Source organism: Juglans regia, chromosome 8, assembly GCF_001411555.2.
Source record: "Juglans regia cultivar Chandler chromosome 8, Walnut 2.0, whole genome shotgun sequence".
In the NCBI taxonomy this organism is placed as follows: Eukaryota; Viridiplantae; Streptophyta; class Magnoliopsida; order Fagales; family Juglandaceae; genus Juglans; species Juglans regia.
In genome coordinates, this window is record NC_049908.1 from 2,407,599 (window position 1) to 2,695,956 (window position 288,358).

The following is a 288,358-nucleotide window of genomic DNA, read 5'->3' on the forward strand; positions in this document are numbered from 1 at the left end:
ACAGTGTTAAGAAACTTCAGAGATAGGACATAAGTTTGAGGCGTGAGCATGCTTGCTCATGCCGAAAAACAATTGAAATCGTAGCAGCTCATGACTCTGTGTTTGCTCTTGCTCAATCTGGTGTTTGTGCAGCATTTAGTTGAGAGACTAATAGGAGAATATGCCTTCTGAATGTCAATCTTGATGAAGTTATACGAAGCTTGTTTTATAATAAAAACAATGACTCACTTATCACAGTTTCTGCGTATACTTTAGACAATTTCAGTTCTTTAAAATGCAGCAGCACAAGGATCGAATACATAAGGAGGGGCAAACTTGATTCTGGCCTTGCACTTTTGGAGTCCGAATCATCTGGAGCTTATACCAACAGAAATCTTTATGGAATAGCTGAGGATATTGAAACAAATTTTGTGACAATGATATCGAAGGTTCCTTTCTTTAATGAAGTTGCTAGGTGTCAAGTGGGTTCGAATGTGGAGCCTATAGAGGCTGTTGAAGAAGTGGGTGATCTTGGGATCGTTGGACATGGAGAAAAAGATGGAAATTTCGATTGGGTCATTGACGATGAGCTGGAAGTTAATAATTCCCTATTATACTGGAAGCGTGGCAGTCAAACCGCACCTTGTGGACAAGGTGCTTTTATAGGGAATGTTTTGTCACAATTCCCGAATGAAGGAACTGGGCTATGGGCCCTAGGCCCATTTAATGTCATTTACAATTTCGCACTCAGCATGTATTTGGGCCTTAAGATAGCTAGTGGGCCTTGGGCCTTAGTTTTACTCTATTGTATGCCTTTAGTTGTATTAGCCTGGACTCATGTAAGGGTCATATTCTTTAGTTGTGTTAAGACATTCAAAAAAGTTAATGCAAATGTTATTTCTTCTCTTATCATCTTCTTATTTTCTTCCATGGAAGTGCTCCTCTCGAAGTGAGTAATTTTCTCGTATTTTTTCGCATATTTTCTAGTCACATGATAGTAGGTGTTTGGCTCATGTCGAGAGATGAAAGCATGAGAGAAGTCGGGGGGAAATGGGATGCTGAATTATGTGTTATTCAAAAATAAGTGGGAATTCCTCTTTGCACTAGTAGAACTGCTCCTGGATAGTCTTTCATCGGGAGAATTTTTAACCGAAGTTCGCACTTCTGGAAACAATTCTTTACATGTTCAGAGTACGGAGCAATGTCTGGAATCTATTCTAAGTTTTTCAACGACAGGCTATAGACCAAGACATTAATGAAAGATTTTTTTTTTTTTTTCCCTTTTACTAAGTAAGTTGAATCGAGTAGAGTTGAGATGGGAGCACCTCTAACCGAATTTACTAAAATTCCCAGGACCCATAAAATCTAGAGAGACTTCACTGAAGCAGCACTTCTACGAAATTACTTCAATAAAGGATCAAAGCTCAAAATCTCACGTCTTGTGAGCTTTTTCCATCACTATGCACTTAGAAGAGTATTTCAACGAAAGATAAGAGAGCAAAATCTATCATCCCCGATTTAATACAACAGGCAAAATCTCATAACCCTTGAGCAAACAAAAATGATTGAACATGATAGGATAAGTAAATGTCAATTTCCTTGTATTCCAATTGGAAATCGGTTCAATGTGAGACCAATTGTTCATCACTTCCCACATCCCAACTTTAAAAAACAGAAGTTGGTATTTGGAGGTTCTCAATGAACTCTTTACTTTTCTGGAATGTAATATAGTAAGGCTCAGGATGAAAGATGAAATGGGTTGATGAGAAATCAGCCGCTTTGGCCTTTTTTTTCCTTCAAAGGTAGAAAAGATTTCAACCATTGCTTCCAAGGAGCATCCTGTTGTTGCTCAATCCATGACAAAAAACAACTATCTACCAGGCAGAAAAAGTTGACGTAAAGAAGCTGATACCTCACGGGTATGTATCGGAAATTTGCAACTTGAAGAATTGGCCATATGCCTCCTTCCAGAATCAAGGCTGGGAGAAAGTCCCTCTTCACATCTTCCTTTATTTGAGGGGCACTCTTTCCAGTTGAAAACCCCATGTAAGTGAAAAAAACGAGTAAATCCAATGGGCCAAAGATGATCCCATCAACAGCAACTTTAGTAGCAACAAATCGAAAGGAATTGGGTTGCAATAAGAGACGAAATCTTATAAATCGATCCAAACCTTCGTACCTACAAACGAGAAAGAGAAAAAGATTTATAGAGTAATGTACTCTTTTTGCTTTTTTGAGCATGTGAAAAACTCTCAGACACCTCGCCTATGCCAGTGGGCAACTACATGTTCAACTCACTAAAAAACTTCCAACTTCAATTGGTTTTGGGTTTGCTCAAGACTGAGCAGGAGAGGTAGGAATTAAGAGGTTCACCAAAAGAGGAACCAAAAAACAACCCATGGGTTTGACTGAATGAAAATGCATTTAAACAGTGGTTGTGGAAGAATAATTCAAATCTCACTCTAGAAACAATTAATGCACATGTATAGGAGTGCATGCTTTATAGCCTTAATCCCATGAGCAGCAAATGACAAAGTTAGCGAATTTATAGTATATGCATTCAGCTTTACTTTTGGCAAGTTTCTTTAAGATTTCTGTGTCCGATTTGGCATGCAACCTGTGTAATTATGCAATGCCTTTTATGATAAAATCCTTGGTTAATTTAAAAAGAAAATCTAAATAATCTCAACAAGCACTAAGATAAATTCCTGTTTTATTTTGATCAACAGCAAAAACCAATCTGTCATTAAAAGTATGTTTCTCAATGAGTAAGGTACACTTACCAGAAGTGGCCAACTGGCCCAATAAATCCAAACCCAAACAAGCTGGTCGTAGCCACTCGTTTCCAATTGATTTTCAGTTTCTTATCTTCATGCTGATGAATGAAAGATGGAGTGGTTATCTTTGAACAAAAACAGATAAGTAGTGCTACCAACTTTCTGTTATGTAATAAGGCCAAAGATACAAGTCACATAATGTGAGATGAGAATTTTCAAATAGTAAGAATTGCAAAATGACAGCTAAGACCTCGTTTGGTTACATAGATAAAATGAGATGAGATGATAAATATGTGAAAAGTAGTGAGATAGTTTGTGAATGGTAGTGAAATGGTTTGAGTTAAGATGTTTTATAGGATTTTAGAAAAGAAGAGAGAAAATGTTGAATAAAAATATTATAAAGTTAAAATATTGTTAGAATATTATTTTTTTAATATTATTTTTGTTTTAGGATTTGAAAAGGTTGAATTATTTTTTGTGTTTAATTTGGAAGTTTGAAAAATTTGTAATGATTAGATAATGATTAGTTGAAAATTTTGAAAATTTAAAAATTTGAAATTGAAAAGTGTTTGTGTTTGAACGGTGTTTGGATGTTGAGATGAAATGAGATGGGCTGAAACCATATCTGAAACCAAAAGGGGCCTAATATTACCTATACCCAGATAAAAAAAAAAAAAAAAATGAAGAAGCCGAAGCATGACTAACCTAAAATCAAGAATTTGTGCAGAAATGGTGTGCCCAATGGCTGCCCAATAATTTGTATAGTCATTAATCACTGGCATTCCAATAGTCACCACGACTGTTATTCCACAGAGAAACAAGGGATACCATTCTTGCCTGGTGTCATTGTAGTAAAATGAAATATGCCCCCTTTTCATGTGGTGACAGGTAGGTCCAAGATCCAAGTGATTAATTATATAAGCCATTCCAATCCCAAAGTGAGCATTGGGTTATTTGTACAACCAGTGGATTTTTTCTTCTAAAATAAATAGATTGGCTAAAAACATGAGGACTACCGTCTTAGTTCTCCTTTCTTTTCTTCCTTTTATATTCTGTGTAGAGTCAAACTCCACTCCATAGTCCATACCAATTTACAGATATAAACATCATAAACCCTTGAAAACATGAAAAATCACACATACACCAACCATTTTAATCATAGAGAAGTGTGAATTAAACCCACAAAGAAAATATATAAATTATATATAAAATGTCAGCCATGAAAAAAGATAGGGACATGACCCCTATCAGTCCATTTAATCATAAATATAATCCCACAAGGAAGGCAAATCTTCATTAAAGTCTTATGTGCACTAGCAATGTCATACACCTTTGAGAAAGCTTCCTTGAGAATCCTGTCACGATAATGTAAGTCACGACAAAATTGAGTTCTAGATTCACTGGTCATCTCAAGTCTAGTATGAGTAAAAATAACACCCCCCCCCCCAAAAAAAAAAAATCCTCTCTTGTAAATCCTAAGCAAGATGATGATGAAGGAATAGAAAACTTTAACGGAGATTTATGTTCTGAAAGACATCACAGTTGCTAAGTCAAAAGACAAAGAATTCTATTATAGTGCTGGATTTATACTCATTAGTTATGTTTGTCCACGGTAAGAATCCAACCCCTATGCTGCAGCTGACGAAATTGAGATTCTTGATTTGATTTTCATAATTATCAAATCATTTTGATTTGAAATTATCTCGATTTGATATTCATAATGATTAAGATTTACCTTATCTCATCTCAGTGTAATTTCCCTACAAATAAGAATCTATGCTTTGTATTCAATCACACTTGAGAGAATGGTAAAGATGCAGTTTCTCCCTCCTCCTCTCCTCTCTATCTCAATTTCTATTATATTTTCTATTTTCTATTTTCTATCACTTTTATCACAGAAGGGTATTCATTCTAGAATCCTAATGAGAAAAATTCCTCCACATACTTTAAGTCTTAGAGCCAGAATTTGTTGGTCTGTGGGGCACACGCCAGAAACGGCTCCATTCACTGGCTTTGGCAAACTAAATTTTAGTCACAACTTCCCATCAGTAACTCAGTAGTATCTTTTCTCGATCTGTATTTCCTTCATTTCCGTATTAGAACCTCACAGTCCACCATGTCGTAACTCAATACGATGAACGGCAGAAACAAAAACACATAATATGAAGTCAACCACATCGCAAGAAAATGGCAGATACCTAATTGCCGAACAGTTAAAACACGCAAATACATATAAATGGATAACAGATGGAAAAAGGCGGACATAGAGAAGGGAATAGAAGAGACTCATTTACCAAAACAGCGAGAAAAGAGCTCAGAAATGTTCGAATCCTTTCGCAGAACTAGTATTAGAGGGTTTTGCAGATGGGAACTAACCTGAACTTGATGGTGCCTCTTGGCAGTGTAGTTGGTGATTGTCTGGGCGGCTATATCTCCAAAACCCCATATAATACCCGAGCTGATGACCTGAGTCTTAACTGGGTGGACTGCCAAGCAATTTTGGTACCATTTCCACAACTTCAACATGGCCCAGTAGATAAAGAGAACAAATTCTAGAGAGAGATTCTAGAGACAGCAAGAGAAATAAGAGCAGATTATAGGCTTCGGAACGTCATTCCTTTTCGTGTCTGTGTTTCGGCGGAAGCCTGAATATTTTAGACGTATCTCTGACCTGGCCTTTTTATAACAGTATACTTTCCCGAACCAATGAAACGATACAAAAATTATTCAAAATCTTTCTCACTAATTTTATCTAATTACTATAATTTTTTAAATTTTTAAATAAAAATAATATTTTAATTGTATCTTAATCAATTTACCATCATATCTCATCGCAATTCACTAATTAAATATCTACATTTAAATTTCTGTAATTCCGTTTCCATTAGAAACTTATTCCCAGGAAATCGTTCCCATGCCTCCCAATAAACAAAAATAAATAAATTTTCATACACTTTATTTTTGTCTAATTTTATCATACTAGGTTTAAATAATATTATCCATCATTCTTCGAGCAAACTAGAACTAAAAAAATAAATAAAAATAAAAACTCATATATTAGAATTAAAAACTTATCATTTGTTTTTTGAAAACTGATATTTACAAAATTAAGTGTGTAAATCTCGTACATTTAAAAAAAATTGAAAAAAAAGAAGATAAATGTGAAATCAATATAAAAAACTTGTCTTTTTAATAATATACCTCAATTTTTTTATGCAGAGCTTGCACATTTTAATACTGTATTTAGTATTATTTTTTTTATAATAATCATGATACATTACAAATATATTATACGAATGATTATGCTACTCATTATCTTATACCACACTTCATACTATATTTTAATTTTAATTTTTTTTATTTTATTCATGTTAAATTAATTGAATTATTTTATTTATCATTCATATATCACATACTTATTATAAAAAAATAATAATAAATATGATATATAGTGTGTGGAATGCTAAGTATAATTGTTGGTTATGCTAATATCCTTTTTAGATTTTATATCATATTCTTCAATGTCACAAGCATTTTTCTTTCTATAACAGCAAGTCATAAATATCAAGATATTACTGTATTAGTATGCGTTGTAGATTCACCTGCAGGATCATCTCTGCACCAAAATACATCTCTTTTTGTTTTTTGTTTTCTTTTTTTTTTTTTTTTAAGGCAGTGCTAGGCCACAGAAAATTCGGTATGGAATAAGTACCGAATAATGTAAAATAATAATAATAATAATTTATTTTTTCTTCAATAATTTTTTTAACTTCTTAATATATATTTTTTTAAATATAAAATTTTTAAAAAACATTTCTTTAATTATTAAGTAAACAAAAAAAAAATGGTACAAAATATGTGTACAAATTTTTGGTGGCTCTATCATTTCTAAAAAAAAAACATCTCTTTCAAGTGAATTCAAGTGTTTCATCCTCTTTGTCACCGTTGCGACCCCGTTAGCCCATCAACACTCACAACAACAACTATAACAAGAGAAAAGAAAGATGATAGCATTTGGTTTTGAAATATATATTTTTCAATTTCAATCCAAAGAGTTCAGGCTCTAAAAGATTTCATATATCTTAAAGCAAGGGATTTCAAAACATCTTTAAAAAAAAAGTTATTATTGACTTTCTCAAAAGCTAAAAACAAAAGACCTATAGACAAACTGTATTTTAATAATATCTCATTTTACCTACCATCTTCTACAAAACAAATAAAAATATAAGAAACTATTTTCAAGGGATTCTTAAAAATTAAATAAATAAATGTTTACTTACCAAAATAATTTTTTCAAGAGTATGACTTGTAGGGATGTTAAAAAAAAAAAAAGAAGGGAAAATTGGTTAAACTGGACCAAATGGTCCGATTTGTAAGCGATTCGGTGTGGTATCGATTTTGATATTTTGAAAATCGGTTTAAACCGAACCGGACTGGTATATATATTTATAATTTTTTATATTATATTATAAATTAAATTGCTAATTAATATAACATGAAATTCTAATCTTATTATTCAAATTTATTAATCTTATAACATAAAATTAATACAACAAGTGATGTCACGTAAAATTAATCTTATAGCTTTTAATATAACATTTGATATAATATATAAATTTTAATCTTAAACATCAACTTTAATATTAAGTTATTAATACAAATTTACTTTTGATATATATATATATATATATATATATATAAGATAAGTACATTTTTTGCATCATAGATTATAATATGTATATTATTTTTGTAAATACATTTTTACATATTTGATCATATAAAAAGTCTAGAACATATATAGATCATAGTTAAATTTAACAATACGAGAATTCTTGGAATAAGCCTTAATCGTCTCCCATTTCCCTCTTCTCTCCCTCTCGTAAAAAATTAAGGGCTCCGGATTTTTTTTTTGTCTGAGGAGAAAGATGCTTCAACTTCTCCCTCCTTCTCCATTTCCTTATTCTCATTCATCCATCAGCCAAACTTTTATATCCAAGTAGTTCTTTTTTCTTGGTTTTATTTTGCTTCATTCAATGCCCAAAAAAATATATTTATAGCATTCCGACAACTCTCAAGAGACATATACGGCACAAGCAGACTCTAAAGCTACAAATCGTTTGGATGAAAGTGGCAGTTTTGAGGAAATCACAGCTCTTCTCATGACACCTGCCAGACCACTGGACTCGTCACAACCAGATATTTCATATCTGACCTTTGTGGTTGAAAAGAGACAAGTGCGTTGCCTTCACGCACCGCCACATATTCTAAAATCTATCGGAGTTGGTTCAAACCTTAATTTGTCATTTCTCGCATCTATCATACTACTTTCCTTATTGGTTTTCTTATTGTTAATTAAAAAAAATGAGGTAATCTCTCGAATTTTTGTCTGTAGATGTTGAGTTATCTCATTATAAGAAGGATGAGGTTGGGCTATCTCTTGAATGTTTGTCTGTAGAGAGTATCAGCAGTAATGAAGATCAGACAAATTACAAAAATAAATAGTACACTGATGAAGCTCCAAATGTGTTATTTTGATTTAAGTTGTCATGTTTGATATGAGGACATTTCATAATGTATTCGCTCATGGATGTAAGTTTATTAATGAATGAATGATGACAATTTTAATTACAAAAATTTAAATTTAATACTATACTAGTATGTATTAATTATTATAAAATAATGTATTCATACCATAATATAAACAGACTAATAGTTTAGTATATGCAAACATCATGTTATTACTAACATAGCTAATTCATAAAATCGGAAAAACGAACCAGATAGGATCGAAACCGAAAAAATCGTTCCTCTTTTTAGTAGTGAATCGATCTAATATAGGATTTTAGATGTTCAAAACCGATGTATATCAATTCAATTATAAAAAATGTACAAAGCCAGACCGGTTACACCTGCTAGATTAAATTTGATTGGGGGTGTAAACGTCAAATTACGTTGCTCGCTTGTAAGTCGAGATTTCCACTTCCACGAGACTAGGGTTGTAAGCCGGTAAGTCCAACCGGACCGACCTCTAGACCGGTCGGTTTCGGTCCCATAAATTATGAATCAAGAAAATTTGATCTGGTACTGGGGTCTATAAATTTTAGACCGAACCGGACCAGACTAGATCGAACTCCTATATATTTTTAAAAATATTTTAAAATTTTAAAATATTATTTTTATATAGTAATTATATAAGTTAATGATGTAATCTTTACCTAATTTATTATCATTGACCATATAAAAATATTTTTTTAATGAGTTAGTTAAATAATACACTTTAATAATTCACTTAATTTTAATTTAGTAATTTAAATAAATTTGTTTGTATTAATTTATTTGAAAAAATAAAAATAAAAAAATAATTGAGCTGGACTGAATGGACTGACATGACCGGCTCAGTTCAATCCGGTCTAAAAAAATGATAGATTTTAATCCATCACCCTCGAACCATACCGGACCGATATATAAGTGCGAGACAAAGTTCTAAGTTTTTATTGGCCGTTAAATCTTACGAATAATGCTACTCCTTATCTTAATTTTTATCATTTTTTTATTTTTTTATAATATATTATTAGATAATTAAAGATTATTTATTATATTTTATTTATAAATTTATCATCTAAATTCTAATATCACTTTACGAGATAATAAGGGAATGATAAAAAAAATAATAATGAATAGATTTTTCCTAAATTTTAACCTCTGCTCAGTAACTCTCCTCCATTGCCTTCTTTGGACAGTTAAAACCCTAATTTCCAAAAATCTGCAAATTATCAAAATCTGAATCCTCCCTCCACCCTGGTCTCTCTATCTTCGGCGGCCTCCCCGATCTCTGAGGGAAGCGAAAGGGTTGACTATTTCTGTGCCGCCGACGAATCGTATGGTGTTTCTTACTGCGAATAGAGGAATATCTGTTTTCGGCTGAATTTCGATGATTTTTGTATAGTCTTAGATCAAATATTGAAATTTTGCATCCCCGTTACGAAACTCACTTTCTTCCTGCATAATTCAGATAAATCTGGAAAAGAGTTAAGCGTTTCGTTTATTTTTCTTAGGTTTGTGATCGCTGAGGAAGCCATATTGGGAAACTTTTGAATCGATCAGTCGGTATTTTAAGTCAAGCGTGGGATTTTAGAATAAGATAACGATGAAAAACGTCGAGCGATTGGCGAATGTAGCTTTAGCAGGTTAGCTTCTACTTGTTCTGTTTTGTGACATTGCTGGGATTCGATTTTGTGCAATGGCGCATGGCTTTGTTTGAGATATTAACAGTGTTTGACATTTTTCAAACTTTCATGAATTCTTCTTTTGGTGAAGTGAAAAATACTGATGGTACTTGGAGTGAAAAATTCACGAGAAATGGACATGAGTTCCTGTTAAGTACTGCCTCAAGCGTGCATAAATTTGCTTAATTAAGCTGAAAATCTCATCGTATGGGGACTAATTTGGATTCACCCCCACCCTTTAATTTTTGATTGAGTGCCTAATTTCTTTTTCCTTTGGGGTCATCTCTCTCAAACGGCTTGACATCTCGGTATTTATTACCTCAATATACTCTGTGCTTTTTTGTTGTCTTCATTCGGCTTGATAAAGCTGGTTCTCACTTTTCGAATTTTCAGCAATAATTATTTTTTGTTGGAATGATCAGTTTATCATCCTCTTCGTAATATCCATCTGTAAGAACAAATATTCTCTGGACGTTAAAAGATTATACACATGCATTTTTACCTTGGATTGCACGGTTTATTTTGTGTAGACCTTTGACTACTTTCTCCACTACAAGCTCTATGCCGTATCATATTTCTAAAAACTTGGCATCTCCTTTCACCATTAACAAGAGATGTATGCTGGACAGTTGTAACCTGCATTGCATGTGTGGTATTTGCCTCTAAAAGAATTTCCTGGAGATGCTGGAGCTTGAGCCTATGCAATTTAATACATTACTTTTTAATGCAGGTTTAACTTTAGCGCCCCTCGTAGTTAAGGTGGATCCAAACTTAAATGTTGTTTTGACTGCTTGCCTTACTGTTTATGTGGGCTGCTACAGATCTGTCAAGCCAACTCCACCTTCTGTAAGTAAAGCAGCACCAATGTTCATCATCTTCTACATCTATGGTTTTGCTTTTTTAAATTGACTTCAGACCAATCTTTCCTGAAACATGTTATGTATATTTATGCAGGAGACAATGTCCAATGAGCATGCCATGCGTTTCCCCTTTGTTGGGAGTGCAATGCTGTTATCACTATTTTTGCTTTTTAAGTTTCTATCTAAGGACTTGGTCAATGCTGTATTAACATGCTATTTCTTTGTTCTTGGGATCGTTGCGCTTTCGTATGTCCTTTCTGCCTGGGATTTTTTTTCTGACTTTTTAATGTTTGCTTCATTATCTCATATATTCTTTCTTTCACTTTTTTCAGAGCAACACTGTTACCTAGTATTAAACGTTATTTACCAGAGCATTGGAATCAGGACGTTATTATGTGGCGATTTCCATATTTCCGTTGTATGTGGTGTCGATGGTTTTTATATCTCCTAATTCTTATTTTGATTTTTATTGTGAATTATCTTAGGCCCCGTTTAGATAGTGAGATGAGATGAGTTTAGATGGAAGTTGAAAGTTGAATAAAATACTGTTAGAATATTATTTTTTAATATTATTATTGTTTTGATATTTGAAAAAATTAAATTATTTATTATATTTTATGTGAGAATTTGAGAAAGTTATAATGATGAGATGAGATAAGATGAAACCGTTTCTGTATCCAAATTGGGCCTTAATGTGAAGTTTGTAGTGCAATCTATGTTTGTTATACTTGCATGAATCTGTTATTTTCACTTCTAAATTAGTACCAATAGTTTTTGATCAAGTATTTACTTTCCAATTTGATAGACTGCAATTTAGTGGGGCTGTCGTATTGTTGTTCTGAGTTGGTTTATATATATAACTGTTCATAACTGTTTTTTGGTTTAATGATGGATTGCAGCTGTTCTCTCAACTGCCTAGACAATATTCTTGTAGTTTTCTTTTACTTTATCACAGATTTTTTTAATTATAAGTAACAATAATTTCATTTAAAAGGCAATGCATAACCCAAGTACATGGGTTGTATAGAAACACCTAGCTAGAGTTAGAAACTCCTGCTTTGTCTAGTTTCTTTAATTTCAGTTTGGAGATGGAAAGTTTTGCTGGTCTAAACTTATGTGCATAACTATACTAATATCTCAAAAGGTTCACCTCGCATATACATCCCTATGAGCTTAGCTTATCTTTCTATAGCTTTATTTAACCCATTCTCAATCTTGAAATAAGAATTTAAATTATGAAAGAAAGAGCAGGAGGTTCTGTGTCCGGGGAATTAAATGCATTTATTTGGTTGAGTCTTGAACTGCTTCTTCTTTTAACACTCTTTTTAACTTCTATATGTCATTTTCCTATTTATGTGGGCTATTGTTGTTATAGACTTTAATGGTCTCAACTTTCATGATTTCTTTGTAACCGTTGCTGGTTCCTAACTAGGTGTAATCACATGTATACTTCCTGTGTACTTGGGCTATGCCTATTCTATATCAATAAAATATTGTATTACTTATAAAAAAAAATTTCTCTGTCATTTCCTGGTCAGTGCACTGTGATTTTATTGTTATAAGACACACAATCCATTGTGTTAAAACACTTGAGTGGTTTTCTGCTCCTCCATTCTCACATTTGATCCAGTTGACATTATCCTGGTTGTATTATGCACAATGATATTTTCCTTACACCCTTTTTACACAGCTTTGGAGATTGAGTTCACAAGGTCCCAGATTATTGCTGCAATCCCTGGAACCTTTTTCTGTGCATGGTATGCTTTGCAGAAGCATTGGTTAGCTAACAATACATTGGGACTTGCTTTCTCCATTCAGGTTTGCTAGCATCCTTTTAATAAAGACCTCTTTGTTGGTAGTTTCTCTACTTTATAAAAAATGTACTTTTTGATAAGTAAGTGAATATTTTATTAAACAACACAATGGTGTAGCCCAAGCATATGAGACGTATACAAGAGGAACACCTAATTCAAAAATGGGCATGCCATTCCTATGGAAAAGCAAGTATTCCGATTGGAAGAAATTTTCACCCATCCTGTTTCACTTATCCTTTCATTCCCCTGGGATTCTGTACAGCTAGACAATCACGGTTCATCACTCGGAGGGTGGGAATAGAAGCAAGCATTTCAATAAGAAAATCATGGAAACTCCGCATGTTAAAATCTATAGAGGCTGCCCAAGAACCAATGTATTGAAAAATATATATATATTTTTTTATAAATAATAAGAGTTATATTATCATAAATAGGCATAGCCCAAGTACACTGGAAGTATACAAGAGGAAATACCTACATACAACGACTAAAAAGATAGAAAAAACTAGAAAAACTCCAACACATCATCACCATTCATTACATTAGCCTTAGCCCATAGACATAGAGTTTTAAAGAAAAATTCCCTAATTTCATCCATCGATCGTTCTTTGTCTTCAAAACATCTCCCATTCCTTTCTAGCCATAGACACCACATCAAACACGAAGGAATCATTTTCCAAATGGCTGCAAAAGGTAGACTCCGCCCAGCATACCCCCAACAAGCTAGTAAATTCACCACATGCTTTGGCATCACCCAAGAAATACCCGTCCTTCCAAAAATGGCATGCCACAAGCTTTTAGACACCTCACAATGGAGAAACAAGTGATTAACTGATTCGCCATCTTTCTTGCACATAGAACACCAATCAACAATACAAAGACCACGCTTTCTTAGATTTTCAGTGGTCAGAATTTTATCATGAGACACCAGCCAACAGAAGAAAGCTACCTTATTCGGCACTTTAACTTTCCAAATACTTTTCCAGGGGTAATCACATACACCTTGGCAGGTTAAAGCATTATAAAAGGAGTGAACTGAGAAGCAACAATCTGTCTACACTTCCTTGGACAATTTTCAACTCATATAATCTGCTGAAAAAATTCTGAAATTACATTAACTTCCCAATCATCCATTGAATGAATCAGCCACAGTTGCATCTTGCTGGCTTGCAAACTGAAAAAGTGAAGGAAATTCATCCTTGAGAGTTAACTCTCCACACCAATTATCATGTCAAAAGTGAATTCTTGACCCATCCCCCACCTTTTTTTTTATAAGTTCAAATATTATAAATATCAATAGGAGTAACCAAGTACACTGAATGTAACAAGAAAACACCTTGCCCAAAAAGCCCCTAATGACCCAAAAAGCCCGTGAAAAGCAACCCAAAATACACCAAGCCCGACCCCAACCCCTTGTTTCCCACAGAACTAAAACCCTACCCGAAAACCCAACCCCAACCCCAATCCCAATCCCAACCCCAACCCCTTGTTTCCCGTCTTCACAATGCCCTCTCTTTAGACTTCCCTCTAGTTGAGCTACCACCCTTAGCGTCGTAGTTGATTGCCCAAGAAAGACGCTAAAACTCTCTGCTTTTCTTGAAACTTATTTTAATTTCAAGCGCGTGGCTTGCCTCAATCGCAGTGATTAGTTCTTTAAATTAGTCTTCACATCCTCCACGGGAAATTTCCACAAACTGCTGAATCTTGTTAACTTTAGGCATAACCCAATCCGCTATTGGAGGAAGAGAGACCAGGGGAGCAACATTATCCCCAGACATAGTATCTAGTTGCACTTCCAACTTAGACATTCTTCTACACAAGGCACCGACGCCAAATCCATCCCCCACCTTAAATTTGACATGTTACAAACTCCCGCCAACCCATTCGAATTGACTTCCATAATCCCGTCCCATAAGCTCCTTTTACTTCATTTGAACACCAACTACCCCACATATCCCCATATTTAACATCTATCACATTTTTCCATAATGCATCTTTTTCTAAATGATATCTCCATAACCATTTTCCACAAAGAGCTTTATTAAAAAGCCTCAAGTTACGCACACCCAAACCACCATTTGAAATCGGTTGACATACCTTATCCCAACTCATCAAATGAAATTTCTTTTCCTCCCTTTACCTCCCCACAAGAAATTCCTATAGATCTTTTCAATTTTCATAGAAACCCCAACCGGTAGAGGAAAGAGAGAAAGGAAATATGTTGGAAGATTGGACAGCGTACTCTTGATTAAAGTCAACCTCCTCTCAATTTTTTCCAGCTGGCTAACCTCCTCTCAATCTTCTCAATCAATCCTTCCCAAATTGAAACAGATTTATGGACGGCACCCAAGGGAAGAGCAAGATATGTCATAGGCAGCGACGATATTTTACACCCCAAAATATTAGCCATATCTGCTCGATTTCAACTGCTCGATGCGGAACTAAATTGTCTGTATTTCAACTGCTCGATTCTCAGTTTTAGTTAATGGCACTCCTGCTGGTTTTTTTGATAGCTCGAGGGGTTTGAGACAGGGAGATCCGTTATCCCCTCTATTATTTGTCATCGTTATGGAGGCGTTGAGTAGGATGATACAGGCGACTGTTGATGGGGGTTTCTTATCTGGTTTTAAGGTGGGAAATGGCTTGGGTGGCCCTTTTATTATCTCACATCTTCTTTTTGCAGATGACACTCTAGTATTTTGTGAAGCGGAGAGTAGTCAGGTCCAAACTGTAAGAGCATTGCTACTTTGCTTCGAAGCAGTGTCAGGGCTTAAGGTGAACCTCAGCAAATCTGAGATGGTACCGGTGGGGGAGGTTCATAATATAAGCAATCTTGCCAGTCTTTTGGATTGCAGGGTGTCCTCTTTTCCTATGAAATATTTGGGCCTCCCGCTAGGAGCATCGTTCAAGAATAGAGCTATTTGGGATGGGGTGGTGGAAAAGATAGAAAAAAGGCTGGCGGGTTGGAAAAGGGTGTATTTATCAAAAGGGGGGCGTCTTACTCTTATTAAAAGCACCCTTTCTAACATACCTACATATTTTTTTTATCTCTTTTTCCTATGCCTGCAGGGGTGGCAACTAAGATTGAGAAAATCTTTAGGGCATTCTTATGGGGAGGATTAGGGGAGGAGAAAATTTTCACCTAGTTAGTTGGAAAACGGTTTGTGTCCCAATTGTGCATGGTGGTTTGGGTGTTTGCAACTTGCGAACCTTTAATAAAGCACTATTGGGGAAATGGCTTTGGAGATATCATAGGGAGGGGGGAGCACTGTGGAAGGAAACTGTAGACGCAAGATATGGTGTTGCATGGGGTGGGTGGATTTCAAACGAAGTGAGGGGGGGGTATGGAGTGGGGTTATGGAAGTATATAAGGAAGGGGTGGAAATGTTTTAAACAACATATTCGCTTTGAAGTCGGTGAGGGTAACCGAATCCGCTTCTGGCAGGATGTGTGGTGTGGAGATCAGACTTTGGAAAGGGTTTTTCCGGCTTTATATCGTATTGCAGCTAATAGGGAGGTTGCAGTGGCTGATGTGCAGTTATTTTCTCATGGTTCGCATCAGTGGAACACTATATTTTATAGGGATTTTCATGATTGGGAATTAGACATGGTTACTGAATTTTTCAGCTTATTACATTCCTCGGGTACTTCTAGGGTTCAACATGATAGTTTGAAGTGGAGGTCTAAGGATCATAAGTTATGTACTGTTAAGGCGTATTACAACATTTTGATCACGTATGACCTTACTCCATTCCCTTGGAAGAACATCTGGAGATCTCGTGTGCCTTCCAAAGTTGCTTTCTTTGTTTGGAATGCCGCACTAGGGAAGATCTTGACTATCGACAACTTGAGAAAAAGAGGATGTGTGGTGATGGATTGGTGTTACATGTGCAAAAAGAATGGAGAATCGGTTTATCATCTCTTACTACACTGTGAGGTAACAAGGGTGTTGTGGGATGAGATCTTTCGGAGGGTTGACGTCGCATGGGTAATGCCTTCGAGGGTTGTGGAATTGATGGGCTGCTGGAGGAATTTGCAGGGTTGTCGTCAAGTGGCAACAGTATGGAAGATGATTCCGCTGTGTATCATGTGGTGCACTTGGATGGAAAGGAATGCGCGATATTTTGAAGATAAGGAACGTACCGTGGTGGAGCTGAAGAATTTCTTTTTTAATACTTTATTGCTTTGGTTTTCTGCTATTGTTTTAGTTGGGGACAATATTCAAGACTTCTTGTCTTTAGTTTATCGCTCTTAGAATGTATTTCTTTTTAGGAGTTTTGTGGTATACTACCTGTGTACATGGCTTTGGCCTTTTTCATTAATAAAATTTATCTCTTACATATCAAAAAAAAAAAAAAAGAGTTCCTCATTGTCCTTGTACCGTCTTGAAGCTCTAGTTATGCATTTGTCTTTAGTTTCTTGGAACATTTTTGTTTCTTTCCAATTTTATTTTGTGGTAGATAATATAACTTCTTGTAATGTTTTATGGTTAATTTTAGTAATTAAAGTTTATTAATGATCATCTAAGGTGTTACTTGAATACACAAGGTGTGTGCATGAGAAACACCGAGCAAAACAAAATGATGTTTTATAGTTAACTTTATCATATGCTTAATTCCCCATCATTTATTGACATAAAGTATTTAGTGATCTCTTAATGTTCAATATGGTTGTTTGATACTATGTTTGCATGATTTCCACTTCTATATTTGTTTGGAACTGCTATAGTTAATAATGTTTTAATGAGATGTATATTTAGTTCCCGTCCCGGATTTACTTTACCTTGAGAAGGATTTAAGGAACCACCTAAAAAGAGAGGGAACATCTGGTGCACGCTCTAGTTATCACTATTTCCTTTTTGGTAACTGGTGCTGTTTAAGACTTTTGTTTCTCTTTTTATTACTCTATGATTGATGTTAGGCATTTGATTAAACAGTATTTTGGGTTTGATTCATCGTCCTGACATGTCCCGCATCTGTCTCTTAATTGCATTTTTTTATCTCCTACTATCGTGCGAAAATAATGTCTTTTTTTAATGAATAAACTATTGTGAACACAATGTCAGGGAGATACTTTATTTGATTTGCAGGGAATTGAAATGCTTTCGCTTGGGTCTTTCAAGACTGGTGGCATCCTTTTGGTGAGGAGTCAGACATGGATTTAATTATAATTGTCTCCCCGGGAAGCACTTTTTATTCAAACTATCCTTTAACCCTATTATTTGATTTCTACGTTGATACATATCAAATGCACATTTCGCACACCTATATGTGTCAAATATCTCTGAGTGGTGTTAGATATTCTCTAAAATTTAATGGCCATTATTGCAAATATCTTGCTGCAAATACACTTGAGTGCTAGGATTATCAGGGGCTTGTGTTCACCTATATCAGTAATGAGCTAAACTTGAGCTACACCCTTTTAGGCTCAGTTGAAAAACAAGCTAAACTTGAAAACGCACAATGAGTTGTTTTGAACTCACAAGCCCGCCTGAGTATGAATGAAGCTTATTATAGACCATTGCAAATGCTGTTACTTATTTACATTAGATAGATTATTTTCAGGTTATTCTTGAATCGGTTGTTATATATGCTTGACTTGGGAATGACTAAGTTATCCATTATTTTATAGACGCGTCACCTTCTCCACAATTATGACTGCCAAGCACAAGTGTTTTTCTCTCAGACTTTTTTTATCATTAAATAATAAAAATAGAGAACGAGAAGAATGGGCGATGCTTTGAAAATAGAGAACGTTCTTTTGGGGGGGGGGGGTTATTTATTTTATCAATCTTTGTTACTTTGGGCTAAGGGCATTGTATTAGAGGGGGCTAATTTTAATGACTTGTATGCTTCTTTTTTTGTTATTATGATGTAATTAGGTACATTTCTCTTGTATACTACCTGTGTACTTGGGTTTTGCCTAATTATTAATAAATTTTTCTTAGTTATAAAAAAAAAAAAAATTTATTGATCTAAGAATAGGTAAAAGCCCAAGTCCACGGATCATATACAAGACACTGTAATCAAATCATTTCAATCTAAACCGTTTCGGACTGCTTTTACAACTCTGCTGCTGCTCTCTCCATCACTACAAACACTACATGCTGCTAGGAGGCACCCCCCCCCCGGGCGGTTTTTCTTTGTAGTATCCTGACTAGTGCAATCACAGTTTCACTAAAATTGTATTCCTATATGCCCTTTTAGAAGGAGGATGTGAAACCCTTTCCCTTTTTGTCGGGGAAACAATTCTTCTGTTAATGTACACGTCGGCACAAAATACTGAGATTTAAGCAAGAGAGCTTTCTTGCTATAAAACCCTAAAAGGCAAGAGAGCTTTGTTTCCCTAGTATCTTTTTGCTTGGCACCGTGTTTCCCCTGTAGTGGATATCTCTTTGACACCCATCAGACCTGGAATTCATTTAGTGCTAACATATTTGCCACCGTATTGCCTTTTATCGCCTATCTCTTGAGTAAGTTGTGTGTAGGTATAGCTTCTGGAAATGTTTGGAGTTTTTAGATTAAATATATTAAGAATATGTTCTGTTGCAGATCATCTGGCATTGCTGGGATGTTTGGTACCTGTACCTTAAACTTGCAATAAATGTGGTCTGATCAACTTTCTATATATCTATAACTTTTCCCTTCCTCACCCTTTACAGGCTGGACTTTTTGTATATGATATTTTCTGGGTTTTCTTCACTCCAGTGATGGTTAGTGTTGCAAAATCTTTTGATGCTCCCATAAAGGTTAGCAAACCAGTTTAATTGAAATCTACATGTGCCATGTTCGAATTGTCTATTGTATTTTGCATGTTGTGTTCCACAATTTTATAATTAATATTTGATGCTGTCAATGATTGTAATTGCACATACCATTCAATTCATCTGCAGCTTTTGTTCCCTACAGCAGATTCTGCTCGACCGTATTCCATGCTTGGCCTTGGTGACATTGTAATCCCGGGTAAGGTTGAGACTTTTAGATGATTTATCTTCTGCTTTATCCTTCTGTGAAGGATAACCTATGGTTAGTTAATTGTGGATAAGATGGATAGATGCCTGAAACTTTGCTGATGAATTGGTTTTAAATGAGATGACCTTTTGGAAGTAGACATGAAGTCTGGAAACCGCTGCATCCATATATCAGATTTTACATTTAAACTTTTGGACAGCTATTTAAATGCAAATCTTTTAAACTTAATTTATAGTGTAAAAATAGTAAATAAATACAAATTTGACGTATAGTGATGTGTCTATTTTTCCCCTATAGGTATATTTGTAGCTTTGGCTCTGCGATTTGATGTGTCTAGAGGGAAAGACAGCCATTATTTTAAGAGTGCTTTTCTGGGATACACTTTTGGTTTGGTGCTTACAATTATTGTTATGAACTGGTTCCAGGCTGCTCAGGTGACTATTGGATGCCTGTCTTTGTTTTATCCATCTTGATATGATACTTGTTGTGGGAAAGTTCCCTCACTCTATTTTATTGCCTGATCCTCGCTATTTTTTCTCAGCCTGCACTTTTGTATATTGTGCCTGCTGTTATTGGATTTTTGGCCGCTCATTGCATTTGGAATGGCGAAGTCAAACCGGTTTGTTCATCACCCTTATGTTTTGTGTTATTGGCACTAATTTTCTCCTTCCATTCTACTAATGCAATTAAATTTTGTACAATTGCATATACATAAAATAGAATGAGAATAATTCCTGGTAGCATCCATGCATAATCTAACCAGTGTCGAAGGGAACTAATTATCCACATGCCTAATTGAATGTTATCCCATAAAAGGTTAAAGACATTCCGCTTAAATGGATAAAGCCATGTTAGTCTCATAGAAATGAGAGAGAGAGAGAAGTAATTTATATAGTTTTATAAAATTGAATTTATCATGTAGAGGGAGGAACAAATAAATCAAAGGATTGTATCGAGCATGTTGGGATGTAATTCATTTGTATTAACTCTCTCTCAAAAATCATAAATTTTACTTTGTCGATATGTTTGTAAATATGGATTCAATAAAATTGTTTACTTATATATATATATATATATATATAAATGTTTGGAAATATGGAGCAGTTTTGGCCTGCAATTCCTTTTATGCATATTTGGTGGATTAAGATGTTGGTCTCTTTGTCATACAATGCAGTTGTTGGAGTTTGACGAGTCTAAGACTGCTAATTCATCCGAAGAAAGTAGTGATGCTAACTCTAGCAAAAAGGTGGAATAAGTTGAAAAGCCTCGGAACTCTGGCGTATCCCACCTTGTGGAAGAAAGAAATTACTGTTCTCAGGCGACCACTAATGCATTTAAAAGCTTAGTAGTGCCTAACTTGCAACTGCACGCATCTGTAACCCTCTATTTTTTTGGGATTAAGCAAGAAATAATATTTTAGCTTCTTATAACTTTTACAACCCTTTTTTTAAGTTCTTCCTTTACTTGCTCAATACAACGGAATTTTGTGCCCCTCCCTCCCTCCCTCCCTCCCTCCCTCCCTCTGTTTTTTTTCTTTTAAAAATCCATTTCCCTGGCCTTCTTGAAGTTGCAGAGCGTGCTGTGCGATGTCCTGGAGAGGGGAAAAGGTTTTCTTTGTATTTTCCATGCCTTGGGGAGGGGACATTTTGCTTTCTGATTCTGATTCATATTGCGTGGCTTTAGCGTGTTGCAAATGGGTGTTGTATGTGATAACTAACAAATGGCAAACGATTGCATGTCAAGACTTGGGGACTCAATATGTATAACGTCATGGCCTGTTTGCATTGGTTTTGATCTCGTCATGTTTCGTGGTCAAAGTTATAGATAGTTTTTAAGAAGGCAATTAGAAAGAGTTCCGACTAATTTTTCTATTTAATCCTTAATTTATTATATTATTATTATAATTTTCTTTCTCGCAAATCACAATCATCTCTATAAAGGTGGAAGAAGAGCAGCTGAATGGAAACAGTGAAACCTGGGTCAGGCTGCAAGCAGATTTTACCCGCTCGCACTGCTACCACATCCATATATTTGCAGCCATTTGCATGCATGGGGTTCTGCAATTGATAAAGAAGTTCAGTTACAGCTAAAAAATAAAGGAAACCGGAATGAGAATATCTTATTTTATTATTATAATTTTTTTAAATTTTTATATAAAATATAATAATTAATTCAACATTTTCAAATCTCAAAATAATAATAATATTAAAAAATAATATTTTAAATTTTCATCTAAAATAAAAAAATTTTCATCTCACTATCCAAACCTCTATTTAAGGAGTGAGATGAGATGAAAATTTTATAAATAGTAATAAGATAATTTGTGAATAGTAATGAGATAGTTTGAATTGAGTACTTTTTGGATTTTAAAAAAGGAGAAAAAAAATTGAATAAAAAATAATATAAAATTAAAATATTGTTAGAATATAATTTTATAATATTATTTTCATTTAGAGATTTGAGAAAGTTAAATTGTTTTTTATTTTTTATTTTAAAGTTTGAAAAAATTGTAATAATTAATTTAAAATTTATATTTAAATTATATTTTAAAAAATATAAAATAAGATAAAATGAAATAGAAATTTTGAAATGAGATGTATTTCTAAAACAAGCTTAGGTCCTGAATGTGTGTCCCGAATAGCTTTTATTTTATTTAATGATTAAAAAAATATTTTTTGATAATATTGTGGATTTCTTATTTTTTTAAAAATATTTATGATGATTGAAAAATATGAAAAAATAATAATAAAAAAATAAAATACTGAAAGATATCTTCGAGCCACTTTTTTGGCTGTAGCATAGCTCATTGAAAAATGATGTGTCGAGAGTCGAGAACCAATACCCAAGATTCGAGAAAGTTAAATGAGATTAGGCAAGATTCGCAGACAGCTCGTCCATTCTCCTGTCCCCCTCTCTCCTTGCACCACTGCTTTTTTTCTTTTCAGCAATTCTCACGAACCATTTCTCATTCTATTTTTTCTATCACGTTTTCATGAGTTGATGTGTCTCTTTTATGTAGGTCGGTGTTCAAAGTTTCCAGCTACTACGCTATTAGAGTCTGCCCAGTGAAATCCTATCCACATTGACGTTTGCTTATTGGACTTGAGAGCTGGCCTGCACGGATAGAGCTACTGGGACCGATGTTGAATCGATATAATGCATTTTTAGAAATTTTTTTAAAGTATTTTTTTACATTTTTAAATACTTTTTTTTTATAAAAAAATATATAAATTAAATAATATTCACTTTTTTAATTACTAAATAAATACATTAAAATCATCGGTAGACCATTGGTTCAATTAATATTTTCCTTTTTAATATCTGCAGGAAATCCGAGTTTAACTTCTATTTTTTAATAGAAAAAAAAAACCAAGTTCGAATCTAACCTATAGTCATGTAAGTTTATAATATCTCACTATGAACTAATTATTGTTTTTATTAAACTGCAAATGATTCACGAATGATAAGCAAAAAAACTCACTTTTTAATGTTGAACTAATTGTTTTTCTAAAATAAAATAAAAAAAAAAGGTAGAATTTCTTCATCCTAAAACTAGATAGATAGATCTGTATATGGCTGGGTGAAGAAAATGACACAAACGTCCAAACCCCCTATTTTGTCGCTCTGGTCATTACGAAATATGTTTTATATACACAAAGTCTATCATCTCGTCAACATGGGTCGTTATTAAGAAGAAGAACAAGAAGAAGATAGCAATCAATACATTGAAGAAAGAATGAGATATCAACAGAAAAGTAAATAGAAAGACAGGTCCTGATCATCCACGTGAGTTGAGATAACGCACGTGAAAAATGTACAAGGAAAAAATTAATTACGTAAATATTTTAAAAATAATGAAGTTTATTATTAAAAAATTATTATTTTTATATAAATGTAATATTTTATTCAATTATTTGAAGAGAAATGTTTTGGATAGGGGTGGGCAGCAGTTGCCCGCCCCGCCATGTGGGGCGGAGCCTCCCGCCCCCGCATCTAGGGCCCCTAGTAGGGGTGGGTGGCGGGAAGGGCTCGGCGCCCCTACTCTCATTTATGTATATAATATTATATACATATATATATATATAAACATAAATATATATATTTATATTTTATAAATAGTATATATATAAATATATGTTACAATTTGTTAGACTTGTACATAAAATATATATTGATAAATTTAAAAATTACATAATTTTTAAATTATAATCATATTTATAAAATTTAAATTTATAAAAATGATTACACGATTATACAATTCACAAGTAACTTTTCTCGAAAAATTATAGGCACTTCTCCGGATCAAAATAACTTACAACTCAGACAAAGCACATTTATAAATGTGTCAGTCTTCTTGTTCTATCGAGATAGAGCTAGAGGGAGATTTCTCCACCATTTCAGCTTCTCCTTTAGAGCCAGCTAGCGTTTGATTCAACCATTCTCTCTCGCCTTTTCTTTTTTTTGGTGCGCGCGCGTGCGCACATCCTTTCAAGTGCCATTTTTTGCACCTGATCTTTCTTGTTTTCTACGATTTGCGTGGAGTCTTCGTATCCACACCAGTACTTTTCCTTTCCTTTCCTTTTGTTTTTGTTTTTTTGTTTTTTTTGTTCTTTTGCAGTCGCAGTAAGTTAATGATCATCAAAAAGCTTTCGTGGAACTTGATCGTCGGCCATACACGAAAAAGTTCAACTTCTTCGGCATCTTAATTTTATTCTCTCTCGAGGTTTCTGGGCAAGCAAACCAAGCCAAAGTACTCTCGGGTGCTGAACTGAAGGAGAGTTTTCTTGGCATTCTGAAGTTTCGCAGGAAGTATTATATATGTGATTCTGTTTAGAAAGAGATTTCTCTCGGGGTTGTTGTAGAGTAAGCTTTTGGACGTGAAGGATTCTTGGCGATCGATACCCTTGTCAATTAAAGAATCAGAAAGCGTACGTTGTTAGAATCCGAATCTGATGGCTGAGTTTACAGCGAAATGGGTGTGGGGTTTGAGATCAGTGTGGATGTTGTCGTTGAACTTTCTCTTAGCTTTGGTCATGTTTGTTTCGGCGGAAAGGAGGCAGCTGAGGCTGGAAGATTCAAGAGTACTCGATGGAACAGGAGGAGGACCCAAGTCCAATTACCTTCTCAAAGCAATGAATTTCTTATGGCAACCCGACCAGACTGGTTATCACCATGTTTGGCCGGTATATTCCAACTTCCACAAATTTTTTCTTTTCTTTTTTAACTTTTTTCAACTAAATTTTGAAGCGCTTTTTACCTATAGAAAATCCAAAGCCCTTCTCAACCATTAACTTAATATTAATACATTCACTTGTAAAAAAACAATTAAGATTAAAATAAATTGAGATTAAAATTAAAAATTAAATAAAATATTATTGTAAAATATTTATAATATTATTTTTATTTTTAAATTAAAAAAATTAAATTATTTATTTTATTTTATGTAAAAATTTGATTTAATTATAATAATTAAATAAAATAAGATAAAATAAAATGAATTAAAAAGAATTATAAAAACAAACAAAACATAATTCTATTGATTATTTTATTAGTACTCTCGTATGAAAAATGATACGTGACGATTTGTTTATAAATAAATATATTTTAAATTAAAAATATTCTGTAAAATGATGTTATTTTACTAAAATATATCCACGTGTTTGCTTATTCTTTAATGAAAAAAAGGGTTTAAGATGGTCTTAAAATTTATTCGAACAGTGAGATGAGATGAGATAAGTTGAATAAAATATTATTTTATAACATTATTATTATTTTAAAATTAAAAAAAATTGATTTATTTATTATATTTTATATAAAAATTTAAAAAATTTATAATAATAAAATGAGATGAGATCATTTTTCTATCCAAACAAACCTTTAATTATCAACATCACATATTACTATCAGCAAAAAAATTTTTTTACGTAATAATTAAGAAAATAAGTATTAGTAAAAGTTAGATATGTTTTTAATTTTGTCTTAGTTATTAAGAATGTTAAAAAAAATACTTAAAAAAATGATAAAAAAATAAAAAAAATTTAAAATGAACTTACGTAGTAGATGAGTAATAATAGTAAATGAATAATAATAAGACATTAATAGGATAGTAACCCTATCACTACTCATTAGATTTTGTATTGCATGCCTCGAACCAAAGGTTTATGTGGTCTTATGCACATTGCGTGTTAGAGCATCCTTAATGACTTGGTCAAATGCATTTTTAAAATTTAGTTAACATCACAGGAATTTGTATTTGCCTATTTCATTTAAATTCAATCTCCACATTGGATTATCCATTTACTCTCTCTGTAATAATAAAATATTATTAATTTAATAATTTTTTATTTAATTTACTTTTGTCACATTTTGTAGTATTACCAATTAAATGTTAATAATAATTCTATTCTAATTTAACTAATTTAATATTTATCACATTTATTAAATATTAAATTAATATTCAATATATTCTAATTAAATTAATATTAATATTTATCACATTTATTAAATATTAAATTAATTATAAATATTAATAATAATTATATTATAATTAACTAAATAATTAATATTAACTAATTTATTTATTTTTATCACATTTTATATTTAATAATAAATCAAACCAAATTTCTTAATTATAAAAAATACCTACATATTTTGTGAGATGAGTGAGAATTAAATATTTTAATATTTGGCTAAGCAACTGTTCACTTACAAATTTGGAGAATCACTACAGTATTTTATAGTAATGCCTAATATAATGTAGTGGTTTTTTGGCACATATTAGCTAAAGTTTAGCTATTATTAAATTTTGGCCAAACCAATGAAGATCTCTTAGAAAACATTATATATATTACTAGTAATGATACATTATTCATCCCAAGATTTACACAAGATATATGTGTTGAAACATGTATATATATGCCGTGCAAGGCACGTGAGTTCATCTGTGTATCAAACAATAATTCTGTAATATTACATCACATATATATTATGGGCTTCTTCTGTATTGTTATTTTCGGGTGTGCATGCATTAATTTAAATATGGGTAACAGTGAATTTTGCTTTGCAGGAGATGGAATTTGGGTGGAAAATTGTTGCGGGTACCATAATTGGATTCTGTGGAGCTTCATTTGGGAGTGTTGGTGGCGTTGGCGGTGGTGGTATTTTTGTTCCCATGCTCAGCCTTATTATTGGGTTTGATCCCAAGTCCGCAACTGCTATATCAAAATGTAAGATAATATAATTTTTTTTTAGGCTTCGTTTGTATTCGTAAACCATCTCAATTCATCTTATTTCATCATTATAATTTTTTCAAATTTCTACACAAAATATAATAAACAATTCAACTTTTTCAAATTTCAAAATAATTTTTCTAAATTTTCACATAAAATATAATAAATAATTCAACTTTTGTTCTACTATTTATAAATCATCTCAACTCATCTCTGAATTCAAACCACTCCTTAATCAATCATTTTTCGAGACGATTTTTTTTTTTTTGAATTTTAATGCCTTATCGATTGATCAAATGATCTTTATTAAATCAAGGATATAATTTGAAAAGAATAGTACAAGGGAAAAGTTCCAAATGCACAAACTTGATCAAATGATCTTTTCATAATTGGTTTTTAGAGGAATGTTATACATGCATCAATTACTATTTAATCTCATACCTCATGACAGTTTTTTTTATAAGGTAAGGGATAGTGAATAGTAAAAAGAGGAAGTCTCGCAGGCTTTGTCGAATTATATTTAACGGGTCAGTCGGTGACTTTGTGTTGACTTCTTCTAAAAAAGTGAAAAAATAAAATAAAATGTCCTCTCCCCAACAAAACTGATTCACAAAAGGAATGCTCCATCAAAAGAAACTTGACATATTTAACATATAACATGGTCATAAATTCCATTTTTGCTTGTTTCAGGCATGATCATGGGTGCAGCAGGCTCAACTGTCTACTACAACCTTAAGCTAAGGCATCCGACACTCGACCTGCCCATCATTGACTATGATTTGGTACTGCTCATCCAACCAATGCTCATGCTGGGCATTAGTATTGGGGTCGCTTTCAACGTTGTATTTGCCGATTGGATGGTCACAGTTTTGCTTATCTTTCTCTTTATAGGTAATTAATTAATTTGCTCAAATTAATGTAGTTCCTTTAATTTGCTTCCTAGCTAGGCACTTTGGTTTGCTCTAATTGCGAGGTGGCTTGCAGTTACGTCGACAAAGGCATTCTTTAAGGGTGTTGAAACATGGAAAAAGGAAACCATTATGAAAAAGGTAATCCCGTACAAACTAATTACACGCGCGCGCGCGCGCGCACACACATATATATATATATATATATATATATATATATATATTCATGATTTCGGGGCTCCATTTAAAGTTAGATGTATTCAAACATCCGTCTGTTTTAGATCTGTTTGCCACTAATTCTATTTTTCCGGTATTAGTACTAAAATCAATTGCTTACGATTTAATTTTAATGTTTCAAACTTTAGGAGGCTGCTAAGAGACTGGAGACAAATGGTTAGTTTGTCTGCTGTTCCTCTAATTGTATACAAAAATAATAGTGCTAGCATTGCCTGGAATTTGTTTCCGAGGTTGCCTCTTTATATTTGTTCGTCGCCATTAGGTTCAGGTGGTGCGGAAGTGGAATACAAGCCTCTCCCTGGTGGCCCTAACAATGGTACTCATAAGCACTCCGAAGAACAAGAAGTAAGAATACTCCTATAAACTGTTACTAGTGCCACAGAATTCTGGAAGCTAAATCATTAATCCGATCAATGCAGGTCTCTATTCTCGAGAATGTTTACTGGAAGGAACTTGGACTTCTCGTTTTTGTTTGGGTTGCATTCCTTGCCATTCAGATTACCAAGGTTTTCTCTTCTGTTGTTCTTCCCTAATTTCCCCATCTTTTAATCTCTCCTTGTTTTGTGGTATCAATGGCGTCTCACGGTTAAATAATCATCTCCCATTGAGAACAGAATTATACAGCTACATGTTCAACAACATACTGGGCGTTGAACTTGTTGCAGGTATTTCTATTGTCACTGAAAACGACCTATGTTCTTTCCTTTCTCTTTGTATTGAGTTTGTGCTAGTGCGGGTTACTTTGAAGTAGCTAACATTGTGCACAGATCCCTGTTTCTTTTGGGGTATCTTTGTACGAGGCAGTTGGCCTTTACAAGGGGCACAGAGTTATTGCATCCAAGGGGGATGAAAGGACAAAGTGGCGAGTGCATCAGCTTGTTATCTATTGCTTTTTAGGCGTGGTGGCTGGAATAGTTGGCGGGCTGCTTGGACTTGGTGGAGGTTTTATCATGGGTCCACTGTTTTTGGAGTTGGGAATACCCCCTCAGGTGAGTTTGTGGTCCTCCTTGATATACATCAAATTATTCGCATTCACATATTTTTTAAGGAAAATGATTTGGGTAGATTTAGGGCGTGCAAGTCTGTCTTTTGAAAAATAAAAAAATTAGAACTTACCCGAGCATTACATTTTCTTATAGTGGGTCACACTTTTTGCATGGGTTTTCTTGCATCATGCCATTATAACCTTGTATCTAGCGTCACTCTTTTTTTATAGTTATTTTGAAAGTTGAGATGTTTTGCAAGCTAATAGTTATACAGGTGGAAGTTTACTCATCTCCTTCTTAGAGCAGAAAGAAAAAGGCTAACTGGGACTCATGAGGAACCTTTCTGGAGTATGCAAGGGAAAATTAGGAAGCTAAACCCTTATGGATGATTGGGTCTCATGATGAATTGTATAAACAATTAGGAACCTCAAGACCTATATTGATGTAAAACTGCTACTATTGGAAGATGCATGCATAATATCAAACATGGCCAAATTCTACATATCAATGGCAAAGAATTTTGTTGGATTTCTTCTGTGCAGGTCTCAAGTGCCTCTGCCACCTTTGGAATGACCTTCTCTTCATCAATGTCTGTTGTTGAATACTACCTTTTAAAACGTTTACCTGTTCCATATGGTAAGTCAGTACAGCACAACACCCAGATAATTCTGTACAAACTTTAGTTTCTCATTAGTCTTTTCATCTTTTAACATCTTGACGATCGAGAGGACAAGTAGCGTGCATTGCCTCTAGGCAAGGGATCCATGTGATTCATCCAAGTATTTCTTAATTTGACCATTTCCAACTTTTGTTGCAGCTCTCTACTTTGTTGCTGTGGCTACCATTGCAGCCTTCACAGGGCAGCATATTGTGAGAAAGTTGGTCAATTTATTAGGAAGGGCGTCATTAATCATCTTTATTCTAGCCTTCACTATATTTGTCAGTGCAATATCCCTTGGTGAGCTTTAATATTAATATTGCCTACTATTTGGTCCAGTGAAATATGACTTCAATTTAATCTGTGAACTCGAATTATTCTAAAAAGACTTCTCTCTGTTTGTTAGGTGGGGTTGGAATATCAAACATGATTGGGAAGATTCAGCAGCATGAATACATGGGATTTGAGAACCTCTGCATGTACTATGCATAGCATGCTTCAAGCTTAGTACTTATATTACTTTTTCCTCTCTCTCTCTCTCTCTCTCTCTCTGTGGAAAAGAACAAAAATCCCTTGATTTAGTGCATGCTTGGGATTGTGATGGGAAAAATTCCTTAATAAAAAGTTATTTACTGTTTGGTAATCATACGTTTAAAAAATATCATATATTTAAAACACTTTAAAATATATTATATTTGTTTAGAAATAAGTTAAAAAAAATATTTTTTGATGTAGAAATGACGATCATTTGATTTTTTAAAGATGATAAATTCTATACATCAACTACTATTCACTTTCACAATCCATACTTGTAGTTTTTTTTCATAGTGTGGGAGGTGTTTTACATAAAGTGTGGGGTGTGGGATAGTGAATAGTGACTGATGAAAATAATTTTTCTTTTGAAATTTGTAATTATCTTAAAATTGTATGAGTATTTTCGTCTATTGACATTTTTTAAAATTTAAATTACATTTCGGATTATCCGGAAATATGTTTTTCTTCAAATGTACTTTTTAACCTATTTGAGATTAAAAAATACATTAAAATGTAACATCTAAATAACTTAATTTTTTTTTTATTAAAGAGCTTTTAAAACTATTTAAATATTTTTTAAAACTCCTAAAGCAACCCAAACAGGACCTTATTTACGGGGTTGAACGGATTCCTATGGCTGCAAATTGCCTTGCACTTTTTACCAAGTATTGGGTGAGATGATGAAAGACGAACATTGCCTTTCAGTTTATTCAGATCCATTACTAGTGCCATATGTTATATTGTATTTTGGAATACACCACCAATTATATTATAACTTATTTCATAAAAAAAAAAACTATATTGTAACTTAACTATTATTATATATTAAAATATTGATATTTTCTACTTTAATTCAAAACTTCTATACTTGCAACAGTTCAAAATAAATAAAATAATAATTTTTTATAATTAATTATAAACAAATTATAATATAGTTGTTCTTATATCATTTTCCTGTCTTTTTACAAGAAATTTATGGGCTGCCAAAAACTCAGAAAAGGAGAACATGTACTATAGTCGCGACTTTCTTTTAATTCCCTTTCTTTTTTTTCTTTTTTTCTCCTCGTCAGCTACCAACTACGTATACCATTGCAAGACCTTGGTATCATTAACTTGTTGGATCATTGAACCTAGCTGCGCGCTCTGGGCTCGGCTCTAAATTTAGATTAAAGGCCTGGATATATATGTTTGGATGGGAAAAGCTGTGATTTAAAAAAAAAAAAATGGAGATGAAAACTTGAGTCCCACATTCAAAACATATTAAAAAATGAAATTGTAATTTTTAAAAACTAAAATATCCAAACCTCTCGGGTTGGCTACAGCGGGCCACCCCAATTCTTTAGATTTGGTTTAGATACAATAAGTATTTTATCTCATCTGATCTCGTTTCATCGTTATAATTTTATTAAATTTTCATACAAAATATAATAAATAATTTAATTTTTTTATATTTCCAAACAATAATACTATTAAAAAAATAATATTTTATTTAATTTTGAACTCAACTTTTTTTTCAACTCATCTCATCTTATTTCATTTCAACTTACTATTCAAATGACATGACTTTGATGACTTTCACCTCAATCTTAAACATCCCAACTGTCTGAGCATTATTCTCGTGAGTGGCAAGCTCTATTTTTAAAGAGAAATACTCTAGTCACAAAGTGATTATACAAAAATAATCTTACAAATTGATGTGTCTTGATGTGGTCTGTCAGATTATAAAGTTAATTTTATTATAATACAGATATGACAGCTCACATGAAGTTACGTCAATTAATGAAATTATTTTTATATAATTTTTTTATAGGTGTAGTACTCCTCATTCTCAAATGTCAATGGCAGCCATTGAGAGGGGAAGTGCAATCCTATTTCGATTGTATACGAAACCTGTGATTAGGGGAGATTTGAATAGTGAATTAAGTTGAGATAAGATGATAGTTAAAAATTAAATAAAATATTATTAAAATATAATTTTTAGCATCATTTTTATTTTTAAATTTGAAAGAATTGAATCATTTAGTATATTTTGTTTGAAAGTTTGAAAAAATTATAATAATTAAATAAAAAAAATGAAAAGAGTTGAGATGATTTTTAAATCTAAACAATGCCTATTAATCTGATAACCGAGAAGGTCCTGTGAATATGCACTTTGTTCCCCGGCTCAATGCTTGTAAATGGTGATAATAAATTTTTAGTGTTATTTTGCGTCTTCTGCAATTGAGGTGAGTTTTTTTTTTTTTTTTAACTAGACAGCCATGTTTAAGTAAATAATTGAATCCTTCACCTAATTACCCCTCCCACTCATTGCTCATACCTCGTTATAATGATGTTGAATATTATATATATATATATATATATATATATATATAGCAACTCAAATAGCAACTGCATGCATGACTGAGAGGAATTTGTTGGTTAAACGAGGATTCCGATTGGGGGCAAAAAAGATTCCTCGTTCCACATTTATGTACAAGAGACTGTTTTTTTTTTTTTTTCTTGAGTAATGTTGTTGTGCCCTTAATCTATTGACGTAGCACCATATTAGATTATTGAAAAAATTTTAAAAATATATATTTAAAATAAATAATGTCTGAAAACATAAAAAGAGAAATATTGAAATATTTTTTTATTCTTTATATTTATATTTTTTAATTGTTTTTAATAATTTACGTGGCAATATCGTCACAAAACAAAATTAGTAATATAGATTTGAAGCATATTAGCGTTATTTTTTTTCGCTAAGCGCATGCCGTGTTGTGCTTTTAAGTCAATAAAACTTGTCGTCTTGTATATAATTGATCGATGCCTTTATTCGTTGAAATTCGGGACACCTTTACTGTCTTGGGCGTTATTACGAGAGGCTATAGGCGTCACTCGTCAGTGAAATGATGAGATATCTTCGCATATCAGTGACAACATGACATCTCTGGTCTTCATTTCTTCTTCCTAGCTATCGTTCGATTCCTCTCTCTCTCTCTCTCTCTCACTTTTTATTTTCTTGCAGTCCATCACGATCTTTCTGTGATCAGTTCAAAAGAAAAGGCTAGCTGATCTCAGGGAGCTTGATCGATCATAACCAAAAAGATTCAGCATTTCGGCTTCTTTTATTTTTCCTCGAGGTTTTAGGCAAGCAGACCAAGCCTAAGTGCAGTCCTCGAACTAAAGGAGTGTCTTGCATTCCGAAAGTACTTTTGCAGGACGTGATAGCTCTGATGCGATTCTCTCTTTGCATAGAAAGCGATTTCCCTCGATCGGGTGGTTGTGGATTAAGCTTTTGGACGTGAAGGATTCTTGGCGATAGCCTTGTCAATCAAAGAACCAGAAAGCGTGCTTGCGTGCTTAATTACGTTGTTAGATACACAAGCTGATGGCTGAACTTGCAGCGAAATGGCGGCGGTGGGGTATGAGATCCGTGCGGATGGTGTTGTTGAACTTTCTCTTAGCTGTGGTGTTTGTTTCTGCAGAGCGGCACCTGAGGCTGGAAGAAGATTCAAGACACGATGGAACAGGAGGACCTGAATCCAAGTATCCTCTCAAAGCAGTGAATTTGTTATGGCAACCCCACAGATCGGGTCGTAATCACGTTTGGCCTGTACGAGTTATGTTATTTTTTGTCCACTCTATTAATACGATTGTTTAAATTTTAAAATAATTTTTTTATATTAAAAAAAATAATACAGTCAATATTCACATTAATAAAATATATAAAAAATATATGTAAAATTAACTGAATATAAAATTTTTAGTATATTAATTCCAACTTTCAACTTTTTTTTTTCTTTTTGGACTTTTGTAAACTAATTAATTGCAGCCCTTTTCAACCAGTAATTTAGTACTGTTAGATTCACTTGTCAATACAAAAATTAATACCACCAGATTCCCTGATAAATATATCCACATGTTTACTTAATTCTTTCATGAAAAAAGGCTTAGGTTTGTCTTTAATTATCAAGATTTAAACTTTAACAACGAAAAATATGCAGATCTGACAAAAACAATTTTCTGAGTTTAGCATGATGTAGCAAATTATAAAATTATTTTGTATCATGAACTAAATGACATAGCATGTCAGGTCTTGTTCATTTATCTTTAACTATCTATCTTTAACTAGATCAGTATTATTTTAGTTACAAGAGAAGTTGGGTGAGAAATAAAATAAGCTCACAAAGAGGCATGCTTTGATATGTGACTTCATGTTAGAAAATTGTTATATTCACAAAAAATTTTTATAAAAAAAAATTCATAAATTGAGATGATCACTTGATGTGATACATTAGATCAACGTATCACATTAAAATTAGCTTCACTTTTGATCTTGATACATTTCAACCAGTAAAAATAATTTTATAATCTAACTTACCAAGTCAAATCACGTCAATTTATGAGTTTATTTTTATAAAAATTTTTTGTAAAAAAATATTTCTCTTATTTTTATAGGAAGGTAGATGTAACATTACACATAAATCGATCAAGTAAATTAATTGAAAGTTTTTTTTTAATAATTATTTTGGTAGACAAATCATTTATTGTCAGCTTATGTACATTTTTGGTCCGAGGCAACATGCAAGTATATTAGATCACATATATTCGTTCTTGACTGACTCGTGCTATATTGGATGTGTGGTAACCGTTATTATATTAATGGATTGTAGAAATGACTCTTATATATGTAATTTAAATATGGGTAACAGTGAATTTTGCTTTGCAGGAGATGAAATTTGGGTGGAAAATTGTTGTGGGTACCATAATTGGATTCTGTGGAGCTGCGTTTGGGAGTGTCGGTGGCGTTGGCGGTGGTGGTATTTTTGTTCCTATGCTTAGCCTAATTATTGGGTTTGATCCGAAGTCGGCTACAGCTATTTCAAAATGTAAGCGATTATGTATTTATTGAATTAGTTAATATCCTTGTGGATTTTTTATTTCTTTCTCTCTCCGGTATCCAGATGCATTGAAATAGCTGGCCTTATTGATTATGGAATAATTTTTTAAGAGAAGTGATACACCTATATGGGATTACACAAAAATAATTAATCTCATAAAATGATGTAATTTTATGTGATACGTTAGATATATTTTATAAGAGAAATAATACTTGCAATCGTGAGTTTGCAAGCGCCGTGCAATTACTTTGAAAAAAGTGAATAAATATGGATTCCATATGAAAAGAAATTAATTTTTTAATAGTAGACCCTACTTTTTTTCAAAATGACTGCACGGCATTTGTGCATTCTACGACTGTATGTAACTCTACTCTTGTTGGGATCCCATACCCTTTATCTTCCCAATATTTATTTTTAATTAATGCAATATTCTTAAATAAAAAAAAGGGGTTCAGAATATTGGAGATGGATGATTTTTAAGCTTGGAAGACATATTTTAGCTGTTCCGATCGTTGCATCTCTGTAAGATGTCTTCTCCAGCTGAACTGAATGCACAAAAAGCATCCAACATTAAAAGAGAACAGGCATATTTAACGAGTTTTGAATTCCTTTTTGCTTTTATCAGGTATGATCATGGGTGCAGCATTCTCAACTGTTTATTTCGACTTTAAGCTAAGGCATCCTCAACTCGATATGCCCGTCATTGACTATGATTTGGTTCTGCTCATCCAACCAATGCTCATGTTGGGCATTAGTATAGGAGTGGCTTTCAACGTTGTGTTTGCGGATTGGATGGTCACAGTTTTGCTTATCTTTCTCTTTATAGGTAAGTTGTTAAACTATAGTTCCCATTGCTTGGCACCGTACGTGCTCTAATAACGCCCTGATTGTTTCTGGTGGTTTGCAGTTATTTCAACAAAGGCATTATTCAAGGGTACCGAAACATGGAAAAAGGAAACCATTATGAATAGGGTAATCTCCTAAGAACTTTCTCTTATATCCATGATTTCGCGCCATGTTCTCTCCATTGAAAGTCAAGTCAAACATCTTTGTATAAGTGTATAAGATAATTTAAGGACTGAAATCCATTATGTTGTCTCTCGAATCCATTATGCCTTCATTGCCTTATGGTGCTGAAAGAGAATGGGGACAGCATTCAGTTCAGAATTTGGTCCATATGTCCCTTTTTTTTTTTTTCCTGTTTTTAGTACTATGACCTATTTCTTACTTTGGAATCCCAATGTTTCAAATTTTAGGAGGCTGCTAAGAGACTGAAGTCAAATGGTGAGTTGATATCTCTAGTTGTAAACGAATAATAGGTTACCATTGCCTGGAGTTTATTTCTGAAATCAGCTTCTATATTTGTTCCATGCTATCAGATTCTGGTGGTGCAGAAGTGGAATACAAGTCTCTTCCTGGTGGCTCAAACAATGGTGCTCAAAAGGACCCCCAAGAATCAGAGGTAAGAATACTTTAGTAAGCTGTCATCAGTCTAAGATTTCTGGAAGCTAGATCAATACAACAATTATTGCAGGTCACTATTCTTGATAACGTTTACTGGAAGCAATTTGGACTTCTCGTTTTTGTTTGGGTTGCATTCCTTTTCCTTCAGATAGCCAAGGTTTGTTTCTTCTGTTGTTCTTTCATGTCATGAATTTTACACCATTCAATCTCTCTCTCATTGTTAAATGCTCATCTCCCAATGACAACAGAATTATACAGCTACATGTTCGACAACATATTGGGTGCTGAACTTGTTGCAGGTATTTCTGTTGAGACTAAAAAAATACACATGTACTTTCCTCTGTCTGTCTATGAGTTTGTGCTTGTCCGGGTTACTTAGAGTAGTGGACACTCTGCACAGATCCCAGTTTCTTTCGGGGTATCTTTGTATCAGGCAGTTGGCCTATACAAGGGACACAGAGTTATTGCATCCAGGAAAGATGAAAGGACAAACTGGCAAGTGCATCAGCTGGCTACCTATTGCTCTCTAGGTATACTGGCAGGAATAGTTGGCGGGCTGCTTGGACTTGGAGGAGGGTTTATCATGGCTCCGTTATTTCTGGAGTTGGGAATCCCCCCTCAGGTGAGTTTGTGGGTTTCATTGAAATACATCAAATTACTAACATTCAGAGATTTAAACAAATATATTTGAAAGTTGGTAATATTTAAGAAGTGGTGATGGTTTGCAAAATAATAGTTTAACAAGTGGAAATTTACCCATCTCCTTCGTACTTTGCAAGAAAGAGAAAAGGTTAACAATGTAGTTGTCCAACAAGCAACCTCAAAACCAAAAACCTATACAGAAGTAAAGTTACTATTATTGAAAGATGCATACATACTGTACATGGCCAAATTCTAAAAGTTTATGCTTTCTTCATCTATAACTTCTTGAGCTCTTCTGTGCAGGTCTCAAGTGCCACTGCAAACTTCGGAATGACCTTCTCTTCATCTATGTCTGTTGTGGAATACTACCTTTTGAAACGTTTTCCTGTTCCTTATGGTAAGTCAAAACCGCACAACACCCAGATGAATCTGTACAAAGTTATGCTTTCTCATACTGTTTTTTATCATCTAGCATCTTAAGTCTTGAAAAGAGGATAACTAAGGTTCTCTGCCTATAGGCAGAGGGACTGTGATTCCTCCATGAATCTTTGATCATCTGCAACTTTTGTGGCAGCTCTCTACTTTGTTGCAGTGTCTATTGTTGCTGCCTTCATTGGGCAGCATATTGTGAGAAAGTTGGTCAATTTATTTGGAAGGGCATCACTAATCATCTTTATTCTAGCCTTCACCATATTCATCAGTGCAATATCCCTAGGTAGGCATTATTGTTCTCTACCATTTAGTTCAGAGAAGCATGACTTTCGATCAACTTCAAAATCTTTGAATTAAGATTCCTATAAATATTTCTCTGTTTTTAAGGTGGGGTTGGCATTTCAAACATGATCGGGAAGATTCAGCGGCACGAATACATGGGATTTGAGAACCTCTGCAAGTATGATGCATAGATTGTTTCTCAGCTTGGTTCATTCTTCTTTTACTTTTGGCTTCTTTGATCCGTTGTTGTTTATGCAGCATATGCTGTAATACTGTATTATCTTTTTCTCATAAATTTCTGGTGCAGTTAGGCTGCCAAGAACACAGCCGAGAAGCAGATCTTTTATACTATCTTTGCAATAATCCTTTTTAATTCCCAATTTTCTCTCCTTTTTAATCCTTATTTTTCACCTCATCAACTACCAATTTGGTACTACACTTCACAAAACCATTTACACTGCACAACGTTGAGTTGCTAGAACATAGTTGTCTTATGATAAATGGTAGACATACAATTATTTATATAATTATATATTTTTTAAATGAGTCATTTTTATAAAATAACTTAAAGAAATAACATCAATTTACATAAATACACTCGTTTTAAAATATAATTATAACAAATATTATAAAACAATTATGCGTGCTTTATGCCATTAAAATATAATTTGCAACAGAATAAAACGATAATGATTAAGAATTCAAAAATATCAGAGAGTTCATTGGATAACGATTAACGAGTCACTGGATGATAGACATGGAATGCGATTGATCTTGAAAGGTAAACATATGCCATTTAACACAAGGATATTAGAGCCTGTTGGATAATATGTGAACTCAAGTAATTTCTTTTTTAGAAATGATACTTGTAATTGTGAGTGTGCAAGCGTCATATAATCGTTTTGAAAAAAGTAAATAAATATGAAATTCACATAAGAAGAAATTAATTTTTTATAAGTGGATCTTATTTTTTTCAAAACGATTGCATGACATTTATGTATTTCACAATTGTATATAGCATTACTCTCTCTTTTTTATTCACCAAACAACAGACAGAGGGATATTATTTATTAATTTTTTTTATTTAAGTTGTATAATATTCAAGTTGAGAAATATTTTAAATTGATATAAAATATGTGATAATTCAGATTATAAAATTACATAAAATTATTTTAATTTATAAATTTACTTTCTTAAAATTTTTTTTCCAACTGTGATATTAATATATATTTTAATTGGGTTTTTCTATGTATAAACAAATTTGTATATTAATTTGTATATTAATATTGTTATCTTTATATTTTAAATTTAAATTAGTATTGTTTTTAATAAAGTCTATTTTTTGATCAATTATATTGAATGAGTGCATATATTAATGTGCAGAATTGTTTATAATTAAATTTTTTTATTTTGATTTATAAAATGATAAAATTTATAAAATATACAATAATTGAGGGAAAAGTGAATGCGTCGAGAAAACGCAATATCCAAACCTGCGATTACATTTTCCACGTGGACAACCATCTATTAGTCTCATCCGACAGGACTATAAACTCGTGACTCGACGAGCACAAGGATAGAAGCCCTAACTCGGAGTCTCTCTCTCTCTCTGGCACACGCTCTTTTTGGGGCGAAAAAGAGGAGGCAGCCATGGTGTTCTACTTCAAAGCCCGACCGGAGGCTGGCGATTACTCCATATTCATGGGCCTCGACAAGTACGAGAACGAGGAGCTCATCAAATACGGATTCCCTGAAGACATTTGGTAGCCTCTAATTTTTATGTTAGCCAGTTTTTGCCAAGGATTCACACAATAATTCACCGTTTTCTGATTTTATTTCGATTTAGTTTTCCGAATATATCGGTTTTTTATTGAAAAAACTGAGGAAAGAGGAGGAAGGATGCAGATTTCAATGTGTGCGCTTGTGCATATTTGGCTTGTTTCATGTCCACCCAGTAAACAATTTGGATTGTGTTTTTTATGGGACTGGAAAATCATTTTAAACCTAATGGTGCCGCTTCAAATCATGCATCAAAGCCAGATCACCCTCTGGTGGGTGGGTAGCTGAGAAAGTATCGGGAAATTAAACGAAACGAAATCATTTTAATGAAAAAAACACTGCGACTTATATATCCAAAATAGAAACAATTTCAAATCTCCTAAATAATTATTCCATACCCAATTAAAACCCCTTAGCATCTACACAAAGCAAAAAGCTTAAAACTTTTAACTAGTTGGTTGTTCCTTCTCTCTCCGTTTCTCAGCAACCAAACGCACCCTCAAAACCTCGAATTTAGTTTCCACGGGAATGTTTTAGAAATTGGAGCCCCATTCAGAAAGCACAGCCAAAATCCAGTGTATTCAGAAATTACAACTAAATTATTGTTAAAAAAATCCACAATTCACAAATTCAATATATAGAGTTACCTAAGAGAGCTCCGTCTTTGTCGATTCAATTAAAAGAGAGAGAGAGGGACTGTGCCTTGATGCACAATTAGATTCTCTCTTAAGCTTGTCTGAACTTTTAACTGGTGTATTCTTATTAGGGTTTGTTTGTTGCAGGTTTCATGTGGATAAAATGTCTTCTGCCCATGTATATGTAAGATTGCACAAGGGTCAGACTATTGATGATATGAGTGAAGGCTTATTGGAGGATTGTGCTCAGCTTGTCAAAGCAAATTCCATCCAAGGCAAAAAAACTGCGCCAGATTCAGATTCTTCCTGTTTTTATGAAACAGATCGTTTGATTGTGCACATAGTTATATAATATGTAGTCGAATAATTAGTAATTACCTCACGTATTGCAACAAAAAGGTCACACAAATGTAATAAGATCCCCCTACCGGATATACCTGTATATATATATATATATATATATATATATATATATATATATAAAGATTCCTTACCACACTTTAGCTTTGTAGGATACAATCACACGGTTTTCTTTCATGCTTCTGAAATGAGTTTTGTCCTTTCTTTTTTGCTCTGAATGAGGTAGCGGCTTTCTGTTATAGATGGCTTACTGTATCATTATATGCCAGGCAACAAGGTGAACAATATTGATGTTGTTTACACTCCCTGGTCCAATTTAAAGAAAACTGCTTCCATGGATGTTGGTCAAGTTGGATTTTACAATTCAAAAATGGTGGGTCCCCTTCTTGCTTGTGCATATTGATATTTGGGATGCTGCGTAGTTTTTAACTCTTTCTATATTCTCATCTGAAGATGTGTGAGAGATAACTCTTTCTCTTATTTGATGTCGCCATAGGTTCGAACTGTGAGAGTGGAGAAACGGATTAACGAGATTGTTAACAGGTTGAATAGGACAAAAGTGGAAAGGAAACCTGATTTGAAAGGTACAATTGTGATCTCAGCTTCCATCCATGATTCTTTTAGATTGAATATGCTTAAGCAAGTACTCTTTTTGCTCTTTATGGAGGAACTCATGCACAAAATCGGTCCTGTTCCTCTCTAGGATAGTTTGCAATTTTATCTTGTAGCATGATTTTCTTTATATTCATGAGAATTCAGATTGAAGTTATTGGGATTTTAATTCTTCTTTTAATCTTCTATAATCCTGTTGTGATGGTGCTACAAGTCACTCATTTATATCATGTAACTGCAGCCGAGCGTGAAGCAGTTGGTGCTGCAGAAAGAGCAGAAAGAAAACAACAGCTGAGAGATAAAGTAAGTTCCGTATGCTGCTAAAACCAATTCAGGCACAGAATTCTGTATTGTACCTTGATCGAAGGAATTACTTTGGACGTACCTTGATAGAATCTTGACATATGCAACCTATCAAAAAAGGAAAAAAAGAAAAAGAAAAATCTTGACATATGCTCTTCTTGTTGGTGGGAAAGTTTTTGTGGAAATATTATTGAGAAGCTAACATGACATTGAGCTCTTATTCACTTTGCATGCCTGGAAGGCTACCTAATAACAGCAGATTTCAATTTTTTTCCCTCTGGAAAATCATTTTCAACCATCAACGTCATCTTCCTTCCAGTTAATATGTAGAATGCCCAAGGATTAGCATCATGATATCTCTTGGCTCTTGCTGCTCTTACTTGCTTGCAACAGTGCACTACTAGACAAACCCTCTTGTTTAGTATAGTTGAACTCTGAAAATTCCAACTACTTGTGCAATTGCAATTTTCCGTAGCCCTTCATTTGATTACTTAAGCTGGTTAAAGGAAGGAATAGGAGCCCTCTTCTGGAACTTGACCAGTAGTCATATGTCTTGATAGTTGACTCCTTGTGTGTGGTATGTCTTGATTGTTGACTACCATTCATGGAAGGCATGTTGATTCCATCTTTAACCAATAAACGGTCTTGTTTGAGGTAATATACTCCTAATATGCCGTTTTCCTTTAATGTGATTGGCACAACCATTCTAATAGAGGTGTGAGGTATTGAACTTATCCAGTTTTGAGTTCTCTTGCTTAAACCTTACCTATCCAAAAAAACAATCTTCTTCCTGTGTACTTGGGCTATACCTCTTTTCTATTAATAATATTTTTTTCTTAGTTATAAAAAAGAGGTTATTGTGCTTAAAGTGGTCCTTCCTTTTTCCAAAGATTGTACTTCAGTTCACTTGCTTAAACCTGTACAAGTTTCTTTTTGCCAATTTAGTTTTGTTTCGTAGTTATCATGTTATGAACTGGGTAGTTTTCATTTCACTTTGCATGTGACCAAAATCAATTTGATTGCTGTAGGACTTTTATATCGTCTGAAAAATGTTAATCCTAGTATGATGTTAGTTCCATGTTTGAGTTTGATTGTCCTATTAAGTCCATCCCCATTCATATTGTAACAAAACTGAAATGACCTTCTGTCTTGCATTCAACCTAGGGCATTTCTCTTGTAGCATGTCATCGGCAGTTGCCATCAGTTTCTAGAATCTCTTATCTTTCTTTTGTTTTTTCTGTATTTCCCTTAAAGCTTACTTGCTCCAGTCGGTTTTGTTTTTGTTTTGTAACGTATAGCAAGTTGATAATTAATTCTTACTCACATGTTTAGTAAGGACAAAACACAGAACAATGTACTGTTGGTAATTCAGTAATTGAGAGTTTACATTTCTGGATAATTGTCATTCACGTTGTCTCTGCAGAAACGACGTGAGGAGATGGAAAGACTTGAGAAGGAGAGACAAGCAGAGCTAAAAAGTTACAAGGGTTTGATGGTCTCTGAAAATATGACATCTAATAAACAGATTGCCGCAACAAGCAAGTCCTTGCAGGAACTGGAAGAAGATTTCATGTAGTAAGCTCATGATTCTTTAAATGGCCAAAAATTACTGGGCCGATAAGGAAAGCATGATTGTCATTCAGTTAACAGTACCTTGTCTTTCCCTGTGGATGTTTACAAGAAATAGCATCTGCAACTTGACTGAGCAGAGAAAAAAGTTGGGGGGGATGAGGATGAGATTTACCCTCCCTCCTTTTACTTTCATTTGTATAAGTGGATGACGACGACGACGAACATTATTTATATCTGCATTGGGATAATGGGCGATAAAGGTCACTGTCATATTCATAAACAAAACTAGCTATGTTTACAGTTTTGTTTTCTATATTTCTAGTTTGGTTGATTTTTCATTTGGTTTAGATCGTCCCCAGCAACTTGTGATTGGCCATATATGATGATGGGAGATCTTGCAAATTGTTAGGTTCTATTTACAAAAGCAATAATTGCATGTTCATAATCAACTCAACCCTGTGTGCTTCGAGGTTTATTATAGATCGGCAAAGTTCTGGAGGGGTGCAAATGCAATGGAGTCGAGAATGTTCAATCCATTATTTCTGGAGTCTAAGGTTCAATTTGGATATAAAAATAGTTTTATGATTATAATTTTTTCAAATTTTTATATAAAATATAATAAATAATTTAATTTTTTCATATTTTAAAATAATAATAATATTAAAAAATAATATTTTATTTAATTTTCATATCAAATTATCTCATTTGATCTTACTATTCAAACGGGACTTAAAAATAAAGTTATTGGAGATAATGGTCTATTTTTTTAGGTGAATTCTTTTTTTTTTTCTTTTACGCTAAATTATATCTGGTTTTTCTTTTTAACTTTTTATAACGTAAATATTCGTGTTTAATCAAAGAAAGCATGAAATATGTACATGCATAACGTGATACCCCCCAATCAAATTCAAAAATTTGGAAACGTAAATATAAAATCAACTCGCATTAAAATGTTTAATTTCAACTGTATTAAGTAACGTCTGCAACAAATTAAACAAAACAACTCGATAAGAAAGAAATTTATTTGGAAATTTTAAGAAATACAAATAAAAAACTCTCATGCTAGACATTAAATTGGCCTTTTTTTTTCTATACATGGTATATAAAAATAAATCGACTGTAGAACAAACTTGTTGAGTTTTTAACAATTTACTAACTAAATGAAGATGACTTTTAATTTTGACGGGTCCAAACTTATTTATTTATTTTAATTATATATACATTAAATACATATAAAAGTATTTTCTCAATTTAAACACTGGGGAGCCATGGCCCCTACGGGCCCCTCTGGTTCCGTCTCTAGTTAGTGGCAATGTCATGTAATTTAGGTTCCGTTTTGTACTTTCATTAAATTCATATCAATTCAATTCAATTCAATCTCAATCTAATTTTAAACGAAATCTAATATCTAAACATTCACTTTTTAAATTATTAAATTTATCTCAATTCAAATATTTTTTATATATAAGACCTACAATATTTTTTAACTCAATACTTTTTTTTTTTTTTTTGCAAAAACCTCACTTGGGATTGGACACAACCAGAGCCAGGTTTAGGCAACCATTTTTGGCCCCATATTTTGATATCTTCTCCATTTCCAACTCTCCATATCATTCCTCTCTTCAGCACATCCATAGCAGACCATATACTTCTCCATACAAATTATGGAGATTTACCCAAAGGGGCCTCAAGCAAATGAAGATTCTTAAAATATTTATCCTTAAAAATTCTTCCAACTAAAGACTCAGGCTCTTTTAACAGTCTCCAACCCTGCTTTGCAAGTAAGGCCTTATTAAAATCTTCCAACATTCTAAAACCCAGCCCCCCTCTTCCCTTGCATTGCCCCAATCTGTCCCACCTCCACCAATGCACCCCTTTTCCATTTTTATGATGTGCCCACCAAAACTTTGCAAACAAAGCTTCAATCTCATGACACAAACGTTGAGGTAATTTAAACACACTCATAGAATAAGTAGGAATTGCTTGAAGAACAGCTTTGATCAATACCTCCTTTCCTGCCTTAGAGAGAAAGCTATTCTTCCAGTTTTGGAGTTTATGCCAAACTTTCTCCTTGATGCTTCTTAAGGCATTATATTTTGACCTACCAACCACTGCCGGCAAGCCCAGATATTTCTCATACCTGTCACAAAGCACAGATCCAGCCACTCTAAATATTTCCTCCCTGACCTCCTTATTTGTATTAGAGCTGAACAGAATAGAAGTCTTCTGCTTATTTAACATCTGTCCCGAGGCTTTTTCATAGCATTCAAGAATTGCATAGATGCTATCCCATTCATCTTTTCTAGCCCTTCCAAAAATCAGACAGTCATCCGCAAATAAAAGATGATTTACCCTAATGCCTCCTCTCGCGGCTGCTGTTCCCCTTATCACACCCTCATTTTCAGCTTTATTAAACAATTGGCTCAGATCTTCAACACAAACCAAGAAGAGATAAGGGGAAAGAGGGTCCCCTTGTCTCAAACCCCTCGAGGGAACAATGATCTTTCCAGGCTTTCCATTAACCACAACTGAGTAACTAACAGAAGACACACAATTCATAAGTAGCTTGGACAGTTTTTCACCAAAACCCAATCTTTTGAGCATAGCTTGTAAAAAGGGTCATTCCACTCTATCATAGGCTTTTGACATATCAAGCTTTATAGCCATATGACCTGATTTGCCCTTTTGTTTGGTCTGCATTGTATGAAGTAGTTCAAAAGCCACCATAATATTGTCTGTTATAAGCCTACCGGGAATAAAAGCACTTTGGTTCTGTGATATAACCACATTCAGCACCTTTTTAATCCTATTAGCTAGCACCTTCGAGATTAACTTATACAAAACATTGCATAAGCTAATCGGTCTAAAATCCTTCACAGATTTTGGGTCCTTAACCTTTGGAATCAAAGCTATATGAGTATGGTTAAGACCTGTGGGCATCACCCCCCCATTTAGGAAATTCAAAACAGCCAAACATACCTCCTTTCCCACCAGACTCCAATGTTTTTGGAAAAAACCAGCCCCAAAACCATCGGGACCCGGGGACTTCCATGCTGACATTTGCTTCAAAGCCCTCTCCACTTCTTCAAAGGAGAAATCCCTTTCTAATTCCCCTCTCATATCTTCATTAATCCTCACATCAGTGGAAGCAATACACTCTTCAGTCTCTCGGGTGGATGGGTGTGTTGTTGTAAAGAGCTCAGCAAAATAACCCATAAAAGCCTCCTCAATATCTGTTTTGCCTTTCTGCATTTGCCCCTGGGCATTTTCAATTTCCACAATGGTGTTCTTTTTTCTCTTCTGAGTTGCACAAGCATGATAATACTTGGTATTACGGTCCCATTGTTTCAGCCAGTGACTCTTTGCCCTCTGTTTCCACCAAACATTCTCTTGATCAAGCAGTAAACTCAGCCTCCCACTAATCAGCTTTATTTCAATTATCTTCTCAGGACCCTCAGTTTCTTTTAGGATCTTTAGCTTATCAGTCAGTTCCTTTATAGATCTACTCCTTTTTTCATCTGCTTCCTTAGACCAGTGGCACAAAGCTTGTCTACAAGAAATTAGTTTGTTTTGAACCCCCCCTGATTGATACTTCCATGCCCTCTCAATTACTTCCCCACATTCCTCATCCTTATCCCAACACATTTCATATCTAAAAAACCTCTTGAATCTTCTATTGTCCATCCAACCCTTTGAACAGCTTAAGAGTATAGGCAGATGATCTGAACACCAAGCCAAAACAGTCTCCACCTGGATCTCATCAAATCCTGTCCTCCACTCTCTGTTTGCTACAGCTCGATCCAGTCGTTCTTTTATGAAAGTCTCATCTCCATGCCCATTACTCCAAGTGTACTTTATTCCTTTCCATCCAAGGTCCCTCAAACCTCCATCATCCAATGCATTCCTAAATTTTTCCATCTGCCCCTCCCTTCTTTCCTTTCCTCCCCATTTCTCATCTTGGGACACTATTTCGTTGAAATCCCCAATCACACACCAACCAGTCTTAACTCAATACTTCTTTACACGTATATCCATAATTTTTTTCAATTTCTTATAAATATATATAATCTTAACATCTAAATTAATTTTAGATAGATTTCATAAAACTCATTCTATCATCTCATCTCATTATTATTTATAAAAAAAATTTAATTCAACTCAATATACAAATGAAACAAGGTTGTGTTTAAATGTTAAATTGAGTTAAGTTGATATGATAAAATATTATTAAAATATTATTTTTAATAATATTATTATTATTTTAAAATTTAAAATTTTGAATTATTTATTATATTTTATATTAAAATTTAAAAAAATTTAAATGATGATGAAATTGAGATAAATTAAAAAGTGTTGAGCATCCAAACGTACCTCGCTGACATTAGACGCAATGGTCCTCTATTATTGCAATGGTAATTTACTAATTTCAGGGACACAGAGTCACAGACACGAGACACTTCAGAATCATATCATGCACGCTTTTTGCGTGCGTATCTTTGAAAGATTTTTCCATCAGAAACATTTTTTTGGTAATTGATTTTGGTGTCCTTCTAGTTTCGCTTACACATGGGTTAATTTGAGCAGTAGAATATTGTTATAATACTTTATTATTAATTTTTATCTAATTTTTATTTTTATTATTTATTTTTTTATTATTATTCACATTATATCAGCTCATTATCTAAACACAACTTAAGATTCTCTTTATGAATTTCAGATACGAATAAAAATTTTTTTACAATTTTTTATCTTAATCGTCTTCAAATAAATAAAGAAAATGCTAGTATATTTTAATTTTTTTAAATATTTAAAAAAAATATATTTTTTAAATGATCTGGCCAGCCGTAAGAACCGGAAGACCAACTAACATGATCCAATAAATGCACGTGGACTTCACTGTATTTAATACAACCTAGTGATTGAATAAAAAAAAATTGAAGGAAATTTTGATGCCGTTAACTGTTGTAATTTTGTAGTGCATCCACGTATTAGTCTACCCTATTTCAAGTTTTTTTGCTCTTCTTCCTTCTTCTAAACGTCATTTATGATCTTATGGTTATATATTAAGAGTTTTGCTACAAAATTATTTTTACATATTTATTGTACACTTTATTGATATGATCAGTTAAAATAATTATTTTATATTAAAAAAAACAATACAACCAATCATATTATGTGCGTAAAAGAATACACAAAAATTACTTCACATAGAATTTTTGATATATTAAATACATATTTTCATCTTATTTTAATACTTTATATCATTATTTAAATAAAGAAAATAGGCCATAATCTTTCGTCATTAGGTTATTTACATATTGAAAAATGTTATTTTGTCAACTCTATTTGTCTTCTCATTTTGGCACCTCGTGCATTTTAATTTTTTTTTACTTAATAGTTAAGGAAATGATTATTAGTGTATTGATATTTTTTTTTTATATTTTTTTAAAATATTTTAAAATAATAAAAAAAATAAAAATAAAAAATTTGAAAAAAAATAAGAATAAAATTTTAAACTATCGATAAAATGGAGCGGTGCACTATTCATATTTACTTAGCGATGAATACTTGTCTCATACAGTAAATATATGTATTTTTTCATGCTATTTGATACAACGACTTTCACATCAAAATCGATTCCATGTATTTTTCTGTTATTATCTAAATGGCAGGTAATTATTTTTTTCTTGGCAAGTTAATATTTATATATTAAAGCAAATATTATAAAAAGAGATCTAGAGTTTAATCAGTCCAAGATTATAAGAGGTGGATTTTTTTTATTACGTAAGTCTAATAAACATTGAGCTATTTGAATTCGGGGTATGCTGCCAAACAAGGTATTTGTAGCGGCCCATCGCATCAGGAAGCGCCCATCTGTTTTGATATCTATTGGATTTTCTGTATTAACTAGCTTTAGAATGACTGATATCAATGAGGATGTTTCGGATAGACCAGTCTGGTGAAGATGAAGGGCATGGTATTGCATTTGTAACTACCTGATTGTCTCCTTCAATGATTATCATAATTATGTTTGAGAGATTGATGGCTTGTTTGGATTGATAAATAGTCTCATCTCATCTTATTATTATAATTTTTTTAAATTTTTATATAAAATATAATAAAAAGTTTATTTTTTTAAATTTTTGAATAATAATAATATTAAAAATAATATTTTAATAATATTTTATTCAATTAATCTAAAACTATCTTATCTTTTCTTATCTTATGATTCAAAATTTCAAACTAACTCTCGAATAGCTTCCTAAAAAATAGCAGGTTATACAGATGATTATATATAAATAATCATATATATATATATTTTTTATATGTCATTTTAATTCGAAATTTGAAAAAAAAGGGGCACTTGTTACTTATAAAATCACAAGTACAGGCCCACGTTAACACTCCAAAACCCTAAAGACATAAATCGCACCCTCTCCCTCGCTCCCTTCCTCTCTGTCGTTTTCTTTTACTTACAGTCTTTCCCTCTAAATTGTGGGCGTACAACCATGGCGACGCCTTCGTTGGACGAAGATACGGCGAAGAAAGTTCTCCGACAGGTCAAACATAAATGATTTATTCTTATGTGTTTCACTTTCTTTGACTTCCAATTGGGTTTGCATGTCTGTTGAAATCTTTTGTACCATTCTTTGCAGGTTGAGTTCTACTTCAGCGATAGCAATCTCCCAAGGGACAATTTTCTCAAGAAATCCATCAGTGAAAGCGATGATGGAAGTATCCTTACTCTTCGATTTATCGATTCTGTCTTTAATAATAATCTCTCCATCAGTTTGCGTTCGTGTGTTCGCGTGTAAAATATGTACATATTTATGTCTATGTATTTATATGTTTTATCTCTCCCTCGGTTCCCAAGCATTCTGCTTGCTCTCGACTTTAAATCATGCACCGTTTGTTTTGGTGGAGAACTTGAAAGTGTTCTTCGAAAATATTATCTTGGTGTAAAAAGATGTTTCCATTCCCCGTCGGAGGAATCTGAAGATTCACCAATACGGATGTTGAAGTATTAAGTTATGAACAATAAAAGGTTTCGACCCGGGTTTTCGCTTTTTTTTTTTTTTTCTAATTCGGGACTTGAGCTTTTGGTTGAATATTGTTTTAGTATGCCCCTTTTTGTTGAACTTGACTGTGAGTATAGTGGTGGATTTGGCTTTGATATGTTCTTTTACTCGGATGAGAAATCATCTCAATTTGGGGAACGTGAAGCCCAATGAGGTCCCAGAAGATACCGTTAAAGCTGTTGCCGAGACCCTTACAAAATCTACTTCTCTAAAGGTTTCTGAAGATGGTAGGTTTTGTTCTCTCATTTTCCCTTTTATAGTCCAGTTTTTCCAAGAGAATGAAGCAAAAGAAAGGAGAAAAAAGTTAATCATATTTTCCAATATTTATGAGATTTACCTGGTATAGGAATATCATAATAAGAGTAAAAAAAAATAGAAGAAAGGATAGAGTTTTTCTTTTAATTAGTGGGGGGGATGGATTTGGTTCTAAGATTTTTGAGGCTGATTAATATTTTTTACATCGTTTCCTTTTCTTTTATTATTTTCCAGGGAGAAAGATTGGTAGAACTACTGAACTCCCAAAGCCAGAAGACGTAATCGAGCAACTAGACATAAGAACAATAGCTGCATCGCCGTTAGAGTATGGTGTGACCCAAGAAGATTTAGAGATTTTCTTTGGTCAATTTGCCAAGGTATTGCCATGTTGTCATTTTATAACAGTAGGAAACTAATAAAAAAAATTTGTATCAGTAAGAAACTAAAACAGCAGCATGTTTTTTTTTTTTAATATGAACAAAAATTTAATGTATCCAAGGCATGGGGACATTGGGGAGCCCTGAGAAGTATGCAGCTACTTGTACTTGTCCAAGGCCATCAATACTCCGGGGCATGCTTTGTCTGTTGTACCTATTAATATCTCAAAAGGGTTATGTAATCAATCATACATTTCTCTCTAAATTCACCCTGCCAATTGGGGTTCCAACTTCTCAACAATACCATCCCAGATTGTTTTCAGCTTAAAGATGCCCTTAAAGGAAGCCTTAAATACTTCATAAGTAGGCCTGCCACCTACATCCCAGGATCTAGCCAAATCACCGATATATGCGACGGCCCCCACATGACCTAACTCTGACTTGGCGCTAGTTCTTTGAAAAACTTGGCCATTGTGTTAGTCTTTTACTAGAAGTCATGGTGGCATTAGATCTTGCAATTCAACATACTTCAGGAAATATATATCTGATATTTTTAGTTATGCTTCTGTGTATATGAGTTTATTTACCCTTTTCAGGTTAATAGTGTGAGGCTGCCCCGTCACATTGGTGACAAAAGGTTCTTTTGCGGTACTGCTTTGATTGAGTTTTCTACAGAGGAGGATGCTGAAAAGGTTTCGAAGCAAGGCTTGGTTTATGCGGGTGTTGCTTTAGAACTAAAACCAAAGTAAGCTCTGTCCCTAGCTAGGGGGTAAATAAAATCCCACCATCTTGATTTGTTTTGAATGAATATTAGTTTTTTAATGAACCATTATTATGATGTTCAATGATGTTTTTTGGTCTGTTCTGATTAAGGTTAACCGTCTAATGGACAGTAGTCTTGTTGAAATAATCAAAATGTTTGTAAGGAACGTAATTGGTCTGATGTTCATCTGTCATAAACGGTGCTGAAGCCTGAGGATCATAATCTCCAATGGTATTGATGTTCTTTATTCTTTGCATGAAGAAGAGGACAAACTAAGACGCTAACTTATAAAAAAAAAAATAGAAGAAGAAGAGAATGGCAAAAACAGTTGAATTTTCATGCAATTTATTTTTGTTGCTTTCATTTAGGTACCAGGAAGACATTCCTACTAATATGCAATTACAATGGGGAAAATAGTGGTACATTATAATTGTTTGGTTGGGGGTATATTGCCGGAATTGAAAGTTTGGGCAAGACATTGCATATTGCATCGTAGTTTGAAAGGAGGGGGGTTTGTGTATTTTTCCCCACCTTTTCTAATTCATGCCTGTTCATGTTCATTATTTTTATCCTGTCACATGTTCCCAACAAGAAGTTTTCAATTTCAGGAGGGATTTTGACATAGAGAGAGCAAGAGAAACAGAGGAACATGAGAAGGCTCTTTCTCTCAGGGGTCCAAATTATAAGAATAACTCAAATGCAGAGTCAAAGTATGTAGCGGATACCACTGCATGTTTACTATTTAACTTTCGTAGCCTAGGTGGAACAACTTAGTGTTAACTTCCTTCACAATGATTGCAGCTACCCTAAAGGCTTAATTATTTCATTTACACTAAAGAGCAAGTCAGATGGAGATTCCACAGGACAAAATGGTACTAATGTCACAGCCAATGACTGCGAAACTGCTTGCAAAACAGACGGGGTATTAGATTCTTCAGAAAATGCGAATGGAGAAACTGAAAAGGTGGTGGTAGAAAATGTTAATAAAGATGGACAAATGCCAGGAGAGAATAGTGAGATGGGTGATGAAGAAAAGGATGACGAGAATAATGGTATGGGGAGTGAAGAAAATGAAAATGAAAATGAAAATGAAGACAAAGAGAAGTCTCCCAAAGGTCCCACTAAAATAGTTTGCGAGAAAGAACAGAGAGTTAATGCTGCTGCCTACAAGGACGACATGAATGTTGTTTTGCGTGAGGATCTGAAAGTTGTCTTTCAACAGTTTGGCACAGTCAAGGTATCTTCTGGATTCTTCTTCCTATTCTTTTGCTTGAGATGTTAGATACCAAAATAGATTGAAACTTAGGGTAGAACTTAGGGTAGACACCTTATCTTCTTGCCTCATTCTTTTCATGTAGTATCCTTTAAAGATCCCACCTTTTCCCAACTATATTTTGATCATAAAACATGAAGAAATATGCCAACCCAAGTGGTTTGTGTTCTTGTTGGCAAATTTGCATATCTTTTTCTTGTGTCATATGGTCATTACGTTGAAAAAGATCTTCAGTCGCATCCAAAATCTTTTGGTTAATTCTGACACATTTATTTGTATGTACTTTTTCCTGGTGAAGTACATTGATTTCAAGCTTGGAGCAGATTCTGGATACATTCGGTTTGAAGAACCTGAAGCAGCCCAGAAAGCTCGTGCTGCTGCTGTCCTTTCTGAACAAGAGGGCCTCCTTGTTAAGAATTACATTGCCATTCTAGAACCACTCACTGGTAGGTAGCAACTTTTATCTTCACAATTTTGATAGGTTATATGAAAGCTCAGTATTGCATGATGATTCATTTTCTTTTCCTAGTTGTAGTCTTGGAATGTGAATTACAATGAGCTATGGTGGGATTTTTATTTTCCAAGTGATGGAAAATAATAAAGTTCGTAAATTAGTATGCTTCAGAGTTACATGCTTTACATTCTGGTGTTTGCCATTGATGAGATGAGGCAAGGCACGCTGAATTCTTGATGAATTTGACCATTGCTAGTAGGTTTTTGCTTCTGGAGAAAATCTTTAGATTGGTTGCTAATAATGAAACATGTATCTTGCGATACGAATTTGTATTGGCCAGAACTTAAATTTATATAATGCAATTATGCTTGTCTGCCCCCTTGATGACTATATTTATAGCCTTAGTTATTTCCATCATGAAATGAGACTAATAGAGTGAGTGCAATTTGTTTTGCCTTATATGCTTTCAGGTGAGGTTGAAAGGGAGTACTGGAGCGTTCTCCGTGGTAGTCAGGAAAAGCACAGGGAAATCAAGGGACACCGAGGAAGGTTAGTATATGAGTATACAAGTGTCCTATTTTTACATGTTCATCTAGTTCAGAATGTTTTGGCTGCACTTTTTGTTGTTGTCGTCACCTGCAACACCTATGTAAATATTTCTCAGTATTTATTTATTTTTCTAATTTATTTGCGCATCGTAGGGGAGGAAAATACAATAGAGGTGGGAGACATGGTCGCTACAGGGAAAATGATACTGCAACTGGTCGCCCAAATAAAGCCCAGAAAGTTGGAGCCACATGAGCAATTTTTGAAGCTTCAATCAGTTATGGGATCATTTTTCCAGGACACCTATAGACTTCTGGGGAAGAAGAAGTCCCCTCTCCTTGCTTCTCGATCCCCCGGTGTCTCTCATCTTTTCTAGTTTATGCACTTCTTCATAATCTATAGTAATGTATTTTGCTCCCTTCCCGTTCAATGTAAACTCGACTAATTTAACTTGTCTCTGAAGATAAGTTCGCCTTTGTGATCCCGTGATGTCAAACTTGTTCTTCACAAATTTTGCTAGTTGTTTTAATTTATTACTATTCTTTGAGTCAATCCCACATATCTACCTCTCATGGCAAGTTCCCCTTGTGATTCTGTAATTTTGAACTAGTCACCAATGCGCTTCTCTTTATCTACCTTTCAGCTTGAGATTTTGAACCTGTTTCGTTCACCCCATCCAAATTGTGGTCGTGAGATCTTATAATATTTATTGTGGTACTGTTCATAAGATCGGACCCATTCAAACACACGTAAATCAGGGTTACAGGATACAGCAAAGAGCTTTGCCACACAACCTCCACTATACTCTATACTTTTTTAAATTTTTAATATTTTTAAAAATTTTTTTTTTGAGTTTATTCTTTTTAAATTATTTCAAATTTTTTTATTTATTATTCATATAATAAATATTTAATAAAAGAAAAAAATAATAAAAATTAAAAATAATGTGGAGTGTGGAGTGTTAAGAGATTGTGATGATTTTTTGTACAACAAATGGTAATTCAAAAGTCAAAGATCTGCTTTAATAATTAATTTAATTTTTTTAAATAAATATCAATTCAAATTTTTTAAATTTTAAAATAAAAATAATATTAAAAAAATATATTTTAATAATATTTTATTTAATTTTTAATTTTTATTTCAATTTATCTTATAAAAAAATAAAAAGAGGCCTAAAAATGGAGAGAGCTTTATTTAAAAAAAAAAATCATGTTATATATTATTCTCTTATTTAAATGATACTTCCCATCATTATTACTCTTTTTTTTTAACGAAAATAAAAGTAATATGTTACACAAAACGAGATTTTTGAAATATTACTTTGCTGAAGAACAATAATTTGTCGGTTCAACTTGTGGAAAAAGACCAAACAACGATTATCAAAAGTGTCGCGATTTCCACGTGTCTATATCTCACCCGTTCACTCACTGAAACCTGCTCGGCCTTTAACCATAGGTTTTGAAACTCCCGAGTCCGCCTTAAATGTTTGAATAAGCTACGGAACCTTTTCGCTCTCTCTCTCAAATTTTCTCCTCTCTACTCCGAAGTTCATTTGCAGATCGACTCTCTCTGCTACTTTTTGCATATCTTCCTTCGTCTGGATCTGCAAATGCGCATCGTTATGATCACACCATTACTTTTCTCTCCCGTTCGATTCTCTTCGTTTCGCATTCTATAGCTCAGTTTGTTGAGTGCCTACCTTAGGTAGGTTTTCGCTTGCTTCAACTTGAAATATGTTTCTTCGATGTTATTTTTCAGTTTCAACGAGCTTAGGATAGAATCGAATTTTAGTTATTCAAGTCAACTAAGCTTGAAATTTATCTCATTTTTCTTGCAATCTATCCAGATTTTTTAATTTAATTTTCCGTATTTGAGATCGATGGATTTTAGGTTTTCTTTTGGAACATCTTCAATGTTTTGTCGGATGCATAGTATATTGCTTATGAATTACTAGATTGTTTCAAAAACATTTGTGTACTTTTGAAAAAGAAAACATTCAGCAACACTTTTATAAGTCGCAGATCTTTTCTAGTTTCGAAAACTCCCCAGACTGGCAAGAATTTCCTACGATTTTCAAAATTATCTGAGCTAGACAGCACGATTCTTGTTCAATGTCATTTAAGTTCACTGACTTGAGGGATTGATAGGTGCCAGGTTGTGGTTAATGAATTGGAAATATCTTAGACCTCTTAAGCATTGTTTAACCAGCTCGGCAATAGTTGAATTGTGGATGAAGCTTGTTCTATTTATGTTGAAATGTCATTATATGAGATTATTGATTTTACCTCAAATGGATCGATTCTTCCAATTATGAATTATAGATTTTTGCCCCTATCTAGTTTTCTCTAATATTTTGTTTGTATCTACTCTTTATATATTTATCATATTTTGTTTTTCCTATCAATTTTGACGATTATGTAAGTAATTTTAGGATTTCTATTTTTGTATGTGTTTCGTTCCCTTAGTCTGTGGGTTCTCTCGTGTGAAAAGGTAGCCCCTGGCTCTTCTTAGTTAGAATATAATGATTTGGAGAGCATATTCCAGAGAGAGTTGCTGTCGCATGGGAATTGGGGTATGCAGGTTTACCTATTTGTCAAGAAACTATGGAAGGTGACCAGACAATCTATACTCCTCAAGATGGGCTTGGTGATGGTGGTCAGAAAATGCGACCTCTACACGGGTATTCTAATAGCATCTTGAATCTTTTTTAGTTGTCATTTCAATGTCTCCGATGTTCTTCTTCTGCTAATGTTCTACTGGGCATTCCCTCTTGCTTTGGAACCAGGAAAATCACGTTACCCCCTCAAACTATCATTCCTTTTGCAACATGTTCACTGAACTATCAAAATTATAGATCTGCCTCCAGTTTGATATATTAGTTGCAATTATTCCCTCATTAAGATCTACTCATTATATAGACGATAGTTTGGGGGCAAATTGCATAATGTGTAGTTTGGAGGTAATACGACAATTTTGATAGTTTAGTGGTCATACTGCAAGAGCAAGAGGAGTGATAGTTTGAGGGAATAAGGTGTAGTTTTCCCCCTTTTTAATTAATAAACAGGTTATCTAAAGCAAGTTTCTGTATTTTCTCCACAACTTTAGATGATACACTATTTTAATTGGTGGTGAAGATTTTTTTTTTTCTTATAGTTCATGCCCTTGTGTCATGCTCTACTGGGCTTTTCTTGCCTTTATGGCTGCTCTTTTGAAAAAGAAAAATAAAAATACCGGGAAACAGCTTCTCTCTCTCTTTTTTTTTTATTTGGTCATCTAAATCACACACTATGAAACTTAACTTCAGGCCGAGGAATTTTTTTCCTATATTGGTAATTTCTCTATTGAAAGCCCTACCTTCTTAGTAGTATAATTTTTTTCTTCTTGGAGATGGGTTACTTCTACCTATATCATGCATAGCTTATACTTGGTTGAGGCAATGACTATTCCATTAGCATCTGAACTGTTTTAAACATTGCACAATGGGTTTTAGGAGGACAACTGGTCCTACGAGGCGTTCTACCAAAGGCCAATGGGCACCAGAAGAGGTAACGCCTATTGTTGTTTATAATGACTAATTTTTCAATATGTTATCGTTGCTGATAATATATTAACTGTGTAATTCATTGTTTTGTTTCGTTGATATTCATGATTTTGGATTTAAAGCCGTTTGTTTTTTTCGTTAAGTGAACGGAACAAATTTCCATGTGTTTTAGGACGAGATTTTGCGGAAGGCTGTTCAACGTTTTAAAGGAAAGAACTGGAAAAAAATAGGTATTATTGCGGAACCAATGCGTTTATCTCCACCAGAATATTATCAAACAAATGATGGGCTTGCTTACACTTCAGCATTTCTTTTGTCATTGTGCTTTTATTTTATCCTTTGTTATCCTTCTTATGTCTTAATCAAATATTTTTCTTTTGTCTATTCTTATTCTTATGATCAATAAAATTTTAATTACTGATAAAAAAAATATCTTTCCTGTGTTTTATATTTATCATTTGTTTCCTATATTTTACATTTACGAGTTATTGGTTGCCTACGAATTTGGATGGTGTACAGTTTTTGAACACCAATGAAAGGATCCTACTTATTTAATTTTGAACGACAAATATTGGCTTCTATAGGAAAGTAATGGAGGTAACAATAACTTGTAATTTTTTACATTGGACAAACCTGATCAAAGAACAAGGGAGGAATTTTTTCAGAAAGGCCAATTTATTTGTTGTTTAGGTTTTGTGTTACATGAATTTGGTTGATTCCTTTCCAAATTTTGATGAAACGAGAGTCATCAAAATTCTGCTTGAGCTCGTCTGAAGGATTGTTTCAGACAAATTTATCCCTCTTTCTTCATTCCATTTTTGTGCCACGCATTCTTTTCATTCCAAATGGGCTCCTGTCGGTCCCTTCCTGGGTTTGTTTTGTCAAATGTTATGAACATAGCTTTTTTTTTTTCTCTTTTTGGCTTTACTCGTTTAAGATTGGATCAAGTTCTTATAAAAAAAAAAAAAAAGATTGGATCAAGCTTTTGAGGTATGTGGTGAAGTCAAATGAAAATTAAATAAAAAAATACATATTCCAACTGTGATTGTTTCTGCTACGCTGGGCCATGTGCTGGCAATAGGCTATTATCTCTTCCTTGCGGCCCTTGCCGCTTGTCTCCAATATCCATCTATTTCTAAAATTTGGACTGAACCACTTTTGGGTGCAGTTGCTGTACTTGTTTCATCTGACCATTTATTTCTGCTAATGTGCTTTATTAACTATTAGTTGGTGGTACTTTTGATTTTTCATAACTTACTCATTCATTAGTTGTAAAATTTGGCCATGCAGCGGAGTGTTTCAAGGAGAGAACCGATGTGCAATGCCTACATAGGTGGCAGAAGGTCTTAAATCCAGAGCTTGTCAAAGGTCCATGGTCTAAAGAGGTGACTTACAATATCTGGCTGCTATTCATATAAATTCCCCGTGTTTTTTCCAAAAGTGGCATTAAATGACCCTACCAGCTATTTTTGCATAATGTGTATAGGAGGATGAAATAATTGTTAAATTGGTGAACAAGTATGGTCCAAAAAAATGGTCCACCATTGCACAGCATTTACCTGGGCGTATTGGGAAGCAATGTCGTGAAAGGTATGACTAAAGGGCTTTTTCTAGCTGATTTAATAGTTTTCTCTTTACCTTGAATACCCCCTTCCCTTTTGTCTTGTATGTAGCTTGTGTCAGAAATTGTATGCTGCATTCTTTACTCACATGAAGTGATACCACATTTAGGTGGCATAATCATCTTAATCCTGCTATAAACAAAGAAGCATGGACCCAGGAAGAGGAACTGGCTTTGATTCGTGCTCATCAGATTTATGGGAACAAATGGGCAGAGCTAACAAAGTTCTTGCCAGGAAGGTTTGTGCATTAGTAGCTTGTATAAGAAGGCTGTAATCTGCCACTATTTTACTTCGTTTTAGATTCTCTAAATTCTTCCGTTTCTAATTCTGGGACTATAGGTTTTATTTTATACTATTCTATAACAACATTTAAAACTTACAAATTTTTTACTTTGTCATATATCTGCTCGTGTGGTCAACAGGTCAGACAATGCTATAAAAAATCATTGGAACAGTTCTGTGAAAAAGAAATTGGATTCTTATCTGGCATCAGGTTTACTCGCTCAGTTCCCAGCGCTTCCTCATATCGGACATCAAAATCAACACATGCATTCATCATCTTCAAGGATGCAGGGCAGTGGAGATGATAGTGGTCCCAAAGGGATAGAAACACAGGAAACATCAGAATGCAGTCAAGAGTCAACTGTTGCAGGTTGCTATAAGTCTTCAAGTGATATGACCAATGCAGTTTTGCATGCCAGTGAAGAATTCCCATTGACTCGAGAATCTGGTTCAGCGAAGGAACAAAGCTCGAGCCCACCATCTTGTTCTGAACAATATTACACATCTCTGGAAGATGTTGATTTTTCAATGCCAAATATTACTTGTGAAGCAGATTGCTCTGACAAATTTCTGGAACAAAATTTCTCGCATGATGCTGGAACTTCTGCAGGTGGGGATCACCAGTTTAATATACATGCAATACCAAATATCTCGTCATTGGAAGTGGAGCAGGAATCATCACAGTTGAAAACACATTGTATAGGTACTAATGAAAGCCATGAAACAATGGATGTTCCATGTCAAACTTCAGCAGAGTTGAGAGCTTCTACTTCAACGGGGTGTATAACCATGGGTTCATATAAACTAGAGAACATGAGGATACCTGATGATGAATGTTGTAGAATTCTATTTTCGGAGGCATTAAATGATGGTTTTTTCTCTGGAAGTCATACAAAAGTTTCCAATATTGTTCCCTTGGGGGAATGCACTGATTCATTTTGTTGCCAATCATCAAACTGCATCATACCTGAAGCTGATGGAACTTCAGCTGTACAATCTTATTGTCCTCCAAGGTCTGATCTAGTGGGAAGTCCGTGCTCTCAATCTTTTAGGTTCCTATCATCACTTATATCTGTTGACTGTGCTACACTTCTATATGGTGATGAACCTAACCAGTTGTTTGAAACTCAGGAAGAAGGGTTTGTCACTGGTGCCCATGAGGGCTTTATTTATACCAATGATTTCACCAATTCTCCTTCCAACAATGGTACAGATAATGCAGGAATGCAAGAGCAACCAGATGTAAAGGAAACTTCAAAATTAGTCCCTGTAAATACTTTTGGCTCGGGATCAGATATCACAGACACATGCCCCTCTGTGGGTGAGAGACTACATGTACATTTGGAACAGCAGGATGCCGGAGCACTATGTTATGAGCCGCCTCGTTTTCCAAGCTTGGATATTCCATTTTTAAGCTGTGATCTGATACAATCTGGTAGTGATACACAACAAGAATATAGCCCACTTGGAATCCGCCAACTTATGATGTCTTCTATGAACTGTATCACCCCATTTAGGCTGTGGGATTCACCATCTCGCGATGATAGTCCTGATGCATTTCTGAAGAGTGCGGCTAAAACTTTCACAGGTACACCATCCATATTGAAGAAACGACACCGCGACTTGTTTTCACCACTATCTGATAGAAGAAGTGACAAAAAGCTAGAGATTGACATGACATCCAGCTTGAGCAGACATTTTGCTCACTTAGATGTTGTATTTGATGAAATCAGTACCCAAAATGCACCTTTCTCTCCATCATCCAATCGTAAAAGAAACTTTGGAGCCTCCCCTATGGATAAAGAAAATACTGATTGTGCCTTTAAAGGGGCCGAGGGAAAGGGAAGAGATGGCACTTCATCTTTCGATGATAGAAATTTAGAGAAAAATTCTGATGATAGTAATTTGCAAGGCAATACGAAGCAGCCGACTGCTGATGTTGATGCTAAGACCAAGGTTAATATTGACACTGCTGCCCTTGCCTTGAGTTATTTTACTAGATTTCGTATAATTCTTTTTAAAAATAAAATTTAAAGCAGGATTAGTTTTCTAAAATGAAGTAATCAGTAAAGAGTATCTAACTTATCCAAAAAAAGTAAAGAGTGTGACTTTTACTTTGTTAGAACAAATTAAGATGTGGTTACTATTGCAGTGTTGCCAATAAGCTAGTATTTAACTTTTTGAGTGTTGTCAATTGTGGGTTAGAATTAAGTTTATGCAATAGGTTTAGTATATCTGTGTTTGTGTGTCTGTGTGTCTGTGTCATGGTTTCTCTAATTTTTACCTTTGTCAGGTCCAGCAGTCTTCTGGAGTCCTTGTTGAACATAACATGAATGATCTGCTTCTACATTCTCCCGAACAAGTTTGTTCCAAAGCAGACAGGTTGTTAAGATCAAGCTCTAGAACTCCAAGAAATAAACAATCTAGAAGCTTGGCAGCTGCATCAGACCGAGGCATTTCTAACCATTTATCTTCAGGAAATCCATGTGCACATTTTCGCTCCCCTACTCTTTGTGGGAAAAAGAATGAAAGTCATTCAGTTGCAGTTACATGCACTCAATCTGCTTCTTCATCAGCTCCTCTGGAGACCGCTGGCCATAATGTACGAAATGATGCTGGAGTTGAAACCTTTGGCATGTAAGATTCAGCCAATTTTTGTTTTTGTTATCACTTTTCTTGTTATTGCTATGACATAGTTTTTGGGTGATTACTGTTGATAATGTCGTGGATGATGCTGGTATCATTTTCTCTTCTGCATGCAACTGCAGAAGTTACTTGTGGGATTTTAATACCAGCAGCATGATGTTGCTGCGCTTAATTTTAATATTCCCTACTGATTTCTTGTTGATCATTGAAGGCTTGACCATGATCATCGCTAATACCTTTGATGATGGTATTTGTTTCAGATTTGGTGGAACTCCATTTAAAAGAAGTATCGAATCCCCTTCAGCATGGAAATCCCCTTGGTTCATCAATTCTTTTCTGCCAGGCCCAAGGGTTGATACTGAAATAACAATTGAGGTATATCACAAATTCTGGTTAAAAGTATTTTCTACAAGGTGTTAGATTAGATATGATTTCTGGTTCTTCCACTAATACCCTAGATTTCTTCCAGGATATAGGGTATTTTATGAGCCCAGGGGATAGAAGTTATGATGCCATTGGGTTGATGAAACACATAAGCGAGCACAGTGCTGCTGCTTATGCCAATGCTCAGGAGGTTTTGGGAAATGAAACTCCAAAAACATTAAAAAAGGGAAAATGCAACAACCATGGGAGTAGGGACCAAGAGAACAGTCGTGTACCCTACAGTCATCATGGGAACCGTTCCCACATGGCTCCAACTGTTTTGGTATGACCAGTTTTTCACGAATTTCTTCTCTAGGAAAAACAAAAAATCATAAACTTGCTGGCTCGAGTGTACAAGATTGATTAAAAGCTCTATAGAGTTTGGCGTGTACAGCAGCAGTTCCTCGAGCGATTCATAAAATCAAGAATCCACAATTTTATTCACCATAAATTCTTGGATTATATTATTATTTATTAGATTCATAATAAATATAATGAAGTCTTCTGAATTAGATTGTTATGGAACTTTGCAGACAGAGTGTCGCACCCTTGACTTCAGTGAATGTGGAACACCCGGGAAGGGAACAGAGAATGGGAAACCCTCGAATGCAGTAAGCTTGTCAAGTAGTCCTTCTTCTTATCTCTTGAAGAATTGCAGATAGCGGTTTCCTATGACTAAAGGCCTTTTGATGTCATATTCATATTTTGAAGCAAATATATTATAGATATGTTCTTTTTTTTTTTTTTAATATTCTTCCTCGTTTTCCTTTCCAGTGCTGGATTCAATTTGATTAAGTCATAGAAGATTGTTCTAAGTGCATTATACTTATTTAACCCTCATTTGACGGGCAGACCCTTTCCTCTTCGAAAAGAGGATGCATCTACACGTCGCATTACCCAGCAGAATAATGTTTAGAGTTCCCACACGAACATATTTTGTTTGTCCCCCAGAGCATAACAAAATGCTTTCTCGCAGAAAAAAGGCAGACAATTCCGACTTTCTTCTGGGATTCAGTTAGCTGAGCAATGAGCATTTTGCCTGGGCCATGTGTAGTAAAAGGAAAGATTTTTTGTAATTAGTTTATGGTTCAAGCATTACATATGTTTTATGTTTTTAGGAGGATTTGGATTTGGATCTCTTGGAGTTCTTAACCAAACTCTAAAGCATAAGGTGAGAGATAAATACATGAAGCGGATTCCATAATAATTTACTTAAATGTTATGGCATTCACTCTATGTAGGTTAATGAAGTGTAGGTAATCCAAATCGCCAATCCGTTGGAGATCTGTTCCATTTGCATAATGAAACCACTAAAGCCATGACCCAAGAAAAGCCCTCCATCTTTTTGTCCTCTTTTCCTATATTAGCGAAGCACTCGGCCGGTATAACTTATAAGCTTTGTGTAGCCATTGAAATGGATGGATTTTTTATACTTTAGTGCATTTTTGGGATTGAGGTGGATGATATAGTTTTTTAAAAAATCTTTACAATCTCTTAACACTCCATATTATTTTTAATTTTTATTATTTTATTATTTTATCAAATATTTATTATATGAATAATGAATAAAAATTTTGAAATAATTTAAAAAGAAAAAACTCAAAAAAAAATATTAAAAATTTAAAAAAATATGGAGTGTGGTGGAAGTTTTGTAGTAAAGTTCTAATTTTGTGAAGATATTAATTTTGTAAAATTTAATCTTCTTGTTCATGGTTTCTTCCATATTTTGTTAGAAACCATATTTTGTTAAGGAAATAGAGGAAAAGGAGGGACTATTATAGAACGCAACATGGCTACAAATACAAGCTGTAAAAATACGTGCCCAGAGGCAGAGTTTAAAGCTCAAAACCAAATATCTCTTGAGATATTACCTCAATTATGAAGCACTGACAGCTTCAAGCACTCGGTACTTGAGGTAGCCATTATTACAACAAAATAGCAAAATGGAAAAAGAGTCCCCCGATGTGGGGAGAGGCCTTCCAGAGTCTCACTAGGCCAGCAAAAGAATCAGACCACGCGAGTAACTGCTGCATGAATTGCATCTGCAAGATGGGGGACCGTCTTGGAGCTCAGGCCCGCCATGCTAATTCTCCTGCATAAATGGACAGAAGCAAGAATTTGATTCGATTTGAAATCATCTCATATCCGTATAGCCTTTTAAGAGTTCTATTTTTATACTGACGACAAATCATCTCATATCCGTATAGCCTTTTAAGAGTTCTATTTTTATACTGACGAATGTGCTCAGGGAGAGGAAGACCGTAACGGAACAAAATACTAATGCCTGGGAAGCAAGAGTTCTGGGAAAGGTTGAGTACCATAACCATTTATAATAAGGAACGTAAGCATGGTTTGGGGAAGTGAAAGTTAATATTTATACTTGAGAAAATGAGTGAAAGAAAAGAATAAATAGAGAATTTTTCTTTACACTGGACCCCTCGGGGAACAGAAGCTTCTTACCCATCAGAAGTCATGTATATGTGGTATTCTCTTGTCATGAAAGCAACTTGTTCCGAGTTCAATCCCGTGAAAGTAAACATTCCAATCTGCTTAATAATATGACTCCAGTCCCCTGGTGTACCTGCCAAATAGAATCCGTGAAATAGATGCATGCGCTATGCACACATTTTTAAGGCATACAATCATTCAGACAACAGGAACTAAATCTAAAAAGACCTACCTCTTGCGCGTAAGGCATCAAAAAGTTTCTGGCGCATGCTGATAATACGGTCAGCCATTTCCTTCAATTCAATAGTCCATTCATTGTACATGTCCCTGAGAGTGACAAACATTTTATGCAGGCAACAGAAAAAAAATACAAAATAAACAAACAATGGAAGCTATCACATTATCCCAATACTTTTAAGTCAATCCTCCGCCTCATTGTGTTAGCCAGGCATCTTGTCAAGCTTAGAATGATTACCTGTCCTTGAGGATTGTAGCCACAATAGATGCACCATGAATGGGTGGGTTTGAATACATTGGTCTGATGACAAGTTTAAGCTGGCTCTCAACTCTGCTTGCAACATCAGCTGTCTTGCAGACCTACGTTCACATATAAAATTGAGAAAAGAACAATTGGAGAAAAGATGGACATCTACTGTTGGTGAACAAACAACAGATATAAGAAGCATAAATTTGATCCAATATAAATTTTCATCTCAATTACTACTAGACAGAAACAATCAAATAGACGGACAAAAGCACTAAAAATTAAGCAACAGAAGTAATAAGAAACAATGCACTGAAGAATCAAAACTACAAAGTTATAAACATTGTTGTTTCTAGGTAAATAGAACTCATACACCCATACAATCCAAAAACCATCAACTAAAAGGTATGAAAAATTAACAGTGGGATGTGTAATAAGTCTTACTATGCTCAAGGCGCCAACACGTTCACCATAGAGTCCCATGTTCTTGGCATAACTCTGAGCTACAAGGCATTCACCACCATCGGCAACAAACATACGAACTGGCTGTGCATCTGCATCCAGACTTCCACTTGCAAAACCCTTTGATATCAAAATAATGATTTGTGTTCATGAGATGGAATGATGTTAAACAATGAAAAGGAATTTGAATCCTAGTGAGAGGGAAGTTATCTTTCTTGCAAACACAGATTCGTACTTGATAAGCACTGTCGAAGAAAGGCAATAAACTTTTTGATCTCATCAGCTGCCTGATCTGCTCCCACTGCTGAATGGTTGGATCAACACCAGTAGGGTTGTGTGCACATGCATGGAGTAACACAATAGCTCCAGATGGGGCAGAACCAAGGTCTTCTAGGAGGCCTGTTAGCAACAGTAAAGTAATGTCTAACCATGAGAAAGAAATATGCCACTTACATATTCAAGACAATCATAAACACAACGTGACACAAACAACCTTTTTTTTTTTTTTTATAAATATATATATAAGTTACATATCAACCAACTTATGATAAAAAAAAAAAAATTAAATAAGAGGCAGGTAAGATAAATACAAGCAAATTGAGTTGCTGATTAAGGAAAACATCTGATTATATTTATACTAAATCAATTCATGACTTGTAAATAGGATAGCGCCGAACCTTGGAAGTTCAGCCCACGTGTTGCTGGATCATAATAGCGGTAAGTTTTCACAGATAGACCTGCTAGAGTAAATACTTTTGGATGGTTTCCCCATGTTGGCAGGGGAATGTAAATTGTGAGCTGCATGGTAAAGTAGATGATAAGGTTCATATGATGCCATGTGACGATCAGATTATAATAGCTAAGGAAAGAATCGTTAAGCAAACACTTTACTTGATGATAATGTCTCGCCAAAAATTCACCACCGACTCTCAATGAGCCAGTACCAGACAAGCATTGGACAGTTGTAACCCTGTTCTCTTGGACGGCAGGGCTATATCCATCACCAAAAAAAAAAAAGATAGTCAGGCAAAGGGAAACAAAGAAACCTCTTAAATTAAACAACATGATATAGAATACTGGATCTAATTTGCCCCCTAAATATTAGGCATCCATACCTGTCAGCACCAAGAATAAGTTTAGCACTCAATTTATTGAAGTCTGCCAGTCCAACAATCGGAAGATATTCCTTCACGCGTGACCTGAACATCATGAAAATTCCTCTTCAATCATTGCTTTGCGCAATCTTAAAATCACACTGATAACCATAAAATACCTTACCTGTCATTAACAAGCTGCTGCTCTGCTTGTCTCACTACATTCAGAACAAGAGGTTTGCCTTCCTGTTACGCCATTGATTCTGCTAGGTTAGCAACATTTCATAAAGATATCAAAGCATATGAAGCCTAACATTTCAGACCAATCGAATTCCTTCAAATTGTTTATCTAAAATAAATTACGCCACATGCAATCATTACGCTTGGCCAATATATTCACGCGTCCAAACATCAAGTTTGGAAAAACAAGTCTGCATATGCAATCAACGTATAAAATGTCCATGAAAAAATAAAATCACCTCGGTCCGGTAAGCGCCAACTCCCAAATTCAGCTTAATGGGGCTTGGATCTTTGTTATATGCAACAGTTACCTAATGATCAAACAAGATACATGATTATTATCGAAAAAACAGACAGAAAAGTCAAGTCTACGAGTTTTTGCTCAACATCCGCGGTGATTTACAATTCATAACACCAATCAACATATTCTATATATTTATACACACGTGTGTAAAATGAGATTAAGATTGAAACTAATTGTAAGAAACCAATGGTTAAAATTGAAGTTAAATCAGTTCAGATAGTATTCTCAACTCTCTTTTGCTACTGCTGCGAAATTAAGGATTAGAGTGAGAGTCAGCAAAAATTTTAGAGATCACAAGGTCTCCAGATGTTGCGATCAACATCCACAAGCCGGAAAAAAACCGAAAAGGTAATTTCAATCGCAACAAAACATGAAACTCGTTTTCTATCTCGGTCGATCACAGTTTTTTTTTTTTTTAAATGTAGTACAGACGCGGGGGGGGAACAAGAATCTGTGGAATCGAACTATCACAAGTTCCGCAAAATTAATCTTCTCAAGATTTCCCGCTGTTTTCTCTGCGAACAGACGGGGAGAGAGAGAGAGAGAGAGAGTACCCCGAGGATGGGATCTTCGGGAGCGCGATCGATGTGAGCGAAGACGGAATCGGCATGAAAGCCGGAGGTGGGAGAGGCAGACATGATATCGTTCCGAATCTGAGAGTCGAGCAGGAGCGATGGGGCAACAAGGTGTCTCACCAGAGTGTTCAACCTTCGATCGATTGATGAAGAAAAAGCACGAGGTGTACCAATACAATGGGCTTCGGTTGAGGTTACCTGTGGGCGCATTTTAGACCCCACCCTACTTTCTATTCTTCTCGGGTGCGCGTGTTTGTTTGTGTTGGGGACTGGTGCATGCTTTGCATTTTATATTGAGGGAGGAAAAAACCAAAAGGGTTTGCTGATGCTTACGCGGCGAGTGATGGAAGTTGTTACGTGGCGACGTGTTTCCATCAGTTGGACCCTTCTTATTCTGTCTTTTCTCTGTGTATTTTTAATTTATTTTCTCTTTCCATCTCTATATTTTTAGCATCCGACAAATAAATGTTATATTTTTGTTATTTATTTTTTTTAAAGGATAATGACAAAGCAGCCCTCGTTCCTCCGGCGAAGGCAACAGTTCAAACTTCAAAGTTCAAAGGATAAGGTTGGACACCGACAGGTGACAAAGGAGAGCTATTCTGGCACTGGCACTTTAATCGAGGCTGAATTATTCGACTAAAAAACCAAGCATATTTTCATAGTTTGGAATTTTAAGGATAAATTTTTTTTTTTTTTTTGGGACAGTGGAATTTTAAGGATAAACTTGCGCACACTCCAAGAAAACCAACAAAAAAATAAATAAAAATTCATATATCATCTTCAGCCACAATCTTATACAAAGCTAATTCAGTCAAATCTTGTAATGATCAAAAGTGGATTTGCTTTTAAACAAAAGAAAATTATGGAACCGTGGGGACGAAGCTCAATTATTTTTCTCCAAATTAGCTATTCTGTGTCAACCAAAACAACCAATGAAGTTTGTAATGCTATTAATTGTCCCATCAAAACATCTCACCAATCTAGTTATTGTCGGAACTAAAGATATTTCTCTTCTTGTAATCCTTCCGTACACGGATGAGTAGATGCATCGGCTTCAATCTACGGTTCTTTTGTTATTCTTTTCTGCACGATTTTGGTTATAATTATCGATAGGAAAATAATGCTACGAAAGGAATTCAAAATTTCCAAGTTTAATAGATGGGCTGGAGTTGGGCACATACAACATTGAGTTCAAAATCATCTAGATTCTAGACAGACAAGTGGCATTTGAGTAGAGCAGACCGAGGTTAGCCTCCTGTTTATGTCTCAAAAGTCAAAAGCAGTTCCATGCATCACATTCAAGGATTAATTATGCTTTTTTCTTCTATTGGTCTTGATATTAGATTTTCCCTGCACAAGACTTCACACTTATCTGCACATTTGTACTGTACAAAAACATTGTCTGGAGCACCATCTAATATCCTCAGGCGGCATGCTGGCAAACACAGGACAACACTTCTTCCGTCCCTATGCACATCATACAAACATACATACATGTGCATAGTCAATCCTTTTTCTAACCAGAAAGTATGGTTTCAGAAAAGCACTACTGATTTCAACCACATATTTAACAGCTAACCGCATCCACTAATCAAAAAATGAAGGAAAATTATAAACAAGGAAAAAGGAAACAAACTTTAACAAATGGAAAGACCACAGGGTCCATTACTAGAAGGGGATGGGCAACTCAGTCCAGCTTTATCCTGTCCATATCATTGATCACCCCTTCGAGCTGTTACCATAAAAACATCTTGTAAAAAAAATAAAAAAAAACAAATCGATTTGGAATGTCAGAAAAAAACAGTTAGCGGCAATACAATTGATATAACTTCACAATCTGACGCAAGAAGTGATCTCCATATCCCTTAGCCGGTTTGGATTCAACAACACAAATATTGTCCTGCAGCAGTATGAAAAGGTGACTTGCAGCACCCTTAAGGAGAGAGGCCAATCTAAAAATCTTCTACTTTTCAATACCCTGACCTTGTTTGGCTTTGGGGATTCTATGTTTAGCTTTAGTGCATTAACTTAAGTAAATAGGCTGAAGTTATGCCCCGAAACATCAACACACATATAACAAATACCAAAAGAACTTTACACTGGCAGGGTTGCCAAGCACGAGCGAAGGCCAATCCAAAGTCACCAAAACTTTTCACAGCCTTGTCTCAATTTTTTACAGACGTGTAATTATTAGTAATACACCTGTGTTAAATGTATGTGGGTTGATACAATCATACAGGAAAGTGAAGGATAAGGGCATCACTTTAGCTAACAACTACTACACCTAGTTTTACTATCACATTTTATGTTTATTTCCAAAAAAGTCCACAAACAAGAGCTCAAACTTATCTTTAAGTCCAGCCTTCTCATAAATTCAAGAAGCACAAATATGCGGTTGGACAATTTCAACCTAAAAGAGTTTCACAAAAAATGCTCCCCCTCCCCCACCAAAAAAAAAATATAAGAAATAAAATGACTGTAGTAATCAAACAAACATACGTCATCAATGTAGAAATCCACATCAGCATTGGATAAGATTTTTCCATCACCGTCAACAGCATGTGTCTTATGCTTGTACTTCATCAAGATAGTTCTGTGAGACATAACAGAAAAAAGCTGAACAAGCTGTTTTCACATATTTACGTTGTTTTTACGTATTATCACACAAAGGAACCGACATATTTCAGCCTACGACGAACTCCTCACGAAATACCTCAACGTAGGCTCATCAACTTCCATATAATTTGCAAGCTTCCCAAGGGAGATGGTTGAATACACTTTCAAGAAGGTCCTGACACCTGATAATAACTGTTGTTGCTTCACTTCATAAAGAAATAGTTTCAACTGAAGCCTATAGGCATTCTGCAATAAATTCATTTGGTAAAATACAGAGAGAGAGAGAGAGACCAAATACACAACCAAACGTATTGAATAGTTCAAATAACAATTATCAAAACATACAATACTAGTTTTCATGAGAAATTTCCCAAACTGACTATCTTTCTTTCACATGCAAAACCTTTCCTGGTCAGAGATCAGTCATTAACAATTTCAGACAAGCATATATCTTTTCTCTAATCTCAAAATTTTGCGCGACAACCGGAAATTGAAAACAGAAAATACTAAAAGAGATTCACAGTTAAGTCTAAATCTTTTCAAAGTACACGGGCTCAAACAAAAAGTAAATACCTGGTTGTAATTTACAAGAGGCTCCTCAAAACTTGGAGCCGAAGGGGTAATGAACTTAGGGCATGCATATGAGAAGAGCTCATCATAGATTGCAAATGCCTCATCATCGTATCTTTGCATTCTGAGCATCTTTTCACCATACTTCTCCCGCAACTGAGAGTTCACAACTTCATCAACAAGCTTCACTTGGGGACAAAGTGAAAGGCAAATTGCCAGTAAGGCATACATCTGCTCATTTTTCTTCAGTATCTGCTCATACTGTGGAGACTTCTGATGATATTGCTTAGTCTTGTAAATGTACAAAAGAATCTTATTGAATTCCCGAATTGCCTCCACATACCTGTAAAGAAAAGTCACAGTTCATGGTAAGTTATGTATGCACCCAATGAGTCTTGAATCCACATCCTCACCCTCCAACTTCATTCTTATGAAGAGGGAAAATGTCAAGCGGACTATAGTTCATTAGCAAAAATGAAAAAATGTATGGAGACAACTGACAAGCAAGATTATAAATTCAAGAAAGGCATACAAAGAACATTTTAAATGAAAGTAATTTGGTTTTATTTTTGCTTATTTATGAGCTCCACCCACACATACAAACTCCTTTACCATCAGAATTTCCTACGATTCTGAAGATTTTTGGCCCATATTTTACTTGTCAATGAGCCCTTCTAATCTAAAATGTTGCGGGTGTTTTGAGATGAAATAATGGGAGAGCAACATACTTTGAAAAATTAGGCGAGGCTGTAAATAATGGCTACAAGTTCTAAAAAACTAGGGGTAACAGAAGTTTGGAAGAGCCTCTAGTAGGGTATAAGAAACAAGGGAACCAATGCATTCGACAAGTGATTAAATTTTCTTCCACATCTGACCAAGTGACGCTCAGATTCCTATGAAAGCTTTCCTTAAAACCATACTTTCAATAAACAATTTAAAGCATTCTCATACTTTTTTGAGATTTGAGAAATAGGGCAACCATCCATGCCTTATAACATCAAGCTTAAAAGAACCTGAAAGGATACCAGGGGGAATCCAACATTTTATTCAAGAATTTAAAAGACAGAAGAAAAAGAAATGTAACAACGCTAAATGGATGGATATTAAAGATGAGAACAAACGGCAGAGAGCTACGCGTCATTAGACAAGAAACAACGCATACACCTCAAATACATCGAAACAGTTTTTTTTTTTATAAGTAAAAATAAGACTTTATTAAATCACCAAAGTAACATGATACAAAGAAAATGCCCGGTTTATGTAGGCATGTTGGAAACTAGGAATTCGTGAAGGTCCATGCCATTTAAGTCTACTGCTATGGCCCAATTACAAAGAGTTCTAAAAAATAACAATATTAGCTCCTCCACCGATCTCTCTTTGTCTTCAAAAGTCTTCTCATTTCGTTCCTGCCATAGACACCACATAATACAGATAGAGATCATCTTCCATACTGCTTTAATCTGTCTCACCCCACGGATAGAATTCCAGCAAGCCAATACATCCAAAACTATTTCCGGCATCACCCACGCCATATCCATCCTTTTAAACACCGCGTCCCAAATAGCCTTAGCTATCTCACAGTGTAAAAGTAAATGATTTACCGACTCACCCCCACTTTTACACATACAACACCAACATCGAAACAGTTACAGATAAAAAAAAACAAAGCACCTTAAAACCTAATATGTACAAGGTATTGAAAAAAAAAAACTAACGTACAAAGCAATTGATTAATGTACCTGCGCAACATAAGATTGGCAAATCCATAATGATATATGGTGGTAATGTGACTTCCTATTACAATTGTGTAGACGCCTTGTTGACTAATGTCAATTGGAAGTAAGCACTTTAAACAGTATGATAATCACCTATAAGGCAATGAACTCGCAGCAATCCCACCATGCTGAAATAACCCAAAACCTTCAAGACATTACTCCCACCATCGTAATCGTACCCATCATTTACAGTAAACTGTTCTAGACCTTCCTTCTCCTGCTCAAGAATCTGAATGATCATGGACTTCTCCACAAGAGCTTGCAAGTAGTTGAGCACACCATACACGTTCCAGGCCTGTTAAAAAAACAATCGTTCTAATTTCAGCAGCCAATGTTGGAAAACAGAAATGGAAAAAAAAAAATAATTCAAAATAAAGAAGCACGCATATATAAGCATGAGATTAGGTGTAGATGGAGTCCGACTACCAACAAATCATGGAATAAAAATCCTAGTATTTTCAGAGAGCACAGATTGAAAAACGCGCGCGCGCGCACCTGGTCACGCTGCCTGAGAAGCGCAATCTTCTGGTCGGTCTTGTTCTTCATCTTAGCTCTATACTGGCAAAAGCTCTGAAACTGGTAGCCAAACTCATCGACCATGTCCCAGAGCTACTGATTGGGCAACTGCATGTTGACGACCCCGTGGAGTACCACCTGGAAGAGGCTGCAGTAATTGTCCCAGGAATCGATCCTCTGCTTGAGCGTCGGGGAGAGCCTCGCATACAAGTGCCGGAACCACATCTCGCGGTAGAGGAGGCAGAAAACGTGGTCGTTGTCCACGTAGTGTGCCACGGCATCGACGGAAGGCCAGGGGGTGTCCTTGAAGAGCCGCTCAGACAGCGTCTGGAACGACGTCTCATACATCTGGTGGATCTCGTACACGTTCTTCTCCCGGATGTGCCTATACAGGTGCACCACGAACGACTTCACCGAGTCCGGTACGAAGTTGGGGTCGTACCCGGCGACGTTCTGTGATTGTATAGATGACGGTGGGGCGGCCGCCGCAGCCGAGTTGGCTGATGCGTCTTCGTTCTCGAAGCTCGCCATTGCTGAGAGAGGACGACGGAGACGGAGACGGAGAGGAAGAAGGAGGAGACGGAAGAGCTCAGCTGGGGAGAGATTTTATTAGGGTGTAGAACTATAGATTGGGAAAAACAGATCGATCATTTGCTATTGGGCTCCGATGCGCATGTTGGAGATATCTAACACCAAAAATACCCAAAACGTTAGCCCTAGCAGTCTTTGGGCCTCAGACCACAAGCAGCTCGATCCAGTAAATCCGGATGTGCCATAATGCCATATCTAATGGCGAGCTTAGAATTATACTTTTACGACTCAAATTATCATTTCTTTTTCTGTTTATCCTAAGTAATTATCAAGCTTGTCAAATTATTTTCCAAATCATTAATCATTTTGCAATTTTTCCGTTGGTGTTCAAATCTTTTTGCATCACTTATTTTTCATTCTCTTAATAATTAAACTTAGCGAGAGCAAGAGAACGAATCGTAAAAGAAATAATAGGTAAAAGACTAAATTATCAACTTTGTTAGATCTATGATAGTGAAATTAGAGCCATCCATAATATTCCGGACAGCCTAATGAACTGATTATACGACAATCTTTTTTCTTTTACAACTAATCAATAAAGAAAATATGGGGGTTTTGACCATTTATTTTACACAATTTCTATTTATTCTAGTTTATTTATTAAAATGTTGCGATATCCATTAAAATAAATATAAATAATTTGATTTATCTATTTCTATCGATTAACGTACCTAAGCTCGAATCAATTAGATATTCCACTTGTTACTCACTTATTAATGAGAATGTTGGCCCACACATGATTGAGTATTTTAAAATAAATATAAACGATTAAATTTATCTATTTTCATCGATTTAAAAAAGAGTCCCTTCATGTAAAGAAGAATTTTGTCGAATCAATCAAAAAAAAAAAAAAGGAGAATTTTGTCGAGCCCCATCCCTTTACGTTACCGATACACCATTTAGTTAAGAGATGCTCTACACCCGGAGAGGCAATTTACCTTCAGTGAGTTAAGGAATGATATAGTAATGTCTCCCGGATATTATGCAAATCGATCATAAGCAAACGGTGTATAGTTAATCACAGAAGCTCAGTACACATGACCACCACAATTAGCCACCGCCATCCCCCAGACTAAAATATGTACAACACCATGATCATGCAAGAGAGCGCTGCACCAATAGGCGCACCATCATAAGACCAAATTAACTGATAATCAAACCAACAAAAAATATCACCAAGCCACGTTGCTGAGATAATATTTACCTAGGATAACAGATGAACCGACAGCTCATACAGTGGAATTTATCCCCAGCCAATTAGCATTATCTTGTTTTGTATGGCATTCGTTCAACCATCATGACAAAGCTGGTGCATTCAATAATCCAAAACTGGATTTCCATCTACTCTCTATGCCTAAATCATAAGATAATTGAAAAAGAAGAAAGAAAGAAAAAAAAAAAACGTGTAGTTCACACTCTTTGCCTGTTAGAATTGGTATGAACAATATGAGGAGGAGGCACTTCCTGATAACTTTCGGGTTCATCTTCTTCGTCAGAGGATAAGAGGGACGACCCCATCCATGTCTTAAACCCTTCATTAACACGCCTTTCCACCTCTGGTGTGACTTCCAAGGGATTAGCTTCCAGCATTTCCAGCCCAAGGTTTCTAGCACTAAAATCTACCTCACCAAGAATCACAGCTGCTTTCCTTCTTAGGAAGAATGCAGTTCCTCCATACAAAATAACCAGCCCCCATGATGTGAACTCATAGCACCAAAACAGGGGCACAGAGCAGCTGTTACCTAATGTGAGGAGCGTTGATCCAAGAAATAATGCAAGAAGACCAAAAATGATTGCAAAGATAGTATTCAGCAGAGAGAGACAACGAATGCCACCTGAAAATTACAATAAAGAAGCTTCAAACCACCTATTTGAGGTGTTCATACTTCATCATACAACACCCAGTCTTTCAGCTTATCATAGACTAAACATACGATATGATAAAAAAAAATTTTGATAGGTACAAACGATATGTTAAAAATTGAGATATAACAGTTGAAACTTGGAACTAGTTCAGATAAATCCATGTGTGTGGTAAACATCTCCATGGGTATGACTGCACAAATTTCCTTCCACTATCTTGCAGAAAGAGAAAATTGAACAAAAAGGCAAGCAAAGAGGAAGGACATGTAGCTATGCTCTAGGTTTAACTTTTGATAATCCAAATGCCAAGCTGATTTTCTGTTATTGATATGTAATCCAAGAAGAGACTTTGTGGTTCATATCACCACAAGAAAACTTTATAAAAAGTTTCCTGAAGATAAGCAAGGCTACAAAAATATTGCAAACAAATATCCTAGATTCGTATTCCAAATGAAAGAAGAAAAGTATGAACAAAGTGGAACTCATTGTACTTGTCTTCAACAAGTTTGAGCATCCTAGAAGCTGTAAGGTTCCCAATTTTCTTTCTTTCCGCTGTCTTGTTGGCCAAATGAAGCATACCAGAGCTAGTTCAGGAGAAACTCGCCACATCAGCACTCGGTGGGCTAAATTGTTTATACATTGGACTTTTAAGCCATAACTTGGATTAGATATGAGAAGAGCAAAGAAAGGATTCAAAGAACGGCAACACCCAAGTGACAACTCCCGCTAAATATTAAATACACTAAGATCCCACTCCATTTTATAAAGAGTAAGTTGTTTGGCGTATTCAATAATTGGAAAAAGAAAGGAGAGGGGGTATTTGGCATGAAAGAATAATACAACTCATGCCAGATACATTTCATTTATGCATCACAGAGAGAGAGAGAGAGAGAGCAGACCTCTTTTTGAGGCACAGTAATTATTTTCGACTACCTTCAAGCACCCATGTCTTGCTGGAGCAGCAGAAGCAACAGTGATTCCTGCAGCAAAACCAGAACTATGAGAAATTTGGAAGTCATTATGCATAGAGAAAGCAGATTTCAGAAATGCCTAAGCAACACTCCAGATTCCAGAAATGCAAGAGTCCTTTCAAACATGCAGAGAAACTGCTCTGAAAAGTTTCTTGAAATTTCTTTTCAATCCACTAGTATTTTTTTACGAGCACTTTAAATTCCACTATTATTTTGAAGAACCATAGTGCTTTCTTGAATTTAAAAACAAGAAGAGGGAGTCGTCACCTTCCCTTTTCGTTATGAAACTTCAGCTTTAAATAAAATCGAAATAGTTATTGCCTTGCACGAGCCCTTTTATAAAGTTTCAAACTCAGTATTCCAAGTAAACTACTTAACAGTTTCCTCTTTCTCAAAAAATCATAAGTTAGCCCAAGAATTGGAAACCCAATAGTCTGCCAATCTCACATATGGCTTATAGACATCCTGGACCCTATTCACCTTCTAGGTAGTCTAGGCCTAGGATGGTGCACAATGAAACTCAGTTTTCCAAGCAAACTACTTTACAGTTTCCTCTTTCTCAGAAAAAGATTTTCATAAGGTAGCCCAATAGCTGAATCCCAATAATTTGTCAATCTCACATGTAGCTTATACATATTCTGGACCCGATTCTCATTCAAGCCTTCTAGGTAGTATACGCTAAGCTTAGGATGTTACACACACGGCGTGTCCTAATGCTATAGCGTGCATATCAACTACATAGTCTAAACTGCAGATCGTGTGGTTAATTGTTGTCTATAGAATCTATATTTTCATCTAGATTTTTCTGCACAGATCACGCCCTTTAAACGGAACCATTCCTGAAATAACTAATTTTTAGCATCAAAATCTTCCAAAGGAGGACAGTAAAAAAGGAAATAAAAGAGAGGCACGAGACTTAAACTTACCTGCAACAAGATAGACAACCGAGACGAAGAAAATTAACATGGAGGGAAGGAACACAACCATCCAGTAGTAATCCACAGTCTCCTGGTCCGTGAGATAAAACGCGCCAGGAAACAGATCGGAATCGCCTCCTCCTTTCGTGTTAATAGTCAGTGGCTGAAGCCTTTCATCACGGCAAAATGGCCTCTTCCCAATGTCGGGCGGGAACACTATGCTCAAACTAATAATGGTACATACAATTAGTACTAGGCAGATGGAAGCCATGGAAGCCATTACGAAAGGTCTCTGAAGTTTGCCCCACGCCTTATCTTCCTCCCGGAGGCTCTCGTACTCATGCTTCGGCATGAACGCTTGGCGAAGCGCGTCGCCGATCATCGCCATCGGACCCAAGTCGTCGTAAAACAGTCCAGTGCCCTCACTCAACAATCAAGTAGCCTTCGATCTCAATTATAATTGGTGAAATCAAGCTCGTCTCAGGTTTCTGGGTTTCATATTACAGCCAACTGACACGAAACAAATAATTGTGGATCTATGAAATTTGAACTTATAACTGATTTTAGAACACCCTATCTCGTTATAGAAGAGTGATATAGGGCTAGTTTGAAGGCTAGGGTTCGGGGATTTAGAAATTGGGAGAAACTATACGAAACCTAATTGTAAAGATTTGGCGGTGAGGTTTAGAACAAATAAATAAATTAGAAAGGGCTAACAAAAGAAAAGAAAAAGAACTGGAGCACTGAGGGAATTCTACAAGTACGTACGCGCGTCCTAGACTTCAGGTTTTCTAGAGGGCGCAGTTCCGCGAAAGTTTTGGCGGCATCGGGTATTCTCGTGTGGTGACGCGTATAATCCCCCACCCTAGGATTCGTTGGGCTATCACACTTTGTACCTCGAGCCGCGTGGTATCTTTTTTTTTTTTTTTCCCTTTTGACTAACATGATCGGTAGGCTATTTTTTAGGATAATAATGCATCTTTAATTTTTTTTTTATTAAAATAGTTCTAAATATTTTTCTATTTTAACTGATCTATAGTTTTTGAAAATGATTTGTAAAGTTTATGGTCTACGATTCTCGCGCATTACTTTAAATATGTATTAATTTAAAATTCGGTGTAATAATTTATTTTTAATAATAAACTCTATTATTTTTTAAATACAAGAAGACTTGCATATTTTTAAAATGTCTCTAATATTACTCGCGCCATTAGCACGCATAACATCTATCTATCGAGTTCTGTGATCAAATCTACCATTTTTCATCTCACTTTTGGCTAAGAACGTTGTGAGAATGGAGACCAACAATATTCATCACATGCCAATTTGTTGGAAAGCGTCCCTCAAAACAGTCCTATTATGGATTGACTAAAATTTGCCAATTGTGTTGACCATTTCTTGACATAGAATCAATAAACATTTGATCTGTTCATATTTTTAGTAATATTATCTCTATTTTGGTGTACTCTGATTCTAGTCATTTTCTTTGACTATTAAATTTTATTTATTGCCCCGCTTCTTACAGAAAGAAGAAACCATTATGGGAACTCCTATCTGGTATTATTTCCTCTTTTTTGGATCCCAACCTAGCAATATGTGACTTGAATTCCATCATCTCTCAATCTGAAAAGTCAGTGGGCAAATCTCTCTAAAACTTTTCCAAACCAAAAGATCTAAATCTTTTCATGGAAAAAATAGGCTTCGTGGATCTCAGATTCTCTGGACCAAAATTCACTTGGTCTAATAATATATCTGACCACTATCAGATCCGAGAGCGTTTAGATAGAGACATTGCTAACATCCTTTTGGAGACAAAAATCAAGATTAACTTGGCTCACCACAACTGATCTCTACATAAAATTCTTTCATGCCACTATTTTCATTAGACGGAGAAGGAATAATATTGATTGCCTTAAGCTGGGTAAGAACCATTAGACAGTTGATCCCTCTATGATCTTCCCAAAAATTTAGGAGCACTACCAAAAAAAAATTTCCACTTCACATCCCATCCAATCGGATGAGCTTGAAAACCTTTTCCTTAGTAAAATTTCAATTTTGAAAAATGATTTTCTTTGCAAAACTCCTAATGAGGAGGAAATTTTCAACATTGTAAAAAATCTTCATTCCATCAAAGCTCCTGGCCCTAACGGTTTTACGGGCCTGTTTTATAAAACTTTCTAAGAGCTCATCAAAGTTGATTTCATAGCGACTGTCAAAAGTTTTTTCACTCAAGGAAAATTGCTAAAAGAACTCAATCACACAAATTTGGTCTTGATCCCTAAAGTCGATAATCCCAACGAGATTAATCAGTTCAGGCAATTAGTTTGTCCAATGTTTGCTATAAAATAATAGCAAAAATCCTTGCCAACAGACTCAAATCTATTATCCTCAACATTATCTCCCCTTTTCAAGCTGTCTTCATTCCTGGCCGTCTAATTCATGACAATACCATCTCACCAAACATGCCTGATCCCTAATCAATGGGTAATCCAGTCTTTGGAAATAGGCTATCTCAAAAAAATATTTAGGTTCCAAGTCTCTCCCGGAAATATCTTTCAAACCGACTGATCCATGGTTTTGGAAGAGTTTGATAAAGCATAGAGATTTTCTGAAGTTTGGAATATGTTTTCAAATAAACAATGGCTCTTCCACCAAAGTCTGGTTAGACCCTTGGGTCCCTTCCATCTCTAGCCATATTCTCCACTATAATCCAAACATTCCCTTTGTTCATGATCATAGTTTGATTGTCTCTGAACTCATCTTAGAAGAATCAAGACGTTGAAATACTTTATTTCTGAACACATTTTTTTCAGAACACTCAAGAGAAATTCAAAAAATCTCATTGGCGAATTACAATTTCCATCATGTTTAGGACAAAATCAAATGGCTTCATCACTCCTCAGGGAAATTTTCGTTTAAGTCTGCATATGCTGCTCTGGTTAATGATGTTAATACTTCATCTCCAATCAATCAGCCTTTAAACTGGAAAAGTCTTTGGAAATAAAAATTGCAATACATGCTGAAACTATTTCTTTGGAAAGTTAGCCATAATATCCTGCCCACCAAAGTCAAGATTAATAATGTAATTCCTCTTGATAAAGAGCAAATTGTCTGTCCCTTTTGTAGCATTGAAGCTGGAGATACTTCACATCTCTTCCTCAATTGCATATACTATAGAGTTCTTTGGAGGTACTCAAAATGGCCAATTGACATATCCTCCTTTGCAAGGCGGCCCTTTAATATATGGATAAAAACCATCCTCATTCTATAAGAGTTCCTAAAAATCCCAACGGTAGACACTCATTCTTTCCAAATCTTTGCTACAATTGCAATTGATCATCTTTGGTTCCTAAGAAACAAAAAAGTCCACAATCTGGTCTTCATTCCCCCTTCCCCCGTTGATTTTGTAGACTCTGTTAAAAATTCACTTCATCAACATTTAGCAGCTTGGACATATGTCGACAACCAAAAGTCAATGAAGGCTGAAAATCATCCATCTAGTTTTTTTCTCATTAGTTTTGATGTGGCAGTTAGAGATCAGGGCAACAGTATTGCATCTTTGTGTTAGAATGATTCTGGTGAAACCATATTTGCACTCATATACCACATTTCCAATGTGAGTCTAAATCTCGGCAAAGTAATGACAGCCTTGATGGCAGTATCATAGTAAAGAGATTGAGGATGAAAAAAAGTTATTCTGGAAGGCGACTCAAGCACCACAATAGTAGCAATTACAAATTTCGCAGATGAAGATGACTGGATCACAAGCCCATTAAGGATATAAAAGCACCATCTCCTCTCTTTCGAAGCTTTGAAAGTTAAGAAAATTTATCGGTCACAAAATTGATGTGGGCATGATTTGGCACAATGGGTAGTGGCAACGCAAGCTTATGAAAATATTCCCATTATCCAAATTTATCTCTCCTTATTGTCTTTTCATAGTGGGAAAAACCCTCCCCTTTTATATGTATAATTAGGATACTGAGATCTAAACTCTTGTTGATGTATTCTAGTTTCTTGTTTTAATATAACTGATAGTAACTTGCTAAAAAAAAAAAAATGACTACAATTGAAATTGCGAGCACCATTTTCATCAACCAACTCTGACATCTTGGAACTTACTTGTCTAACAAATTATATCGAAGTTTAATTAATTGAGGGCTATACAGATTTGTTATTTATAAGAAAACACGTTATTTCTTTTGAGATTTATTATAATTATTAAAAACACTAAAACAATAAAAATATTTTAATGTGATTGATGCATAAAATCAAAATATGTTAAATAATATTTTTAATGTGGATACGTCATAGCCCCCGTCATATATATAAACTAATATTAAAAAATATATGTATTTTTTTAAATTTTTTTTATAACTATTATAAATTTCACAATAAATGATATATTTACTACGTATAAAATTGTCTAAATAAATTACCAAAAACCATTACACATGCAATAAAATAACTTAAGAATTTCCATTCATATTTTTGAAAAAACTAGACAGGATAGCGTCTAGAAATTATACGTATAGTATTGTATAAATATTATACAATTATTTAAAAAAAAAATCAGATTTATTATTAAAAAATTAATTTTTTTTATAATAATTAATTAATTATTTATTTTTATAAAATAATTACATAATATTCAACTGTTCTATAACTATAATATCGTTTATCAGATATCGCTACTCCCTAGGCATGCTCCTGTGAATTATATGAGAATGGAGGTCACGTCGCTCGTCGCTGATCCTCTCAAACAATGTTTGTTTGACTCATGATATTGTTTGTAATCGTACGTACGTTGGTGTTTTTTCACACACAGAACGTATCGTAGCTGTCTGCAATGAGCATAACGTCAAAATCTAAACCAATCAATGCAACAAACGTCGTGTTTTCTTGGAATGCCTTCGTTTTTTTTCAATTAACGAGAAACTACTTTTCTCTAATTAATTCTCAAACTTATTGGGACGGTTTAGATAATGAAAATTTTTTATCTTATTTTATTATTATAATTTTTATATAAAACATAATAAATAATTTAATAATTTTAAATATAAAAAAATAATAAAAATATTAAAAAATAATATTTTAATAATAATTTATTTAACTTTCAACTTTCATTTTAATTTATCTAATCTCAATTTATTATCTAAACAACACCTAAATCATAGATAATTGATGTAAAAACAAGGTAGCTAATGATAACAAATAAATAAATATATATCCCAATAACTTCTACATATTCTTATTGCTATATTTATTTTTTTAAAAATATGACTATTTTCTTAAATAGGTAAAAGAGTTGTGTATAGGACGAGGGATCCTGATAAAATTAAATGTCTTTTTTTTTTTTATTTTTATTCTTTTATACATATTTTTATATCCTTAAATATTTAAAAAAGAAAAAAAATCTATCATTTCATAATGTGATATTATATGATAGGTTAACAAGTGAAATATAATAAATAATTTCTAATAATCTAATAATACATAATAAGATAATAAGAAAATAATAAAAATTAAGATAATTAACATTATTCTTTAAAAAATTAGAACCCAAGCTTTTTCCTGTATGTAAACTTTCTTTAGGAGTAAAAAAAAGAAAAAACAAAGCCAGGCTAATGGGTGACCCACATAAGTCCGGGTTTACGTGATCAGTACCATCTGATGAAAAGCGGAAAGCCAACGGTATAAGAAGAAGTACACGTCAGTACGGCACGCGTGAATCCCCAACTGTAAACATGGCCATTCATGATTGGCTATATCTTTAAATTTAACCTTCTGACCGGAATACCGAAAGAAAAGCGTAAAGACCAAAAAAAAAAAAAAAAGTAAAAACGAAAATCGTTTCTCAACAGAAAAAGTAGAAACGAGAGGAAGAGAGAGAGAGAGAGCCTGGGAACAGAACAGTTCGATAGAGAGAGAGAGTCGCCGTAATTTTTCGATACATCTTCGGAAATCTCTGTGATCTCTGGTTGAAAGTGTGTGTTCGGTAGCCGGATTCTGATTTGATATTGAAATCGATTTTTTCTTTATTCTTTTGGCGGTGAGCGGAGATGGTGAATTCAATGGTGGAACGAGCCACGAGCGACATGCTGATCGGTCCAGATTGGGCCATGAACATAGAGATCTGCGATACGCTTAATCACGACCCTGGGTACGAGTTGCACTGGATTCTAATACACCTCTCGTTTTTGCTAGATACTGCCTCTAGTGCTGTTATGTTTTGAAATTTCAGTCATGCGATTTTGTTTTTGCACGTTTGTGAATTTTCGCAGCTTTATCTTTGAAGAAAAGAAAGAAAAACTGAATTCATTACTTTTTCCAAATTTTAAACGAGAACGGCACGTTGCTTTCGCGCCTCACAAATAGTCAGTTGAGATTTTATTTAAACTTTGGGCGTCTTTTAATTTTATTATGGAACAACATAGCCTTTCATAATCACTCAAATATCTTGGGCCATAATTAGGATCTAAAGTGTAAGCTGGACGATTTAGGGAGAATCTATGTGGCGGTTTAATGGACTTTTTTGCATAATTTGGGGATGAGCGCATTTGGTATACCTAGGCTGTAGTTTAATGCGCGCTCGAGTTTGACTTATATAAAGTTGAGTTTGTGTTACTAAGCTAAATTTTGCAAACTTGGCCAATAAGGTCTAGCTTCAAAATAGTTGGGAATTCTCGACTGTATCTAGCTGGAAATGAGTTGGGGGGGAGGTTGTGGGTTCAAGCTCCAATTGATGCGTGTGTAACTTTACAAGAGAAAAAAAAATCCGCACAGGAATAGTAATACCTATTCATTTGAATGTTTTGTTCGGTTTTTTTTTTTTTCATGTGATAAAAGGAAGCCTATACTTGGTTATTTGTGATCATATAACAGGCAGGTTCATTTCAAAGACTTGGATTCCATTTATTTGAATGATTTTTTAAGACTATTTTTCTATTTGGAAGGGGGTACTAGTTCGAGATAGGCTTGCTTGTGATAACTAAAGAACACCTCTGCCTAACTTTATTGCATTGTTGGAAATATTGAGCCATAAGAACGTGGCATATAGGAATATATACAAGTCACAATTGCTGTTCTTCCACTGTTTGTTCGCCTGATGCATGTTGCATGATGGTATCTTATGAGGTCACCTCCTACTAATCATAGGACTACTAGGGGAGCCACATGAAGGGGTTTCTCATATATTGTAAATTTTCACACTACCGAACTTTTTAGAGGTAAATGGATTTATATAGGTTTCGATTCTTTTTCATTCAGTTTTGCTAAATTTGGATTTTTGTTTTGTTTGTAATACATGATCAGGCAATCGAAGGATGTTGTTAAAGGAATAAAGAAACGTATTGGCAGTAAGAATTCAAAAGTTCAACTTCTTGCCTTAACAGTAAGTCAACATAACTCATACAGACATGAACATGCATACGCATATATTAACTTGAAAAAATAAATGTTTGATTCACAAAAAGACCTCACAAAAATAAAGCCACAAACTGATGTGACTTGTTGTGGTACATCAAATTGTAAAGCTCTTTAGAGTAAAGTAGAACTAACATATCATATCTAACCATATCAAGTTTTGAGCTTTACTTTTGTGAGATTTATTTGTGAACCTAATACTTCTCATTTAAAAAATGTTATCTAAATGTGGTTAATTTTTGGGTCATCTTTCTACTGCCCCACAAACTGTCGAGTATAATATCAGTCATATGCCTAAATTTTATTACTGTTTTGTCTCATTGCAGATTGATAACTCACTTGCACTAAATTTTATTCATTTGGATATTAAGGAATGCATGTATCCACATTACAATGCTTCTCTTAACATCTTGTGCTTATATTTGCTGTGGGGCAAATATTTGGTAGACGTTGTAGTCATACCATGTTCCCCATTGTTTTGGATTAGTTGTTAATGGAAATTGAGAAGGGGTATATATTCTTTTTTAGACTACATAGTTTGATGTTGTAAGCTGGCTTTTGGAGGTGGGAGAACCATTTTTAGCATGTAATGAAGAATGGTTATATCAGCCCGTATGCAGATTGGGCCTATCTAGCTTCGGAGGGGGCATCGGGCGGTATTTTGGTGATGTGGGATAAAAGGGTCGTGAAGAAGATGAAGGAGTTTGCATGGGAATTTACAGTGGCTTGTTCTTTTAAGATGGTAGAGGATAATTTCTTGTGGGCTTTTGCAGGTGTTTATGGATTGAATGCTGACAGTATTAGAAGTCGTTTGTGGGATGAACTGGCTGTTATTTATAGCGGGTGGGAACTTCCTTGTTGCATAGGAGGAGATTTTAATGTAGTAAGGTTCCCTAGTGAAAGATCTAGAAGAAATCGGTTACATCGAGCCATGGCTGAATTCTCATAATGCATTTTTGACCTGAATCTTGTTGAACTCCCTCTAGTTGACGGTTTCTTCACATGGTCTAATAGTCAAACTTGGTCCCGGCTGGATAGATTCTTAATATTGCCGGACTGGGAAAGCCATTATCCAGAGGTATGTCAAAAGCGACTGGTGCTCCTATGCTCGGATCATTTTCCCATATTATTAGATGGAGGTGGTATTCAAGGAGGTCGTCGTTATTTCAAGTTCGAAAACATGTGGCTTAAAAGCGATGGCTTCGTGGATATGGTAAGACATTGGTGGTCTTCTTATCAGCTTTATGATACCCCTTCTTATATTCTTACAGGTAAACTGAAAGCATTAAAGGAAGATTTAAAGCTTTGGAATTTCCAATCGTTTGGAAATATTAGGGAGCAAAACAAAACTCTAATGGAGAATTTACAGAATCTTGAAAAGATTATTGAGGATATGGCTCTTACCCCAGAGGAAGTTTCACGTAAGACAGCTCTGGCATCAGAGTTGGAAAGGGTTTTAACTTTAGAAGAGATCTCTTGGCTACAGAAATCAAGAGCTCTTTGGTTGAAGGAAGGGGATCGAAGCACAAAATTCTTCCATAAAGTGGCTAACTCTCATCGGAGAACTAACTCTATTGAGATGTTGAATATCAATGGTAGTGATTGCACAGAGGTCCCTGTGATCTGGGAACATGTGGTGAATTTCTATAAACATCTATTTACAGAAAATGAGGGCTGGAGGCCCAAACTAGATGGACTTGGTTTTGAGTCCATAGAACCACAGACAACATCCTGGTTGGAAAGATCTTTTGAGGAGGTGGAGGTATTGGATGTGGTTCGAAAGATGGTAAAGGATAAAGCACCAGGTCCGGATGGCTTTACGATTGGGTTTTTCCAAACATGTTGGGAGGTGGTAAAAGATGATATTATGAAGGTGTTTCAAACTTTCAGGAGCTTTTCTTGGCTGGGAAATCCAAGAAAAGCCTGAATGCTACTTTTATTGCTTTGATTTTGAAGAAATCCGGAGCAGTGGAGTTGAAGGACTTTAGGCCCATTAGCCTCATTAATGGGATATACAAAATCATTTTAAAGGTACTAGCTAACAGGTTAGAGGTGGCAATTGATAAAGTAATCTCAAAGCCACAAAATGCTTTTGTAAGGGGTCGTCAGATTCTGGACTCGGTCTTAATTGCAAATGAATGTTTGGATAGTAGATTCAAGTCTGGCACTCCAGGTATTATTTGTAAATTAGATATGGAAAAAACATATGATCATGTAAACTGGGAATTGCTCTTGTACTTACTGAAGAGATGCGGCTTTGGGGAGAGGTGGTGTATGTGGATCATATGGTGCATCTCAACGGCAAAATTTTCAGTCTTGATCAATGGTAACCTAGATGGTTTTTTCAATAGCTCTCGAGGCTTAAGACAGGGTGATCCCTTGTCCCCTCTGCTTTTCGTTATCGTCATGGAGGCTTTGAGTAGGATGTTATCGGCTGTGGTTAGTTATGGTTTTATGGTTGGTTTTTCAGTGGGTGATCCACAGAGGGGGCTCACCTCAGTCTCCCACTTATTATTTGCAGATGACACTTTAATTTTCTGTGCTGCAGAGCAAGACCAACTTAGGGCACTGAAGGCGCTTCTTTTTTGTTTCAAAGCAGCGTCAGGTTTGAGAGTTAACTTCAATAAATCAGAGTTAGTGCCTGTTGGGAACGTCAGCATCTCTTGGCAGTTGGCGAACACTCTTGGGTGTAAGGTTGCTTCTTTTCCTATGACATATTTGGGGTTACCATTAGGGGCTGCTTCACGGGCTTTGTCTATTTAGAACAAAGTTATTGAGAAAATAGAATGAAGATTGGCTAGGTGGAAGAGACTGTATTTGTCGAAAGGAGGACTGGTGACTCTTATCAAGAGTACTCTCTCTAACTTGCCAACTTACTTTCTATCTTTATTTCCAATTCTAGCTAGTGTGGTAGCGCGAATCGAAAAACTTTATCAGGATTTCTTATGGAGTGGGATGAGAGATGAATTCAAATTTCACGTAGTCAGTGGGGATAAGGTGTGCAGACCAATTCCTTCAGGTGGGTTGGGGATAAAGAATTTGAGAACTTTTAATCGGGCATTACTTGGGAAATGGCTTTGGAGATACAACTTGGAACCAGAAGCTCTATGGAAATTAGTGGTTGATTACAAATATGGTAAGATGGGGGGAGGGGGGGGGGGGGAATTGGTGTACTAGATAGGGAATGAGTCCTATGGGGTGGGGGTTTGGAAGCACATACGATGTGGTTGGGGGGTGTTTTCTCGTCATACTAAATTCTTGGTGGGGGAGGGCACTAGTATAAAATTTTGGAGGGACATTTGGTGTGGGGAGGAGGCTCTAGCGGACGCCTTTCCTTCTGTTTTTCGTTTAGCATGTGATCAATAGGCTTCAGTGGCGGATCTCATGGTTCGTTCAGGGGATCAACTCCATTGGAATGTCACCTTTAGTAGAGCAGCTCAAGACTGAGAACTAAACAGTTTTGAGGCATTTTTCAGTCATGTGTACTCTACGAGAATGTTTGGATTGAGAGAAGATAAACTGTGGTGGAATTTGGCAGGTGAGGGTGTTTTTTCGGTTCGCTCCTTCTATAAATCCCTTACTTTGCTTCCAAACACGCATTTTCCTTGGAGAGGATTGTGGAGGAATAAGGCACCTCCAAAAGTACTATTTTTCACTTGGACAGCGGCTCTAGGTAAGATTCTTACCATTGATAATCTGTGGAAGCGCCGGCTAATTATTCCAAAATGGTGTTGTATGTGCAAGAAAGCTGGCGAGACAGTGGATCATCTTTTGCTATATTGTGAGACAGCTAGAGCATTGTGGAGTGATCTGTTCATTTGATTATGGTTAAATTGGGTGATGTCTGCTACAGTGGTAGAGTTATTAGCTAGCTAGGTATTGCCGAGTGGTGCTCCACAAATCAAAACTGTGTGAAAAATGGTTCCTATTTGTATTATGTGGTGTATATGGCGGGAGCGTAATGAGCGGACACTAGAGGATCTTAGAATTTTATTTTTCCGTACCTTACTTCTTTGGGCTATTGCTATAGATTTTAATGGCCTAAATGTACATGATTTTCTTCTTTCTATTTTAGCAACTAGATAGGTTTTATCTCTTGTATACCACCTTGTATACCTGGGCTTTGCCTATTCTTATTTATACTACCGTTTACTTATAAAAAAAAAAAAATTCAAGACAGTAGCACATTTTTATGTACACATTACGATGTACAAATGCATGTGATTCGATAGGATTGTTACGACCTTCAATCATCCCTCATTTATTCTATCAAACCCAATTATCCTGAAAACCTTTTGTAAATTGGAACTTGCATTTCTATAACGCTCTTATGAATGTCACTCATTAATTTGGCTAGTATAGCATGCGTACCAAGTGCATTAATTGATCAAACCATGGCCATGGGCTGCATTTTACATATCTAGACATATAAATTGATGGTTTTTGGGGAAATCTATATAGTTGGTATGGTGTGGTCGTGCGGGGGTAAATCTTAAGTTAAGACCGGCTGATTAGACTGCTTTCTGTTTGTGTGTGTGCGTGCGGGTGGGATGGGTGTGTGGTGTGTGTGTGTGTGTGTGTGTGGGGTGGGGGTGTGTGTGGGTGTAACATAAATTTCTTGAATCATTTCTCAATGGAAGATGATTTTAATATATTTATGTTTACAAACAAAATTGATTTATATAAAGAGGTATCGTTTCTATCTGGATTTGATGATGTTGTCTGGGTGGGATCTGTATGCAACCTCAGGATGAGAACTCAATTGTTGCTTCATCTATACGAGAAAATCCATTTCCCAGGGTTTTTTCTCCTATAGAAAAAAGTTATTGTTTGGGATATATGAGAAAGTAGTTGGCTTGGAAATATTTTCTAAAGATTTTTTTTCAGTATTTCAGTATTTCAAGTTTTAAGTATTGTGGCTTTCTATATCTTACAAGTTAGTATAGATTTATAACATAATTCTAGGATGATAGTGAAATATAATGGATTAGATGTCAGAGGAAGCACCGGAAGGTATGGGTTTTATCCACGAGTGAATAAATCTGTTTTTCCTTTTTTTATTTTATTTTCACCAATTGTCAAAGGGGGACAGGAAGATTTGTATGTGTGTATCTATCCTAAAACAAACTTGATGAGGCTGTCAAACTTTCCTGTGCTTTAGTTGATTTGATCTTTTGGACGTCTGCATGAAATTCTATTTTGAAATCTCATCATTTTTAGGCTTCAGTGACATAATTGTTATATAGCTTGTCATATTTTTACAACTTTTTCTTACAGAGGACTAATTTGGTTATATTTTGGTCTGGTTGCTGTACTCTAGCTACTGGAGACGGTCGTAAAGAATTGTGGGGACATTGTTCACATGCATGTAGCAGAGAAGGATGTTCTTCATGAGATGGTGAAGATAGTAAAAAAGAAGGCAAGAATGTTTTTAGAATATTTTGGTTCCAAACCAATGTTGTATTTACTCTCATTTGACAAGTATGTTAAAAGTATAATATTTTGCATATTGTAGCCTGACTTTCATGTCAAAGAGAAGATATTGATCCTGATAGATACTTGGCAAGAAGCTTTTGGTGGACCGAGGGCAAGATATCCGCAGTATTATGCTGCATACCAAGAATTGTTGGTACGTTAACATAGAATTTTTTCTTGAAGTACTTCTCCTTTTGGAGAAGATACTTAGTATGAATGGTGAAATAAGAAGCACCTTTTATGCTTCATTAAATTAGCTTGACTTTGCCCTTTTCATTGCCATTATACTATTCTGGTGCTTCATAAGTAGGCCATCTTCTCTGACATTCTTGGTGAAAACACTTGTCTATTACAGCGTGCTGGGGCAGTATTCCCTCAGAGATCTGAAAGGCCTGCACCTATATTCACACCTCCACAAACACATCCTTTGACATCATATCCTCATAATATACGCAATCTTGACAATCAGCAAGAAACAGCTGAATCATCTGCAGAGTCTGAGTTTCCAACCTTGAGGTACGGTTTTAGCTCCTTTTCCAATATCTTTTTGGAGACAACCCCAGTAACCATTTTGTTCATTGACACATTCATTTGTCTGACTACTTTAGATGGTACTTGTTTCTAGTTGCCCATGATTGAATATGTAAATACATCTGATTGTGGGGTAGTTATCCTACTCATATAAGCATGCATTACCTGTACCAGTTTTCATTGCCATTCTTGATGAGGATGGCAGATTATATGCTTTTGATGCTAATGCACATATCAAGGTTAATGCATGAAAAAATTGAGGAGCAATTGAAGAAAAAATGGTGGTTCCTGCTCCCTTCTTGAATTTGGTCTAGTTTTGGGTAAAAACTAGGATTCTTCTAGTTTAGGGAGAGGGAGTAAATTTTGAAATTGAATGATACTGATGTTTTAACTGTTTCACTCTTATTTTCTTACTTGTCAATTTTTTTAAAAAAAAAAAAAACTGTTTTGACTCTTGAAAACATGCAGAGAAAGTTTCCTTGGATCAGAGGATTTGAGTAGTCAACGCTATTAGACTGATCATAGAATAATTCTTTCCAGTGTTGAGGGTTGCATATAATTTTTTAATTCATCCTTTTCTTGTCATTCTTACTGACTAATGATTCATCTTTTTTTGTTTTTTAATTGAAATTGCTTTTGCTAGCCTGTCTGAAATTCAGAATGCACGCGGCATCATGGACGTCCTTGCCGAAATGCTGAGCGCAATAGAGCCTGGGAATAAAGAGGTATATTCGAAATGTGAAGAAATTTTAGAACTATGAATTAGTATTGTAGATGCTGAATACTTTTGTCAAGCAAACTAAATCTTCATCAAAAGCATGCTACTAGGAATTTTGGGCTGCAATCTATCTAATTTATACTGCCAATGCAAACTTTTGGTGTAAATGAATTCCAAGAAATAAAAAGAAATGCTTTCAATGGTTAGTATTTCAATTCTCGTTGCTTATAAAAAAAAAGATACAATTGTCCTAGATCCATAAATCCTTGTCCCTGTTATTGTGAATGTTCCATTTCTAATCAATCTATTTGCATACTGGATATAATCTTTGCTTCAATTTGCAGGGGCTTAGGCAGGAGGTTATTATTGACTTGGTCGAGCAGTGCCGTACATACAAGCAGAGAGTGGTGCATCTTGTTAACTTGACTTCGTAAGGCCTTAATTCTCTGCCTACTCTTTGGTTATATTTGTAACCATTACGAAAGTTACCCTTTATTTTGTTTCTTTTTTCTTCTTGCTACCATGAAGTCATGCATGTGTGTATTTTTGTTATTCCATCGTGTTGGCATTCTGATGTGTCCGTCCCTTGGAGAGGAGGGGGGCAGGTTCAGAATGATGCAGATATATGCTTTGTCGTTGGAGTTTCCCCAGAAAAAAATGAAAACAATTATTTAAGTTTGCTTATGACTAGATTTGTTAAATCAGTAGTATTGGCACTTATGATGGCTAATGCCTTCACTTCTGAACCAGCCTGCTGGTTGAACTGTTTGGGCCGGTTAGTTCAGCTTTATTCCAGTTTCTTCTAACTGTTAAAACCTGTTTTTATAAAAAAATATATCTTAATGTAATTTGTAAAATTCTTTCAGCATCCCCCTCCCAAAAAAAAAAAAAAACACATGCGTGCAAATGCACAAACATGCACCCATGTCGGTTGTGTGAGATGTGCGTGCTTATGTCCGGCCAGATCATCGTTGGAATTTCAGCGCAACATTTTTTCTATGAAAAGACCGTCCGTTAGTGATCAAATCCCACAAGCCTGTGAATCTTATCATGCCAGGTACTTTGAATTAAACATGGTTGTCGTAATTGTAATTTTCTTTCTTTTTCAGGGATGAATCACTGCTGTGCCAAGGACTAGCACTTAATGATGACTTGCAGCGTGTACTGGCTAAGCATGAAGCAATTGCTTCAGGAACTTCTCTTCAAACAGAGAAACCAAAGCCTGAACCTGTTAGAGCACTTGTTGACGTTGGTGATCCTCTAGTTGATACTCAACCCGATGGGAGGTAATTGGGTTTTCTTGAACTAGTTCACATTCACTGCATTATCTAGGATGATGTGATAAATTCACTTTAGGTCATGCGATTATTTGACTGATCTAACGAAAATTAATTTTTTATCTCATCAATTAGAAAAAGTTATAATAAGTTATGCAATTATATTTTCACTGCCTTTTTCCTTTTATTCAAGTCTGACACTGCTTGGTTTCGTTACTGTGCTTTTCATTTAACATTGAAGTTCAGAAGCTAGCATTTTCTAGATGCGAATCTTGTTCTGCCATATCAAAAAGACTTGGCATTGGGACATTTGCACTATATGTTCAAATAAAATTTGGGCAGATCTTTACTTTGAGTAGAGTTTAAATGTAACAAAATTGAAGAAGCCCATTCTGGAACAAGATAATGACATTGTGATTTGTATTCAATCTCAATGAAACAATACATTAATGAGAAGCTCCTTCGGTAAATTTATTCAATTACTTTTCTATTCTTTATATAAACAGACTAAGACTTATCTTTCTTGAGAAATTGAGTAAAAAAAGGTCCATTGTTTGAGGGTAGGAGTCCACTACGGAAAAAAAAAGCAGGCTGTAATCTACACACGTTCATTTTTTTTTAGTAAAACTCATCAGCCAAGTATCTGTGGAAGTTACATTCTTGGGACTGCTTGATTGAAATTTATGTCCATTTCAATTGGTACATTTATCTTGCCTTCAAGTTCCATCTCTTGAGGCCTCAATTTTTCTTATAAAAAAAAAATTCGAATAAAATCTAAAGATGCTTGAGAACATGAATAGATTTTGAGTTGCGTGTGTTGCAAATACGTTCTTCCTGCATACCAAGTTAATTGATATTTGTTCAAATATTAATAGGACTTTTGATGGAAACTTTTTTTTTCTAATTTAAATAATATAATTTGTTTTCTTCTTAATAGAAGACAATAGAGTTTTAGTTGGCTTAGGACCAAATAGGATCTCCTTCTTCCTTCATATAAAAGGGTGGAGGTGAAGGTCACAGGTCCTGTCGAGAACGGTTGCATGAGTTTTATTTGCCCATGAAAGAAATTTTTTATACCTTCTGGTTATTTGAGCTGTAAGAGCAGGACTTTTTCTGCAGATCCACCTCGGGTACTAGTGCAGAGTTGCAGCCACTGAACCAGTTGTTGCTTCCAGCTCCTACTCCAACTAATGCTTCAGCTTCTTCAGCAAGAGTTGATCCCGAAATAGACCTGCTCAGTGGTGATGACTATAGCTCACCCAAAGCAGAAACTTCATTGGCTCTTGTTCCCGTGGGAGGACAACAGCCAGCCAGTCCTGTATCTCAGCAGAACGCCCTTGTTCTCTTTGACATGTTCTCAGAAACTAGCACTCCAAATTCTGTCAATACTCAATCTGCCAATCTTGCTGGACAAATCAACCCGTCGGCTCCGCAAATCGAACAGCAGCAGAGTTTTCAATCCCCTCAAGGTGGATTTTACTCGAATGGAAGTGTCCCAAATGCTGGATCACCTCAGTATGAGCAATCAATTTACATGCAAGGTGCTGGTTCTGCCTGGAATGGCCAGATTACCCAGCAGCAGCAGCCACATTCGCCTGCCTATGGTGCAATTCTTACTTAGATCTATGTTTTTGCATGCTAGAAATGTGTAATGCTTTTGGAATATTTTTTCCACCAAAGTCTCCTATCTTGAGGCAGAAGCACTTATGTTTGAAATTATCGATGCCTTTATAATAAGCAGGATTCTCTAGTTTATGTTTTGATTAAATAACTTGCAGTTATGTGCTGGGCTTTAGTTGTCTTCTTTTGTCATGTAATTGCATGAGATTGTGCGAGGGGCTCACAATTTTTACTTTTGAATAGGTGCTCAAAGCAGCGCATCATTACCACCTCCACCTTGGGAAGCTCAGCCTGTGGACAATGGTAGTCCAGTAGCAGGTGCTCAATACCCTCAACCAGCGCAAGTTACTCAAATGGTGGTTGCGCATGCACTGAGTGGTGCACATTCTCCTCTGGGACCTCAACCAATGGGGAAGGACCAGGTAGTAGGTATGTATATCCAGCCAATTACAAGCAGCCATTTGTCGGCAATCAATAGCCAGGTTGGTCAGAGCCAGCAGTTGAGTTGGCACTCTCAGCCAATCCAGGGAGGGCCGTCTATGGGAATGCTTCCACAGCCGATGCAAACTGCCCAGATGGCATCAATGTATCCTCAACAAATGTATGGGAACCAATTTGCAGGTTATGGCTATGGTCAGTCACAAGGGGTGCAATACCTAGAGCAGCGAATGTACGGATTATCTGTTAGTCATGATAACAATGGCTTGAGAAACTCCTACCAGGTTTCTACTTCATCTTATGTCCCACCTAACAAGCCTTCTAAGCCAGAGGATAAGCTCTTTGGGGATCTTGTTGACATGGCAAAAGTGAAATCAACGAAACCCACGCCTGGTAGAGCTGGTGGCATGTGAAGTCATGGCTGGTTTTGGTGCTAGCTTGATCTTATTCTTCTGTTGCTTATTTTTTTTTCTCCATAATTTTTTAGTGTCTATAATCTCCAACTAGCAATGTTTTACACTTTGCAACCAAACTACCAAAATTGACACATTGCATCCTCCAATCATCAGTTTTTTGTTAAATAGTACTCTTCATCCAAGTTTGACCGTTAAGATTTTATAGGGAGTGTAATTTGACAGAGTCAAAAATGGTTGAAGAATGCAATGTGACAGTTTAGTAGTTCAAGATGTGAAATGTAAAATACTTGCTAGTTGGAGAGTGAAAAGTGTATTTTCCCAATATATAAATATATATATATATATATATATATATATATATTATAAATATTTGTTTTTCGCCCGCATTTGTGTTAGCATTGGGGATCTTGTACATTCCTTGTAGAGACAGAAAAAGAGGACAAAAGATGGATACCTCCCAGTGGATGAAGACGGCGTTGATGACATTTCAATTTTTTTGTCCTCCAATTAATTGGATGGTTTTTTTATTTTTTTTTTTGAGTTGTGGCAAATTGTAATTATTAGACTGTGAGTGAAATTTGTCTGCAACTTTCAAGGCTAGGTTCTCTTCAAGAATTTTCCACCGTCATTGGGATTATAGGGTCCTCCCTAACGAGGTGCATCAGTTATTATTTATTTTTATATTTTATATCTATAATTTTTTTATAATGTGTGAGATGTAAGATAGTAAATAATGACTAATAAAAAGAATATTTTTTCACTAATTGACTATTGACTGTGGGATGATGGGATCTCAATCTTCAATGTTCTTCAATTAGCACTCAAAAAGAGAGAAAATTTGAACTCTCTTTAAGATATTTATTAAGAAAAAATATTTACATCAGCTTATTATTTATCACACACTTCACACACTCCATTAAATTGAGTGTAAAAAAAAAAAAAAAACACAACACACAAGTGTGTTGCGGCTACGGGCTAATGTCCAGAATTCTTCATTCATTAATGACTGTAAGGATAAGAGATGTGAAAGTATAGATTTAAATATATATCTAAATTCAATCACTGAATCCAAGACTTGTGATAATATCTAATTATGTATACTTATTGAATGTTCTTATTTTTAAGTATATTTTGACCATTTAATTCAAGGAAACCAACTTAATTGACATCACAAACACCCCCAAAAGTAGCCCTTTATACTTGATATTTGCCCCAAAACTACTACTTGTCAGCGGCCTGATCTGCATGTATATATATTAGTAAAAAACTATTTTGCCTCCCTTGTGTACAGCTTGACAATTTTTTTTTTTTATTTAGTGACTAAAGATGTGATTTAAAGGCTGTGTTTAGATATTGAATTAAGTTGAGTTGAGATAAAAGTTAGAAATTGAATAAAATATTATTTTTTAATATTATTATTATTTTAAGATTTAAAAAAATTAAATTATTTATTATATTTTATGTTAAAATTTAAAAAAATTATAATAATTAGATAAAATAAATTGAGATGAGTTTACATCAAAACTGACCGGTATTGGTGTATTTGTTTTTTTAATTTTTTAGCACCGCTCTATATATTATCAACTAGCATAATTATTGTTGGGAAATGAGTATCTCATGAACAATGCCATGAACAGTATTACGATTTCTTAACCACCCACTCCTCGTAAACGTATCAGTGCTCATTATTGTTTGTCACATGACCACTACGTACGACTATCGTCTCCGCCATGATCTCTTGTACCACCATAATTATATTATTTGATCAAAAAGTTGCCTGACGTTGGGATGCAAAATTCATTTTTAACTCATTTTATTTTATTATTATAATTTTTTTAAATTTTTATATAAAATATAATAAATTATTTAATTTTTTTAATATTTTAAAATAATAATAATAATTTAATAATATTTTATTTAACTTTTATTTTAATACATCTCATCCTAAATCATTATCTGAGATTAATCAATTCACTTCTAAGTCTAATAACTTGCGAAAACGTAACAGTCACTAAAATGTCTTACGTTTTACATTAAATATAATACTGATTTCCATTTCTATTCAACACTGATATACAACCGCAATACTACCCTTAGAGTATCGATCATCAATAGATTAGTTAAAGTTAAAAGATATTTTTAATGAATATAAGATAAATTTAACTTTTAGTTATTCATTTCATATAAATTTTTACATTAAAATAATTATTTTTTTATTATATAACAATAAAATAATATAAAATGAATTTAATTTTAACTATTTACATCAAATCTCCATATTTGATAATAATTTATTTATTATATAGTAATGAATAATTAATAATTTCAAAAATATTTAATTTTTTAATTATTAATTTATTTTATTTTATCATATTTTACTATTCTACATATTATATATTAATTAGTAATCAGAATAAGCATATTCAAATTAAATTAATATATCAATGCATGAACCCAGCCTCCAACACATGAACCCGTGCATATAAACCCAGCTATTGTGATAAAATATCTTATAAAAAGAAAGTGAAAGAAATAAATTATTGATAAAATATGTATTTGGTATATGTATATATATTCATCTACGTACCACCCGTGCTGCCTTTACTCACTACGTACGTACTTTCTTCACAAATCCAAGTCATGCTTTCCTGGCCAAACGACTTCATATTAGGGCTTCATATTAGGTTTGGATATATAGTAATTTGAGATGAGATGAGATGAGTTGAGATAAAAGTTAAAAGTTAAATAAAATATTATTTATTATTATTATTATTATTATTTTGATATTTAAAAAAATTAAATTGTTTATTATATTTTATGTAGAAATTTATAAAAATTATAAAAATGAGATGAAATAGATTGAGAGTGTTTCTCAATCCAAATTAATCAGCCTATTGATTTCCATTGCAATGCTTTATATATACCCTATGAACATGTTTTTTTACCTGACTATATTATTAAAGAAAATCATCCTTGAATAACTTGATATCCCATTAAATATAAATTGATCGAACTTGAATTATATATATGTTCGATCTAGAAAATTAGATACAAACTCAAAATAGCTCACTTTTTCAAAGATTTATTTAAAATTAAATTGACAACATTAAAGTTTCACCATATTTCTAAAAGCAATTGATGAAAGGGGGCCGGGCAGAAGAAATAAACTATCGGATTTTTTGCAGCTTAAAAAAAAATAGGACCAAAAAGTAGGTGGTCGAGAAGGGAAACAGAGAGTACTTCACGAACTCGACATGATATATATACACACATGGTCCATTAATACAAGCTGGTATCATTCCTCGAAGGATTCCAGTACTAGCGATATCAACCAGTGACGTTCAAACACATATATATGTGCATGTAAAGCTCAAATGATAAGGGTCCAAAAGTCGTCTTAACCTCGATGGATGAGTTCCAAAAGCTATCCATGCAGTAGTAGTACTACAACATGATGGGAAAAAAGGATTTTGTACAAACATCTAAGAAGCCTTGATCAATGACGCTGGCCCAGGCATGTCAGATATCCTATGATATATTATTTGAACCTGCAGCAATATATATATATATATATCTCCTTTATCTTAAAAGCGTGTATAAAGATGAACAGGAGTGAATAGTGCCGTCCAAAACCGCAAAACCGCGTCCTCTCTCACACGGCAAATTCGCAAGACCGCGTCCTCTCTCACACGGCAAAATCGCAAAATCACACGGGGCAAAATCACAAAATCACAAATCTCGTCACATCACAAATCACAAACCGAAGCAAAACCACAGCAAATCCTCCGTAAAATCATCACAAAAATACACGGTAAAATCATAAAATCATCGTAAAATCTTCACAAAAATACCACAAATTAACAAAATCACCACAAGGCAAAATCACAAAACCGCAAATCTCGTCCCTCTCTGCATCCTCGAACGAAAACCACAGAGACAAAACAAAAATACCACAAGGAGATATGGGCGTCCGTGAGGCCGGAGGATATGGGCGTTCGTGGGAGCAAACGGCACGGAGATGGAGGCCGAGCTCGCTGGAGGGGGATGGCCGGTGGGAGACGAGACTACCATGGAGGTGGTGGCGCCGGAGGATGGCGTACGGCGGCGCAGCAGTATCAAACCCATTCGCGCTGTGCACAGCCGAGAGAGAGGAAGAGAGAGCGTGAGAGAGGGAGACCGGTGTGGGAAGACTCGCCGGAGTGAGGTGGTGCCGGTGGAAGAGGCGGTGAGGCTCACCGACGCACGGCGGCGTCGGGCTGGGCAGACGAAGATTCGGCTGGGAGGAGAGGCAGCGTACCGCGTACGCGTGAGCCGAGGGAGGAGAGAGAGAGGGGAGGGAAAAGTGAGGGAGAAAAGAAAAAATATAGGAATTTATTCACTTCTTTCATTTTGGGATCTTCAAAATGATTTAACAATAAAAAATTAAAATACTGATTAAAATATACATAAATATTAATTTAATTAAAAATATTGAAATAAATTAAATAAATAATAAAATTTTATTAAATATTTTTAAGAAATTAATTTCAATTCTTCATTTTAAATTTTTAGATTTGATCTAACAATAGAAATTTAAACATTAATTTAAACTAATTTACTAAATAATAAAATGTAAACAATAATAAAATTTTACTAAATATTTTTAAGACATTAAAATTATGTAAATAATTAAAATTTTAACATAATTTAAATATGATAATATTCTTAATTAATTAAATTAGACAAACGTGCACGGGAAAATGTTAGTTTTTAGGTTTTAAATTACAACCCTTCATCTTTATTCTTCAGATTTAATCTAACGATAGAAATTTAAATATTGATTTAAACTAACATAAAACAAATAACTAAAATATAAATATTTTACCATACACTTAAAATTAACTTTAATTTATAAAATATTAATTTTTCATCATTATAGGAATTTATTCACTTCTTTCATTTTGGGATCTTCAAAATGATTTAACAATAAAAAATTAAAATACTGATTAAAATATACATAAATATTAATTTAATTAAAAATATTGAAATAAATTAAAAAAAATAATAAAATTTTATTAAATATTTTTAAGAAATTAGACAAACGTGCGTGGGGAAAATGTTAGTTTTTAGGTTTTAAATTACAACCCTTCATCTTTATTCTTCAGATTTAATCTAACGATAGAAGTTTAAATATTGATTTAAACTAACATAAAACAAATAACTAAAATATAAATATTTTACCATACACTTAAAATTAACTTTAATTTATAAAATATTAATTTTTCATCATTAAATAAAAGATAAAATTTTACTGAATATTTTTAAGAGAATAATATTATATCATACACTTAAAATCAATTTTAATTTATAAAATATTATTTTTTCATCATTAAATAAATGATAAAGTTTTACTGAATATTTTTAATAGATGATGAATATAATTTAATAAATTACTGAATATAATCTAAATTCCATAATAAATGATGAATATAAATAAATAATAATTTTATTCATATATATTAAATTATTTTAATATTAAAAATTATTATTTATTTATTTTCTCAATTAAGCGGACATGGCAAACGTGCTTTGCACGTTAGTCACCGCTAGTATATATATATATATGTAATATTGCAGAACGCGTACTCATGTTTGGTTTAACTTAGGAATTGTTTGAATTTAAAACACATTTTAACTCATTTTAATTTATTTTATCTTTATTATTATAATTTTTTTAAAATTTTTACACAAATTAATAAAAAATTTAATATTTTTAAATCTTAAAATAATTTTTTTAAATTCTCATACAAAATATAATAAACAATTCAACTTTTTCAAATTTTAAAATAATAATAATATTAAAAAATAATATTCTAAAAATATTTTATTTTACTATTTACAAACCATCTCAATTAATCTCAAATTATCTCTGAATCCAAACCACTCCTTAAGAGTTGGCCTCATGTGCCGTTCTTCTCTCTCTCAATATATATAGAAGGTTAGGTCTTTGGGCATCGATCCAAATTCCAAATTTATAAAGAAAATACTTATTTATATCAAATATTTATGATAAAAATGATTATTTATATTGAGAATGATCAGCAGTATATCAATATATCTTTTGCAATATTATTGCAGCACGCGCAGTACGCTATTTTCATGTATATATGTATGTCGTACGCCATATTGAGAATTGACTATTTATGTGTGTATATATATATACACACACATACATACATATATTAATATGTGCGTGAGCGCACGCTATTGTAATGTTATTGTATATTCATGTATGTCTGTAAGCTTCCATACTTTTAAGTTATTTGTGATGTTGCTTGAACGTCGACCCTCTTACAGTCTTACTTTGCAAAGTGAGTCGGAAGCGGCAGGGGCACCGGCTACTCGATCGTTTCTTATAAATATGCAAACCAAATGGTAGCTAATAATTTCCATTAAGCTATATATATATAGTTGCGTGCTAGCTGCTAGAGTAGTAGTACTACTTCATATATATTGTTTTTAGTACCTGAAACGATGCTGAGATATTCTTATCTAATGCACGTACAACAAGTATTATAATCCATTGATCAACGCAGCAACACTAGGAAACATAGAAAACTAATTAATTAATGATATTCCATTTGAAAATTTGATAAGAAATTTTTAGGTCATAGAGGATCATATCCTATATATATATAGCCAAACATTTTGATCGATGTGTGTGTGTGTATGTATATATATATATATATATATATATATATATATATATAATGAGAAAATTTTTTATACAATTTTCCCTGGGGAATTATACATGACTTATAATTAAGATCAGTGATATTATATATATTAGCTTCTCTCCAAATACATACAATAAGATAAGACATTTCATGACTTGACTCATGGCCGTACTTAATGAATGCATGCATGGGAGCTGTCTAGTTCATTGTGAACTACGGCGCTTATATATAAGTAATTGGATCTATACAGTATCACGCGCACAGAGAAAATAAAGTTTCTATGACATTAGAAAGTTGAAATGGTTCATGCTCAAACAGTAAGCTGGACGGGGCAGATTCACAGATGGATCGGACCTGTGCATCTTGCATGCCTTGACTGTTTTAGCATGAACCTGAACCATTTCAACTTTATCAACACGCATGATCAATTAAGATGGGTCTCGGAAATTAAAAAGAAAACGACATTGATGCAGTAGTACTGCTTCAATCAATCAACTTAGCTAGCAAGTGCGCACATGATCCACTACAACAAATAAGGATTTTTGTGACGATTTTATGTCTATTGGAAATAAATTCTCTGCAAAAAGTCTTTAATTGCAGTGAACTTTGCATCGTCGCGATCTTTTACATCAAATTTTGAAACTGATCTTTTGCGGCGATTTTTTCACTTTTTGAGACGGACAAATTTGCCGCAAATACTAAATTGGTCTTTTGCACCATTTATGAGAGAAAAAATGCACCATTTTTCACCAAATTTTTGGATAAGCCTCACATTTCATAACATATTTTACAACTATGTTTTAAGATGAGGGTAATATTTTTGTAAATGTAAAGATATGGTTACTTTTATATGTTTTTTTACAAAAATATTCTTCATTTAAAACATAATTGTGTAAAGTGTAGATTGTGAAATATTGTTGTGTAAATCATTTTTGGTCGAAATTTATCTTGCCCATATCTCTATTAACGTACCATATATGGTTTGGTGCTAATCTAAATGCAGGGGAATTAGCCAAGGTCCTTTGGACCAATTGGCAACACTTCATTAGTTTCTCATTAAGAAAACTAAGGATCAAATCCCCCCTCTCCATGTATATAAAAAAAAAAAACATGAGAATTAAGCGCGATTGTAGGGAAGATATGACAACAAATCAAAAGTGCGATTTGATATTATTTCTAAGAAGTGAGTAAACAAAAGTGAACCCACAAACTAAAGCGGCTTGATGTAATATGTCAAATTGTAAAGTTACTTTTATTATAAAGTAGATCTAATAGATTTCATGAAACCACATCAGTTTATAGGTTTATTTTGTTTAATTTCTTTGTGTCTTTAACAGTTCTCTTATTTCTATAGAACAAATCAACCATATTTTCTGGAAGTTTGCCAATTTTTTAATAAAATAATTTTGATTATTTTGTATAAAAAAAATTAATTTGTAAGCCAATTAATTTGTATGCCATTACTTTTATTGATATCAGCCCTTATCTACTGTACTTTAGTCAATGTTAGTAATCACTCATTAATCTTGTCCAATACAATTATACAAACAACTTGATGGGACTATTTAAGGAAAAATATGCCAACACTTGTTTGTTTTTATATCTTGGGTTAATCTCACTAATTTTTTTTGTTGGCAATTAAGAATATTATTAATTTGGTTGCTATAAAGAAAAGAGATCGATGAGGAATATAAGTATCGGATATATTTACACACCTGACCGATCGATGTGGTTTATTTATTTTTAGATATCATAAGTCGTATATTTCAAAAAATGGTATGCACATGTTATTTTTGATGTTATGTTAATTAATCTTATATATCTTTATATTTATAAAGTGTGTATGAGACGGAAATTCTTGTTTTAATTTTTTTTTTCGTTAAAGTACCACTACAAGAAACAGGGTCTTTCCCGGCGCTTAAATTCGCCGCAATTAAATCGCCGCAAATATTTTTTTGCAGCGATTTATGCTGCGCCGGACTTTCGTCGCAATTGTAGAGCCTTTTAAAATATTTGCCAGCGAAATATAAAATTCGTCGCCAAAAATTTTTATTTACAGCGATTTTTTTCGCTGCTAATATTATTATTTTCGCCGCAAATAACGTTAGGATTTCAGCTTTGTTTCGCTGCGAAAAAGTATTTGCAGCGTTTTATATCGTCGCTAATATACAAAAAATCGCCGGAAATACCTTGATATTATTTGCAGCATGTTAAAAAATCGCCTTATATACTCTTTTTTGCAGCGGTTAAATTTGCTGCAAAAGGGTATTTCTGGCGATATTCAGTCGCCGCAAATAGTGTTCTTTTAGAAAAATTATTTGCGGCGAAATGTACTCGCCGCAAATAGTGTTTCAGAAAATATAAAAAAAGTAATCCACGCCAGCAGAATTTAGATCCCTGCCCCTAATATGACCATATTATGATCTCCTTAACTCAAATGAAAGGACTATAATATATGCTTAAGAATAAAAAAACTAAAACCAAAAAATAGTAAATAAACAATACTTGAGAATGAAACTCACCATTCCACAATATGATCTTAGCCTAACTCAATAACTGAAATATTAACCAATAAACAATAAACCATTAATTTCTCAATAGTAAATGGAGATGATATTCTTTCAAGAAGAACAATCATTTCATTTACTCAATACCCAAATTTCTAAACAATAAACCATTAATTTCTAATATTGCTTGCAATTTTGGAGCAACTACTGCCGTAACCAAAAATAATCCAAGTAATTTAAGAACTCTATCTTCTTTACCCAGCTTAATCTATATATATATATATATATATATATATATATAAATACATATTATAACTATAATAACAGAAAGGGTGCCATATATTGCCTAAAAAACAAGAGCAGTCGGATTAGCGTGTTAGAAAACAGTCACTAAATGGATCTGAGCTACTTAAAGTACTTTTCTTCATGATGTGGTTTTAATTTGAAACTATTTTTCTTGCCCTGAAAATTAGAATTAATCAGATTTTACTCTCTTAAAAAAGGAAGAGTAAGTATGCATGTTTGAATTATTTATGTCTTTGTCCCTCTTGCTATACCGTTTAGTTTCTCTAAGCACTAGGGCCCTTGCTTTTGCATGAGCTGCATGGACAGTTCGTTTTGGAGATTCGAAGTAGAATATGCAGTTGACATTTTAAATTGCAATATTTTGTGCTTGCAGAATGTTCAGTAAGTATGGAACACTAAATATATATATAAGATAGGTGAAGACAATCTCAGCCTCGCTTTATAATTAAGTTCCAAGTTCACACTGACAGGAACTATAGAACATCCATCCATAAGACCCACACAACAAACAATAGTAAAAGGTGCACTCTTGGCTTCTATTGATAACTTATCATTTAATTATTTAGGCCCCAGTTCTCTTCAAAATCAAACAGTGGATGAAACAAAAATGCTAGAAGATTCTTGAACATGACTTCTACTAAAACCAGGAATCTAAACAATGGTTAGAACGTTTTTCATCTACAACACAAAAAATTCTAAACTTCATCTGTTATCATAATCAGCTGCAAAATTAACATGATATTCACTTGATACTCCACCATACACGAAGCCAACTACAAGCTTTAATCTACTACTTTATTGTGTGGATTTAGTCCAGAAATAATTCTAAGCAAACATTCAACATATTTAATTCCTTAGATAATAGCTGCTGGCAAAATTTGTCCACCAACCTATCCAATCATACATGATTATATATTGCATCTTGCATATAGTGACAATTGTAAAAACCGTTATCCTTACACGTAAAACACAAAAACTAGATACATTCTGCACACACTCACTCAAATTTCACCCTAGTACAACAAACCAAGACCATCATCTGGTCGGTCACAAGGTAAATGAATTCAGTCTAATCGAAAATGTATTTTAAAATATATTTCCTTCATTTTCCTTGTTGGAGTAAAATAACTTTTGAGCTAAAAGTAACCGTACAGAACAGTAAAACATTCTATCAACGAATAATACAGCATGGTATAAAACTGTAACTGAATTAGGTGGCAAAACAATTTACTTAAACCAGGAGTAGAACATCTTCTTATTGTATTTATTTCCACCTTCTTTTATTCATTTTCTCCCTTGACTTCTTAATTTCAACCTTCTTTTATTCTGAGTTCTGTATTAGTGTTTTTCAAAGTAATAACATCTTCTTATTGTATTTATTTTAATTCTTCTTTTGAGCAGGTGGGTATGACAAAGAAGAACAACATCTAGGGCCTATGATCTTGCTGCACTGAAATACTGGGGAACATCCACTCAAATAACATTAACGGCGGAATTAGAAATGAGTAGTATTGGAAGAAATAATGTCAAAAAAAAGGATAGAAATGTAGTAAGTGAATAGCAGAACCACACCAATCCTATTGATCTAATACCCAACGCCAAAATCCTATTAAAACATATAAATCCCTATTCCACGATAATATGCAAATTTTCCAAACCCAATACGCTAAACTAAAGAAAAAACTGATGAATACGACAATTGCAAAGTATTAGATCTTCTCAAACCCAAAAAAAAATCCAAAAACAAACAAAACCCTAGAGCATGGAATGAACATATTGATCTTAATAAATAGCATTGCAAAATAGAGTCTATTCTCATCATAAATATTTTATGGTTTAAAGTCACGAGTTGAGCATTGAAACCAAAGCACTGCACCTCATCATGTATAATAAATCCAGATTTTGCATTATAATTTGTATCAAATTAAAACTTGTCTAGATGCATGCAGTTTCTGATCTCTATCTGTCAGGAAATGGGTATGGCTTTGAGACTTGTAACGCAGTAGTCATGACCATAGCTTGTGGTCCAATTAAATTATTGTTGCACAAGTACTGATCTGAATGTGCTTCATAAACCTATATATATATATAAATATATATATATATATATATATCTAACACTATTGCCTAGTGAACCTAAGTCACTCTTACTATCAATTAAATTGAAAATATGTATTCAGGGATTTATAAAATTGAAAAAAGAAATTACAGAATCTATCCCTAAGCAGATTCAAGTGATAAACAATGTAAAAGGAAATTGCAGCACCAGGGTCTCTTTTTCTTGGTCCTCCACGCACCACTCAGAAAAATTAGGAAATATGACAAAATAAGATGCATTTCTAAAAGGTTTAAAAAGTAGCATACCGAGAGGGGTGGTCGTGGTGGTTGCTTGGCGTGGAGTGGTGGCTCGGGAGGAGCAGTGGCCAGGAAGGCTGGTAATGATGGAGTTCATGAAGCAGTGAGAGGAAAGGCAACCTCAGGCTGCGGGGGGGGGGGGGCGTGGAAGGAAGAGACTCAAATCGGAAGCCTTGACAATAAACGTGTATGGAGTGACGAAACAGCGACCAAATGGCCGATATAAAGAAATCGAAGCTGAGCTAGGTCCGGAGAAAAAGTCAGCGAGGAGTGGGGAGAAGGAAGGGGTGGCCAAAGATCCGAATTGAGGTGTAGTAGGTGAAGCGTGGTGGCGTGGCCGGCGTGGGTTGTGCTCGAGAAGGAAGATCGTGGGAGAGAGAAGGGGAGGGAGGGGGGAAGGGCTGGAGGGAAATGACTGGAGAAGAGGCGGGCGATTTAATTTAACTAGCTTTTTTCGGCGTCTTAGTCTCGCCGTAAATATCAAAATTCTCGCTGAAAATAAAAAGGCATTAGCAACAAAAATAAAATTGCTCAAAATACTTACTTTTGGCGACAAAAAATCGCCGAAAATACACCTACCTACATCAACAGGCTCAGTTTTAATGATGAATTCCACGGCGAATTTTAAATTCGCCGCAAATAAGTAATATTTCTACTTATTTTTTGTGGCGATTTTAAAAAACGCTGAAAATAATTTATTTTGACGATTTTTAAGTCCAAAAAATCGATGCAAATGACTACTTTCACAATCACAGCGATTAACTAACCGTTGCAAAAAATTAGTTACTTTTTGCGACGAATTGTGCGCCGCAAAAAGTCAAAACTCGCTGCAAAAGACTAATTTAGTATTTGTGGCGAATTTTTCTGTCGTAAAAAGTGAAAAAATCGCCGCAAAAGATCATTTTCCAACTTGATGTAAAAAAAATGCGACAATGTAAAAAATCGCTGCAATAAATGTTTTTTGCAGCGATTTTATTTCCAACAAACAAAAAATCGCCGCAAAAAGCCTTATTTCTTGTAGTGTACTTAACAGCAAGTCTTTAACGTGATCTAATACAATTAATCCCTATTCAGATACTACCGTTATCTAGCAAGATATTTTATTTTACCAGATATTACCAACATGATGGGCCTGCCTTTTCGTATTGAATCTACGGGCTCAAACTCCACTTTTAAAGCAAAAGTGTATATATATATATATACTGTCACGGAAATTCTTATTTTAACATTTTTTTTTCATTAAAGTTAATGGCAAGTATTTAAACCCTATTTTTCCCGTTAACTTTTGACTCAACACAACAATACTTATTCACTTGCACCTTGCTTTTCAGCATGTGGAGAAAGGCTAGCAAAAGTAAAGATAAATGGAAATGAGAAGAGAAAGTAAAGGGAATCAAAAGTAATCAGTAGGGAAGTCAAGCCATTCCATAATAAGGATCGAAGTCCACCGGAAATGAGGGTTTGGGAATCCATATCTGACTTTCCTGAGCCTGAGGTCTTCTGGCAGCGGGCAGCCTATTTACTATTTGGATGGAAGGAACTAAAAACGGCCAAGCCCTGAGAAAGAAAATAAAAGACGATCTTAATCCCAAATTGATATAAAGGAAAGCACCAAGTTGGATAAAGCAGGCATAGAATCCCGGAAAGATTGAGAGAAAGAAAGGTGGTCGTAGATCAGAGAAAGAAATAAAGACTTTTCAACTTTTGCATTTTAGTCAACGGAAAGCCAGAATAGAGGTCCCCTAAGATAGATAGGCATAGCTATATGTCAACCCATGGCAGAGACCGTAGTTGAGGCTGAAGTCAAAGAAGATGAGGATCGGGATTTCGGAAGAAAGATGAATCTGAAGAAGAAGAAGAAGAAGAAGAAGAAGAAGAAGAAGACGGCGCGCCGGAGGAAAAGAAATAAAGCTCCAAGGGCTATGGCCAAAACGACGCCGTTTAGAGAAAGGGAGGACTGGGCTGCAAGCTACCGGCTTGGCTTCAAATCCGAATGGGCTGGGCCCAAAAGAGAATAAAACACACTAAAACAAACCCAGTCTGAAAAAGAAGGGTCTAATAATAAAATAAAATAAAAGTACATTAAAATAAGAAAATAAATATCACAACTTAGTAATTATAAGTACTAGAATTTTATAAACAGAACCATAACAATGAAATATCCTCAACGAGGTTATATAATTATCCAGCAAAATATAATACAAAGCGAAAATATATAAGAAAAAGGGGAAATAATCTCATTTGGCCCAAAACACGCAATTAAATACCATCATCTTGATGATGCAAACTCAATCATCTTATTAAAATATTGACCGTAGTAGTTTATTTGTTTGTTAAAGTTCCTTTGTAATATTCTATTAATTATATTATTTGTATAAAAGTTGAAGCAATGTCTTCTAAGCAATATATGCCATCAACTATTTTTACAAATTTTGTAAAATAACATATTATTTTTATAAAACAACTGTTTGATCTAACTAGGCAAACGTGCTTTGTACGTTGTTTTGACCTAGTATATATATATAAATTAATAAAAAAACAAATAAATAGCAATTACGAGGAAAATTAAAAGGCAAAGAATCCAATAATGTGCTATATATATATATATATATATATATATATGGAGCCCAATTCATGCGAAAACAAATTACATCCTTGTTGACAACAAATAAGGATATTAATAAACCTCTAACAAATTAATTAAAAAGACACTACCCTAAAAGAAACCTAAACGACATGACTGTACTAAAATCTAAACCAACTCTCATCAATTAATACTTGCCTAATTTTCTAAGAAAATGATGGAAAAGACATAAATAAAATTAAAAAAAATAAAAGACTTAATGTAGGGTTTGATATTAATCCCTCATCAATGAATCGCATATGGCTTGACGTCCATACACTTCCCAGGGATTTCATTAGGACGATAATCATTATTGTAAATCAAACAACAATACACATGAAGTGTGTCGAAAGGTTTACCCGTCTCACAAGATATGCCTATGTGACGTGCCAGACTGCAACAAGTCTTGCTTTTATCCTTGTTATCCCAATATTTTTCGACGGATTTCTTGACAGTGTTGCCCTCCCCACAGCCTAACCATTGTCCCAAGAGACCACTAGCATCAGGCACCGGCAACGTTTCCAGAGGATCAACATGCATCGATGTCTGTGGAGGAGGTAGGCTTGGCGGTGGAAAAGCTGGTGGACATTGTTGTCCCGGAGGGGCAATAAGTGGCTTGACAATCATACACTTTCCGAAAGGAACAACATGCGGGTCTAATTTATAATTCATACAACAAAACTCAGTGATCGACGGTGTCCAAAGGCTTTCCCGTATCACAATAAATGCCTATATAGCGTGTCACAATACAACTAGTACTGTTATTTGGGAAGTCCCAATCTTTACAGGTGGAAGCCTCAGCGACGTTTTCCTTCCCACAGCCTTTCCAGGTTCCCCAGAGACCAATGGCATCCGGCATCGACAACGGTTCCGGTGGATAAACCTGCAAGCGTTGTCAGGGTGTTTGATTGCTTGAAGGTACTGAAGGTGGAGTGCTTGATGAAGAAGAAGGAGGAGGAGGAGGAGGCGGGGTTGGCGTTGGAGAAGGTGGACTTGAAGGCAGTACTGGAGGAGGAGTAATTGATGAAGAAGAAGGAGGAGACGGGGTTGACCTTGGAGAAGGTGGACTTGGTGGCAGTACAGAAGGTGGATTTGGTGAAGTGTGCGGCTTCCCACATCTATTCTTAATCAACTGAAACGAATACTCTAGGTGTTCAAAACTTCTCGATTTAGAAACACGTACGATCGAAATCATCAATAATCTTGCAACATTCTGGACTGACTGGGACTTGGGGATCAAAGTTCCTGACAACACATCCTAGAACGAAGTGATACTTAGAGATGCAGTATCTCGCAACCCAGTTATCGAACCTACATATCACTGCGAATGGGCAATTCAGGAAGATCAATACTATGGCTGTGAATAGCACTAAACCGTTCTTCATGCTGCTGGCTGCTAAAGCTAAAACTAGCTAGTTTTTTAATAGAATCAGAAAGAGTGATACTTTGGTGTTGTTAGACTAGTTTATAAGAAGACCAGAGGAGAAAGTTCAGTTGGACTGGATTTCCTTGTCCGCAGGGCGTAGAAAGATCAGATCATGTTTGTTGTCAAATAATATAAAAAAAAAACTCTGGCAGATCATGTGAAGATGAAAGAGTACTACTATTCCGATCGAACAAATATTTCTTGCAGATAACGTTGAATTAATCTAAGTCCAACTGATCCCAAGTTCAAAGTCCAGGAGATAAAGTAGGAGTGATCAGTTCGTCTTTTATAATTAGCAGTTAATTATATTTGTATATAATTCCAATTAGATATCTAACAAAATTCCTATATAATGGAAAATGATACTTTCAAACAACCGTTTGAAGGAATAAATTGAGAAAATACAGCTTTTTAATTTATGCCGGAGCGGTTTTCTTAATTAATTAGTTGGACTAGGTTTCTATAAACCGTACGTAGAAGATCATCAGATGTTTGATCTTGTCCACAATGTTGTCAAAAAATTAAACCAGGTAATTTATAGACTGATAATAATGTATAATACTTGTGATAGGCGTTTATAAAAACTCAGAAAATTTATTAGTTTTGTACATACAAAATATATTAACGTAAATTTTTATTTAAAATTATATTATTTTATATTTAAAAAAAATAAAAAAACATATTATTTGAATTTTCTCTTATACATTTTTTATACAATATTCAAATTCCTTATTTTTTTTCATGTCAATCCTCAAATAATTCTTATATTTCTGTTTGTCTTTTTTATTTTTAGAAATTTGTTGCGATCGATCAAAAACAAGGATAATAATAATTAAGTTTATAATTTATTAACGACAAAATTGGTCAGATTTAAAGGTGATAACCTTCATTTAAAAATCTCCTCTCTTTCACATGAGTTATCTTAAAATCCAAAGCGCTGACTGGCTCCACGCATGAGTTTGTGGTAATTAAACAGACTTCCTTCCTTCCTAGCTAATTAACTATAGAGTCCAATGCAGTGCAGAGTCCTATACATTCATGTCGACCATATCCGGAAAAATCAATATTAAAACTAATCATAGATTATACTCGGCATTAGATTATGTAGAGGATCAAGTAGATATTGCGGCTGAAAATCAAGAGGTTTCAAACCATCTACCAGCTGCCGATATCAACGCTACAAATAATTAGGGATGAGAAAGCCATGATCCTGCCTTTTGATTTTGATTTTCGTAACTGACATTTGAATTTAAATGTATTAATGTTGAAAATTAGCACTTGATTGTAAAAATATCTTTCTATCTATACTCTCTGTAATCTACTGACATCAATCAATCAAATATACAAGTATTCAAAATTGTATTACTCTTTTTTCTTTTAGATTAGAGACAAGAGAGAGATAGAGAGATGAGTACTCACGGTTTTTGAGAGCTCCATGATCGAGTCGTTTAAACAAACTCAAAGTCTAATGCACTTATATAGAGCATATATATATATATATATATATATATCAGAAAATCAACAAAAACATTAGAATATTATATTATAATATGACCATACTTAGAATATATTGATAATATTTTAGTGTGCATATATGGTAATATGACTTATTTTTTATTATATTTAATTTATTGTATAAATCTTCATTCAGTATCAATTAATATATATAGTTTACTTATCATATTTCCATGCATAATGCATTCGGTATTATAAGATTTTTCAAATGAAGGAATATTGATATTCGTTTCATTTTGATCTTTTAGTACTTAAAATCCCAAACAAGATCTAGAAATGATAGAATATTTCTAAAAGAATTTCTCTTTTTCCCATTTCATTCCCTTTAATTCCCAAACAATCTATAAGAAAAATAATTAATATGGATATATTAGAAGAATGGATCTAATATAAAGTGATCAGCTAATTCCACATACGAATTAAGTATTAATTTATATATATATGCATGGTTAATGCTGCAATCCTTTGAATTTCTATATATGCACTTATAATATAAATATTTGTTTTTTTTTCTTTTTTTCTTTTTCATCTTTGTTTTATTTAATAAATAAAATTCTTTTATACGTTATTTCTTTGATTATTAGTAGTAACAAGTTCATGATCATCTGCCGGGATGCCCATTTTAATTCTTAATTAATATAACAAAATATTCCGACGTTAAAATAAGTACAATCATCAACATTCAGCTTTCCTAGCTTTGCAATGGATCGATATATCGAGTTCGAGTTCGTTTCCTTCGACCATATCTATATATATATATATATATATATATATATATATATATATGCATGCATGAGTGGGCCGGCACATAGAAAATGATCGAGTGGATTGATGAAGGCTATCATGACCTTTAAATCTGACTCGTTTTGTTACTATATTAATTAGCCATGGATGGTAGTATGTAATGCTACATATAGTCGTAGAGTATGTAAATGTCATGCAATCATTTTAAAAAATAGTTGGGTCTACTATTAAAAAATTAATTTTTTTTTCATATGAGTTTAATATTTACTCACTTTTTAATTAGAGGGATTACACGGCGTTTACGCACTCTACAACTGTAAATATTATTTATATATATTGACTATATAATATATGTTAATTGAAGCGTACGTAATTCCATCATGAACACTTACGTACGACCAGCATATATATAGAGATGATCATAGAGTTTCTCCTCGCATATTAATATAATTAATCATCGTAAATTAATAGTTGATATACTTTGCACGTTTCCAGCTGGTCTTTAAACATGTCTTCGATCCTGACATGATTTAAACGAAAATCGGGGATCGATGTCTGGGTGAGGGGCAGCATTCGCAATAACGTGATGCGTGCTTGAGTTGTTTCGCAACTCAACTTCATCCCAAGACACGAAGTTTCTGAATGATTAGCAAACAGTAATCTTTTGCATGCATTTGTTGACTTGAATTACATCGATCATAGAAAAAATAACGTTATATATATATACACACATCAACTTTTTTTTAAAAAACTATTTCTGCGAAGTCTTGAATTATGATATTACAGTACTTAGCTTGACATCGATCCTCTCAGATATCCATATTAAGCAGCATATATATATAACCTTGGAATTGAAATTTCTAGAGGCCTAGCGACAGGGACCTAGGGTCATGGAATCACATCCCTTTAAGAAATACATAGCTAGCATTTCTTTATAGGATGATCTTTTGTGTGTGATTTTAAATTTTAATTTGTCAGCTGGATAGATCGATTCGTGAATGTAGTACTATTCATTATTTCATTTAATTAGGAAGTTCAATTATTCAACACAAAACTGAATCATGTATATTACAGCGCTTATAAAATGAAAGTAGGTGAAGCCGGCGGACCCGCCGACTCCTGAGTTAGCTGAACCCATATGTGCACTCCAAATATGTACACTAGCTAGCTAGTGCAAATGAATATTTTTGTTTTCCTTTAAACATTTTTTAAACATCTTTAATTATTAAAAAAATAAAATAAAATATAAATTTACTAATAATTACTTCTTTAATTATTAAAAAAATAAAAATATATAAATAGACATATTAATTAAAAGTTATACTATCATTTTGAAAAATGATAGTATTATTTTACTTCAAGTAAAAACAAAAAAATTATGATCTGTGACCAAAAAAACGCAGACAGTTTTTATTATGGTAATAATAGAAATCCCGACATGATCCCAATTTAGTATTATTCAAATTAGGGTTAGGGTTAAACATTTTCTAATCTTAGATACCTCCTCGTTACTCACCAAAGAAACCTAGGGTTTCAACCATGGGAACATGCTACCACTCTCCTAAAATGAAATTGCAACCCACGCACCATTCACAACTCGTTTATGTGCAAGGGCACCAGCATCTTCAGCTAGCTCTGCTTGACACGTCAGGCACAATAAAGAAACGACGGTCTTAACAGGGCGTGTAAATCACGCGTATGGGGAATATTTATAGTACCCAGTACTTTTAACCTTTTTTAGTTTTTATTTTTATTTTTAGGACACTGTTTTTGTTTTGTTTGAAGTGTTCCTCTCAATAGAGTCTCTAAGGTTTCCTTTCCTGTCTCACAAACTATAATGGTTTGTGATAAGAACCGCACCTTCTTGCCACTTGTAGCTTCCTTATTGGGTTGCAAGTAGTCTTTTACTTTCCTTCTCTCCATAAATTTGCTTTCCCCCCCCCCCCCAATTATGTTATGTATGTATGTCTACCTGTGACATGGCTCGGCATAGATGATTTTTAATACAACAAACCTCATTCAAAGGGCAAAAGATAAAAGCTCTCTCTCTCTCTCTCTCTCTCTCTCAAGATCAATCGGCAATCAAATCCTACCCAGCCAGCTTCGAACCTCTTCCCGCAGCTGAGTCTTTCGTTTCCTTCTTCAATTGCTTTATCTTTTAGTACTGCCATCTATTGTGGGCCGTGGAGATCAATCGGAGCAAGAAAATTGTGGTATCGTCTTTGGTAGTCGTCAATTGAGTCAAAGGTGAGTTTGGTGGTTTAATTTGATCTCATCAATCATCTGGTTTGACATTCTATGTTTGTTTTGGGTTTGATCGGTACGAGTTTTAGCGGAGGTACTCCTGCTGGCTTGTCAAGATATTTAGGTCATTTCACTGTGTTTGCTACGTTAAGTCCAGCTTTACTTCCTGTTTTCTTATCTGGGTTTTGTCTGGGGATGAATCTGAGGACTTTTGCGAGATTTTATGTGTTACTTTGATTTTCATATTTGTATAATAAGTTATGCTAACTGCCCAAAAAGAAAGGTTATGCTGACCGTTCCGTAGCTGATGAATGGTAAGCAATAAATACCAAAAAGAATTGATTAGTACTTAGTTTTTGTTCATGGTTTTGGTGTTTGCATATGATTTGGAGAAACTAGAAGTGGGTTTTAGGGAAAAGAGTTATGATTTGCAGCCTTTCTTGATGTGGGTGAGTTATGTCGATTGAAGTTTCATAAATAGGAAACCCTAATGTATTCTTTGTCATATGGGTATTGTTTTATGATTTACTTAATTTGAACCTTGTGTGAATGGGTTAACTTCTTGATTTATTTAATCGTCTGAGAAGCATGAAATTATAGACTGCGCGCAAACATCTTTTATATGTTTGTTTTTATTGATAGGGAAACTAGGGTTTTTAATTTATTACCCGAATATATAGGTCATGTACTTATGTACTAGTACTATATAAAGGTTATTATCTTATGTGTCAAAGAATCACTGTATATAGATAGTTTTTAGCTTTTTGCCATTCTATGTGCATCTTCACAATGAATTGGTTTTTCGTCTTCGCTGTTGATTTCTTGGTGTACGTGCAAAACCCTAACATGCTAATTCTCTGGGACTTAACTCCAGATCTTGTGATGTACCTGTTTCATCGCTAAAATTACCTCTATATCAATGTAATTTCAGCATATGACATTGCTGCCGCCACGTAGTTATTATTATATATTGTTGTCATTATCATGATATTATTTTCTATAGGAAATCGTGTATTTGCATACCGTGCGGTTTGCTTGCTTATAGCATGGAGATCAGTGGTATTGAGGAGGAGAAGAATCCTTGTAAGAACAATTCTAATTTCGTCTCCACGTCCGACGGATCTTTTATTCAGATTGACTCGATATCAGTAGATCTTGTCAGTGAGAAGGATCATAAGAGTGATGCTGAAAAGTGTGAGCATTTTTCTATACGGTAAGCCTTGATTGTAATAATGCGATAATATTTCTCACAGCTTCTTTTTAACTTCAATGACTATCTCAAGCTTCAAGAGAACCAGATTTGGTTCGTTGTCTTGTTGGAGATAAAAGTAAATTGACTTTACGTCTGTACGTATTCACTTAACTGGAATATTCCCCAAAGTTTGACCAATTAGTAGCAGCTAGCCCGCTAGCATGGAAATGTCATCAAGATGATTGGTATTACTAGTGCGAAATCAGAAATTTGTTGTAAGGGATCGAGCAAAGCTAAAATTATAGTAAAATATTTTTTATTTTATTTTTGAGTTAAAATAATTTATAAGATCGAAATAATTTTATAGAGGAGGTTAAGATAATTTTTTAAAGAAGAAACCAACACGTACAATATGAGATAATATAATCCTATTAAATCATAAAAAGACTAATACATATTAATTTTTTTTTTCAAACTTTGGGGGCCATGCCCCCCCTATGTAGGTCCGCCACTGTATATTACCATTTTTCTTTATTAATATATTTCTGTGAGGAGATTATTTGATTGGATATGTGATATAATTTGTTGACAATTACCTTGAGAGTAACTTCCAAACTTTGGTATGGCCTGTTTGTTCTATGTGCATGATGAATGGTTGGCTCCTGGGTTCACATTTAGGATCAGTTTTCCTTATGAAAAGTTACCATTTGAATGCAGTGGATATGTCTCCAAGGTTCGGAAAAAATATTGGAAGATATGTTGTCCGTTTTACCTAGAGGTTGATCGGAATGAGTCTGAGGAGCACACATCTTTTCTTCCCCCTTTAGATGCTCCTAAATTCAGATGGTGGCATTGCCAAAATTGTCTGAGTGAGTTTGCTGCAAAAGATTGTGGAACACTCTTTAATTGTTGTAGCACTCAATGTGGCTCGGCCAGTAGCGGTTGTCTCCATGTGGGCAGTGCTGCAGTGACGTTTCTGCCTGGTTTTCAGAAAACTCCAAAACCAGTTCTCAGTGAAACATCAGCTGATTCCAACACTTCTAGTAAATTGAACAATGACAACCGCCTTTTATTCTGTAATGATAAGAAAGAGAATAATGTTGAAGTTGCACAGAACACTTTGATAGGTACACTTCAATCCATCTTATTCTATCATACACCAGTTGGCGTTTGGCTGATTTCCTATGTCTTGTCCAGGCCGGCTTGACATTGACTCGGAACAAAATCATAATCAGGAACGTCTCCCCAAATTCGTAAGTGCAGCTACCGAAATTAATTCAAGCATGATACAAGAAAGGCATGCAAATGATACAGGTAATTGCAGTACTATGAAGTGGTCACCGGAGAAGCAACAGTTACTTTACATATTTATTGCAATAACAAGGCTTCTTCTATCTGAAACAGTGACTCTCAAGTCAAAACGCAATGGATCTATAGAATTTGATGAGCCAGGCAGTGGGAGTCGCGGAGCTGCTGATGGGAACCTAAAGTGCAGAGTTAAGAATCCTGCTGAACATTATCTGACAGGAATGCAAACTTCTCCGGATGATCAACACACAGAGTTAACGAAAGCGCCCTGTCAGACGCTTGGGTACTTGGGCAGTATGGTTGGTGTGGAACCTAATGCTGTGAATCCTCCTACGACCGGAAATCATTCTGATCAGGAATTGGATCATGAGTCTGATTATAAAGAATCTGAAAGTGTTGAAATTATGGTACTGGGCAATGATCTTCTTGACCATCGTTCAGATAAATCTTGTTATTTGCATCGTAGAAAAAGTCGAAAGGTGCGTCTGCTGACTGAGTTGCTAGGTGAAAACGGTGATGAAAAGAGTGATCCCATTGAGACAGATAATTCTCCATTCAATAGATCCCGGTCTGATGCATTTGGAGGATTAGATACACTTTTTGTTACTCGAGGTCAGGTGGCCATCCAAGGAAACGTTAAAAGGGATTCTAGCCAGACTAGTAAAAGGAAGCTGCCTCAAGATGAAGAGTGGAGACCTCCAGAAATGGCTTCTCCAAATAATTTGAAGAAAAAAGCTAAGGCATGGAAGAGAGATGCAGAAACAACTGATGCAATTGTGGGTAACGAATTTCAAGATGCAATTGCAGGAATAGATTTGAAAACTGATATGAAGAGCCATCGGAAGAAACGTATGAATGATAGAAGTCCTACCACAGGCAAGAAGAAAAATAAAAAGATCCAAGTTGCTGATGCATGTTTTTCATTGGCACCAAAGCCAGTGAATGTGCAAAAAGAAATTCAGGAAAAATTTGAAATTTTAAGTAAGAGCAATGCTTCTGATCGTACTGTTTCTTTCAGATTTGATCACAATCCATTCAAAGGCAGAGGAATAGATCCCTTTCACGTTCCTGCTCTAAGAATGGAGAGAAAACGTAATATGTGCCAGAAAAGAAACAAGAATCCAAAAGCATATGGAGGCCAAGCTGCTCTCTTTCCATGGACCAAGGAGGTGCTGAAAAATGATACAATTACAAGGAAAAGTGTAGATATCATAGAAACTGGATCAGCAACAAATCCGTTCCAATCAGCACAAGATTCATCCACTGGAAAAGGGTTGTGCCTTTCACTTGACAGCTATTTGGATGTACAAGGACATGACAAAGAATTTATTTCTCAAGTTGAAGATGGGCGACCTTCCTTCTTGCCTTGGCAAGAGGTCAATCCCAAAGTAGACCAGCTGAGGGAAAATATAGAGATTACCAATTTTGAACATCCAAGGGTTCCATCTAAATCTCCACCAGCTGCCTTTTCCGGAAAATGTGTAACTGACGAAGTCAGTAGTAAGAAAACCACTTCTAGAATGCCTCTCCTGAATAACATACAAAATTGCCTCTCTCAGGTTGAGGATAGGAAGTGTTCCCGAACTCACCAAAGGGTATGTCTTTCATTCTTGTCACTATCTGGTATGTCTTTCTGCACAGTGTATAATATATGTAGACAAGAACACACACACACACATAATTTTTTTAAGACATTGCATGTTATTGTTACCCAAACATTTGTTTTCCATAAAGCCGCATAAGCTTCTCATTGTGAAAAAAGGTTTCTCATCTTTCTGGTCTCTCTATTCATCTTAGTCTATATGACTTGTATGATGAAATGATTCAGAGTATAGCTTGTATGTAGAAAGTTAATTTTCTTTTTCTTTTTCCAGATTTTTTCTGGTCCAAGCAACATTGACAACGCTTTAAAAGCTAACGAGCATCCGGTTGTTGAGGAAAAACATAGTGATCAAAAAGCTGGCAAGGTATGTGAGCAAGGACCCTTAGATGACATTCCCATGGAAGTTGTTGAGCTCATGGCAAAAAATCAGTATGAAAGGTGTCTTCCTGATGCCGAAAATAAGAAAGGATTCTTAGAAACCACCCCAAATACAAGAAATGCTCGGATGATGGGTTGTACTAACATATATGGCAATGGGGAGTTGAGACTACTACAGAAGGATAATACTCACAAGCAAAAATTCCAAGCTAGAAATGGAAGGAATGGCCTAATCATCAAAGGCCAAAAGTTGGGACCCAGTAAACAAAAATCAGTTGATTACTCTTCTCAAATTGATAGAAATAACCTGAATGTAAGTCACCTGCATCAAACTGAGACGCCTACAGTGTTCAGAACTTTTGTTCAGTCCCAGAAGGCAGAGCCGTCAAGTGGAGTCCAATTTTCTGCTACCGATTCCAGCAGGCACAGTAATGGTCAAAATTGCAACTGGAATGGGGGTACAATGGGACACGTGCCTTCTCATGAAATTCTGTTGGCCCTGGGAGGATATGACACACGCCAGACAGTTCGACAGAGTGAAGCAGCAGTTCATCTTTGGCCAACCATGGTTCCAAATCAAATGCCCTTTGCATGTAGCATGCCTCAGAGTGGTTTATCTCAGTCTAACAATAAAGGTATGCTTTCAAAGCATTCTGATTCACTGCAGAAGGGGAATATAAATGTCAATCATGATCTTAAGTTTTTTAATCTAAACGCTACAATCCTCGAGAAGCACAATATGAGACGTGGTTCAGAGACTTCCAGTAGGACTAATGCGGAGTACCCATTTGCTTTTAAACACAATGGGATTGAGCTTCCTCAAAGTTTGATGGGGCCGTCAGATCTGTATTCTAATGAAGCCATACCAGCAATGCATTTGCTCAGCCTCATGGATGCAGGGATGCAGTCAGGTCCTACATTCAATGTGGGTGGAACACCAAAGTTGCCTGGGAGGCCTTCATTTCCTCATGATCGTAAGTCTAAGGAGTTTCAAAGGAAGGAGATCATTGGTTCATATAAGACCATGGATTCCATGAAACAACCATCATCCCATTATCATGGCAAAACTCACTTTTCAGAGAAGTCCCATGGCTGTTTTCATTGCATTTCAACGGTTGGTGCGTCTGTATCTTCATTTCAACGCGACAAAGCTTCCCAAAGGGCTACTAATTTTACAGGTCAAGTTACATTGAAGTTTCAAGAGAAAGACAAGACAAGAAGCTCTAGTTCACCCACACAGGCCCGAGATAATAGATCAGAAAAATATGTATTCCCCACTGGTAGTTCAGGCACAAATCATGGAGCTATTCCTGTCCATAGGGTGCAGAAAAGGTTCCTTGGTGCATCTGATTCTTCTGTTTTAACCTTGCAATATCACGGAGCATTGGACAATTCAACTCAACATCCAAAAAGCAGCTCTGTGTCTGAATTATGTAGTGTTAATAGAAATCCTGCTGATTTTAGCATGCCAGGAGTTGGAAGTACATACATGATTAGAGGTGAAGAGCTTAAATTTGGAAAGGTGACGGATCCTTCACAAACTAGGTATGGCTTAATTCAGTTGAATGGCCGCAAGCGACATAGGAATCTGAAGCGTGCTATTGTAAAAGAGCATGTACAACATTGTTTGTGATGGCCGGATCGGAGTTCCCGAATTTCATACTGCACGGTAGTACTTCAGAACCTGATCTCATTGTCTTCATTAGTTAAGATACTTCCCTTTGATATATCTTTCACCTGAATTTACTGGTTGCGGTTGATTTTTTCCTATTCCAGCAGGTGAAGGCTTTAATTAATTTCCTGCTGGCCTGCTGCTGCAAATTGAGAATCAGCAGCAAATGCCAGTACTCATATTTTCCATAGAAGCATACTTTTCGTAAAAGGTCATCTTTTTCATTTTCCATGTCCAAAGCTAAGCTGTGAAAGCCATGCTCCACTGTCAAAGCCGAGGCTACAAGGAAATTAATACATGGGATCTTGTCTTCTTCTTTTTTTTTTAAATGTTTAATGGTCAACCATCTCAAGAATCATACATGAGATCTCATTTCTGAACTTCACTGTATATAATACAGCTCTGTACATGCTAATCGATGCCAATACATGAATACGCTTTACCATATAACTCGTTAATGGTACAAGCAAATTGGGGCCTGCACATTCGATCGATCCTCAAGCAAGTTCATTAATTAGATTGCATCAGAGGCTGATTAATGTCGATGTCCTAGCTAGTCACAAGGTTTAAGTACAATTATCCTCAAAATTGCCCTTTTGATGGAAGAAGGGTCGACACTGGTCCTTTTGTTTCCGTTCAACACGTGTCCCACGAGAAAATGAGGTGCTTGATATATAAGCACTTGACATGCATGTATCTAGATAGAGAGTAATTATTAGATATATATATATATATATATATATATATTGATCTATAAATATGATCAACACGTAATAGTACTACTTCATTTGATATATATAGGTGCTTGTTATATAATTAAATTAATGTTTATATAAATAATTTTAATTACATATCATATATCGGCCTAGCTGCATCATCCATATTTCAAAAAAGAAATTTTAAATAGAATTCTTATACTACACACATTTATCTAATCAATATGTGATTTGTCTTTTTTACCATTCTATCTTAATGCTTAAATATGTGTTCGTTTAAATAGAATTATAAAAATGACAAATCACATGTTGATTAAATGAAAGTACTAGAGTAATGATATACACACAATACATTTTCAAAACACATTTCACAATAATGTTATAAGATAATAATATTTTTGTAAAATGATGTTACTTTTATACCATATTTTACAAAAATATCATTCATTTAAAATATTGTTGTGTAAAGTATTGTGAAAAATATTGTGTAAATCATTTTTCCTATTATATTTTGCTAGCTTTGTTGGTAAATATGAATCTATGGTATATATATTAATATACTCGAGCTGAGTTTTGGTAATTATTTTATATATATATTATATTTATTTATATGCCTGTGTATTAATTAATTTAATATAAAGACGTTAACATGAATATTTGACAAACTAGCTGAGTGAAATGACATAAATATTATTAGGATTTACGAAAAATCGATTGTAAAAGTACGTGAAATTTGACGATTAGTCGAGTGACAGCGTAGCACCGTTATTTTTTTAATAAATTTTTTCTAGTGGCCGGCATACCAAAAAATTTATTATAAATCATGAAGTGATCCGACTTTGATAGTACAATATAATAATTATCATATTCATGAAATTGAAGATGGCGAATACCTACAAACTCTAGCTTCCTTATAAACAAGGCCTCGTTGGCAGAAATATCCTTTATCAGGGCTGCAATGTCGGTCTTCGGAACATATGCATTGTCCCTCCAAGGCACACCCGTCACCTTTTGCTTCCATCTCCTTCCCAAACACTATCTCATCGGACCATTCACTTGAGAACATGTTTTGAGGGTCCAATTGTTCTTTAGCAGCGATGAACTTGTGAAAATTAGGATACTTATGCTGCACATTTAAGAATGCCAGGTTCCTATTCTTAGCCCAATGTGGCTTAGCCCCATACTTAAAAAATGCCATTTGCTCCACTTCTTCCCATACATCTTGATTCAGTCTTGGAGATGAAGGCTCATTGGCACGATAATAGTTGAAATCGACCACCACAGAGTCCTCGGAATGACCAAGATATGCCCTGGAAGACTTTATGAAACGTATCAGAAACCCGTTATAGATATCCACCCCACAGAAATTCTCTGGTTTTAGGTCTCTCAGTTTTTTCACATCACGGATGAAGTCTCCGAACTTTGGAGAAGGGAATATTGCTGTTGTCTCATAAAAGAAGAGGCCTTTAATTCTTGGATCCCAAGCGCAGGTGGTCATGATATCTGCGGTTGGTGAATATAAACATGAACCTGAAGTTTGGATTTTGCCTTGACGACCAACTACCGGATAACCAGTGAAGATTAGGCCATTCCTCAATCCATTAGCGAGTAATTCCTTAGACCCCACTGTAGTTGCCGCTAGTGTGCATTTTCCTGACACACTCCGTGCATTCTCCAATGTGTTCTCTGCATTTTTACGCTAGCTAGTTATCTTTAACTTTACACCAAGCATACAACTAATTATTACTTTAGAAGTACTACAAATTTGTTTATTTTATATTTAAATGAAAAAGATCTTTGAAGTTATTATTCAGAATTTAAAAGGCATATGATCATGTCTTAAATAAGAAAGAGATAAATGCATGAAGCAAGTTATACAATATTTATTACCACCATGTAAATTTTCCGAGCAAAATCGGATATTTAATAAAATGTTGTAGGCCGGTTCAATTCATGCTTTTATATTTCCTTTTCCTAAGGTCCTTAAATTTGAACAAGAACCTAATTAAAGTCTTGATCCATGATACAGCTAGAACAGTACAATAGAATATGAACTAAAGGAAAGATAAATATAATTGTTTACCTGTTGCTCTCATTGATTTGGAGATCAGAATTGAATTTGATTGAAATCCGATGAAGTCATAAACCCCATTTCCAGACATGTTTAAGGGAACTCTGTCATCATATCTATACACAGCTTTATGCTTTGATGGATACCAAGTTATATCTGCGAATTCGTGTTTCTTTGCGTGGTCCACGTATACTTCTTCAAACCGATCGTCGTCTGTGAAATTATAGGCTATGCTTCTTTTGAATCCTCTCTCTAGAGATAATTTTACCTGTTATTCATTCTCAAATTAAGTTACAATAATATTTCAGTAACTTATAAATAGGGCCAAATTAAACATGATGAATGTACACATAATTAATTATTGCTTTTCATATTCTAATTAAATGTAAATATTTTATAAGCTAGGTACCTTGGAGATGACACCCAACAATCCCAAAGACACTTTAGCCGCATCAAAGAGTGGATCTTGTGGTTCCAATCTTATAATTTTGGCATATCCTTCCGATGGTCTTGCCGGAACAACAAGACTCAGTCCGATAACATGATCATGAACAGCCCCTCCCTTTCCCCACCAAGAGCTCCCATGCGCCCCTGTGCTAATAAGCCCCGCAACGCTCACTCCCTCCCAATACGGCGCAGCCACCAAACTCAACCCAGCTTCTTCCACTCTATCAATCAGTTCACGTAATCCCACGCCGGCATCAGCCGTGACAGCTAAATTCTCAGCGTCAACTTCGATGCTAGAATCTAATTTTGCCGTACTTACTAGCAATGCCTCTTCGGATCCTGACGTACTAATCATGGGGCAGGCCAGTTTTGGGATGGTATGCGAAAACTTGCTCACAACTTTCACCTTGATTTTGTTCCTGTTGGCATAGGCAACGGCCAAGCGGAGCTGTTCTTCGGTTGTTGGGTACGTGACGTTTGGGATGTGGCAGTCCTTTCGGTCTCCCCATGCACCGTAGGTGTTGTAGAGGGTGCAGCCAGAGGCAGAGCTGCCAGTAGTTCGGTTGCATTGAACTGCTGGCGGCGGCGGCATGGCATGGATGTTTAGCAGGGTTGAAGTCCATGCGAGAAGGTGGAGAAGTGCAGCAAGGAGCCGCAAAGGGAGGCGCATCTTGGCCAGCTTGGTCGTCTTTTGTTTAATTTTTTCCAAGTATTGCGATCGATACTGGAGCTTTTTTGTTAGGTAAGGGAATGTTGTATGGGGGGAATAACTATAAATTGAAGGAGATTATTGGAAAACTATAAATTTAAAGGCAATGCTTCGAAGGGAGACGACATATTTAAAAGCAAACATACTTATTACTTGGTTTGTACGGTAAATTTTGTTAGAATATGTTGCCAACCTCCTCTTTAGTTGGACAGCCTGACAAATTAAGAAACGTGATTAACAGCAAATGTTTAGCTGACGTGGATATTTATCAAAATAAATTTATTTATAATTAACATATATATATATATATAATTTGATGCACTATATTAGATTATAAAATTTTATTTTATCTGTGAAATAGATCCAATCTCTTACGTACATATATTTTATTCGATTAGTTTATGAATTTTAATTTTGCAAAACTTTTTTGTGAAGCTAATTAATAATTTAAAACCGAATTAACATACTTTCTTGATTTGTTGGTTATTAACTAGAAACTATGAAGAAATCACACTTTTATTTCATTGAAGGTTCAAACTTAATTAGAAACAAAATCATCTCAAAGATATATGAATAAAATTAATTATATGTTCCTTCATAAACCAATTAAAGAGATTAATATACCGGCCAATAAAAAAAAAAAAGGAACCAAATTACATATATAAATCGAGATTCCTCCCAAGTTATATATTCCTGAACTTGCATTCTTAACATGAGTTAATAACTTGTAAGCATCAGTACAAATGCATGGTCTGTACGTAGTAAAATTCCGGATTAAAACTCAGAAACTCTGGTATTATATATAACTGTATTGGCCACGTGATTTCACTTAGTATAAGATCAAAGTTACTGAGTTTTTGAATCTCGACTCTATCATCTATTTAATTTAATTAAATATTTCATATAAATGATTAAATCTCTACTTTTTTTAGTTCAAGTTTTTGTCCGTTGACAATAAGCTGCCGAAGGCAAGAAAGGATAATTAGGAAATAAGAATTAGTTTATAATTCCGAGAAACAAACAGTACATAATTAACAACAAAGATTTGAGTTTTGTTACAGCTATCGAAAAAGTAGTCCGAATCATTCCACCGAATAGTTTATTTTATTTATTTATTTTTATTTATTTTTTTAATCATCATAAACATTTTTAAAAAAAATAAAAAATTCACATCATTAAAAAACATTTTTTTAATCACTAAATTAAAAAAAAATCATTCGGAATACTTTTTAAATTCTAAATTCGGGACCCAAAGCATTTCTGCAAAGATTTTCTCCAACAACTTTCCACAGTCAGGAAAAACATATATAGCAAGAAAAACAAAACAAACAGAGAATATTTCGAAAGAAATAGCAGATTTGTTCATTTAAATGGGAGAAAATTACCCTCAAAGCCGCGAACGCATGGTCATGTATTTATTATCTTTAAGGCACAGGCGCGCACGTCAAGCTTCAGCTCCACGATGATTGAAATTTGAAATATTTTACCTCATCCTCCTTCTTGATCTTCTTGATCTGATCTCCCTCGCCAAGAAAATAAAATTGTCGCATTTACTTTGGTGGCCCGGTGGGTAGTTGAAAGAAGTTATGTTCGGGTGGTCGAGCATTTAAAATTTAATACTATATATTATTGTTCTTCAATAATATTAATAAACGATCGATTATTAATATCTCTATCTGATATCCTAAGGATCTATGCCTTAAAACTTGAACATTATAAATTTTAAAAATATCCGGATCGACGTGCTGTTTAGTGCAATGATCTAGACAGATATATAAGGAAGAGAAATTCTATTTGCAGTCCTCACTTAGGGACTGCATGTGCAGGCCCTTTATTAAATGAGAAAAATCATCATTTCAGGAGGGATAATTTTGTAATTTTTAAAAAAATTAAAGATAAAATTACCTATGCTTGTATTGCAGTCCCCAAATGGGGACTGTATCTAGCATTGCTCTATAAGGAATAGGAATGAAACTTCCTCGATCCTTTTATCGTCTTACATTCCGATATTCTTAACGATGGCCATGACACTCTTTGGAGTATATATGCTTCAACTCTATATATATATATATATATGTTGGAAGACTGATTTAACAAGTAATAATGTGGCTTAAACACAACGGTAATGTCGACAGTACTCTCTTAAGATATGGCTAACTTGTTTGTTTCCCATTATTTATATTATTTTATTGCTTCTCGTTATCTTCTTGGTGCTTGAATTTTAATTTTAATCACAACAATTTCAACCCGTCAGTTTTTATTTCGAAATGATTTGGGCAGTCAAGTTACAATTATCGCATAGACCAGGGGGCAAAAACAAAAATAATTATATGCACAGTAATATTTTTTTAAAAGGTAGTAAAATCTTGAAAGATCTCATAAATTGATATAAATTCGTGTGTACTTTTTTCCATCTTGATACAATCAAATGTGTACAGTAATATTTTTTCCATAATGATCCGTGCATATCGTAAACAGTTATAGTTATAGTAGTATCATTTTCACAAGGACTCTGCTACACCCACAGAGTATTCTCAGGAAATCCTCACCGAATGGTTTTTTTTTTTTTTTTTAAACACTTTAAATATTTTTAAAAAATACAAAAAAATCACAAATTCATTTAAAAATATTTTCTTAATCATTAAGTAAAAAAAAAAAAAAATTAAAAATAATAAAATAAAATTCAGTAGAAACTTAGTATTTTCCTTTATACAAGGCTGACACGACATGGTACGGTGGGAATGTTCTTTTTGGAGATCAGTTATGTTTATTGAACGTCTCGAAATTGAAAGATTCTGTAACTTGCCACAAAAACAACGTAATTATTCTCTTGCATTACTAGATTTACAACAGGGAAGGGCACTAAATTTGGACGATCCATCCAAAAAGAAAGAAGGAAAAAGATCATATGGTGGAATCCTGCAACCAAAAATGCCTTTCCAGGAGGAGGTGACCTCCTGACCTAATGTAAAACTAAAAGTAGCTTAACCAAAAAAATAAAGCTGGGAAAAAGGCCAGACTAAAGGCCAAATCACCTCCATTTCTCTTGTAGTTCTTTCTTCTCCGACAAAACCCATGTCACAAAGATTGCCGCGATGAGGGCAACAATTGTTAAGAGAAGCAATGCATAGCTGAAATCTTCAGTGAGTGAATCGTACGTCCTTGAGGGTGCAATTCTAGTCAGAAAGAGATCCACTCCATGTGCAAAGACAAGAGTAGTGGACTCCAACTTGGTAGGTATGGTAACAATGCCTTGCAGACCTTCCACTTTAAGAGCATGCGTCACATAGGACTGCACAAACAATGATGATATCAGTATTGAGTAGGTTTTTACCAAAGAACGATTAAAAAAGAAGCATGTAGCTAAACCTCATAGAGCACAAAATATATCCTATCAAGGGTTTCCCAAAGATTGAACTAGTTCAAATTGACAAGATCATTCTTGATGCAAGCTGGTCTGTGACAAAAATAAATAAAGAAACCCCATTGTCGCTCTTTGATATGGAGCCATACAACCTCCGGAAAGGCCAGCAAGCATGGATCCCTAAAACACAAAAGGAGCACGCCGGCTGTCCAACTAATGAATTTAACTATTTTGAAGTGCAAAGCACCTTATCATGAAGCCAAGATAGTCTAAACTTGGCTATCTAGCAAAGTTTAATAACTTTAATAGTATCTTCCAACTCTCAAGCCAGATGCATTTACCATTTCCCCTAACCTGGATCTATATTGTCTGGCACCAATTATACATTTGGAGGTTGTATTCACAACCCCATATAGCTAGAATCCAGGAACTTAACAAAGCATCTGCCTAGCAGGAATAGATGGTCAAATGGTGCTAGCTTCTAATTACTGAACCAATGAACTGTGATCTGAACTATACCCTTGAAATTACTGAAAATAAATGAATCAGTTAGTGTCTTTTCTCGACAAATTAGTATAAAAGAAATCTCCAGCAGTTGCCTCTCAACCAATCCAATCAGTAATCTTAACTTTTATCAATAACATTCTATACAGCAACAAGCCAACAACCAGTTTCAGGCTGGCCAGTAAAAAGGGCCAGGTTCAAGTTGGGGAATAATCGACCCAAGCCCAACGTAAGTCTACCTTTTTTATATGGCCAGGTTCAGAAAGTCACAGCAGCAATAATGTCAATAACGATATTTATATAACAACAGCAACAACAACAGTAAGGATAAGACGATGATATATGGCCAACACCTGAGGAATGATGGGCAAGGAATCTGATAGAGGTATAATGCCTTCTTCTTTCTCAGCTTGTGTAGGGTTGACAGATCGACGGGGATCTAAATAACGCTTATCAAGAGCCAAAACCTGCAAGTGGAACAATATTCAGTACACAAACAAAAAGAAATAAGCTCCATCTCAAACATGTCTCTTCCTCTCTTGGTCACCCAGAAAATAAAAACAAACAAATCAATCAAAATGTCACACAGATAAGAACAGAGAAAGAACTGAGGATGTTCAAAGATTTGAACTGACCTGATCACCAATTGTACCAATAAGAAGTTGCTTTGAAGTTATACCCTTTGCTGTTGATGTCACTGCAAGTGCGTTCACAGATTGGGTGAAAAAGTAAGACTGTGATTTTGTCATCACCTCTGGTCGAGAATACAAAGAAATGGGTGAAGTAAGATTATGCTTTCCAAAAAGTAGCTTCCAGACATCCTTGTTTTCCTGTGAATCATGTTCAAATAAAAAATATATAGCAGTTTAAAAAAGAAAACCCATAGGACACTAAATTCAGGATTCAAGTTTACAGGCATACCGCCCGAGACAGATCATAGATCTCAATGACTGACATCTCATATCTGTGCGCTCTAAGATTGAAGTAGTGGTAGACAACCCAGTTCTCACTAAGAACCTACAAAATGCATAAATACATGAAGGAATGCATTCCACATAAACTAAAAAATGGCTTAAGTATAGTGAAGAACTTACTGCATGAACAGGACCCTGTGAACCATGATGAGTCATCCGATGCAATATACGACCAGTTACAGTATCGATCAGGTATACAACCAACCATGACTCCTCCGGGGTGGCCATTCCAAATTCACCACTGGCTTTTGGTGCAATAGTTGCCACAAAAAGTAAATTTTTGGATATATACTTATACATCACATCCTGGTCAGCAATAACCTTTGCTTGAGTATGAACCACCTAGAGAATGAATATTAAAAACATGTTAACAATATTTAAAGCAAAAAAGCAACGGTAAATTCTCACAAAAACCTACAAAAGGAACTTCAAAGTTGGGGAGAGGGAGAGGGGGTGGGGGCTGAAGCCATAGCTCATCTGATTGGTTATAGAGTGGGATCTACTGATCACAGTGTTTTTAAAGTACTCTTTTATTGCATTCCTACTATTTGATGCTGAAAACATAAGGATACCAATCACTGTCATGTCAGGCTTCTCACTATTGAGAGCATATGCACAAGAAACCATTATTATAAAATGACAACAGTTATTTATATGTTCAGTGGGACTCCAATAGTGTCTCAGAATGACAGAGGAATGGTAGGAGTTCAGAAGTAACAGTGAATTAGGCATAAGAGAATCCAGATAGTAGTAGATTATTCACAGAAAAAACAATGGTAAGACAAATTTGAATTTCATAAGATAATCACTCGAATTAAGATTCTTTGCAAACTTGAAGGTTATTTGTTGAATTAAGAAGCATTCTGCATATCTAGATAACAAACAAAATTGATTCATCAAACACCATTAATAAAGTGCAAATCATGTACTAAGAAGCTCATTGTGAAGTAACAATGACCATAAAAGACACAAAACGAACTGAAAGCCATCAACAAGAACTTTATCGGAAAAAAAAGTCAGAAAAGAGTACCTCATTCAATTTTCTCGTAGCAGTTGCAATGATCTTTTCTGACTCAGATGGAAATACAATTGACCATAAGTCCCAGGAGTTGAAGCAGTATTCATCCACTACACCAATGCAATTGCTCCTCAAGGCATGCCCTCTTATAATGCCATTATCAGCCTCAACTGAGTACCAGTAAATGTTTGAAAACTCACGTTGGAAAATACCAATAGCCTCAGAAGTTCTTGGGTATAAATGTGCACACCGGTCAGCATCTATCAGAAGATGGAGACGCTGTTCAGTTGAATCAGTAAATGGCAGTGGAATAACTTGTGCAACAGAGTGAGTGAGACCCAATGCGTTAAGCTCCTTTCCAGTGTAAGTATCAACAAAAGAAAGAACGCTTGGTGCATCCCAATGTGGTCCACACCGACCAGCAACAAGGACAGATGGATTCTCATCCATAGCATGGTGATGAGGCACCTGCCACTGATAAACACTAAGGCCAGTTGGATGTTTGCATGATCCTGATTTACGTAGAGAGGGAAGCAAGAGAGACCAGATGACCCGGCCATCTCCAGTGTGCAAGGCATAAAGTTTCCCAGCTCTAGTAAGGACAATTAGCAGTTTCCGAAAACCATTGTGGTCTCGGGTCATTTTGCTCTTCTCAAAACTTTTTAATCTCATATCTTGTATAACTGCTATATCCTCAGGGCTTGCAAGCATTAAAGTCCCCTTAAGCTTCAGGACGTGCCCCTTCAATAATAGAAACATCATGTCAATAACAGATCTTCAGAAGGCTGGCAGTCAAGGGCAAATAACATCAACATTTTCATTCCAAATCCTAGGTGCAAACAGACAAAAGAGTAAAGAAACAAGGGGAAAATGTATTTGCAGAAGAAAAGATGCATCCATTCAATCCAGAAAAAAATAGACTACAAATTTAATCACGGAATTGCAACAATATTATGTTTTTTACGTTTGATTCACTTTCTTAAATGTATTTTTCGGAGTTTAGAGAAGATTCATACCTTCAGCCACTCAAAGAGGTTCTGCTCCACTTTTGCAACTGATACACCTTTCTTTTCCACGGGTAGTTCTGATGTTGTTACATCTATAATTGAGGCTAGGCCTTCCTCCCTTGACCAGACAATCTCACCTTGTTGCAGTAACAACAGTGAATGATCTTCCATCACAATCAAGGCTCTAAACCCATGAGACCTGTCCGTGCGGATATACGTGTTTATGAAAACCTTTTGCACTAGCCCCCATTGATGGTCCATTGCTATGCGCTCCTTGAGAAAATCACTGTTCCAATCATGACTAAGCTTCACTGTGAGGAGAATCTTACCATCTACATGTTCAACTAGTGCAAAAGCTTGTTGACCTTCTGAAAATGATAGAGCGTCACTAACAGCTGCTGCATTGGCAATTTTGTCCACAACCTCCAATTTTCCTTCACTTTTCACTCTTATGAATACTAAATGTGTATTGAATTTTAAAGCAAGTATTCCTGAGAGCTTTGAAGGTAATATGACTGGGATCCCAAAAGACTCCCCAACAAGATATGAAATATGTGTCTTGCTAAAGCTGATTTCTTCTTTCCGAAAGTTAATTGTTACTAAGTTTGACCTAGTGGCATCCAATGACACAAGCATGTCACTTGAAACTAATAATACTTCCCCATAAAAGCCATCGGGAAAGGCTGCACTCTTGTGCTTCAGCAGCTCTCCACTTTTGGCATTAATCTGATAAACATCAAACTGGGAGGAACCAACGAAACCTACAGCATAGATTACGTAGCTTTCAGGAGGCTGAATAATCTGTTGAACCTCTATGCTGCAAACACAATTAACCAATCTAACATCAATCAAATGGTGATATTGAGAAAAGAAATAACAACATTCGATACATCAAACTACAATCTTTCAAACCTTTCAGCTGAAAGATCCTTGTCCCATAGAACCTCTCCATCAATGCTAGAAACAGCATGCAGAAACCCTTTACTGAAAACAAGAATCACATTGTCCTTGTTGACTTTCAAATTTATCTGCACAATACTACCTTAATTATCATCAATATATACAAGATCAAATTTGTATCAGCATTGTATTCTAGAACCCCAAAAAAAAAAAAAAAAGAGAAAAAGGAAAAAAAAATTTCCAGTGGAGTATATGATTTTGTAACCAAGAAGATTGCTATGAAGAATGCATTGAAAAGCACAAAGATAATGACAGGTTAAGGGCGATTAAGTCAAATATAAGTTTAAGTTTGATACAAAGACTCAAAATAATCATTATTGTATTGACTAACCGGCACAGACAATAACGATTTCGAGGGATTTGAGCCCTGAAGAAAGGATTCCCACACCATCTGCCCATCAGGAAGGTTCCATGCTCTTAAAATACTTCCCTCGGAGGAAAGGGTAATAACATCTGAAAAAGTTAAATAGAACATCCATTGATCAAGTATCCTGTAGGTAAGTCCAAAGGAGGAGGAATATCATTTATGAAGTGATAAAAAAAAAGAGCACCACTCCAAGCACAATAAAGCCACCAATCTTATTTTAAGATTCACCATCCAATTACTTACATAATAAAAAATCACAATTAAATCCACTAGTATACACAAGTACAGGAAAGCAATTAAAAAGCCACATGTAACTGAGAGAAGAAACTGATGCTGATGAGCAGCCAATATTTACCATGTCTGCAATTTACTATATGTTTCTTTGAGGGAAGCAGATACAGGAGAACACAACAAACAAAGTAGTTAGGTTTATCAATTGATGGAGAGGATAATTAATATAGATAGTGCGTGTTATTCAAAGAAACATGGGTTAAGAAATTACCGAAGAACATAAAAAGAAAGCCTCACAGGATTATAATGTGAAATTTGTTGACGATCAAGTTACAATTTTTATATTGCAACTACTTGGTCATATAGTTTAAAGAAAAGAGTGAAATGGGCATTTATCTGGAAAGATAAAGAAAGAAGCAATTATAAATTGATCATTGTTACATTTTCCCAGTGCAATGTCAAGGGCATCCACCGCATCATTGGTCCCAAGAACATGTCTCCAAACTGCACAAAACCAACCATAAATTAATATTCCACAATCTCCCCAAAAGTCATTGAAAAACTATAATGAAAAAAAAAAAGTGATCCTATATCATCATTTTCAAGGCAAATTCATTGTATGATAATTAGAGCTGTGAAAGCCAAAATAGAACAATCTCCGATACTAAAGTTCCACTTACAAATCTCTCCGTGCCGGAGATCAAGCGAGGCAACAACATTTTCTTCAGTAGACACCACAACACGTTTTCTCCCGGTCTTTTGAGTGTGGAAAACTGCGTGCTTTACTTTCCCTATATACCGCTGGTGCCTGTAATTTGCAATTATTTAGACCGGAAAAACTTATAGGACCCACTTTTTAATCCGAATGGAGGAAAGCCTTCAGAACCACACGAAGATAGATAAGCAAGGAAGCTTGGGATATTTTATAATAGCTTAGGACTGAAGTTTGACCCAATATTCGAAGTCCCAATAACATATAAACTTGACTACGAATTGGAGACATAACCGATAAATGTGCTAAATGGAATCAAGGCTCCGATTGTTCTCTGAAAAGTCTACAGACAAACAAAAATTGATCTCAAAGATCAATTAACATTACAAAGTAAGATGACTGGTTTAAGTTGTAAGTTTCGAGCACAAACAGAATGGAATCAAAATTATCATTTAAGTGGGTCAACAAAATTTGAGGAAAATAATACAATGAAATAACTTTGCTTTATTTAAAAAAAGGGGGTTGTGAGAGAAGACCTTCCCAAGGAGCTCACAGCCTCACAGTATTAAGTAACCAAAGAGAGCGGAATTGTACGTGAGTATGGAAATTTACCAGTCCATGAGGCCGACTTGATCTTCGTAAAGCGAAAAGCCATGCTCCACGGATGAAACCAAAAATAGAAGAAGAAGAAGAAAAACCCTAATTTCCATGCCTACGCTCATGTCGTCTCTCCCTCAGTCTCTCTCTCGCTTTCTGATCAGTTGGAGCCAAGAACGAGAGACAGATCTGAAGGGAGCTTGCATCCAAGCCGGCTTCTTCTTTTTATTTTCCTTTTAATTTTTAAAGTAAAGCGAGACAGTGTTTGGGCCACCTAATCTGCCAATCGTATTCAAAGTCCAAGGAAAAAAACTCTAGCCTCATAAGATCTTTTAAAATCTTATTTTTATTTAATTGTAAATTATAAAAAAAAAAAACTCTTCTAAAATAATTTTAAAAATTATATAGAAGGCCTTTTTAGGCGTTATGATCAATGTTTCCAAAATATTTCAGAAATAAAAATAAAAAGTAAAAAATTTACAAGTGAGGTTAAGTTTAGATAGTGAAATGAAAGTTAAAAATTGAATAAAGTATTATTATAATATTATTTTTAATATTATTATTATTTTAAAATTTTAAAAAATTTTATTATTTATTATATTTTGTGTAAAAATTTATGAATATTATAATAAAGAGATGGATTGAGAGCCCAAGCCTTAATATGTTTCTCTTGACGGGACAATTAATTAAGATTTCAACACTCCACTTCCACAAGTTAATTAGTCAAGCCAATATAGTTCATCTGGACAAAAATCACAAAATCAAGTCGTTGTTTAAGTTACATTTGTTATAGATTCTCGTCAAAAGAGGTTTGAGTTTTTTTTTTTTTTATAATTATTTTTCTGAATAAAGTAGTCATTTTAGGAGATGTAACATGTAAATCTCATAACGTTTGATATTATTAAATATGTTGTAAAAAAAGGTTATATAATTTCAATTTTTTCTAACAATGATACAACCTTTTTTTTTCTTTAAAAAAAAACATCTAATAAAGATAATTTTTCTGAATAAAGAAACAACCATGTAAATATGATACTTGCTTATGGAAATTATCAAACAACCCATAAGTCTATGAGTGGCATCTTTTATTCCCCTTCTTTCAGATTTCTCTCAAAATATTTTTTTTAAATAAAAAAAATTATCGGTACACTATATGGTGCACAAACTTGCTTGTATCTAGCAAAACTCTTCGTATACTGATGCAACTCAATGACTAATATACACAGTATCACATGTAAAGCTGCTTAAAGTGCCTACCACCTTTTCAAGAGAATCTGCTAGAATTTATCTCTTGCTTACCTGCAGTAGGTTGTGGAATGGATTATTTTTCATTAACATGAAAAAGGGTGAAAAGGATAATCTTTGCACAATTGTAGGAGATATTCCATGCACGAGCTGATCCCTCTCTTAAAGTTCAGAACTGTATTTGAAACGGCTTCTTACATAATCGTCGATATGTCCGAGTGGTTAAGGAGACAGACTCGAAATCTGTTGGGCTCTGCCTGCGCAGGTTCGAATCCTGCTGTCGACGTTTTTGTTATTTTTATTCTTCTTCCTTTTTTTTTTTTTTTCCCCCTTATGTTTGTGTCGTCCAAAAGCTATAAAAAATTGAGACAAATGGGTTACGATTAATCAAAGTTCAATGACATGAACCTGATAATATCAACAGAAAATTTACAACAAATGGGTTACGATTAATCAAAGTTCAATGACATGAACCTGATAATATCAACAGAAAATTTACACGAAATTTATTTTAATATTTCCAAAGAACTTATCCAAACTAGAATCATGGTTGATGATATTCAGGAAATGAATTTATCTCCTGAATAAATTATCGTTTGTTTTGAAAAAACATCTCATCTCATCTCATCTAATTATTATAACTTTCTCAACTTTTAATATAAAATAAAATAAATAATTCAACTTTTTTAAATTTTAAAATAAAAATAATATTAAAAAAATACTCTAATAATATTTTTTTTAATTTTTTAATTTTAATCTTATTTCATCTCATCTTTAAAAACAAACGAAGTATAGAATGTCACAAAACTAGCACCGCAAAATGGGTGATACTTTCCGTTATAGCCTACGGGTATGGCAGATGTTTGAGCAAAACGTGAATACAACGTCTGTAAGCCCTCGTTTGTTTTCAAAATTTATTTCAACTCATTTTAATTTATTTCATTTTATTATTATAATTTTTTTATATTTATATATAAAAATAATAAATAATTTAATTCTTTTAAATCTTAAAATAATTTTTTAAAATTTTTACATAAAATATAATAAATAATTTAATTTTTATTTTATTATTTACAAACTATCTCAATTCATTTTCCAATCAAAACGTAACTTCTTGTCTTCAGTAAAGATACCTTTTGGTTTTCTTCTTGGGGTATGTCGTTTTCCTAGTTTGCTCGCCACGTCTCCTCCACCTGTTGTTTGAAGGCCGCCAATCATCCACCTTTACTTAAGCCTAACAACGTCTCCTTCCTTCACCTGTTGTTTGAAGGCTGCCACGCTCTCAACACTGTGTATACGAAGTCTTACTCGCTGATAGTCTTCCCCCTTTCACTTCTCTTTTTATTCGATCAAATTCGAGCTAATTTGCAATGGAAACAAAGGCGAATTTCTTTTATGAATCTCACCTTTTCACTCCGAACTCGGGGATTCCATCGATAATCCTTAAATCGAGTGTCAAGTTTGCTCATTCTTCAAAACTCAGCTCGTTAGGGACCCAAGGGAGCTCTGCTAAGCCAGGGTTCCGGAAAAGTCAGTGCGTGCTTGCTTCCAATTCAATGTCGAGGGGCCTATCTTACGAGTCTTCTTCGACTGTTCAAGGAGATATACAGAAAGAGAGTTCCGGCTCTGTCAGTCCCGCCTACGTGCCGACGCCTCCGAATCGGGAGCTTCGAACTCCTCACAGCGGGTAATTCGATTGTATCGAATTGAGTTCATTGGAATTTTGATTTCATCTGCACGGAATAAATTGCTTTTGGATTTTGTTTTCCTACGAATTCGTACTTCATTTAACCTTGGCTTGGCCGTGGGGGAAAATGAAGGACTTGTAAAAGATCTTGACTTGATACTCGTTTTCATGGTTGTTGTGTTTATGGTTCTCTAATGCAATATCATTAATAGCAGCTGGTCTTTTCAAGTTAATTAATAATGGTTCGTCTGCCTTGTACCTGTTAATATTTACCCACTAATTGAATCAGGTACCATTTTGATGGAAGTGCTAGGAAATTTTTTGAGGGTTGGTACTTCAAGGTCTCAATCCCTGAACGGAGGCAGAGTTTCTGTTTTATGTATTCTGTGGAGAACCCTGCTTTTCCAAAAAAACTAACAGCATTGGAAGTGGCACAGCGTGGACCCAGATTTACCGGAGTTGGGGCTCAAATTCTGGGCGCAAATGACAAGTATATATGCCAATACTCAGAAGAATCTCAGTACTTTTGGGGAAGTAAGATTTTCTGCTGAATGCCATTGAACGATTTGCCTTATCTTAGAAAAGAACATCACAGCATCAAAGTAATCACGTTAAGTTTTATCCTGTCTCAGTCATTCTAGGCTGTTGCAGCCGTTTGTCGTCCCTTTGTGTTGATTGCTCTTTCAAATCAAGACAGGAAAATGATAAACTTACTTTTTTACTCTGTTCCGAACAAGATTTTAAAAAAAAAAAAGTTGCCTGAAAGTGCTTTTCTTCTCAGTTCATATTATCATGCATAAGCAAGATAGTAAGTTTGCAATCAATTTGATAAAGGCTTTTTGCATTTTTCCTGATATTTGGAAATGACTTGGACATATTTTTATGTTTTTGTTAAAAAAGTTTAATTCACATATATTATTGTCCCTTAACATCAGTATCTTTGATGGGTGAGCAATTCAATCTGTTATAGGCGTTTGAGAGAACCATACTGTGTTGTGAAATTTAGAAAAACTGGTTGAGTTTACTTCAATGTTCACCCTCTATTAAGTGTCTTACATGTACCTTAACACAATTTGATACATGTATACATTATTGTCTTGTTTTTACCTTCATTTTACCGTTTTGAAACTGCATAGAATAGTGTTAAGCCTTTCCATGTTGGCAAAAGGAAGAAGTTAGATCACATTCTATTCTATCGCGTGTTGACTATGACTAACAATTTTCAATTCATAGGCAGACATGAACTAATACTAGGGAATACTTTTGTTGGTGAAAAAGAATCGAAGCCTCCATACAAGGAGGTCCCTCCTCAGGTTGATCTCCGACTTTGGATTATTGTTTTTGTATATATGTCTGGTTTCTACAAATTAATATATGCAGTCCATAAGAGATTTTTAATGGTTGTAATAGCTTCTGGCTATAATCAATGCCCCGTAGTTATCATCATTATTGATTTCCCCAATTAAATTTTGTGGGCCTGCTAAATTTCCATACGTGATAGTGGATTGTTTTCTCATTTAAAGCAGTCCCTTTATTTCTTGGACTTGAATTATATATGCATAGTTGGCTCTCAAAGCATTTGACTTCGGGCAATTTCTTTTACTTGGTATTTATTTTTTATGGCCATTTTCTCCTGTTCAAGAAGTTGAGATCTTTACTATTGTAACTTGTAAATTGACCAGCAGGGGGATTGTATTATCTGTTATTATCGTGTGCATGAGGTATCGATATCTAGTAACAGACAATTTTTGTGCTTAACCTGACTCATGTTGTCACACAGGAATTCAATAAAAGAGTGTTAGAAGGTTTCCAAGTCAGCCCACTTTGGCATCAAGGTTTCATTCGTGATGATGGCAGGTAACACCTTTTCATGTCATGTATTGTAATCTATGATGAATATGCTGTGTCTGAAATTCAGATGGTATAATAGGCTTCCTTTTTTGGGCCTGGAAGTGAATAAAACTTTTCTTTTCTCCAATGTTCCATTTTGTGAGTTTTTGAGTGAAAATTATGGGTTGAAACATAAAATAACACCTCAAACCTGAAACTTTATCACTGTAAAAAAGTAACGACAAAGTCTCCAAACATTGGCTATTTAGTCATAGTCTGAAGTGGCTTGGCTTTTCAACGACAGGTCAAATTATGTGGATACTGTGAAGACTGCTCGTTGGGAGTACAGTACCCGCCCTATATATGGCTGGGGTAATGTTGGGTCCAAACAGAAGTCCACAGCAGGCTGGCTTGCAGCATTTCCTGTTTTTGAACCCCATTGGCAAATATGCATGGCAGGCGGACTGTCAACAGGTGTTAGCTTCTTCCACCCATTGACAATTATTATCTGGCTTTTTAATTTACATTTATGCTTTTGCTATGGCTTGTTGTTAGGTCTGATTTTATTTTGGACCCATTTTGATGTTTGAACTACTGATTTTAGTTTACTACTTCATTGCAATGCTTGGTTATGCCTACTAGTGTACTTCTTGCCTATAAACTAAATACTATTTAATACCCATCTGCTTACACTATGAGTACATACTTACTGATTAACTAATCAGAAATTATATTTTATTTTTCTGATAATCTAAGAGACCGACTGCATATCTTTTCCAGTACATGGCTTTATATTAGTAGCCATACCACACCTTCAACTGCCAATATTAGTAGCCATACCAAATATAACAGAAAGCTGAAACTTTTAAATCTTATAATAAGTATTGAGAAATGTAGTTATCACGTAAATAAAACAATGGAAATGACTTGAGAAATTTTTTTTGCAAGTATTGAATCCAGTAGGGAAATACATAGATGCTGATAAACCGAAGAGCCTGCTGGACAAAAGGAGCACAATTTGGCTCCCTGGGCACCTTTCTTAAATTTCTCTGAAATGAATTTTGTTATGTTGCAAACTAACATTTTTTTTTTTGATAAATAAGAGATAAACTTTATTGATGTGAGTGAAATAGGCATGTACCAAGTACACAGAAAGTTTACAAAAGAACACCTAAATACATTCTAAGAGCGATGAACTAAGGGCAAGAATTCGTGAATATCATCCCCGTTTAATACAATAGCGGAAAACCAAAGCAATAAAGAATGTAAAAAAAAATTCTTCAGCTCCACCATTATTTGTTCCTTGTCTTCAAAACAGCGCGTATTCATTTCCGTCCAAATACACCACATGATACACAACGGAATCATCCTCCAAACTGCTGCCACTTGATGACTGCCCTGCAATTTTCTCCAACAACCCATCAAATCCACCACCCTCATAGGCATTACCCAAGCAATACCAACCCTTCGAAAGATCTTATCTCACAACACCCTTGCTACGTCACAATGTAGTAAAAGATGATCTACCGATTCTCCATTCTTTTTACATATGTAACACCAATCCAACACTACACATCCTTTCTTCCTCAAGTTGTCCGTGGTCAAGATCTTCCCAAGAGCGGCATTCCAAATAAAAAAAGCAACTCTAGAGGGCACACGAGACCTCCAAATGTTCTTCCAATGGAATGGAGTGTGATCCTGTGTAGTCAAGAGTTTGTAATACGCTTTTACTGTACATTTCTTGTAATCCTGAAACCTCCACTTCAAGGTATCATGCTGTGCCATAGTAGTCCCCAAAGAGTGTAAAAGGTTGAAAAAGTCTGAAACCATAGATAATTCCCAGTCATGAATATCCCTATTAAACAAAATATTCCACTGATGCGAACCATGAGCAGATAACCGCACATCCGCCACTGAAGCCTCCCTATTAACTGCAATACGATATAAAGCCGGAAAAACCCTTTCCAATGCATGATCTCCACACCGCACGTCCCGCCAAAAGCTGATTCGGTTGCCCTCACCTGTGACAAAGCGAATATGATTTACAAAGCATGTCCACCCCTTCCTTATAAACTTCCATAACCCCACTCCATACCCCCCTCTCACTTCTTTGGAACACCACCCACCCCAAGCAACACCATATCTAGCATCTATAGTTTCCTTCCACAATGACCCCCCTCCAAATGATATTTCCAAAGCCATTTTCCCAATAACGCTTTATTAAAAGTTCTCAAATTACAAACACTCAACCCCCCATTCACAACTAGGGCACATACTGTCTTCGAACTAACAAAATGAAATTTCTTCTCCCCTATGCCTCCCCATAAAAAAGCTTTAAAAAATTTCTCAATCCTATTCACCACCCCTGTAGGCATAGGAAAGAGAGATAAAAAATAAGTGGGGAAGTTAGTAAGGGTGCTCTTGATAAGAGTGAGTCGACCCCTTTCGATAAATACACCATTTTCCATCCAGCCAACATTTTCTCTATCTTCTCTACCACTCCATCACATATTGCTTTACTCTTGAAAGTTGAACCTAACGGAAGACCCAAATATTTCATTGGGAAAGAGGACACACTGCAATCCAAAAGACTTGCTAAACTGCGTATATTAGGAACCACACCGACCAGAACCATCTTAGACTTGCCAAGGTTCACCTTGAGCCCTGACACTGCTTCAAAACAAAGTAATAATGCACTTAAAGTTTGGACCTGACTACTATCCGCTTCACAGGAAATCAGAGTGTCATTTACGAAGAAAAGATGTGAAATGATAAAAGGGCTACCAGAGCCATTTCCCACCTGAAAACCAGATAAAAAATCCCCACCAACAGTAGCTTGCACCATCCTACTCAACGCCTCCATAACTATGACAAATAGAAGAGAAGATAACGGATCACCCTGTTGCAAACTCCTTGAGCTATCAAAAAAACCAGTAGGAGTGCCGTTAACTAGCATTGAAAATCGAGCTGTTGAAATACAATGACGCATCTAAGAAATCCACCTATCTCCAAAACCACACCTCTTAAGCAAGTACAAAAGGAATTCCCAGTTTATATGATCATACGCCTTCTCCATATCAAGCTTGCAAAGAATACCTGGACTTCCCTCCCGCAATCTAGCATCTAGGCTCTCATTTGCTATGAGCACTGAATCGAGTATATGTCTCCCGCGAATAAAAGCATTCTGAGGCTTGGAAATAATATTCTCCAACACTGGACTAAGCCGGTTAGCAAGAACTTTCGAAATAATCTTATAGATACTACTAACCAAACTTATTGGATGAAAATCCTCAATACTCGAAACCCCGTGTTTCTTGGGAATGAGAGCAATGAAAGTCACGTTAAGTGATTTTTCAAACTTCTGAAAAGCGTGAAATTCACTGAACACCAGCAAGACATCACCTTTCACCACATCCCAACAAGTTTGGAAGAAACCATTGAGAAACCATCCAGACTCGGCGCTTTATCTTAGCCATACCAGAGATGACCTTGAAAATCTCTTCTTCATCGAAAGGTCTCTCCAAGACACACACATGTTGCGGATCAATTGTCTCAAATGACAAGGCATCAAGCTTCGACCTCCAAGTTACCGATTCGGTAAGGAGAGTCTCATAATAATGTGCAATATGACTTTCTAGTTCAGCGGGAGAGGATAGCACCTGAGTACTTGAATAAAGCGACTCGATCGCATTGTTATGCCGATGTGAATTAGCCACTTTGTGAAAGAATTTCGTACACCTATCACCCTCTTTCAACCAAATAGCTTTGGATTTTTGGCGCCATGATATCTCCTCTGACAACAAAACTCTTTCCAACTCTGCCACAACCATGGCTTTCCCCAATAACTCCTCCTCTGAGGCCTCTCCCAATAGTTCCTTGCCCTCTAACTCCTGCAATTCCTCCAACAAAGTGGACTTTTGATTGTCAGTGTGATAAAAAACTTTCAAGTTCCACTTCTTCAGATCTTGTTTTAGAGCCTTCAACTTACCTGCAAGAATGAAACTTGGAGTGCCACTAAACTGGTACGATGCCCACCAAGTATGCACCAACTCTGCAAACCCGTTCACTTTAAGCCACATATTCTCAAACTTGAAATACCGGCGACCGTCGTGAATACCCCCACAATCTAGGAGAATGAAAAAATGGTCTGAACTGACTCGAGCTAACCTTTTCTAACTTACTTCTGGATAGTGGGCTTCTCATAACGGCGAGACAAGGAATCTATCCAATTTCGACCAAACCCGGCCGTTAGACCATGTGTACTCGCCACCCACCAAGGGAAGATCCATAAGGTCTAGGTCAAAGATGAACTCAGAGAATTCCGCCATGGCTAAAGTGTGCTGATGATGCCCCGATTGTTCACTAGAAAAACGAGTAATGTTAAAATCACCCCTCATACACCACGGCACATCCCATAAAGAGTATATCCCCGCCAACTCCTCCCATAACTTTCGCCTATCTCTGTCCATGTTGGGACCATAGGACCCTGCAAATGCCTAATCCCACCCATCGCTCACATTTTTGAATAACATCGAAACCGAAAACTCACCAACACACTCCTCAATCGCTTCAACTACTCTTTTATCCCATATTAATAACACTCCACCTGATGCTCCCTGAGAGGCCAAATAGGACCAACCCACATACGAACATCCCCATATACTACGCACAATTCTTCTATCAATAAAGCCCAACTTTGTTTCTTGCAAACATAACACATCACCCTTCCACAACCTCAATAAAGCTTTGATACGAAGGCGTTTATTGCTATCATTGAGACCCCGTACGTTCCATGATACAATCTTAGGCTTCATTAAAACTTAACCTGCCCCTCCCTTTCGGTCTAACCCTTCCGCTACTCCCTTCCTTAACATCATAATTGATGGAGCAAGTTAAACGTTTAAGTTCCCTGTCCTGTTTTGTAGCTAATTTTGAACGGCTAGCTTCAATAGCCACAAGAAGGGTCATAAATTGTTCCTTATAACCTCCAAAAGAGACCTCAAAGATATTTTGTAACTCCTCGACCTTTTCAAAAATCCAATTTGACGAGCAACTCCCATAATCAGAACTGGGAGGGAGTGTACATAGAGGAGTAAGAGCCCCCTCCTCACCAACACTGTTATTGGGAATCAAAAGCAGTTCCGAGCCACCCAAACTATTTGGTTCACCACTTGAAGCCATATTTTTAAGAAGAATACCATCCCCAGAATTTATCCCACCAAAAACACTCAAATCCATTGGTGTGGAACCAAACGGAGGCCCCAAAAATGACGGCCCACTTTCCGGAGAGTCGGACTGCACTTGCACAGCCTCACCCAGAAATGAAAGCTCACTTTCCGGAGAATCAGCTTGCACCTGCACTGCCTCAGGGCCTTTGACCACCACGCAAAGCTCAGAATGCCCATTCTCCACCAACATCCCTAGTGACGAGGACACGAAAACATTTCTCAAGCTCTCCTGCACTAAGGGCTCCACCGAAATCTCCCACTCCTCTAGTTCCTCCCTTCGGTGTACCTTTACCGGCTCACCAGGGTGGTCGACGGAGGTCGTCGACCGTTTCTGTGCCAATAGGGTTGCCGGTAAGGTGCTTGAAGGCGCCGCAGGAGCTTGACGCAGTTCTTGGCCCGATATCTTGGACGCGAGAGCTTGGCCCGATATCTCGGTTGCAACTGCCCTCCAGGCCTTCTTTGGGCCTGAGGCCTGACCCGCTCCATTGCCCAACACAAAACCCATAGAACAAGGCCCACTCTTACGACCCACATAAGCTTTCAGCTCAGCCTTGCCCTTAACGCAGCGTTTTAAATAACTGATTTCCTCTAACACGATGCCCACTTTCTCCTCCAAGCCAACTAGCATCCTCAAGATAATTTCCTCATTTAACTCCAACAGTCTGCTGTCTTCTCCACCATACCTCTGCACATCCTCTGAACTGATTGCGCCTAGCACCACGTCTCTCACAGCACGAGGCAGTACCATCTTCATTTGGAGCACCTCATTGTACGACCTTGCACCTCCTGCCCTCGACGATGGAGCACCACCATCTCCTCTGTCCGTCTTTGCAAAAACTGCTTGGGAAGTTCTCGTGCTCGAAACAGAGGATGAGAAAAGCTCCATTAAAGTATCTCCAAAATTCCTCCACCCCTCCCCTTCCTCCCTTCCGGAATCACAAGCAAACCTCTCCTCTTATCACGACCAAATTCTGAGAGGGAGATAAAACTGCCATTGTGATTACGTCCCTTTCTCACTATTAACACAATGTCTCATTTTCTACGAGTTCTCAAAAACTCATGAGAGCCCAGTGTCACTGCGCATTCCTTCACCATAGAGCCCAGCCAACCCAGAGTTTCAAAATCTACAGAAATGTATTTCACTACACGGCGACTACTTTCTATAATCCTCCACCACCTTGCATTCTCCTTTCTGAACTCAAAAAACTTCTGGTCAATAAAAACCTCATTGCACAACCCATCTAAACCAACCCACAAACGATAAAACCCTAATGTTTTAGTGATACGCTAATCTCCTCATGAAGGAAAAGCCATTAACGAATCACCACCAATAGTAAGGAAAAAAACCACAACGAAAACTGAAACTGTACGGAGAGAAAATATAGTAGAGAGAGAAAATTTTCTGTATAGCATTATTTATGCTGCAAATTAACATTATGGCTTCAATATCTTTGAAGTCCTATATTCAAGAAGGATAGGCTGACAACAGTTAAACCATTGGAACTGATGTCTAGCTTTAGCTGGCTCTATCCTTTCTGTGATATCAAATTTTCTTTTGCTACAATCATGTGCCTCCCAGATTCTATTTGCTTCAAATCTAAATTGCTTTATAGAAATCTGCATATGTTATTTGGGACACGGCCTCAGATTTTAGATTTGAATTTCAGGTTGGATAGAGTGGGATGGTGAAAGGTTTGAATTTCAAAATGCCCCTTCGTATTCCGAAAAGAATTGGGGTGGAGCATTCCCAAGAAAATGGTTTTGGGTAATTGTTTAACCTTTTATAGAAACATTGCCATGGTAAAAGTTAAAGTCTTGATATGTTCATTATTTCTTGCATTTGTGAGCTTTAGCCATTTTTCTCATAATATAAATTTACTTGAAAGAAAGGGAACGGATAGTGTAGAATATTTATCCATACTACATCTTAACACAGAGGTTAGCTCATAGGCTCCCATTATGCTCTTGCATGGACATTTTGAGATTGTGGCTATTTTATTAGCACCAAATTTGGAGTATGTAGAGCTTCTTCAACTGTTCAGTATCTAGCAAGCAACACTTTATAGTTTCCTGATCATTGGACTGAAGTAGGGTTAGATCGTGCATAGTTCTTTAGCGGAGCTTCTTTATGAGATATTCATTGAATAGTAGTTTCAGATTAAGTAAGCTTATTCTTCCTTTGGAGTACTTACACTGGTATAATTGATTATGTGCTGCTCCCTATGGCACCTTATTGGTTAATATCTTACTGCAGGTTCAGTGTAATGTATTTGAAGGTGCTACTGGAGACGTTGCTCTCACTGCAGGTGGTGGGTTGAGGCAACTACCTGGACTGACAGAGAATTTTGAAAATGCTGCATTGGTACTTAATTTAGGAATTCAATTCCTCTTTCAAAGTTGCTGTGCTTTCTCTTATATTCACTTCAATTTTTTTATGGATGACAAAGAAATTTTCTTGAAAATAAAAAATGATGTCATAGGGAGGTCCAAGGATACTGAAGGAGAGGGAAACGAGAAAGAAGTTTGGTTGTGGTCCTTTCTGTATGCCAGAATGCTATATGAGTCTACTTTGGCGAACCCTTATTTTAGTTGTTTCTTTAACCTTGAATTCACTCCAACTACGAACACATGCCTTGATATTGTCTTTTCGCCGAAACACAGGATCTGGTGAAGTGTTTTGTCTCAAACAAGTAGAAAACTCTCCTCTCCTTACATTGAAATTTTACAATACTGACTGGTGCAGGTTGGAGTCCACTATAATGGAATTTTCTATGAATTTGTGCCATGGAATGGCGTTGTTAACTGGGAAATTGCCCCTTGGGGTCACTGGTACATGGCTGCGGAGAATCGGACACATAAGGTAATTCTATATCTCTTAATTGATAATCTATTCGCAGGCCTTCTGCGTTCTATTGTCACATCTCAGTTCCCACATCTACCTGTGAAGTCTCTATGACTTGGGACCTGTTTTCTATTTGTGCTGGGTCATTATCTAGCTTTATGGCGTCAGTCAGGTGTGTCATTATCTAGCTTCATGGGGTCAGTTAGGTTTGAATCCCAACACTCCTGTAGCTGAAAATGCAAGCTGATCTTAGGCGTTATTGAAAGATCAGATAGTGATATCGGGGCTATCACAGAAGTGATCAATAATAGATTGTATCATCTGAGCAGGTTGAATTGGAGGCAACAACAAAGGACACTGGTACTACACTGCGAGCTCCAACAGCAGAATCTGGGCTTGCTCCAGCTTGTAAAGATTCTTGTTTTGGTGTCCTAAGATTACAACTTTGGGAAAAGAGATACGATGGCAGTAAGGGGAAGGTGTGTTTAATGAAAAATCCTTAAACCTTATTTGCGCCTTCTGTTTTTGTTGGCCTGATTTGTTAATTAGAGAACATTTTGAATGAGTTTTAACACTTCGGACCTCGTTAATTTACAGATCATATTGGATGTTACAAGTAACATGGCGGCAGTTGAAGTTGGAGGGGGACCATGGTTCAACGCATGGAAGGGTGTGACCTCTACACCGGAGCTCCTTAGTCAAGCTATTGGGGTTCCAGTTGATGTGGAGGGGATCTTCAATTATGTTCCATTCTTTAAACCCCCTGGTCTTTAGCACTAACTGATTAATGCTCTGTTTTGGGGAAAAGATGCACTTTAACTACAAGAGGAAGAATGATTTAGCCGACAGATTTGACCATATTTTGATGTTGAGGGGATAAAAGTTTCAAGTAATGATAGATCTGTGGACTTAATTGTAAGCCAATGTGCAAAGCCTATTTATGAACCACACAATTGGCATCTGATCCGGTTGGCTAGTCTTGTAAAAGGGGAACACGAATGATATGATATCGTGCAGGCCATCCAGTCAGAGAAAAAATATTAGAGGAAAGATTAAAAGAACACCCAACAAACGTGTAATAAGATTCAAACAAATAAAGTCTGAGATATCCATTTTATCAACATGCATATCAAGTCGTAGCATAACATATAGACCACTACTATATGTTTCATGTTATAAAGCCGAGTTCTAGATCCCTTAAGCTTTTGTTCAAATTTAAGGTGTTCCATGTAGAAGATCAACGATATACACATATAGACCAGTACTACGCCGGATCGTCAGCTCCTTAGACATCAAGCTATATATTGGAGTTCCCGTTGATGTACTGGAGGCCAGGGATCGATTCTGAATTAGTGATCTGTTTTGGGTATAAAATGCATTCTTTTGAATTACAAGTGTGTGTGTATATAGAAAATGAAGTAGTACTAGCTAGTACTGGAAATTAAGAACTAGGAAAGGCCCCTCTTTAGCTAGAAAATTAAAAAGTCTGATTTAGATCATGCATTATAAGTACGCATTTATATCAATGTGAATCACAAATCCACATATATATTACATGTGGATTTGAGATTTCAATGATGACAATTTTAATAATTGTGGACTAACATGTTGAAGATGACGAGTCATGTCATCGTTATGGCCAGGGGCATTCTTTTACGTACGTATGTTTGATATCAAGTCCACATCATCCTGTCAATATTACATTCTAATTTCTTTACACTTGATCAATTTGCAAGATCATTGACAGATCTCAATTGGTGCAGTTTCATTTTAAGCCTAGTATTTGATTTGTGTTTATCCTGATCTGAGGACCATGTCCGTATATATGGACCATTTACATCACAAATCCACATATATATTATATGTGGATTTGAGATTTCAATGACAACAAAATTTTAATAATTGTGGACCAACGTGTTGAAGATGACGGGTCATGTCATCATTATGGCCAGGGGCATCCTTTTACATACATATGTTTGAGATTAGGTCCACATCATCTTGCCGACATTACATTTTAATTTCTTTGCACGTGATCAATTTGCAAGATCATTGACAGATCTCAATTGATGCGGTTTCATTTTAAGCCTAGTATTTGATTCGTGCTTATCTTGATCTTAGGACCATGTCTGTATATATGGACCATTTACACACACAAACACACACACACACACATATATATATATATATGTATGGAGCATGTGTGTGTATATGTATATGTGTTTTATATTCATGTATTTGTTTGTGTGTGTGTGTATATATATATATATATATATATATATATAGTAGATATGCTAGCTATATAGCTTGCTTACACAAAGACATATCCAAATCTCATCATATTTGCTCCTACAATTAAAAAATAACACAATAATATAAGTTCATCATCTTTAGGGGAAGGGGGGATTATATATCCAAATCTACCTATTTGTAGAAGAAAAAAAAAATGTTCAAAATGGCTAAACTTTAAAACAGTTTTTGTGATTTATCTTTTGGGCAAATTTGTTTCTATGCCCTGCGGTTTTGATTTTCTACTCCTGTGATTTTGTTAACCTTCTATGTTAGTAAACTGCTGGGAATGCTGACATGGAGAGTCATCATGACATGTCACATCACTTGCCAAAGGAAGAGAGAGGGAAATTGATCAAAGAAGGGACAAGGTTTTAGGGACTTTTTTTGCACGCTTTGAGAGATGGTTGGCCAGGCTCCGTGGGGAGGCTTCTACGATTACTTCTTCAACTTTTGGACAAAGAGTTTAAGGGTTGGTTTGGTTCTTTAACTTCTTTTAATTCATCTTAATTTATTATTATAATTTTTTTAAATTTTAACATAAAATATAATAAATAATTTAACTTTTTCAAATTTTAAAATAATAATAATATTAAAAAATAATATTATAACAATATTTTATCATCTCAACTCAACTCAACTCAACTCACTTCAACATCCAAACACAACCTAAGAGAAAACATCTTATTCAACAAGTAGATTTTCAGTTTTCATTATATAATAAAAAATGAGAGGCTACAAGAGAATATAAACAAGTATATTATAATAAAATCTTCTTTCTTTAAAATCTTGTGGACTTAAGTCTAGTCTCGAATCACTTAAATTTATGTATTCATTTTTTTTTTTTTTTTTTATATTTAAATATTATTTACCGTTATAGACGTACACAAAGATATCATATAGCCACACCAAATCACCGTCGGAGGCTCCACACCTCAAGATTGAAGCATAACCTACCCTCACGCGTTCGAGAATGAATCTTTCTTTTATTTTGGACTGCGCCACTTGTGACGTTAACAATAAGCCAACTAGATTTTCTGTAGCACTCCGCATGATATAATATATATATATATATATATATATATATATATATATTTATGTATAAGCTGGCCATAGAGTTGTATCTACGTATCAAATCGAATCAAAACACGTATAGTACAATTAATTATTTAGTAATAATTATGATCTGAAATATTATAATAATTATTTTGACAATATTATATATAGATCCTAGGCACATCTTCTGCCAACTTGTGATGATGATTTATCTAAAATGTGAACGAAACCTTCATAAATTTTTCATTGACTTTCATATATATATATATGATTTTTAATAATAATATATATATATATATATATCCACATATAGGCTTCCAAATGTATGAATGATCTAGAGCTACCATTCCGTGTAATCTCGTCAAGGTTTTATGCATAAATATTTAATGAGGCAAATTTATTTAACCATGTCCGTACTAATTACCATAAAAATCATGTACTAATTAACACTCTCTAATGCAATTTTTTTTTCCATGCATGTACCTGCTGATAAATGCTCGATCGATTTGTTTCTTGAGCAATGAAGACAGGATTACGTACGTTACAAACTTAATTTCAAGGCTGTTATATCTATAAAACACATCGGAGAGAGAGATAAGCGATTAGGCCGGGTTGTCGAGATTTGAAGGGCCTCTCTCTCTCTCTCTCTCTCTCTAACAGAATAAGATATGAAAATATTATTATTTCTCGCAGTGAGCAACTTCACAGATAATACAATATATACACTGTTGCCGATAAATATAGGAATATGATTGATTTGACAATGGTTGGAGGTTAAGAGAGCCAGCTGTCATGCACAATTGGCGATTGGAAAAATGATTTGTTTATGTGGGACTGATCTTTGGTGGTGACATGTTGTGCATTAACACTCTAATGCAGTTCTTTCTTTTTTGGGTGGGCCATGCTCCAATAATAATACAAGGTTCTGGTAGCCTTATACAGTTCATGATCATGCATATTCAATGATTCATGCCATCTATGTCATCCCAAACTATTTTCAACATTACCATGCATGCATGCATGTAATTATTTTCTATAAATTCTGCAGCTCTCCGACATAACTGTTCAAATCTCTATAACCCATTACTAGCTTCTCTCTCTCTCACTCAGATCTCTCTCTGATCTCTGCTAGTGTGTGGTGTGTTCTAAAGAAATGGCAGCTTTGAAGATTTTTAGCGTAATGCTTTTTGCTTTCATTCTGCTTAATGCACAAGAAACAAATGGTACATTATCAGCAAGGACATGGAGAGATATTTACAAGGCTAACAGAAATGGACCTTATTTGGGGTTGGTGATTCCAAACCTATTTGAAATGAATCCTCTGCTTCAATCTTCAAGCTTCACGTCTACTAATTTAACAATAGATTTAGATGGTAAGTATATATGGACATTAATGTGAAATACTTATACAAGCAAGATATAAAGATCTACTAATTTCTATATATTCTCTCACTGATCTGATCTTTTCTAATTTCTTGAATTTGTGAGTTCATATTAATAATTAGGCAGGAGATTTCGGTTTGGAACTGTTGGCGAGAAGAAAGTGATCTTGGTCATGACAGGACTTGGCATGGTATATTTATCGATCCTAATTTTTTGAGTTTCTAATAATTATTTCCTTTAATTAGCTCCTGATCATCATGACTTATAATTTTCTTTCGACAAATCTGTAAAATGTTCTCATAATTTTTTAATTTTCTTTTTTTGTTCCACCCTTTCCTCACTTTCCCCCCCCCCTCTCTCTTCTCTCTCAGACGATGATTCCCAACATCTTCCCGCCTGTGCCGACATGGAGCTCCCACCGCCTCTTCCACCGGCACCACCTCACTCCGGCGAGTCCCCTCACACCGGTCTCCCTCTCTCACGCTCTCTCTTCCTCTCTCTCGGTTGTGCGCAGCCCGAATGGGTTTGATGTTGCTGTGCCGCCGTATGCCATCCTCCGGCGCCACCACCTTCACGTCGGTAGCCTCCTCTCCCACCGGCCATCCCCCTCCAGCGAGCTCGGCCTCCATCTCCGTGCCGTTTGCTCCCACGAAATCTACCTCTCTCTTGCACGAGTTCTCCATACCCACGGCGGAGATCCACCTCCTCTGGCCACCGCACCACCACCGGGACCTCCTTTCGCCACCGACCATCTCTCGTAGCCGTCCTCACGCCCAGCCGAGCCACCATGGATGCTCACCTTCCCTCACGGACGCGCACTTCCCCTTCGGCCACCTCCACCGTAATTTGTGGTGATTTTTTTTTATTTTATGGTATTTTTGTTGTGATTTTGTGGTGATTTTGTTAATTTGTGATATTTTGTGAAGATTTTATGATGATTTTGTGGTTTTACCGTGTATTTTGTGATGGTTTTGCTGTGGTTTTGCATCTGTGGTTTTGCTTCGAGGATGCAGAGAGGGACGAGATGCGATTTGCTGAAGATTTTACCGTGTTATTACTGTTTGGTGAAGATTTTATGATGATTTTGTGGTTTTATCGTGTATTTTTGTGATGGTTTTGCTGTGATTTTACTTCGGTTTTGCATCTGTGGTTTTGCTTCGATGATGCGATTTGCAGTTTTATTTCGATTTACTTCGGTATATTTTTGAGAGGATGCGATTCGCAGTTTTGTGATTTTGCCGTGTTATTACTGTTTATAATTACTGTTCATTACTGTTGATGTTACTCTTCATTGAGCGATAGGTATATAGAGCATGTGTGTATATGTATGTTTGTTTTATATTCATGCGTTTGTTTGTGTATAGCATTTCCCATAAAGGATAACTGTGATTACAGGAATGTGATTGATTTGATAATGGTTGGAGGGTGAGAGAGCCAGCTGTCATGCACAGGAAATGATTTGTTGCCTTGATCTTTGGTGGTGACATGTTGTGCAGTAACATTCTCTAATGCAGTTGTTTTTATTTTTTATTTTTTTGGGTGGGCCATGCTCCAATAATTCATGCCATCTATGTCATCCCAAACGATTTTCCACATTACCATGCATGCATGTAATTATTTTCTATAAATTCTGCAGGTCTCCGACCTAACTCTTCAAATCTCTATAAACCATTGCTAGCTGCTGCTGCTCTCTCTCTCTCTCTCTTTCAGATCTCTCTCTCTCTCTGATCTCTGCTTGTGTGTGGTGTGTTTTAAAGAAATGGCAGCTTTGAAGATTTTTAGCGTAATGCTTGTTGCTTTCATTCTGCTTAATGCACAAGAAACAAATGGTGCATTATCAGCAAGAACATGGAGAGAGATTTATAAGGCTAACAGAAATGGACCTTATTTGGGGTTGGTGATTCCAAACCTATTTGAAATGAATCCTCTGCTTCAATCTTCAAGCTTCACGTCTACTAAATTAACAATAGATTTAGATGGTAAGTATATATGGACATTAATGTGAAATACTTATACAAGCAAGATATAAAGATCTACTAATTTTTATATATTTTCTCACTGATCTGATCTTTTCTACTTTCTTGAATTTGTGAGTTCATATTAATAATTAGGCAGGAGATTTCGGTTTGGAACTGTTGGCGAGAAGAAAGTGATCTTGGTCATGACAGGACTTGGCATGGTATAGTATATTTATCGATCTTAATTTTTTGAGTTTCTAATAATTATTTCCTTTAATTAGCTCCTGATCATCATGGCTTATAATTTTCTTTCGACAAATCTATAAAATGTTCTCATCATTTTTTAATTTTTATTTTTTGGCTTTTTGCATGCTTGGCGTCGGGGATGGATGGATCTTAATTTGCCTATGATCTAGATAAATGCAGGGATAACTACACAGCTTTTGTTGAGCCTTTTCAAGATAGAGGGAGTCGTGCATTACGGCATAGCTGGAAATGCGAACCCATCCCTCAATATCGGAGATGTGACCATTCCTCAGTATTGGTCGCATGCCGGTCTCTGGAGTTGGCAGGTACGTACTAATATTACTCCACGAGTCACTCGTATTTTGGCCATGATCCAGCGGTACCTATCCAGCGATATAATTGAGTAAATAATTGCGATTAACATTTGGTACAGTAAAAATCATTAAAAAAGATTAAATCCGGTGATAAAATAGTTTATTTTCGACAATTTTTTATGCTAAAAAAGACTGTTTTTCTTGTAGGCGGTTATTTGGATTATAAGGTAGGCAGCATTGAAGAATAACTATATATAGAGAATCTTGATTCAACATTTGGCAAAGAGAAATGCTACCATAAAGGGATTATGTACGTAAAAGTAACTTCAGAAATTAACATGGCTTGTCATATTCATGTAAAATTATTTATATTGTAAAGCAAATTTTACAGATCATATAAAATTATATCAATTTGTAAAATTATTTTTATGTAATACTTTTGTAGCTGTAACATTCCTCTTTGACATATGTATGCACGCTTCTCCTCACAAAAAATTTACCTAGAAAAAAAAATGTTAATATATATATATATGAAAAATAATTCTATACATCATCTCTATACATTACACATCATTTTTTTTTCTCTCTTATCAAATATATGATATATGAATGATGAGTAGAAGAATTTAATAAGTTTAAGAAGAATAAAAAAAATAGTATATGATGTGTGGAAATGATGAGTAACAAAGTTAGCTCTATATATATAAACTCAAATTTTGTAGTTTATGAGTTACTAGCTGACATTGTGCCCATATCATGTGGTACGCAGAGGTACGGGCAAGGGCCTGAAGATGAGCTAGCCCTGGAATCAAATGGAGACTACACAAGGAAATATGGGTACTTGAAATTTGCAAACTACACCGTAAATGTCACACATGGTAGCTCACACGACAACCTCTTGAACAATATTTGGTATCAACCCGAGGAAGTATTCCCCGTTGATGGGACTCCTGAGGAGAGGCAGCATGCCTTTTGGGTCGCCGTTGATTCCCACTACTTCAATATCTCCAAAAAGCTTGAGGCAAGGACGTTCTTCATCATCATCGATGATCAATTATAATTTAATTTCTTTTTTTTTCTCTCTTTTTCTTGTCTCTTTTAATTTTCACCCGTTAAAAGCTTAAATTGATATATAACAAAAGATAAATTTAATCATTTAATTTTAGAATTCGGATGCTTGATTTTGATCTTTCAAATTGCCATGCATATATATACACATTGATAATCTTATTCATGTAACACATGTATGAATGTATGCATATTTTGTGCGTCCAGGTTCTGAAACTAGAAGGTTGCATTAACTCAACAACATGTTTATCGGAGACACCGAAAGTAACGACAGTGAAAAGAGGAACAAGTGCCAGCATTTATCTGGACAATGCTGCATACCGGAGCTTCATATACAACAAATTCAAAGTAAGTCCGGTGGACATGGAAAGTGCGTCCGTGGCACTCATATGTCTCGAACAAAAGGTGCCTTTCATTATTATTAGGGCTCTCTCAGACTTGGCCGGTGGGGGCTCTGCCCAATCAAATGAGGCCAGCACTTTTACCTCTCTTGCCGCAAATAATTCAGTGAAGGTAGTTGTGGAATTTATCAAACTGCTATAACCTTAAATGTACCAGAACACCTGCCTCATCTCGTTGATCTTGTATTTTTTTTTTTTTTGTATTATTGAACAAAATGTGCCTTCCATTATTATTAGGGCTCTCTAATATTCTTGGCCAGTGGGGGTTTTACCCAATCAAATGAGGCACTCTCTCAAATGAACTCAGTGAATCTTGTTGTAGAATTTATCCAGCTATTAATATCAATTTAAATGTGCCAACTCAACCACCTGCCCCATCTATATATGTTGTGTTTTGTGTTAATGGAATTACCTTCACTAATTCGAGGTATCGTACGACCATCAACCCCATCTATGATGATTGTTGTATTATCAGAACTTTAATAATTCGAGGTATACGTCGTACTTACGTTATTATGAGCTTTTTATAATGGCTAATGCATTGAACAAAATGGTTATGAAATGAGTCTCATCTCACGTAATATATTTATTATTATTATTATTATTAGATGATAAAAAATCGTCTAATAAAATATTATTCAATAGTCATAAATATATCACATCTTATATAATAAAATTAAAATAAAATAATAAAATAATATATAGAATTCCTTTTTATAATGGGCTAACACTTTACTGGAGCAGAATGAAAGTTATTTCATAGCCAGTTTGTCTCAGACCATGTGCATCTTATCCACATCATGCCCCATTTGAGATCAGGTCCACAACATCCTATGACATTACATTCTAATTTCTTTGCACGCGATCAATTCTTATCCACATCATGCCCCATTTGAGATCAGGTCCACAACATCCTATGACATTACATTCTAATTTCTTTGCACGTGATCAATTTGAAAGATCGTTGACAGATCTCAATTGGTACAGTTTCATTTTAAACCTAGCATTTGATTCGCGTTTATCCTCATGATCTTAGGATCATGTCAGTATATATGGACCATTTACATACATACATATACACACACACACACACATATATATATATATATGTGTATATGTGTATATGTATGTGTGTGTATATATATATATATATATATATATATATATGGAGCGCTAATGTGAGATCTCTAATTTTCATGTATTTTAATTCTTTATTATTTTTTTAGTTGTATTATTTTATTAATATTATTTTAATTTATTTTACTTTGAAATTTAATTTTAATTGGGCTTGTGTGAAGTTAGTTGTAGTGTTTTATTTGTTTTGTTGGGCTGCGTGTGTGTTTTTAATTGGGTCGTTCGTGTGCGAAGTGAAATGGCCCAGCTTGTGGGAAGCTGCCCAGCCTTTCTCCTTAGTGGATTGGCACTGTTTTGGAGAAAGACCCCTTAGAGCATTGGCATTGGCTTCATCAAAAGCCTAGCCAAATGTAAAATTTGATGAATTTCATCAAAATAGGGCTGCATTGGATTAGTCAAAGAGATAAATGTGAAACTTTGAGCTACAGTAAATGGATAAGTTTCTTCAAATTTGAAGGGCTACTATTCACTCATCAAATCTATTTTTTATTCACTTTTAATCTCCAAATGTCTTTTTTATTCACGTTTAATCTCCAACCGTCTTGTAATAATAATGTAAAAATAAAATAAAATTATTAATTAACATATGATTAGTATAATTATAAAATATGAAAAAAAATAAAAATATTTTTATGAAAATAATAATATTATATTATTATTTTCATGAATTCAATGGCTAATTCAATGTGGAGTTATGGCTAGGAAAGTTTTAGATTTATAGAAATCATGTACTTTTCATCAAATTTTAGAGATAACTTTGATGAATCCAATGCCAATGCTCTTAGGGTTTCATCTCTTCTCCCTTGTGCCGTGCAAGCTTCTTCTTCTTTCTTCTATATTCTTCTGGGTTCTTGTTCCAGCTGCTACCGACGCTGATTTCCTCTTGCAATCGGACCTTAGCCACGCAATGCAACCCGCTTCAAGCCACCACCTCCTTCTCTCAACTTCCTTCTTCCATGTTTTACTCCGTATCGTTCGGGAATGGACTCTGAAATGCACTGTCATTGCCGCCACTACACTCGTCCGCACCATAGCCATTCTCTCCTCCACAGCTTGCTACCGGTTTTACTTTCTCTACCCATGTGACACACAACTACCTACTACCGCCCTTTAAGCCATTCACAGTGGGAAGCTCCAATGGCCGAACCGCCATACTCGACCTATAAATAGGCCACGGGTTCCCTCAATTAAACCTTCCATTTATTCGTCCTCCCTCTCTTGTATAAGCTATTTTTCATCTCACTTCTAGGTGTTTAGCTTATTGTTTTGTGAATGTTGTTTGTGAGTCCGAGAGTTTGAGAAGTTTTTGTCGTGCTCTGTTTGGTCCATAGTTGTGAGCTTCACTCAGTTTCTTGGTATTTTTGGTGCTTGTCGTGAGTTGCATCTTCTATCCATTTACACCTAGACTGAAATCCTCTTGCGAAAAACTCACCAAAATTGCCATTGCTGCCACTTTTGGCAACATCTCCATTTGCGCGATCTTTCATAAATTTTTCATCTACATTGTAAGTAATTTTTCAAAATGCGACCTGTGAGGTTTAAAATAGCATTATTATAATTAATTGTAAACTGTTGGTTTGAAATGGGTCTTGGGTCGTTGAAGTGTTGAGATTAAATTGCAGTTGATGTTGGATTTGGGCCGGATTGGAGGATAGGATTACACTTGTAGTTGGTTGTGAAACTGTGTATTTATAAATTATTGTATTTTATGTAAATGAGCAATTTACTATATCATCCAATATTTGTTGTCATGCATATTTATTGTCTTTAATAAATTGTGCTATGAAGTCACGTTGTCTGTTTGAAAATTGAAACTGGTAGTATTAATTATGTGGGTGTGTGTGTATCACGACCCCAAGCCGAGATGGAGCATTATCTCGGTAGAGCTCCTCTAGTCACTCGGGAGTGTAATAGACTGACGTGACGTCCTCTGAGTTGTCGTCGAGCGACGACGGGAATGGACGAGACGATAACGCTCTCGTATTAATTTCGTGGCCTCTTGCTGGCGGGGTTAGAGGATATTTAGCCATGTATGTGCCGGGCGCGAAATTGGTCATCGCTCGTTATGAAATCATATGCACGGACGTTACCCGTGGTGTGATGAAGAGAGCCAAGGTATGCAATGTTCTATAGGGGAGACCGTAGTGCATGCATAATAAAATAATTGATATGATTGGACCAAATGAGATTTTTGGTATGAGTGATTAAATGTGTCTTTTTGAAAAAAATATAGATTTGTTTCCTTCATATTTGATCGTATGTGGACGTGTTGGTGGTATTAATATGTTTTAAATTTCTTGGATGTGGTTTTGGTTGATTACTTGCTGAGATATCATAATCTCATTCTGGTGTATTACCCTTCGGTTCTGTCTTATAGTACCGTAGATTTTGACATAGAGGCTGAGTATAAACCTGAGGGACCGGCTCCGCCGGAGGCATGACTTGCTGATATGTTGTTTGGCGATATGGGATTTGTTTCCCTAATGTTATGTTGTTTTACTGTAATTATCTGTCGGATGACTGTATAACTCTTGTAAAGAGTATTTTATTGTTTTGAACTTTCTGGTACTTAATAAAAAAATGACCTTTTTATTTGTCCACTGCGAGTATTATATTGTACACTTATTGTATGTTGTACACATTCTGAGCACTTGTTGTTGGGGTGCGGATCCATGTGGTCATCATTCCGGTGTCACGAACTCTACTAAAATAACACATGGAGTCGCGGTGCCACAACTAGCATGTGTGTGTATGTATATGCGTTTTATATGCATAAATGTTTTAAGATGTATAAATTTTGTGTACTATATTTGAAAAAAATTGAATTATCCATGCAGTCTGAGAAGAAAGATTAAGAACACCCAAAACGTGCAATAAGATTCAAACAAATAAAGTTTGATCATCAATCCACAACAGTTAAGAAATAGTGATCTCCAAAACAGGTTAACGATATTTATCATATCTACATACATATCAAGTCGTATCATAACATGTATGGATCACCACATATAATCGGTTTTTTTTTTGGGAGCGTGTTGTACACGTTGGTGAAGGTGCAATTATTTAATTACTTAAAGAAACGTGCCGTCAAATGTAACTACTCCTGGCGTTTTCCTCATGTTTATATTAATAATGTTTGTTCCCATGAGAGTTCATGTGTACTTTAATTAAATATTATTAACATGTTTTATGTTTTCTATATAAAATGCTAATCTCCAACCTTGGCCTTCAAATCACCATAAGTTCATAACCCTTGCTGCTCTCCCCCCCCCTCTCTCTCTCTCTCTCTCTCTCTCTCTCTCTCTCTCTCTCTCTCTCTCTCTCTCTCCCTCCTGTGTGTGTGGTGTGTTTTATGAATATATGGCAGCTAATTTGAAAATTTGTAGCGTAATTTTTTTAGCTGTCGTGGTGCTCAACGAGCAAGAAACAAATGGGGCATTATCAGCAAGGACATGGAGAAAGATCTATAACGCCAACAGGAATGGACCTTACTTGGGGCTGGTGATTCCAAACCTATTTGAAATGAATCCTCTTCTTCAATCGCCAAGCTTCACGTCCAGTAATTTAACATTAGATTTTGATGGTAAGTATATATATATGAACATTGTGAAATAACTTTAAATATTCATTACAAGCTGCAAGATGTCTCTCCCATCATGCTTGCTGATTATTTCTGTTTTATATAGGGGTGTGTATTGATGAATAATCTTACATAATTATCTGTGGATAAAGTCTTGGGTATGTTTATAAGAAATGAATAATTCTCTTTTGTAGAACCGATTTTATGAGATGAGTTTGACTCATAAATTTTTACATAGTATCAAAGTTTGCCACAGGACGAATGGAAATCCACACTACTTATTCTGTGACAAGGATCAGAAAAAAAATACTGGCCTACACATGAGGGAGGGTGTTAAAGAATAATTTCACATTGCCTGTGGTCAAAGTCTTGAGCATGTTTATAAAAAATGAGCAATTTTCTTATAGAACCGATTTATGAGATAAATTAGGCCGACGTATTTCTTTAGTGTGTACTTGCTACTCTCACTAGATCTTTCATTCCTTCTGTATGTTCGAAGGTAGGAGATTTCGGTTTGGAACGATAGGCGAAAAGAAAGTCATATTAGCCATGACAGGACTTGGCGTGGTATTGTCCGTTTGAATTTCTTTTATTTTGCTTCATCTCTTCACCGATTTTCTTTCGACAAATCTATAATATGTCCTCGTTTTTTGTGGGATCTTTGCCCATCTAGATAAATGCGGGGATAACTACACAGCTTTTGTTGAGCCTTTTCAAGGTAGAGGGAGTCGTGCATTGTGGCATTGCTGGAAATGCGAACCCATCCCTCAACATAGGTGATGTAACCATTCCTCAGTATTGGTCGCATACCGGTCTTTGGAGCTGGCAGGTACTAAAATTACTCAACATGTCATATTCATATTTTGGCAATCATTTAACAAAGATTCTCTTAAATTCTTTGTATGTTTATCTCTTTTCTACTTAAATTTTTTTTTCTAACATGGGACTCGATTCGATCCCCATGAAAAGGGGTCATTTATGCCCTCATAAAAGCTTTATTGGAAAGAAAGAAGTCGATATATAATCGAAGTTTGTCTTTCAGGAGTTGGTAACAATGTGCCCATATATTTGGTGCAGAGGTACGGGCAAGGGCCTAAAGATGAACTACCCCTCGAGTCAGATGGAGACTACCCAAAGAAAATTGCGTACTTGAAGTTTGCAAATTATACTGTAAATGCCGCTCATGTTGCCTCATATGACAACCTCCTGAACAACATTTGGTTCGAAGCCGAGGAAGTTTACCCCATTGATGAGACTCCTGAGGAGAGGCAGCATACCTTTTGGGTCGCCGTTGATCCCCACTACTTCAATATCTCCAAAAAGCTTGAGGCAAGTTGGTCATCCATCCCTTTTATTTTAATTAATTCCTTTCATTAATGTTATTTCTAGCTATTTAAATAATACAAGTGGTGAATTATTAGCCTTTTTAATTTTAACCACCATAGTCAAGATATATGTATACATGTATTTATATATATGTATTTTTCAGGTTCTAAAACTAGAAGGATGCACCAGCTCAACAACATGTTTGTCGGAGACACCGAAAGTGACAACTGTGAAAAGAGGAACGAGTGCCAGCATTTTTCTGGACAATGCTGCTTATCGGAGCTTCATATACAACAAATTCAAAGTCCGGTGGACATGGAAAGCGCGTCTGTGGCACTCATATGTCTTCAGCAAAAGGTGCCTTTCATTGCTATTAGGGCTCTCTCGGACTTGGCCGGTGGGGGCTTGGCCCAGTCCAATGAAGCCAACACCTTCACCTCGCTCGCCGCAAATAATTCAGCTAAGGTTGTTGTGGAATTTATCAAGCTATTATCAGCTTGTGAGTTTGGTTACCAAACTCATCTCAACTCATCGTTACAATTTTTTCAAATTTCAATACAAAATATAATAAATAATTCAACTTTTTCAAATTCTAAAATAATAATAATATTAAAAAATAATATTCTAACAATATTTTATCATCTCAACTCAACTCACTTCAACATCTAAACACAACCTAAATGTACCAAACTAAGGCCAGCAACTCAACCACCTGCCCCCTCTATATATATTGTTTTTTGTGTTATTGGAACATTGAATAATTCGAGGTATCGTACGACCATCTGCCCCATATAACCCATATAATTCGAGGTATTGATTGTGAACTTTTTTATAATGGGCTAACATAATGAGGAAAATGATTGTGAAATGAGTCTCAATATCTCATCTTATCTCATCCTATTATAAAAGACGTGAAATATTTATTATTATTAATTGATGATAAAGAATTATTTAATAGTAATAAATATGTCACATTTTAAATAGTAAAAAAAATTAGATGATAGAATGATGTATATAATTTTTTTTTTATAAAGGGCTAAAGCTCAATACTGAACAAAAATTATTTTATAGCCAATTTATCTCAGAGCATGTGCATTTTACCCACATTATGCCCCATTTGCGGCAAGCATTTCTACTTTTCCTTCTCCTTTCCCTATACGCTTTTATTTCCTTCAATATACACGGGGTAAGATGAAAAGAGAATGCACAGACTGAATTTACAATTCATGTTCATCTCTTACCGAAACTACACAGAATGAATTAGTCATCCCCTCCATCTAAAACTACACATCTTTCTCCTTTACAACAACCATAAGCCTTACAACAGACAAGGAAATACACGAGATTAATAGAGCCCAAACCAGCAAGAAGCCAATAATAGTAATCATAGTGTGCCTTATTGATGTTGCTTGAAACCCAACTTTCACCTCCTCCTTTTCTAGTAACATCATCAACAGTGCTCATTACGAAACTAGCCACAAAATTTCCAACAGACATCCCCACTCCAAATAGCGTGGCAGCAATGCTAGACATGGTTTTAGGCAATTGTGAATAGTACAACTCAGTTTGCCCAATTGCATTGAAAGCCTCGGCCAAGCCCGCAAAGACATAATGATTAATGAGGGAGCAGCCACATTGCTGACATGCTCACCACGGCCATAGGGTCATCAGAAAATCCTTCCTCAATTGCAAGTTCCCGTCGAATGCTCTCCACAACTGCAAGTGTAGCCACTGACATGCAAGAAAAAACAAGCCCAATTCCCATTCTCTGTTTCTCGCCTAGGCGAACTGGTTTTCCACTGATTTTCGATGCTAGAGGGAGAACTACTCGATCATACAGAGCAATCCAAATAGTTAGAGATATAATTAGAAACATGCTGAAGGAGGCGGCAGGAATTTCGAAGTTCGGAGTTATGTGTCGATTCATGGAGGCTGCTTGGAGAACTGGAAAAGAGTTTTGACTGAAAATTGCAGATATCATGATTCCAGTTGACCATAATGGAATTATCCTGATTAGTACTTTGAGATCTTCTACTTGATTTACTGTACAAAGACTCCATGGCTCTGAAGCTCTTCCTTCTGGGGTTAGGTCTTGTAGAGGATTTCTAATGATGCATGCTTTGTTTAGAAACCTAGGCAGTCAATGAAGTAAAGGCAGGGTAAGGTGATGCTCATACTAGTCAAGACAACTCTATGCTTACACAGAATAATACTGTTATGCCCAAATATTTTCAATAGCGTTAATAACACCTTGAAGTGTGAATGAAGAAACTAAAATACCCATAAACAACGAACACACGTTTTATCACGCCCATTGTAATGAAACGATTGAAAAAGACAACCACGGAGCAAGCATGCATGGTTCAAGCATCCAACTATTGTTTCCAACCCTCCAAACCAACTTAATTAAAACAGTTGAAAACTTACCTCCAACTCTAACCCAGAAACAATTTCTAAAGAAAAAGGTGGCTCTATTCTATGGGGCTCAGAAAAAGGACTCCCACATCAGCTTGTAAGAAACTACACAATGAATTAAACCAGAAAGAATGGCCTTTGAAGCATGCTTGACAAATTATCTGCGCAATAATCGATGTGACAAGGAATTCTAGTCAAAGGAGAATCAAGATAAAATGGTAATTTGATGATACCTTAGTTTTTCACTCGGCACGAGGGGCATTGAGCCCTTTATTTGATGGTACATTCCAGCTGTGGCCTGAGATGATAATTTTAGGTGTCTATTTCTGTAAGAGGATACAAGAACTTGAGCCAACCCAGTAAACAGACTTCTAGTAGCCTTCAACTTGAGATAGAATGGAGAAGCCAAGAAGAATGAAAGAGCAGAGAAGAACATGAGCAAGGCAGGAATTCCAAAGCCCACGGTCCACCCCATGGTATCTTGAATATATACAATAAGAGTCACCGCAATCAGTGCTGACACTGAGGTTGAAACATAGTACCAGCTGAAAAGCCTCTCTAACATGCCCGCATTTCTCATGTTGTCCCTCTTGTCTAATTGATCGGCTCCAAATGCTAAGGAGGATGATCGTATGCCACCAGCTCCTATAGCCATGAGGCCAAAAGAAAAATACAAGAGCAGAAGTTGGAAACTAGTCGGGAAGTTACAACTGCTGCTGCGTAGGGTGCATGGAATCTGTGCTTGTGGAGTCATGGTTGTTAACCACAAGAGAACCATTCCCTGATACAGAGAAAAGTGAGAACTGTATTGGGTATAAGTTTCCTCGTGTAATGTGAAAAACCAAAACCAAAATGACAAAAAAAAAAAAACAATTTTTCTTTAACTTGGCGTATCAACTTGTTTCTTGACGCTTCCGTGCAACCAATTTTAAACAGTAGAAACGCTTCAACCTGAGAGTAGTCCGGGCATGAAAGGTAAGAGTTTTATTAAAATTCTATGTCTCGCAAACTCATATTCTAATGGGTTTAGACTATTCAAATATTATTACTGAATTAATATGTAACAGTTGACACGAATACCTCCATATCTAGTCACAATATGACTCGAATGTCTAGATTTCTTGATGACGAGAAATATATAAATAAAACTGAGAAGTTAAGGATTCTTATTTACAACATTATTATACCTCTAGCCATCAAGAGATATTTAGAAGTAAAGTTATTTGAGTGATCATTCTCTCATAATCAAGTTAGATTTTCTATCAAATTGAGATGAAGAAAGATGTCTTTTAATTATTATTATTTTATTATCGTGGATAATAAAAAATAAAAAATTAAATTATTAATATTTATATTAAAATACAGAAAAACCAGTCAGACGTTCAGCCTATCATCCAGCATAAACTTACAAGTTCTACAGAAAACTCAGTAATCATTAACATTGGTCTTGCTAAAAAACCATTTTTGATACCATGAGCAGCAGCGTATCAAAGTTGTCGATCCGTCCCTGATTCAGAATATTAGTCACAATTTACCTGTGATCGTTAAATGGAAAAAGTAGGTAAATGATCTTGATAGTTTCATCGATCTTAAAGGAAGGGTGAATCGCAAAAGAATATGTAATTTACGAATAAAGACATAAATTTAATGATTATCATTGTCAATTTGGGAGGAAAAATAATGAAATATAGTTTTCAATTTCTTTTACAAACATAATACACGTTCATTAATGCCATAGACTTGTTGGCACTCATATTTCCATTCACCAACCACTTCAAATTAAGTAGGAAATTTCTGAGTTTAAATAATTTATAAAGAGGATTGTTACATTCACAAATAAAATATATAAAAATAATTTTATAAATTGACGTAATTTTATTTGATTCGTTAAATCTATTTTATAATAAAAATAATTTTATAATATGACGAATCACATTAAACTATATCAATTTATAAAATTATTTTTATATAAACATTTTATGTACAGTATATCTCATTTATAAATTATAGTGGAATAGAGGATGGCTCCACGTATATAATGAAACAAAGGAAATCTTGTCGAAATCTGGCAGATATTTAGCCATACGTGTCAGCTTGTGCTGCATGCCGGCCAGTCGAAAATAAAGCATAAGAAAATTGCGTGGGACTTCTGACATTTGACCTTTTTTTTTTTTTTTTTGGAAATTTTCCATTCTTCATACTAAAGAAAGAAAGAAACTAATAATGGAAAAGTTCACTGGAAATGAAATTGGATGGAAAAAATTTACCAGGAAACTAGCGATGGAACCAAAGCCGATCATTCGGTACCGACCCAAGCAGGAATCGGCCAGAAAAGCACCAAGAATCGGCATGAAATTGGTAGCAGCTGACCAGAGGAGGAGGACGTTGGCCGCAGTGGGAGTTAGCATCCCGAAGTCTCTCGTCAAATACAGTATCATGTTTGGCAGCAGCCCAACACTCGCCGCCCTTTCAAATGCTTCATTGGCTGCCACAAAAAGAATCAATAACCTTTCAAAATCCGGTCATGTAAATTAGATATAGGAAGATAAAAATCACCATAATTTAGCAGAACACTCCCCCCCCCCCAAAAAAAAAAAAAAAAATTGCATGCATGGTGTACTGTAGCCATACATACATACATGCATGCATGCATATATATTTAGTTTGTATGTTTTGACTGGTATGTGTGGGAGGAGGAGTACCTATGATGAACGGCAAAGTTCTGAAGCCGCCCTTGGGGGTGCCCAAAAGTGGCTCTTTGATCATATCTTTCTCATCTGCCGGACTTTCCATTATTAGATTCCTATCTCTGCTAACAGCATACAACTCCGGGCGGGGGGGTGTGGGGGAGAGAGAGAGTGAGAGAAATGGTCGAGCGATCAGCAACTGGAAAAGTCGGTTTGGTTCGCTTGCGACCTTACATAAGCTTTGCTACACAACCTCCACCACACTCCACACTCCACACTTTTTTAAATTTTTTAAATTTTTAATATTTTTTTAAAATTTTTTTTGAGTTTATTCTTTTTAAATTATTTCAAATTTTTTATTCATTATTCATATAATAAATATTTAATAAAAGAAAAAAATAATAAAAATTAAAAATAATGTGCAGTGTGGAGGTTATATGAATAGTAGGAAGTTGAGTAGATTTTTTGTACATATATAGCATTGGCCGAAACTCGAATTAATGCATTAATTTTTACATTATTTATTTCTTTATCACTACTAACTTTTTCTTTTTCGAAGCATGCATATTAATGAGATGATAATTTTATATGAAATAATTTTAATTGAGATATTTAATTAAATTTTTAAAAATAAGAAAGAAAAAATTGAATAAAAATATTATAAAATTAAAAAAAATTAATATTATTTTTGTTTTGAAATTTAAAAAGATTTATTATTTATTATATTTTATTTAGAAGTTTGTAAATGTTATAATGATTAGATAATGATTAGATAAAAAGTTAAAAATTAAAAATTAAAAAGTATTTTATATTTGAGTGATGTGTATGAATGGAATTATGAGAAATCTTGATATCTCAATTCATTCCACTTTCCAAACATGGCCTAAATCAACAATAAATAAAAAAATTACATGTGATGCAATCAATCTTAATTCGCACAGGAAGTTAATTGGGCGTACGTGTAAATGGTTTATGATTTATGTTGTAAATGTGGTAGTAGTTAAGGGTGTATTCTTATGCCTTTTATATCAATTTTTTTGAAGTGATGTTTAGAAAGAATAATTACATGACCATGAAAAAAAAAATAATGATATATATAGTCGTGAAATATGTAAGCACCGTATAATTATTTAAAAAAAATAAAAATTATTATTAAAAAATTAATTTTTTTTTCAAGTATTTTGTCAAAGATGTGTCTTGTAATTGAGCTTAAAAACTGTTTGGTTCATCGGTGAAGTGGTCCATCAACGGTACCGTTAAGATCTACAAGCTAATAGGATGTGAAGCCTGGAGCACGTCATCCGTCAAAAAAGCTTTCCAAAGTCAATATTTTATAAAATATTTACATAAAAGAAAATACTAAATAGTCTTTCCTCTCAATCTTCGGCTCATGTATTTTAATTTTTTTTAATTTATTTATTTCGTATTTAATGATTAAAGAATTAATTATTAGTGAAGTTTTATAATTTTTTTAAATGATTAAAGTCGTTAAAAAATATTTAAAAGAAGATTACACAAAATAAAAATAAAAGAGTTTCAATCAATGGTACGCACAGCAATAAAGGCTGGGCAGGTTAGGAACATCCTTATATAAAAGTTGGGTAATGCTACCAACTTCTTCGTTTTTGTTTGACTTCTCCGCATATTAAGGTTGTGTTTAGATGTTGAAGTGAGTTAAATTGAGATGATAAAATATTATTAAAATATTATTTTAAAATTTAAAAAAGTTAAATTATTTATTATATTTTATGTTGAAATTTAAAAAAATTGTAATGATGAGTTGAGAGAAGTTAATCAACCAAACGAAGCCTAAAATTGAGTTTTGATGGTGGAACTCATCTTAATTTATCTCAATTTAATTATTAATGAAGTTTATTACTTTTTAACTTCTTATAAAAAGATTAAATTTATCTCAATTTATTTTATACATTTAAATATATATCTTAATTTATTTATATTTATACACATTTAAATGAGATTTACAAAATATTATTATTTATAAATCAACTCAAATCATTTCAATACTTAAATGCAGTTAGACTTCATGTAATGAAAGAACAAAAGAGCTAACACAGACAAATATAATTATGGGTCTCCCAAGGAAATCACAGAAATGGACAATCTCAGATAGAACGGACCTATTTAAGATTTCAGATTATGTTCATGTTTAAGGTTTTCAGCAGGATGTTTAGGAGAGAGGTTTAAGGTCTGTTTGGAGTTATGTTAGGAATTTTAAAAAGTATTTAAATAGTCTTAAAAGTCTTTTAATAAAAAAATTAGAGTGTTTGGATATCACATATTAAAACACTTTTTAATTTCAAAAAAGTTAAAAAGTATCTTTAATGTTTTTCTTTAAACTTATTTTTTTAGATAAATGTAATTTGAATTTTAAATAGGTAAAAATATTCATATAATTTTTAAATAATTACAAATTTTAAACTTTTAAAAATATGGTTTTAATCTTTAAAAAAATCAAATAATCATAATTCCTATCTCAAAAACACTTTTTTTAATTTATTTTCAAATAAATATAATATATTTGAAAGTACCTTAAATACATGATTATCAAACAAAAAATAATTTTTAATATTATAACTTATTACTTAAACTATAAGACAAACACTAAATCGATAAATTATATTTCTCACCGTAATCTCAAGCACGTAGGACCAGGGGGCCTTCGGTCAGATTCGACTTCTTAATTTTTACGCTGTAATGAAATCATGACCTGATTTTAAGATGATTTTATGCTGCTTCGTCAAAAGCTAGATTCTCTCTTGGTTTCGGGTGAAGGTCTGGTCACGAGTTGCAGAAAGCTAATACTTAAGCAGATCGGGAATTCAGTGGGGAAAAAAAAAATATTCATGTTATTTCACTGTTCAAATAAATTTTTTTTTATCTGTTTTTGACTTTTTTTTTTCTTTTAGAAAATCTGTTTTTGACTTTTAATCCAATCGATCTTCTAATTAGAATTTATTATATGTTGTATTAAATCTTTGTACCGCTGCCACATTGTATCATTATTTATCATTTGAAAAAAATTTCTCTATTGCTATGGACTAAATATACTGTCGAATTACGTAATATACTGTCAAATTACGTAAATCTTGTATTGTGTATTATTTTCTTTTTCTCTTATCGTTGTTCACGTTTATTTGCATATTCACAAAAAAACAATTTTGTTTTCCTTTATGTCGTGCATCGCTTCTCCCAAGTCCTAAACCATCATTTTCAATACCTATTCAATAAAAATGAAAACAGGTTGTACCCAAAATGAAAAGCTATGGAGACATTCCAGAGTGGCCCAGAAGGGAGAGAAAAGATGCTAATGTACAGGTGGCTTATTTTGGGATAACAACAGCCGACAGGGTAACAGAATTTGAATGTAAGAGTGAAGGAGATGAACACTCATGGACAGAGGGGATCAAGCATATGTTGAATTGCTCTGCCAACGTAAGATAATGCTGACTACATGCCAAAATTTGAATCAATGTCAAATTGAATTCTGGATTTTTTTTTTCCCTTTTTGTTTGTCCGTCATAACAAGTGTTTTGGAGTGTATATTTCATTTATTTTATGTTTACAACAAGAGATGACAATAAAACATTTATATCTACTGCTACATTCATGAACAGAGTCATCTTTCAACAAATTGCGTAGGACGTGTTCTTTCCATCTGGCCGTTCTGGAGATAACAAGTTTGGCAGAAAGTGAGATTCTACAGACAAAAATTATTATGATGATTCCATAAGGAGGTCGGAGGCATAGCAGCTATCATAAAGCTTTGGTCACTCCAATTCCTTTAAAAAATCAATATTATCAACAAAGGCCTGCAGATGGAGAAGGGAAAAAAAGGTAGACAAAAAAAAAAAAAAAAAAAAATCGGATTATGTGGATCAATATATCAACCAAAGACAAGAACAGGCCTGTAAAAGTGTAAAACCATTAGTGCTAATGCAAAAAGGTAAATGTAATTTGATGCATAAAACCTCCAGAAATGGTGCCTCCAAACTCACTTATCAATGCAATGCAAGTACACCAGTAAGGATGTCTTATACCCGTGCATGTGTCTATTTACCTGTAAGCTACGAATCGCTTTAAAATGTTGGTCAGAAATCTAGGTAAATGGTTGAGGAACGTAAAAAGTCAAAAAAAAAAGGGGGAACATGGTGGAAGCCAGATTTAATGTTTCTAATTTCATGAAAGCAAGTGCCAATTTGAGGAAGAATAGCACCTGGCCTTGGAGATTTCAGTTACCAAGACTTCAACTTTACAGTGATGCATGAAATTCCAAGTAAACCTTAAAATAGTGAGTTTCCACCTATTTTGATTTTGTGGCTGTTATTAAACTGTGTTTTCCTGCTCATGCGCACCACTCCTACGGTTACTGAGTTATATCAGGTGTCATAGTTCTTGAGAGATATAGTTGAACCAGTTACCGAATTAAGAGTAACTGTTTCCCTATCACTATTATCTATATCATATCAGATTACATATATTGTATTAGAATACATATTTTGTATCAAAAGAAAAGATAGTCCTTTTTTTTTTTTTTGTCCACAAGGAATCAACCTATGCAAGCAAATATCAGCAAGATGAATTCAAAATTCCATTTAAGCAAACTCCAAGAATATTGTGCATGAATGCTTGAAGGGAAGTAATAACTCACTACAGTTTCTCATTCTGGATCTGCAAAATGGATCAAATCACAGCTAAAAGAGTAAGAGGCCATACCGATTTCCAACCATCAGGGTCCAAGCAAGTAGTAATCTTGGTGTTGATACCTGGCAATGGCCCAGGTTCACGTGTAATCTTTCCTCCAAAGAGTTTGATTGCATCTGCACTCCTATAAACATCATCTGTGCCTAATGCAATCTGCCAAAATATAGAAATCAGCCAGTGTACATGATACCAAGAGTTTGCCTACCCAGGGCATATATATAAATCATAACTAAACTTCCAATAGTAAAGTATATTGTAGGCAAAGGAAGAGAATTCACCTGTACGTAACCATTTCCTTTGTTGTACTCTGTCACCCCATTGTTATATGTTAGTTTAAGCACTACATTTCTATCTTCAGGACCATAACCCATGATGGCATTTGTGTACTGGAAAAGGTAAATAAAATTCATGTAGACTGGCAATAAACAGATGATATTAAGCTAAACATTTCAACCTGGATGGGAAAAAAATATGAGATGACTGAATCTTTGTGAGATCGTCAACGGTGTACCAAGGGTGTCTTTAGAGTATACCGAATCAATATAGCTATCCTTCTTTTGACACAGAAATGCAATCTCACAATCAATATTAAATGGAGTGCTAGTCCAAGGTCCCAACTGAACAAGAAACCATCTTATCACCCTCCTTTTAAAAGAGAAGTCAATTCTAAATGTTATTCACAAAAATGAAATTATATGCTCAGACGAGAAGACTATAGTTGCATGGGAATTTTAAAGGCTCCAAGACCACTTGTTTGAACAAGATAAGTCATGTAAAGTTATGAGAAGGGTGCCCTACACAGCTACTGCCTGACAAATACCCATTGGCCCATTGTCTAAACATGCTTTAGAGAGAGAGAGAGAGAGAGAGAGTCTTTAAATTCCAGACTTTGAGGTCATGTTGAAAGTATCCATGACATGCTTTGATCAAAACTTGTACAACGATCGCAGATTATTCTGCTGCCCAAAATATTATTCAGATTTATCATAAACACAATTATTTCACAGGCATACAAAATATCCCCGGAGTTCTTTAGCAATGATGTGTCGAGTTACCTTGTACTTGGGGTTATCCCATTTGCTGAGAAGTTTCATGCCGAAAGCCTTCAAATTCAATAAGAGAAGTACATAAACTCCAGATCAGTTGGCATTATAACTGCCGAACACGGCTTAAAAACCATCTAAATCTCAATAAAGAAAGGCGTTCATCAACAGCATGGAAAACCACTCACCTTTTCATAGAAGTTTATGGACCGTTCAATATCACCAACTCGAAGCATCACCTGGCACAAGGGCTCGGGAGTTGGCCCCCTCTCCAAAAGCTCAAATTTATAACCATCACGATCTTGAATTGTAGCCATTATTGTAGTACCATCTGCAACAGGAGCAGGTTCCCTGATTACTTTCCCCCCCTTCACCTTTACAAGATCCACCGTTCTAGCAACCTTCTCCGAGATTCAGATGCAAACCACAGTAAGTTTGTAAAATTCTTGCAATAGAGCATTGGTTGACAAGAGATATAAATGTAGATCGAATGCAAGTGACACCATTAAGGGCTCGTTTGGACACTTAATTCTGTGAATAGTAGTGAAATGATTTGTAAATAGTAGTGAAATGATTTGTGAATAGTAGTGAAATAGTTTGAGTTAAGATGTTTTATTGGGTTTTGGAAAAGAAGAGAGAAAAAGTTGAATAAAAATATTATAAGGTTAAAAAATTGTTTGAATATTATTTTTGTTTTGAAATTTGAAAAAGTTGTATTGTTTTTTGTGTTTTGTTGGAAGTTTGGGAAAGTTGTATTGAGTTTTGTGTTTATATAATAATTAGGTAATGATTAGATGAAAATTTTGAAGATGTGAAATTGAAAAGTATTTTGTGTTTGAGTGATGTTTGGAAAGAAAATTATGAGAAGTTTTAAGCATATCTCATTACCCAAACAAGGCCTTAGTCTGAAGTGCACAGAAGACAAATAAATGATACACTTTTGATAACATGTCCTAACTTGAGAGGCATTAAATTCTTGAGTTCATTGTTTACTGATCAACATATTTTGCTTGCAAGGGTCTTAAAACTAGATGCAAGTTTACAAGTATTTTTCAGAAAACACGTGTTGTTAGAATAAACCTGATTTCCAAAATAAAGATGACACAGATGATGGCTAATACAATTCCATGGCATTGATTAAACACTATCTGTGCCATTTATACATGAATTTGAAACGCAACACCACTATATGAGACAAAAAGAATCTACATTTCATGACATAGGCACTTACATCCTCAACTGCAATACCAAAATGGCCAAATCCATTTCCAATGTCATACTTGTCAACTCCATAATCTGCCAACGTAGCAAAATTAAGAGAAAAAGCAATCAAACAGCAAGGAACTGCACTATATGCGTGCGTGTTTTAATAAGGATGAAACATATATGTATTGAAAAAATTAATAGAAAAGGATGACTTTACTGTAGGTAAGTTCGACACCGAAATGGGAATCTTCGGGTCCATATCCAAGAAAAGCATTTGAAAATCTCTCCTCTGGTATATCACGTTTTCTTAACAACTTCATCCCTAAGCATTCAGTATAGAATCTGCATCTCAACAAGCCAAGTTATCCATATGAATTAAGCATTACTGAAACTGTATTTATTGTAATAAATAGACGTACTTTATGGTCTTGTCCAAGTCCCCAACACAATAGACGACATGGAGCATCCTTCTGTTGTCATTTTTGACCCACTCCATCGCACCTTCCTCTAAAGCTGCGGCAGCCTTGCTTGTGTTTTCCTCTGCTTTCAACAACTGAGATGCTTTTACATCAAGTAACTGTGCCTGGGGGAGAGCTGGTGAACCACTTACAGTCCATTAGTGCAGGGAAAGAAGAATACCAATGAATATCGTCTTTCAAAATTATTAGTCTCAAAAGAAAGCGATTCATCATCTTATCACTGAGAACCGAGAAGCTAAATCCCAAATAGGAAAAGAAAATCCGCTACACTTCTTTCTTTTCCTGAGTTTTCCCGGGTAGAAAAAGAAAAATCTACTACGAAGTTCCTTTTAAAGGCAAATGAGTTTTTTCATTGAAGGCTTTAGACTGAAAATAAAATGTAGGTAGAACAGAAATAAGAGTTTAGCCTTGGCAGATTACCGGTACCGAGGTGAAAGAGGGTGAGTCTTCGAGAAGGGCTGTAAGAGGAATTGTGCACAGAGGGATACTTCAGAACGGGTGGCGAAGGGGGATGAGATGGCCTTAGCGTCGACAAATTTAGAGCAGCTGATAAGGAAGCCATTGCTACTCCTACTACCTCTCGCACTCAAAACTCTGCGCGCCCTCTGTTCGTCGGTGTGTGGAGGAACAGAGGGCTGGAACAGCTGGATATAAATGATTATAAATGATTTTTAGTTTAAATAGACAAATTCTCGCTTAAATCTTTATTTATTTATTTTTTAATAGAGCTTAATTTTTATAAATTACATATGCAAAATTTATTTATTTAAAATTTGTATATAATATTATTTGTATATATATATATATATGTATGACCTTAGGACAGAAATGGATGGCAAGTTAAATACTTTGTATTTTAAAAAGAATAATTTTTTAAATTAGTCATTATTCATTATCCCATACTCCACATTTTATAAAAAAATAAAAAATTCAAATATCAAATATAGAGATAAATAGTAACTGATATATAATAAAATTTATTTTGAAAATAAAATTAGTTTCGCTATCTTGAAATACCTTTTGGTACGTGATATTTTTATTATTCTAATTTTTGCTATTTATCTCACAGTTAATAACGCAAACAAACAGTGCTTAAACAATATAAACAATAAAAGATGACTTCCCCTCCTTCAAATGGGAAATGATAAAAGATCAAAAGTCGTATTTGATAATTAATATATACATATATATATATAAAGTAATTTGACATTATAAAAAGATTCATAAAACAATTCAAAAAAACTATTTCATAAAATGATATGGTTTGATGTAGTATGACGTAATGGCACATCACAATATGAGGTAGTTTTTTTTGAATATTTTTTATGGACTAATTATTTTCCTTCAACTATTTATTAATCAATAAGTGTTAACGTAGAAAGTATATCATTTTTTCATGTACCATAACAAATTAAAACATATGATAATTATGTTTTCCAATAGATTTATTGAAAAAAAGTACGTGAGAGCATGAAATTGAGAAAAATAGGCCAACCTTATATAAACCCAATGGACTCAACACCGATCCGAATGACACGTGAATGACTCATTTTGTTATTCGAGTCGTGTTAGGGCAGGTTTGGGGGTGGGATGAGACACAAAATTCTCATCTTATCTCATCTTACCCCCAAACCTGCCCTAGTGTTAGCTCTTTCATAGCTCGAATCCGAATAACCCAATACAAATCCAAATAACACAACACAAATTGCCGTCCCTGTACATTGATGTTTTTCATTTCTAAATCTTGATGATATTTGGGCGGTTATTTTTTTAGATTAATGATGTACCCTCAATTATTTTACAATGCAATTTATAATTAACCACTACAATCATAGCACTTCATTAAAAGGAATTTTACTTTTATAAAATTGCCAATCATTTCAATCATTTCTATAGAATTGTAAAAAAATTATAAGTATAAATTTGATTATTTTTTATTTTTTTAAGATAAATGATAGTTGCAGTCTTGAGCGTGCAATTGTCATGCAATCACTTCAAAAAAGTGAATAAATATGAGATCCACATAAAAAAATTAATTTTTTAATATTGAACCTATTTCTTTTAAAACGATTGTACTGCGCTTGTGCACTCTACGACTATATATAGCATTACTTTTTTTTTAATTGTTAGAAACTATCAAATTAATTGATAAATTAACATTCGGTCAAAATTTTTGGTTGAGTTTAAAGGTATTATATAAAAAAATAGATTCATTAAATAAATCTTAAATATTTATTATTATCCTTACAAATATTTCAAACCACGTTAAACCAACAACTAGTACAATGATCTTGGGCTTCCATTTCAGAACAAGAACTTTGAGTCATCTTTTTCCTAATGATTAAAGAAAAGCTGATTCTCTATTTTTCAATGATACGAAATTGGAATCTCAATTTTTTTTATTAAAAAAAATGATATGTACGAGTGTATAAACATTTTGCAATTTATTTTTAAAAAAATGAATAAATACAGAAATTATAAAAAAAATTTAATTTTTTAAGCGATGTTTATACTTTATACACTCTACATACAACAGTATCTAATCTTAATCATTAAAAAATGAGTAGACTGGTGTCGTCCAAAATAATTTGGATTTCATTGGGGCTTGCAATGCATATGCCAGGTGTCAAGATCTGGCAGCGAAGAACTGCGGATTCGACAGCGGCCAAATGCTCAACCGCGCGTGTACTCATTGTCGGTCTTAAAGTCAATAATAATGGTCGCGTTTTCTGTAAAAATTCTAGTAAACCAGATCCCATTTATGTTGTCCAAAGTGTCAGCGTTAGCGCTTCAAAGAAGTATCAAAGCGACATCATTTCACGAAAAACCAGTAAACAGAAGGGCGTTAAAGCTCAAGAGCCAGGTGATTTCTCTGCAATCTCTATTTTGAAAGATGAAGGACGATAAATCTTTGGTTGAAAAGTGATTTGTACAGCCCCCCTTTTTTGCTCTATGCAGGCCCTGTTGTTTGATTAATAGACTAATGGGTACTTTTGTATACTGAGAAGGATGATGTTTTTATTCTGAACATTCTTTTTTCTTGCTTGGCGAAGTATACAGGCTTAAAGATCCTTATTTTTTTCATGAAAATTAGGAATTATAGAGTATGTTGTTTGATTTTGAACTGTGGCATCTGACTTTATTAGTAATTTTTTCTATGAGTTAGAACACTGAGAGTGTAGGTAAGTGAAAAATGTGTAAAAGTTAGTATAACACAAAAACCTCCATAAAACTAGACAATGGTAGAAATCTAAGTTGATGTTATTCATCATAATTTTTTCTGGCCTGCAAGCTCTTCATTGATATGAGATAAACTTCGTGTTGTTTGCATCTAAGTGCAAACTTCTTCTTCATAAATGTTTCCCATTTCTAATGCATGGAATTTTCGATTTTCTGAAATTAGCATGATTTTTTCTTCCTGCATGTCATTCATTGTCCATGTCTTTCTCTTAAGTGCATTTGAGGAGACTCAAAATAAATTAAGTTGTTTGTCAATTAGGAAAAGGGCTTGTTTTCCAGCTAAACCTTGGGATTTGGGATAATTTGCAGGGTTGGTATGTGCAGTAAGAATCAGTCATTAATAAATACTGTGGTTTCTCATAATGGATCGACAAGTTTCATCTTTATGTCAGTTGAAAACAAGGAGACTGCCATGGCTTATGGGCATGCTGTTTGCTGTTATTATAGTGTTCCAATATTGTCAGCCTCCCAGTGGTAATGTTCTGTGGTCTTTATATTCTGCTGGTAAGGCTTCAGCAGTTGGAAATAGTAGCTTCCAGATTGAAAATCCACCATCTAAACCTGAGATGATTGGTAACATGACACTTTGGAACAGTTCAAACTCCACCAGTACACATGTTATTAATGAGAGAACTACTAATATTGGAATGCCTGAAGTAACAGATAAGAACCCTAGGAACTTTGTTGTATCAGAGGAAAATGGAGGCCAAAACAAATATTTAGGATTAGATGAGAATAACGGTGCTAATAAGGGGCCTTCATCTGAGAATGTGGAAATGGTAAACAGAAACTATACAATTTTTAATGGATCTGCACCAGAGGAGGCTAAAGAACCTAAGCAAAGCTTTTATCAAAAGAACAATACTGCAGATGGTCATTTTTCAGTAGGTAATGTTGGAAACAGAACTAATAGTTCTGTACCAGAACACATTGGAAGCTCAGGTGATCATTTTGCAACCACTTCACCTGCAATACCATCTACAAATTCATCACCCGATGCAGTTTCTCCCACCAGCATGGATACAGATCTTAGAACACCTTTTGTTGAGTCCAATTCATCCTTATCTGAGAAAAATGGAAATACCACTTCTGAGAGCAATAAAAATTCTGGGCAATTGCAAAGTGGCCACACCCCATCATCTAGGATCTCGAAGGTGACCAAGGGGCATGATACACCAACCTCTGCGGTAGTTACAATATCTGAGATGAACGAGTTGTTGCTTCGAAGCCATGCTTCATACCAGTCAATGGTATGTGTTGAACTTTCGCTTAAAATTATGTTACAGGGTATTTTCTTTGTGTTTCCAGTCATTATATTAGGAGGGATTGGATTCTTTACGAACAAATTGCTTCAGCCTTTTTACTTATTTTTCTATTTTGTTTGTAGACACTAAAATGGTCTTCCAGCATTGACCAAGAATTGCTGTATGCAAAATCACTGATCAAGAATACAACCATCATAAAAAATGATCCAAAACTTTATGGTCCTCTCTACAGGAATGTTTCCATATTCAAAAGGCAAGCTAATCATGTATTTTGAATACTAAGTTATTTATTATGATGATTTTACATAAAGACCTTTGTGTTTTAAGTGTTGTTTACCCGTTGAACTGTGATTAAAACATGGGATTCTCCACATGAGCAGGCAACATTCAAGTTAGGGTCACCCCCTTCCCCCCTTCTCTTCTGATCTCCTCCCTGCTCTACCTTCACAAAGTGACCAGGCTGATAAAAGAATTGTTGGTTGTCCTTTTTTGGGGATGTATGGACTTGGTGTGAGAGTGGTGGTTTAATGACTTTCTGTAGAATACTGATGAGATAAGTTTTAAGTTATGTTTCTGTTCATCAGTATTTTTGAGAATTTATCTGAATTGTGTTGGCTTGGACAAACTGGGGATAAAAAAGATTCACACAAGATAAATCAGGATGATGTGGTGCACTAGTCGGCATGGATGCTATTACTTGCTACAAATATTTGTATCATTGGTCTGCCAAATTCTCTGGATGTTCTCCTTTTCCTTCTCTTGTTTTGCAAAATTTGAAATGTAAGACCTACCTCAATCGAGTCAATCCCACCTGTCATTACAACCCAAGTTCAGACCTTGGGGAGGTGTCTTGCTTGTTCCACATTTGGAAGAAAATCCTTGTTTACATGTCTCATATGTGTGATTCATTGTTACTGTATTTCTTTGTAAGATGAGCGCAAGCTGAATACCTGCAACCTTACACACAAACAGGGTATTTAGTGATACACAAGTGCATTGCAACTCCATTAATTTATGATTTTTCCACCAAAATTGCAGGAGCTATGAATTAATGGAAGGCACCCTCAAAGTATATATTTATAGGGAAGGGAAAAAACCCATCTTCCACGAGCCACCACTCAAGGGAATATATGCATCCGAGGGATGGTTCATGAAGCTGTTGAAAGCTAACAAACAATTTGTGACAAAAAACCCTAGGAGGGCCCATCTGTTTTACTTACCCTTCAGCTCTAGAATGTTGGAGATAGCATTATATGTTCCTAATTCGCACAGCCATAAGAACCTTATACAGTATTTGAAGAACTACTTGGACATGATTGCCGCAAAGCATCCTTTCTGGAACAGAACTGGAGGAGCAGATCATTTTCTTGTTGCTTGCCACGACTGGGTATGCTTTTCATCCTTGTTTTCAAATTATGTTCTGCAAATCACTTGGGGTTATTTAGGGCTTAGTGAAAACTCAAATGATTTCCATTTTGTCTTACATAGAATTTAAATGAGTTGTTCTTTGTTAGTATTTCAGATGGCCTAAATGATTCTATTTGTAGCGTGTTAGGCATCACAGCTGTGAATTTGAAGTAATGGTAGTTTTTTCTTTGATAATTATTTGTTTTGATGAACTTATAAGCTATGGTCACTTTTCTTTCTTGTCCAGTACATAATTTATTTTTCTGATAAATAGTCTGCTTACTGGAGTAAAATAAATTTGCTCATAACCATGTTCTAGAATATAGAACATAACTTGGAGTTCTTTTTGTGACAAATTGAATAATTCCATGTTTATTGTGCCATCCAAAACCTGAATTTCGGATCATTATACAATCCAGTCTCATTAGATTGATATATTGTTTTAACGAAAGATCAATTCCTCAGGCCCTAGATGAAACAAATAAACATATGGCTAAGTGCATAAGAGCCCTCTGCAATGCTGACATGGAAGGTTTTGTTCTTGGTAAGGATGTATCTCTTCCGGAAACATTAGTGCTCTCCCCTCAGAATCTACTGAAGGCACTTGGAGGAAAACCTCCTTCCCAGAGGTCAATCCTTGCTTTCTTTGCAGGAAGCATGCATGGTTATCTACGGCCAATCCTGTTACAGCACTGGGAAAATAAAGATCCTGACATGAAAATCTTCAGCCGATTGCCTAAGGCCAAGGGCAATAAGAACTATATTCAATACATGAAGAGCAGCAAGTATTGTATATGTGCAAAAGGTTATGAGGTCAACAGTCCACGAGTGGTGGAGGCCATATTTTACGAGTGTGTTCCAGTGATCATATCTGACAATTTTGTTCCACCATTTTTTGAAGTTTTGAACTGGGAATCCTTGCTGTTTTTGTCTTGGAGAGGGATATTCCAAATTTGAAGAGTATACTCCTTTCAATCCCAGCGAAGAGGTATCTTCAGCTGCAGATGGGAGTGAAAAAGGTACAACAGCATTTCCTTTGGCATGCTAAGCCTATAAAGTATGATATATTTCATATGATTCTACACTCCATTTGGTACAATAGACTTCACCAAATAAGTCGCTGATAACTAAGAAAGACAGCTGACCCCTTCTGGGTAAGTGGCAATGGAGTAGTAGACATGTAGATTTATCAGAAATTCTTTTACGATGATACTTAGCACTTAGCACATTTTTTTATGCAAATAAATGTAGAGATTAGAGAACAATATTCGTTTATTAATGGACAATATTCTTTTGTTGCAACTCTCTGATGACAAGTAGAATTTGTGTGCGCGTGCGTGTATTTCCCTATAACTAGATTTATCCTTGGGTTTAATCATTTCTCAAATAAATTTCATATCTAATTTTCAAAATTTGGTGGCTCATTTAAACAAAAAAAAAAAAAAAAAAAGGGCCTGAAGTTTTGTAGAAAACTTGCAAATGATTTTTGCCAAACTCTCAAATTAAATCCTGCTAAAGCTGAGGAAGACCACTTCCTTAATGTAGATTCTTACGACCATTAAATCCAAAAAAGAAAAAGAAAAGGTTTAATTGTGTAGCTCCAAATAATCCTCTCTTTTTCCTTTTCCTTTCTCTAATATGCTTTTATCCTCATAAATTTATCCAGTTTCCCGATTCCGTACGTCTAGCTATCCCTTCACGGTATGCACCATGTTAACGTTGAAAAGCCAGAGCTTTGGACAAAACTTCATGGATTGATATTTTCAAGTTAGCGATCCAGAATTGTTTGTCATTGCCGGTGAGATTGACAGGTTATTTGGACGGAACCAATCACTTGAAACTTACTTTTAGTGAAAGGGTGGTCCATGTCCGGCTCTGTTTAGATGTTGAGTTAAGCTGAATTTTTTTTTATAAATAATAGTAAATTAAGATGATAGAATAAGTTTTATGGGATCCATTTAAAATGAGTTTAGATTTATTTATGAGAAGTTAAAAAATATTGTAGGTTTCGCATGTAAAAATGTGTTAAGTTAAAAAATATTGTGGGTCTTACATGTAAAGAAGTTTTGAGTTAAAATGAATTTAATGATTTGAGAATTGAATGTTTACATATTAAACTCAACTTAAAATTAGGTTAAACTAAATTGAATTCATTTCGTCACTCTTTGGAGTTTAAACACAAGCGGACTTAAACGCTGTTCCTTGGTTTATTTCACGCCAACCCTTGTTATTATCTTTTCAACAAGGGCTTTGAGCAATCCTATTCACTCCAATTCATAATTGAAAAAAAAAAAAAAAAAGTATACTTTGCGTTAGAATTTTCAAAATTTATTATGTATAAATATATATTGAGAATATGGATATTTTAATATCGTTTTAAATGATTTTGAAAGAGTCTAACGTGAGAAAGAAGAAAAATTTTATTCATAGGTCTCATACACTACATATAATTCTTTTTGTGATTTTTTAAATTTTTTTTCTCTTACAAAATTCTTGATATATGGATGATGAGTAGAAGAATTCAATTGTTTTAAAAAGAATAAACTAAAAAAAAATAAAAATAAAATAATAATGTATAGTATATGAGACTTATGAATAACAATACACGAGAAAGAAATAAAGAAAAATAAGCATCTATTGCATGCTATTACTTTAAAGACCCTCTACTGTATTGCCCAGCTCTTATAGCTGGGAGTGTCCTATAGTCTCATTTTTTTTAAAACGTTTTTTCAAATATTTTAAAAAATATATAAATTCATTAATAATTATTTTCTTAAATATTAAAAAAAATTAAAATATACTAACGATCAAATTAAAGGGACAAATTAATACTTTCTTTTCTTTAAAAAGCATGCACATGCTTAGGTGTATACCAAAATAGATGAATGTGATCAAATTCATAATATTTTTGATAAGTCTCGTACAAATTTTTTTATAAAAAATAAGTTTTATTTTGAAAAAAAAAATCTATACTTTTGATGATGAGGTTCAGTTTTTTATAAAAGGAATATGCATATGCCTTATTTATTTAGAACTAGTACAAATAATTTTTCTAATTTTAAAGATCTCAAATACAAAAATAGACGACAGAAAATAAATCAAAGAAAATTTATTATTTGCCGACTTTTCAAACGAATCATTTTGTATATATATCCCCTCTCGAAATTCTTACTCTCTTAATAAACTATAAAAAATTGAAACATTATTAAACGCCATTATATCAAAGTACTGATAATGATTAATTACTAATATAGTTTCTAGAAACAAGGCGACTCATCACAACTTAAAATACGCCATTAGTGTTGTTGCATTCTTGTTAGTTTTTGACCTTTTATGAAGAATGTCAGAGTGGACCACCGTCTCAGCCGCTCTGGCGGCCCTTGTCCTAAGTTCTGTCTAAGCATTTTTATAAAATCATTGGTATATAAATCAAAGACAATCACATTTTATCCCTCTAGATTCCTTGTATCGGTTTAACCAAAACCCATTGAACAGAGGACTGAGAAGAGCGTGGAAGTAAAACCAAATGTCAGGTACCTATCTTGAATTTCTTTCTCAAAGGGTAAATAACGCAAAGGGAAGAAGAAGATTCTGTTTGGTTTCCGAGAAAGCGTGGGGAAAAGGAAAAAAGAAAGCTTGGAGTCTAATCTTACAACTAGAACTCTTGAGGAATACCCAGTTGATAAATACATGCATTGGAGTTCAAGTTGCTTTTTTAGTGGGAAATTAAGCTCTGGTGGATTTTTGAAGATCCTGAATTGCCCTTTGTTTTGTTTTTCTTTCGGCGATTAGGAACCATAAGCGTGTTTGTTTGATTGTTGATATGTAGGAATTCATGCAAGTTGGATGTCAAAATGTTATGCTGTAAGGTAGTTGGCTGACTTGACTTGGTATGTTTGGGTGACGATAAAAATAGATAAATAAAAACAAAGGTTAAATGCTTCCACTCTTTTGTTAGCTAAACCCAGTGGGGATTGCATGTTAGTGAAACTTCTTCCTCATTGGAGACGTTTCATAATTCTGAATGCAATGATGCTTCGAATTTTTAGTTTTCTCAAACTATGAGTGATTTTGTTAACTTTCGTTCATACAATTCCTTTCCTTCTGTTAAGTTGTTTGGCAACTGGTTTTCTTTCAAATTAAAGTTGGGGATTGTGAATACTGTGCAGTGTAGATTATGATTCATCCAAAGTCAGGCAGCAACTAACTCAGCAATTTCTCAGAATGGGCCAACAACTTTTACGTTTGTGTCTGCTTGAAGCCAGGAGATTGATATGGCTCGCGGGCATGATGTTTGCGGTGATTTTCGCGTTATACCATTTTGAATTTCCGTTTGGTTATGTTCTGTCATCTTCATCTTCATTTTCTGCTGGTAAGGTCTCACTAGTTCCCAACAGTCACTCCCATTCTGGAGATTCACCGTCTAAATCTGAGGTGGTTGGTAACATGACAATTTCAATTAGTTCAAACTCCCCAAGTACATTTTTCACTCAAGAGAGAGCTAATTGGACCTCCGAAGGAAGGGACAGAAACCCAGAGAATGCTTCTGTGTCGGATAGAAGTGAGAGTTCATCTATGAATTCATCACCAAATGCAACTTCTCCACCAGTCGTGAATAAAAATATTAGTACACCTATTGTCAATTCTAATATATCAACATTAGAGAGTGAAAGAACAAAAACATTTGACATTAATGAAAACTCTAGGAAATCGCAAAAATACCTCACCCCGTCGGGCAATAATTCTTACCCGAACAGAGTTCCCAAGCTGAATAAAGGGCTTGAGATGCCAGACTCTTCAGCAGTTTCAATATCTGAGATGAATGGTTTACTGCTTCAGAATCGTGCTTCATACAGATCAATGGTATGTGTTATCTACAGCTTTAAGTTGTGTTAAAAGGGGATTGACTCGTGTAGAGTAAATTGCTCCAGCCTTTTCCCTTCTTTCATTTTGTTTGTAGGCACCAAGGTGGTCTGCAGTAGTTGACCGGGAACTGCTAAATGCAAAGTCGCTGATTGAGAATGCACCCATCATAAAAAATTATCCAAATATTTATGCTCCTCTTTATAGGAATTTTTCCATGTTCAAAAGGTAAGTTTGTCACAGCTATTGAATATTGATTTTTTTCTTTATTGTAGCCATTTGGGTGCTGCCTAGTACTCAAAAGGGTTCTGGCGGTTGGGGTCCTGTATCCGAGTTTACTCTCTAGGGCTGGGTCCAAAGGACCTGCTCCATCTGCCAAATCCCCTTGATTCCTTCTATGCTCATATTGCTGAAGTAATTTTTTGTTACTTATTATAGGTGTGTGAGTTGCGGAAAAGATTGCTAGAATATAGTAAAGTGCCATTTATTTATGGTCATGCATTTCTTGTGCACTCTGGAATCATTATGAAATTAGTGTAATCTTTCTTGGTGTTAATCTCTATGCCCTATTGAGCTGACTTTGTAAGCTGGAGGATACGCATGATAGATCAGGATACAGTACTGGTGCTTTGATTAACATAGATGGTACTTTGTATGCTGATAGGTTTGTACCAATGGAGGAGATTCCTATACAGGGGAACGTTTCTATGGGTGTCAAATGTCAAATTCTTCCTTCCTCTTCTTCTTCTTCTGTGATCCTTCCTACAAACTTTTGGCTTATCAAGGTTTTAATGTAAGCCTACTCTCAACCCCTCCCTGGTTGTTACCACCTAAAAGCAAAGGCATGGTGGCCTTCCAGGTGGGATAGTTGGCACGGCTGAGTTTAGTAATATTGAGAGAGGAGGTGGGATTGAAGAGAGGAAGTTGAGTGGGCTGAGTAGTAGGCATGATGAAGAGGGAAAAAAAAGATTGCAGAGAGATGACGTTGGTCTATTGGCTCGATACCATGTAGAATTTGAGAGAATAATGGATGAAAATATACTCTGTTTTCATTAAAACTGATATGCGTACAAGTGTTGCTATATATAATACAATTGGAGAATCAACTAAAGATATAACGTATACATTCAAATTTGAAATACAAAAACTGAATCCCAGATTTTACTCATCTGATTCTCTTGTGCTTGATTTGTGGTGACTGATAACAGCTTTATGATTATGATTTTCATGATTTCTCGTTTCCGTTACTTGAGTTTCGGCTTGTGATTCAGCATCAGGTGCACCAATACTTATCAAGGTTTTAATTTAAGCCTACTCTCAACCCCTCCCTGGTTGTTACCACCTAAAGCAAAGGCATTGAGCCTATGTTTTTCTAATTCCAAGGATGCCCTTGTTATCATGTATCTATTTGTAAATAATGCTTTCTTGGGGTGTGGAAGTAGCTTTTGCTTTTTGATCATTCATAGCCTTCCCTTTTCTATTGAAAAACCAATTGTGGAACCATACTTCCATCAATGATGTGTAGACTTTTTTGTAGCTATAATCTATCATGCAAACAAATTATCTATTGTTGCTCAAGCAATTTTCCATCTGGATTTATTTATATAAATCAAATTTGCAGGAGCTATGAGTTAATGGAAGAAACTCTCAAAGTATACGTTTACAGGGAAGGAGAAAAACCTGTATTACACCAGCCACGACTCAATGGAATATATGCATCTGAGGGATGGTTCATGAAGCTGCTGGAAGCTAACAAAAAATTTCTTACTAGAAACCCTAGGAAAGCCCATCTGTTTTACTTACCCTTCAGCTCACAAATGTTGGAGGAGACATTATATATAGCTAATTCACACAGCTTTGACAACCTCAAACAGTATTTGAAGAACTACTTGAACTTGATTACAGCGAAATATCCTTTCTGGAACAGAACTGGAGGAGCAGATCATTTTCTTGTTGCTTGCCATGACTGGGTACGCTTTTCAAGCTTCCTTTCCACTTATGTTTTGTGAAGCTTATTGGAGGAATTCATAGAAAGTCAGTTTTTTTTGTCCTTTTTTAAGTATATGAAATGATATAAAATGCATCCGTTAGTTATGTGAAAAGGATCATATCCATGATTTTGAATATCACTCTCAACATCCCATAATGAGTGGTTCAATTGCCAGTTTTACTTGCCCCTTACCTTAATATATGTTCAGTCCACCAACTGATGCCATAATTTTCCCCTAATACCTTTTTACTATAAGAAAGTATTTTCTCAATTTGAATGTTGTTAACTTTTAAAAGGTGAATTGGAAAGTTATGCTAAATGGTCAAAACGGTTGGCTTTCCTTAAATTTTGTGCAGTGTGCAAATGAATATGACCGTCATTTGTCAAGACTATCGCCAGTTTTTTTCTTTTGTAATGTTTGGTTATTAATATATTTCTCCTTTAATGTTGTGTGAAGACACTGTTCTTGAGGATGGATTTGTAGTTTGCAAAAGCTTTTGACAAAGAACTTCATTTTTTAAGCGGAATTTAAACTTTTAGTTTTGGATCCTCACAAAGTCACATTGTTCTGTTCTAATAAAAGTCTCTTCTTCAGGCCCCAACTGAAACAAACCAACTTATGGCTAATTGCATAAGAGCTCTCTGCAATGCTGATGTCAAAGGAGGTTTTGTTTTAGGGAAGGATGTGTCTCTTCCAGAAACATTAGTACGCTCGTTTCGGAGTCCACTCCGGGATCTTGGAGGCAAACCTCCTTCCCAGAGGTCAATTCTTGCTTTCTTTGCAGGAAGCATGCATGGATACGTGCGGCCAATTCTATTACAGCACTGGGAAAACAAAGATCCTGACATGAAAATCTTTGGTCGAATGCCCAAGTCCAAGGGCAATAAGAACTATATCCGTCATATGAAGAACAGCAAGTATTGTATATGTGCAAAAGGTTATGAAGTCAACAGCCCACGCGTCGTAGAGGCCATATTTTATGAGTGTGTCCCTGTGATTATATCTGACAATTTTGTGCCCCCATTTTTTGAAGTTTTGAACTGGGATTCTTTTGCTGTTTTTATCTTGGAGAAGGATATTCCGAATTTGAAGAGTATACTCCTTTCGATCCCAGAGAAGAGGTATCTCGAGATGCAAATGGGGGTGAAAAAGGTACAAAAACATTTTCTTTGGCATGCCAAGCCTGAGAAGTATGATATCTTTCATCTGGTTCTCCACTCTGTTTGGTACAACAGACTTCATCTAATAAGCCTCAGATGACAAAGAAACATTGCAGAGATATACATACTGTGTTTTTGTTGTTGGATTCAGAGAACCCGTGCTGGGAAAAGTAGAATATTAAGGAAAAGGAGGGTGGTTTTGGTGCAAGAACAGTTAGTAAATTCGTCGATGTATATATCTTAGAACAACAAAGTCAATTTGCTGAATATATACCTTTCTCACTTATCAGTACTGCTTCTCTCCTTTGTCGAACGGCAGAAAATTCGGTGGTAATTTTTTAGTTCTTTCAAGTTTCCTTTGAACATTTCACATTTCTAATAAATTTATTTTCCCAGAGTAATGCTATGTAGCTAAGAGGAATTCTATTTATCAGCTATCATTCACTCTCACACTCTACATCTACAGTTTTTTTATAAGGTGGAGGATGTGGGATGGTAAATAATAGTTGATGAGAAGAAGAATAACTAAAAATAATGATAGGGTTAGACTTGTTTACAACTAATTTATAACTAAAAATAATAAAATATTTAAAAAATTAATAAAAATGTGATGTAAAAAATATTTTATAATTTTATAAAATAATTTTATTGTCTTAATTGTGAACGGGTAGCTAACCAGTTGGAAGTATCATTGTCGGGTAAGAATACTCCGTTAAAACCGTTAAAGAGTGACGGTAAAAGTCTTCATGGTTGTTCCCAAGTCCCAACTACCGTTCACGTGAAAGTCGGTGTCTCATGTAAAACACAATATTTTACTGTTAGAAAAAAGGTAAGAAGCGGGCATCTTCATGCTAAGATGGTCCTGCTCTCTATTCTGACCGTCAATATTGCTCCATTATTGGACTTGGACTTCAACTTTGTGTATCAGGAGGACAAAACAGGGCTTTCACAACTGATCAACGCCTACAGCTACACGGTACAACGTAGCAAACCTTTCCTCTTTTAATCCGTCGAAAACTCGGAAAACCTTACAAAGCAGTGAAACAGCCTCGACCAGCAAATCTGACAGCTGAGGGGAAAAACAAAAGCAGAAACAAAAACCCAGCAAGTCTGACACTTTTCCTATTTTCTATCTCTATCTTCTTCTATTTTTTTAATTAACTGTATATGTAAGTACTGATTGATTTTTCCCGAGTTAGATAGAGATTATTCCAGGGAGTCGGGGAGACAATAGAAAGCTGATGAATTGATGAGAGGACTAAGCAATTAGAAGAAGAAAAAGGAAGGAATTATCAGATCAATAGCTAAGCTTTACCTAATTTCAATATCAATGGCCACAGTAACAAAAAGCAGTGTGGTGAGGGTGAAGCCGAGCCATCAAGATGGTTCTTCGAAAGCAAAGGTTGATTCTTCTTCTGCCAACAAGAAGAAGATTGAGAGCTCAAACAAGCAGCCTGTTGATTCAAAGCAGAAATCTGTGACTACAGCTGTAAAAACTGAGGTACCCATTTTGAAAGTTCATTGCTTTTTGTGATCGAGATTTGTTTGATTGTGTTCTGTCTAGCGGACAATGATGTTGTTTCTCAATTGTGCCATCTGGGTATGTCGGGTTAAGGAATTTATTTGTATGTGGTCTTTATGCCTTTGAATTTGCAGTGGACGGGGAGGATTTGGATTTTGAAGTTTCGGGGTCGTTTGACTCGTTTTTTAACGATTTTTGGTGGATTTGGTTATATAGGTTTGGTTTTCTAAATCAATTTGTGTAATTTGCAATGAACTGGGTTTTTCGTGGCGCCACCGGGGGGTGGGGGGGGTGGTGTGGGGGGGATCATATGGAGGTAATTCTCAATGGAGTCTGGTCCTGGTTATCTGAAAACCTCTCCTTCTCCCTATCAATTGCATTAATCTCATATTGAGTGCTGCAAATTTTAATTAGTTTTGCTAAATGTGAAGGTAAAATCGAAAACAGCATCAGCATCAGCAAAAACAACAACAAAGACAACTACCAAAGTAAGAGAGAATAAAGTGCCCATGGCAATGGATGGGGTGACCTGGATTTTGGAATTTCTGTGTCGTTTTCAGTGATTTTTGGTGGATTGGGTTATATATGGATGTGGTTTTTTTTAAGGGGGGAGCTGTCATATGGATGTGGTCCTCAATGGGTTCTGGTCCTTGTTATCTGAAATCTCTCCTTCTCCCTATCAATTGGATAAATCTCACTGAGTGCTATAAATCTTAATAAGTTTTGCTAAATGTGAAGGTAAAATCAAAAACAGCATCAGCATCAGCATCAGCAAAAACAACAAAAACTACTACCAGAGTAAGAGAGAAGAAAGTGTACACTTTGCCTGGCCAGAAATATGATCCTCCTGAAGAGGTTCTGTAACCATGAAAATTAGTCTCAGTTCTTTTCTAGGAAAATGCTTATGGTGATATAGCGTTACTTATACCTTGTGTGTTTTGCTGCTTTATATTGACAGAGAGAACCACTGAGGATTTTCTATGAGTCATTGTCGCAACAGATCCCCACAAGTGAGATGGCAGAATTCTGGTGAGCTTTCTGCCCATTCTTACAGCTTTTCTTCCTCATTTCAAACTGATGGAGCGTATGTGAAGCTCACTTGTAGAACCTTTTCATAAGTTAAATATGGAACTTGCTTTAATTCAGTCCTTTGCTCATTGCTTAGACCATTGGAATTGGACTGTTCTTTCTGGTTCCTACTTGGGATTTTGTAAATTGTTTGCTTAGACCAAGCAGACCATACTCCAGGTTGAAGGATGGAGCCTAACCTTGCAGTAGGAAGGTGTTCGTTTTAATAAATTTCTTGTATGTGAAAGGTATGGTCATTATTTAGAAATTTAAAATGAGATTCTTTGGGCCATTGATATGCTAATGTCGACAAAATCAATCTTAATTGGATGAGTTCTCGGATGTACTGAGGAGCCAAAACCATATTTTGAGGTCATGTGATTGTTGGTTTGGCTATACTGCAATTAGGTCATTGCTCTTCGTTTTAATTGTGTGCCTCAGCTAGCTTCTTGTTTGAATTGATTGCATAAGTATTCTTTAATAACTATTATAAAAAAGAAGAAGTATTCTTTAATAACTACTTATAAAAAAAGAAGTATTCTTTAACAACTAGCATGACAACTTCACGATTAATAAGAAGGTAGCACAGTCAAAGGAAAAGTAAATTTTTTATTTTTTTTAAGAAGAGGATGGTACTCATATTTTATTGATAGCCCTCACTTTTGGCAGAGGAAAAACGTGGTTACAACCAGACACCTAGGGGTTACAAATTAGCATAAAAACCAAAACCGAGGTATCAAAAACCAAACGACCCACCCACAAACTAAGAAAACCAAAAAATTACAAACCAAATAGAAATAACAATCCTAAGAAACCAGCCTGCAAGAAAAGGAACAGATCACACTTATAAAAAAAAATAACAAAGAAGCGAGAAGCAAAAATCTAGTGCCTCATTTTGATAACCTCAAATAAGGAAAACCAATTATGTCCATACGAAGAAGGCTTCTTAACTGACTAGATAAAGTATCCCTATCATCAATCGAGTCCGTATTTAAACCCTCAGCACCCTGCTTAGCAAGAAAATCAGCCACAACATTACATTCGTGATAGATATGAGTAATTTGGAAGAGTGAAGGCTTCTTACCTTCAACAAAGGCTTCTTAGTCACCGGGTACTGGTCATGAAGAGGACCACCCTCATCCCAGTTCTCATACTAGAAAGAGATGTTTCCATCTCTCGCTAACAACTTAGAATTGTTTAAGATGTCCGACATACCATTAACAATAGCCTTCCAAAACCGAGTACCCTTAGACAGATTCACAAGGGGTAAATGATTACCTCTAACATACTTGCTTCTAAAGAAATCCGCCCACAACGAATGCTCCAAAATCAATCTCCAAGCAAGCCTCATATTAAGAGCCATTTGGATATCCTCAAAATCCCGAATACCCACCCCACCTTATTCAATGGGTTTACAAATATTTTTTCAAGCCACCCATTTCCTCTTACCTTTACCCTCTGGAGTCTGAATCACCCCAGAAGAAAGAGCTCAATAGCCTATTCAACGCCGTGAGGACCACTTTAGGGACATGTAAATTGATTATCAGAATAATTAACTAATTCTTTAGAAAATACATGCACCAGTGTTCCATTAACTACTCATTCTTTAGAAAATACTGTACAATTTCTGACTCTGGTCTTTATTCTGTGTCCTGCTTTACTACTTGGAAGTGTGGACTCTTGACCCTGGTTTAAGTGAATGCGTGTCAGATAGCACTTCAACGTTTTTTTTCAAAAAGGTTTTCTAGTAACAGCAATTAAGGAGCTTTTGATTCAAGTTAATAGTTGCTTTTCTGCTTCACGTAGACCTAAATGATTGAAGTAGGTGTTTTTCCCGTGTGTTCAAGCTTTTCTTATAATGGCAAATTTTCTAGTTCTCAGCCACGGGAGTCAGTGTTCCTGTTAGTTTTCTTATTTTTTATCTCTCCTTTGGATCATTTTTTTTTCTTAAAAAAGAAATAATGGCAAATCACCCTTGGATCATTTCTTATTTTTTTAAAAAGAAATAATGGCAAATCACCATTGGATCGTTTCTTTTTTCTTTTTTTAAAAAGTTCAAAGGTGAATGGGCAATCACACCTCATCTTAATGGGATAAATGGTAGGATAATGGCATAGTTTGTAGGAATTTTCCATGTGTAAATTGTCCTCAATAAAGGAAGAAATTGTTGGTGCATGTCCCCTGGCTATAGGCACTTCTTTGCTTTATTCTCTATAATATGTTTGCTTAATCTGAGTTTTTCTCTGTATTGACCAGTCACAGCTATAACTTCATTCATTAATGAAATGAAGTCTATTTCCCATAAAAAAAATAAAAATAAATGTTTGTTGTTAGGAAACCAGATGGTGCTTCCATGTATATTGGCGGTACGCCTACTAGTTGGGTGCTCCAGACACTATGACCTGACTTGTCGACAAACTATAGACTCTAGATTCCAAAGCAACCTAAGCTTTCCTTTCTCATTAGTCCTTGAGCAATCCAACCCAATCTAAGCTTCATCTTATGTACACTACTACTTGTATGCATAAAACCATGGTGAGTGTTAGCACTATCAACAGTAAGTAGGATAGATAGACTTCTTCAGTTCCATGGTTTCTTAGTTATTTTGTAATCATTGAACTGATTTACATTGCCAACTTCTCTCAGTCAGTTTCCTCCCTCCCTCTCCCCCCTGACCCCACAGTGGTGTGCTTGGTAGTTGTTACAGGTCCCTTACATTGTAAATCATATGATCAACAGGCACCTATTTGATCAAACTGAAACTTAGATTTGGTCCGGGCTGCAGGCAATGTGTTTAAGCCAGTAGCTATATAAGGGTTGGCCTTCACCATGACCCCAATGCCCCAAGTTAAGTTCGCCGTTGTATTAGTTCATATCCTCTAAGTTCCCTTTTCACAGCATTCTCTGATTACATGGGTTCAATGTGTGAAAATAAAGTTTAGAGGCACCAAATGCCCCTACATGTTACTAAAATGCCTAGATGAAAGTCTAGCATCTGTTGATTTATCATTTCCAACCCTATGGGTTAACGTCATTGATCGGCCTCGTTTGGTTATACAAATCATCTCATCTCATCATTGCAATTTTTCTAAACTCTTACACAAAATACAATAAACAATTCAACTTTTTCAATTTCCAAAATAAAAATAATATTAAAAAATAATATTCTAACAATATTTTATTTAAATTTTAAATTTCATCTTATCTCATCTGTATAACCAAATGATGCCAAATGGCAGAGTTGTCTTCCCAAAGCAACTTTCTTCATTGCTTTTATATTTTTCACTAGCACCATTTGTATTTATTGTGACACATTGGATACCATCATTTCTTCCATATGCACGTGAAACCAAACAGCCAACTACAAGCTGACTTCCAACTTCCAAGAGCATTCATCCCTTCCATTGAGGTGATCAATGTCAAGAATTGATTTTCAAGAGAAATAAATTCATGGGAAGGAGTTTCTTAAAGCTTTTGGAATATTTACTCAACTTACCTATAAAAAAAGAGTTAATCAACTTGGATACTCATCATGCATTGTAGATACTCTATAATATATAGGGTACTTTTGTGATATCATTTGAATGGGATATGCAGTTAATGGCCCGTAGCCAAATGGCAGCACCTCTGGTCCCTAAATGGGGTCCATGGTTGGGGGCTCAATTCCCTCCAAGTAGCGGGAAAAAAAAAAGGAATGTGCTACCAGTAAAGTATCTCTCATGTGTTGTATTGCATGTTATTACTTGAAAATTATTCTATAGAATTTTTCAAAAGTACAACATATTTTCAATTTCAGGATGATGGAGCATGGCTTGCTTTCCCCTGAAAGAGCTAAAAAGGCATATGAGAAGAAGCAGAGAAGGCAGAAACAACTTCGGATGGGAACTCCTATTAAATCTCTAAAACCACCAAGTAGACCTGAGAGTTCACAGAAGCAGCAGCAGGCATCAAAGAATGGCATTTTAAAAGCTAAGAAAAGAATAATTAATGACAGTGACGACGACGATTTCATTTTGAGTCCCAAGAGAAGGAAAGGGTAAGAAGAAAAGCGATTGCAGTAGCGTAATACTTGAATTTGCTTCATTTAGATTCCTTTACGTTTTAACTGCAAAAACCCAGATGTCTTGAAACAATCTAACAATTGATAGACCAAGACTTTCTTTACATTTTCTTAACTTGTGGGAATAATATGACCAAAAACAAATAATGAAACCGCTTCTATTTGGTTGTTCTCTACTTGACGATGTTCCAAGTTTATATCATCTATCTTAGCACCGAAGATCTGAAATCGATCGGCTATTTCTGGGTTTTTTGCTCCAGAATTCTGCTTCTTCCATGTGTTAAATCTTTTCTCTGTCACGTGCTCACAACGTGTAGCATGGGAAGCCGAAAATGGAGGGAGAAGTTTCTACCCAAGAATCAACTGAACACGATTTCTGTTGTTATTCTTATTACTATTTTTTTGAATTCAGTTCAGTCCTCGAAATGAAGAAATGAACAGGCCGACACACATCCACTTCATATATATATATATATATATATATATATATGTATAATGTATGTATATGTCCGCCAACAGCTTAATTCATCATCATCATCATCATCATGCAGAGAGTTAATTTTGGTAAAAAAAAAAAAATGTGTTATCCTTCATGCACGACAATATTGCTTATATATGACTTAAATGAACGATGAAGCCCCATGATACAGTGACCCACTGACCCTCCCCTTCCTCTTGATCAGTCTCTTCATATATAAATACACCCACGTGTACTGGACAATGAAGATGGCGATGTCAGATGGTTGTCAATAGTTAATGCAATATGATCAAAACGATCATCATGTCTTCTAATAGTTTGTTAAATAAAAGCTAGGCCAGGGTCGAACTGGTCCTGCATGCGATGCCCCCAGCTCACTTTAAGTCCCACATTGGCTGTGAGAAGTATGATAGGTCAAGTACTGAATATTGAAATATATGATCATCAATTCCTTTATTCGGCGGATCTGAGTTTTATAACCTTTCTAAGAAAACTCGAACATATATAGTTGACTAAACCTCTTGAAGTATACGTCCACACGTGATTTTAGCTTATCTTAAATAGATCATGAAACCCAACTTGTTTGGGATTGTTGATAGCTTTCAACGTGCAGGGACAGTACTACTCGGTCGATCAGTTAACTCTAGGTTGTGCTGAAGGATGGAAGCTAAATGCGTGTTTTTCGCTCTTTCAAGCTTGTGGCAAGGTGGTCGAAAACTGTCCGATGTATTTTGTCCAACTCAATTATATATAGAAACAAATTTTGTTTTTCAAAACTATATATGTATGTACGTATATGATCAATGATTCAATATGATTATGATTGAGAAACACTTCCATTTACTACATCTAAAATATTTAGGGAAAATGAACCATCGTCCTTGCATATTGCAGATGCATGTAAGAAGGAAACTCATAACACGTCTCCTAAAATAGTATGTGTCTGAGGTACGTACTGTTGGAGGAGAGAAACATATATTCTATTCGAAGAAATGAGAGACTATTTTGAAAACTTTTCTAACTGAATTGCTTCACAAGTGGCTGTTATATGTGTCAATGCATACATGGGTATTTATAGGCTTATATAGATGAGCAATGCTACACAACCTCCACACACCACATTTTTTAAATTTTTTAATATTTTTTTTGAATTTATTCTTTTTAAACTAATTCAATTCTTTTATTTAATATTCATATATTGAATTTTTTATAAAAGAAAAAATTAAAAAAAATTAAAAAAAAAGTATAGTGTGTGGAGGTTGTGTGAATAGTAGGAAGTTGTGTAGATTTTTTCTATATAGATTCACCTAGCATTTACTCTAATACCTACATGAGCTTCCCTAGTACACGAATACCCAAGTACATGAATATCCCAAATACATCAATTACTTCTTTCAAGATAAACCTTCACTCTAGTTCATGAATCTTCCAAAAGACAACCCTTCATCTAACATTTACTAAATTAAGTTTATTATTCAACACTCGCCTTTAAACTTAATTCGTGGTAACTCTGAGCAATATCCTCAACTTGTTAAAAGTATCATACTTGCGAGGCTTTGTAAAAATATATGCAACTTGATTGTGGGTCTTCACAAATTTGACTTGTACTTCATTCTTGACAATGCACTCTCGAAAAAAATGAAATCTTGTATCAATATGCTTGCTTCTATTATGAAAGACCGGATTTGTTACCAATGCAAGAACCGACTTGTTATCAACAAAAATCTCTATGGGTTCCTCTTGTGGCATGAGTAGCTCATTCAATAACATTCTCAACCAAATTGCATGACAAACACTAGCTGTCACAACAACATATTTAGCTTCGCATGTGAAAAACGTCACAATTGATTGCTTTTTAGAACTCCAAGTAAATGCCATATTTCCCAAAGAAAACACAAAACCGGTAGTGCTCTTCCGGTCATCCAAGTCTCTGGCTCAATCACTATCACTATACCCCCAAGCTTAAATTCATTAGAAAATGAATAAAAAAGGTCGTAATCAATAGTATCTTTCAGATAACGTAAAATTCTCTTAGTCGTTTTGAAATGCATTGTGCTTGGTGACTCTATATATCGACTAACAAGTCCAACTCCATAAAGTATATCGGGTCTTGTGCAAGTCAAGTATTTCAAACTTCCAACAAGACTTTTGAACATTTTAGGGTCTACTTTCTCTCCGCCTTCATGCTTGGTCAATTTTGCTCCACATTCAACCGGGGTGCTCACGGATTGACAATCTTCCATCTTGAACCTTTTGAGAATTTCCCTTGCAAAACCTTCTTGAGAGATAAAGATTTCATCCTCCATTTGTTTGATCTCAATACCAAGATAATAAGACATGAGATCAATATCGACCTTTTCAAATTCTCTCGTTAGAGCTTTTCTTAAATTCTCCAAACATGTTCGAATTGTTTCCAGTAAAAATTAAATCATCAACATATGCAAACAAGCAAAATGTCCCTATTTTCACGCACCTTACCATAGAGAGCATATACATGTGGGCACTTGGTGAATCCATTTTCCTGAAAATATCTATCAATTCGACTATTTCATGCCCTTGGTGCTTGTTTTAAGCCATACAAGACTTTCATTAACGTCGACACTTTATCTTCTTGCCCTTTGACCACATAACCCATAGGTTGCTCTACATAAACTTTTTCCTCAATGATTCCATTCAGGAAAGTCGATTTGACACTCATTTGATAAATCCTCCATTTCTTTTGAGTTGCAAGAGAAATAATCATCTAGATAATCTCTGATCGTGCAACGAGGACAAAGACTTCTCCATAATCAATACCGGGATGTTGGCTATATCCCTTGGCCACCAATCTCGCCTTGAATCTTCCTACTTCTCTCTTGACATTCTTCTTTACTTTGAAAATTCACTTTACACTAATGGGCTTTTGTCCCTCTGGTAAAGTCATCAATTTCCAAATATCATTCTTCTTGATTGATTTGATCTTCTCATCCATAGCAATTCTCCACCTTTTCTCTTGTACCACTTCTTCAAAACCTATTGATTCACAATCAGCAAAGTGACAAAAAAGAGTTAGATCATCACTTAAATTCTCTGTTACCTCATAAAGATCTTAGAGACTTTTCATTCAGGATTGTCTTTCACTAGAACTTCTTTCATAAGAAGATGATAAAAGATTACCATGAATTGTTTGTAATCGAGGAGGAATCGTGAGTTCTTGTACATCATTTCCTTGATCTTCATTTTCAGGGAAGGGAAATAAATCATATCTTACATTTTCTTGATCACTCCAATCCCATGAACCCTCTTTGTCAAATTCCACATCTCTACTAATGATCATCTTCTCAGTGCTTGGATTATAAAGTTTGTACCCTTTGGTTCTTTGATCATAGTCGATGAAGATGTGCTTCTTGCTTTTATCATTAAGCTTGGCTCTTTCTTGATTAGACACATGCACATAGCCAATACTTCTAAAAGCTCTCAAATGGGAAACACTTGACTTTCTTCCACTCTATGCTTCTTAGGGAGTTGAGTTCTCTACACTTTTTGTAGGAAGATGGTTGATAAGTAAATAGCACAATCAACCATTTCCGACCAAAACTCTTTAGACATCATCTTCGTCTTTAACATGCTTAGAGCCATATTGAGAATTGTTCTGTTCTTTCTTCCAACCACCCCATTTTATTGAGGTGTTCTCGAAACTGTCAAAGCCCAACGAATCTCACGTACTTCACAAAACTCATTAAATTCATTAGATGTAAACTCACCCCCTCTATCTGATCGCATAACCATTTTGTTTTTCAATAAGTGCTTTGAATTTTTTAATAGCATTAAACACTTTAGATTTTTCTTTCAAGAAATATACCCACGTTTTTCTACTAAAGTCATCAATAAAGAGGAGGAAGTACTGATTTTTACCAAATGAAGAAGGCTTGATTAGTCCACAAAACATCCGTATGAACAAGTTGGAGTGGCTCACTTGCTCTTGTAAATGCTTTTGGAAATCTCTTCAGGAATTGTTTGCCAATAGGACATCTTTCGCAAAGTTGATCGGATTGATCAATAAGCGACAACCTTTTCACCATCTCCTTTTGAGCCAACAACTTCAATTTACCAAAATTCACATGCCCAAGCCTCAAATGCTAAAACCAAAACGTATCTTTTAGACAAGCTTTGAGGCACTTAGCCACATTAATTTGAATATCAAGCAAAAACATCATGTTGCTTGTCATGGATATTTTAGCAATCAAATTCTTCTTCTCATCTCTTAGAAAAAGACGACGATTTTTCATTTCAATCTCCTAGTCTTTTTCCAAGAGTTGCCCCAAACTCAAAATGTTGTTTTTTATAATTGGAACATAATAAACATTTGACATAAATTGATGGCTCCCATTTTTTAATCGAATCAGAATCATACATCTCCCTTTGATGGGAACTTTTGACAAATCTCCAAAAGTGACATTCCCGCTCACCGATTTGTCAAGCTTCACGAACTTATTTTTGTCTCCGCACATATGATTGCTTGCAGCATCATCAAGATACCACAAATTCGATTTGCTAGTTTCTTCTCCTTTGTAGGCTAGTAGCAAAGTGGGCTCCGCTTCCTCATTTTCAACGTATTTCGCCTTCTCTTCAGCATTACTAGGAGAATTCCAGCACTTCAAAGCATAATGATTATACTTTTGACAATTGTAGCATTTGATTTTAGACTTGTCATATTGTCGCCCATTCTGCCTTGAGTAATTTCCACTGCCACGACCTCTTGAGGATTGACCTATCTCTTCATGGTTGGCGTTTTGATTGTTTTGTCAACCTCTTCCCCGTCCTCATCCTCTTCTTCCTCTTCTTTATCCACGTCCACGTCCTCTTCCTCGTTGAATTTTATCATGCTCTCCTTCATTCTCTTTTACAAAGAGTGTTGTGGCGAGAACCTACTCAATAGGTTCTTCCTTCTTCCTCTTGAGTCTCTCTTCATGGGCTTGGAAAGATCCCATGAGTTGATCAATCGTCATCGTCTCCAAGTCTTTCGACTCTTTGATAGCCACCACAATATAATCGAACTTTGAAAGCAACGAGCTAAGAATCCTTCTCAACCACCTGGACATCCTCCAGCTTTTCTCCATATCTCCTCATTTGACTCACAATGGCCAACAATTTTGAAAAATAATCTGCAATCATCTCAGATTCTTGCATACGAAGGACTTCGAACTCACCTTGTAGTGTTTGGAGCCGCACCTTCTTCACTTTATCAACTCCTTGATAGGAGTTTTGTAAGATCTTCCATGCTTGCTTGGAAGTAGTGGCCACTCAATGAAGTTTCATCTCTAGACTCCTCATAACCTTTTTTCTACGATCTCTAATGCTTCTTGAGATCCAAGCAAAGCCTTCATTCGAACGCACCAATTCTCATAATTCTCCTTTGTCAAATGCAGAAATTGAAACGAAAATGACAAGTTGGCCATTTTAAGGATCTAGAAAATTGTAACTCTAATACCAGTTTGTTGGAGGAGAGAAACATATATTCTATTCTAAAGGGAAGAGAGGATAGACTATTTTGAAAATTCTTCTAATTGAATTGCTTCATAAGTGGCTGCTATTTGTGCCAATGTATACATGGGTATTTATAGGATTGTAGATTCACCTAACATTTACTCTAATACATAAACTTCCCTAGTACATGAACACCCAAGTATATGAATACTCCAAATACATGAATTACTTCTTTCAAGATGAACCTTCACTCTAGTTCATGAATCTTCCAAAAGACAACTCTTCATCTAACATTTACAAAATTAAGTTTATTATTCAACACATACACATGCATGCATGTAGGGAACTGGCTTGAAAACCAGACCAAGGCAGCAGATAAAGATTTTCATGACCTTTTATTTATTTATTTTTATGGGAAAACAAATATAATTGATGAGAAAACATTACAAACTTTTACCAATTCATACTACTTGGGAAATAAAATTTGGAACATAATCTCATCACAACTCAATGCTTTCTACATTCCCAACATAGCGGGCAAGCCTATGAGCTACCTAACTCATTTCCTAGTTGATTGATATGTTGAACTTGGCAACCTCTGAATAGCTTCGTCAAGTTCTTTGTTTCTTTTAGCAAGTTTCCTAGAATTGATGATGATTCCTCTGCATCTTGTAGCTCTTTTACCATCAACAAACAATTACTTTCAAGAATAAGCTCAGTAATATCCATGTTGACACAAAGTTGAAGACTTCTAAACATTGCTAATAATTCAATAGATTCTGGATCATTAACCTCATTTTCCATTTTGCTGGCAGCCATAACTATTTCTCCTTTATCTTCTTTGAGAATAACATCTATTCCTGCTTTTTGATGATCAAAGAACATAGTTTCATCCACATTTAATTTTAGACAACCTTGCGAGGTGGTTCCCAGCAACAATAAGCATGTGTCTTTGGGCTTGAAAGAGTTTTAAGCACTTTATGGATCTTCTACAAAAATAAGGCATGTTCAATCACTTGCCTCGGCTCTACACAAATTTTATCATGCACCATCTTATTTTTGCGATATTAGATGTCCCAAGCTATTAAGAAAAAAAACTGTCAGGTCTTCCATGTTGTCCTTCACCTTAATTCTCAGTGCAATATTCATCACATTCTAATTACTGTCCAATTCTTCCAATCGAGGTAGATACTTATTCCAGTGCTCTCATATGGTAGGACAATAAAATATTGCATGTGATAGATCTTCCATTTTTTGTTGATAGAGGCAACACCTTTCTTTCAGAATTAACGTTTCTCCTCTTGAGATTATATACTGAGTAGGCAAACCTTACTTGCATGTTGTCCAAGTAAAGACCTTGACTTTGTTAGATTTTCATGACTTTTTCTTGATTGTTCAACCAAGTACATACTTATTGGGTGTTTTCAGATTAGGCCTCTCATTAGACAATTAAAGCCCAGATTAAGATCCTACTTGGGCTAATTTTTCTCAATTACATTATTTCAAACACAATTATACATGAGGGTGGGTCACACACACATATCCTATAAAAATAAATTCAGAAATTGACATGACTTCATATGATACGTTACATTTACTTTACAATAAAAATAATTTTACAATTTAACATACTACATTAAATTACGTCAATTTGTGGGTTTAATTTTATATGATTTTTTTATCACTGCAAGAAAAAATAATATTTGTGGCGATTGAAATTTAGCCGTAAAAAATGATTTTTACTGTAGCATATTATTCTTTTCGGCAAAAGAGGAAAAAGGCCAACTTTTTGCAGCGACTTTTTCTCGCCACAAAAAAACTCGTTGGGAATGGGACAATATCATGAAATTTTGCGATGAGACAATTTTTGCCGCAAAAAAACTCGCTGGGAATGGAACAATATGACTTCTTTCTTCCCTTTCTCTCCTTCCCCTCCAGCCGACTCCTCTCTTTCTCTCCCGTGGGTTTCTCTTACTCACATAGCCTAGCCGCAATCTTCGCCGCTACCGATGGCACCACCCCTTCACGACGTCGCCGACCCCTCCACCTTCGATTCCCCACTACAGATCTCCTCCCTGAAGCAAGCCCGAAACTTCAGTCTCCCTTCCCTCGGTTTCCCCTCCATGAGCTACCCACTGCCGCCAGCTGTGCCACCACGAGTGGCCCCCTTGCCTTCGAGTCACCGTGGGTCCTTTCCCCCTCTGCCCCCCGACCTCTCGCCGACGTTCTCTCTCTCTCCCTCCCTCCTGGATCTCAACAGATCCAAGTACCCACGCCTAACGCTGCTGCCCACAGGCACCGTGAGCGCCACCACGAGGTGCTCCTTTAGTGTCAAGTCACTATGGGCGACCTTTCCCCCAGCCCTTTCACCCTCCCGTTGAAGATCTCTCTCTCTCTCTCCCTTCGGATCTCGTTGGATAAACTCATTCCCCTCGTTCCCAAACAGGTCTCCTCTTGTATGAATATTGTGAAAATGTTGTTACTTGTTTTCCATAAGCACTCATCATGTTTATCCAAGTTTAGAAAAGGTGCATATACAAGGTGCGTATATCTAAGTGATCTGATCTTTGAATCATTATGCTTAGTTTATTATATACCACGTGCATTAGTCATGCTTTGTATATATATTTGTGTGGAAAGATTAGTGAAGCTATTTGTTGTAGAGTTATATTACATACAGTCGTGGAGTGTGTAAACGTTGTGCAATCACTTTGAAAAAGAGTGAGGTCTACTATTAAAAAATTAATTTTTTTTTCATGTGGGTCTCGTATTTATTCATTTTTTTCAAAGTGATTGCGCGGCGCTTGCACACTCATGACTGCAATTATCATTTCTCTCTTTTGCAAGCATTCTTAAGACGAACAAATGCTTCATTGACAAGGGTGACTGTGTTTCTAGGTGGGATGGCTATTGCATTGCTTGGATCTCATTGTCATGTCCCAAGTGTAATGCTGGCAAACTTTATTGCAACTCCGATAGAGTTGAGGTACTTGTGTGCTTTTATAAGACCAATTTGCATTTGATTTCATCATTTGTAGTTGAGATCAGTTTTCACTATTAAGATTTTAAAGCTTGAGCATTTCAGTCCTGACCTAAGATCTTTTCTCCTGCCTTTTTACATTACTTGCTTCAGCTTCCACTGATCGATGTTTAATGGCATGACAACAATTGAAACTCCATTTATCTTTCAATCTTTACAGTTGCTGGGATGGCTTGTAGTGGCACCCTTTATCCTAGCAACCCTCTATGTAATTCTTATTCCGTGCATGCATTATTTGACGGCCTTGCTTGGGCAGCATGGGTATGTACGAGCTTGATGAATTTGTTATTTAGTTCTATCCTGAAGGCAAATTTTCTATGAAAAAACTAAGTAGGTTTGCAGGCAATATTTTAGTCTCAATGATTTTGGACGTATCAGTGTGTGTGTGTATACACATATCCTTACATGATGTATAGTTTATTGACACATAATGTTAGCCATGAAAATATTAAGTTTTGGTACAATTTAAGTTTGAATATATTTTGAAAACCTTCTATGCTCTTATAGAGTTTCATGTGCATGCAGCAAAACAAGTTGTTTCTTTTTTACAAATATTCAATGGTCAGAACAATCATCATCGATATTCATCTTTCTTTTAAACGAATTTCACTATCTAGTAGTAATAATGCGTTACTACTACATACATTTCATTATCTAGCTACATTTCACTACAAGGTTCAACACTTTTGAATATACCATTTTGAATATATTCATCTCACTACAAGGTTCAACATCTTGAAATATTTTCGTTGAATAGTACTACTGCCAGCTTATTGTAGCTTGTCCCAATATCTTTGAGGTTTTCGAAATTATTCTATCAAGTGTACCATCAGATATTTGTACTGCATGCATTGGTATAATTAGTCCTAAATTTTGAACTTTTCAAAATTGTCCTAGTTGAACAAACCATGAAACAATCCTAGCTAGCTGCTTTGGTTTAAATGGCGGGACATGACTAGCAATTGCATAAAACAAGACTGAATTAATTTGTGCATATATATATATATATAGTTGGTCCAAAAAAATTGTCTTCATTGGGTTTAATTTGTTCTGCCCGTAACCCAGGCACTCGGAATGAAGTTTGCCAGAGTCGAAGAAACTCAAACACTTGCTCCCGCTCGTGATTGTCAAATGTGTGTGCAAAAGGAAAACCTAAGCATAAATATTATAGCAAAACAACCCCATTTCTAATTTACCCAAACGATTTCGTTAAGAACCATGAAGAGCTAGAACAGAGTAAATTACTTTGGAAAATCGACTCCAACCCACTTTGCCTCGGAAAAGGGTCGACGATGATGAAGAACAAAGCCTTACAGTGAAAAAAAATGGGACTTTTTTCACTGGTGTCGACTCCGCATAAACTACCGAAGATGCCGATTAGTGGGTTTTCGATGGGGCGGAGTCACGGGCTTAGCTTACGCGAGAATCACTGGACTGGAGTGGTTCGTGACTTAGTGGTTTCATTCGGTGGAAGTTTAAACGCTGAAAATTTTGTGTGGGCGGTGAGTAATGGAAAAGATGAAATGGAGACGACGAATGGGGACGACGAATGTGAAATCGGGATTTGGGGGGAAATGTTACTTTTTCTAGGGTGTTGGCACCCAGGACCTAAAATCATGGTATTGCGGCGAAATTGTGCGACGCCATAAGCTTTTACCCTTTTGCGGCGGTTCAATTCGCCACAACTAACTTAAAAATCGCGGCGAAAAAGCAAATCACATTGCGGCGAATTAAGTTTCGCCGCCAAACACTTTAAATTCGCTGCAAAAGATAAAATTAAAACTGAACCCCTTTGAAGCAGCGTCGAAGCAGAAAATCGCCGTGAAATGTTGGCTATTGCGGCGATATTATTTCCAGCGTCAAAAAAATCGCCGCAATAGCCCAGATTTCTTGTAGTGTAGTAGTAATAAGGCATTACTGCCACAATGCATGTGCCATGCCCGAGTGCCTCATTTAAAGTTGTTGTCGTCCTTGTACGGCTTGCTACAATTATTTTTATAAAAGTACTTAAAACAATATTTGATGTTTTTAATCTGTCTTAGTACAAAGAGGATCTTAGGTTGCGTTTGGATGTTGAAGTGAGTTGAGTTAAAATGATAAAATATTATTAGAATATTATTTTTTAATATTATTATTATTTTAGAATTTAAAAAAATTGAATTGTTTATTATATTTTATATTAAAATTTGAAAAAATTATAATGATGAGTTGAGAAATGTTTTGTAACCAAACGAAGCCTTAATGTATCATGTTCTAGCATCTTTTTTTTCTTTTTTTGTAAGAGACCATTTTTGGTGGTAATTGTTTTTTTTTTTAGTCCTATTTGTGGCGTCTTGAAATCGCCGCAAATATACATTTACGCAATTTTATAGCCGAAAATATTCAGAGACTAAAGTTTGACACTTTTTGGCTTTCTTTTCCGGCAAATATATGATACTTTTTGTGGCGAAATAAATCGCTGCAAAAGGCTTATTATTTGCACCTGCCCTCAAAACTGGCAGAAAAAATTTTACTTGGCTCTCTAATAGCAGCGATCCTTTGCCGACTCAAAATTGCCGGAAATTTTAGTGACATGTGACTAAGCATTTCTCTCTCTATATATATCATATATGTATATATATACACGTACGTACCCAACTATGCAATATTAAAAATAATTAAATCTTGTATTAATACATGAGCTATGGTACACACATTTTACTCTCATCGTTGTGTTGATGTGATGCTGTTCATCGACTATCAAGTTCGTATTTTTAAAATAATAAATTCAAGATTTATGGACTTGCTAGCAAGCTTTCCGTTGCAAACTTCATCTTGACACCGTACGTACGTTATACACATGTGACATATCCTAGTCATGTCATAGAAAAGAATTCCTTATTTTTATAAATGTTTGGAGGGGAAATTAAATAATGACATGCAGAGAAAGATCTTTAAATCGGGGATCGATGGTTGTAACAGTGGCAAGCTCCTTGGATGGTTTCCATCTGCTATGACCCCAGAAGTTACAGAATGAGATGACGAATCAAAATTTCACTACAAGGGAAATCACATTTACCGGCGATTCAAGTTCGTTGGCAAAACTAATAAAATCGTTGCCATTGAAATTTTGCAGCGATTTAAAAATCGCTGCATGTTCGCCAGTATTATCCCTCCGCTTTTGATCTACCGCAACGGAAGCCTAAAAACGCTGTTAAAAAGGTGATATTTTGCGGTAATTTTTTTTCGCCTCAAATTAAAAATAAAACGCTATAAATAACCGTTTCAAAATGGTCATAAAATCACTGAGATAATTTTCGCGGCGAATTATAGTCGTCGCTAAAACATAATTAATCGCCGCTAATATTGAACTATATTCCAACGATCAATATAAATCGCTGTCAAAATTTTTTGCGGCGAATAATATTCGCCACAAATAATATAAAAATCGACTCTAGAAAATATATACGGCGATATGAGATGGCCGGAAATATGTGGTTTTTCCCAAAAAAATAATTCCGGCGAATTTTAGTCGCCGGAAAAAATATTTCACCAAATTAATAAAAAAATAAAAATCCACAAAATTAACCCTGATGAGCAGCAACCTAAAACTGGTTGAGTATTCAACAATTCTAAGTATGTAGCTGACATTTTCACATCACCTCTCTAATTTGAAGAAATAAATGAAGATTACTTGAGCCGATGTTATGACATTAAAACCCATATGATCAGCTAAATGCTTACTTTCCTCATGAAGATCTAAAATAGATACAAACAATAGGTTAGTGTTACTCACATCTCAGTAAAAACTAAAATATGATCTAAAATAGCAACAAAAAAAGTAAAGGGAAAAAGAACAAAACAAAAAAAAAGTAATTTGACATCAAACCAAAACATGCCACCAACTAATCTCAACTGTTAGAAGCAAGTTGATAAATAAGAACATAGAAGTTTGATAAATAACAAGAAAAACAGAATAAGCAACCAACCAAGAAACTCACTAAGTAAGACAAATGTGAGCCTATTGAAACAAGGTTCAATAAAATGATACTTTGCAGTACTGTTGTGATCCTGCATAAGCCTTCTAAAGGAGCAAATAGTGACTCAGCATTACTGGAATATTCTGCACTGCATTCCTAACCAACTCACACCTTGAACGTGCTGGAATGGAGGAAGATTCTCGAACACTTTTGTAACCGAATACTAGTCTTTTCTTATCATTTTCTTTATGTAAATATAGGACATATAATGCCTATAAATACTGCACTGTTGTGGTTGTATAAGTGTGAAAAATATATACCAAGAAGGGATGAATTTGAATCAGACTTTACCTTTCGTTGAGTCATTTCTTCGAATGGTTGTAATGCTCTGTTTTCTTTACTTCTTCATGGTATGGGCTCAACTTTGTGTCTTTCTTGGTTATACATCTGATCATAAAGGGTATAATTGTCTTCATATTCCCACTGGTAGAATATACATCTCACGGGATGTGTGTTTTGATGAAAACAATTTTCCCTTTTCCCACAATATTGGTCCCCCCACATCTATGCCCCCGATTCATCCCTTAGACCAAACGGCCTCTGATTCTCTACCCGTTGGGCCCGAAATCTCTTCCCACTCACCAGATCTTCCATCCGCATCATCCGGCCCAACTCAAGCCCATCAAACCGACCGTCCCATATCCCACCTTCCAGCTGAGCCCATACTCTCACGTGATTCTCCCATACCCACATCCACATCGTCTCCTCCCTCATCAAACCCTAATTCTATCTCTACCACGATAGCGCCGACACCCATCCCCACAAATCCTACTTCCTCCTCTTCACAGATCGCACCGCTTCCTTCCTCCACTGACTCAAGGTCCCAATTAATCCCAATTTCGGTCCCATCCGTGCCTTCTTCTTCAAATCTGCAGCCTAATACCCACTCTATGCTCACCCGATCCAAAACCAACACCACTCGACCAAAACAAAGATCTGATGGCACTATATCTTGGCCCGTTCCTCATCCATCATCTCATCTCACCGAAGCTAAGCCCATTCCTGAGGAGCCGTCCACTTACACTGAGGCCTCGAAATTCCCTGCCTGGCGTTCTGCCATGGCTTGTGAATTTGAAGCTCTTCTTCACAATAAAACGTGGATTTTGGTTCCCCCTCATCCCTCTCAGAATATTCTTGATTCGAAATGGGTACTCAAGACCAAGAGGCTTGCTGATGGTACTCTAGAGCGCCGAAAAGCTCGACTGGTTGCTAAAGGGTTCCATCAGCAACTTGGTCTTGACTATTCCGAGACTTTTAGTCCAGTAGTCAAACCTGTCACCATCCGTTTGTTACTCTCCATTGCTGTCTCTCGACACTGGCCTTTGCATCAGCTCGATGTTCAGAACGCCTTTCTTCACGGAGACTTAGAGGAGGACGTCTTCATGCAGCAACCTGTCGGGTTTGTCAATTCTAACTTTCCTCAGTATGTATGTAAACTCAAAAAATCTATTTACGAGCTTAAACAAGCCCCGCGGGCTTGGTTTTCTAAACTAAGTTCAAAATTAATTGCTTTGGGTTTTCATGCATCTGTTTCGGATTCCTCCTTGTTCATCTTTAATTCTGGTTCTGCAACTGTCTATGTACTTATTTACGTAGATGATATCATAGTTACGACCTCTGATTCTGTTCTTATCACTGAATTCATCACAGCCCTTCGCACTACCTTCCCTGTCAAAGACTTAGGCACCTTACATTACTTTCTAGGAATACAAGTGACTCGTAACTCCACTGGGTTGTTTCTCTCTCAGTCCCGATATATCTCTGATTTACTGTCCCGCAATAATATGGATAACTGTAAACCAGTGTCTACCCCCATGGCAACCTCGACTAAACTTAGTGCCCTTGATGGATCCTCTTTTGAGGATCCACAGCTTTACCGTAGTGTCGTTGGAAGTCTTCAGTACCTTGCCTTTACTCGTCCTGATATTTCTTTCGCTGTTAACAAAGTTTGTCAGTTTATGCATTGTCCACGCACGTCTCATTGGCAAGCAGTCAAAAGAATACTTCGGTATCTTCGTTCAACTGCTACCTTTGCTCTTTGTTTTTCTTCAGTTTCCACCCCTAAGTTAATAGCTTTCTCTGATGCTGATTGGGCTGGTTGCCTTGATGACCGGAAGTCTACCGGTGGTTTCTGTATCTTTTTTGGTTCACATTTAATTGCATGGGGTTCCAAAAAGCAACCCACGATTGCTCGCTCTTCAACTGAAGTTGAATACAAGTCTGTCGCTAACACGGCTTGTGAATTACTCTGGTTACAATCCCTTCTTCGAGAATTAGGGATTTGTCTTGCTGATCCTCCTACTCTACTATGTGATAATATGGGTGCTACTTATCTTTCTGTAAATCCTGTTTTGCATTCTAGAACCAAGCATGTGGACCTTGATTTTCATTTTGTGAGGGACCGTGTGGCTGCCAAGACACTGCATGTGACTTTTATCTCCAGTAATGACCAGCTGGCTGACATACTTACTAAACCTCTGTCCACTACTCGCTTCTCTGCATTACGATCAAACTTAACCATATTGCCTATGTCGTTTGCATCGAGGGGGGATAAAGGAGCAAATAGTGACTCAGCATTACTGGAATATTCTGCACTGCATTCCTAACCAACTCACACCTTGAACGTGCTGGAATGGAGGAAGATTCTCGAACACTTTTGTAACCGAATACTAGTCTTTTCTTATCATTTTCTTTATGTAAATATAGGACATATAATGCCTATAAATACTGCACTGTTGTGGTTGTATAAGTGTGAAAAATATATACCAAGAAGGGATGAATTTGAATCAGACTTTACCTTTCGTTGAGTCATTTCTTCGAATGGTTGTAATGCTCTGTTTTCTTTACTTCTTCACCTTCCAGCAAGTTAAAAAATAAAGTTAAAATCTGATTGTAGTTTATCATAACAATAATAAAACCTGAATATGGAAACTAGTTACATCTTAGGCACATGTTGAGCATTGAAAACACTATTGAGGGTTCAATAATAACAATAAAAAACGTTTAACAGCAGTTCAATAAGATTACCTTATTCGTCCAAATACAGAGTATTTTTTATCCAAGTATCACATAAGCTGATAACTAGGAAAACAACGACGAATGATGCCACAAGTGCAAGCATTCTCCTGCTTGACTTAGTCTCAAATACCTAAAAGGTAAAACAAGCTCATCATAGTATCCAAAAAGCAACCATGTATATATGTCAGTAGCTACTACTTGTAATTTAGTTTAAATCAGTCCCATAATGATGTTCAATCATGTATATATGTCAGGTAAACGTTTACTTTAGAGTAATTATATATATATATACTTCTTAATTTATAATTCCCACTGCCATAAATAAACTAAAGAACTATATCTATATGCATATAACTCACATGGGAGGGTGACCCCGTCCGTTGCTGTATCAGCAACCTTTTGCTGCAGCTTTTGAGCGAGCAGGATGGGTACTGAGGTACTGTGTTAAGTGTTCAGTCGTTTCTAGCTTCACTTTGCCTAACCGACCAAGATTACTTACACGTTATTAAAAAATCAAACACAATATATATAAATGCATTAGTAATAATATGTTTGATGTGTTAATATCGCATTTGCACTTACATTTTTATAGTTTTATTGTGTTCTCTGTTTTTTTGGGTGGGGGGGATGGCCGGAGTTTAATTTGACATAGTACCATATATTATACAATGCATTTATACGTTGTTCTAGCTGCTTAGAGCCTCTAATGCTAGTACTACTACTTCAGTGATCAGTAAAAGCAAAATAAATCTATAAGCTGTTAATTAATTAATTGAGATTATATTATATCCCACCGACTGGTCTCTCTCTAATAACCATGCATAAATCATGTAAGGTTTCTTTTTCTCCTTTGGGGTGGGTGCATGCAGAGACCCTATAATTGGGTGTACATATACATTAATTAATAGATGATGATGATCTTAATATATATGATTGTCAGACAACAGTATAAATAATGATGATTCAATACATATGATTAGAGTTTTAAAATTGGAGATTAAGTTAATCATAATGGATTAAAAAACCAACAATATCAGAAACCATATCCAAGATAGATCGTAGGAGCACTGGGGATGTTGGTTTTGTGAGTGGTAATCTCAAAGGAGCAGGAGACATTCATGAGGACCATATGCATTCATTGTGCTACGTATTTCCAAGTCATGAGTGGGGTCCTCTATACATAAAGAAAAGGGTTTATAATTTTCAGAGACCGCGTAATAAATAATATATATATTATAAATTAAAAGAGGGCAGCCCCCAAGTGTTGAATTCTATAGCATCTCCACATTTTCAGTTGTACTTTCCCAAGGTCCCCATTTCCAGTTGTAACAACACAGATAATCCTAATTAATTAATTATATGCATATAATATATGGGCCAATTATAGGTAGCTATGCACTTATATATTATGAATATATATATATATATATATTTATATATTATGAAATAAAAAAATGGAAGAAAATCTCGCTAGCTGCTTATAAGCTTCACAGGGAATCATTGATATTAATATAATCATTTTGAGGTCGTGTAACGCTAGCTGCTCCATTTGGTTTCTTGTGAAGATGGGTGAGCACCAGAAAAATTTTGATTTTACAAACAATTCCCTTCTCTATTCCAGATAGATTTCTAACATTCTATTTTTTTTTCAACTTCCCATCTCCGCATAAAACCAACTGAAGAGAAACAATGCAAAGCTCTAGTCCATTGTTTGACCATATAATAAATGATATTCAGGCTAGTCAGGAACTTCCACAATGACTGAACTATGCTATGAAAATTAAGATTACTAGCTCAGATAAAACTCACTCTCTTTAGCAGAATGACTCTATCTTGCAATCCATCTATTGCTCTTTCATTATCATGCTCATCAATTTCGTGGGAAGAGTAAGAAGATGAGGCCCTGATGCCACCCTCCTCAATTCCATCAAAGAGAGCAGATCTATTGTTACGGTAGTCTCTGCACCCAAGAAGTAATACTATAGCTTGAACTATATGCACGTATGATCACCACCATTGTTGTCTGCATGCCACGGATAGTAAAAACACACACATACACACATGTGTATATATATATATATATATATGTATATAGAAGGGTAAAATATCCTATTTTGGTTCTTACAATTAACCTTTCTAAATTTGTAATGTTTCTAATCACATCCCCAAGCAGTTTTATTAACACAGTTGGCACAAGAAACGGAAATGGGAGATACAAACTCTGTAAACAATTAACAACTTGAGTAACAATTAACAATTAACACAGTTGGCACAAGAAATGAAAGAGAAAACCAAGCCTGTTTCCACGACAATATCAGTCATCACTTGCTGTTAACAACTTGAGTAAAATGGGAGATACAAACTCTGTAAACAATTAAGAATTTCTCCAAACCAATTAAGAATTTCGTTTGATTGGAGAAAAAAGCTACTTTCCTATATGCTGGTAAACAAAAACAGTGCTATGTTCTGGGTTGGCTTACGGAGTTGAAGGGGAGGCAGTGGAGCATGCGGGTGGCCAAGCGACCGTGTGGAGGGCTGACTTGCGGCGGTCCTGCGCCGTGGAGGAAGGCGGCGCAGGACTTGTACGAGGAGCTTGAGCGAGATCTGTGAGGAGGAGAGCAGATCGACGGTGAGAGAGAGGGAAAGCTTCGGTGGAGGGGCTGGGGACCGTTGGGGGGGTAGTTACGCCGGTATATGGACGTGGTGTGGCGGTTAAGGACGCGGCGGCACTGGGAACCCAAGGGAGAAAGCACTTCGATCGTGAAGAGCGAGGGAGAACTGCGGAAGAGAGAAACCGCGAGGGAGGGGCTTGGCTGGGTTGGCTGGCGACGATGGAGGTGGACGGTGATGGTGGGTCGACGGCGGCTTGCAGTGGTTGCAACGTGGAGGCATGAAAAGTGGGGATTGGGGGAGAAGAGGGATTGGGAAGAGACGGGAGGGGGGAGGAGACGGCTGGAGGGAATTACAGGAATGAGGGGAAAACGCGGGGGATTTAATTTTAATAGTTTTTCCGGCGATACTGATTCGCCGCAATATGAAAATGACTTTGACATTACTCGCTGGGAAAATCATCTATTACGGCGATTTTAAATTCGCCGGGGAAAAAGCCTCTACAGTTACAATATTTTATTGCGGTGCCATAAATCGCCGCAAAAAATATAAAAAAATCGCCGCAAAATAATCAGCAAATTCCACTACGGTGTTTGTCAACTTTGCGCTGAAATTTATCGACGATTTAAAAATCGCCGCAAAAAGTCCTTATTTGCGGCGATTTTTTTTGCAACGATCTAAAAATCGCTGGAAAAAACCTAATTTCTTGTAGTGTTTGTGGCCATGAATTTAACTCATTTTAGGTACCCTATTGTTTTGTACGTCTGAAAGCGACAGAGGGATTTATATATATATAAGTTAACTCTTATAAATCTTATTGGACTTATAATTGATTATGGGTCCAAATTTACTTTTCAATGTACAACAGCTCATTTTTGCTGGTGCAATATCAACATCATCTACATGTATAAGTAGTACTAGTACTACATTATCTGTAAAATTAGAACGTGAGAAAGACATCCCGGCCGCGGGGGCTATTCGTTTGCTAGCTGCTAGCTTCTAGCTGAGATCACATCATGAACATGAATTACTAAAGAAAATTAACAATCTTGAGCTAATTAAGGCTGCCTAACTAGTTAAAAAACTGTCTAGATTAATGTAAAATTATTATTTGTTTCAAAAGTTTAAATTTATGAGAAAATGTAGATTTTATTATTATATTTTGTTTTAATACTCCTTCTCACGTATGGATTGGACTCTTCCTGATTAATAAATGAGCTCAACACATGAAATATTTAATTAAATTAAAAGAGTGAGAGTCAAGGTTTGAACTTATCCTATATAAAATCATCAGTTATCCTAAAATATTATATTGATAAAAATAGATATATTTAATCATTATATTTTGTCTTAATACAGGTTTTTTTTCCCTCGTGAGAAAAAGAATACCAGAAAGAATAATCAAGAAGTTGGCAAGGAATTTGATCGACTATTGCGAGAGACACTTTTGATAATCTCTAACCTAATCACAAGAGTCACGCATATATAGAAATAGAATTCTTGTCATCTTGCTAACATATATAAATAGTACGTCCGTCGTTTATATTAATCCGGTCAGTCGTACGTACGATCGATGGATCGCATGATCAATTGATATCACGTACGTACAATTGATCAACTTCTGTTGGAAGTCATGTGTTATTGTAAGATGTTACGCTCAAAAGTAGTACCACTGGATCTAGAGATCAATGCGTGACCGAAGCTAAACGATTGCATTTTGCAAGCCCATGTGAATGCATGTACAAATTAATCATCTAGTTTTAAATTTCTTTAATATATACGTAGGAGCTAGGCGTTCCCCCTCATCAAGTCGTTTTTGAGAAGTGGGGTAAGTTCATTTATTAGCTGGATTAATGCACCATGCAGTCGTGGCAAGATCCCACGTACATTTGGTCGCACCAGTGCACCGTGGGTGCGACATAGCTCGTAATGTGGTTGGGACCCAGATGGGGCGGGAGGTGGGTGTTGGTCATGAGGTGCATGCATGGCCGAGTTGTTGAAATTAAGGAGTCGAGAACAATGCAACCGCTACCAGTCTACTCGATGATCTATGGAAACCAATTATCTATAAGCCAATCAGTCCAATATTGGGTATAGGACCCCAGCAATTTAAAGAAACATCTATTCTTCAAACTGGCTAATTTATTATATTATCTTGAAATTATGGCATCGCCTAAACAGAAGATTTATAGAGAGATGTTGTCCAAAAATTGCTTCTCTCTCTCTCTCTCTCTCTCTCTCTCTCTCTCTCTATATATATATATATATATATATCTACCTTTCTTGTTTTGTTTTGTTTTGTTAATTCGTTATAAGATTTCATAATCATTCATGTCATGACATGATTTAATTTCCCGCATAATGATAACATTATCCTCGATCGGGTTAAGACATATGTCAAATCTTTCTAACCATGCAGATTTAATATTAATTTACCCATAATATTTTTAAGAGTAATGCTACATACAGTCGTGGAATGCGCAAACGCCGTGCAGTCGCTTTGAAAAAGAGTGGGGTCTACTATTAAAAAATTAATTTCTTTTCAGGTGGGTCCCTTATTTATTCACTTTTTTCAAAGCGACTGCACAGCGACTGCACGCTCACGACTGCAAGTATCATTTCTCTATTTTTAAAGTCATTGGTCACATTTGTCAATCACCAATCTTTTTTCTTCGTTTTAAGACTTACCATGAAACCTAGCTAGCTAGTAGTATCATGCAGCCCCCACATTATAGATTAAATCTCAACTAGCGCAATTTCAACATCCAAGTTGAGAAAAATTACCGTCATATATATATGGGATAAGCTAATTAATAACAATAATAAGGATTAATAAATGTTAATATGAAGAATATTTTATCTTATTATTATCGTCCCGTTGGCATATACTACTAGTAAATTAATTAGTATTGCGAAATAAAAGTTGTGAACAAGATATCATATATTTTTTTGTGAAATAAAGTTTGTATATATATATATATAAATATGTGTGTGTGTGTCTATATATATATATATATATATATATATATATATATATCAAGTCCAAGCTCAAGTTCAGCCTAGCTACATACTTCAACAAGGATTTAACTAGCTACCTCAGGTCCTGATCACTGGCAAAATGGTACTCTTCATGATCAGCTCAAAGCCAATGCGACTTTCGATTATGGGGAGATTTTTCAGATGTGACAATAAATTTAAGAAAAATGTCATTTTTAAATCTGTGGGGTAGTTCACACAAAATAAAATAATTACATAATATAATTCAATTTATAGATAAATTTTAAAATTGAAATCGTAATATTATTATAATTTAGAGTAAAAGCATTAATTACGACAACTAATTGGGTGGTTTTATCGAGGAAACGGCGGGCCGGGTGAAATGGATGATCCATCGATCCTTGCATCACGAGCTTTGCTACACAACCTCCACCACACTCCACACTTTTTTAAATTTTTAATATTTTTTTAAATTTTTTTTTGAGTTTATTCTTTTTAAATTATTTCAAATTTTTTATTCATTATTCATATAATAAATACTTAATAAAAGAAAAAAATAATAAAAATTAAAAATAATGTGGAGTGTGGAGGTTGTGTGAATAGTAGGAGGTTGAATAGATTTTTTGATATATGTAATATTGTAATGTAACTAGCATGGAGTTGAGTGGCTTAAAGGTACAAGCACGGATTTGCAAAGATCCTGACTCATGTTTGCCCACCCCACTCCCCAGACGCACGTGACTGTTTTGTAACGCTTAAAACGATGCCGTTTAACCTCCCATATATTCATCCCTTCCTTTCAAATCCAACGCCGTTTTCTCTTGTTTTTTCTCTTTCTCAATCGAGAACTTTCTCTCTTCCTAATTTTTGCGTTGGTTTCTCTCATCCAACTCGCAAAGCTTGACGAAGGTAGGGGTAGGAGTGCATATACGAACTTTTCCAATCTGAGGTTGTTGCATGTTGAAGAAAATTGTTAGATGTCGTTGATTGTTGTTTAGGATTTTTGGCTGTTGGGAAAGTGGTAAGAAAATTGAAAAAAAAAATACCAAACTTCAAGTGAGCTCCGACACTTCGAAATTGAATCCAGCAACTCCAATCAGAGTCAGAGCTCAACTTGGCCTTTAACTTTAGTCAGAGTCGGAGCCCAGCCCTAATGAGGAGAAGCGAGAGTTGTAATGATGCCTATTAGAGATGGCATTTTGTGTTTGTTTTCTCACTTTAGAACCCGTTTGCATTGCAAGATTTTCTCATCTCATTTCAATATCTAAACACCATAAATACAAACATTTTTCAATTTCAAATTTTTAACTTTTTCATTTAATTATTACCCAATCAATACAATTTTCACAAATTTTCAAACAAAACACAAAAGACAATTTAATTTTTTCAAATCTTAAAACAAAAATTATATTAAAAAATTATATTCTACAAATATTTTAATTTTATAATATTTTTATTCAACTTTTTCTCTTTCATTCTCCAAAACTCCATAAAACATCTTAATTGAAATAATTTTATTACTATTTATAAATATTTTATTATTATTTACAAGTCACCTGGATTCATCTACTATCCACATGAGGCCTTAAACCGGCCATGTTTGCAAATTCAGCCGTGTGTGTGTGTGTGTTTTTTTTTATGTGCACCTTTTTTTGTATGGAAAATAGACTTTATTTCATTTAATAAAATCAAAGTTACAGCTGTAACTGATAAATACAGAAAAAAACTTAGATTACAAGCCAAACTACTCATCTGTTAGAGCTTACTCGCACACAAATTTATTTGTGACGGGTATTGTCTTAACTTCTATAAGCTTTCTAATGATAAAAATTTCTAAGATATAAGACTCAATAAGAACTGAGATTTCAATTTTGATATGTCTAAGAATATAACATTTTGTAAAAACAAGATAACCAACCTCCATCCTCTAAAGGAAGAGAGGGACAACCACCTCTCATCCTTTAAAGGAGGAGAGGGTTCTCCTGCTATGGACAACAAATTTAATAACCTATTTTTTTTTTTTTTTACTTAACACAAGCAACAAAACAGAAAACTTAGGAAAATTGAAAAAATAGAAAAAATAGAAATACAACAAAATAGAAACTTAAAATAAACTAAAAATAAAAAATAATAAGGAGATTGTAATGGTGCGTGAAAGATAAACGTCACGCTATAAGTCTATAACAACAAAGCTTTCTGTGTGGTGGTGCGTGGAGGCCAAGCACGCACTTTGACCCTCGTGTGTGGATCACGCGTCACTCTTTCCGATGAAACCTTTGACAGTTTAACAAATCGGCAGCCTAAGAATCCCACGGTGGGACGGGTGGTGGTCGTTGGCTACCGAAAAATCAAGCGCCACTTCTTCATGCTTTTGACCAGAAAAATAAAAATAAAATTAAAATAGCGATTAAAAAATTAAACACTTACAAAAATTACATTTAAAAGGATGGAGAAAGAAACCGAAACTCCCACACCTGAGGTTTTCTCTCTAGGAATATTTAGGGCCGGCTCCAGGATTACTTGGCATCATTTTATTGCGTATCTTAATTCAGCCACGTGTGGTTGAGTATCCTCGTTAACAACAAAATAACATCATTCCAATTCCAGAAAAAGAATAAAGAAGAAGAAAGATCGATAAAAATAGAAAAAAAATTAAAAACATGTTTTTACTCGCGCATGCATTTTACAAATGTTTCTTATATATAATATAAGAATAATAATTTACACACAATATATTATATAATATATTATAAGATGAAAATATTTTTATAAAATAATATTATTTTTATAATATATTTTATAAAAATATCTCTCATTTAAAATATAATTATATAAAATATTATAAAAAATATTATAGATAAATCATTTTCCATAATATAACATGTTGGAATTGGGAAAAGATGAAAGTCCTTTCAGATGAGAAAGATATGATCAAAGATAAAAACAAAATCCATCCAATTCAAAAAATAAAAATAAAAATAAAGATGGGCAAACATGGATAAAATTCGGAAAACTTCAAGACATGTCTTTACTCAAAAGAGTTCTGCTATTTGAATATTTTTACATTATATATTATCTACATAATTAATTTTTTAAATCAAATTATAATATATAAATGGTGTATAATGTAAAATTTTTTAAATATAATTATTCTTATTCAAAACATTTTAAAGTGATTCTTATGACCTCAAATGTCTCAATATATATATATATATATATATATATATATATATATATATATATGATATTGGCGGGCTGTCTAGTGTTTACCATTGATCATGTTATATATTTTTTATTTTTTATTTTGATTTTCTTTTAAATATTATTTTAACATTCTTAATCATTAAAAAAATTAAAAATATATATATAATTTCATTAATAATTACTTTTAAAAAAATTAAAATACATTAGAATTAAAATTGAATAATAAGTTTAAGTCACTCAACTGACATTTTTCATATATATATATATATATTATATCATTCAATGGAAACTTCAGTTTAAAAAAAGGCACAAGACAGGACAAAAATGGTAATCCGCTACTGGTAACAAGGAAGAACAAGAACAAGAAGAAGATAAGGGATAAATGAACAGTGAAAAATAGGTAATAGTTGTAAAGATCAAAAAGTTGGGAAATTAATGGGGTTGCGTGGTACCAGAGAAAGGGGACCCCATTCTTCCATAGGTCTTGCAAAGTGACCCATTTCGTTTGTGGACCCTTCTCTCTCTCTCTCTCTGATCTCTCTCTCGTCTTGAGTCCTTAATAAGTGTTGTGTAAAGTGAAGGATCAAAAAGAAAGAGGGCCTGAAATGGTCAAGCATGAGTTGCATGTTCTCCATTCTCTTCCTGATGATCAGCTTCCTCATGAGCCAACCTCTCTTCATCTCTTTTCTGAGCATTAATTACTCTATTCGTTGATCGTTTAAATCTTTGTACAGAAGCCAAACTGGCCATTGCCATTGACTGTTTTCTTAAAAGCCTCCACTTCCAAACAAGTAGTTTCTTTTAGCTCACAGCAGAAAGCAATACTCAGCTGGTCCAATAAAAGAAGATAATTATTGATCACAGGGTGCCCAAAACAATGAGTAGTGAACCCCAGAACTCAGAAACTGAAAGCAGCTCAAACTCTTTCTGTTCCAACCCTCCATCCCCATCCTCACCCCGAAACTCCAAACCCCCATCGCCAGACTCCAGAAAAGAGAAGCGAATCCGGGACTCGACCAAGAACGTCCCAGTATACCGCGGCGTTCGCATGAGAAACTGGGGCAAATGGGTCTCCGAAATCCGCGAGCCCCGCAAGAAATCCCGCATATGGCTCGGCACTTTTCCCACCCCGGAAATGGCCGCTAGAGCCCACGATGTTGCTGCGCTGAGCATCAAAGGAAACTCCGCTATACTCAATTTCCCTGAGCTCGCCCACTCATTGCCTCGCCCCGTCTCTCTCGCTCCACGTGATGTGCAGGCCGCGGCGGCCAAAGCAGCCCAGATGGATAACTTCGACTCGCCGCCGCCGTCGTTGTCGTCACTGGTTTCGGCGATGGACTTGTCGGAAGAGTCAGAGGAGTTGAGTGAGATCGTTGAGTTGCCGAGTTTGGGGACGAATTATGAGTCAGAGCGCTTGAGTAAGGAGTTTGTGTTTGTGGACTCGGTGGATTGGTGGGGGATGTACTCCCAGCCATGGCTGCAGAGCGTGGAGGATTGTGGGTATGCAGATGCTTTCGATCAATTGGCACTGCCGGAGAATGGATCAATAAATAGCTTTGAAGGGGTACTGCGGGAGTACAAGTACTAGCTAGTGCTCTGTTTTGTGATTGTGAGTGTCTATCCCATCTTTTTCTTTTTCTTTTCTCAGTTTTAAGCCCTTTCACTTTTTCAATGAAGGGTTAAAATCTCTTTCCTTTTTTCCATTTCTGCGTGTGTTTTTCTGTGTAAACCTCTTCCTCATCTAACTGTACAGTGTTAGGGTGAAAAGAAGAAAATGCATTAATTTCCTTGCCATGGTTGTTGCGAAGTGCTAACAGATGAAAGCTTCTCCCCTCTCTCTCTCTCTCTCTCTCTCTCTCTCACACACACTTCAAAGTTTCATCCGAGCGAAGCTTGTCGTCGTTTTTGTACCAATAAAGGAAAAATTCTGTGAAGATCGATCCTTTTAGAGTGAAGTTGACCATATTGCAGTGAATTGATTCTAACTAAAAAACAAGAGGAAGTCCAGAACTAAACCCAGTAAAAGCGTCCGTCCATCTTAGCGTTTAGACACTGTTTCTATGTTATCTAATTATTATAATTTTTTAAATATTAAAATAATAATATAAATATTAAAAACTAATATTTTAATAATATAACTTTATCTTATATCAGCTAATTTTCCAAACGGTACCGGAGAGTCCTCGATTAATCTCTTAGTTTGGAAAGTAATACATGAGGCTTCCGACCAAACAAACGGAAGGCCCGTTTTAGCTTTTAATTGGCGGAAGGTGAGCGATGGTGAAAGACCGTGACTTGCAAAAATGACCCTCAAATAATTTCCCGAATGAGGTAGCTAGTTAGCACAGCTTATCTAGCTTTTTTTTTTTTTTTTTTTCAATTTTTAGGAAAGGTTTAGATAATGAGATAAAATAAAATTTAAAAGTTAAATAAAATATTAAAGAAAAGATATTTATAATTATAAATTGTGTAACAGTTGTATAATTATTTAAAAAAATAAATAAAATATGAGATTTATATAAAATATTAATTTTTTAATAATAGATTATATTTTTTTAAAAATAATTATATGATATTTATGTATTTCAAGATTATATGTAGAATTAATTAAAATATTATGAGAATATTATTTTTTAGGTTAAATTATTGATTATATTTTATATAAAAATTTAAAATAATTATAATAATTAGATAGAAATGAATTAGAATAATTTTTTTTATCCAAAAGGGGCCGGCCTCTGTACATGAATACCTTGCCATTGAAGAACAAGGCACAATGATGGGTTTGGGTTATAAAACAGGGGGGTTTGGGGTTCACTGGCCATGATATTTCCAATATTTTCCCTGGGTGGACATGAGACAAATCAAAGAACTATGTAGCCACCCCACATGTCTCTCTCTCTCTCTCTCTCTCTCTATCTGGGCTCCGGCTAACCATGCATGCAAGGAAGACCCTCGTCTCTTTCCCTCTCTCAAATAATTATGTCGTTGAAAGATTCGCATTCTGCCTAATAATAATAAAGTGACTGACAATAACAAATAAATTTTACCGAAGAAAAAGATGAAAACAAGCGTCAGGAATTTTTATTGTTTCTCGTGTGATGTGCTGAGCTGAGCTGAAAAGTGTAACCTTCTTCTTTCTTTATTTTTTTAACCTTTTATCTCGTAAAGTCTAAACATGTCTATTTACCACGAATTTGTTGTTAGAATTTTAGAATTTTGATTTTTTGTTTTTCAGAGTTTATATGCCGATTAAAGTCGAGTTTAATTTGCGAAAATATAGATTTAAATTCTCAATATAGAACAATAATGCCTTATTTTTACAGATAAAATAAAATAAATTAAAATAAAAGTTAAAAGTTGAATAAAATATTATTAAAATATATTTTTTAATATTATTTTTATTTTAAAATTTGAAAAAATTAATTAATTAATTTTATTTTATATTAAAATTTAAAAAAATTATAATAATTAAATAAAGTGAGATGGGAAGTTTCAAAACAAATAAACAAATTATATATGCTCAAATAGTTAAACTGGATCCCCAGATTAATTTAAGCCCCAAGGTTGGTAGAATAGTTGTCAAGTACATTTTTTTTTTTTGTAAAAGAAAAAGTTATATATATATATATATATATATTTGTGCCCATATATTCTTGACCAATGTCGAATGAATATTGGTCTTTTATGTTGACGAAAAAGTTTCACATGGATATGTATAAGACGAAAATAACTTGGGTATAAACTACTATTATAAACTTAAAAAGAAAATAATCAAAGGAGGATATATAAATATTTGATGTATAAAAAAATTATATTTGTAAGTCAATGTAGATGACACACTTAATAAAGTGCTTCTATGGCATAATTAAATTTTAAAATTTTATAAATCAAATCTTACCATTTAAGTGATTTAGATAATATGTTCTATACATTAATTTAAAAATAAAATAACGCAATGTATAATAATTGAACTTGTAATTTTCAAGACGTGACCGGGCCATTGAAATTCAAGTTGAAGAGTAAAATTACAAAAATAATTGTTTTGAGAGGCAAAATATTAATTGTCTCACAACAAAATCATAAAAAGAAATTTGTGTTTTTTTGAAATTTTGGTAGTCCAGCCAAAGTTTGGTTCCGCCCTGGACACAAGAAATATTTCAGCACTAATATAGTCGGGGGGTAGGACTAGGTTTTTAAAAACAAACTAACGAAGCATATTAATTATGGGCTTATAATATATATATATATATATATATATATAATTATATATAGTAAAGGGTAGAATTAGATATATATTAAAAGCAAAATATTAAAGAAGCCTATTTTGGATCCATGATTTAGTAATGATTTAACGTCCGTTTGGATACAGAAGTGAGATGAAATTTTTAATTTTAATTAATAATTTTACTATTATTTACAAACTATTTCAATTCATTTCATCTTATCTTATCATTTAAACAGACCCTAGTGATTGATCATCTCACAAGAATTTGCTTAATTAATAATTTTGATGGTTAATTTGATGGCGCCATCAACACTTGTATAAAGTGCGCATGGACAATAATTGAGACCCACCTAAACACTTAATTTTCATGGTTTTAATACGGCGAATAAATAATTTTGGGGCTTTCCTTTTTAAGGAATAAGGATATTCCATGTTTGTGACAAATTAAAAGCGATTTTCAACTATTATAATTATCAGATAATATATATTGGCAGTTCATTCTCTTGAAAAAAAACTTTGTTTTAGACAAGTTCTGAGCTTTTTAGGTCTTCTAATTACGACGCAAGGCAATGGTTCAAATTTGGGACTTCTATTTTGATCATGTGAAATTATTATTTGTCTTGATAGGAAATTGTAGATTTAATCATTTATAATTATTTTAACACAGTATGCATCCTGGTCAGAGTATATCTAGTATTATTTGTTTTATCATCTTATTAATTTTTCCCTTAATTGATGCACTTAATTTTTGTAAGTGTGTAATCATAATTCTGAAATAAGGGCTTAAATTTGAAGAATTGATGATATACATGATAAAACACTTGCTAATTAAATTATATAATTAACGGAAATTTCTTCTACACATGATGATGATGATGATCATATATATATATATATATATATATATATATCCCCTTATACTTAAAACTCCTATAAACATGAACAGTAACATAAACAGTAATGAACAGTGATCCATGTTTTACGTTTTTCTTCTTCCACCTCCCTCTCTGCATCCACGTCCCTCTCCACATCCTCAGAGTAAAATCACGACAAAATACAAAAATACTACAATCCGTGTCTGTCTCTACATCCTCACAGTAAAATCGCATCAAAATCACCACAAAAATACCATAAAATAAAAAAATTACCACACAAATCACCAAATCAGCACACAGGTTTCCACAAAAATCACAAATCAAGGTCGTCAACTGGAGCTTGGGAAGGAGGGAGAGTCCGTGAGAGAGTGAGAGAGTGAGCATGCATGAGGGGTAGATCGGGGCCATGGGTGGTTGGGGTAGGTCGATGGTGGCCAGAGGAGGCTCATGATGATAGCTGGACACCGTGGGTGGCGGCGCACAGCGATGGAAGTGGGAGAACTCGTGCGTGAGAGAGGTGGACTTCGTGGGGACAAACGGCAGGGAGATTGAGGCCGAGCTCGCTGGAGGGGGATGGCTGGTGGGAGGGGAGGCTACCGTGGAGGTGGTGGCGCCGGAGGATGGCGCAGGCGGCGCAACAACATCAAGCCATTCGGGCTGTACACAGCCAAGAGAAAGGAAGAGAGAGCGTGAGAGAGGGAGACCGGTGTGGAGGGACTCGCTGGAGTGAAGTGGTGCCGGTGGAAGGGGCGGTGAAGCTCACCGACGCATGGCGGCACCGGGCTGGGCAGAGGAAGAATCGGCTTGGAGAGGGGCAGCGTACCGCGTACACGTGAGCTAAGGGAGGAGAGAGAGAGGGGAGAGAAAAGTGAGGGAGAAGGAAGAGAGATATGGATATTTAATGCAGTCCTTTTGTCTTGGAGTTTTCAAAACGATCTAATTGTGAAAAATTAAAATACTAATTTAAAAATACGTAAACACTAACTTAATTAAAAATATTAAGAGAAATTAAGGTAGAATATTATTAAAATTAATAATAAGGTCACCATCAACCTTATTATTTACACACAGGAAGATTTAGATTTGGTAAAGTGCGGAAAAATGCTATGAAAGAAATCAGAAAACATAACACAAGAGGGTACAACCGTAATTATAGCAGGTCACACAGGAGCATAAGCGGCTCATAAAGTGTCAAACAAAAAGAAAATCATATAAATAATTAAAATTTTTAATATAATTTAAATCTCATAATATTCTTAATTAACTAAAATCATTTAAATAAAATAATTTTCTACTATTATAATATTTTTAGAGTTTCCAAAATAGAAGAGATTAACTTTAATGATGAAAAAATGTAAGAACAATATATAAATAAAAGACTATGTATTTTTTTAGTGCTCATTGGGTCATTGAGTAGTATGGTTGAATTCTACAATTCATATATTTTGCTAAGAAAACTATTACTAGAATATCTAAAATCTTTTAATTTTTATATTACTGTAACATTTTGTTATCATTATGATACTTGTTAAAAAAAAAATTCTATAATTCATGAGAGGGTAAACTCAGACAGCATACTAGTATTTTCCATTAAAAATACATGTAGTACACCATGTAACTGTAGGTTACAACTTGAATGAGCTATAGTATTCTCATTTATCTGAGTTTTTTTCTTGTACACTAGATATTTATATTTTTAAATAATTTATTTTATAATAATACAAGCAAACGTGCCTCGCACATAGTTCTAAGGCTAGTATATATATATATATATATATATATATATATATATATATATATAGATCGTAATCGTGTCAAGTACTTTGGCAGTTGACAAACATGCAAACGACGAAATTCTTACTCGAAAGGTAAAAGCATGAATGTGATCAATACTAAAGCTGATGAGATTTCGTTAAAATTGTCCAATGCATGATTACAAAAACCTATTTCCATATTTGGGATCCGGACTCCATATTTTAAGAAGAAAAAGACTAACCAAAATGATCATTAATAAAGAATGAAATAATGATTGATATGTAGTATGATAAAGACTTCGTAAGTGTTACGAGCTCTAGTTTATGTTTTCATTCTTATCTGCCAATGATTTAGACAAACTTTTTAATTAATTAATTAATTTATTTCACGGTCGCGTATAATGCTCATGTGGCTGTGATAAAGTTTGATTCTTTTAAGAAAAACCCTATTACCAATAAATTCTATAAATCAAATTTTAATATTTAAGTAACATAAAATGTTGCATTATATACACCGACTTAGAAGGAAAATTTTATACACCACTCCGACATTCTACTATACTTGATGTGACATATTTATTATTCTTGAATGATCATTTATTAGATAATTTTTTATTATTTAATAGTTATAAATCTGAAACATCTTATAGAGTATTATAAAAATATGATGGCGGTGTGATTAATAGTATTACTCAACTTAGAATAGAATAACTCTTCTTTTATCATATATTCATACTTTTATCCTACCAACAAAGCCATTACAGCAAGCTGCTGGGACCTTTACTCAGAAAACAAAGGTGAAAGGACTATGTAAATGATGATCAGTAGAATGAACTGAGAATAGAAAATTATTTGGTTTAATCTCAATATTCCAAATGCATACAGTACTATTGATCTGTAAAATATCATTCTCAGGGTAAGTGAAAATGCAATAAATGGATTGCCTCGTAAAATTATAAATTATTTAATGTGGATGTCCCCACAAAAATTAATCGGAGGTAAGTTTCTATACCCCAGGTCGAGTATGGGCATTACGCCTATTTATTATCAGTTGTACCTCTTGACAAGGATTTTCTGGTTGACCCCCCCAGTTTTTCCTGCTGGGTCAGGAAAACCAACCGCTGGACAAGAAAACGGTGTCAAACTTTAAAGCCACGAATAAAATAGTATTATAATATTATTTTTATTTTACTATTTAAAAAATTAAATTATTTTTTTATTTTATTTGAATTTTTAAAAATTTTATAATAATTAAAAGAGATAAAATTAGATGAAATATTTTGTAAAAATAATCCAATCCTATAGCTCAGAACCCAGTTTTGGAAAATGTTTGATTAGATGTTGATCTTAACTGTGAAAAAATATGTAAAAAAAAAAAAAGAGAAAATGGTGAAGTAAAAAATTAAAAATTGAACTTAAAAGTGTTATATTTATAAATAAATTCTGTAAAACTAAATTCATAAATTGAATTAATTTTATATATTACGTTAGATATATTTTATAATAAAAATAATTTTTATGAGATTTTTTATGATTAAATCATTTCCCTGTCCTACCTCGTAGCATTATATATAAATAATGGCGAAATATTGTAACCCCACGAGCTCAATTTATGGTGTTGTCCACAATAACAAATAATTTTAAAAAAAAAATGAAAAGAGAAAAACCAGACTTTTATATCTCTTTGGTTTTGGCTCAAATTTTTTTTCCCTTTCTCGTGTTGTTTCAAAAGCCCTAGCCAAAGCCAAAATCACCATTTGAAACCCACGCAATTTCCTAGTATGTGGAATGCATGAACACTATTTTTGTACAACATATATCTTCACTTCCATCAATCGAAAAGCCCACCATTATTTGTTCCAATGCTTTTTTTTTTTTTTTTTGGTCATTTCGTCAAAGACAATTCAGCTTTCTGGCCATCCAAATAATTGAGAAATCTCAAGAGAAAACTTTCCAGCGAATCTTCTGTGATTTCTAATGAGTATCAGGTAATATATATACAAAGTTAATTTCTGTTCAATCTCAAGACTCACGCCAAAATGGGACATGACTTCAATCTTTTATCTTTGAAGCCCACATCCCATGCATGATGCATCTCTCTGTTTCTGAAACGCGGTTGCTCCACCTGTCTCTAGAGATTTATTTGTACGAGAGCAAATCTCTAAGACCCCATTACAGTAGTGATTAAGAGCCTTTTCGATGCTCTTCCAAAGCCAAAACAGTACCGTACCATCCTTCATACCAAACCCTATCCCCACCGCGCGTCTTTCACAGTTTTTTCTGTCTTGGCTTCTTTCGGATAATTTTGTGGAGCAGAGTCTCCATCCTTTTCTTTTTGAGATTGGTGCTTAAATGACGTGTTTAATTTTTTTTTTTTACTTTAATTCAGGTCACCCAAATGATCATCGAATCTTACCACATCAGTACGGAAACAGCCACATCACATCAACTTATTTAAATATTTTTTTTCTACCTACAACAAAATAACCTTAACAACACACGAGAGAGTAGGGCTGCCAATTCACAAGATAAAGATACGTGTATTGAAAACTCTAGGTGCATATCAAATATTCATTTTAAATTGGAAAATAATACTCCCACCTATAAAACTCACCCACAAAATCAATCGATTGGGTTGTTTTTTTTTTTACGAAAGTATTTTTTAATAAATGTATGATTTTTTTTATAATTTTAAAAAATATTTAAAGTGTTTAAAAAAATGTTTGACAAAAAGCAAAAAAAAAAAAAAAAAACTTTTGTCATTCTGTATCCTTTGTAGGTATAACATCACCATTTTAAATATAAAAAAATTCATTTTATCCGTCACTATTTACTATTTCTCACTCCATATCTTATAAAAAACATTTATTTATCTTTTGAAAGAAATTCTTACACCTTATAAAAAAACAAATATAGGTATAAGGTGTGAAAGTAAATAGTAGCTGATGGATAAAATTCATCTTTAAATATACACATCAGTGCAAATATTTTTTTTTTCTTGTTTCTTTTAAGCATTTTTTAAACATTCTTAATCGAAATAAATAAAAATTCATTAATAGTCACAGCTTTCTTAATGATTAAAAAAATTAAGAATTAAAAAATATAAAAAGACACATTTAATAGAAGTCATAGTAACATTTTCCTACATGTCTTACCAACAAATTAAAGAAAAAAAAAAAAAGGTATGACAAGCATAAGTAGTAAGTACTCCCTGACGAAATTTCAAAAGAAAAAAAAAAATACTATATTAATAGTGACAATACGTGGCACAATTCCTTAATTCAACACGAATACGATACAATAAAAGTGGATTAGGATTTTACCATAACGGATTCGTATCAAAACGGATTGATCCGTTAAGACACGATTACTTAACGAGTTGATAATGAGTTAACCCGTTAAGAAAGTTAAAAGTTACAATTATACACTTATACCTAAAAATAAAATTGTTGAGATTTTAATTTCGATATTTTTTATTGTTTGGATTGTAATTTTAGATTTGTAGTTAGTTTTATATTTTTTTTTATAGATATTTTGGTTTTAACATTGCTATAAAATTGTGATAAACTTAATTAGGTTAAATGGGTTAATTTCGGATCTGTTCAACCCATTGACATAAACGAGTCAAAACGAGTTAACACGACACGATCTATTATGTTAATGGGTCATATTAGGGCATAAGATTTTAACACAATAAGCTTAATGGGTCGAGTTAGGGTTGACCCATATAGTATAATATACATGTCTTGAAACGATACGAACACGAGCCGTTAACATGATTTGACACCCCTACTGTACATGTGTAACTTTTAGATAGGATAATGCTAGGTTGCTCATCAAATATGCACTCACATTAATGTAAATGTTTTTTAAGCATTTTTTAAACATCCTTAATCATTAATAAAAATTTAAAAATATATATAAATTTACTAATAGTCACTAGCTTAATCATTAAAAAAATTAAAATATATGAATGCATGGACGCATCTAAAAGTCATACTAGTATTTTCCTTTGAGATAACTCTTTAAGGATTAATAATTTATTATTAGATCATAACCAAATAAATAAGGGCAAGGATGGTCCACTAATATAATTCAATGTAAAAAAAACTGCCACTAGGTCACTATAATTCGATCGCTAATATCAATCGAGTTTCCTGGAAGCAATCGTGTTAGTTTTTATTAATAGCTCTAGTTTCATCAAAATATTTTTCTCGTACTTTGAGTACATACATACATACACATATATATATATATATATATATATATATATATATATATATAAGTCGTATGGATAAAGAATTCAGGCTGTACGTCCGAAATTAATTATCAACATGGAAGCCTTTAAATATTCATATATCCACTATATAATTGACCCACTAAACGAGCACTTAAGCACCACAGGCCGTATCTACGTACTAATTATTGATTGCTTCCTATTATAATGAATTGCTTGTCCCCTGCATTCAGCCTCCAAGTTGGCCAATATTTAATTATTTCACTCCCTATTCGGGAGCTATTAGCAGCTTGTTTTTAATTCCTAGCTAGCGTACTATCATTCTCCACTGATCATAACATACTAATTATTAATTAAGCAGATAAACATATATACATGCACCTTTTTTCTTCCCACGGGTTCCTTAATTTTAAATGTGAGCAAGATGGGCTGTTAGCTAGCTAGACTGACATATAAAACAATTATAAATAAGAAAATAATTTATACAAGTTGAGTAATTTTTTTTTTTTTGGAAAAAAAGAAGACCCACTTAAACTGACATATAAAACAATTATAAATAAGAAAATAATTTATACAAGTTGAGTAATTTTTTTTTTTTTTGGAAAAAAAGAAGACCCACTTAAGAGGCTTAAATATCTGATCATCATATGTTTACACATGACTATAGATTTGTATTTAATAATACTCAATTGTCTTGAACTTGTTGGACGGTGAAAAAAATAAAGAAAGATTATCAAGTTTTGCTCGAAATGCTCACAATTAGCACACAGTACATGATATTATTTATTATATATAGACACAAGTATATATATATATATATATACATATATATACATTGTCAGCAATTAGTATAAGATCCCGTGATTAATATTGAGATTGTAAAATAAAGATAAATTGGAATTAATCTAATATAAGGAGGAAAACTTGTGACAACATGAACGTAATGATTTGAGAATATATATTCTGTGCCAATCGTGCTGCTTTCTTTAACTTTTAAGTGAGCCAAGAGCTAGACAAAAGTTGACCTAGCTTATAAATATGATCCAATTGCATGTCTGGAGCATATATAGCTGAATGATTGTATCTTAATAGATTGCAACTTGGCATGCATATATTTGTGTGTGGGAAGAAGATTCGAATTTGCTAATAATTCTATATAATATGCGAATTAAGATACCGTAGTACTCATAAGTAGTCTCTTACTAAATTGGATCGATTCAAATGGAATTTCAATTTGGTTGCCTACCAATGCTTTTTACTTTTTAACATGATCATCTGATCATTTTTCCATTACGACCAGCCTCCAGCTTATCCAGGGAAAGCTGGTGGTTGGGAAGACTTTATGCAACATTTATTTCCAACGATCGAAACTTGGCATAGAGCACTCCCGTCCATGCAAATATGCTGTTGCAGACGGACGTCCCAATTAATTTGATGCACGAAACAACGAAGGTGACAGTGACGGGTCACAGTACTCTTGGTTAGTATAGGAGATCGACCATGCCAGTAGGCCCCTCTCTCTCTCTCTCTCTCTCTCTCTCTCTCTCTCTCTATTTCTGTCTAACGTTCTACATGGATTTCTGATTTTATAATTTTGTGGCAAACTTGGGTGCAACGTCGTCGACTAACAGCTGGGAGCCATTAAGGAAAAGGAAAAAAGAACGGAAAAAAAAAATGCAGGAATCAGGAAGCTTCGGATCAATCATGAGTTTCCTACAGTGCATAGATCAGTTATCAGTCCCCCGGCCCTCAGTAACTTATCATAGAAAATATTAGAAAGCATATATATATATATGCACACAGCTTAAGTTCTGAATTGGTTTTCATGATATTGATCTAATTTTAATGTAAGTTCTTTGTTGTGATTGGGGATGGATTAGGAACAAGCTGCCAGACTCTTTTATGGTTTAATTTTGACACATGTGGCCTGACTGGCTGATGATGCTAATTATTACAGAACCATTCACATCTATATGATCATTAGAAAGCATGCATGAATACAGCTAGCTGGTATGAGAAATTGTAACAAGTATGCACCCCCGCCCCCGGGTGACTCGCCAAAATGAATTAAAACTGAATATTTATGCCACTATTTATTATCAATTTCCCTTTTATTCTTTTTGATAATTATATGTTCTGCGATCAGGCTATAATAATGGTTATACTCTGATCACTAACTTGCAAAACATGCAATATATGACAGCTTGAATGGCCGATATTATGTCGACCAAAGAGGAACAATGAGAAATACAAAACCACCAAAATCCTGTAAATGATCTTGCATGGTCATGAACATTGGTCCTAAAACATCGCTTTTTTTTTTCTAATTTCGAGTGTAGATAACTTCCGAACCTGCCGTACTTTTCATAACATTTATGACATTAGGATTCTTGATTATGATACCTAGATCAAAGGAGTGCCAGTTTCACGCGTCCTTGATTATAGCTGTTATCCACTGGTATAAGTACTTGAATACCAGTCCTGACATGTCTGAAGTTTACTAATTAATTAAGCATATGGGTAAATTCTTGTTTTCTTTCTTTTTAAGGTGATAAATGATTTATAGTCTTAGGATATACATGAGCTATCGTAGACTTTCTTTAAAAAAAAGTTGATAAATATAAAATCTAAGTGAAAAAATATACTTTTTAATAATGAATTCCATCTTTTTCAATAGAGTACGCAAAACTGTATATAATATTATATATATATATATATATATATATAGATATAGATGCAGATAGAGAATAGGCATGAATGAAATTGTTGTCAACCGGTCGGCTTATGCATTAGCTGGTATGGAAAGTTGTAATAACTAGTAAAAGATTAGTATTTCAAAAAAGATGATGACAAAAGGAGAAGGCCGGCGCTTTTCCTTGGTCGCACTGATCAGGAGGAGGAAAAAAAAGCTAAGAGAAAGACGCGCACTATAAACTTGATCACAGAAATGAGAAATATGGAAAAAGAAATATATATATATATATATATATATATATATATGAAAGTAGGATATTTCCTTTTCGTGGCATGTCCACTACCGTAAACTTCACTACTTTTTCGATTCTTTTTTTCCCCCCGGCTGCCTTTCGTCAATTTTTTCTTGCCCGGCGCTCTTTCATGCAGAGAGGGGAGAAAAAGTGATCTCTTTTAGCAATTTATTATATAAATATGAAATAGAATTCAATTATAGTAGTAATTAAATAACTCTATTTAAATGGAAAGGCAGAAAGATTTTGAGTTGAGCTTGAGTCTCAATATTCAAGCTTATACAAAAGGACTTTATGCTAGCTAAATTGATGATCCAAACGAAGTTCATACAAGTTTTTAATCATTTAACATATCAATCAAAATTAACGTTTACCAACAATTCATTCATGAAATAAATCAAGTTCATGACTTGTTTATGAACAATTACGTTCATTAATTTACGACTTTAATTTGGTCTATAGCAAATGTGGGAGTTAGTCTGTTAGAGCATTGAGACTTATAATTAAAAATATTGAGAAAGAATTGAAGTTGTTCGGACAAGTAGTGTATATATACTGTTTAATTGGTAAAATCTGTTTTTTTCTTTTTTTTTTTTTTCTAAAAAAGAAAATCAATATTGTAGAACACATACTATCATACATGATTCAGGTGAGGTTTGGATAGTGAGTTTAGATGAGATGAATTAAGATATAAGTTGTAAAAAATATTATTTAAATATTATTTTGTAATATTATTATTGTTTTAAAATTTAAAAAAGTTGAATCGTTTATTATATTTTGTGTAAAAATTTGAAGAAATTGTAATAATTAAATTAGATGAGATAGAATGACACAGTGAGGTGACTTTACCTCGTTTGAATTCAAAATCTACCTCAACTCATCACATTATTATAATTTTATCAAATTTATATAAAATATAATAAATAATTTAATTTTTTTAAATTTTAAAATAATTTTCTTAAATTTTTATGTAAAATATAATAAATAATTTAATTTTTATTTTACTATTTATAAATCATCTCAATTTATCTCTAAATTCAAATTAATCTTGTATCTAAACGGATGAATATGATTGTTGGAGATTTGAAAAGAGAAAAGGTTGGTTGAAACTCTGGCATAAATAGGATGATGGTGCTTGATATAAATATCTGAAGCACTTGGACAGCGGATGGTACAAATTAACTCTTATTTATATATATATATATATATATATATATATGACGTAAGCTGAAAGAAAATAGAAGTTTGATGAAAGTCCTATTCAAGTTTGAAAGGCCGACAAGATGCACTGATGCAGCATGATGATGGCATATTTGGTAAATGATTAATAACGTGCAAAATTCATAAGAATGACGTGTATATATATATATATATATTATATGTACGCAATAATAAAATGTCCTACTATATGCTCAAAAAAAAGAATTTAGCTAAAAAAAATGTACTACTATATAGTATATGCTAAGTCAATTATCAAGTCACGTGTACGTATTATTAATTAAGATATCAATCATATTGCCGATTATTTATTAGAAGCTACCGTTCGCAATAAAAACAAATAATATTATAACATCGACATGTTATATCACTTTGTTGTGACCAAAAAATCTAAGCTAAAGAAAGCTCTGTTGCTTCAAAGTTTAATCCATGATCAGTACATGACCAACCTGGCTTGTTAATCCTTCAAAGGATACATACACAATACATACGTACATATACATGCACGGCACATGTAGGTATAATACTTAGATCTCGTTTATTTTTATAATATATTTCTTCTCATTTTATATAATTATTATAATTTTATTAAATTTTTATATAAAATAAAATAAATAATTTAATTTTTTAAATATTAAAATAATAATATTTAAAATATATATTTTAATAATATTTTATTTAATTTTTAATTTTAATTTATTTCATCTCATAAAACAAATGAGAACTTAATAGCTAGAGTACGTATGTACTGCCAAGTCGACCTTGTCATCTTAGGGTGGTTTGGATTTTGAAGTGAGTTGAGTTGAGTTAAAATGATAAAATATTATTAGAATATTATTATTTATTATCATTATTATTTTGAGATTTGAAAAAGTTAAGTTGTTTATTATATTTTATATTGAAATTTAAAAAAATTATAATGATGAGTTGAGATGAACCCAACTTTCAAACGAAGCCTTAGAGTGCGTTTGGAACATAAACTACTCTCAATTTATCTCAACTCATCATTATAACTTTTTAAAATTCCAACACAAAATATAATAAACAATTTAACTTTTTCAAATCTCAAAATAATAATAATATTAAAAAATAATATTCTAATAATATTTTATCATCTCAACTCAACGCAACTCAACTCAACTCACTTCAACATCCAAATTCACCTAGTCTACGCACATGGTAAATGGTCAAGGTAAATACGGTTATTTTTAGGTTTTTATATTATATTAATTTAATTTAAAAGATAAATTTTAAAAATTAAATTTTATTATTTAAATAAGACAGGTTATATGCTGTACACAGATTTAAAAATATAATAATTTATATATTGATATGCTGGATTGGCAGGGCTGGGTAGATAAGAAAATGGGTGGGAATCCCACCGTGGGATGCAATGATTGTCGCAGCTCGTAGTTGAATTCGAAATCTTGTGTTAGTTTTTAAAAAATTTCAAATTCATCCCATTTTCTTAATTATTATAATTATTTTATATTTTTAAATAAAATAAAATAAATAATTTAATTTTTTTAAATTTTAAAATAAAAATAATATTAAAAAATATATTTTTATAATATTTCATTCAACTATTAAGTTTATCTAAACTCATCTTTATCTATAAAAATAAAGGAGAAGCGGGGTGAGTTGAGCTGTGACGGCCGGCAATAAACCCGACTGTCGGCATAGCCGAATAACGCCACGACGTCTGAAATTTGTTCAAGTAATTCCATTATGAGTAGGGAAATGCTTTGGGTCCCGAATTCGGGATCCAAAATGTGTCCCGAATCTTTTTTTTTTTTTTTTATACTGAATGATTAAAAAAATATTTTTAATGATGTTGTATTTTTTATTTTTTTAAAAAATATTTATGATGATTAAAAAAATACATAAAAAAAAAAGAAAAAAAGAAGAAAAATAAAAAACCTGTTCGGGACACAAAATGGATCTCAAATTCGGAACCCATAGCAGTTCCCTTATGAGTATTGATTTTCACATAAAACATTTTATAATATATTTTATAATATATATTATAAAATAAAAATATTTTGTATTAATATTGTTTTATAAAAATATTTCTTATTTTAAAATATTATTATGTAAAGTATTATATAAAATATTATGTATTTATCTTTTTAATTCTATTCTTGTGTGACGACGTCAGCGCGTCTCCCCGCAAGTTTTACCAATCTCTTTCGGAGAGAGTAATGATACTGTAACTTTAATTTACATAACTCATCTAGAATATTAAAAAACAAAAAAACGTAAACATGAAAAGATCGAGGAGAATATAGACTTTAGTCTTTTAATATATTTATATATATATTTTTGAACGCCATTTTAATTAGATATATATTTTAAAAAAATTTAATAAATCACATTAATTGACATTATTGATGTCGTGTTTCTCAACCCAAACAACTCTACAGGGCCCAACCCATATACCTGCAACTAGAGAGAAATAAGGGCTTCGAGGTGGTAGGGAACGCCTCCAATACTAAAGTCAGTGTGAGTTATTTGAGAGAATAATGAGTTGAAGTATCATCTCTATTTTATGCGGCAGGCTTGCCAGACTTGATCGTGGCCGTTATTGACATTTCAAGAGGCACGTCGTGGCGTGCCCAACCCTAGTGTTCATTAAATGTGGTGTGGCTCCCTGTCGTGACGTGCCCGCTTCCATCCCATTAAATACGGTGTGACATCGGTCAAGTGCGTTCATCCCTTTAGCCTGGCCGGACTCCAAGGTTCAGAGAGTCCTTGAATGTCAACCAATAAGGGTGTCAAACAGACCTACCTTCCATCCTTGGTAGCCACGTGTGGCCCGAAGGCTTCCATTCCTGGGCCGCTTAAGTTGGTCTAGCCCAACCCAACCCAACCCTTGTCCTCATGCCCTGGGACCCTTAGGGTCGTGTGGATTGGGCCTGCACCCCTGGCCCAGCTCTTTACTCCCCTCACACATTAAAGTGTTACATCGAGATGATAAAATGAGTGAAATAATTAAGAGACATAGCATTACTGCCTAAGATAACAAAATCTCTATCTTGGTCGCGTAGGGTCAAAATATTGCAAATGTGAACTATATATATATATATATATATATATATATATATTTAGAAAGAGGATGGAACCCTGATTTTATTGATAGCCCTTACTTATAGCGAATGAAAACCGTAGTTACAACAAAAAACCTGAGAGTTTACAGATATTCAAGAAAGACCAAAACCCATGCCTCAAAAATCATAAACATGAAACCAAAATTAGAAGATGCCAAAAACAACATAAAGATCAAAAAACTATAAAAGCAACCTGCAAGAAAACACCAGCACAAGTAGATAGTAAGATAATAATGGAAACATAAGCAAATAAAACATACCTCACTAAGATATCCTCAAATAAGGAATATCAAATATATCTATCCGAAGAAGACCTCTTAACTTACTGGGCAGAGAAACTCTATCTTCAGTCCAATCCATATTTAGACCCCCAATTCCCTATTTTACAAGAAAATCTGTCACCGCATTACCTTCACGAAAAACATGACTCACACTATACTCCAAGCAATCAAGACAAATTTGAATCTCATCCTAATAAGCCTCAAGATACCAGATATTACACTCTCTCTTTTTAATGCAATTAACAAGAATTTGAGAGTCTGTCTCAATCTTATATATACAATTTCTTCTTTTCTTTATTCCTTAAATGGGATCCATAATTGGTTTGCTAATAATTATATATACGTGGCCCATTATATTAAGTCTCGTTTGTTTTAGGAAAACATCTCATCTCATCTAATCATTATAACTTTCTCATGTACTATCTTTTTATATATATTTTAAAGCGGATTTATTGTAGATGACAGGACTATATTGTAACAAAAATTAATGAACATTGCAATAGATATATGTATGATAATCATCTAGAACACTGTAGTTTTAATCCATGTCCAAAAATTGGCCAGACTCCCCCATCCATCATTGTCAATTTCTATTTTTTGAACGTTGAATGTTAAAAACCTGCTGTTCAACCAAAGAAAACGACGCCGGGTACAGAACAGAGGGACCATATGTTTCCTTAAAGCTAAGAGTATAAGTCAAAAATCCCCTATAATTAGCATAATTAGTTCACATCGTTAACTGTAAAATCATGTTCCATGTCCTGTAAATGTCAAACAACGTCAAGGATTTGTCTGATTTGGGCTTACAAACGCATTAAGAAAGAAAATGGGCTTGAATGCTTTGGGCTTTAATGGCCGCATTCATAAGACACGAAAAAAAAGAAAAAGAAACGAAAGCCTGATTTTAACATTTTTTGTCAGCGTGCAAAAATACCCAAAATTCTTCTCCGACCCGAAAAGACTTCACACAATTGTTTTTATTTTTGAAAAACAAAAAATGATTGTTTGAAGATTTGTATCACTTTGATTTATGAGTCACAATTACTGTTTTACTACATAACTCACACTTTTTATATTTTAGCTATATATCAGCTATTGTTTTATCACACAACTCACTTTTTATTTTTTTAGCTTTCTGTCAGACGCATCACTATCACCTTTAACCTCTCTCCTCTCAATCCCTCTCTCCGACCTCTCTCTCTCTCCCTCCTCAAGCTCTCCTTGGCTTCTCTCTCTCTAAGCTCTCCTTGACCACTTTTTCCGATCTCTCTCTCCTCAAATTTTGTTAAAGGAAAGAGGGAAAAAAAAAAAAAACTTAGGTATGGGATGTGGGATTAGCAACCATAGAGTTTTTCTTGATTTATAATCAAATAACGACAGAAGGAGCTCTATTATTTGCGACAGGCCTCCCCCACTTGTGCTGCCCACATCTTGGGGCCCCCCTTTTGTTTTTGGGGGCCCAACAGGATGCTGGTCCTGAGTTAAATATCTTGATTTGACAGTCCTTGCTGGTCGACATCTTTCCGCCCCGTGTACTGAATCGTGTTACTACCCGTCACTTGCGTTGTAGAACGTTTGAGTTGTCCACCCTGCTGTGTTTGACATGCAGGTTTGTGTATTGTAACTCGTACGGAAAATGGCGAAAAGAAGGAGGCGCTGTGAGCCTGTCACTTTGAGGCGTTCGGCGCCGGTCTAAGGCCGCCTGAGTATTGTCGTCAACGACGATATTTACCAGTGATTTTGACACCGAGTACAACACCACCCGGCCTTGCACAAATCCACGAGTCCTTTTTTATTTCTAATTAAGCGCATAAAAGGTGGGAGGAAAAGAAATTGTTATATACAACATTTTTATTTAACTTATTTATTTATATTTTTAAAAAATAAAAATTAATCTAATAACTGATAGATAATATTGTACTAACATAGTATAATAAAAAAATAAGAATATAATTAATTATAACATTTTTTTTAAATTTATAACGTACACGATGTATTACAGTTGATGACAAGGACATTTAAGATAAAAAAGAAAGAAAGAGAGAATTATTAATGAGTAATGATATACACACAATATATTATAAAACATATTGTATAATAATGTTATAAAATGAGAGTATTTTTAAAAAATAATGTTACTTTTGCAAGATGCTTTACAAAAATATTCATAATTTAAAATATAATTGTGTAAAATATTGTAAAAAATATTGTGTATAAATCATTTTCCTATAAAAAAAATACTATAGATACCTAAAATTAAACCGATGAAAAGACCTAAAATTCTTCTGTATGGTCGACTTTTAGAATTGATTTGATTACACAAAATCAAACTATCACATTATCTCATATAATAATTATAAATTTTTTAAACTCTCACATAAAATATAATAAATAATTTTTTTAAAATTTTTAAAACAAAAATAATATTAAAAAATTATAATATAACAATATTTTGTTCAATTTTTAATAAAACATCTCATTTCATCCAAAGTGAATAACTAGACGAGACCTCTCCACCTCTGGTTTTGGCATACACATAATTTATACATACATACACGTACATACTTTAGTTAAAGTTGAAGTAGTGAGCAGTCATTGAGTTTGGTAGGTGGAAATTGGAGGAGTGAGGTAGGTAGGTAGGTAGGTACAAGAGTATTAATCAATTAAGCTACTTCTAGCTTCAATTATAGTCGAAGAAAATTATGAAGCTTTCACGATTTAAATTCCACTAATTCTAGATCAAAATTTAGCACTATTTGGCACCGATTACTCCAATTTGCTAGCTTCAGGAACACGCGGTTTAGCCAATTAATCCATGCATATCTGCAGTACTACTTTTTAATATTCTTGGATCTTTAATTTCTTTCCTGGGTTTTCTTAATTGTAAAACCATCCAATATTGTTTCGAGGGTGTATATATATATAACTTAAGACTGAAGAGTCCTTCCTATCAAAAAAAAAAAATTACCCAAAGACAAATGAACTGGCATGAAACGTGCTTCATGGGTAAGAAGTAAGAACACAGGAAAGACAAATACCCAACTCATTGAAAAAGAGACGACGTAGTACTCAATTACTGACCCCCGGCCCCGAGATTGTCCAAGTCGAACTCAAAGACACGCAGACAGCTCAACTTACCTTACTAAGATGCCGCTGCTGCTTGGACATTGCGTTTGTGTGTATGTATGCATGTGTTAAATTTCATCTGGAAGGCAAAAACTATATATATGGGAGATCATCAATCGACAGAAAGACAGTGACTTTATGGCGTTTCCAGCAACTTTTCTTCTTTTTCCTCTCAAACGTTAGTCTATATATAAAATCTATTGCCACATTGGCCGACACATGATAGCCAGACAGATCATTTGAGAATTGAGCATGCACATGCTGCATGTGAGTGCCAGTAACGTCAACACGAAACCTGAGTACTGTCTGAGACCGTATATGTATGCATGGTTCCAGGGCGATCATGACTTGCAATTAAACTAGCTACAGTGCATGTCAGGACAGCATGAGCTCGACCGTTCTTACACCAGACGTACTATAAAGGTGGTGGTATTGTTCTATAATTAAGATTTTGTTTTTCTTGTCCTTCCAAAAAGTTTGAGATATGGAGATTGCCCTGAACATTTGGGTCGTGTCGGGGGACTTTTAGTGGTACTGTTCAAAAAGGTAGAAATTATGAGAAGCATAGGTTGAGCCAAATGGATGTGGGTGAACCACATGTTCGTGACTGATACGGAGACATGATATTATATAACTTATCTTATATATAATAAGTGTCAATAAGCAAATCTTCGTCTATTATTTTTTTTTTATTTTGCCCCTACATTTCAATTCATTTTGTCCATGTCTGACTTCCTGCATTTCTTTTATTTTTTTTCATTTTTGCCCTTCCATTTATATTTATTTTCGCTTTTCATCATTGGCTTCTGCAGTCGTCTACTTATATTTTTCATTTTTGCTTTTTTATTTATTTTTCGAGTGTATCATTGGCTTGCTGCCTTCGTCCATTATTTTTTTCAATTTTACCTCTGCTTTTCAACTTTTCAATTCAATTTCCTTATGTTTGACGTTCTGTGTTCCGTTTTTTTTTTCTATTTTTACACATACTTTTCTATTTGTTTTCCCCATCCATCCTTGGATTCTGTAGTGGTCTATTTTTATTTTTATTTTTATTTTTGCCCTTACTTTTTTATTTATTTTCCGTTCGTATCCTTGGGTTGTTGTTTCGTCCTTTTTCTTGCTTTGCAATTTATTTTCTTTGAGTTCCATATTTTACAGTCCTGCCCTTAAATTTGTGAGCCTATTTCCCAATTTTGGCGCTGTTGTTATTACTAAATTACCGTTTACTTTGGCTTCCCTTTCACAACCGTTCGCACAGAATAGTTTTTTGTGTAAAATCACTATTTTTTTTTACAAAAATACACCCACGAAGTGGCGTCTGTTCTAGAATGCATTTTAACTTTCTTTCGTTTTCCACTTCTTACAGACTTCTCGTAAGTTATGCTATTTTCTCTAATTAATTTTTTCATCTCGAGAGTGTAAAATCTATTTTCTTTACTTCCTACTCCATTTGCTATTACGTTCTTCTTCATGTTAATTCTCTCACTTTTAAAATCAAGATCCTCTAATTCACATCGCACCAACATTCAGTGGTTCAGGATTGTTAGATTTGTTCCTTGCTTTAAAATTTCAAAAATAACTAAACTAGGTATGTAATTATTTATCTTCTCTTCAGTTAATTTTCCCTTTATTTTTAAGTATAATGAAATTGATATCCGTCCGTTTGTTTTTGCTTTCAATTATTCCATATACCATATCTGCTCTTATGGCATGTTCATACATGTACATTAAAAAAAAAAATTGCAAACTGCAAACCATTTATCACATGGTTGGTACACATGGAAGTTCAAAAACTAGAGACTAAATTGAAAGAACAAAATTACGATATGAACAGATATGATGGATGTCTTCTCTTCTTACTTTGGCAGTTTTCACTACCATTTCCTATCCGGAATGGTAAAAGTTATAACATGATTAGAAAATCTCGATAGGAAATTGCAAAATAACAACAATTCCTCCGAAAATGATTGTGCCTAAAATGGTTATAAGATCGTCCAGGCCTTCCATCTTAGAACACCTCGAGACAATGGACCAAGCTATCACATAAATACTCAACAATATAGAGGATTTCAAATTTCGTCACAATCCAGATAAAGATTGAAATAAAAAGAAAAGAGTGAAGCCCAAAACTCAAGAGATTTTGTCATACTTACTTTTTGAATAACAATATTGTGATAAATCCCATGGTTGTGTTTTAGATTTTAGACTGTGTATATACTTAAATTTTATTACATCAACTATTTTATTACATCTCATGTAAAAATTGCAACAAAACAACTGAATATGAAAAAAATGAGAACGTTTTATGTTATACTTGCAAAAATATAGAGGCTTCACAATCAAGGTAAACAAATTTTCTCATATTGCTGGAGTTAAAAATTTTTAAATTATAATTAGCTGTAAATGTGTTTGTGAAATTTTTTATGTTATAGTCATGAATATTCTGCAAATAATATGTGTGATATTTTTTATGATCAATAAGAAAATCTTAAAATATAGACAAAACTATTACATTTCATAATTATATATATTAATCTACTTTTTATTATTACATATTTTTACGGAAAATTCTTATTTTTAAAAATATTTCATATTTTTGCAATTGAGCATACGTGCAATCCACGTGTTTGCCCTTTACTAGTGTGTGTGTGTATCCGTGTGTGTATGTACAATGGCCTCAATGTCAATTATGCAGTCGGAATTTCTGCGGATGGATCGAATTTCCAAGACCGAATAAGGTGCTAATTACGTAGTGCTCTTGATCGGCATGATCCGCAAAAAGGCCCAAACACCGAACTGCTCATTATTTCAGGACTGTAAACCCCAAGTGGCAACCCTGGGCCACCTTGGTTAAGTACCCGGGTCTCACACTATTCAAATGGACTAAGCATTCGTGCTTAGCCCAAACAAATGAACTGAAATCAAACCCAATTAGACCCATCCCAAATACAAGTTAAGTAGAAGCTGATTACCCTTTTCACTGCCTAATTAAACCGAAGTTTATGAAAGGAGACAAATTAAAAGGTCGACCTTTTATGTTTTATCTCTGAAATAAAATGTCATCAGGTTCACCAGGCCACACTTTTTCTAACATATTAAGAAACATGTCGACAATGCCTAGCAGAAACATTCACACATTTTACACTTTCAATCTGCGTACTCTAGAGGTATAAAAACATTTTACACTTTTGGCTGCATGCATGCAAACCAATTGCGTAGTCTCTAACCTAAATTCTTTGTCAAAATTAAAAAACAAAAATAAAAACACACACACACACACGCATTATGTCTCACTAGGCTACATATAAATAATCAAAAGGCTTGCTCAAATACTTGTGTGTAATTAATTGGTTCTAGATCTATGATCGAGTCAGCCTCAGCTGACCCCGTGATTGCTCTGTTTAGTATTTTCTAATAACCGATTGATAAAAAGCTTAAATTATATATCATGTAGCTTGGGGAAGTACGTATTGTATATAATCGATAAACTACTATTTTTCTCAATCACGTTCTTTCGATATTCGTGATATTACCCTTCGTCATGTATATTATCTATATATTAAAAAAAGTAACGCAATTAATCATATTAGTAAAGTGTTCAAAAAATACATAAAAATGATTACACATAAAAAAAAAAAAAAAATAGGTGTATATATATAAATAAGACAAATCAGAAGAATTACAAAATTGCCATCACAATGGCTTAGGCGATTTTCCTCACATGGAGAGACCCACCACTTCACTATTCAACTGAGACTCTCAACAGAAATTGATATTTCAAAATTTGTGAGCTTAAGTTGTGTTTGGATGTTAAGTTGAGTTGAGTTGAATTGAGTTGAGATGTTAAAATATTGTTAGAATATTATTTTTTAATATTATTATTATCTTGAGATTTGAAAAAATTGAATTATTTATTATATTTTGTGTTGAGATTTGAAAAAGTTATAATGATGAGTTGAGATGAATTGAGATAAGTTAAGGAACCAAACGAAGTTACTATTGTGAATTTAGCAATTCTCTTTTTTAAATGGAACTTGAAAAAATATTAGCTTATCACATGTTTACTGAATATAGCTTAAAACTGATCTGTCCATTACGAAATTGATGTAAAGGGAAAGCACATGCAATATTGCACGGAGCTACTAAATTGATTGCACCCGGCATTCCTTGATTAAGGTCAAACCAATGGCACAAAAATACTCGAGGCTATCATAATTATCGAGTCCATAAAATTTCAACAAGGAAAATACTTGAATGCGTGGAAGATTAGGCTCCATTTGGATTTAGAAAGTGTTTTATTTTATCTATTTATTACAACTTTTTAAAATTTTCACAGAAAATATAATAAAAAATTTAATTCTTTTAAATTTCAATTCAACTTTTTCAAATCTTAAAATAATAATAATATTGAAAAATAATATTTTAATAATATTTTTTTCAACTTTCATTTAATATCATATCATCTCATCTTTGAATCCAAACCAACCCTAAATTGAGAGGAGAAAATTAGTGAAATTACCCAAGTACCCTCTAACGCGGCGGAAATATTTACCAATTAACTCAACAAATTGGTTAGTCTTCAAGCATACAATTAATTTAATAATTAAACAATAACGTAAAATAAATAAATTGCATAACACTAAGATTGGTATCAAAGAGAAATTCTTTAAATAAATTTTCAAAGGTAAAACCCTACAGGGCAGCCAAACAAAAAAAAATCAATTTTATTATTTGAAGATCAATTACAAGTAAAGTTTAATTACAAAACCTTTGTCAATTGACACTCTTACTTGACTAGACAAATGACCAATTTGTCTTCTACCACAGTAATAGCCAGAACCTCTGAGGATCTTCAAACATTAGCTTTTTTCTTAGAACTCCAATGGCTGAAACTCGACCAATCAATTTTTCAACATGAAGCACAATCACACTCTTTGAGAGAAACAATATAAAAATTCTCCAATGAATTTTCTCACCAAAATATGCACTGAAAAGTGCTCTAAAAAATATCTATATCTGAATCTCTATAGATCCTAACCAGTAGGATCCTTTAAATAAATAATCTAAAAGCAGTTTTAGTTTCAGTAGGATTCTGTTGACAGTCGCGAAGTCGTCTTTTGACGGAATGCTGACATTTCACGATAACTCTTCATGCCGTAATAGATTTCACATCAGCCTTTTCTCTAGATAAGTGAAGATTCCTTAGGACTCGATTTTTCTACTTATGACTTATCTAAACAACATCTAATACCAGCTAAATAAACTTAATATTGTTATAGATAAAGTCAACCAATAATTTACATTGATCCAAAATTACCAACTTAATGATATAATAAACTCTATCATTTTAGTCACGTAATCTTATCAACTTAGTCACATAATCTTAGCCAAACTTTTACATCTACAATTAGGATCCTTCTTGCTTTGATTCCATTATAGCATATATCGACACGTTATAAGAAAGTATTGTCCAAAACCACATCACTTTTGGCTTAGAACTTGGAGTGAACTCCTTCCACTTAATTAATATATTGGATCAAAAGATCAACAACTGGCGCAAGTTGTTTTTATTGACCTGAAATGGTTTGAAAATAGCTGCTTATCAAAGTAATATCAAACATGCAATCATCTCATCACAACTTATCAAATTGGGCATCGGCACCAGATCACCACATTTCAAACAAAACATAATTTGGACCCTCCACTAATTAATTTAATTAATTGTCACACATTTCATACTTATACTTATGACATGCATGACTTGTCTTGAACTCTTTTACTTATCTTATTGACCAACACACTACACCACGCTTAGGTTTATGACTTACAAATCCACCTGAAGATTGCATTGGTACCATGCAAATAAACGACTGTCTTATTAAATTGATCTTCTTACACTTAATCATAAGTATCTTATGTGTCTTATGCAGCGTGAGATGCATGACATACATGATAATATAAATAAATGTAAAATGTGAAATTGAAACATGATGGGGAATTAATATGATCATATGATGAAGGACATGCATGCATATATCATGACATGTGTGGTACATAAAGTTTGGCTATAAAAGAACTGACTTTAATAATAATCTATCTAAACTAACTAATGTGTGTTTATCCATATTTATGATCAATTTACTTATTTTGTTATGCTGCTTCTTCAATCTACTTCGTAGCTCGTTATCTATACAAAATATTAAATGTTACTAATGCTTCTAGAAAAACGTGTCCTAATTTTGCTATTTAATTAATACATAAAACCAAAAATCATACAACAGGATAGAATGGGAGAAAAAATCATTTTTGACCCATAAAGGTAGTCCAAGACTCAATGAGGCTGTCTGAAGCCCACAATCGCGGTGCTCAGCGGTAGGGGTGAAAACTGAAGTACTCGATGCAGTTTAGGTCCAAAATCGAAACCGCACCGATACATTGAAAACAGGGATATCTTGACCGAAACCAACCGGTGAAGGAGTCTCGGTTTTCTTCCGATCGGTTCGTCAGCGTCGTTGGTGGCATGAAGAGAGAGAGATTCACAAAGTTACACGTAAACTTGAACTCCATCATCACAGATTCACAAAATTACAAGATTCACAACAAATAGCATACTATCACAACACTATCTATACCCTCTCTAGGAAAAATAAAAGAACCCCGGTCTCTATTAACAAACCTCAACGAATCGGAGATGGGATTTTGAAACGGCGCAAATGGATGGAGGGAGAGAGGGACGACATCGGGAAGAGAGAGAGAGGGAGATGAGAGAATCTGAGAGCTGAGACTAAGAGAACAGCACAGAGAAATGAGAATGAGAAGGAAGAAATGAGATTTTAACCTAATCATGAAACGACGCTGTTTTGGTTGAGACCAAACGACACCGTTTGCTTTATTATATTTTTTTCAACTAGGGGGCCTAAAATGATGCCGTTTCACACATTTAAGTGATACGACGTTAGTTTTATATAGGTATAAAATGAAAAAAAATAGTAGAACCGATCGGCCGGTTCATCGATTTTTCACTGGGTCAAACCTAGACCGAATTGGCAAACTTCGGTTTGAGCAAATATCTGCCGCACGCTGTCTCATTCTTCACCGGTTCTGGCCGATTCCTAACTCGGGCGATCGGTTCCAGTCGGTTGCAGTCGATTTGGTCGGTTCCTGTACACCTTACTAAGCGGTGATACGGTGCTCATATGTACATCCATAAAAGTGAATAGAAAATAAATACAAAAAACATAAATAGGGAGAGAGACACATACTTACATGGTTTGGCATTGGACCTACGTCCATAGGTCATTAGAGGGAAGATCTTTTATTATATGAGTATTTTACAATTTCTCCCGGTATCTCATTTCTCTCTATACAATGGAGGTCGGAAACCCCATTTACTGGAGAAGATAATATTTATGGAGCTCTCGTTCCCAAATTGAAGATAATCTCTGTGTTTTCATAATCCTTGCTCAGAAGTTGGGAAACCCCCTTCCCTCAGATCTCATATCCCTTTTATCGTGGCACTAATCAGTAGACAATTTCGATTGAGTCCTCGGTTGCGCTAGAACCACTCTTAGAGATGCATTATGGGAAAACTACATAGCAATGGAATAAAAGACATCTTTGCGATAATAGTAAATGCTTGTTTGGGATTGCAGTAGGAGTTTTAAAAAGTAGGAGTACTGCTACCTGCATATATGGGGGCGGGGTTGACCCTTTCTAGCACTCCACCCCCACATATGCAGGGGGTAGTGTTTCCACCCCCGCCCCACGAAAGTGGGGGTAGACATCTCATCCACCCTTCCCTCTGACCACTCTAATGGTACTGATGGCCCATTAAGCCTAACAATTATTTTTGGATCCAAAAAAATATTTTTAGACCCAAAGTATTATATAATTTAAATTTTAAATATAACCATAATTTAAAAATTAATAACATAATTTTTAAATTTTGTAAACTTGTGAGCCTCACATTGCTCAAGTAAAACTCTTGTATTGCCTTAACCTTTTGTATAAAAGTTGGCCTAAATAGGTCAAGGCAATACAATGTTGTGAATGCAAGTCTAACAAATTGTAATATATATAATTTGTATAATATATATATATATATATATATGCGGGGGAAATGCAGGTCAGGGTAGGGCCCAGTTTGCTCATCGCCCCCATTGGGCTTCTAGATGTGGGGCTGGTGGCCTCGCCACCTGTTTCTAGCGGACGGGGGTCTGCCCTGTGCATGCGGCGGCGGGAAAGCGTAATGTGGAGCCCTACTGTCCACCTATTAAAAAGTCATTAAACAGAATTAAAAACTTTTTAATGAAAAAATTAAGTTGTTATGGTATAACATATTAAAGTACTTTTAATCTCAAATAAGCTAAAAAGTATATTTCAGCAAAAGCTTACTTTTTTGGATAATATGGAATATAATTCGAATTTTAAAAATACTATAAATAGATGAAAATACCAATACAACTTTCAAACTTTCAAGAATATCGTCATAATCTTTATATATTCAAATAATCATCGTTTCTACTTCAGAAAGTACTTTTTTAATTATTTTTTTTCCTAACGAACGTAATATCTTTGAAAGTGTTTTTTTGTTTTAAAAAAAAAATCAAATTGAAATAAATTTTTAACCGTAGAATTATTACTTAAGTTATAAGCTACAAACTCTAAAACTATAAACTATATTTTCCACCATAATCCTGAGCATGTGCTAAGTCATTATGTACTTTTGTCGACTACAAGCAACAACATTTAGTTCATGTTTAGGATTGCGATGGTAAATATAGCTTCCAACTTAAATTATAAATTCTATTATTAAAAAGTTATTTTTTGTTTATGACTATATGTTTAAAGAATTTTTAAATATGTTACGTTTATTTGGAAATAAATTAAAAAAATATGTTATGAGATAAAAATGACAATTATTTTTTAAAATTCAAATCACGTTCTGCCTTATCCTGAAAAACACGTTCCGGAAATATCATCAAAATGATGATTTTCCAAGAACGTATATTTTAGCTTATTTGTGTTTAAAAGTGTTTAACAAGCAAATAACCTAATTTTCTATTAAAGAGCTCTTAAAGTCAATTAAATATTTTTCAGGACTCTCGTCCTACCGCAATCACAAGAGCCATTGATCGAATATCGAAACCAGCCGCCTGTCTTGGAAAAGACAACAATCGAAAGCTGAATGAGAGTTCGGCGCCAAGATAAAGAAAGCAATTCAGAGAGCATACCGAGAGAAGAGGCACCGTGCGACATCGAGAGAGGAATGCAGGGACGATGGAGCTGGTGGCTGGCCGGGGACGACGACGGAAAAAGCTTCGAGAGGTAGCAGAGAAAATTTCAGGCTTCGTTAGGCTGAGAGGGCTGAGGAGAAAAGAGAGAGAGAGAGAATGAAAGAAACCGAAAGTTTACGCATATTCCATAGATATATAGAGAGAGCCTCACAAAGCTATGGGCGCTGCTTGACCTGGCTCGGGGAGGGAGGTGGCTGTCCAAGGCGGCAATACGTATGGGAACAAGTGGTTCAATGGTGGTGGACGGTTGTGCAGGGCGGATCTGGGCTTAGGAGCACGAACTTGCTCTGTTTTCGGCATTGTAGAACAGGGGTCGTGGTGGCGAGGTGGAGGCTGTTGGTCGTGACTGTGGGTGGGGTTGGGCCGCGTCGTAGTCGAGGCGGGTGTTTACTGGTGGACTTAGGGTGCGACGTTGCTCTGTTTCGAGGTGTGAAAACAGAGGTGTGCGTTTGTGTATTGGTCGCAGCGTTGCACTGGGGTGCATCGGTGGTGTAGGAGACCGATAGAGGGGTGCCAGCGGGAGTGTTGCATTGACCATGAGGGTGAGGGGCCTGGCGGCTTCCACCGTGCAGGACAGAGCTCGGTAACGTTCGGTGGTGGTTCACGAGTTTAACCACCAAGCTAGATCTCGGTTTGTTTCGTTTTGCGGTGGAGAAATAGAGGAAGGTGGCAGCGGATTGGTGGCTCTGGATTTGGTTGGGCTTTGATGATGGTGGTTGTTGCTGGCGTGGATTAACGCAGGCTAAGGGGATGACTGAACAGTGCATGGCTTGAAACTCTGGTGGGGCCACCCTAGTTTTTTATCCAGGGAATGAACGCACATTGCATGGGTCTATATGTGTGCGCGCGCGCGTACGCTCACAGTGGCTTGCGGTTTGGGAAGGAACGGCGGAACGCACATTTCATGACAGTCCCACGTTGCGTGGTCTACCAGTCGGGGGAGGACGTGCGACGTGGGGCTATTATGAAAAATGAAAACCCTAGATTATGATCGGGGCGGAGATGATGAGTGTACGGGCATGATTTCATACACAGGTCTGGGTCATTGGGTTTTGGGTTGGGTTCATATTTTGGACCCTAAAAAAAGAATCGGCCTGTTTAACGGTCCAATTAAATTTTAGGATTTATATATAATATTATGGGCTAAATCAATAGGCTAACGGGCCATGTTAAATTTTGAAATAAGTCTAACTTATCTAATAAAAATTTTGGGCTTATAAAATAATTTCTGGGCATGATAGAGATTTTAATGGAGTTCACTTCATCCAGAAGTATTAAATGGATTTCAACGTAATTATTAAGCTCTAATAATTAGAAGGTTTGGATTGTGAGTTAAGGTAAAAGTTAAAAGGTGAATAAAATATTATTATAATATTTTTTAATATTATTTTTATTTTAAGATTTGAAAAAATTAAATTATTTAATATATTTTGTTTATGAATTTAAAAATTTTACAATGATTAAATAAGATAAAATAAGTTGAGATGATTTTGACATCTAAACCACCCCTTAAAGTTATTCAATAAATTTCAAATTAACCTTATTTAAGAGAACCATGCGGACATTATGAAATAGAGGTCGCAAGCTAGCTAGCTTTATGTTGCAAACTACCTCGTGACACCGTCCGTGCACATATCCTAGTGTCATAGAAAATAATTTCTTATATTATAAATAAATGTTGGGATGGGAAATTAAATTAATAATAGGCAGAATGATCTTTAATTCGGGAATGGCAGTGATCATAGAAAATAAAATAATATATGCAAATAGTTAATTTTTGTTAAAAAAAAAAAGTTTTATCCTTCATGCACGACAATATATATTGCTTATGTATGGCTTAAAAACGATGAAGCCCCATGATACAGTGACCCTCCCCTTCCTTTTCATTGATCAGTCTCTTCATATATATAAATACAGCCACGTACGTGTGTACTGGACAATGAAGATGGCTATGCAGTAAGATGGTTGTCAATAATTAATGCAATATGATCAAAACGATGTCTTCTTTGAATAAAAGCTAGGCCGGGGTCGAACTCATGGTCCTGCGATGCCCCACATCGGGTACGGAGAAGAATGATAGGCCGTCAGGTGAATATTAATGAATATGATCAAAGTATATCGAGTAAGTCCCACATTAATTTCTTATTTGGCGTAGTTGAGTTTATTATTACGAGCCTATAACTCACGTAATATATAAATTATTGTGTATATTGTATATGAGAAAGATTTAGAGAGACTATATTTTATAGTGAAAAATTTCGAAATGATTTATAAGACAATTTATTTGATAAAATAATATAAAAATTTAAATAATATCTTTATGTAGAAACTTGAATTGATTTATATATTTATATCTAAAAAAATAAATGAAATTTAAAACTTACAACAGTTCATAATAAAAAATTATTTTTATAAAAGTTATCATTCTATAAACATAACACTTTAAATTTAATAGATAGAATGTCACATCAAAATGATCATATGACTCCTCTTGAAATACAAAATAATATAAATGTTAAATTAATACTTTTGGACGGAATCTTGAATCGATTTATATATTTATATGTAAGAAATGAAATGAAATTTAAAAATTATAATGGTTCATAAAGAAATATTATTTTAAAAAAGTTTACCACTTCATAAATATAATACTTCAAATTTAATAAATAGAATGTCTACTTTTATGGGTAAAATGTAACGTTAAAATTATATAACTCTACTTCTATATATAGTAATAGACAACCATTCCAAGAAATCCGAACATAGTCGACTAATCATTTTGAAGTATGCATCCATCCATACATGATTTTACCGTATCTTAAATAGATGAAACCTAACTTGGTGCATGAGATTAATGTTGATACATACCTTTCAATGTGTACCTGGGACGGTACTCGATGATAATGTATAGTATGTATATTTTTTTCTTTCCCAAAACATGCAGAAACAATGTATATGAATATGTCAATATGATGGTGATTCAGAAACAGTTGGCATTTACTACATCTAAAACAGTACGTGTCTCGGTGTCTGAGGTATGTACGCTTGCATGTAGGGTCCTAGGGAACTAACTGGCTTGAAAACCAGACCAAGGCAGCAGCAGCCAGCAGGTAAGGAATTTCATAACCTTGTCCTGATTGTCCGACCAAGTACAGACTTTTATTGAGTTATTGGGTTTCCAGATTAGGCCTCACATTAGAGTAAAGCCCAGATTAGGATCCTATCTGGGCTAGTTTTTCTCAATTACTTCCATTCAAACACAATATACGTGGACTTATTTGGTAAGAAAATCTTACACAGTATATATTTACTTAATTAATATATAATTTATTATTTTTGTTATTTTATTTAAAATACATATTTTAGAATAAAAAAAAAAGATAAAAATAACAAATAACATATTAGTTAATTAGGTAGAGTGGTGTAGTGTAAGGCTTTCATTTAGATTAAAAATAGTTAAATCTTCTATTAATACATAAGCTACGCTACATGCTGTGTATAGTACACCCAAATTTTACTCACACGGTGCGTGTTGATGTGATACTGTTCATCGACTATTAGACCAGCTTTTATTTTTAAGATAATAAATTCAAAAAGTTTATGAAATATAGCACCTAGTCAACATTGTGAAATAGAGGTGGGCAGCTAGCTAGCTAGCTAGCTACTTTTCTGCATGTTGCAAACTGCCTCGTGACACCGTCCTTGCGCTTATCCTAGTGTGACAGTGTCATAGTAAAGAATTTATTATATTAATAAATGTTGGGAGGGGAAATCAAATTAATAACATGCACAAAAGATTTTTCAATCGGGAATGGTTGTGATAGAAATTAGAAAATAAAATCATGCAATAACTTCGGTTTAAGGGTTTGGGTGTATCAAAAAGCCACGTTGTTTTGATACTGATTGGCTTTTTTAAAAAAATAAATATAGATATAAGCTATTATTAGAAGTATCTATTTTATATACATGATGTGATATCATCGAGATTATATATTTCTCTAAGTGAATGTTAAAAATAATCAACTAGAAGAAGCCACACAATGAATACAAAGTATATACTGCTATAATAATTTATCTCTAATATTACTCTTTTTTAAAAATTCCGAATATCGAATTTTAAATTCGGATTCTGAGTTTAAAACTTGTTATTTGGTCCGTGTTTATCCGGGTTTCATTATGCGGTTACCGATCCAAATTTATTCCAGGCCAGAACCCAAAACCTTAATCGGGTTCCTGACCAGATCGAAAATAATAGTAAAACCCCTATATGAACGGTCCTAGAGTAGTGAATGAGGGAGAAACACTTTAAAGGGTAAATCTTTACCGTTATCAATTTTAATTAAATATAAAATATTGATCCTATTTATTGAAAATTACGTGGAAATATATAAGATAAAATAAATATCTTCATCCTAATCCTAATGAATATCAAATATCATAATTATGAAACTCAAATCATTCAGTAATTATAAAATCAAATTAGGATAATAATATAATCAAATTATTTATTTGATATTATTTTAAATAATATAAGGAAAATAATCAAATTAATAATTTGATGTGATATTTTTAAACGGTATCAAGCGGCTCGGATGGTTTCTATATGCAATGAGCACAGAAGTTACATAATGATATGTGGAATCCAAACTTGTGGCCATGAATTTAGCTCATTTTCGGTACCCTTTTGTTTTTTACGTCTGAAAGCGACAGATGGATTCATAAAACTCTTATAAATTTTGGACTTATATAAATTTAGTATAGGTCCAAATTTACTTTTCAACAACAGCTCATTTTTGCGGGTGCAATATCAACATCATCTACAAGTAGTAGTAGTACTACATTATCTCTAAAATTAGAAGGTGAGAAAGACATATCCCGGGACTAATTTCGTTTTCTGGGACATCAACAGTTACTAAAGAAAATCATGCTTGACCTATGGCCACGTAATTAGGATGCCTACAAGTAGTGCTAAGCTAAAATCTGACAATCCGACTCTCTATCTAATTTTGTATTATCTCTACTTCGACTCTATTCTGACTATGATAAAATGGGGTCGGGATTTTTTTAACCAAAAAAGTAAGAGTCAGAGTCGGAGTCGGAGGAGGGGATGTACCGACTTGACTTCGACTCTGATATTGTACATATTTTATAAAAATAAATATATTTTTTATATAATTATAATTTATATAATTAATTAAATTCAATAATATACTAGTATGAGTAAATTATTATAAAATAGTATGTTTATACTATAATATAAATTGACTAATAATAGTTTAGTATATGTAAACATCATATCATTAACTATTACTACCATGTAACACTAATGAATCATAACAATTAATGTATAAACACTAATGCATAAAACTAATGTATAATAAAACGTAATACTAATATATAATAACTAAAGTATAATAACATGTACTAGTAATGTATAAACATTAACATATAATAACATATAATACTAATGTATAATAACATTAATTTATACAATGATTTATTTTTTTTCAATTTTGGTTATGTTTTAATAAACTTGAAATTGATAAAAAAAAAAAATTCTTAAAAAAAATTGAAATCTGGAAGTCCAAATCTGATTAGTGATAGCCCCAGATTATTAAATTAAAATTTCAAATGGATTAAGAAAAAAAACTCAATAAAAAAGCACAAATCCGACTTCACTCTAACTCCGCTACTACAAGTCAGAGTCGGAGTTAGATCGGAGGTAATGCAAATCGGAGTCGGAGTCAGAGGTAGGATTTGACCTCCGACAAAGTCGAAGTCGGAGTCAGAGGTAGAACACTCCGACTCCAACATTATCGGTGCTCAGCCCTATCCAGAGGGTTTGGTTTTTTCCCCCTCTTAGCAAGAAGAATACAAGAAAGACAAATCTAAAAGTTGGCAAATCGTGAGACACTTTGGTCTCTAACCTAATCTCGCCAGTCATGGAAGCAAAGTTTCTTTTCATTTTGCTAAGCGCATTAGCATTAGATTGATTATCACATTAGATAAATTTCACCTAATATCACACTTTTTGTTTTTATCTCTCATATTCAATACTTAATGATCTCTTCATTTTCCATCTTTTATTTATTATAAATTAGTTTTCTATTTTTGAATATTTTTGTTGTTTTAGAGGACAAACCAGAAAAGTAGAAGGCAACTTAACCATAACCAAACAAATAGAAACTTGGAAAAATAAAAGTACATAAATTGCATGTCCTAAACTAATGATATGCAGGGAATGCAAGAACATACACGTGTTCTTATCAACTAATGTCACACACACCTACGACTTGTTGTACATCATCACAACTTTTTGTGATCTTCACCTTGTTGCCAAGATAGAATTCAGATAACTCACACAGTTTCAAATTTATGGTGTTTATTTGTTGGATTAACTCTTGGACTTGGTTTCCAAGGATCTTTACCTTCTTCTTTAATTTCCTTTCACCTACATCTTTCTGCATCTTTATCAGATTCAAGTAGTATGATCTTATATGACCAGAAATATCACAATAATGACAAATAAGCACAAACATACCTTTGTTTAGCTTCTTTGAAGTTGATCTTACATTGGGTCAAGATGGTTTGAGTTTGGAAAAGTTTCAATCAGAGCAACTACAACTTAGAGTTGGTGGCTGTGGATGATGAGGTTTTAGAATCTGTCTTGAGAAATTGTATACCCTAAGGGCATAACCTCGTACGATCACTGCTTGGATTTTGAATGCTTAGCATCTGTTTAAGCTTTTGAGATGCAGATTTTTGTTGGTTCTCTTAAGAGCTCTTCAACTCCTTTTCTAGGGCATCATTTTGAGTTTTAGCCTTGACATCTTGGCTTTAGAAATTTTTAATTTTTCTAAAAGATTATTTTTTTCGTGTTCCACTACTGTGAATTTGTTATACAGCTTATTTTTTAGCTTTTTCATATTGACAACTTCTTCATACAAATTGTTATAAGCATCTTGTATGCTAAGCACATAATCAACATCTACAACAACTATGTCTAAGTCATCATTATCAGTTCCACTTTCAGATTCTGCTATCACAACCTCAGGGAATTCTTCAACAATAGTAGTGAAGGCCATAAAGGAACTTTCTTCATCAAACGATGAAGCAAAATTTTCATATTCTAAATTATAACTAAATGTGACATTCAATATTTTTCCCTTATTTTTCTTAAAGTTTTGGCACACCACTCTAATGTGGTCATAGCTGAAGCACTAATGATACTTTACTTTGTCACTCTTATCTGGTTTTTCTTTATTCTTCTTTTTAGCTTCACCTTTGTTGAAAATTCATTAACTTGCTTTTGTTTTCCATTTGATTTCTTGGGAAACAAAAATTTTCTAAACTTCCTAGCAATCAAGTCTAGGACCTCATAATTTAGATTTTCTTCATCGAAAGAGTCATCTTGAACTTCTTTCACAATTTTCAACGCAATGGATTTCTCCTTCTTTGTTAGAGGAAATGAGGACTCATAAGTTTGCAATGAGCCGACCAGTTCTTCAACTTTGATTGCATCCAAGTCCTTACTTTTCTCGATTGCTGTGACTTTAGGGCGAAATCTTTTAGATAAAGACCTTCATATCTTTCTCACAACCCTTGAATCTTTTATCTTCTCGCCAGGATTAAACATGGAATTCACAATATCATTGAGTTTAGCATAAAAATCATTAAAAGTCTCATCTTCCAGCATTTTAATTTCTTCAGATTTCGAGATTAGCATTTGTAATTTTGAATTTTTGACAATCCTTGTGCCTTCATACGTAACCTCAAAAATAGCTCATACTTCTTTAGTAATTTTACACATGAAAATTCTTTTAAATTCTTCGGGAGAGACAATCATGAAAATGACATTAAGTCTTTTGCTATTCCAGTTACAGTTGTTGATCTCATCTCCATCAGTTTAGATATCTAATACTAGCCAAACACTTCAAATTCACATTTTCACATTTATTTGAATAATGCACCATGCAGTTGTGGCGAGACCACATTTGGTCATACCGGTGCACCGAAGGTGCGACATGGCTCGTAATGTGTGTGTGTGGGTGACCAAGGGGGGGGGAGGGGGGGTGTGGGTGTGGGTCATGAGGTGCATGCATGGCTGACTTGTTGAAATTAAGGAGTCGAGAACAATGCAACCGCTACCAGTCTACTCTATCTATTGAAACCAATATTGCATAATTAAGACGATCAGTCCAATGTGTATAGGACCCAACAATTTAAAGAAACATCTATTCTTCAAACTGGCTTTATTATTATCTTGAATAGCTATATTTCTGCCTTTTTTTTTTTTTTCTTGTTCTGTTTTGTTTTGCTGTAAGATCTCATAATCATTCACGTCATGACATTTAATTTCCAGCATAATGATAACATTATATATATATATATATATATATATCCTCGGGTCAAGACATCATGCATGACAAATCTTTCTAATTAACCATAATTTAATAATCCATAAAATTATTAAAGTCATTAATTGGTCACATTTGTCAATCACCAATCATTTTTTTGTGCCCAAAGCTTTATAATTTCCATTTAGTCCTTCACATTTTTTACTTTAATCACCTCTCAAAACCCCAATATTACAGTGTAATGAAGGCAAATTATATGATTTCTTTTTTCAATCACGTCCGTACAAGAGACCAAAAAGAGTTTGCGCATCCAATCTTTGTGGTATCTGATTTTTAGTTCTTGGTTTTCTAATTTTATTATTTTGACCCTCGTGTTTAATTATAATTTCTTTTTTTTAAATTCCATTATGTTAAGATCTTTTTAACAAAAATGTTTGAGAATCTAACATGACATCATGTTGCTTGGTTAGAAATCCAAAAAATTGTAACAAATAATTCAGCAATTTTTTACAACCCAAGGTTGCCCATGTTGCAAAACTTAGGCGGTGCATGTATGTTTTAGCAAGTATTTTTTATTTTCAAATTTTTTGTTTGTTATTTTTACTAATTTGTCCACATTTTGGAAGATGCAAATTACTCTAAAGTGGGGTTAACGCCTCCTTTAAAGTAATAAAAATTTTATGTGAAGTCATTTTTATATATTCTTTAAGTATTTTATTAATGTGGTTGATTGTATCATTTTTTTTAATATAAAATAATTATTTTGATCAATTACATTAATTAAATAAATAAAAAATATATAAAAATAATTGTATATATCATAACTCTTAAAATAAACGCTTAAACCCCCTCTGTAGAATTAGAGATAAGGACATCTATCATTCTAGGGATTTTAAATTACTTTCAAGTTTTGATGTTTATTAGCCACGTGATATGGCATGTCAAATTCTCATTCATTAATTTGCTAGATGGGTTTTGTTGATGCAATTATTTGACGTGGCTAGAGCTGATCAACAATACCGTCGAATGGTTCATGATGATAGCTAGGGGTGAAAAAAAAAAACTTGTGAACCGGTTAATCGTTTGGTCCAATATTGGGTTCCGTTTAATGCATTTGGGTAGTAATTTAAGTTACGTTTAGATAGTAAGATGATCTTAAATAATATGTGAATAATAAAAAAATAATAGTGATAAAATATGAAATTGTAGTGAATAGATATAAATAATAGTAAAAATTAATTATAAAATATTAAATAGTAGATGAGTGATTTGAACACGGATAATGTACACAACCTTAATAACTCGATGGTCAAATTTAAATGTGGAAAATCTATTTGATAACCCATAATTATTATTTTTATAACATAATAGATTAATTAGTCACTTAGTCAAATTCGCAAGCCCGTATGAAATTAAACATTCCCACAAACAAAAAAAGTTCATAATTAAATCTGTGAGGGGAGTAATCCACAAGGCCGGGCTAAGGGAACTAGGCCCGATCCGCAAGGCCCAAAGAGTCCCAGGGCCCAAGGACCAGGGCTGGGCTAGACAAGGTCGAGCCAGGGGGCCTAGAAAGGGAAGTAGTCGGGCAACACACACTGACTAGAGGACAGACGACAAGACTGTCAGAAACCACTACTGATCAACATTCAGGGACACCCCCTGTCCCTGAACCCTAGTGTCTAGACAGGTCAGAGGGATGAGCGTATTTGACCAGAACCACGCCGCATTTAGTGCGACAAATACGGGCACGCCACGATAGGGAGCCACACCGCATTTAATGCATCTCGAGGCTCGACACGCCACAACGTGCCTCCTGAGGTGTTAGTGACAATCGAAATCCAATCTGGTGAATCTATTGCGCAACAGGGAGTTGGCAGGGACACCCGACCCTAGTACGGAGCGGCACACCCACCACCTCCACCTCGAGGATCGCCCCGGCCAGGTATAAATACCCCATTCTTCAGACAGGGGAGGAGTTCATACCTTTTTACACTTCAGCTCATTATTCTCTCAAAGAACTCACACTAACTTTAGTATCGGAGGTGTCTCCTACCACGTTGAAGCCTCATTTCTCTATTGCAGGTAGAAGGACTGGGCCCTGTGGAGTTGCTCGAGCTGCATAACACAACATCAATAATGACACCATTTGTGAGATGCTTTTCTTTCCTAAAGTAGCGTATCCTTCCCATGCTGGGAATAATGCACTCCAGGCTTCACGTCATAAAGAAGAACAACTCAACAATGGAAGTAAGAGCCCACAAACAAGGTGAGACGTTACGGAAGCTGAGGGAGGAGGTCACGACTCTCCATGAGGAGAATGCCTCCCAACGTAGAGCCAACGGGGAGTTGGATGGAGGCGAGCACAACCACCACTATGAGTCCCGTCGAGTCCTTGAGGTAATGGCAGCCGAAGTAGAGCGGCGCAGGATGCACCTCGAGCACTGTGAACACGGGAAAAAATACTCCGAGATGGCCTAATGAATGAGCACGACATCCACGGTGGAGCAGCTGCTCACCAGCACGGACTTGTCGTATAACGCTGAGCTTATGGCGGTCCCTCTTGCCCTAAGATTCAAAGTTCCGCAGATAGACACGTACGACGGGTCCAAGGACACCCTGGAACATCTGGAAACATTCAAACTCATATGACCTTGCACGGGTTCCTATGAGAAGTTGCGTGCAAGGCGTTTCCTCTCACTTTAAAGGGGACGGCGAGAGCATGGTTTAGGTCCCTACCGCCCTGTACCATCGACAACTTCGCCGAACTGACCCGTCTCTTCTTGATGTAGTTCATGGCAAGTAGGAAAATGAGTCTTGAAGGTGAAGCAGCAGGACGACGAACTTCTGAAGTCATACATCTCTCGGTTCAACAACGGGCACATGACAATGGACAATAATGATGAAAAGATCACTTTGGTGGTTCTGCTAGGGGGTCTAGCCCCATAACCCCTTTATGATCGAGATCACGCGGAAAACACCTACTTCGTTAAGGGAGTTCATGGACCGAGCTGATGGTTTCATCAATGCCGAAGATACACTTCGGGTGCTAACGACCCCACGGAAGACTGAGTTGGAACAAGCATACAAAGCGAGCCACCGTAGCACAGTGCGAACCAAGAATGTAACAAGAATAAGGCACGTGAGCCCAAGCACAAGAAAAAGCAGCCTGCACGCAGGCGGGTCGGACCACGCACACACTCTAGCATGGTCGTGGAGGTCGAAAGAAACCCGAACATGAGGGAAGAACAACAACAAGGCCCGACCCACACTAAATTCTGCACTTACCATTGCTGCGAAACACGACATCAACAAAGCCCCATAACTATTTTCAGAAATGGCTAGAAACAAGATGTATGTTTCTAATAGAAACTTGATTTGCTCAACGGGCATCGCTACAACCATTGAGATTCCTTACAGAGAATTCTTTCAACACGGTAATTTTTTTTATCATATATTTTTTTAATATCTTTAAATATTTAAAAATTCATGAAATTATTAAAAAAAATACTTTATTAATTATTAAGTAAAAAAAAAACAGTGCTACAAGTACTTACACTTTTACTTACAATATTCCTTCTATTAATTTTCTTTTAAAATTCAAATTTTGAATTTAAAATTTTATTATTTTCAACTTAATTGACACGTGGATACGTTTTTAAAAATTTTTCTTAAATATATTTTAAAAAAATAATTAGTCGAGACCTGCTCTCGGTAGAATGTCTAGGTAAAAAAATAATGACGGACTTACTACCTCCTATCACATTTTTACAACTCTATAGTCTATAGTATATTTGAATTTTTTATTATTATTTTCTTTTAAATATTTTTTAAACATTTTTAATCATTAAAAAATTTTAAAAAAGTATACAATTTCATAAATAGTCATTTTTAAAAATATTAAGTAAATAAATAAATAGATGATAAAAAGTACTAAACTTATTGAGTGAAAATATAGTAGAGAAATACTTGTTCTCCCGAAAATGTGTATAGAATTTGTGTTTCGAATGATTTTTTTTTTACTTAAGGATTGAAGAAGTATTTTGTAATGATATTGTGTGTTTTTTATTTTTTATTTTTAAATATTTAAGATAATTAAAAATATATATAAAAAAATAAAATAATCTATTCTTAATATTTATTCAAGATGTTTATTCGGGATGCGTAGCAATACTCAATATAGTATTCTCCTTTCCCGACGGCCGACAGCGAAAAAGGTAGGAGCTGTGAAATTTTGGAAAGAGTTGATTCTCCTTTTAAGATATTAATTGCGTCAATTGGTGACAGCTCAAGAGGTGTTCTGGTTTTTATTTTTCTTCTTTTTTAAATATTAAAAAAAAAAGAAAAAAGAAAAAAAGAAGCTGTTCTGGTTTGAGTCAGGACCAAATGAATATAGGCCTCACGTTCTTGACCATAGTGACGTTTTATTGTTCCGAGCTTAACCAAGGTGATAATATTGCTAACCGTAGTTAAGTACCTCAAAATATCTATCTTCAATAGAATATGAATCCTCAATAACGACAAAATGATAAATAAAGGAATTCTCAATTGAATAATTCAGACTTAGGATTACATAAAACTTAAAAGGCATATAAAGTGGGCACGACCTTAGGATTACATAAAAGGCATATAAAGTGGGCACGACTGTGAAACCTAGTATTTATGTAGCCCATCTCATCATTACAATATTTTTAACTCTTTTAAATATTTTATCTTATATTATCTTGTTATTATAATTTTTTAAATTTTTATATAAAATATAATAAATAATTTAATTTTTAAAAAGTTTAAAACAATAATAATATTAAAATATAATATTTTATTTAAATTTCAACTTCCATTTTAACTTATTTTATCTCAACTCACTATCTAAACAGTATCTAAATCAGAACCACAATTGCAACAATCGATCTAAGAAAAACAAAAGTGATACGATTATAAATTCACAAACTTACTTAATTTGATATGATATATTAATTTATTTAATAAAAAAATTAATTTTATGATTTAATCTATTATATCAAATCACATCATTTTTTAAATTTTATGAAATATCTTTATAGATAAAGCATTTATCTTAAGAAAAATTGTCATAAGATACGTTACATAATAATAATAATAAAAGATTAATAAATATTAAAATGAAGTACATTTTATCTTATTGTTATTATATCAGGGCTCGCCCGTTAATTAGCATATATATAGTTGAGTAAATTAATTAGTATTTGCTATGGTGCAAATATATTCTATAGTTGAGCATTCTCAATAGGTTATCTAAAATCCATATTTTTGTAAAATTTGAAGGAAATAGCTCAATATAACTCATCCAATGGATCATGTATTTTATAACTGATATTCAGTTTGCTACACTACCATCTCTACATCTATTGGACTATTAACATTTGTATAAATATTTAATTCATTTATCTCTCTATTTTTTACTCTTTATTCATTTTTTTATCTTTTATATTTTATTTGAAATGAATAAAATATATTAAAAAGTATAATATTTAAATGATATAAAAAAAATAGATAAGTTGATGTATAGTATATTATAAAAATTAGTATGTAAAATAGAAAAATTAAATTTTAAAAATCTATTTTAAAGGATAAGATGAAAAAACTATTAAGAGTACTCAGAGTGGTTTAGATTCAGATATGAATTAAGATGGATGAGATAGTTTGTGAATAGTAGAATATAAGTTAAATTATTTATTATATTTTGTGTAAAAATTTGAAAAATTATTTTAAAATTTAAAAAAATTGAATTGTTTATTATATTTTGTGTGAAAATTTAATAATAATTATAATAATAAGATAAAATGAATTGAGATGAATTAAAATGAATTTTAAATGCAAACGAGGCGTTATTACAAACACTGCTTTGTTCAACGATCATATATATGCAAAATGTTAAGTAGCCCCTTGTTTAACACCTCAGTTTTACCGTTTGTGTGCTTTATTATTATTTTTTTTAATTTTTATAAGAGTATGAAAACGATTATTTGTGAATGTGTATTTTTTTAAAAAAAATTAAAATATATTTTAAAAAAAATTAAAAATGCACTAACTAATGGCACGCCCAACAGTACATTCTGAAAGTGGCCCCTAGCATTGTCCTATATATATAATCCAAGCTCAAGTACAGCCAAACGTACTTCAACGAGGCTCGTTTTGAACACTTTATAGGTTGTGTTTGGCTGTTGAAATCCTCTCATATTATTACATTATTATTTATAAATAATTAATTATTATTTGCAAATTATTTATAAATTATTTTATTATTATATATTTACAGACAATCTGAAATATTTTTAATATTTATAAATATTTTTTTAAAATATCTCATTATTATGTGAATAATAATGAAATAATTTGTGATTAATAGTAATGAATTTAAGATTATTTGGATACAAGAAATCTTTTAATTTATCTCATATCATCTCATTATTATAATTTTCTCAGACTTACACATAAAATATAATAAATAATTTAATATTTTTAAATCTCAAAATAAAAATATTATTTTATTAATATTTTATTTAATTTGAAACTTTCACCTCATCTCAACTCACTATCCAAACTTTTTCTAATTAAAATATTTTACTAGATTTTAAGAAATTATATAGAAAAGGTTGAGTAAAAATATTATAGAAATTTTGTAATATTTTCTTTTAATTTTAAAATTTGAAAAAATTGTATTGTCTTTGTGTTTTATTTAGAAGTTTGAGAAATTTATATTTAGATAATGATTAAGTAATAATTAAATAAAAAAAATTAAAGATTTAAAATTAAAAAATAATTTATATTTAAGCAGAAGAAAATTATAACAAAATTTAACAACATCTCGTCATCCGAACAAGACTCTAATTACAACATCAGCGCCAAAGACGATGTCGGTGTTCGGAAATTTCCGAACAGCCCTAGATGTCACGATGCTCAAGAGCGCATCACTGCCAAGGGCCAAGGCGACCTTCGATGGGGGGAGATCTTTGAGATATTGGGTATTATTGTAATTTAGAGTGTACAAGTAATTATGACAACTGATTTGGGTGGTTTTATTTTGGAAACAGCTGGCGGGGTTGGGATCAGATTTTTTCCATTACTCATGTATAGTGTAGAATGGATGATCCATCCATGCATGTTGGATGTTTGGCCACTACGTCCTAACATCGAGTGTTTTTTAAATGTTGGGGTCTGGGAATGATGGCATGGGGACTTGTAAAGCTGTCTAATTTTATATATAAGATAAGATCGATTTGAGATTAAAATTAAATGTTACATAAAATATTATTATAAAATATTTTTTAATATTAATTTTATTTTAAAATTTTATTTTATTTTATATAAAAATTTAAGAAATTATAATAATTAAATAATATAAAATGAGATAAGTTAAAGATTACGACACGTAGAGACGGCGTGTTCTTTTTGTTATCTGATCTCACTTTCAACCGGCCCTGTTTGCAAATACAGCCACGTGTGGTCGACTTCCTCGTTAACAACAGAACAGCATCTGGCATCACTCCAATTTCATAAAGAATAATATTAGATATAGTTATATATTATGTAAATATTATGCATTTTTTTAAAAAAATGAATCTTATATTTATTTTTTTTTTTTAAAAAGAATACATAACACTTATATATTATATGACTGTAAATATAATTTCTCTTACACAAATAAAAATATCGAAAATAATGCCTATTTGAAAAGTTCTTTACACTGCACATATAAAAAAAAATCTTCAATTATAAATAAATTTTATAGAAATAAAATATTTAAAATTATTTTTATTATTAAATAAATCTAATATATTATATCTAATTATGTCAATTTATAAATTTATTTTTATATATACGATTTCTTTGTAGCTATACATTTCTTCACATATGATATAATATGTTGAAATTGAAAAACTTTTCGTTTTGATAGTAAACGTGTTTTATTTAATTTCATTATTATAATTTTTTTAAATTTTTATAAAAAATATAAAAAATAATTTATCTTTTAAAATTTAATAATAATAATAATATTATTAAAAAATAATATTTTAATAAAATTCTATTTAATTTTCATCTCAATTCAACTCAACTCATTGTCTAATACTCCTATAATCAAAGATATAACAATATCCATCCAATTCAGAAAAACACGGATAACTTTACTTTACAGTGATTCTTATAACCTCTCGTGTTTATTTATATATTATTCAATTGAGGTTAAGTTTGGATAGGAAAATATTCTCATATGTAAATAGTAAAAAAATAATAAATAATAAATTAAATAATAATAAATAATAAATAATAATAAATAATAATAAAATATTCTGAAAATATTTAAATTAAATCTAAAACTCTAGTATTAAAAAAATATTAAATATCTATCTTTTTAAAATAATAAAATGTTAATTTATCCTCTCATTTGACTCATTTATTTTGACTTTTTGTGTATTTAATTTTTTTATTTAATAATTAAGAAAATAATTTTTAATATATTAGTATATATTTTTTATTTTTAAAAAGTATTTAAATATTAAAAAAAAGGGCTAAAATGACCCAACGGTCAAATGAAGCGCCGCTCTTTAAAATATGAAGAGTACTTAGTTATAAAAGAATTATATAAAAAGAATTATTTAAATTAATATAATTTTATGTGATTTGTTAAATTAATTTTATAATAAAAATAATTTTATAATTTAATAAATTACATTAATTTATATCAATTTATAAAATTATTTTTATGTAATTATTTTATGATTAGAGTGTTTCTCTTAAAATATTACTGTATAAACTGTTGGAAGAAATAATGTGGGTTTATCATCTTCTAATGAACAATGAAAAACAGGTGAAAGTGGTAAAGATAAAAAAAAGTTGAGAAATTAATGGGGGGTTGCGTGGTACCAGAGAAAGGGGACCCCATTGGCCATTCTTCCATTGGTCAGGCCAAGTGACCCACTTCGTTTGTGGACCCCTCTCTCTCTATCTCTCGTCTCGAGTCCTTATAAGTACTAGTGTTGCTTAAGAGAAATGAAGGATCGAAACGAAAGAGGAGTAACCTGGAATGGTCAACCATAAGCTTGCATATTCTCCATTCTCTTCCTCATTAGCTAGGCTCTCTTCCTCTCTTTTCTGAGCAATATTAGTTGGTCTATTCGTTTATCGTTGTACATCTTTGTACAGAAGCCAAACTGGCCCTTGCCATTGACGGTTTTCTTAAAGCCTCCCCTTCCAAACAACTAGTTTCTTTTAACTCACAGCAGAAAGCAACACTCAGCTGGCCCAATAAAAAAAAGACCATTATGGATCAGTGGGTGACCAAAACAACGAGTAGTGAACCCCAGAACTCAGAAACTGAAAGCTCAAACTCTTTCTGTTCCAACCCTGCATCCCCATCCTCACCCCAAAGCTCCAAACCCCCATCGCCAGACTGCCGAAAAGACAAGCGAATCCGGAACTCCACCAAGAAAGCCCCACTATACCGCGGCGTTCGCATGAGAAATTGGGGCAAATGGGTCTCCGAAATCCGCGAGCCCCGCAAAAAATCCCGCATATGGCTCGGTACTTACCCCACCCCGGAAATGGCCGCTAGAGCCCACGATGTCGCTGCGCTGAGCATCAAAGGAAACTCCGCCATACTAAATTTCCCGGAGCTCGCCCACTTACTGCCCCGCCCCGTCTCGCTGGCTCCACGTGACGTGCAAGCCGCGGCGGCTAAGGCAGCCAGGATGGATAACTTCGACTTGACGTCGCCGTCGTTGTCGTCGCTGGTTTCGGCGATGGACTTGTCGAAAGAGTCAGAGGAGTTGAGTGAGCTCGTTGAGTTGCCGAGTTTGGGGACGAATTATGAGTCGGAGCGCTTGAGTAAGGAGTTTGTGTTTGTTGACTCGGTGGATTGCTGGGGGATGTACTCCCAGCCATGGCCTCAGTGCGTGGAGGATTGTGGGTATCCAGATGCTTGTGATCAATTGGCAGTGCCGGAGAATGAGTCAAATAATTAGCTGTGGAGGTGTATTGCGGGAGTACAAGTACTAGCAGCCAGAGCTCTGTTTTGCGAATGTGAGTGTCTACGACTGTCCCAGCTTTTTCTTTTTTGTTTCTCAGTTTTAAGCACTTTCACTTTTTTAAGAAGGGTTAATACTCTTCTTTTTTTCCATATCTCCGTACGTGTGTTCTTTTTATTTTTTGTGTGTAAAACCCCTCTTCCTCATCTAATTGTACAGTGTTAGGTGGAAAAGAAGAATATACATTAATTTCTTTTTTCTTTATTTCCATTTCTCCGTGTGTTTTTTCTTTCTGAAAATCTCCTCCTCATCTAACACATGTAAAGACAGTACAGTGTTGGGTTGAAATGAAGAATATGCATTAATTTCATTGCCTTGGTTGTTGCGAAGTGCGAACGGATGAAAGCCTCTCTCTCTCTCTCTCTCTCTCTCAGTTCAAAGTTTCTTCTGAGCGAAGCTTGTCGTCGTTTTTGTACCCAAAACAAGAAAACCCTGTGAAGATCCTTTCAGAGTGAAGTTGACCATGTTGCAGCGAATTAATTCTAACTAAAAACAAGAGGAAAGAAAAGTCCCACATTTATTTTTATTTTTATTTTTAAAAAAAAGGATGCCGTGCCGAAAGTCCAGAACTAAACCCAGTAAAACCGTCCGTACTTCTTTCCCTGAAAAAAGGAAGAGAGAGGGGGTGTGTTGGGGTTTTGAAACTAATACAGAGGAGGCTTCCGACCACAAAATGGAAGGAGGGTTTAGCTTTTAATTGGAGGAAGGTGAGTGATGGTTAAAGACTCTGACTAGCAAAAATGGCCCTCGAATAATCCTAATCTTCCCAATGGGGTAGCTAGCTAGCACAGTTTCTCTAGCTTTTCTTGCCAACTTTAAACCACATCCGTACATGCAATAACGTGCCATTGAAGAACAGGGCTGTCTTGTTCAGTTGGTTTTGGACTTTCTCTTTTACTGACTTAGAAAACGGTGGTTATCAAACCTGGTTTGGCGTTCACTGTCCAAGATATTTCCAAGGGAGGACATGAGACAAATCATATAGAATTATGTAGCCACCCCCACATGCCTCTCTCTCTCTCTGGGCTCTGGGTCATTTACCAAGGAAGACCTCATCTCTCTCGTGTGATGTGATAAGGTGAAAAGAGTGTGACCTTCTCTGTTTTTGGAGTTTTAATGTTTAGTTTTTCAAAATGTATGTGCCGATTAAAGTCAAGTAGTTTAATTTGTGCATTTTGAAAATCAATCTAGATTTAAATGCTCAATTTGGAATAATAATAAGAGACTAAACGAATTATGATAAAATTGTCATACTCGATCCTCCTAGTTTTGTTTAATTCAAGCTCCAGGGTTGGTAGAATGGTTGCCAAATATAATTATTTTTTAATAGAAAAAATTATATATTTGTAAGCATTCTTGATCAATATCGAATGAATGGGTCTAGTTTTGTTTGACAAAAATGTTTCACTCTTGGATTAGCAGATGAAAATGACTTGGGTATAATAATAAACTATGAACTTTATGAACAAAATAATTAGAAAGAGGATAAGCATCGATATTACTGGAGTTTATAAAAATGCCGGCGTTTATTGTCAATTTGTCGGTATTTTTTTATAGTTTCTGATTTGTATTAATTAACGGAACACCTTGTAATTTTCGAGACGTGACACGCCCAGGCAGGATCCTAGATAGAAATTCAATATGTAGAGTAAAATTACAAAATTAATTTTTATTAATTTTAACTGATCATAAACAAAATCATAAAAAGATATTTTTTTTTATTAATTATATATATATATATATATATATATATATATAAAGTAGTCATGTGCATCGACAATATATAATTCAGATTCCCCACCTAATTTAATCCTCAGTAATCAATATTTTAGTTTGGCAGTACTTGACAGATAAGCAAGCAAACGACGAAATTCTTATTGAAAAGGTCAAAAGCATGCATGCTTGCTTGCGGTGAAAAATCTAACACTGATCAGATCATTTCCTTAAAACTGTCCAATGCATGATTACAAAAACCTATATATTTCCATATTTGGAATCCGGGCTCAATATTTTAGGAAAGAAAAGATTGATCGGAATGAAGATAACAACATTGATATTAAATAATGAATTTCCATATTTAGAATCCGGACTCCATATTTTAGGAAAGAAAAGAGATCAAAACATCAACAATATTAAATAATGATGAATTTCTATATTTGGAATCCGGACTCCATATTTTAGGAAAGAAAAGGTTGTCCAAAATGAGGATGACAACATCAATATTAAAGATTAATGATCAGATAAATGAATTTCTATATTTGGAATCCGGACTCCATATTTTAGGAAAGAAAAGGTTGTCCAAAATGAGGATGACAACATCAATATTAAAGATTAATGATCAGATAAATGAATTTCCATATTTGGAATCCGGACTCCATATTTTGGGAAAAAAAAGATTGGATGAAAATATCAATGATTGTTACATAGCTATGATCGAGTTCATGTTGTTTATGTTGCATGTTCTTCTTATTTGCCAATGATTTTGAGTACAAACTTTTAATTTATATATTTCGGCCGTCGCGTGTGTTCGTTCATGTGCCAATGGCTAAAGCCAATTTATTATTTTAAATTTAATTTGTTACCTGCTTGATCTGGTGTTGGGCATTGGGCAATTCTATTATTTTTAATTCTTCCTAGCATAATGATCGATCGTGCATGTATGCTTTTCTCCGACCAACGACAAAGCCAACCCAAAAAACTAAAAACAAAGGATTATTTTAATGTTAGATCAATAGAATTTTGAATGGAATTACATTCTATGGCAAATTATGCATCCACGTACGTAGTACTGGTCTGTAAGTTATTCTCATGGTTATAAGTGAAAATGGAATAATGATCCATGGATTGTCATCACTCGAACGTAAATTATATGGCAGACGGAGACGACGAAGGATGCTTTGTTTTTTATTTTTTAAGCTTATTTAATGTGGATGTCCACACAAAAATTAATCGGACCTAATTTTGTATACCCCAGGTAAAGTATATATGGGCATTAATACGCCTATTTATTTTTTAGAAATTACTAATTAGCCTCTTTAATGTTACTTCTTAAATTTACTGTTTGAATATTTTAAATATATTTTTTTTAATTTAGAAAGTAATTATTATTAAAGTTGTAAATTTTTTAAATAATTAAAAATATTTACAAAAAATAAAAATAAAAAACAAAATACGTACACATTTATTCTACTGCTCACCACCCTTATTTATTATCAGTTGTCCCCTCTGACAATGATTTTCTGGTTAACACACCCAGTTCTTCCAGCTGGGTCAGGAAAAACCAACCGCTGGACAAGAAAATGGTGTCAAATTTTAAAAGCCACCGGACAATTTGTAGTACGACATCGGTTGTTCCTATCTAGATTCTAGTCAGAACCTGCACTGATTTCAGAATATGTTTAATTATATGCTGCTTTCTTTTTTAAGCCTCGATTTAAATTAATCTAAACTTATTATTATAATTTTTTTAATTTTTAAATAATAATAATATTAATATTTTATTCAATTCATTTAAAATCAATATATAAAACTCTCGTTTCTCATGCCAGCTGTTTCCAAAGCCAAAATCACCATTTCATTAAACCTTAAGCAATTTCCTAGAATGTGGAATGCATGCAAACTATATATATATATATATATGTTTGTACATATCTCTTCAGTACGTACTAATTCCATCAATCGAAGAGCTAGACCACCAATATTCGTTCCGGGTCTTTTTTTGTTCGTTTCGTCGGAGACAATCCAGCTTTCTGACCGGCCATCCAAATAATCGAGAAATCTTTAGAGAAAAAACTTAAGAGATAAATTTAGAGATGAATTGAGATAAAATTTAAATTAATTAAATAAAATATTATTATTATTTTGAGATTTAAAAAATTAAATTATTTAATATATTTTATGTGAGAATTAAAAAATATTATAATAATAAGATAAGATAAATTAAAATAAATTTAAAATATAAACAATATATAATTCATTGATTTCAAAGGAGTATCAAATAAATAATATATAAACTTCCAATCCGTTTATCTCACCACTCCAAAATGGGAAATGACCTCAATCCCACATCCCATGCATGGAATGCGGTTTCTCGGCCACCTGTCTCTAGATATTTATAACTTGTAACAAATATCTCCAACACCCCCATTCCATTACGGCAGTGACGAAGAGTCTATTTGATGCTCTTTCAAAGGCAACAGAGTAAGTACCATCCATCTATCTATCCATCCATCCATCCAAAACGTCCCTATCGTCTTGCACGACTTTTCTGTTTTGGCTTCATTAGGAGAATTTGACGTGTTGCGGAAAGTCTCCATCCTTTTATCTTGTGGGGGGAATTGGAAGTAGTGGTGCTTAAATGACGTGCTTATTTTGTTTCTGTTATTAACTTTATTTCAGGTCACCTAAATGATGGTCGAATCTTATCACATCAGTACGGAAACTGCCACATCACATCAAATTCTTTTTAAATGTGTGTTTTTTTTTCTTGGTACAACCAGAAATTCTCAATCCCCAAAACAACACACACAAAAAAGAGTTGCATGGCCTGACCGGGGCCGGGGGGGTGCTGCTTGCACTTATTATTAGTAAGTGTGACAAGCGTGCACTACCAATAAAAGAAAAAAAAGGTGTGACAAGCATATATCCGATTATAAGTAGTAACTACTCCCTCATTACCTGTGTCGTTTTCATGTAACCTTTCAAGGACTAATCATTTTATTATCTGATCATGGCCAAATAAATAGTCGTCATGATGGTTGACAACATATACATGCAGTACTGCTGCATCTTCGGGAGGATTCTTATCTCCACTTATTATTACTTTTTGAGATTTTTCTTTATGAAATAATCTTGAAATATTGATATCATCCAATCTCTAGCACACTCTACACCTTACGTGAGGACCGGGTTCACTAATCTCATGAACCGGCTTCTCGATTCAGTCCCCCCCCCCTTCCCAAGGCTTGAGTCCCCAAACGAGAATGTTCACAATCGCTCGATTCAGTACATCGTCTTCGATCTCAAGCCCTCAACCCCCGACCCTAAGCACTACATCGTCTCTGTAATTTCTTCCCTATAATTTGAAAGTCCCCAATTGATAATAGTTGACGGCTGGGTAATGTAGGACAAACATTGTGGAAGCCCATGTACAAGTACAATCCTTTCCAAAAGTAGAATATTGTACTTGCAGAGATAGAAAGCATCATCAATATGGTGTCTATACAGGATTTGCAAGCACAACTTGATAATCTGTTGTAAGTGCTTGGGAAGCCCAATGACTTAATGCCAAATCATTCCCTCAATACGATGACATTGATAATACAGAATGGTATTAGATTTCAAAACACAGGAGCGCCCGGGGAGCATGAGGAAGCGGAGGAGGTGGTCATGGTGGTTGGGTTTATGGGTGTGGTTCGAAACAGTGAGAATGGGGAAAGGGGTGAGAGAGTTTGATGGTGATGGTAGTGGGAGACAGGGGTTTGGGATCGGAGAGAGTGGTGGTTATGGTGTTTCGGAAGATATGAGAGTTTTGTCATAAACTTATTGAAACCCATTCTTCCACAAACGTGAAAACTATTAATATAGAAGATATTCCTTCTCCTACTAAGGAACCTTAGGCAGTGTACAACAGTGTAAAATTCTTGTCATTCTACCACTTCTACAATCCAGGCCTTCTCTTCTCGGCCTAGGTCCAGGCCCAAACACTCATCTCTCACCTAACCCAAACCCATCCCTAGCCCCATCTGCGTCAAACCCGAGTCCCATTCTCTCGCCCAACCTTCCCAGACTTTCCCAAAATCCTTCAATCCCTAATTCCTCTCTCTCTGCGTCTCAACATCAGCCTCCGATTCTCATTTCTCCTAGATCTCTAATCATCACATGAGCTTAAACCCACTCCTTGGCAATGTTTCACTACTACAATAACTCCCGAAACTCCCACCAATTTCTCAGTTGCCTCTAAGCATTTCGAATGGCGGGATGCCATGGCCAAGGAGTATCAAGCTTTGGTTTAGAACAATACGTGGTCTCTTGTGCCTCATAATCCTACATTTGTTGCAGATGGGTCTACAAAACCAAAGTTCATGCCGACGGCTCTATTGAGAGGAGAAAGGCACGTCTCGTAGCCAAAGGCTACCATCAACAACATGGCTTGATTTCCATGAAACCTTCAACCTGGCAGTCAAGGCTCCTACCATACGGCTCATTCTGTCTCTTGTCGTGACTCAAGGTTTGCCACTTTGACAGTTGGACATCCAGAATGCCTTCCTACATGGTACCCTCACTGATCAGGTATACATGCATCAGCCTCAAGGTTTCATCAGTTCTCAGTTTCTTGATTATGTGTGCAAATTGCATAAAGCCATTTATGACCTTAAATAGGCCCTGAGGGCTTGGTTTGCCCAATTAAACTCTTGGTTACTTGATTATGGCTTTCGAGCCTCTCAATTTGATGCTTCTCTGTTTGTACTTGCACATGGTGATCTGCGCCTTTACCTCTTAGTCTATATTAATGATTTTATCATCACTAGGTCTCAAGCATCTGCTATTGATACATTTACACATGACCTAGCCTTGGCTTTCCCTGTGAAAGACTTTTGTCCATTGTCCTACTTTCTTGATTTAGAGGTCACCAAATTAGACACTAGATTACTGCTCTATTAGAGAAAGTATATAAAAGATTTACTCACTAGAAGCAACATGTTACATGCTAAGCCTATTACCTCACCTATGGCAGCATCACTAAAACTATCTACATTTGATGCTCCAAGCTTTGATGATGTAACACTCTTTAGGAGTATTATTGGTGGGTTACAAAACCTATCTTTGACACGGCCATATATTTGTTATGCGGTCAATAAAGTGTGTCAATTCATGCACACTTCTAAACTTCCACATTGGGTTTCTGTTAAACGTATATTACGTTATTTGAAGGCTACTATAAATCATGGTATGTTTTTCTCTCCCAAATCCTCTCTTACCTTGCAAGCATACTCCGATGCGGATTGGGCCGGATGCCCAGATGATCGGAAGTCTACTGCTGGCTATTGTGTGTTCATGGGTCATAATCTTGTCTCCTGGAGCTCTAAGAAACAAAAGACTGTTGCAAGGTCTAGTACGAAGGCTGAATACAAGTCAGTTGCCTCTTCTGCAGTTGAACTCATCTGGCTTTAGACTCTCTTATTTGAGCTTTGTATTCCCCTTCCTCGAGCTCCTACGTTATGGTGTGACAACATTAATGCCACTTATTTGGAAGCCAGTCCAGTCTTTTATTCAAGGACCAAACATATAGATATTGATTTCCATTTCGTTAGAGACCGTGTTGTTGCCAAGTCTCTCAATGTTTCCTTTATAACCTCCAAATAGCAACTTGCGGATGTATTCACTAAGCCTTTGGTTTCGGACAGATTCTTCAGGCTAAGGTCGAGTCTCAAAATTGTTGATGCTCCTTTGGACGCGCAGGGGTGTATTAATATAGAAAATATTCATTCTCCTACTAAGGAACCGTATGTAGTGTAGAGTAGTGTAAAATTGTATTCTTTCCTCTACAATTTTGTAACCGTTTTGATTTCATTCTGAATCTCAGAATATTGTATGGAAACCTATATAAATACCCATGTAAATGCAATTGAGAAATACAATAGAATTCAGAAAAAATGCCTTTCTGTTAAAAACAACTGAGAAGCTTCTTGATGTCAAGCATAAAGGTGTTCAACAAGAAGAAAGGTGTCGAACATGAAGGGGGAAAACAAAAAAGGACAATCACGTCAAGTGTGGGGTGTTTGTTGATGAACAGTAACAGATTAATAAAAAAAATTAATTCTTTATATATATACTTTTTACAAACATGATCTTATAATATGATCATCTCATCTCACAGTTTATAAGTTTATTGGAATATAACTTTTTAATCTTATTTTTATTTTAAAATTTATAAAATTTATAAAATTTATATTAACTTTTAAATTGTATTTCGTTTTTATGTTTGAATATTAATTATGTAATGATTGGATAAAAATCTTAAAATTAAAAAATATTTTATGTTTTTAACAATGATTGAGAATAAAATTATAAGAATTTTTGGATTGATGTGGCGGCTTGGAATATTTCTTTCAAGAAATGAGGCTGTCCCTCAATTATCAACATGGAAGCGATTACAATATCGTTTATCCACTGCACTGACCCAAGAAGTAAACAAGCACTTAAGCGCGAGTACCTGCGCTATTAATTTATTTATTTATTGTCCCCATGAAGCCTCCAAGTTGTCCAATATTTAATTATTTCATTCCCTATTAGGGAGCTTTATAGCTAGATTCGTGTTTCCCAGCGTATCATTCTCCACTCATGCATATATATGAGATAAACATGAACCTTTTTTCTTCCCACGGATTTCCTTTATTTTATAAGTGATCATGATCAGCAAGGGTTGTTTGTTTGACTGATAAAACAATAATATTTGTAAATAATAAGAAAATAATTTATATAAGTTGAATTTTTGTTTTTTATACAAATTAAATAAGATCCACATGATCATGTGTTTACACACACTAATTAATTATCTTATATTTAAACTTACGTGTTCGACCATGTGGTGAATATTGTCATTATAAATATAAGTAGTAATACTGTATTCTTGGATGCCAAGTTGGACCGATTCAAATGGATTTTTAAATTAATTAGGTAATTCCCTACTACAATATATAAGAGTAGTACTACCTGACTCGCATATATATATATATATATATTACAAAAATGCTGGCTTTTACTTTTTAACATCATCTCATTTTTCGAGTAGGACCAGCCTAGCTAGCTTCTGATCCTGGGAAAGGCCAGTGGTTGGGATGATCATTTGATGCAACATGATTATTGGCAAAGGTATAACTTACTATGGCCGGCAACATTTATTTCCAAGGATCGAAACTTGGCATGCATAGAGTCATGCTCACGTCCATATATATATATATATATATATGTACATATATATATATATATATATACACAGGATCGAAACTTGGATTGAGGAACAAGCTGCCAGCAGACTCTTTTATGGTTTAATATTGACACGTGCCCTGACTGGCTGATGATGCTAATTATTAAAGAATCACCACGCACATCTATGATATTCATTAGAAAGCATACATATATAGTACAAGCATGCACCAAAAGCATTAATTATTCTCCAATATTGGTTCAAGGGTGATTCTATCGCCAAAATGAATTAAAACTGAATATTATTAATTATGCAACTATTTATTATCGATTTTCCACTTATATATATATATGTATATGACATGTAGGTTGCATACATGCATGGCCGATATATATTATCATGCCCACCAAAGAGGAACAATCGAGAAATACAAAACCACCAAAACTTTAGTACTACTTTTGCCATATTAATTCCTTTTCGTGCTATGTGCGCTTAAACTTTAGTACTACTTTTGTCGATTCTTTTTTCCACCTTTAATTGTCAAAATATGTTCTTGGCCTCTCTCTTCCACGAGGGGAGAAAAAGTGATCTCTTTTAGCAATTTATTAAGGAATTATAATGAAATAGAATTGCCCAATTAAAAGGCAGAATCCTGTTTATCAAAACCACCTTTGGCAAATAGAATTGATGATCTATTTAAGATATTTATGACGGCTCGAACCCTACATGAAAAATGCGCTTTTCATGAAGCTTAGTTCCGTGAATTAATTTGATTTGGTCTATGGTTAATGTAAGCGAACTTAAGTAGTAGAGTTAGATCGATGGTGAATGTTGAGAGCAGCTTGATTAGCTAACATTTCTCGCGGGTCAAGCTCGATCCATTCGAGCTTAAGGATCTTATTTGTACTTAATTAGCTTGATTATTAATAACTTATAATAAGCTCCAGACTGATCAAGTTTTGAGTTGAGCTTGAGTCTCGGCTGTGTTTGGATGCTGAACTGAATTGAGTTCTTTATGAATAGTAGTGAGTTTAGATAGTGGAGTGAGTTTTGTGGAATCCATTTAAGATGAGTTTAAGGTTGCATTTGATTTCCAAACTCAGCCAAGTTCCCGCCACTTTAAACTCTTTCAACCATCCAAATAACAAAGTGAAATATTTTCATACATGAATTCGGTGAGTTTTGTTCCTATAGATAGACTTACAAAAGTTGATCTCGCAGTTTTATTTTTTTCTTTTTATAACTCTCTTTTTATCATCAACTCTATCTCTCTCCGCTGACAAGCATCCTCTCTCTCTCTCTCTCTCTCTCTCTCTGTGACAAGCCATCAACTCTCTCTTTCTCATTTCTTTCTTCCGGCCAGCACAAGTCTTTATTCTTTTTTTCAAAATATTGTTGTAGGTTGGTGCAATGGGGGACAAGCAGTGCCAGTGAGCAACCATGGGTTCCACCAACTTTACAAATTCTCCTAAATTTATTTAAACTCATCTTAACATCTAAACACACTTTAAACTCATTTTTTGTGGGCCTCACATAACTCCCTTTACTACTAAACTCAATACTATTCATAAAGAACTGAGTTCAGTTTAACTCAACATTCAAACGCAGCCTAAATGTGTTTGTAAGTTAAGATGAATTTATATATATTTATGTGAAATTGAAAACGGTCGTGGGTCTCGCATGTAAAGAAGTAGTGAATTAGAAAAAGTTGTAAGTTCTACGTGTAGAGAGGTTTTGAGTTGACATAAGTTTAGTAATTTGAGAGTTAAATTTTTAGATATTAAACTAAACTGAATTGATCTCAGTTGAATCTATCAACCAAACGGTACCTCAATCAAGCCTATACAAGCTAGTAGGACTTTTCTCGAGCAAAATTGATCCAGACAAACTTTATTCAAATTTTTAATAATTTAACATTTCAATCAAAGTTACTGTTTATGAACAATTCATTCATTGAATAAATCAAGTTCAAATAGAACTCGATTTGTTTTTGAACAATTACGTTCATTTCAACTTTAACTATAGCTAATGTGGGATAATGGGAGTTAGGGGTTGTTTGGAAAATATAAATTATCTCAAATTATCTCATAATTTTATTCACAAATATTACTATAACACAATTTTTTTAATTGATCTAAATCTTTAACTTTTCATATAATCATTACAACTTTTTTAAATATTTAAATAAAATATAAAAAATAATTCAATTTTTTCAAATAAAAAAAATAATAATATTAAAAAATTATAATCTAATAATATTTTAATTTTATAATATTTTTTATTTAATTTTTTCTTTTCAAAATTCAATAAAACTTCACATAAAATTATTATCTCATCTCATTACATAAATATCTTCTTAGGGCATTGACTTTTAATTAAAAGAACGGCTACAGACAAGGGTTGAAATTGGTCACAGATGTTGTGGTTGGTAAAATCTGCCCTTTTTTTCTAAATTAAAAAAAATAATAATAATAAAAGTAGAACATGACATCATATATTCAACACGACTGTAGAAGATTTGCATGGAGAAAAGGGAGAAAAGGTTGTTTGAAACTCTCGCATCTGCAGGATATGTCGCTACTTGATATAAATAATGAGAAAAGATACTTATAACCGTGAATTGCGTAATCGCTGTGTAATTGTTTTGAAAAAAATGAATAAAATATAGGACTCACATGAAAAAAATTAATTTTTTAATTGTAGACCTCACTATTTTTCAAAATGATTACGCGACGGTTACGCACTTCACGATTGTATGTAAAATTACTCATAAATAATATCTCAACTTTGGAGTTCATTCGTACATATAGAATTGACAAAGGCACAATACTTATGCCTCGGTTTATGCAGTTTCGATAAAATGAGATTAAATATTTTATTAAAAATTAAAAAAGATATTATTATAATATAATATTTTAATTTTTTTAAATTTAAAAATATTAAATTATTTATTATATTTTATATAATAATTTAAAAAAATTATAATAATTATTTGAGATGAAATAGTTTGATCTTATATAACTAAACCAGCCGTTAATAGCTAGAGTAGTTACGTACTGCCACGTCGACCTTTTCGTGATCTTAGTCTTACTCACAATGACAAGGTAAATGATAGATATATATATATATATAATATATATCTATGGCTAAGATTATAAAGATATTTCGAAAGATAGTGGGTCCTTGATATAATTGCATATATAGCATTGATGAAGACTTTCAAAGTTTCTACTTTGTAAGTTTGCGTAATAGATAAATCTGAAATTTAATAAAAAAAAATATTAACAGTGGACACAATATTTATTTTTAAAAAAAAATAGTATGAAACTTATATACTTTAAATTTAAAAATGAGTTAAAATAATTTTAAATAAGTTAAATAAAATATTATTATTATTTTAATATTTAAAAAATTTATAATAATAAAATACGATAAATTTACAATTCAAACCGAGACTAAAACTATATCTAATAATAACTAAAACTATATCTAGGATATAGATATCCTAGTGTGGCTGGATTGGCCACGGGGTAGATAAGATAATGGGTGGGAATTGGGATGCATCAATGTCGCAGAATATTTATGCCAATTCCCACCCAAGCCCTGGCGGCCTGCGACAAGATAAGATAATTACTAGTAGCTAGCTATATATATATATATAGATACTAAAATTATATCGAGAGAAAAAGAAAATACTAAAATTATATATTAAGCTACTGTCTGTTCAACGCGTGATGTGAGGTATGGAAGTTTTTGTTGTTATCGCTATATGTTGGCCCATAAAATGAAATAATAATAATAATAATAAATATATGTTTGCCTTTTACACACTTTCTCTAAGTATATTTTAAAATAAATAATATTTTATAAAAATAACTTATAATAATAATATTATTTTATAAGAATATACTCATTTTAAAATATATATTATGAGTTTATTATAAAATGTGTTGCGTCATTACTTGAACAAACTAGAGTAACCCTCCCCCAAGAAAGTTGAAAAAAAAAAAAAAAATTTGTGTATAACTGACAGCCGATAACGACTGTCCGCATAGAATAACGCCACATTTGTCTAGAAACAGTTAAGAGTACTTCTATTATTGTGCGACGACGTCAGCGTGTGCGTGTCTCTCCTCCCGAATGTGCACAATTTTGGATAAGGAATCTCCACTTTTAGGATAGGGAAAATAAAAAAATGCTTGGCTTACAGTTACCGCTAAAATATTGGACAGACGGATTTGACCAAGAAAAATATAATAATACATTTACAACGCCATTGTAATTATTCTATAACAATTTTATCACCACAGTAGTGGTGCAAGGAGTTCGATTCGGGAAAAATTGATCCGACCAAACCATTCAGTTTGGATTGGATAGGATCGAACAATTTAGTTTGGACTGGACTAAACCGAACTTAGACCGATAGGTCTTGGTCCTCTAAAATGTGGTTCGTGGATCAAAACCATTTGGTCTGATCTCGGAGACTATAAATTTTGGATCAGACCGAACTCTTATATATATTTTAAAATATTTTTAATAATTTAATATACGATTTTTATATAATAATTATATAAGTTAATGATGTAATTTTTATCTAATTTATTATCATTGATCATATAAAAATATTTTTTTAATAAATTAATTATATAATTCACATTCATAATTCACTTAATTTTAATTTAATAATTTAAATAAAATTTTCATTAATTTATTTGTAAACAAAAGAAGAAAAAAAGTTTAAAATAATTGGACCTGACCGACAGGACCAATAGCTATTGGTCCGGTCTCTATGGATATTCGCTCCAATTCGATCTAGGGAAAATGATTGACCGATGTACATCCCTAACTATCAGTATTATAATTACGTCACTTTATTGAAAATAATTTCAATTTTACGAAATTATCATTCATTTTGTATAGAGTTGTAAAAGAGTTCTAATTTGATTATTTTTCGAGTATAAATATTGACAAAAATTGTGAGATCTTATGTACTATATATTAAAGCAATATTATTATAGATGGCATGACTCCATAGTAACAAAAAATGAACATTGGGATAGATACGTGCATTATATTCATTTTGGAAGACACTAGTTTTAATCCATGTCCAAAATTTGGCCAGTCTCCCCATCCATCATTGTCAATTTTTATTTTTCGCACGTAGAATGTTAAAAAACTGCTGTCCAACTAAAGAAAACGACGCCGGGTACAGAACAGAGGGACCATATGTTTCCTTAAAGCCAATAGTATCCACCAAAAATCGCCTATAATTATAAGCGTAATTAGTTCACGTCATTAACTGTAAAATCATGTTCCTTGTCCTGAAAATGTCAAACAACGTCGAGGATTGTCTGATTTGGGCTTACAAACCCATTTAGAAGGTAATTGGGCTTGAATTCTTGGGCTTTACGGGCGAATGCATATGATAATGACACCAGAGAAAAAAAGAAAAAAAAAAAAGAACACGAGACAAAAACCTGATTTAACGTTACTTGTCGGCGTTGAAAATACCCAAAATTCTTCTCGAACCCCACAACCATTGTACAGTTGTTTCTTCTTTTCAAAACAAAAAAATGTTATGTTTGAAAATTTGTATCACTTTGATTTATAACCAAACAACGACGAAGTGAGTTCTGTTATTTGCGACAGAGCTCCCCCACTTGGGCTGCCCCATCTTGTGGGCTCCCTTCGCTTTCGGGGGCCCAACAGGATATTGCTCCTGAGTTAAATATCTTGATTTGACGGTCCGTGCTGGTCGACATCTTTCCGCCACGTGTACATACGTCTTATTGCCTGTCACTTGCTTTGTAGAACGTTGAGGTGTCCATGTTGTCAGTGAATCCTGCTGGGTTCAGTTTGTAAATCGTACGGAGAATGCCCAAAAGAAGAAGGAAAATGGCCAAAAGAAGAAGGAGGCCAGGGCTGTGACTTTGCGGCGTTCGGCGCTTGTTTATGGCTGCCTGAGTCTTGTCGACAGTTGCACGTGATTTTCAAAACCGAGTCCAACGCTACCCCCGACTCCTGTCTCATTAATTTTTGACAGAAAAGTTTTAGCATTACAGAAATTTCACAAAAATTATATGAAATTTAACATGATACATTTTTATTTTAATATATGATATAAAATCATACCATTTTATAAATTTATTTTTTTATAAAATTTATTTGTGACTGCAATAGAACAATAATAAATGAAAATATTATAATCTGTATTTTTTTCATTTTCATTTTATTTTGTTTAGATAATTTTAATTATTAATATTTTAAAATTTTTTACTATAAAAAATAAAAATAAATTTAATGATTGATGGATGATATCAGATTAACATAATACAATAAAAATAATATTATGAGAATATAATTCATAATAACATAATTATTTTTTTATAAGGACAGAAATGAAAGGATGCATAATGCATATGACGTACGTATGATAGTTGATGACTAAGGATATTTAAGAAAAAAAGAAAAAAAAAAGAGAGAAATATTAAGGATAAAAAATTTTATGTGCAATTATTTATATATATATATTTATTTATTTTATTAATGTGATTGATTGTGCTTTTTTTTAATATAAAATAATTTTTTTAACTAATTACATCAATAAATTATATAAAAAAAACTATAGCAGAACTTAACTATCTTCAATAAAGCCGTTAGCTAGCGCATGCGCGCACCATCATATGCAGGAAGAAATTTGATCAATGGAAAGAGCTACCATTTGTCAGGAAGGATTTAGTAAAAGAAAATAATTGAATATTTGGAGATACTTATCTTCTTAGTTTGATTATCTTCAACATGGATTTGACGTTCGCTTGTTTTGCTTTTAGGCCAGGGGGGGGCCCTTCAAAGGTTAATTTCTTGGGATATTTCTCATGATCTTTTCTTTGGCATCGCACACACTTTACTGTGTTTGGTAGGTGGAAACAAATTAGAGTAGTTGAAAGTTGAACTAAGAGTCAGAGTTAGGTACGTAGGTTGAACTCCTAGCTAGCTACCTTTAATTATATATATATATATATAGTCGAAAGAAAATGAAGCATTCACGATTTTACTCCATTCATTATACGTCACAATTTAGCACTATCAATTAATGGCTGCGATTACTCCTAATTTGCGTGTTTCAGGAACAGTACGTAGTAACATCGATCTTATTTTATGCTGAGTTAGTCAAGTAATTTGTTAATAAGTTTAAACTCAAACAAATAACCAATGAATTTGTAAACATTAAAGGTCTGTTTGATAATATAACTGTTTTTAGATATTATCACATATATATATCTATAAGAAAAACAGACTTTTATGACTATTTAATTGCAGTAAAAAGATTATTTTTAACTAAAACAGAATCATTTTAACTGTAAATAGTCATTTCGCTGAAATTAACTGGTCACAAATAAGTAGTTTTATTGTAATATATATATATATATATTACTTTTCAAATATTATTTAAATATAAAATACTTTTCAATTTTAAATCTTGAATTTTTAAAACTTTAAAATAAAAATTATATTAAAAAATTACTTTATAATATTTTTATTCAATATTTTTTTTCCTTTTCCAAGACCCGATAACACACCTTAACTTAAATTATTTCATTACTATTTACATATATACTGTGATCAAACTATAGTAACGATAAATTAGTTTATTGATATATAATATATACTTGTATTTACCTCAATTCTGATGTATTAAAAGTTCAGTTCTAATGTATTAAAACCTTAGTTCTAGACAAAAGCAGCCAAACAGTGGCCCTGAAGACAGACTAATTACCCCGTTTAGACAATAAAAATATCTCATCTCATTTTATATTTTTTCATCATTATAATTTATTTAAATTTGTATATAAAATATAATAAATAATTTAATTTTTTTAAATCTCAAAATAATAATAATATTAAAAAATAATATTTTATTACATTTTTATCTTCTATTTCAATTCACTATCCAAACAACACATCAAGAGTCCTCCATTAAATTGTGGTTCTAATTAACGCAAAGTTAACGTCACGGCCGGCGATCAATCTTGAGATTATTTTTTTTCTCCGGAAAAAAAAAAAGAAAAAAGAAAAGAAAAAGACACGAAAGGATAAAAGATAAAAAATAATATTAGCCAAGACGACTGACACATGAAACATCCTGCTGCATGGGATGGATAAGAAGTAAGAGACAGAGGAAGAAATTAGAAGAAAGTCAAATAACTAACTCATTGAAAAAGAGTAGTACTCATCCGGTACCCAGAAATTAATTGTCCAAATCGAACTGATCAAAGACATGCAGACAGCTGAACTTGCTGGGTTGGTTAAGATGCTGCAGCAGCTCTGACATTGCGTTTGTGTTAAATTTCATCTG

At 34.4% G+C, this 288,358-nt stretch overlaps 21 protein-coding genes, 1 non-coding gene and 3 pseudogenes across 44 annotated transcripts; 17 read left to right on the plus strand and 8 right to left on the minus strand.

Moving 5' to 3' along the window:
- Positions 1-1,398: 1,398 nt before the first annotated feature.
- Positions 1,399-5,407, minus strand: LOC109001026 (protein Mpv17-like). Its single transcript, XM_018978144.2, has 3 exons — positions 5,133-5,407; positions 2,763-2,854; positions 1,399-2,158 (listed from the first exon to the last, which is right to left on the minus strand). The coding sequence occupies exons 1-3, from the start codon at positions 5,280-5,282 to the stop codon at positions 1,750-1,752; spliced, it is 651 nt and encodes a 216-aa protein (XP_018833689.1). The 5' UTR covers positions 5,283-5,407; the 3' UTR covers positions 1,399-1,749.
- A 4,042-nt stretch (positions 5,408-9,449) lies between these two features.
- On the plus strand, positions 9,450-21,118 carry LOC109001020 (signal peptide peptidase-like). 2 transcript variants are annotated; one of them, XM_018978136.2, is made up of 12 exons: positions 9,450-9,634; positions 9,812-9,943; positions 10,713-10,828; positions 10,937-11,088; positions 11,175-11,260; positions 12,533-12,660; positions 17,746-17,796; positions 19,318-19,404; positions 19,549-19,618; positions 19,925-20,061; positions 20,169-20,246; positions 20,802-21,118. In XM_018978136.2, exons 2-12 carry the CDS (start codon positions 9,904-9,906, stop codon positions 20,880-20,882), a joined length of 1,026 nt encoding a protein of 341 aa, XP_018833681.1. In that variant the 5' UTR covers positions 9,450-9,634; positions 9,812-9,903; the 3' UTR covers positions 20,883-21,118. The 2 variants fall into 2 exon arrangements, with proteins under 2 accessions (XP_018833681.1, XP_018833682.1); XM_018978137.2 differs by having other exon boundaries at positions 9,481-9,696.
- Positions 21,119-23,969: 2,851 nt separating this feature from the next.
- LOC109000949 (sulfite exporter TauE/SafE family protein 3-like) lies at positions 23,970-30,183 on the plus strand. The gene is made up of 12 exons (XM_035693434.1): positions 23,970-24,810; positions 26,694-26,853; positions 27,547-27,747; positions 27,841-27,905; positions 28,130-28,157; positions 28,264-28,346; positions 28,421-28,507; positions 28,616-28,666; positions 28,769-28,990; positions 29,530-29,623; positions 29,805-29,945; positions 30,052-30,183. Exons 1-12 carry the CDS (start codon positions 24,580-24,582, stop codon positions 30,135-30,137), a joined length of 1,449 nt encoding a protein of 482 aa, XP_035549327.1. The 5' UTR covers positions 23,970-24,579; the 3' UTR covers positions 30,138-30,183.
- A 2,848-nt stretch (positions 30,184-33,031) lies between these two features.
- On the plus strand, positions 33,032-38,255 carry LOC108984843 (sulfite exporter TauE/SafE family protein 3-like). 3 transcript variants are annotated; one of them, XM_035693435.1, is made up of 13 exons: positions 33,032-33,111; positions 33,187-33,774; positions 34,891-35,050; positions 35,688-35,888; positions 35,970-36,034; positions 36,319-36,346; positions 36,442-36,524; positions 36,597-36,683; positions 36,775-36,825; positions 36,927-37,148; positions 37,472-37,565; positions 37,743-37,883; positions 37,988-38,255. In XM_035693435.1, the coding sequence occupies exons 2-13, from the start codon at positions 33,550-33,552 to the stop codon at positions 38,071-38,073; spliced, it is 1,443 nt and encodes a 480-aa protein (XP_035549328.1). In that variant the 5' UTR covers positions 33,032-33,111; positions 33,187-33,549; the 3' UTR covers positions 38,074-38,255. The 3 variants fall into 3 exon arrangements, with proteins under 3 accessions (XP_035549328.1, XP_035549329.1, XP_018812463.1); XM_018956918.2 differs by having other exon boundaries at positions 33,043-33,583; positions 33,647-33,774; XM_035693436.1 differs by lacking the exon at positions 36,775-36,825 and having other exon boundaries at positions 33,042-33,774.
- Positions 38,256-39,418: 1,163 nt separating this feature from the next.
- Positions 39,419-43,490, plus strand: LOC108984845 (coiled-coil domain-containing protein 25-like). Its single transcript, XM_018956920.2, has 6 exons — positions 39,419-39,645; positions 40,444-40,571; positions 40,926-41,029; positions 41,153-41,240; positions 41,510-41,571; positions 42,995-43,490. Exons 1-6 carry the CDS (start codon positions 39,533-39,535, stop codon positions 43,145-43,147), a joined length of 648 nt encoding a protein of 215 aa, XP_018812465.1. The 5' UTR covers positions 39,419-39,532; the 3' UTR covers positions 43,148-43,490.
- A 6,051-nt stretch (positions 43,491-49,541) lies between these two features.
- On the plus strand, positions 49,542-54,442 carry LOC108984308 (la protein 1). The gene is made up of 10 exons (XM_018956220.2): positions 49,542-49,703; positions 49,800-49,878; positions 50,300-50,449; positions 50,712-50,854; positions 51,451-51,599; positions 52,226-52,327; positions 52,419-52,854; positions 53,189-53,336; positions 53,815-53,893; positions 54,046-54,442. The coding sequence occupies exons 1-10, from the start codon at positions 49,653-49,655 to the stop codon at positions 54,143-54,145; spliced, it is 1,437 nt and encodes a 478-aa protein (XP_018811765.2). The 5' UTR covers positions 49,542-49,652; the 3' UTR covers positions 54,146-54,442.
- Positions 54,443-55,394: 952 nt separating this feature from the next.
- On the plus strand, positions 55,395-63,673 carry LOC108984306 (transcription factor MYB3R-1-like). 7 transcript variants are annotated; one of them, XM_018956218.2, is made up of 13 exons: positions 55,395-55,594; positions 56,356-56,570; positions 57,381-57,435; positions 57,604-57,661; positions 58,722-58,816; positions 58,918-59,021; positions 59,163-59,291; positions 59,476-61,291; positions 61,638-61,972; positions 62,242-62,356; positions 62,451-62,687; positions 62,938-63,015; positions 63,257-63,673. In XM_018956218.2, exons 2-13 carry the CDS (start codon positions 56,494-56,496, stop codon positions 63,311-63,313), a joined length of 3,156 nt encoding a protein of 1,051 aa, XP_018811763.2. In that variant the 5' UTR covers positions 55,395-55,594; positions 56,356-56,493; the 3' UTR covers positions 63,314-63,673. The 7 variants fall into 7 exon arrangements, with proteins under 7 accessions (XP_018811763.2, XP_018811764.2, XP_018811757.2 ...); XM_018956219.2 differs by having other exon boundaries at positions 61,629-61,972; positions 63,179-63,672; XM_018956212.2 differs by having other exon boundaries at positions 61,629-61,972; positions 63,257-63,672.
- A 486-nt stretch (positions 63,674-64,159) lies between these two features.
- On the minus strand, positions 64,160-68,289 carry LOC108984311 (aspartate aminotransferase, cytoplasmic). Its single transcript, XM_018956224.2, has 12 exons — positions 67,991-68,289; positions 67,372-67,443; positions 67,077-67,138; positions 66,914-66,997; positions 66,690-66,789; positions 66,476-66,596; positions 66,034-66,197; positions 65,781-65,918; positions 65,328-65,449; positions 65,085-65,179; positions 64,865-64,985; positions 64,160-64,496 (listed from the first exon to the last, which is right to left on the minus strand). The coding sequence occupies exons 1-12, from the start codon at positions 68,219-68,221 to the stop codon at positions 64,412-64,414; spliced, it is 1,395 nt and encodes a 464-aa protein (XP_018811769.1). The 5' UTR covers positions 68,222-68,289; the 3' UTR covers positions 64,160-64,411.
- A 1,368-nt stretch (positions 68,290-69,657) lies between these two features.
- LOC108984309 lies at positions 69,658-74,148 on the minus strand (annotated as a pseudogene).
- Positions 74,149-75,180: 1,032 nt separating this feature from the next.
- Positions 75,181-78,665, minus strand: LOC108984310. The gene is made up of 3 exons (XM_018956221.2): positions 77,843-78,665; positions 76,845-76,925; positions 75,181-75,917 (listed from the first exon to the last, which is right to left on the minus strand). Exons 1-3 carry the CDS (start codon positions 78,219-78,221, stop codon positions 75,493-75,495), a joined length of 885 nt encoding a protein of 294 aa, XP_018811766.1. The 5' UTR covers positions 78,222-78,665; the 3' UTR covers positions 75,181-75,492.
- A 5,021-nt stretch (positions 78,666-83,686) lies between these two features.
- Positions 83,687-96,386, plus strand: LOC108984312 (TOM1-like protein 9). Its single transcript, XM_018956225.2, has 10 exons — positions 83,687-83,996; positions 85,148-85,226; positions 90,579-90,677; positions 90,774-90,887; positions 91,089-91,249; positions 91,908-91,989; positions 92,327-92,412; positions 93,092-93,268; positions 94,379-94,863; positions 95,123-96,386. The coding sequence occupies exons 1-10, from the start codon at positions 83,896-83,898 to the stop codon at positions 95,728-95,730; spliced, it is 1,992 nt and encodes a 663-aa protein (XP_018811770.1). The 5' UTR covers positions 83,687-83,895; the 3' UTR covers positions 95,731-96,386.
- A 19,523-nt stretch (positions 96,387-115,909) lies between these two features.
- Positions 115,910-122,805, plus strand: LOC108990768 (protein EMBRYONIC FLOWER 1-like). 3 transcript variants are annotated; one of them, XR_001996048.2, is made up of 8 exons: positions 115,910-116,172; positions 117,173-117,382; positions 118,079-118,488; positions 118,559-118,675; positions 118,766-120,264; positions 120,544-122,319; positions 122,427-122,533; positions 122,577-122,805. XR_001996048.2 is itself a non-coding variant. In XM_018964844.2 (7 exons), exons 2-6 carry the CDS (start codon positions 117,216-117,218, stop codon positions 122,281-122,283), a joined length of 3,933 nt encoding a protein of 1,310 aa, XP_018820389.2. In that variant the 5' UTR covers positions 115,910-116,172; positions 117,173-117,215; the 3' UTR covers positions 122,284-122,319; positions 122,427-122,805. The 3 variants fall into 3 exon arrangements, 2 of the variants coding, with proteins under 2 accessions (XP_018820389.2, XP_035548629.1); XM_018964844.2 differs by having other exon boundaries at positions 122,427-122,805; XM_035692736.1 differs by having other exon boundaries at positions 122,430-122,805.
- Positions 122,806-123,838: 1,033 nt separating this feature from the next.
- On the minus strand, positions 123,839-127,771 carry LOC109007376 (L-gulonolactone oxidase 3-like). 2 transcript variants are annotated; one of them, XM_035692890.1, is made up of 4 exons: positions 127,651-127,771; positions 125,519-126,280; positions 125,122-125,377; positions 123,839-124,724 (listed from the first exon to the last, which is right to left on the minus strand). In XM_035692890.1, the coding sequence occupies exons 2-4, from the start codon at positions 126,224-126,226 to the stop codon at positions 123,907-123,909; spliced, it is 1,782 nt and encodes a 593-aa protein (XP_035548783.1). In that variant the 5' UTR covers positions 126,227-126,280; positions 127,651-127,771; the 3' UTR covers positions 123,839-123,906. The 2 variants fall into 2 exon arrangements, with proteins under 2 accessions (XP_035548783.1, XP_035548782.1); XM_035692889.1 differs by lacking the exon at positions 127,651-127,771 and having other exon boundaries at positions 125,519-126,318.
- Positions 127,772-129,031: 1,260 nt separating this feature from the next.
- LOC109007375 (ER membrane protein complex subunit 1-like) lies at positions 129,032-136,227 on the minus strand. The gene is made up of 12 exons (XM_018987032.1): positions 136,015-136,227; positions 135,371-135,498; positions 135,132-135,194; positions 134,424-134,545; positions 134,045-134,160; positions 133,142-133,949; positions 132,138-132,866; positions 131,228-131,449; positions 131,055-131,150; positions 130,769-130,963; positions 130,487-130,600; positions 129,032-129,557 (listed from the first exon to the last, which is right to left on the minus strand). The coding sequence occupies exons 1-12, from the start codon at positions 136,122-136,124 to the stop codon at positions 129,297-129,299; spliced, it is 2,964 nt and encodes a 987-aa protein (XP_018842577.1). The 5' UTR covers positions 136,125-136,227; the 3' UTR covers positions 129,032-129,296.
- A 1,221-nt stretch (positions 136,228-137,448) lies between these two features.
- On the plus strand, positions 137,449-137,530 carry TRNAS-CGA. Its single transcript has one exon. It is a non-coding gene; the product is annotated as a tRNA-Ser (tRNA).
- Positions 137,531-138,460: 930 nt separating this feature from the next.
- On the plus strand, positions 138,461-149,952 carry LOC109007374 (tocopherol cyclase, chloroplastic). The gene is made up of 10 exons (XM_018987031.2): positions 138,461-138,931; positions 139,221-139,465; positions 140,165-140,244; positions 140,712-140,788; positions 141,066-141,235; positions 147,657-147,754; positions 148,244-148,351; positions 148,733-148,849; positions 149,161-149,310; positions 149,429-149,952. The coding sequence occupies exons 1-10, from the start codon at positions 138,615-138,617 to the stop codon at positions 149,603-149,605; spliced, it is 1,539 nt and encodes a 512-aa protein (XP_018842576.1). The 5' UTR covers positions 138,461-138,614; the 3' UTR covers positions 149,606-149,952.
- A 3,293-nt stretch (positions 149,953-153,245) lies between these two features.
- LOC109007371 (5'-methylthioadenosine/S-adenosylhomocysteine nucleosidase-like) lies at positions 153,246-157,911 on the plus strand. 3 transcript variants are annotated; one of them, XM_035693365.1, is made up of 6 exons: positions 153,988-154,397; positions 155,314-155,535; positions 155,668-155,735; positions 155,931-156,086; positions 156,844-157,095; positions 157,350-157,911. In XM_035693365.1, the coding sequence occupies exons 1-6, from the start codon at positions 154,076-154,078 to the stop codon at positions 157,683-157,685; spliced, it is 1,356 nt and encodes a 451-aa protein (XP_035549258.1). In that variant the 5' UTR covers positions 153,988-154,075; the 3' UTR covers positions 157,686-157,911. The 3 variants fall into 3 exon arrangements, with proteins under 3 accessions (XP_018842573.1, XP_035549258.1, XP_018842574.1); XM_018987028.2 differs by lacking the exons at positions 153,988-154,397; positions 155,314-155,535; positions 155,668-155,735 and adding exons at positions 153,246-153,546; positions 153,679-153,746; XM_018987029.2 differs by lacking the exon at positions 153,988-154,397 and having other exon boundaries at positions 155,426-155,535; positions 155,651-155,735.
- A 4,116-nt stretch (positions 157,912-162,027) lies between these two features.
- LOC109007372 (5'-methylthioadenosine/S-adenosylhomocysteine nucleosidase-like) lies at positions 162,028-164,123 on the plus strand (the record flags this gene model as incomplete). The annotated part of the gene is given in 6 exon segments (XM_018987030.2): positions 162,028-162,260; positions 162,757-162,824; positions 162,931-163,086; positions 163,335-163,586; positions 163,747-163,888; positions 163,891-164,123. Coding segments are annotated over 6 exon segments (1,074 nt in total), but the record flags the coding sequence as incomplete, so codon positions are not given.
- Positions 164,124-164,669: 546 nt separating this feature from the next.
- On the minus strand, positions 164,670-168,868 carry LOC109007368 (annotated as a pseudogene).
- A 3,308-nt stretch (positions 168,869-172,176) lies between these two features.
- LOC109007370 (probable lactoylglutathione lyase, chloroplastic) lies at positions 172,177-176,767 on the minus strand. Of its 2 annotated transcripts, none has more exons than XM_018987025.2 (9): positions 176,556-176,767; positions 176,076-176,250; positions 175,874-175,998; positions 175,682-175,746; positions 174,639-174,851; positions 174,463-174,510; positions 173,686-173,793; positions 173,420-173,560; positions 172,177-172,370 (listed from the first exon to the last, which is right to left on the minus strand). In XM_018987025.2, exons 1-9 carry the CDS (start codon positions 176,695-176,697, stop codon positions 172,323-172,325), a joined length of 1,065 nt encoding a protein of 354 aa, XP_018842570.1. In that variant the 5' UTR covers positions 176,698-176,767; the 3' UTR covers positions 172,177-172,322. The 2 variants fall into 2 exon arrangements, with proteins under 2 accessions (XP_018842570.1, XP_018842571.1); XM_018987026.2 differs by having other exon boundaries at positions 172,177-172,515.
- Positions 176,768-178,860: 2,093 nt separating this feature from the next.
- Positions 178,861-183,349, plus strand: LOC108985805 (annotated as a pseudogene).
- Positions 183,350-185,479: 2,130 nt separating this feature from the next.
- LOC108985806 (probable glycosyltransferase At5g03795) lies at positions 185,480-190,482 on the plus strand. Of its 5 annotated transcripts, none has more exons than XM_018958236.2 (6): positions 185,486-185,580; positions 185,877-185,916; positions 186,217-186,910; positions 187,008-187,138; positions 188,532-188,880; positions 189,496-190,482. In XM_018958236.2, exons 1-6 carry the CDS (start codon positions 185,574-185,576, stop codon positions 190,159-190,161), a joined length of 1,887 nt encoding a protein of 628 aa, XP_018813781.2. In that variant the 5' UTR covers positions 185,486-185,573; the 3' UTR covers positions 190,162-190,482. The 5 variants fall into 5 exon arrangements, with proteins under 5 accessions (XP_018813782.2, XP_018813781.2, XP_035548995.1 ...); XM_035693101.1 differs by lacking the exon at positions 185,486-185,580 and adding an exon at positions 185,593-185,783; XM_018958237.2 differs by lacking the exon at positions 185,877-185,916 and having other exon boundaries at positions 185,480-185,580.
- Positions 190,483-190,940: 458 nt separating this feature from the next.
- On the plus strand, positions 190,941-196,887 carry LOC108985807. Of its 4 annotated transcripts, none has more exons than XM_035693103.1 (6): positions 190,971-191,169; positions 191,261-191,562; positions 192,015-192,071; positions 192,322-192,438; positions 192,542-192,612; positions 196,448-196,887. In XM_035693103.1, the coding sequence occupies exons 2-6, from the start codon at positions 191,392-191,394 to the stop codon at positions 196,689-196,691; spliced, it is 660 nt and encodes a 219-aa protein (XP_035548996.1). In that variant the 5' UTR covers positions 190,971-191,169; positions 191,261-191,391; the 3' UTR covers positions 196,692-196,887. The 4 variants fall into 4 exon arrangements, with proteins under 4 accessions (XP_018813786.1, XP_035548996.1, XP_035548997.1 ...); XM_035693104.1 differs by having other exon boundaries at positions 191,265-191,562; XM_018958241.2 differs by lacking the exon at positions 196,448-196,887 and adding an exon at positions 196,249-196,428 and having other exon boundaries at positions 190,941-191,562.
- Positions 196,888-221,854: 24,967 nt separating this feature from the next.
- On the plus strand, positions 221,855-223,337 carry LOC108989128 (dehydration-responsive element-binding protein 3-like). The gene has a single exon (XM_018962642.2). The coding sequence runs from the start codon at positions 222,421-222,423 to the stop codon at positions 223,129-223,131; it is 711 nt and encodes a 236-aa protein (XP_018818187.1). The 5' UTR covers positions 221,855-222,420; the 3' UTR covers positions 223,132-223,337.
- Positions 223,338-270,049: 46,712 nt separating this feature from the next.
- Positions 270,050-271,272, plus strand: LOC109018448 (dehydration-responsive element-binding protein 3-like). Its single transcript, XM_019000610.2, has one exon. It carries the CDS (start codon positions 270,312-270,314, stop codon positions 271,008-271,010), a length of 699 nt encoding a protein of 232 aa, XP_018856155.2. The 5' UTR covers positions 270,050-270,311; the 3' UTR covers positions 271,011-271,272.
- Positions 271,273-288,358: the final 17,086 nt, after the last annotated feature.

Excerpts from the sequence above, each read along its gene's own strand:
- LOC109001026 (XM_018978144.2), bottom strand. The coding sequence starts at position 5,282 with ATGTTGAAGTTGTGGAAATGGTACCAAAATTGCTTGGCAGTCCACCCA. Across the intron at positions 2,855-5,132 it reads AGAGGCACCATCAAGTTCAG|CATGAAGATAAGAAACTGAA; the intron begins GTTAGTTCCCAT and ends TTCATTCATCAG. Across the intron at positions 2,159-2,762 it reads GGGCCAGTTGGCCACTTCTG|GTACGAAGGTTTGGATCGAT; the intron begins GTAAGTGTACCT and ends TCTCGTTTGTAG.
- LOC109001020 (XM_018978136.2), top strand. The coding sequence starts at position 9,904 with ATGAAAAACGTCGAGCGATTGGCGAATGTAGCTTTAGCAG. Across the intron at positions 20,062-20,168 it reads ACTGGTTCCAGGCTGCTCAG|CCTGCACTTTTGTATATTGT; the intron begins GTGACTATTGGA and ends ATTTTTTCTCAG. Across the intron at positions 20,247-20,801 it reads GGAATGGCGAAGTCAAACCG|TTGTTGGAGTTTGACGAGTC; the intron begins GTTTGTTCATCA and ends CATACAATGCAG.
- LOC109000949 (XM_035693434.1), top strand. The coding sequence starts at position 24,580 with ATGGCTGAGTTTACAGCGAAATGGGTGTGGGGTTTGAGATCAGTGTGG. Across the intron at positions 28,347-28,420 it reads AGCACTCCGAAGAACAAGAA|GTCTCTATTCTCGAGAATGT; the intron begins GTAAGAATACTC and ends CGATCAATGCAG. Across the intron at positions 28,508-28,615 it reads TTGCCATTCAGATTACCAAG|AATTATACAGCTACATGTTC; the intron begins GTTTTCTCTTCT and ends CATTGAGAACAG.
- LOC108984843 (XM_035693435.1), top strand. The coding sequence starts at position 33,550 with ATGGCTGAACTTGCAGCGAAATGGCGGCGGTGGGGTATGAGATCCGTG. Across the intron at positions 33,775-34,890 it reads GTCGTAATCACGTTTGGCCT|GAGATGAAATTTGGGTGGAA; the intron begins GTACGAGTTATG and ends TTTGCTTTGCAG. Across the intron at positions 36,826-36,926 it reads GGGTGCTGAACTTGTTGCAG|ATCCCAGTTTCTTTCGGGGT; the intron begins GTATTTCTGTTG and ends CACTCTGCACAG.
- LOC108984845 (XM_018956920.2), top strand. The coding sequence starts at position 39,533 with ATGGTGTTCTACTTCAAAGCCCGACCGGAGGCTGGCGATTACTCCATA. Across the intron at positions 40,572-40,925 it reads CAAAGCAAATTCCATCCAAG|GCAACAAGGTGAACAATATT; the intron begins GCAAAAAAACTG and ends ATTATATGCCAG. Across the intron at positions 41,030-41,152 it reads GATTTTACAATTCAAAAATG|GTTCGAACTGTGAGAGTGGA; the intron begins GTGGGTCCCCTT and ends ATGTCGCCATAG.
- LOC108984308 (XM_018956220.2), top strand. The coding sequence starts at position 49,653 with ATGGCGACGCCTTCGTTGGACGAAGATACGGCGAAGAAAGTTCTCCGA. Across the intron at positions 51,600-52,225 it reads GCTTTAGAACTAAAACCAAA|GAGGGATTTTGACATAGAGA; the intron begins GTAAGCTCTGTC and ends TTTCAATTTCAG. Across the intron at positions 53,894-54,045 it reads ATCAAGGGACACCGAGGAAG|GGGAGGAAAATACAATAGAG; the intron begins GTTAGTATATGA and ends TGCGCATCGTAG.
- LOC108984306 (XM_018956212.2), top strand. The coding sequence starts at position 56,494 with ATGGAAGGTGACCAGACAATCTATACTCCTCAAGATGGGCTTGGTGAT. Across the intron at positions 59,292-59,475 it reads ACAAAGTTCTTGCCAGGAAG|GTCAGACAATGCTATAAAAA; the intron begins GTTTGTGCATTA and ends TGTGGTCAACAG. Across the intron at positions 62,688-62,937 it reads ACATGGCTCCAACTGTTTTG|ACAGAGTGTCGCACCCTTGA; the intron begins GTATGACCAGTT and ends GGAACTTTGCAG.
- LOC108984311 (XM_018956224.2), bottom strand. The coding sequence starts at position 68,221 with ATGCGCCCACAGGTAACCTCAACCGAAGCCCATTGTATTGGTACACCT. Across the intron at positions 67,444-67,990 it reads CCGAAGATCCCATCCTCGGG|GTAACTGTTGCATATAACAA; the intron begins GTACTCTCTCTC and ends TTTGATCATTAG. Across the intron at positions 66,597-66,689 it reads TGGCGAGACATTATCATCAA|CTCACAATTTACATTCCCCT; the intron begins GTAAAGTGTTTG and ends TTTACCATGCAG.
- LOC108984310 (XM_018956221.2), bottom strand. The coding sequence starts at position 78,221 with ATGGCGATGATCGGCGACGCGCTTCGCCAAGCGTTCATGCCGAAGCAT. Across the intron at positions 76,926-77,842 it reads GGTTGTCTATCTTGTTGCAG|GAATCACTGTTGCTTCTGCT; the intron begins GTAAGTTTAAGT and ends GTTTTGCTGCAG. Across the intron at positions 75,918-76,844 it reads TTACTGTGCCTCAAAAAGAG|GTGGCATTCGTTGTCTCTCT; the intron begins GTCTGCTCTCTC and ends TGTAATTTTCAG.
- LOC108984312 (XM_018956225.2), top strand. The coding sequence starts at position 83,896 with ATGGTGAATTCAATGGTGGAACGAGCCACGAGCGACATGCTGATCGGT. Across the intron at positions 90,888-91,088 it reads CTGCATACCAAGAATTGTTG|CGTGCTGGGGCAGTATTCCC; the intron begins GTACGTTAACAT and ends TGTCTATTACAG. Across the intron at positions 93,269-94,378 it reads GATACTCAACCCGATGGGAG|ATCCACCTCGGGTACTAGTG; the intron begins GTAATTGGGTTT and ends CTTTTTCTGCAG.
- LOC108990768 (XM_018964844.2), top strand. The coding sequence starts at position 117,216 with ATGGAGATCAGTGGTATTGAGGAGGAGAAGAATCCTTGTAAGAACAAT. Across the intron at positions 118,676-118,765 it reads AAGGCATGCAAATGATACAG|TGACTCTCAAGTCAAAACGC; the intron begins GTAATTGCAGTA and ends TATCTGAAACAG. Across the intron at positions 120,265-120,543 it reads GTTCCCGAACTCACCAAAGG|ATTTTTTCTGGTCCAAGCAA; the intron begins GTATGTCTTTCA and ends TTCTTTTTCCAG.
- LOC109007376 (XM_035692890.1), bottom strand. The coding sequence starts at position 126,226 with ATGCGCCTCCCTTTGCGGCTCCTTGCTGCACTTCTCCACCTTCTCGCA. Across the intron at positions 125,378-125,518 it reads TGTTGGGTGTCATCTCCAAG|GTAAAATTATCTCTAGAGAG; the intron begins GTACCTAGCTTA and ends AATGAATAACAG. Across the intron at positions 124,725-125,121 it reads CAAATCAATGAGAGCAACAG|AGAACACATTGGAGAATGCA; the intron begins GTAAACAATTAT and ends GTAAAAATGCAG.
- LOC109007375 (XM_018987032.1), bottom strand. The coding sequence starts at position 136,124 with ATGAGCGTAGGCATGGAAATTAGGGTTTTTCTTCTTCTTCTTCTATTT. Across the intron at positions 134,161-134,423 it reads AATCGTTATTGTCTGTGCCG|ATAAATTTGAAAGTCAACAA; the intron begins GTTAGTCAATAC and ends AGTATTGTGCAG. Across the intron at positions 130,964-131,054 it reads TCTATGATCTGTCTCGGGCG|GAAAACAAGGATGTCTGGAA; the intron begins GTATGCCTGTAA and ends CATGATTCACAG.
- LOC109007374 (XM_018987031.2), top strand. The coding sequence starts at position 138,615 with ATGGAAACAAAGGCGAATTTCTTTTATGAATCTCACCTTTTCACTCCG. Across the intron at positions 140,789-141,065 it reads TTCATTCGTGATGATGGCAG|GTCAAATTATGTGGATACTG; the intron begins GTAACACCTTTT and ends TTTCAACGACAG. Across the intron at positions 147,755-148,243 it reads TCCCAAGAAAATGGTTTTGG|GTTCAGTGTAATGTATTTGA; the intron begins GTAATTGTTTAA and ends ATCTTACTGCAG.
- LOC109007371 (XM_035693365.1), top strand. The coding sequence starts at position 154,076 with ATGGGTTTGATGTTGCTGTGCCGCCGTATGCCATCCTCCGGCGCCACC. Across the intron at positions 155,736-155,930 it reads TCATGACAGGACTTGGCATG|ATAAATGCAGGGATAACTAC; the intron begins GTATAGTATATT and ends CCTATGATCTAG. Across the intron at positions 156,087-156,843 it reads CCGGTCTCTGGAGTTGGCAG|AGGTACGGGCAAGGGCCTGA; the intron begins GTACGTACTAAT and ends TGTGGTACGCAG.
- LOC109007370 (XM_018987025.2), bottom strand. The coding sequence starts at position 176,697 with ATGGCTTCCTTATCAGCTGCTCTAAATTTGTCGACGCTAAGGCCATCT. Across the intron at positions 175,999-176,075 it reads GACTTGGACAAGACCATAAA|ATTCTATACTGAATGCTTAG; the intron begins GTACGTCTATTT and ends GTTGAGATGCAG. Across the intron at positions 175,747-175,873 it reads CGGTGTCGAACTTACCTACA|ATTATGGAGTTGACAAGTAT; the intron begins GTAAAGTCATCC and ends CTACGTTGGCAG.
- LOC108985806 (XM_035693101.1), top strand. The coding sequence starts at position 185,738 with ATGCATTGGAGTTCAAGTTGCTTTTTTAGTGGGAAATTAAGCTCTG. Across the intron at positions 185,784-185,876 it reads TAGTGGGAAATTAAGCTCTG|GAATTCATGCAAGTTGGATG; the intron begins GTGGATTTTTGA and ends GTTGATATGTAG. Across the intron at positions 188,881-189,495 it reads TTGTTGCTTGCCATGACTGG|GCCCCAACTGAAACAAACCA; the intron begins GTACGCTTTTCA and ends TCTCTTCTTCAG.
- LOC108985807 (XM_035693103.1), top strand. The coding sequence starts at position 191,392 with ATGGCCACAGTAACAAAAAGCAGTGTGGTGAGGGTGAAGCCGAGCCAT. Across the intron at positions 192,072-192,321 it reads CAACAAAGACAACTACCAAA|GTAAAATCAAAAACAGCATC; the intron begins GTAAGAGAGAAT and ends CTAAATGTGAAG. Across the intron at positions 192,613-196,447 it reads AGTGAGATGGCAGAATTCTG|GATGATGGAGCATGGCTTGC; the intron begins GTGAGCTTTCTG and ends TTTCAATTTCAG.
- LOC108989128 (XM_018962642.2), top strand. The coding sequence starts at position 222,421 with ATGAGTAGTGAACCCCAGAACTCAGAAACTGAAAGCAGCTCAAACTCT.
- LOC109018448 (XM_019000610.2), top strand. The coding sequence starts at position 270,312 with ATGGATCAGTGGGTGACCAAAACAACGAGTAGTGAACCCCAGAACTCA.